Source organism: Oreochromis niloticus, linkage group LG1 (genome assembly GCF_001858045.2).
Source record: "Oreochromis niloticus isolate F11D_XX linkage group LG1, O_niloticus_UMD_NMBU, whole genome shotgun sequence".
In the NCBI taxonomy this organism is placed as follows: Eukaryota; Metazoa; Chordata; class Actinopteri; order Cichliformes; family Cichlidae; genus Oreochromis; species Oreochromis niloticus.
In genome coordinates this window covers 3258457-3507984 of record NC_031965.2, presented here as the reverse complement: position 1 = coordinate 3507984, position 249528 = coordinate 3258457, and the positions used below count along the sequence as shown (strand labels likewise).

The following is a 249528-nucleotide window of genomic DNA, read 5'->3' as shown; positions in this document are numbered from 1 at the left end:
ATTCAGTCGTTACTGATAAACCAAGCTCTCGCAATAAAGAACATTTACGCCCTCTTGTGACGGATTAACCCAACAAGTTTTGTATTCATTTATTTTGTCAATTTTGATGTGATATTTTGAGAATTTATTTTTTTACAGAAGCTCACTAGAAAATGTTTGAGTTATAACTTTAATGCATTTTAATAAAACTTTAATGCAATTTAATTTTAATGAACAATTTGACAGGTCTGAGGTTTAAAATATGGCAGTGAGTCCTTTTGTGATGTATAGTTTGACAGGTAAATGCAAGACAGACTACGTGTGTGAATAAGAGGGAGACAGGTGAAACTGACAAAAAGACATGAGGCTTAATTGGAGTTGGCAGAGCTGGAGATGTAGAGATTTTCATTGCACACCACAGAATCAATCTGTTCCATTCCAGGTCTGTACAAGGTTGGAATGGGGTACAAGAACATCAGTAAGGTGTTCTTGGTGAGGTGACAACTCAAGACCCTCGGTTTTCCAGTTGCAATTCCTTCATTATCAGTATCTCTTCTTCAAGATGTATCAACTCCAGTTGGAGTAGTATGACATGCCTTGTAGTCACCATTATTTAAAATAAACACAGGAAGCACAAATAAAAAGTAAAGATTGGCCAACAATGCTATATACTCCCTACCTCCACCCAGTGTTTTGGTGGCGGTATTGCAGAGCCTCTTGGGCATTAGAGTCAGAAACATGTTAGAAACAGGGTGGCTGTGTATTGGAGGATCATGGCTTAGGGGGAGAGGCAGCACACTGGAAATGAACTGGGAGTGTGAAGACATGCTGAGGTGGAGATGGGGTAGTGGTGGCTGTGGCTGTAGCAGTGGCAGCAGACCTGGGAGGGGGGCAGATAATGAATCAAACCCAATTAAAAAAGTGATGCAGTTCATTTGACCACTTGTGTCCCTTATAGGCTGAGAACTCCTTATAGTCCAAGATGGTCCAGAGACCCCTCCAGTCTCTGCTGACACTGTACAGGTAAAGCTGGTTCTCCATCCTCCTTCTGTCGGTGTTGTAGATGTTTTCAAAGTGTGGGTGACTGCTGGTTCCTTGTGTACTAAAAGTATATATGGGACTTTTAATACACAAGGAACTATTCCCAAACAAAGAAAATTAATGGATGGACATTTAAATCCAGATAGTTATCATCAAGTCACTTCACAAATTCAGGTAAAACAGGGCCATAAAGCAAGGACAAGAGGACAGTGTCATCAGAGAACTTGACTATAAATCTGTTCTCATAAGAAGTCCTGCAGCTGTTTGTGTACATAATAAAAATAAGTTGTGACAGAGCACATCACTGGGGTGAATCAGAGCTCGACACAATCCTGCAGGATTTGTCCACTAACGAGGACCTGTTGGACCCTTTGAGTAAGAACATTTAAAATCGGCATCGGGAACTGGTCTGGGAGGCCAGTCTCTCCCTCAGAATATGAGGCTGTATCTTATTACAAGCAGAGGAGAAGTCAGCAAACAGAAGTCATGCATGAGAACTGGGTTTTTCGAGGGGCTTCTAAAAGCACAACAAAAATTAAATTGTGGTTTTTTTTTTTTTAAAAAGAGTTTTACTTGACTGATAAGCAAATTGCAAAGAATCAAGTTTGCTATTATTGGAGGACACAATAATACTTTTTAAGATCTTTTCAAAGGTTTTCATTACAATTGATGTAATTGCAACTGCTCTGAAATCAGCTAATTCATTCAATATTTAGGAATAGGTATGATAGTGGATGTCTTCCAAATTGTGGGGATTTGTCCACTACCGATGCACCACTGGAAAAGTTAGGGTTAGAACCTGCTAAGCTAGTCAGTAGCAATGACTGCAAGATTTGGTACTGATCCAATAAATACAGGGCAGATACCAATACCGATACCATGCTTTTTAATAATAAAGGTGGATACATCATCAAATGGCTTAATCTGAATTAATTAGTTAAAACCCAGAACAGAAACAATAAAATGATCAAGTGTGTAGGACATGTACTTGTAGTTTAAATATGGTAATCATGCAGTATCCCTTTCACAATTAACACAAAAGGGTAGTTATATTCAATCAAATCTGAAGCATATTATATTTGGTATATTTGTTTCAATTCCACTAAATGTTTTTATTCAAATAACATGTTTCAGTGTGAGCATGCTTACTTGCTTGCCTAGTGCTTCTGAGTCACGTGATAGTACAACATCACAGCACAAGAGGGGAGAGGAGGAGCAAACTGTGGCTCTTCTGTGCTATGATACTTGAATGCAGTGGCAGACCAGACTGCCTCTATGATGACCACAGCGGTACATACAGAAAACCCCCCCAGAAACTATCAATCTGATTACACTTGTATTGATCAATACAATACAATACAACTTTATTTGTATAGCACATTTAAAACCAGAGGTAGCCAAAGTGCTTCACAAAATCCAATAAAACAGTAGCAAAGTACAAAGCAGATAAGCTAGCAGGTGGGAGGCATTGATTAACCAAGCATACAAGTACGCAGATAAGCAAGTAAGACTTAAAGATAAAATCGATAAAACAATATAAGCAAAAGAGAGGAAAAGGGGAGGGCAAGAAGGTACACTTAAAAGGCATGCTCTAGGAAGCCGGGAAGGCTAAACTAAAAAGATGGGTTTTCAATTGAGACTTGAAGACTTGAGACAGACACGCGAATAGCATGAGGGAGGAAGCGAAGTGAAGCGAAGGCACGGTCACCTCTGGTTTTCAGCCGTGACCTAGGTTGCACCAAGAGCAATTGGTCAGACGATGTCAGTGTTCTACTGGGAATATACACGCTGAGGAGCTCAATAAGGTAGCTAGGTGCGATATTATTTATGATTTTATAGGTAAGCAGTAGAATTTTGAAATCAATGCGGTATTTAATTGGAAGCCAATGGAGGCCAGTGAGAATTGGGGTGATAGACTCAAACCTTACAGTACCAGTTAGAAGGCAATCCACGGCATTTTGGACAAGTTGCAATCTGAAGGGCAGAATGAAGCCCAGTGTATAGGGAGTTGCAGTAGTCTAACCTGGATGTGACAAAGGCATGGATAAGCTTTTCTAGATTTTCATGTGGTAAGTATGGCTTGGCCTTAGAAATGAAATGAAGCTGATAGAAACAAGATTTAATAACAGAGGACACATGCTTGTCAAACATAAAGGAGCCATCCAGGTAAACACCCAAATTACTTGCGGAATCGGAAAGAAAATCAGCGAAGGGCCCGAGGACACCAGTTAGATGGGCTCTAGGGGTATTACTGTCAAAGATTACAATTTCCGTTTTCTTGTCATTTAGCATAAGGGAATTGCTCAGCAGCCAGTCTTTAACCTCACTTATACAATCAAAGAAGCGAAGCATCGATGAAGTATCATCCTCAGTCTATTCAAAATAAATTTGAATGTCATCCACGAAGCAATGATAAGAGAGTTTGTACTTTTCAATAATACGACCAAGGGGTAACATATATAGAGAAAACACCATAGGACCCAGCACAGACCCCTGAGGAACACTACAGGTAACAGGGGCAATGGAAGAGGAGTAGATACCCATGTTGACAGAGAAGGACTTCTCCGATAAGTAGGATTTAAACCAACTAAGGGCCATACCCATAATGCCAACCAGATGTTCAAGCCTCATTAAGAGGATATTATGGTCCACCAGATCAAAAGTAGAGGACAGGTCCAACAAAACTAAGACCGCGGGGCACCCAGAGTCAGTAATTAAAAGAAGATCATTGAAGACCCTCAAGAGTGCCGTTTCTGTACTATGGTGCAGTGTAAACCCAGATTGGAATTTATCCCAGATGTTATTCGCATTTAGATAGGTCTGAAGTTGTGATAGGACTATCTTCTCGAGGATTTTTGACAGGAGCGGAAGTTGCGAGATAGGTCTGTAATTAGTGAGGTTAGAGTGATCAAGGGAACGCTTTTTAAGAACAGGTTTCACTATGGCATGTTTAAAGGCAGCTGGAACACAACCCAGTGACAAAGAAAGATTGATTAGTGATAATATACAAGGCCCAATTACATTAAATCCCTCCTTAATAATGTGAGACTGGAGAATGTTGTGAACAGAATTTGAATTTTTTAAAGTGTCAATAATTCCCTTAAGGGTAGGAAGAGGCACTGGTTCTGTCACGATCGGGGGTAGCGCGCGAATTAAACACAGCAATTCGGCGTGCCCGTGTGGCGTGCTGGCTAGACCCAAACGCGGTGCAGGCTAGCGATGGGTTGGAGCAGGCACGCGGTTACTCTAGTAACGATCGGTGCACAAAGCACGGCTTCGGAACCGACGTTACAGAGGGAGAGCGAACTGAGCTGGGATGAGTGGGAGAGTCAAGAGAGAAAACACTCACGGTTGCTGAAGCAGGCGGAGACTGACGTCGGCGAGGGTTCGGAGCTCCTGACATGAAGAGATCGATGTCTGAGCGGAGAACAGGTGGGTGGTGTCTCTCTTTTAAGCCCGACTCGGTGATCAGCTGATCACCGCCTGACAGGACCCCCCCCCCGAAGACCGGCACCCGACGGTCCAGGACGACCGCGACGGAAATCCGAGATGAGGGAGGGGTCCAAGATGAAGCGGGACGGCACCCAGGAGCGCTCCTCAGGACCGTAACCCGCCCAGTCCACCAAATACTGGACCCCCCGACCCCGACGACGGGAATCCAACATCCGCCGGACGGTGTAGACAGGATCCCCATCGACGAACTGGGGCGGGGGCGGGGCCGGGGAGGGAGGCGCCGCTTGAGCTGCGAGACGTGGAAAACAGACTGGCCCTTCATGGCGGACGGAAGCCGGAGACGGTAAGTTACAGGGTTGAGCTGGGTGGTGATCTCATACGGGCCAATGAACCTGGGAGTGAGCTTCCTGGATTTGGTACGGAGCCTCAGGTGCCTCGTGGAGAGCCAGACGCGATCCCCCGGCTGAAACAGATGACCCGGACGGTGGCGGCGACGATGCTGCTTGGTGTACCGAGCGTTAGATCGGGAGATGGCAGCCCGCGCTTTGATCCAGGCCTGACGACAGTGGCGGACCATCTGTTCAGCCGCAGGCACTTCAACCTCCACCTCCTGATCGTCGAAGATAGGGGGATGGAAACCATGACAGACTTCAAAGGGCGAGAGGCCGGTGGCAGAAGAGACGTGAAGGTTATGAGACAGCTCAGCCCACAGCAGGTAACGAGGCCAAAGCGACGGTTGGGCGGAGACGAAGCACCTTAAAAAGCGCCCCAGTTGTTGATTGGTCCTTTCAACCTGCCTGTTGGTCTGAGGGTGGTGGCCGGATGAGAGGCTAGGAGAGGCTCCAATCAGACGGCAAAAGGCTTTCCAAAACCTGGCAGTGAACTGGGGCCCCCTGTCGGAGACAAAGTCCTTGGGGAATCCATGAAGCCGGACGACATGGTCCAAGAAGAGCTCGGCCGTCTGTTTAGCAGAAGGGAGGCCAGCCAGTGTGACCAGGTGCACCATCTTTGAGAACCGGTCCACAAAGGTGAGGATGGTGTCGAGACCGTCCACGGACGGGAGGCCGGTGATGAAGTCAAGGCCGACATGGGACCAGGGACGTCTGGGCACAGGGAGAGGGGGGAGGTCGCCAGCCGGAGGCTGAGTCGAGGACTTAGCCCAAGCACAGGTGTCACAGGCGGAGACAAACTCACGGACGTCCCGAGACATGGAGGACCACCAGAAGGCACGACGGAGGAGTTGAAGGGTCCTGTTGGGCCCCGGGTGACCAGAGAGCGGGGAGGAGTGAGCCCAAAGTAAGGCCTCCTGACGGCACCGGGGGGGCACATAGAGCCTCCCTGCAGGGGTGTCAGGCGGAGCTGGTTCCGTGACCAGGGCGTCCCGGATGGAGTCCTCCAAGGGCCACCGAAGGGGAGCAGCAAACCGATGGGCAGGTAGGATGGGTCCAGGGTCCGACGTGAGACCGTCCTGGGCAAACTGTCTGGAGAGGGCGTCCGCCTTGGCGTTCTTGGAACCAGGACGGTAGGCGAGGTGGAAATTATAAGACTCAAAGAATAGGGCCCAACGAGTGTGCCTTGGGTTGAGCTGCTTGGCCGTTCGAATATGGATCAGGTTCTGGTGATCAGTCCAGATCAGGAATGGGTCCTTCGCTCCCAGAAGCCAATGCCGCCACTCTTCTAAGGCCCACTTGATGGCCAGGAGTTCGCTGTCCCCAACACCGTACCGTTGCTGCGTGGGAGAAAATTTCCTGGAGAAATAGCAGCATGGGTGAAGCTTCCCATCTGGGCCATGTTGGGAAAGGATGGCGCCGGCGCCGACATCAGAGGCATCCACCTCCACCACAAAAGCTCTGGCAGGGTCAGGGTGGAGTAGGATGGGGGCCGTAGTGAACCGGTGAACAAGGTCATGGAATGCCCGTTTTGCACTCGGGGAGAGACAGAAGGGTTTAGGCAGATTAGCTGGTTTAGTGAGAGATGTCAGCGGGGCGACGATGGTGCTGAAATTCCGGATAAAGCGCTGATAGAAATTGGCAAAGCCCAGGAAGCTCTGGAGCTGCTTAAGGCTGGAGGGCTGGGGCCACTGGGTCACAGCTTGGACCTTCTGCGGGTCCATGGTCAGGCCGTCGGAGGAGATAGTGAAGCCGAGGAAGGTGGTGGACCGCTGGTGGGAAGCGCACTTCTCCAGTTTGCAGAACAGCTGGTACTCGAGCAGCCTGTTCAGTACGGCCCTCACATGGCGAATATGGTCCACTTCAGTGCGGGAGTAGATCAGGATGTCGTCCAGATAAGCAAACACCCACCGGCCTAGCATATCACGCAAGACATCGTTGATCAGATGTTGGAAGACAGCAGGGCTGTTGCAGAGGCCGAAGGGCATCACGAGGTACTCCCAGTGCCCGTTAGGGGTGATGAAGGCCGTCTTCCATTCGTCCCCTTCCCTGATACGCACCAAGTTGTAGGCGCTGCGTAGGTCCAATTTGGTGAAGATGCAGGCCTGGGAGAGGGAGTCGAGTGCAGTGGATAACAGGGGAAGAGAATGGCGGTTCTTGATGGTGACTTTATTCAGGCCCCGATAATCAATGCAGGGGCGGAGCCCGCTGTCTTTCTTCTTGACAAAGAAGAATCCAGCAGCAGCAGGAGAGGTGGAAGGGCGAATGAAGCCTTGTTGGAGAGCCTCAGCAACGTACTCCTCCATGGCCTTAGTCTCTTCAGGAGACAGAGAGAACAGGCGATCGCGAGGGGGCACTGCTCCCGGGAGTAGCTCAATGGCCATGTCGTAGGAACGATGAGGAGGTAGAATGGAGGCTCGCCTCTTACTAAAGACTTCAGATAGGTCGTGGTAGGCCGGAGGGATCTTATCCAGATCAATAGGCTCCGGGGGAGAGACCTCTTCCGACTTGGAGTTCACTTTGGTCCGAGAGAGAAGGCAGTGGTGTGGACATTGGGGACCCCAATCCAGAATCTGGCAGGATGACCAGGAGATGTGGGGGTCATGGCGACTGAACCAGGGGTATCCTAGGATGAGAGGGGAGGAAGTGGCTGAGACCACTAGAAACCGGATCTCCTCCTGATGATCCTCGATAGACATGAGGACCAGCCGGGTCTGGAACTGGATTGGGTAGGGTTGGAGGGGTCGCCCATCTACGGAGGTCACCGGGAGGAATCGATCAACAGGGGTTAACGGAATGCGAAGTCAAGAGGCTAGTTTCTGGTCGATGAAGTTCTCCGCTGCTCCGGTGTCCAGGAGAGCTTTAGCTGAGAACTGCTGGTGCTTCAGGTGCAATATTACTGGTAACAGAAAACGTGAGGGGTCAGAGGAAGGGGATGGGCCAGGTGGGACTCCCCCGCAGTCTACCTGGCATCGTCGTTTCCCGGGCACAGCGGGCACTGAGGACGACGGTGTCGAGCTGATCCACAATAGGCACAGAGACCCTCACGCCAGCGTCTCTCGCTCTCTCCTCTTTAGACAGTCTACCCAGCTGCATGGGCTCCCCGCTGGATGTGCTGCTTGGGCTAGCGGCTGCTCCTTCAGAGGGGGGAGGAGACTGCAAGGACGTGGCCCTCAGAGGCTGGGAGGGTTTAAAGGCCCGAGGGGTGTGGCGAGGCCGCGACATTACTCGTTGGTCGATCTTCAGGGCGAGGTCCACGGCCTCATCCAGAGTTCTGGGGGCCTCACGACCGGTCATCTCATCCCGGACGTAATCAGCCAGCCCCTCCAAAAAGATGGATCGTAAAGAAGCATCTCCCCAATTTAGCTTGGCAGCCAGGGTACGGAACTGTGAAGCAAAGTGACAGACCGGTCGGTTGCCCTGGCGTAAATGAAGCAGCTGTGACTCCACTTCCACTTCACTGCTTGGGGGAACAAATGTCTTCTTTAATTCCTCCACGAACAGGGTGTAGTCGTTGCAGGCTACGGATTTATTGTTCTAGAGAGCCGCAGCCCATTCCTGGGCCTGGCCAGACAAGAGAGAGGTTAACATTGCAACTTTTGCATGGGCGGTGGCGTATTTAGTGGGCTGACATTCAAACAGCATGTCTAGAGTGGCAAGCAAGCCATCAGGTCGGCCGTCAACTCCGTTCCTCTAGGGCAGCTACCCTATCCGGAATTTATTCCTAAAGACCACAGCAAGTCCTCCACCCCTACCTGAAAGTCTCAGTGAGCTGAAAAAAGCACAGTCCGGGTGAAGGAGCTCAGAAAAAGGAAAGGACTCACCAGGACGAATCCAGGTTTCCATCAGGAGGAGTAAATCCAGACCCATAGTGGTAAAAAAGTCATTCACAATAAAGGTCTTGTTCATCAACGACCTAACATTTAATAATGCCATCCGGGCCGAAAACGCCAGGTCGTGGTTAGAGGCACATCTCAGGCGGCATAGGTTGCCGTAACGCATGGCACCTCTGGTAGCGCCACAGATCTGGAGAGATCTGTGTTGAGCTTGTTGCTAAAGTTTCTTCCACTCATTACATAACTCTTAGATTGTAATGTATTCACTGTCAAGAACTATGCTGCCAAAGAAAAACTACCAATTGTAGTCAATCATGATCACAAATGAGAAGCTGATAGGCCTCGGCCTTATCAAAAGACATGGTAAAATCTTCAGCAGCACTTATTTAAAACTATAACCATGAAACTAGGCGGCAATTAATGCCTCCTTTCCACTAGTAGGTACTAGTGGAAAGGAGGCTCGACTTGATTGTATTTGGTTTCTGTTGTTTTCTGTTACAATTGAGTACCACCTAATTGTGCGTTTTGACGTTATAGCAATGTGTCCAAATGCCTGTTGGCTTTTGTGCAGCCATTTCCCTCGTTGCCAGGTTTCAAAAATGGCGGTTTAATTTTTGTGAAGGAGATGCTCTCATGACTCATCAAATCTGGCCACTTGGTGGCATGCAGTTTGTTGACGTCACATTTTTGGATCAACAAATCACTTGAAATCCCAGCATTGCCATGATAAGGCTGTGTGGCAGGCAGGATGTAGGACCCAAACGCAAGAAACTCAGACGGAGGAATAACCTTAAAAAGGCTGCTTTATTGCAGTGCAAAACTCCACAAAAAATAAACACGTAAAAAACAACCCTAAACTAAAAACTAATGCTAGACACGAGGAAACATGGAAACGAGAGACTAAAGACGAGGATCACAGGGAGCATGGAGAGAAACACACACAGCGTGAAGAGGGAACGATGTGATACTGACAGAGAGAAACTCTGATGGAAACGAGGAAATGAGACACATGAGGGGAGCACAGCTGGTAGCAAGACGAGGACTTGACACTGAACAAAGGGAACACGGAGCACAGAGACAGGAGTGACATCAGACATGACTGACCAGGGATGTAACACTATGTGTTAATAGACCTCTCTGCATCGAATCATATCTGTTATTAATCTCTGTCTCTCTTCCACAGCATGTCTTTCATCCTGTTTTCCTACTTTCACCCCAACCGGTCGCAGCAGATGGCCGCCCCTCCCTGAGCCTGGTTCTCCCGGAGGTTTCTTCCTGTTAAAAGGGAGTTTGTCCTTCCCACTGTCGCCAAAGTGCTTACTCATAGGGGGTCATATGATTGTTGGGTTTTTCTCTGTATTTATTATTGTGCTATCTACTGTACAATATAAAGCGCCTTGAGGCGACTTTTGTTGTGATTTGGCGCTATATAAATAAAATTGAATTGAATTGAATTGAATTGAATTGAATTGATGGACCGAGTTGAAAAAACAGGAGTCACAGGAATTAGTATAAAAATAGGGTTTTCATTTATTTAACCCAAAAAATTACTTTTACAAAAGTAATACATTTTGATCATTTTTGATCAAAGAGGTCAAAGATACAAAACTAAACTCAGGCAAAGACCTGCAAAGACCTACAAACTCAACAAACCAAACGACTGCCCAAACAATCATAACTGACCTAAAGAGGAAATGACACACAGGGGTATATATAATGGCTGATCAGCTCACTATGGCACACGAGGGGTAACTAAACAAAACACAATCAAAAACAACAAAAGCGATGCAGTATAGTCCAGTTTGTTAATAAACTAAACACCAAAGAAAATCAAAACCCACTAAACCCTAAACTAAATTATTAAATTAAGGACAAAATCTTTTTTAATTAAAGAAAATACACATTCTCCCCCTTTAGCAGGAAGTGGTGGTGCGGTCCAATTATCCCTCTTTGTATTTAATGGTTTCAAACCCTGGCCACCACCATTTGTCTGGCAACTCCCAGGGATCATGGCAGGTAAGAAACAGGTAAAGAAACAAAGGTTAGTCAATAATCAAACAAAGTAGTGAACTGGTATGCATACATAAGTAAACTAAATGTGCGCTCTTAAAAATAGAACAAATGTATCCAAACCAATCAATAAACTTATCGGAAACTAAAGTGTTTTATTGTGTTCAAATGAAGAAATGAAAATACACAAGAATTACTGACTTTAGAGTGTGGCCATGGGTTTGGTCATCGCAGGGGAACAAGATAAATAATGATAATACTACTACAAAAACAAAACACTGGATGTTGGGTTTATCTAGGCACAAACCCGCTGGAACACGAGACAATCAACTGCACGACAAAACAAGACAAGAAGGCGCTCTCTGTGTTTTTGGCTTGCAAGGGAAGTCAGCCCAGGTCGAGGAAAAGATCCCTTCACCTGAACTCAGCCAACTTCGACTGACTCCCTCGTTACTGCCCTTTTTATTGTCATACATGGATATGCAATTACGAATACACGTGACAGTCTTAAGCAGGCATGTGTGTGAGCAACATCAGTGTGTATTCTGTGTGTGTGGGTGTGTGTAGGTGCATGTGTCTGTGTGCTTTCAGCCATACCGTACATAGACATATGACCTTTCAATGAACTTAACGTGTGTGTATGAGGTATGCAGAAAAGCAGAAGTAAGGGTCTTGCTAAACTATAAAAACAGGAAGTTGCAATAGGTCATATCTCAAATGAACATTTAAAGGTGTGAAGTCTTGCACTTTAATAGAACATAACAGTCTGGTTTCTAAAGCTATAATGGAAATTATAACGTCGAGGCTGCTTCCTCTCATCTCATGGTATACAAGTGCACACAGAATCTTATCAGACCTAATAAGGATAAGATATTTTACCAGCATACAAACGATTATACATTTCTAAGCATAAATGACAATCTTAAATTATTAATAATTCTGACACCGGGTCACTGACCCAGGACTGTGACAAGCATGTTCTAAAAAAGTAGCTTTTACTAGGTGCTACAATATAATGCAAAACCCTAAATATCAAGTCAAGCCGAGTAGGTACTAGTGGAACAGAGCCATAGTAGATAATAAAATGCAGTATAACTACAACAATCCTAAACTACAAAAAATATGTAACAAAAGCTCTGGAATAACACATACAAACTATAAAAGATATTTAATAAAACTTTAAAGATCAAAAAATAATACTGGGTACAAACCCAGGGCCATGATACATGTGCATTCCACATACAAGTTGTCAATATAAAATTGTACTTAGTAGTCAGTATAAGCTTTTAATGATATAAGTTTGCATATGATAGAATACTGCATGATGACCTTTTTATGACTTAGACTGATTGTTCTTTATGAAACTTGTTCTGTTATTTTGTCAGTTTCTTTCCCACAGCGATAATAGCTGAACAAGTTGTTTCACTCCCAGGAAGAGGAGAGCTGGACACTTTTATCTGCACTCCCTAACAAGAAGAGGGGCCGCGTCCTTCAGAATCACACATACACACACATACACCTGCATACGCACATACATACGCACTAACATTCCTCTGTCTATGAATAGACGTATTCATTGTTGTATTACTCTTCTTGTGTATAAATAAAGACAAGTGCAAGAACAGAGCGCACATCACAGGGCCCCCACTCTGGTGTGAGCGTTCTGTGATCGCCCTTGCAAGTAAAAACTGCAGCGTGTGTGTCCACTCTCTGACTCTCAGCTGAAGAAGTGTCTTTAGAATAAATCTCTTGACATTTATTTTGGTCCTTCGTAGCCGGGGCAGAAACATCAGAACTGTTATCTGTGACTCTGTTCCAGGATCCAGCACTGATTCCTGACGCCGTGGGAAGCCTGCACCGAAGTCCGTGTGCAGCCCTCTTAGACGAGGCCGAAAGACCCGGACTGTTAAATTCGGATTCGGGCCAGTGTCCTTAGTCTGGTCCCGGGCGGTGGGATTCAGTCTGACGATCCGAACCACCAGTGAGACGTCTGAGGGTGAGAGAAACAGTATTTTGGTTAGGAATCGCTGTAATGAACCGAATAACAAACAAAATAGAAAAATAAAATAGGTTAGGATTCGCCGTAAGGAACCGAATTAGACTTAGGTTTTAGAGGTAGCCGTAATTACTTCGTAACAAATTGTAAAAGCGCGCAAATGTCTATGTGTGTATGTGTCTGGAAGTAAGTTGATTTTACACAATACGCTGCTGAACTACTTCCATTTTTGTTTTCTTTGCTGAGGCTCACGTACTGGTGACAAAGGAGAACGGTTGAGTTTCATCTCATAAAACTGATACCGCTTCACTGTTAGAAGTGAAGTAGAAGGCCGTATCAGCAACCACTCTGACGTCAAGCGTGCCAGTGACGGCCCAGCAAAATCTTTGAAAATGGAGAATAAACAAGCAAAACTAACACCTGATGAGAAATGTTTAGACAAACAACAAGCCGGAGCAGGAATAATCCAAAAGAAAGGGAGAGGAATGCATAGTGGAAGAGCAAGAGGTAGAGGCAGGCCTAGACACACACCAAGCAGTGGTTTTAGTACTACATGCTGGAGGTGTGGAAAAGAGGGACATTTTGCACGTGACTGTAAGACACAGAGAACGCCCGAAGTATTCTTACAAAAAAAGTTATCAGAAACCTCAAAGGAAATACAAACCCAAATCCAAAAAAGTTTGAACAATGTGTAAAATTTAAATGAAAATGGAATACAATCTTATAATGCAAATCTTATAAACCAATATTGTATCAACAATAGAAAATATAGAAAACACATTAAATGTTTTAATTGATAAAATGCGCCATTTTCAAAAACAAAATAATTTCTTGGTTGCAGTGAGATCTGATATTTGTCTTGGGCAATCTAAAACATTTACCTTGTTATCTTAATAACCATGTCTGTTTCACATCATCTGCGGAAAACAGAGCAGTGTGATCCCCCTATAGTTGGAACACACCCTCCGGTCCCCTTTCTTAAAGATGGTCTGCCAATCCAGAGGTACCAACCACCGCGGTCTGCCAATCCAGAGGTACCAACCCTGATCTCCACCCAACATTGTAGAGGTGTGTTAACCAAGACAGCCCTACAACATCCAGAGCCTTCAGGAACTCAGGGCAAGCCTCATCCACCCTAGGGCCCTGCCACCAAGGAGTTGTATTAACTGCCTCAAAGACCTTACTCCCTGGAGATAGACGTGTTGTCCCCCTTGTCCCCAGACTCTGCTTCCTCCATGGAAGATGTGCCAGTGTGATTAAGGAGGTCTTTGAAATATTCCTTCCATTGCTCGACAATGTTCTTAGTCGAAGTCAGCAGTGCTCCACCCGCACTATACACAGTGCAGGTAGAACACAGCTTTCCCCTCCTGAGTCGCTTGACGGTTTGCCAGAATCTCTTCAAGACAGGCCGAAAGTCTTTTTCCATGGCCTCTCCGAATTCCTCCCACTGGCTAACCAAACCCGATAGGACTCTTTCTTCAGCCTGGTGACTCCCTTCACTTCTGGTGTCCACCATTTGGTTCAGGGGTTACCACCACGACAGGTGCCAACCACCTTGTGTCCGCAGCTCAGTGCAGCGGCTCAGTGCAATGGAGGTCCTGAACATGGTCTATTCAGACTCAATGTCCCCAGTCTCCATTGGAATGCAGTTGAAGATCAGCCGGAGGTATGCGTTGAAGATATCATTGACCAGGGCCTCTTTCAGGCATTCCTAACGCACCTTCACTATACGTTTAGGTGCGCCAGCTCTGTCCAGCATCCTCCCCTGCCATGTGATGGCAACTCACCACCACTTGTTGATCGATTGACAGCTCAGCCCCTCTCTTTACTTGAGTGTCTAGAACAGGGGTGGGCAATCTCAGTCCACGAGGGCCGGTGTCCCTGCAGGTTTTAGATGTGTCCTCGAACCAACACAGCTGATTTAAATGGCTAAATTAGCTCCTCAACATGTCCTGAAGTTCTCCAGAGGCCTGGTAATGAACTAATCATGTGATTCAGGTGTGTTGACCCAAGGTGAGATCTAAAACCTGCAGGGACACCGGCCCTCGTGGACTGAGATGCCCACCCCTGGTCTAGAACATATGGGCGCAGGTCTGGTGATACTGTGTGGAGTTTGTTCTCCCTGTTTGCGTGGGTTCCCTCCGGGTACTCTGGTTTCCTCCCACCGTCCAAAAACATGCAGTTTCTAAATTGCCCATAGGTGTGAATGCAAGAGTGAGTGTGAGCGCGAATGGTTGTCTGTCTCTGTGTGTTAGCCCTGCGACAGACTGGCGACCTGCCCAGGGTGTACCCCGCCTCTCTCCCTATGACAGCTGGGATAGGCTCCAGCGCCCCACGCAACCCTGAAAAGGATAAGCGGAAGTGAATGGATGGATGGACGGGTTTAGATCCAGGAGGCCGTTCCTCCCAGTCACGCATCTCTCGACCCCCCTGCTTGGGTTTCGTGAGTCTCTGTGGTGCAATCGGTTAGTGCATTCGGGTGTTAAGCGAAAGCGTAAAAATGCAGCGCCTCTGCTGCCTCATAGTCCATGGGGAACGGCCACCAGATGCTCACTCTTGGGCACGCTCCCTGGCCTAGACCCAGTAACCCTATCCTGGGCAGGGTGAACTGTTCCCTTGATTGTATACTCATAGGTGTGTTTTGAACCGCTCTTTGTCTGGTGCCTCACCCAGGACCAATTTGCCATGTAAGACCCTACCGGGGGGCAAAAGCCCACAGCCAACATTGCCCCTGTTGAATTAGGTTAATCACTTTAAAGGAGGTGAATACTTACACAATCACTTACTTTGCTTTATATATTTTTCATTAATTTGCATAATTTTGGTCAGTCTGTTTTGACTTTGAAAAAATTAAAAGTAGACATATATATATATATGAATTTCCCTCTCGCCCCTGGTGGGTGGTCTTTGTCTTTCAAGCTAGGGTCCGCTACCAGACGCTTGGGAGCTTGAGGGTCTTGTGCAGTATCTTTGCTGTTCCTAGGTCTGCACTCTTCTGGACGAAGATGTCCGATGTTGTTCCTGGGATCTGCTGGACCACTCGCCTAGCTTGGAAGTCACTGCACGGAGCGCTCCAACTACCACTGGGACCACTGTTACCTTCATCCTCCAGATCTTCTCAAGCTCATCTCTGACCCCACAGATCTTGAGAGGAATGTCCTTTTTTTTTTTTTAAAAGGAATGTAATATCCTTCTAATTGTCTGAGCTGTTTCAAACCCTTTGACAAAAGGGCTATTGCCCTGTGTGAAAGGGTAATTGTCATTTTGCTAAATCATTGAGAATCACAGTGATTCAAATAGAGAAAAGTTGAAACCACGCTGATCCGTCCCAGGAGTGACCAACTGACAAAATTCCTTCAAGGCCAAATTAATGATGCATGTAACAGGTCACAAAATAACTCAGAACAACATTAAAAATGGCATCTATGGGAGAATTCCAAAGAGAAAAGCACTGCTGACCAAAACAGAAACAAAAAAAACAAACCCCAAAAAGCACCACAAGGTTTGTCACATTTCCCCAAAAACATCTCGATGATCCTTGAGATATCTGGGAAAATATTCTATTGATTGGCGAGCCAAAAAACAAAACAATAAAAAACCCTAGCGTTTTAGTTCCTTCTACATTTGGCATAAAACTAACACTAACCAACAGACAGACATGGTGGTGATAGTGTGGTGGTCTGGGGTGCTTTGCCGCTTCAGAACCTGGATGACTTGCCATGATTCATGGAACCATGAATTCTGCTCTCTACCGGAAAATCCTGAAAGTGAATTTCAGTGCATGCCCTGAAGCTCAAGCTCACTTGAGTTATACAATATGACAATGATCCATACACACAGCAGCAAGTCCACCTCTGAATGGCTCAAAGAAACACTCTGAAGTGGTTTTGGTCTAATCAAAGTGGGGACCTAAGTCAGGTTGATGTGGTTTGGGATGACCTTAAACTGACTGTGCTTGCTTACTTGCTCTTTTTTCAAAGAAGAGGGGGCCAAAATTCCTTCACAGCAATGCAAAAGACTCAATGCCAGTTATCACAACGTTTGATTGCAATTCTTGCTGCCAAAAGTGACACAATCATTATTGTGTGTTTAAGGGCCAATTATCTTTTCACACCATGTTAGATAGATTTGGGTACCTTTTTTCCCTTAATAAATGAAACTGTCAAAAACCACTGCTTCACAGACAGTGTTTTTCCCTATGCTAAAGCAAACTGTAAATATACCTGTGAAAACTTTTGTTAGTGTCCTGCGAGTGAGGACCCTTCTGTTCCATGACACTAGGTGTACAGATGACAGGAATGAATAAAAAAAAAAAGACCTGTTAAAAGCTGGCACTGTAAATAAAGAAAAACATTAATATGTGGCAAGATCGAGGTTGTTGAATTAATATGAACATGCCATCTGTGAAAACACAGACCAGTAAAGCAAGTTTAAATCATTAATTCATTGTCTTCTCTTATGAACAAATTTCACCTATTTAGACACAAAAACAGTCTGACTCAGTGAAACATATTTTTTCCACAGTGATTCGCTTGTGATGGTAATAATAACCAAATGAAGGAGATGCCAGTTTTTAAACACAGACTTAACATTCTTCAGTTATTACTGACGTAATTTAATCAACACGTTTGTTCAGACTACACCCAACAAGGAGTGAGCTGAAAGTTGATACCACCAATGGATTTAAAAAAAAATTATTTTTTTTTAAGTGGATCATCACAGCCTTGCCGTATTGATCCATTTGATCGACCTTTGTTGTTATTATTTATTTTATTTTATTTTCAGTTGTTACAGATGGGACAGACATGACTAGGGGATAGGAAAGGGAGAAAGAAAGATGAAGGAAAAGAAAAACAGAGGGGAAGTGCGACAGTGAGAAAGGGCACTTAAAAAGAGAAAGAGGGAGAAAAAAAGAAGAAAAAAACTCCTGGATCACCTGTTGAGAGAAAAAGAAGAGAAAACAAGCAAATAAAGAGAGCAACATAATAAACACAACACCATCGCATTAATCTAGCTAAGTGTAAACAGCAGTAAATACTAAATATTGAATGTTGTGGTGCAGCACGCAGGACTGACTAGTTTATGTCTATGGACAGTGAACACCCGTGTGCACACCTGTGTGGATCAGTGTGCTTGTATTCAAAAGGTTTCCCCATGTAATGGTCTGCTAGAGGGTGTGGAGGCCCATAGCCCCGTCCCCCAGGGCATGAAGCAGGCATGGAGGAGATCCAGGTCCCAGACATCCAGAGGCCCCAGAGTGCGAGAGCCCAAGGAGGACCACCGGAGGGGCATCCGTGCCACCCTCCTGGGAAGAGCTGAGGAGAGCCCCAGACAAGGGGTCACCCAGCAGCCACGGAGCAGAAGCCAGAGGGGGCTGCACTGGCGTGCCCGCCGGCTCTGCCAGAGTGAACCGAGCCGCAGGCCCAGAGAACGGAGGCCCGAGGGCCCCTTACACCCTGGAAGAGGCCTGACCAAGCAACAGGCGCCAGGCCCTGCCAAGTAGCCACCGGGAGTGAGCTGGTACATACCTGAGCGCCCAGCCCAGGACACCAAGAACCACCAACGCACCGACCCCTGAGGGCATCAGCCACCGGCAGGGAGTGTGATGAGGGGAGATAGGCCTCCATGCTATGGAGGGCCTGGGAGTTCCCAGAGAGGTGGAGTCTAAGACCTGACCTGACATATAGACACAGACAAGCAGGCATACACAGACACAAACAAGCATTCCCACCCTCATGCACACATATACAAATACTCAGCACTCACCCAACGTAAAGATAGACACAAATGGACATTGTACACACAATCACACTCCCCAAACACACTCTATACCCCGGCTCCAGGTACCCTCGCCCCCAGAGGAGGAAACGGCACCTAGACCCAGGAGATGTCACCCTTTCCCCCGGGGTGGAGGCAAGCAGACCGCCCCGGCTCCGCAGCAGCAGGGAGGCCCCGCAACCCAGATCCCAGTCGGACTGCCAACAACTCCTCCCAGCCCCCCAGCCCCGATGGCCAGCAGAGAACTGGGGGGTGTGAAGACCCCATACCTCCCTCCTCCCGCTCATGTGTAGTGTTGCTGCGTGTTGTTCTAAAGTGCATTTAAAACACGGGAGGGCATGGTGCTGCTGCCAGAGAACAGCAGGTGTTAGCATGGCCCCTCCCGAGAATCCTCAATGTCTACATGGATTTAAAATTAAAAGGTGGGCACCGGCATCAGAGGTGGGGTTGAATACACAGACCGTCCTCTGGACGCCGTTAACGTGCCCACCCTCAAGGCCCTATATGTATGTGTTATGAGAGTGTGAGTGATGTGGATGTCTAAGTTGTGGAATAAAATTGAGGCACAGGTGGTCAGAAGGGGACAGAGGGGGGGCCTACGGCAGCAGCACCGCCAAGCCCCACAGGACCCAGGGCAGCCCATCCGACCCCACCGCAGAGGAAACTGTACCCACCCCAACATTTAATCATCTCCCAGACTACACAAGACAATAGACACCCAGGTTGAGTTTTTTCTCCACCTCTCCTATGTCTCTCCCCCACCTGCAGAGTGGACTCCTGCAAGGATGGAACAACCTCCCTGCCAGTTGAAGAGCGCCCCAGTTGGGCCGATGCACCAGAGGCCCCTGCGCCAGGGCTGAGCCCCCGTGCACCCACCTGCCCACAACCTCGGGGACACCAACAAGGACCGAAGCCCCAAGGCCCAGCCAGAGCACTAGCACGAAGGCGAAGCACCCCCAAACCCAAGCCCCCACGCCTGCCTCGGATCCACTCAGGGGCAGCCAGGCTACCAGGCCAGTAACCTACGTCCGCCAGCACAGACCCTCCCCCAGCCCTGCTGCACGCAGCCACGAGGAAAACACCCTCTAACAGCAACCAGAGTCACTAACCAGGTTATGACCACAACCCCCGGGTTAAGCCCTCCAGGGATAACGTCCCTAGGGATTCTCCAGACGCCCTAAGCCCGTCCCAACCTCCACATCAACCACAATAGCGAAGGCGGGACCAAACCACAACCCCCCACCCTCGCTAGGTGATGGAGCCGATCAAAGGAGCCCAGAGGGATTGATCTAATGTGGTGGCAGAGGCTGTATCGAGACTAATGTGATCCATTACATGGTTTCTATATTGGCTAGAATTAAGATTATTTTTATTTTTCCAGTTCATGAGGACCATTTTCTTGGCTATGCATAGGGCAGTAAAAACCTGGACTGTATTAGTTTCTGTGGTGACATCATCCAGTTTTCCCAACAAGCACACTAAAGGGGAGGTTGGAATTTTACATTTCAGACACTTTGATAAGTCTTCACATATCCCGCGCCAAAACTTCTGAACTGGTGGACAGAACCGAACAGCGTGGATATAATTGTCTGGTGTATCTTGTTGGAAGATGTAAAGCCCATCTGGAACATCCGATGACCTGTATAGTGCACTCTATGTAGTATTTTGTATTGTATTCATTGCAGACTGGGATTTCTAAGTTTTGGTCTAAGCTGACTGATAAATCTGCTTCCCACTTTGCAATAGGAAGGGATATTGATTCATCTATTTTATAAAGTGTTCTGTATATTTTAGACAATAATTTGGGGGATTTAAGAGTAAGAAAATGTACCACACTTGGTGGTGTTTGTAATTCAACTTGGCAGAGGTTAAATTTATTTTTATCTATGGATTTAATTTGTTGATATTCTAAAAATCTTTTCTTGTTGATCCCATATTGTATAACTAGTCTGTCAAACGGAATAAAGTCTGTTCCTTCTAATATATGTTCCAAGTATTTAATTCCTTTACAACTCCAATCTGGAAAATTAATCATATTATTGTTTTGTAATATGTCAGGGTTGTTCCAGATAGGTGTGTGTTTGTATGGGATTAATGAAGACTCCGTTATTTTCAGAAACTCCCACCATGCTGTCAGAGAAGAGCTGATGTTGATGCTTTTAAAGCATTCATGTCTTTTGATGCTTGAGCTGATAAATGGTAGGTCTGAAATCTCTAGATTATTGCATAGTGCCTGTTCAACATCTAGCCAGGACTCATCTAAGAAGGTATGTTTTAACCATCCTGAGATGAACTGAAGCCTGTTGGCTAAGAAGTATTGTTGAAAATTAGGTAGATCTAGTCCTCCTTTATCCTTGGTTCTTTGTAGTGTTTTTAAACTGATACGCGGGGGTTTATCTTTCCAAAGGAATTTAGAAATATACGAATCCAGAGATCTGAACCAATCTTGTGATGGTTTGTTCGGGATCATTGAAAATAAATAATTTATTTTTGGCAAGATCATCATTTTTATACTGGCGACCCTTCCCATGAGTGATATGGGTAGAGATTTCCATCTAGTCAGATCACCTTCTACTTTCTTTAGAAGTGGGATGTGGTTTAATTTGGTTAAGTCTGAAAGCTTAGGAGAGACATTAATACCTAAATATTTAATATTTCCAGATTGTAGTGGGGCAGAAGAAGAATTATGGAAGGAGCAGTTAATTGGAAGAACTGTAGATTTTGACCAGTTAATTGAATAATCTGAAACTCTTGAAAACCAGTTTATAAATGTAATTACCTCAGAAAGGTTGGTTTGTGAGTTTGGGAGAAAAAGCAACACATCATCTGCATAGAGACTGATTTTATGCTCTACGTTCTTACATTTTATGCCCTTAATTGTTGTAGCCTGTCTAAATGCTGCTGCTAGTTGTAACCGAGGACAAGGTATGAGTAAACGGGGCAAAGAAATAAATTGATCATTTATTTATTACATTAATTAAACATACAAATTCCCCGTTGTTTCCAGACAGGACTTACAACACATCCTGCTGATATCCCAGCTGCACATGAGACTTACCACACAAAACTGTGCGAAAATAACAACACTGCAACCCGTCACACCCCCGCTTAGCGACACTGCAATCGTGGCACGCACTGCAAACAATTCGGGTCTCAGCACAGCTGGGAATCAGCGCCATGCATGGCCTGCGATCTGGGAGATAAAGGGAAGTGGCACAAACAATTAAACAAAAAGCAAAAAAGGGAGGTTAGTCCGCCCTTACACAACTCACTCTCAATAACCGCCTTTACGGCTGGACGGACTAACCAAAACAAAATTACAGATCAATCAAAAGAACGAAAAAAGGACAGCAGAGACAGCACAGAATATTGATCAGTTTCCCTGTGCGCAGTTGATCTAGGGCTTGATCAATTCTTCCATTAAAATTCGTGGTCACACGAGAGTATACCCACTCGCACCCGAGTGGATTAATTGCCTCTGGTTTTTTCCACAGAAGAGCGCTGACTTCACCCCACACACCCACTAGCTTTACACAGCTCTTCAGCCAATCACCTGGCAGAGAGCAACAACTGCCAGGTGACACTTGTTACATAGTGGTTCGATAAAAATTGCAAACAGTGAAGGGGAGAGTGGGCATCCCTGCCTGGTGCCCCTCAGGAGACAGAAGCTGGAGGATGTCTGGTCATTTGTTCTGACACAAGCTGTTGGGGAATTATATAATATTCTTAGCCAGTTTATGAAAGAGTTTCCAAAACCAAATTTGCGTAAAGTTGCAAATAAAAATTTCGAGTTAACTATGTCAAAAGCTTTTTCTGCATCTAGAGATAATATTGTGGTTTCAATGTTTTTGCTGCATGAGTAGTCTATCAAATTAAGTAATCTACGTGTGTTTGTTGATGAGTGCCTACCTTTTATGAAACCTGTTTGGTCAGGATGAATTAAAAGGGGGGTTATCTTCTCTTATCTTTTTGAGAGAGCTTTGCAGATTATTTTGAGGTCTACATTTATAAGGGATATTGGACGATAGTTTGAGGGAAACAAAGGGTTTTTGCCTGGTTTTAGCAGGAGACTAATGTTGGCAGAATTCATATGTGGTGGTAGTCTGCCATTTTCCTTAATTTCCTGCAACATTCTGTGGAATACTGGTGCCAAAATTGTCCAGAATTCTTTGTAGAATTCTGCAGGATAGCCGTCAGGACCTGGAGCCTTATTATTGGGCATACTTCTCAGGGCTTCCTGGAGTTCACCTGGTGTCAGTGGCGAATCCAGTGCCATTGCTTGACTGTCTAGTAATTTTGAGTTACGTTGTCAAGAAACTGATCAATTTCATTTTTAGACAGGTTAATTTGTCGTGAATATAAAGTTTCATAGAAATCCCTAAAAATGTTGTTTATTCTTTCAGGGTCATATATTGTGTTCCCAGATGAATTTTTAACAGCACATATAGTTGTTTTTTCTTTATTTATTTTTAACTGGTTTGCTAGAAATTGACCGGATTTGTTACTGTGTTCAAAATTCTGCAAGCGAAGTCTTTGTACTAGGAATTGTGTTTTTTTAGTTAATAATTTCATTTAATTCTAGTTTTGTTTTGCGTATTTTGTTCATTATTTCTTGATCTTGGTCGGATGCGTAGGCTTCTTCTAAGGATTTGATGTTTTTTTTCTAGTTCCTGAATATTTTTGTTTTCTTCTTTCTTTTTATGTGATGAGAAAGAAATTATTTTACCTCTCACAGCTTTCCCTGCTTCCCATAGAATAGATGCTGATGTTGCGGGAGTGTCATTATAGTCTAAATATGAAGTCCACTCTTTTTAAAAATATTTAATAAAGTCTTCATCTTTGAGCAGCGATGTATTGAATCTCCAGTTTTTACTTGCTGTAGCTTTCTTCTTATGTATTAGTGTTAAAGATACAGGAGCATGATCGCTGACAGCTATAGGGTGAATCTCAGTGTCTGAAATGTCCCTCAGCAGTGAGCTGCTGACTAGGAAATAATCCAGACGAGAGTAGGAGTGATGAACATGTGAGAAGAAAGAATATTCCTTACTGTTGGGGTGAAGGGAGCGCCATGCATCGCAAAGGCCATAGTCACTCATATACTGTTTGATTATATTTGTGGACTGCCAATTACGCTGAGTTCCTGCTGTATTGAGCCTATCCATTTCTTCATTCAGTCCCAGGTTGAGGTCGCCCCCAAGAATAAGTGTGCAATCTAGGTGTTCAGAGAGTGCACTAAAAAATCCGTGGAAGAATGAGGGTTCATCGACATTTAGACCATATATACTTACAATACATAGCTTTTTGTTAAGTATTGATAATTTAATAATTAGGAATCTGCCCTCTGGATCTATAACTGTATCGAGTACTGTAAAATTAACATTTTTTGGGATTAAAATTGCTACTCCCCTTTGTCTAGAATTATAACAGGCTGTGAACACATTAGGAAACTCAGGTGTTTTAAGTTCGTTTAAACCTGTGACAGGCCTGTGAGTCTCTTGTAATAAAACGTCTGCCTGTAGTTTTTTAAGCTGGTTAAATATCTTTAACCTCTTTCCTCTGGTGCCAGCTCCATTTACATTCCATGTGACAAACCTTAGTGTGCCCATAATTGTGTGTGTATGGCTAATGATGTACGCTGGGTGTTTCATTTAGACGGGTGAAGAGAATGGGGAAACATCACTTGTTTGTAAATAGAAAGAGAAGAAAAAAATGTGTGGTGAGAGGAACCATAAGTCTCACTATGTGTGTGTATATGAACTAATATGAGCAAGCGTGGTTTGCGTGTGTGTCCTATAAGTCTGTGTACGCTGTGAGGCTGATGTAAATGTGCTGCCGTTGAGCGCATGTGTTTGCGTGATCGTGGTGTGAGAATATGCAGATATAGAGGGTGTTGCTTGTAGGTGAGTGGGGAAGTAGGTGATCACCGCAGTGAAAGAAAAGAGAAAGAAAGTACGGTGGCCCTGAGAGGCCAAACGGACTGCAACTTCAGAAAACACCTGCACAAAGAAAAACGCTGCAAAAAGAAAAATGCTGCGAAAGCACACAAAACACAACGGAAATAGGAAAAAACACAATGGAAATGTTTCTGGGGAGACAATAACCCGACGGACCAGTTGCACGAACCAAAACATGCTAACAAGTGCACTGGGACTGGGAGACACTTCAAAGAAGTGGAGGAGAGGTAAATGTGTTGTAATAATATGATTCTAATAATACTACAGATATCTGGAATATACATACATGTTTTGGTTCGTGCAACTGGTCCGTCGGGTTATTGTCTCCCCAGAAACATTTCCATTGTGTTTTTTCCTATTTCAGTTGTGTTTTGTGTGCTTTTGCAGTGTTTTTCTTTTTGCAGCGTTTTGCAGGTGTTTTCTGTTTGCAGCGTTTTTCTTTTTGCAGGTGTTTTCTTTTTGCAGCGTTTTTCTTTTGCAGCATTTTTCTGTTTGCAGCGTTTTTCTTTTTGCAGGTGTTTTCTTTTTGCAGGTGTTTTCTGTTTGCAGCGTTTTTCTTTTTGCAGGTGTTTTCTTTTTGCAGCGTTCTTCTTTTTGCAGGTGTTTTCTTTTTGCAGCGTTTTTCTTTTGCAGCATTTTTCTTTTTGCAGGTGTTTTCTGAAGTTGCAGTCCGTTTGGCCTCTCAGGGCCACCGTAAGAAAGAAACCACGAGAACGGTGAGCAAAAACAAAAAACAAAAAAGAAAAAGAAAAAAACGGAAACATTCCAATTAAAGCAATGACGGAGGGTGACGGTGTTATCTGCTATGATGTCATACTGATATTGCTAGGTTAAACACATGTTAAAGGAGAGAGTGTGAGTGGATAAGAAAAGAGTATAGCGGGTTCTTATTTGGAGTGCAGTCAATATAACCACGGAGTGATGCCGGGGTCGCTGTACAGTTGTCCGTCCACGTAGAGCCAGTCCACGGCGATGACAGCGCGGGAGCCTCTCTGGATGAAACTACGTCGAACTGGGAACAGGACCTTGCGTCGTTCCAGGATCTCTTTGGGGAACTGGTCGTTCACGCTGAAGTCTGTTTCTTTCAGCTCCCTGCAGCGACTCTTCACCTGTTCCTTCTGTTTGAATTGGTCGAATTTGGCCACAGTTGGACGTCTCCCGGTCGGTGACCTCACGGCCCCCAGACGATGCACTCTTTCGAAGGCGGTGTTCTTCACGGTGTCCTCCGGCAGCTTCAGGTGGGTTTTAATGAAGCTTTTCACTGTTGCTTCCGCGTCCTCTCCGGCAGATTCTGGAATACCAGAAAACACAAGGTTATCTCGAATGCTACGGGCTTGCAGATCGATAACGGTCTCTTATATTTTTTTATTTTCTGTGTTTAGCTGGGTCACATTATCGGTGAGAGATTTGACCGACTCCCGTAGTGTGGCATTTTCAGCGGCAAGCGTTTCCACCTGCTGCTGGCTGAACTCCAAGGATTTAAATTCCCGGTGTAAAATCTCCACCAGGGACAGCCTCGCATCGAAACTGGACAATCACTTGTCGATTGACACCAGGATGTCTGCAATGTCTTTGCCGGCAAGCGATGTTGTGCCGGGGGAGTCTGCCGGGCGACATCTTTTCGATGAAGGCGTCTCAATTTTTGCCGGGGAAGATGCACTCTGGGCCTTCTTCATTACTAGATCTTGGAAGCACCGGTTGATGTAATCTTGGAGAGCGTCCAAACTCTACCCGTTGTCCTCCAGGGTGTTAGAGATGATAAGACAGATGTTGTTAGTTATATGACAATTGATTGGTATATTTGGTATACTTGAAGCTTAAAGAAACTTTGTTAAATTCTACGCTACCATTCGCTTTTTTCCCCGCCAAATCTCTGGCGTCTGAGGTCACCTACAACATGGGTCGCTTACCTTTTCCCGTCACTTCCGTCACTTACCTCTCTCCTCCGTCACTTACCTCTCTCTTTTTCATTTTCTGATATTGTTACGGCCGGGATGGCCGGTGTGTTTTAGGAGTGGATCCAAAAGCAGGAAACACAAGGGACTGAACTGAAGTTAAACAAAAAGTGAGCCTTTTATTCTGGCTGTTAGAAAAATGTAGAAACAAAATGGCAATGGTCAAAACTAAAATGGGAATGCTAAAGCTAGACATGGAAAACTCTACAGAAAAACAGAACATCAAACATAGACCGTAGAACACATAACATCAAACATTGACCATAGAACACAGAATGTAAAACATAAAACGTAGAACATGAAACATAAGACATAGAACATAAAACACAGAATTTAGAATGTAGAACATCAAACAAAGCGTAAGACATAAAACTTAGAACATAGAACAACAGACATAAAACATAGAACATAAAACATAGAACATAAAGAGATGACCTCACAATGAACAGAGGGAGGCCGAGGATGTTGTAAAGACTCACCTTTCAGCACACTCACTTCACCTGATGCACCTTGTTTCTTTTCCTCAACTTTGATTCTTCTCCTTTCCTTTTAACGGCGGTTGGCAACCAACTTAAAGGAGCATTACCGCCTCCTACTGTTCTGGAGTATGGGGCAGACAGTGAGCTTACAATCTATATCATAAAAAACAAACAAACAAACAAACAAAAAAATCACAAAACAACAAAACAAAACCCTACACTCTTCAGAAACCCCACCAATTCCCTTATCTGTGCCCTACTACCCTCCAACACACTCTTCAGAGTAAACTCCCTAACTCCCAGCTTCTTCATTCTATCCTGCAGAACCTTCCTCTCCACATCATACCCCTTGCACTGCAATAGTACATGCTCTACCGTCTCCTCCTCCTCCTGGCACACTCCACAGAATCCCGTCTCATGTTCTCCTACCATCTGTAGTGTTTTATGTAATGTACAATGTCCCAGTCGAAGCCTGGTAATGACCACTTCTTCTCTCCTATTACCCCTATGCACCCTAAGCCCTGTCACCTCCTTCTTATGATACAATTGCCTGCCCTTACTCCCAGAATCCCACTGCTTCTGCCACTCCTTAACAACCTGCCTCCAAACAATACCTTTTGCTTCAGATTTGCTGATCAATCCTATTTTTATTCAGTTGATGATACACCCTCTGGTGCCCCTGGACCACATCATCAGTGATGTAACCTGGGGTCATTGGGGGTTTCGGGTCTTTCAACAATCAGACCCCCTCTCCCAGGCGACCCAGCCAGGGTTGATCAAGCCCCAGCTTGTGTCCAGGTAGCGCTACCCTACCTACATGCCATTCCTCTCCTCTTTTGATCCACAGCCACCTCGACGCCGCTTCTGCTGCGTTGTGGCAAACTTGATGGCTCTTCGCTGGTTAGCCCCTACGATGCCTAGCATTTTGTATGCCCTGCAAAGGGATTGACCCGTGAATCCTCGACAACCCACTTCGATGGGTTGGCATCTTGCCCGCCAGCCGTTACTCCGGCACTCCTCCACTAACTCGGAATACTTTGCTCTCTTCCTCTCATGGGCTTCCTCCATACGGTCTTCCCAAGGCACAGTAAGCTCTAGAAGGATTACCTGCTTGGAGGCAACTGAAGTAACAACGATGTCTGGCCTCAGAGTTGTCTTTGTCACGGCTAGCGAAGCAGACTCAGGCGCAGACCACAAGTTCCTTCAAACAAAAGTGAATTTATTTACAGTGTTCTCCACAGTGAAATATATATACACAACGGTGTCTGGGGAAAAGGGGCCGGGGTTCCAGGGACCGGGAGTGAAAGGGGCAGGAGTCCAGGGAGGGGAGATTTCCACACAGCTCTCGCAAACACAAACAGCTCCTCTTCTTTCCACTACCAGTCTTGCTCACACTCAGTCACAGTGCACAGGGAACGGGTCCGGGGGGAATCTATACACAGACAGAGAAACAGTTAGTCTCCAGGTTCAGGCGTACTCACGAACAAAACTTTGCAGATTGCAGGACGACTGACACTGATGGCTCAACGATCCAGCAACGAGTAGAGCAGGTCCGCCATTTTAAGTAGGACTCTAATTCTTGTAATCAGTGGCAGGTGTACTGATCATCCCCAGGTGCGTGGGCCAGGGGCGGGAGCCCATACTGAGCTCCGCCCCGGCAGGAGAAAGAGAGAGTGGGAGAGAACGAGAGAGAAAGAGAGAGCAGAGGCGAGAGAGGAGAATAAACAAAACAAAACATAGCGCCTGACTGATGTCAGCTGGCGAGGTGCGGAGACCATGACAGTCTTGGCTACTGCTTCGGGGAACTTTAACTGCTTTGCCAGGTCAACTCCCAGCTCCCAATCGTGCGCCGTTGCCAACAGGCCAGGCGAGGTGTTTCAGAATGGTACTGCTAGCTTCTCCCCGGCTTTTATAAATGTTACCTTGTTCTTAACTGGGCAGGTGCTCTTATTATGACTGATCCCGCTGTAGATCGAATCTGCTACGGCCTTCAGGACTTGGTCGTGTCGCCATCGATATCGCCCTTGGGCCAGGGCTTTTGGGCAGCAACTTAAAATGTGCTCCAGGGTTCCTCTCTTCTTCCCTGGTGTCTCCACCTTCCCCCAAGTGAAGAGATTCGATGGACTTGGTAGCACATCGTATACTGCCCGAATCAGGAATTTTATCCGCTGGGGTTCTGCTTTCCACAGCTCATTCCATGTGACCTTATGCTCTACAGCTTGCTCCCATCTTGTCCAAGCCCCCCGCTGCCTCAATCGCACAATTTGGCTGGTTTGCTTCTCCTCGACTCCTGCTCGCACCTCCTCAAGGATCAGCGACTGCTTCTCTTTCCCCTGTGCCTTGTTGTAGTTCGGTGTTCTACTGCTACCCAAGCCCGCTCTTCCCTGAGCCACTGTACCCACTATCAGCCTTTGCTGCAGCCTTGATACTGCAATGTCTACAGCCTCAGCAGCCCTCCACTTCCGCCCGGTCCTAACCTCTATTCCAGCCAGGGCAACCCGGGGGTCACTGGACTCCCGATATTGGAGCAGCTCCCTGGACCGGCTCACCATGAATTCCTCGCTTAGGCTGCTAAAGGGGAGCTTCAGCTTGTTGTTATGACTGTTGTGGATAGGCGTAGCTTTGGGTCACGTGGTGTCGGTAATAGTAATAGTGATTGCTATATCACCTGTTCAGGTCGCGAGGGAATTTGTGAATGAGTGGGTGATGGGGGAAGTCGACTTTTGCTGACCGCCCATTTTAGAATGTTTTTGTCACTGCTTTTCTACGGATTTTAAGGATTGATAACAAATAAAGAAGTTTTTAATCTGGAACTTTGACTTACGTTTTGAACAGCGGGCGCGTCAACATTATTCCCCTATTCAGCTGCTCGGCGACTCAAAGGCTTGACGGTCGCCAATATTTGTCAGCAAAAAGTGCGACGGCAATGGAGCTTCCCGCAATCAGCGCTGAATAAACGCCGACGCGAGCCCACACACCGCCGCCACTTCACCCATTAAAGCGGCTAGTCTGACAGATAAGGAGAAGACGACGGTGGTATGTAAACTGTGTTTTTTCTGCTGCGTATTGCTTGTTGGAACGCAGTGTGGATTCTGACCATACGAAGATGTTTTTGTGACACGCCCACCGCTACGTTTGCTGTTGGATTTGGTGTATGTGTGTGCTGTGGCTCTGCAGGCGTTCAACTGAGTTTGAAGGAATTGCTGTTGCCTTTGTTTTGGATTTGGAATGCTGCTTATGTTGAATGCTTAAAATGAGTGGATCACAGGCTGCATCTGTTGTTGGAAAAACTGAAAAGGATAAAAGATTAATTTCTCTCACTGAGAAAGCTCTTGCAAACAAAATTGAAACTATCCAAACAGATCGGAAAAGGCATGTAAACAAAATGAAAAGTGTTATTATGTCTCTTAAAGAACTAATGAAAGATGATAAAAATCATTCACAAGTCAAAAAACAGTTTGATGAGTTAACACACCTGTTTAAGGATGCCAGTGCATTGCATGAATCTTTACTTTCTCTAATCTCATTTGATGAGAAAGATAAACAAAATACATGGTTCTCAAGCATCGCTAAATACAATAAAGGGTTTATGGAGGATGTTAAGATATGGCTTTCTGAAACTGATAAACGTACGGGGAGGCCATCATCTGACAAAGCACAGTCACAGGAAACTTGCCTTGGAGGAGAAATGGAGTTGCTAGAGCACCCTGGAAAAGAACGTCAGTCATCTCTTAATCCCCAGAATGATGTTAATGATGATGTGTTACCATCCGACAGTGTGTCAAATCAAGGCAGTAGGTCAAGCTCAAGAGTATCATCTACTTCATCTGCACGTCTCAGGGCAGAAGCTGAAATGGCCGCCTTGCTCGCACGTCAACATATGCTGAAAGAAAAACACTCTCTTGAAGAGCAAGAGGAACAATTGAGGAGAAAGAAAGAACAACTTCAGCTTGAAGCAGATATAGCTGCAACTGTTGCAAAGGTTAACGTGCTGAGAACTGGATCCACTATGCGGAGCGTCGCTTCACGGAAATCTAATGGAATGGAATCCTATTTCAAAACAAAGGGAAACAGCCTTGAACTTCTTGATGCGGATGCAGAGACTTTTGTTCCACAGATGCTTACAAAAGGAAACATAATCACTGGGAATGCAGAGCTTCAAGTAAAAACAGTGCAACAGACTATGAAAAGGGAAAAGCCTGCACCCGCTCTTATGGGGCCTTCTGACGCTTTTCGATCAATTCCACTTTTGTCTAAGCCACAAGCTGCTCATCCAGTAGCCAATGAAAATCTGTTGTCCATTATGGAAAAACAAAATGAATTAACTTGTATGTTGGTCCATCAGCAAAGTCTTTCTTCACTGCCCAAAAGGGAGATTCAAACCTTTGATGGTGACCCTTTACATTTTCAGGCTTTTATGCGCTCTTTTGAACAGCAAAGACTGGCGATGCTGGCGACTGCCTGCATTATCTTGCACAGTACACCAAGGGGCAGCCCAATGAACTTGTTAAAAGCTGTCAACACATGTCTGAGAGTGCTGGATATGTAAAGGCAAAGACTCTGCTGTATGAACACTTTGGGAATGGACATGTGATTGCATCTGCTTATTTGAACAAAGTTCACTCATGGCCACTGATTAGATCGGAAGATGGAAAAGCTCTTCAGGCATATTGTTTGTTCTTACGTGGATGCTGCAATGCAATGGAAGAGATCAATGATCTCTCTGAATTAAATACACCTGCCAATATGCTTGCTGTGATTAGAAGACTGCCATATAAGTTAAAAGACAAATGGCGGACAGTAGCATGTGACATTCAGGAGAGGCAACATCGCAGAGCCGCATTCACTGATATTGTTTCCTTCCTTGAGCGTCAAGTTAAAATTGCAACAGACCCCGTCTTTGGAAATCTATGTGACGTTCCAGCGACACATCTTTCAGCCAAGGGCAGCAATGGAGGGAAACGTTCTCCACATCTAAGAGCTAAAGGAAGTAGCTTCGCCACAACAGTCTCTGATGTCGAGAGACAGAATCAGACATGGGCTCAAGATCCTCGCAGCACTGTGAAGGCTTGTTTTTTCTGTAAAGGCGGACACACACTGGAGTCATGTGCTCTGCTTGATAAGAAACCTCATAATGAGAAGATTTCTTTTCTTAAAAAGAACAGCATCTGTTTTGGCTGTTTGTGTACTGGGCACATAAGCAAAGAATGCAGAAAACGCCTTTCATGTAAAATCTGTGGTCTCAGACGTGCAAGTATACTCCATATCCATCATAAAGAGAAGAATGAAGTCAAACCTGATAATGAGGCAGATAACATTCCTGTTACGATCCAGACTAGTGGTCTTACTGGGGCCGGTGAACAAGACTGTAAGCTTGCCATTGTGCCAGTTAAAGCAAAATCAAAGAGAGGTCAAAGAATAGTGGAAACGTATGCCTTTCTGGACCAAGGGAGTTCAGCATCCTTTTGTACAGTGGGTCTTATGGACAAGCTGAATATTGCCGGGAGGAGGACAAAGATTCTCCTGCGCACCATGGGACAGGAGAAAGTGGTGGACAGTTTCATTGTACCTGAACTTGAAGTTGCTGGATTGGACAGTGACATGTACTGTGATATGCCTAACCTCTTCACTCAGCATAAAATGCCTGTAGATCTTGGTAACATCCCAAATCAACAGGACCTGGATGACTGGCCACATTTGAAGCATGTTCATTTGCCAGAAATTAAGGCCAATGTGGAGCTTTTGATTGGCATGAATATGCCCAGAGCTCTAGAACCTTTGGAGGTCATCCGAAGTGTAGGTGATGGACCTTTTGCCATTAGGACTGTGCTTGGCTGGACAGTGAATGGGCCACTTAATCGAGAATGCTGTGGAAGGCCAGGATGTCTGGCAACAGTTACTGCCAACAGAGTTTCTGCTGTCACACTGGACAAGCTATGGAAACAGCAGTTTAAGATGGACTTTCCTGAGTGCAGCGATGATGAACAGATGGGGCTGTCAAAGGAAGACTTGAAGTTCATGGAATTGGCCAGCAAGACGGTGACTTTGAGGGATGGGCACTACAGCATTGCTCTGCCACTGAAAGACCGAGACATAAGAATGCCTGACAACCGTGCAATTGCTGAGCAACGAGCCTTAGGTTTGAAGAAAAGGTTCATCAGAGATAAAAACTTTCACAAAGACTACACTGCCTTCATGACAGATCTCATATCTAGAGGATATGCAAAGAGAGTGCCAGTCGCAGAATTGGAGCGCAGCGATGGGAAGCTTTGGTATATCCCTCACCATGGGGTTTACCATCCTACCAAGGGGAAGATGCGGGTCGTCTTTGACTGTGCAGCATCATTCCAGGGTGTCTCTCTTAATGCGCAGCTCCTGAGTGGTCCTGACTTAACAAACGGTTTGGTTGGCGTACTGACGAGGTTCAGAAAAGAGCCAATTGTTTTGATGTCTGACATCGAGGCTATGTTTCACCAGGTGCATGTGCCAGAAGAAGATGCAGACCTTTTGAGGTTTCTTTGGTGGCCTAGTGGTGACTTCAATCAGAGCATGCAAGAGTACAGAATGGGTGTTCATTTGTTTGGGGCAACGTCTTCTCCAAGCTGTGCTAACTACGCCCTGCGGAAATGCGCAGAGGACAACAAAGCATACTTCAGCCAGCAGGTGACTGACACCATTCTGTATAGTTTTTATGTGGATGACTGCCTTGCTTCAATATGCTCTGAAGAAGAAGCCATCAATCTTTACTCAGGCCTCAGAGACATTTGTGCCAAGGGTGGTTTCCACTTAACAAAGTGGATCAGCAATAGCCGCAGTGTTCTGGCAGTTATACCTGAGGAGGAAAGAGCAAATGAAGTTAAGGACCTAGACCTAGATTGTGACCTTTTACCTCTAGCGGGCATTGGGAGTGAGGTGGTGCCTCCAGTCAGATGCATTTAAGTTCTGCATATCCATCCCAAACAGGCCATTGACTCGGAGAGGGATCCTATCCACAGTAAGCTCCTTCTATGACCCTCTGGGGTTCCTAGCTCCTGTTATCTTCACAGCCAAGAGGATCCTTCAAGATCTGTGCCGGAGGGGGATAGGATGGGATGATGCTATACCATCAGCAGTTGCTGAAGAGTGGAAAAGCTGGGTAGAAGAATTGCATCTGTTGAACAACATCAGCATCGGACGATGTTTAAAACCTCCTGATTTTGGAGAGACGACCACTGCTCAGTTGCACCACTTTGCTGATGCGAGTGAAAAGGGCTATGGGGCTGTTACCTACTTGTTGCTGCACAACAGTTGCTCACAGACGCACAGTTCCTTCATAATGGGAAAATCCAGGGTGGCACCTTTAAAACCAGTCACCATCCCTCGCATGGAATTGACGGCAGCAGTGGTAGCAGTTCGCATGGATAGAATGTGGAGGAGGGAGTTGTGGATAGGCGTAGCTTTGGGTCACGTGGTGTCGGTAATAGTAATAGTGATTGCTATATCACCTGTTCAGGTCGCGAGGGAATTTGAGTCGCCGAGCAGCTGAATAGGGGAATAATGTTGACGCGCCCGCTGTTCAAAACGTAAGTCAAAGTTCCAGATTAAAAACTTCTTTATTTGTTATCAATCCTTAAAATCCGTAGAAAAGCAGTGACAAAAACATTCTAAAATGGGCGGTCAGCAAAAGTCGACTTCCCCCATCACCCACTCATTCACAAATTCCTCAGTGACCTTTCCTTTCTTCAGCACAAGCGACCTCGACTTGATAGGCTTGAACCTCATGCGTGCCCAAGAAATCATCTCATCAAGACCCTTCAGTATCCACCTGCACCCTGGAACAGATGTAGTTGTCACCGTCAGGTCGTCCATGAAAGCTCTGATGGGTGGCTGTCTGACTCCAGACTTGGTGAGTGGCCCTCTACACTGGACTTCTGCAGATTTGACCAACATGTTCATAGCAAGAGCAAAAAGGATAGGCGAGATCGTGCATCCAGTGATGATCCCCTTCTCAAGCTTCTGCCAGTCGGAGGTTGTTGTTCCAGAAGAGACTCTCAGGTGGAAGTCGGCGTAGTTATCCAGGATAAGATTCTTGAACTTTTCTGGGATGTAATACCGGTTCAATGCCTGTTCTACCAGCTTGTGGGGTATAGATCTGTAGGCATTTGCAAGATCAAGCCATAGTACTGCCAGGTCCCCTCTATTCTCCCTGGCTTCCCTAATGAGCTGTGTGACCACGCCCGTGTGCTCCAGGCACCCTGGAACCTTCGGGATCCCTCCTTTCTGGACTGAGTTATCGATGTAAGAGTTTTTCAGAAGATACTCTGTCAGTCGCTTAGCAATGATGCTAAAGAAAATCTTCCCTTTAACACTCAGCAAAGAGATTTTTTGGAACTGCTCGATGTTCTTGGACTTCTCCTCCTTTGGAATCCACACCCCCTCTGCTCGTCTCCACTGGTTTGCTACCTTACCCCTCCTCCAAATCACCCTCATGATTCTCCAGAGTCTAGTGCGTAGCCTCGGGCAGTTCTTATAAACTTTGTAAGGTACTCCACTGGGCCCCGGAGCGGAGCTTGCTCTTGCTCTCTTTACCGCCTCCTGGATCTCCTTCCAGCTGGGCTCCTTACCATCGAATTCCTGCTCTGGTGCAGATGGTTTGATCAGGGCTTGACAGGGACCAAGATCTTGCTCTCTACTTCCGTCGCTGTAGGTCTCCTTGAGGTAGTGGTCGACCTCTGCTTTGGAGCAGACAAGATGCCCACTGCGCTTCTCTCCTAGCAGCTGTTTTGTAAACCCAAAAGGATTCGCTAAGAAGGCGGCTCGCCTCCTGGTCCTCTCCTTCCTTCTCCTCCTGTGCCACTCTGCTCTCCTTAAGGTACCTCTTGCGGATTATGCTACGTAATTCTGCAAGGGGTCCCCTCTCCTTCTCACTTGCCGCCTTGAATTGCTGCCTTAGGCTCTTCAGTTCCTGCCTTAGCTGATGTATCTTGTTGGCTCTGTTGTTCATGGTGTAGAGAGGCTTCGCTGCCCTCTTCTCCTCTTGCCCAAACCTCTCTACAGCTAGGCTGACTATCATTGTGGTCATTGTCTTTAGGCGTTGTTCATCTTGTCCCTTGGCAGGGGCGGATCTAGAAGGGTGGCATGGGGTGGCAAGTGCCACCCTAAAATGATCCCTTACCACCCCAAGTGCCACCCCAGTTTTGCATATGACAGTGTTGTTTATTAAAATAAGATAGCATTAACAGTTTGAGCGTAGTTACAGTCAACAGTGAATATAAATGCTAAAACTGAATATATTGCATAGTGTTCCCCCCCTCCACCATTAACAAATGGTTCAGCCCATAGCGGACCGGCTTTTTTCTTGTTTTCAGTAGCAAGCGATGTTTATGATTGTGCCAGAGCACATTTTGAATAACACCATGGGAATTTCGGATTTTACACAGGTGGTTGGATGTTACACTCTGGAAATGGAAGGAAGGTGAGTGTTATTAACCCTCTGTGGTCCATGGACACGCTGCACCTCCAAATCACATGACTATTTTAAGCTGACATAGCAACAAGCTGCAGCCACGCTGAGTCTCTATTTCAGCCCACACTGAAAGTTCAGACTTCAAAGTTTTTAAATTTTAATTAAAGGCCAGTAAATCCAGAGTTATGATAATATATATAAGCCATGCTTTTTTCTAAATACTGTCGTCACGTTTTTGCGTGTGTGTGTTTTAAGTGTTTTCTAAGGAAAGCGCGAAAACAGTAAAGAAAGGAAAAAAAGCCACCACTCTCCTATCGGTGGAAAAAATGCACCATGTCGACCAATTTAAAAAAACAGTAAACACGTGGGATTTGGTTATTTGGTTGTTTAGGAAGAGGGGAGAGTTTTGGGAGTGACGGTAACGGCAGCGAGACAGAGCGAGCGAGTGAGAGGGAGAGAGAGAGAGAGAGAGAGAGAGTTTTTAGATGTGGGAGATTTGTGACGTTTAGTGTGGAGTGTATACTTAGTGTGTTGTTTTGTCTTGTGTAGTTGTTCTGTTGTGTAGTCGTTTTGTTTTGTGTGTCAGTGAGGGCACTAATGAATTTCACAAAGGCACATTTGCAACGTAAACACTGTCACTAAGTAGAAAACCAGCGGAGTGATACACCTGCTGTTGTCAGGCCTGCAGGTTTATCCCTGTGCTGTTCTCCTCTGTCTTTTGGTGGAAAACCTTTTTTTTACTGGCACACATCATTTGTGGGGCATCTTATTGCGACACCTGATTGTTCTCTCATTTTAGTTTTAGTAATATTTTTAAATGGTTGTACAAAATGAAAAAATGGCAGGTGTATTGGCTGCATTTTTAGATAAATAGTTGTATATGTTTACAAAATGTACAATTTATATTTGCATTTCAAGTTATAAAAATTTACTCAACATGTCTGTGTTTTTTTTTACAGTAAAAAAATACTACTAGGATTTAAAGTTCTTTGTGTGATTTCAGATCAGTAATACTAATGCAGTATGTCAGTGAAAAAAACAACTAAATTCAGTTGAGCTGAAAAGAATGATACCAAACAAGGCAAGGGGGAAGAAATTTGAGGGTGAAATACAAATGTAAACTCAAAAGGAGTCAAAAATGGCCGGTTGTATTTCAGACCTCAGAGGGTTAATCCAACAAATCATGAAAAATTAGGTTTAAATTTTTGTTCATGACAGTGCAGATTTCTGACATTTTGTGTAGTTTAAGCTGTAACAATGTGATTATTTTCTAACAAAAAACAGTGTGAAACTTAAGTTAGACTTGTGTTTGTAAATGAACCGCCCCATGTTGTGTAGCTTTCTGGATTTTATACTTATTGGGCTACATATTTATTTATTATACAGGCTGTACAGTACATAACATCAAAACTCACATGTTTTATGTAACTAAGGTGTGTAATTATGTGGGCTACAGACAATAATTAAGTTAGAGACTATATTTATATGAAAAACATGTATACTTACTGCATTTGAATCATTTTAACCACATGTAACCACCTGCATATATAAATGCCACCCCATTTGATTTCTTTGCCACCCTCATGCCACCCTAAGAAAATTTCTCTAGATCCGCCCCTGTCCCTTGGCAGTTGCTTGCAGGATGGTATCAACATCTTCGTCGAACTGGAGCCACTTCTTCTCCTTCCTAGCTTGAGGCCATTTCACCCGACGATGTTCTGATGACTTGTGAGCTTCGGGGGCCTGCATCACCTGGAGGCTCCGGGCACTGTGGGGTGACTCCGGGCCTGGTTCCTCCTTCGTCTCACCAGGTGTGCTTCCTGCGCGCTGTGATGCCAACACCTTCTGCTCACACTTCATTTTGGCCTGGTGGATCCGCAGGCCATGTCGGTTCTTGCATATCTTGCCGCATATGCATTCTGCCATCGTTGTCATATTACCATTGCCAAGAGTCGTATTTCTTTGATCCATCCGGTGGGATTCTCTTCCACCCCCCTCTCCGTGGAATCCCTGGGGGTATATTTCCGGTAGGTTGACTTGTAGCTTTAGTGGGATCTTCCTCTCAGAAGATGCAACTCGGGATGCCACCCCTCGCTGCCCCTATGCCGTCTGGCCTCAGAGTTGTCTTGGCTACCGCTTCGGGGAACTTTAACTGCTTTGCCAGGTCAACTCCCAGCTCCCAATCATGTCATATGCCTTTTCTATGTCAAAAAACACTGCTAAAATAGACTCTTTGTTGGCCTGCGCTTTTTCTAATGACATTTTCTAGTTTAATAATAGCATCAGTTGTGTTTCGAGCTGTCCTGAAACCACTTTGATAATTGGCCAAAGCACCTTGTCTCTCCAGTTCAAAGGCACATTCTGTCTTTTCCCAACACTGATATTGTCACGGGTGATGGGAAAATACGGACTCAGTCGCGGAGCTCTGGATGCAAAGCAAACAGTGCGTTTATTTACAGTGCTCAAAAACAGTCTCCAAACACAAAGCAAAGTGCAAAAATCCAACGGTGATCTTCTCCAAACTCCCAGTGGTGCGCAAGTGAGTTTCCAAAGTGATTATCCGAGTGTGTTTTCTCCTCCCAGAGCTTAATCCCGCGGGCTCCTTCTCTCCAACCTCCTGCTCCGTATCTTTTCCTCCTACAAACGAGCGACAACAACAGGTGAGAAGGCTAGCCGGCTAAAGCTATGTTGCAAGTAACAAACACTCTTTACTACCGAGCTTCAAGTACAATCCAGCGTCGACTGCCGTCTGGACACACAGTTAAATACCTCAGCCCACGATGAAGGATGATTAGTGACAGCTGGGGTGGCAAATTAGGTGCAGGTGTGTCAGCCGCTGGGTGGAGACAGCAAGGGTAGGGAGGAGGAGAGAGAGAAACACACACACAGGCATGTCACCCCGGGTAGGACCGTCCGACCATGACAGATATGTTATCAGAGCTATGAATCTTAGCAAAAGTTTTCACCATAACCTCCACTTTTTCCTGATCTGTTACAAAGTTTTGTTGGCATGAAGTTAGAACTGGGTAATCCCATTCCCGCCAGTCACTTCCCATTCTTCTGATCATGCCCCAGACATCCCCCACTGGAGTGGTCCTTCCTATTGTAGAGCAGAACAATCTCCAACTTCTCCGCTTTGCTTGTCTCACTGTTCTCCTGACCACCGCCACTGCTTTTCTGTATGCAATAAGAGCTTTCATATTAAGGGCTCTTTGGAAAAATTTAAACACCTTGTTTCTTTCCTTTACAGCAGTTTGACATTCCTCTGTCCACCATGGCACCAAAGATCTACTTTCTTTGCCTTTATGTTTCAGGATTAAGGCCTTGGCGGCTACCATAATTACTTCAATAAACTGATTATTCATTTGATCAACGCTACCAGACTCATCAACCTTGTAAATCGTTTGCTAACATAATTTTTGGAACTTTGTACAGTCAGCCCTATGAAAACACCACTTCTTATTCACCTCTCTTAGAGTAACCTGTATCTTACCTCCAACATCACAGAAAACAGGATAGCGATCACTTCCTACGGTAGTGTCTGTTCTGACGGTCCACTGACTTATTCCTGAAGGACATTTGAGACTAGAGTTAAATCCAATACCGACTCCGTTCCATTAACATTATATCTGGTTCCCCTGCCATCATTCAGACACACCAATTTGCATGTTTCCATCATTTCCTCAATTACATTACCATTAGGATCTGTGTCTACCTCCCCACACTCTGCTATGGGCATTAAAATCCCCGCACCAAATACCTCTACGACAATCACTGCCTTCAACTGAACGAAGACCCACCAGTTCCAATCTGGTGCAAGGATTGTAGAAATTCACAATAACATTTGGTTCATTCCTGTCCCAAACCTCAATAGCAATATACTCCAAGACATTGCCTTTACCCAGGAGTCTGTATGGGATGTCGTGTGTGACAAATGTTGCACATCCTCCCCCTCCACCACGGTCCCTGTCATTTCTTATTACATTATACCCATACAACACAAAATCCAAAGATGATTTAAGCCAAGATTCCTGTATACAAATGACATTCGGTTTAATATTATGTTGTGTGATGAAATGCTTAAACTCCTGGCCATTGGCCAACAGACTCCTTGCATTCCATTGAAGGATAAGTACGATGAGTACATAAAAGAACATCGTTTCCTGACTCGGCTGATGATTGAGGTTGTCCCTCACTTCTTCCCATGTCAGTCCTGCTAAACTCAAGTGGTTAATTGCCGCTTGTTGTGTGGTGTTAGTTCAGCAGGCATTACACACACACACACAGGTAGGAACAGAGGATCACCGGAGATAACTCCTTTCTTTATTTTTCTTTTTTTTCTTCTTCCCAAATGCCACAACAACAACATACTCACTAGCGCCATCTAGCACTTCTGGTAAATGCATCTACAGAACAAATGCAATAGTATGTGGACACAACATCTTCCCCCTTTGAACAAGGATTTCTTACGTGAACCTGATTTCATCATTCTGATGTATGTCACCTAATACACGTTTAACCTATTTCACATTACTCAGTAACATTCACTTTCCCATGACAAACTAGAGCTGGGCGATAAAACGATAACGATATGTATTGCGAAATAACTTTTTCTCGATAGAAAAATTAAACTATTGCGATAGGCCTCATCTCTCTTGTCCTCTTAAAAAAAAGAAAAAAAGAACAGCCAATCCAAATTAAGTAGCGCAGAGCCGAACCAATCACAGCCGCAGCGTCACGTCACGTGACTTGTTACGTACAGCACAAGCGCCAAGGCGCACATGTGTATTTGTTTTTGGGTAATGAAGGAAATGAGTTTGCCGACTAGAGAAAAATCAACCGAGAGCGTGACTGAAGGTTACCAAAGAAAAAACAGATGATGGTTCCAATGCCGGAGAGACTGTCGAACGGAAGGGCCATAGAAGTTCCGTAGTGTGAAGGTATTTCGGCTATTTCAAGTCTGACAAAAAACAGAGTAGCGCGCACTGTAAATTGTGCCGAAAGCAAGTCTGGAAATACAATAAAGCGGTGCATGCTCAATCTCTGACTGAAAGCGCTAATTCGTCATTCGGCTTTTGTCAAACTAAAGTAACTGTTAAAACTGTTTGAAAAGCTAAGCTATACAACAAGGAGAGATTGAGAATTTCCTTTTAGTTCTCAGTTTATTTGATATTGACAAAAGTTAGTCAATTTTGTCTGTTCTTCTGTAAAACAAACTAAGATTTATTTTTAGAATTAATATTTTGTTTCTAATTGGAATTGACAATTTAGTCTGTTTTGTTTGTTCTATTTTGAAACTTAAACGCTTTAGCGGCTGCCTTTTGTGTAGTTTGCAATATTTGTCTTTGTTTATCTGAAACTGAAGTCTCATGTTCCTTAAGTACATCTACCCTGTTGAACTTATTATGGGAAATAAATATTTTAATTAAAACAAGCTGCCAATTATTTCACATTTTACTTGTGAGCAACGGCACATTTAAATCTTACAAATATAGTTATTTGGCTTATATCGTGATATATATCGTTATCGCCTGAAATGAAAAAAACATATCGTGATATGAAAAAATCTTATATCGCCCAGCTCTATGACAAAGTCTTGGGTCCAGCAAGGTGGGTTCCTCATCCTGGTGGGCCTAAGCCTATTATCAGACTCAGAGTTAGATGCTAGATCAGTTCCTGGTTTATGACAATCCATTGTTGTGTCAGAATCAGTACCTGTGTTCAGCTCTGACAGAGCCGATAAGTGTGAGGCATTCCAGGTCCGTCCATCATCCAGCAAATAAGTGTTTGGTCCTTTCCTTGTCATGACAGTCCTTGGTTTAGAAAACTTTAACTTGCCTTTCTTTACCTTCCATGGCTTCCTAACCCGTACTTTGTCACCAGGCTGAAAGTTGGACGGTTTGGCGTGTCTGCGAGCATCAGTGTATTCTTTCATTTTCATTTGCTTATTCTTAACTCTTTCACACATGGTATGCCTCTCTGTCTGAGGAACAGGCATATCCATTACCTGTAACTTTGTTCTCATTCGTCGTCCATGGAGCAGTTCTGAAGGGGAAACTCCAGTTGTTGAATGAGGGGTTGCTCTGTAGTCCATCAGGTAAGTTCTCAGGAACGACTTCCAGGGTTGTCCTTGAATCGAGGCAGTCTGTAGGCAGTCTTTAACGCATCTATTGAATCTCTCAACTTCCTCATTAGCTCTTGGGTAATACACTGAGGATCTCAGGTGTTGGATTCCCCTGCTTTTGAGGAAGTCAGCGAACTCAGCAGAGAGAAATTGAGAGCCATTGTCACTTATCAGTGTCTTTGGATTCCCTTCACGAGAGAAAACTACAGAAAGGAACTGAATGATAGTAGCTGAAAATGCTGCCATGAACGATGCACTCGTTCATGGCAGATTGGGAAGTACGGCTGTAAGTCAGGTTCCAGTGACGTCTTCCTTGCAGGCCAGCCTTTCTGTATCTGCACACAGAGCTTTGTGAACACTGGACAGGCTTTGCACTCTGACTGGAAGTCATCCTCAGACACAGCACTCAGATCAGTGAGGATGGCTGCAACTGACTCCACATCCTCTGCACATGCCATGTCTGTCTCGGGAAGTGGGAGCCTAGAAAGACAGTCAGCAACATGCTTCAATGAACCAGTTCTATATTCCACTTCATAGTCAAACTCCAACAGGCGAGCTGACCATCTGGCTATGCGTAGACCAGCTCTGTTATTGCCCTTAGTAGTCAGCAGTGTTGTAAGTGCTTGGTGATCTGTTCGTAGGAGGAATTTTCTGCCCCAGAGCCATGTGCGCCATTTTTCAGCAGCCCAGACGCAAGCTAGGGCTTCCTTCTCAACGACTGAGTATTTCCTCTCTGCATCAGACAGGCTGCGAGATGCAAATGCAACAGTCTGTTCTGCATCATTACCGTCAAGCTGAGTCAAAACAGCACCTATGCCATAGTCCGAGGCATCTGTCGAGACTATGGTTGGCTTACTGGGGTCGAACATCACCAGAGCAGGGCTGTGCACGATTAACCGCTTGACTTGATCAAATGCTACTTGAGCTGCTTTGTTCCAGTGGAATGAACAGTCCTTACGCAGAAGAGCTCTCATAGGTTCAACAACAGTCATGTAATTTGGCACAAACTTGCTGTACCATGCACTCAAGCCAAGAAATGAGTGCAGGGTTGCAGGATCAGTAGGGGGCGGAGCATGCAGGATAGCAGTGACATGAGAGTCATCTGGCAGCAGACCTTCTGGACTGATCCTTTGACCCAGAAAGCTCAGAGTAGTTTGACGGAGTTGACATTTGTCAACATTGAGTTTCAGTCCTGCATTGTTGATTCTGTGTAACACAGCACGCAGGTTGGCCTCATGTTCGGCTTCTGAAGTTCCGTATATGATAACATCATCAAGATAGCATTGCACCCCTTTCTGGCCACGTAGGATTTGTGTCATCATCTTTTGGAACACTGCAGGCGCTGAACTCAACCTGTACTGGTACAGTCCTTCATGTGTAATGAAAGCAGTGAGCCCTCTACTCTCTTCATGTAGTTTCAGCCGATGGTAGGCGGATTTAAGATCCAGGGTGGAGAACATGACAGCCCCACGCAGCTCAGACAGTATGTCCTCTATCAGTGGCAAGGGATGACTGTCAACGACCACTGCTTTGTTAGGTTCTCTCAAATCAACGCACATGTGTATGTCACCAGTCTTCCTTCTAGTGACTACAATCGGGGAGACCCATTCAGATGCATCGATTTTCTCTATGATGCCATGTTCCTCAAGGTTCTGCGGAAACAGCATCACGGACTGACAGGGGTAAGCGTCGAAGTTTCTGTTGTATTGGCTTCACTTCAGGTCGCACCTTCACTTTATGTACAAAGTCCTTTGCACATCCGAATGCAACTGGAGACTCACATTCCTGTTTGCAGTGAGTGGGCAGAGCAGAGGTTTGCTGAAGTGTAGCACAGACCTTGGGACTCTCAAAGACTAATTGTCCCCCTTTTATGTGTAGCTGGAGGGCAGTCACCAAGTCCATGCCCAGTATGGGTGTTCCTGTTCTCACAATGTAGAGATCTGTGGAGGCACTCTTGCCATTGTAAGTAATGTCAGCTCTAAGACATCCTAATACATCCAGTTTCTCTTTTGAATATGTAATAAGCTGAACAGCTGGATTACTTAACTTAACCAAAATTTGTGCTGTAAACATGTTCAGGCAGTATGGAAACACCAGACCCTGTGTCTACTAGTAGCTTAACAGTACATGCCTGTGCAGTATTTGGTACAGTAACAGTGCACTTCAGTTTAGCTGGATCACTACTGACACAATTGTCAACAGTTAAAACACACATTTCAGGCACAGTCACTTCATTAACAGGCTTATGGGAAGATTTACACACTCTCGAAAAATGTCCGATTTTCCCACACGTATTACATTTGCAGTCTTTTGTGGGGCAGGATTTATCATTGGCTTAACGGTAGCACGTCGGAGCTGTATCCGTTTTTTTTAGCTGCTTTGTATTTTGGCTTGCGCATCTTCTTTTGTACTTGAACAGCGGCAACAGGCTTTGTTTCACCAACAGCAATGGCCTGTGCATCAGCTATTGCAGTCTCGGTACGCCTAGCAATTTCCAAAGCTCTATCAAGCGTCAAATCCTCCTCCATTAGCAGTCTTTCACGTATACAAGCATTATTTGTCTTCTCTACAAGTCTGTGAAGGTTCTCAGTCATCCAGGTCATCGTAGTCAAATAAGTTTGCAAAGAAAAGCGTCTGGACTTCTTTAAGTTGCTTGAAGACGTTTCACCTCTCATCCGAGAAGCTTCTTCAGTTCTAAGGTCAAATGGCCGAGAGTCCCAGATTTAAACCCAGTGGGAGTATCCCCCCAAGGAGGGACAAAGGACCCCCTGGTGATCCTCTAATCACATGTGCCAAGGTGTGAAAGCGGGTGTGGGACCTAATCAGCCAGGGTTTCGGGTGAGCTCATTGTGAAACCTGGCCCCACCTTGTCCTGTGAATTCCTGAGGTCAGATGGCCCAGGATGTGAGTGGGCGTTAAGGCATCTGGGGAGGGAACTCAAAACTGGATTATAGATGGCAGACAGTTGGTGTCGTAAACCACCGCCTCTGTTCAAAGATGGTCGCTCACAGTGGACATAGATGGCCTCTTTCACTCCTCTTTCAAACCATCTGTCCTCTCTGTCCAATATGTGAACATTGGCATCCTCGAAAGAGTGACCTTTATCCTTAAGATGCAGATGGACTGCTGAGTCTTGTCCCATGGAGGTGGCTCTTCTATGTTGTGCCATGCGCTTGTGAAGTGGCTGTTTGGTCTCTTCAATGTAGAGGTCTGGGCATTCCTCACTGCACTGTACAGCATACACCACGCTGTTAAGTCTGTGTTTTGGAGTTTTGTCTTTCGGGTGAACCAGTTTGTGTCTGAGTGTGTTGCTGGGTCTGAAGTACACTGGGATGTCGTGCTTGGAGAAAACTCTCCTGAGTTTCTCTGATACACCGGCTACATAGGGGATGACAACGTTGTTGCGTCTGTCTTTCTTATCCTCCCTCGCTGGTGTCTGATCTTCTTTTCTGTGCCTCTTTGCTGACTTTATGAACGCCCAGTTAGGATAACCACATGTTTTCAGTGCTTCCTTTACATGTGTGTGTTCCTTCTTTTTTCCCTCAGGCTTAGAGGGAACATGTTCTGCCCGGTGGTGTAGGGTCCTAATTACTCCAAGTTTGTGTTCCAGAGGGTGATGGGAGTCAAAGAGGAGGTACTGGTCCGTGTGTGTGGGCTTCCGGTAAACTTCAATGTTGAGGTTGCCATTCTCTTCAATGTGCACAGCGCAGTCCAGGAAAGGCAAACAGTTATCCTTTGTGTCTTCCCTGGTGAACTTGATGTTTTATTGAAGAGAATGGCAACCTGCAGGACACCGGCCCTCGGCAGTGCACGTACAAAGCCGTAAAAGAAAAAATAACCCATTAAAAAACATTATGCTGTATTGTTAGTGATGTACGAATGGCCTTTCTAAGTACAAAAAGGAAAAGAAAAAGACAAAGTCTGGGATGGCCCGTGATTTGCCTTCCTCAGATTAAACTCAGTGCAAAAAAACAAAAACAAAAAATCCAGATTCACCAGCATCCATCAGATAATACCAAGAAATTAGACTGTAATTGATGATATTTATCAGTGACATACATCATTGTAAGATAACATCAACACAAGATAATATAAGATGAGAGAAGGAATAGCTTACTGGAATATGTTTAAATTAAAAGGTTACAGCCTACACCTTTCTCTTTACATGCAATGTATTTATTTCCTTTGTTCCTATGTGAAAATGAGGGCCATTGTGTAGTTTTGAACATAGAAATCATTTTCACTTGCTCATGCTGTTTTGCTATAGGAGTCAGAAGTTTTGTGAATATAGTTTTGAAAATTGTTTTCATCTTTACATTTTTGAAACGAGGGTGAAAGGTCACAAAAATAAATAAATCTTTGCAACTGTAAAAATTTATAAAAGGTAATGTTTAAAATGTTACTACTTAATTCGCAGTCGTTCAAATATTTCTCCAAACAGAGACCCTCCTCAGACCGGTTTATACACTTGCATTGGCTACTGGGTATCAAACATCAGAAGCTCAATGGCGTCCTGGAGAATGACTGCACAAATGGATCTTGGAATATGATCTGACACTGGTGAGTGAAACCGATCTCCCATTACTACTATGCTACCTCTTTTCAGGTATGAAAAACATTTTGTTGTTTTCATTTTTGTTAGGGTGCCTGGGTGGTCGACCCAGACTTTTCAGTTTAGCATTATTATTGAACTTTGATTTTAATATTTTTTATCATTTCTAGTCTTTTGGTTTCTTTGTTAGTGTTCTGGTTTCTGGTTTCTGTCTGTGTTCCTTAGTTGCTCTGTCTCCCCTGTCTGCTGTATCCCCTTGTCAAGTCCGTGTCTCTGTGTTATGTTTCCTGTTTTACTTTATAAAATATCCGTGTCTCAGGTTATTGTATCAGGTTTTGCTTCCCTTGTCTCGTTAGCCCTGATTTGCCCCAGCCGTGTTCCCCTCCTGTTTCCCATTCCCTGATTGTTCCCTTTGTGTATTTAAGTCCTGTGTTTTCCTTTGCCTGGGTTGTGATCGCCATCATCCTATGCTGTGTGGCTGGCCAGCCAGCCGGCCGGCCGGCCAGCGAGCGAGCATCTGTCTGTATTTTCAGTTTTTTGCCATCCACCATTGAAGTTGCATTTGAGTACACCCTTTTGCTCCGTGTGTCTGCACTTTAGGTCCACCACTCCTGCCTGCACAGAGCCTTCACAAGATCACGACCAGAACATGGACCCCACAGACCTTTTCACTTCAGAGTTAGATGCTGAGATGGAAAGGCTGGTTAAATTGCTGGACCGCATATGTAAGTGGTCACCAGGTGTTACTCTGAGGGAAATCCTCCAAAAAAAACCAGACAGAGCAGTGGAACAGCCAATGGAATAGAACGGTGTAAAACTGTATTTCTAAAATAAAAACCAATAAAACATAAACACTAAAAGTCCGGTGGCATCAGCCACAGCATTAACATCCAGTAAAATCGGAGCGGGCAAGGAAAACCCGGCAGCACACAGCCTTCACATGAAAATGTTAGGTTGTTGGAGAGTTTGTTGCAGGGCTCCACTGTCAGGTGGAGGCACTGGAACCAAGTACACGGACAGACATTTGCAGCACCATCAATCACCAGGGTTTTAATAGTTTTGCAATTTTCATTAGTTTTTATTTTTATTTCGTTTTGACTTCAGATTTTCAATTTTATATTAGTTTTAATTAGTTTTTACCAATTGTTTGCTAGTTTAGTTTAGTTTTTATTTTTTTGAAAATCCTTAGTTTCAGTTATAGTTTTAGTTGTGTTTGCAATAATTAAGTGTAACAAAATCCCAGTTTCATCATATCAGTCATTCTCTTCTGCTTATCCTTGGGTATGTTGCTATTCCAGCTACCATACCCTGCACCCTGCACAGGTCGCCTGTCTGTCGCAGGGCTAACACGCAGAGACAGACAACTCACATTCCCACCTATGGGTTCTTTAAATAAATAAATAAAGGCAGATGAACAACCATTGATACCAGGCAACTATAAAATGTATATCTTGGCCCCAATGAGACTATTAACTCTTGCAGCACCGGGTGTAAAGGCAATTGACTCACACAGTTATGTAGATATCCCAGTCCTGTTGTCTCGGGATGCATCACGCTGCCTTGCCTGGTGTTAGCTTCTGTTTCTGGGGATGAGGGTTGGGCGTGCTCCCTTACCTTCTCCAGGTAAGCTAGGTTAGCCTTCTTGTGTGAGCTTTTCAAGTGCACTTTAAGGTTTGTGGGATTTCTTTCCCTTTAGAAATGTCCCTCATAATTTGTCTCTTTCCACTACAAGACACTTGCTTTATCCAAAACACAGTCATATTCAAAGTAATCCCAAACTGGACTCTGACGCTTTCTCCCGACTTTTGTTGACATGATGCTACGCGTGGACGGAGCAGCGACACAGACGACCCGACTGAGGTACTTGCCACCTGCTGGCATAATAAGGCACAGCAAGAACATAACCTGGAAAATACACTTCATTCTCACCCTAGACTAACGTATGACACATACACATCAACGAAAACTAAACACATTTTCTCTATAAATTCAGTTAATTTTAGTTAGTTTTGTGAACGGTCATTTCAGTTTTAGTTAGTTTTCCTTTTATTGCAAAGTCTCGTTTTTATTTTTATTTCCGTTAACGAAAATGTTTTTTATTCGTTATTTCGTTAGTTTTCGTTAACGATAATAACCTTGTCAATCACACTTTAGGAAGTTCAGTGGCTGTTGAGAAAAATATTCAGAAGATCTCTTTAACCACACTATTTAATTTGTCTATTTAATTTATAAAATACCACACTTTTGTATGTAACTTTAAAAATTATCCATCCATCCATTCGCTTCCGCGTATCCTTTTCAGGGTCGCTGGAGCCTATCCCAGCTGTCATAGGGCGAGAGGCAGGGTACACCCTGGACAGGTCGCCAATCTGTCGCAGGACCAGACAACATTCGCACTCACAGTGGCAATTTGGATTATCCAATCAACCTATCCCCACAAACTGCATGTTTTTGGACGGGGGGAGGAAGCCGGAGTACCCGGAGGGAACCCACGCAAACACGGGGAGAACATGCAAACTCCACACAGAAAGACCCCGGCCTGATGGTGGAATTGAACTCAGGACCTTCTTGCTGTGTGGCACCAGTGCTAATCACCGTGCCACCGTGCTGCCTTTTTAAAAATTATTTTAACAAATTCCAACGTTTTTAGCTATAGGTATTTTTCCACAACAGTGAACACTGAAGTAGGATTAATAGATTTTTTTTCCTGAGATTATTTCTAATGCCGTTGAATCTCATGTTATAGGGTACGAAATAACTGCCCACCATCACTCAGCTGGATAGTGTTTGATCCTGATGGTAATCAAGTGAGATGCAGAGTAGTTCAGGTACAAATGACTGTGGGTCTCCGCAGTGGTTTCTTTTTTGATCAGGAGAGCATATACACATTTACAGAAACTGTTTTTTTCCTTACTTTAAAACAAATCCTTCCTTTGCCTGCTAGGCCTCCTCTAATCTTACTCTCACTTTTCGTCTTCTTCTGTGGCCTAACCAAAGTGTACCTAATGATGCAATTTGTGTTAAGAGATTTACAAAACTCTGATTTAGAATGGTATTTGAATGATAAACAGTGGAAGTATTCTTAGAATTTAGCAGTTTGAAGTTATGGAGCTCATGCATCAGCAACATGTTTTCAGACTTGTGTGCACTGTGCCTTTTTTTTTTTTTTTTTTTTTTTTGTGCATAAAATTGGGAAAAACTGTAATTGTGTACATAAAGGGAATAGTAAGTGGTGTGGATCACAAGACTGTCAATCAGGACGCAGCATTTGGAAGCTTTTTGTGTTGCATTTTTGCTTTAACTCTGTTGTTTACTGATACAGACCCTGTTAGGTGACATTTTCTATCTTGTTCCTACAACACTCATCAGTTTTGTAAACTTTAATTACAAAACATAACATAACAACTTAAACATTCGACGACATTGACGAGCCCACAGGCCCTGCCGGCAGCCAGCAGCCGCCGGGAGTGAGCCGGGTACATTAAGCATTACTCTTAATTGAAAAGATAAATTGAAATGCATAACATGACGTTTGCTTATGTGTTATATGGGAATTCTCAGGTCCCTAGGAAACTCTGCAGTACTGAGAGTGTAATTGTGGGAGTTGCTTAGTTAACAAAAGGCCGTGCACCTGGTGTGGTAGGCCTTTATCTTGCTCAATGAATGGGGTCAATTCAAGACATTCCTCTAAGCCATGTGCTGTAAATGTACTATTGTTAAAGGATGTTTTGAGGTTTGGTCAGTCCTGAATGGTTTTATACTTGCTGTAGTAGGCGTTGGTGTGCTATAGGGAAAGCTAAGCAAAATGACCACCTCCAGGCCAGATCAGTCACTATAGCTGATTAACTGATAACTTGAGAGCTGGATGTTTTCTTTAGAGATATATCATAAACTTTAAAAGAAAACAAAAAAAAACAAAAAACAAATTGGTGTTAATGAAGTACCATTTGACCCATTGCGTCATTTTCCTTGTTAAAACACTTCCTCAGGAATCGCTTGTAGGTGCCTGAACTGTGGGGACTGAAGTTTTTGATAATTATTGAGCAGTTTTTGTTGCATTAATTTAATGTAATTAATATAATCCTATTTGTTGTATTAATACTATATGTGATTCTAACTGTTCATTATTTGATCGAAGAACAAATGTGTGTTTCACTGAGAGCGTACCCAGTGATAAAAATATTAACTGGAATTAAAATGTGTAAATCACCAGATTAACTGAAGAAATTGCTGTTTATTGGTATATTTTTATGATCTTGGGATTTTTTTAATCACCATATCATAAGATCTCTGAAGTACGTGGTATAATTGGGATAATTCTGATAATTTTCTGTGAAATAAGAGTCATGTGACCTATGAAAGGCCCCTCTGTGATTGGTCAGATGCTGCCAAGGCCACACCTTTCATATGAATGTTCTGAGAATCTGTTCAAATCAGTCTTACTTTGGCTTGGATTTTCATTCATGTCCAAATAAACAAGCCCACTTAATAACAGATTTTATATAAAGTAAATGAAAACACATAACAAACCACATGCATACACACCCAGTATTGTGTTTATTATGTGATTTCAATTTCAAGTAGAATTTAAATCTAGTGTATTCCATTTATTGCCAATAAATCCCATTTAAATGACAGAATTACATATTATTACACTTTCAGACATTACAAACATTAATGTGTTGTCTTTGAAGGAAGGCCATTTCTTACAGAAATCATTTTTTCTCTAAGCCAAAACAAACCCCAAACTCTCCACCACCACTAACACAGAATCTGCAGCTAATCTCACTCTTTATGTTTAAAGTTATGAAAAAATATGTCTAAATTAAAGAGAACCAAATCTAGTGGAGTGTTAGGGGGATTTTTCAACATGCAGGCTTTTAGCTCTTAGTATTTTAAACAAAATTTTAGCCTAAACCGCTATCTTTTCTTAAACAATAATGTTTTGTAAAAGCAAAAGGAGAACCCCCCCCCGAAACAAAGCTCCTATAAAGTACATAAACTAGTTGTTAAAAGACACTTTCTGCCCGAGAAGCCGGCCGCTTTTGTTGAGAATCAGAAAGCAGAACGTTTCCAGAAAGTCGATGCTATAATGGCATGAAAAAAAATCTGGCAAAACCAGTTTTGAATACAATGTTGCTTTGAAGTTCTAACTAATCTTGAACTGAAGGTCATGAATTGTCATAAATTGTTCTTGGCATTACTTTAAAGCATGTGCCTTTTAGTGAGTGCGCGGGTATTAGATATGTTAACATGCAACCCCTATCAGAACTAATCATTTTGTCTAGAGGACTAGACGACCAAGACACCACATATAGACCAATCACCTTAAAAAAAAAAAAGATAATTAAGCAAGTCTGTCTTAAAGTCCCACCGTCATGGACCAATTGTAGAAAGGCTCTGCTGCTGCCGCCTAGTGAAGCCTTCATCCAAAATGAATTCTGACTCTACTACCTGTCCACACTCAAAATATTAACAGTGTAATTCAAATCAAACGAGCATCTTCTAAATTCGTTTTTACCCATTCATGTTATTATCCCATCAAAGATCACATAAAGAATAACAGTAGAAGATACCTACTTAAATATTTGACTATGTACAACTTCAAAGCTTCATAATAGCTATCAGTATTTGAGTGTATTTTGGCAGGACTGATGTCTGCCATCTTTTCAGGTGAAAAGATGTTTTTAAGGGTTGTTTAGCAGCTTTTGATGCAATTTTGTTTTAAGACAGACTTTGAAGAAAGTGATCATGTGAAAGTGAGACAAACACAATTGTGAGTAAATACTGGGTTTAGTTCTCCCATTCTGAAGCTATGAGAACATTGCGGTCTTCTGCTCTCCTGTTCTTCCGGTAGTAACGAGCCATAATGCCCAACAGCACCACTGACACTAAGAAGGCGCTGGCAAAGACTGCGGTGGAGATGTTGGAGCTGAAGATCTTCCTCATTTCCCAACCTTCCCCACTTGATTTTGTGCCTGGAGAAGCTGGTGGAGGACTCACTGAAAGACGTCAATACATGGATAGTTGGACAAGCTGGCAAGCAAGTAAGGAGGCAGAGAGGCAATCAAACAGGTAGATTGATAATATTTGGATTAACCTTCTGGAAGCGTGCCGCTCCTTTCCATCAGAACATCCTGACTGTTCTCTGCTGTATCAGGAAAAGGCTGCCCAACAAACTGCAGAGGGCCCTGGGTAATGTAGTGGCTACCTGTCTCCCTGCTCAGGCCTCGCCTACGTCTGCGTGATGGATCCTTCAGACATCCCTGGGCACATCTGGAAAAGGGACTCTCAGGCTCACACAGGATTACAGAGCAAGTGATGTACACCTGTAATGTGGAAGGGTAAAGGCTTTGGAATAACAAGTACTTGTCTAACCACCAGTCACCCATCTTGAAATGCTTGAAAGGTAGTCACCACAACTTAAAAACTGCATGTACACCAATCAGGCGTAATATTATGACCACCTCTCTAATACTGTCTTGGTCCCCTTTCGCTGACAAAGCCGAACTGACCTGTACAGAAAGGTTTAATCACTCATCCAACTGACTAATCAGTCTCACTGAACCCGAGGTTTTCCAGCAAAATATTGTCTGTCGCATCACACTATCTCTGCCTTGCCTTCTTCCCATACTGCGTGTGGGAACGTGTCATTCATCAGTCCAGGCCACCTTCTTCCATTGCTCCGTGCCCATTCTTGGCACTTTCAGTGATGGATGAAGTTTAGCATGGGCACCCTGACTGATCTGATCCCCAATACGCAGCAAACTGCCATGCACTGTGTACTCTGACACCTCTTTTGGCAGTTTGTCTGTTTAATCAAACCAATAAACCAATAAGTACTGCAATTTTGGAAATGTTCTAGCCATCACAATTTGGCCCTTGTCTAACTCACTCAAATCCTTACACTTGAAGTCAAAATGTTCATTTGCTCCCAAATGTCTCCTCCCTACGAACAGATGGCATGAAGTGATACCAGTGTTGTTCACTTCACCTGTCAGTGGTAATTTCGTTATGTCTGATCGGTGTATATAGTTATTAGTCAAACCTGATCAAAAAAAAAACTTTTAAAAATTTTGCTGATTTTGTACCAAAATAATTTTTCAAGCTTTTTCACACTTGGAAATTGGATACAAAACAGCAGGAAAGCAGTGATATCAGGATTTTCTTTGTTATGCATATACTCTTCAGTACATAACTGTGTGAATAATATTTTTGTATAGGTTAGAGGTTTGTATTGGTGTTATCCAAAGTTACCTGGTCATAGTTTCCAGTAAATTTAAAGGCTTGAACTCCGAAGTTGAATGCAGTTTGATTAGATGGGTAAATTGTTACTGTCTCGTCTTCTACACACCTGAAAGAAGGTTTAGGTCAATCGTATGAAGCAATGTAAATGGAAGATGACATTTAATAATTGTAAGTTGCAGTAATTAATATTGCTATTTAATACAGCTAAAATACACTCCTCTGAAAATATTATCGACAATTTAGTTGTAAGGAATTTTAAGCATTTTTTAAATTTTACAGCACTTTTTTTGCATCAGCACTTACCCATTCCTGATGATGTAGTACGAGAGGCTGTTTTCAGGGTTGTTATCAGGAGTGGCTTTGCATGACTCAACAAACAACATCACTTTTGGTAATTCTGATCTAGCTTGAACGCCCATAAAAATAGTCTGCAGCAGCTTGACTTGTACTGGATAGGCACTAGCCTCCACTCTATTTGTAAAGCTGCTGTTGTGGAAAATTTCAAAAGTGTAGCCAAAGCTTCCGAAGTTGGACTCAGTGAAAATGTAGTCAGCGTTGTGGAGATTATAGTAATTGGAGATGCTGATGGCTTTGGGAAACTGGCATGAGAAACCGATTTTAACTGTCTTCCTTCGAGTTATAACCTCAGTAGGCAGCTCAAAGGAGTTGATGTCATTCTTGAAAATGATATAATCACCTTTATCCTGTATTTAAGACAAACAAAGGAAAAGCGAATAGTTGCCGTGAGGGTAATGAACAACGGTTGTGATGTTGTTCTGATTGCAACATTTTTAATCAGTGTAACGAGACACAATATTCTTCTCGTTGCCACGTACAGTAACTGGCTTATTTTACAGACTCATTTTTTTCTTTTCATTAATGAAAAAAACATTTTTATCTACAAAGAAATGTAATTGTTTTTCCAAACCTCAATTTTTGTCCCACAAGTGCTGAAGGACATTGCACCCATGATGTGAGTGCTGTTGGAGGTGAGCGAGCACGACGGATCACTCAGCTTGAGAAAGTTCTCGTCAATGCCAGGCATGGAAGCTTTATCAAGGGCCACTGTCATCTTATTGGTTGAGCAATGAACAGTGGCCTTGCCTGTAAACATCACAATCTATATTAGCTACCTATTAGGAATAAAGTATTTTATCATACATTACTACATATTCATATTCAAAATCATTAAAAAATAAATAAAAAGCTATTATAAAAGAAGAAAACAAAGGAAAAAGAAAATAGCAAAGAAACAAATGTGATTTTACTTAGTTATAAGAGTCAATGTTATAATTAAATTAAAAGCGACACATAAATGTAAAAAAAACCCCCTGCAAAATAACAATATCAATTAGATAATAAGACTAAGTAAACTGAAACATAACAAAGATAATATTGAAATCTAACTAAAATATCTTGGGTTAATCAGGAAATATCTTTGGGTTAATTTATGTCAGTTTGTGAAGAGAACTAGCAGAAAACCACTAAATTATACTGGACTGAAAACAAAAACCAAAATATCCAACATGTATGCATTTACATCTCAAACTGTGTTTAACGTTTACCATATACTTGTAAAGGAGGTTTATAAACGCATTTAATTACATTATTTAAAAGAATCTAAGAAGTGAAACATTTTATTCAGTATATTTATAACCTCGATTTACAATTTAAAAAAAAGCCTAGGTGCTGTGTAACATGTAAACTGAAAACAGAAGGGAGTGATTTGCAAATTTAAAAAAAAATATTCACATTGAAAATATGTTACATGTTTAAACTGATCCACTTTACTATTTTAGAACAAATATTAGCTTATACTGAATTTGATGGCAGCAAAAAGTAGGAGCAGGGCAACAAAAGTAATAGCTAGAGGACTATTTTGAAACTGTTAGAGTACCCGAGAAGAAAAGGCAGGGGTTCACCAATGTGCACAAAAAGTTAGTCGACAAATCAATGATAATTTTCAGAATAACGTTATTATTTACAGTACATAATATTAAAAGATGAAAAGAATCTGGAGAAAGCTCAGATTCTTGCTGAGATATTGGAAGATTGTGATCTCTAAGCCCTCAGGTAGTGTTACATTAACAACAGGTTTTAGACCAGCGTGCGCTCCCACACAGATTACATGTTTTCCAGGTAGACAGAGGTTATGATGCATCCTGTATCTATTACAACAGCAATGCTTTCATAGCAGAAGAGTTTGTGTGCTGAGCTGGCCTGTCTGCAGTTACCAACTAAATGCATTTGTTAAAACAGGAAGTGAAACACAAAACAAATGAGACTTGGGTCTGTTGTGCAGTTAGAATCATATATCAGAGAAGACTGGGACAACACTCCTAACAACTGATCTTTGGGACTGTTAAAAAAGGAGGAAATTCTACACAGACGTAAATATTGCCCTGTCCCAACTTTCATTCAAAATTATCTTATTTTACAGTATGCCAAATTGTTTGGAAATAGGGTTGAATAAGAAAATGCAAACAAACAATTAATTTACTTATGTAATAGACATAAACAAAAGAAAAACTCCGTTTTAAAAGTTCTTTAGGTTTTGTTTTTATGTATTTTTTAAGAGAGAGTACTGTCATTTTAAGAGGTTTCATGGGAAGCAAAACAGAACCACAAGTTTGTGAACAAGTGGCCAGCAGTGTTTGTGCTGTTGCCATGGCACTCTTAGTTATTACACGCATTGCTCGTTTGTCAAGAGAGAGAGCAGGTGTTTACTAACCTTGTGTGGTAGATGCTTGGGTCACCAAGACAACAACACACCTCATCTCTGATTGGCTTAATGACAAAAAAAGGAAGAAAGAAGATATTTAAGTGAAAATATGGAAAGAGACAGCTTAAATGTAATGTTAACTTGAAGACTGCTCATTATAGTAATCCAAATATCTAATCAACTTTTCACATCAACAGGAACTCAAAGGATTTATACATGTAGACGTGGTGAAGACTGTCTGCTGAAGGATGGCTGAACATGGCATGGCTGCTGATAACAGATGGACCAGTGTGAGTTTTCAGACATTGTTGATATATGATGTGCTAACGCACAACTATCTCTAGGGTTTATAGGGAATGGTCTGAAATGAGAAAATATCCAGTGAGCAGCAGAATGGCCAGATTACTACTCTTTCATATATATACAGGGAGTGCAGAATTATTAGGCAAGTTGTATTTTTGAGGAATAATTTTATTATTGAACAACAACCATGTTCTCAATGAACCCAAAAAACTCATTAATATCAAAGCTGAATGTTTTTGGAAGTAGTTTTTAGTTTGTTTTTAGTTTGAGCTATTTTAGGGGGATATCTGTGTGTGCAGGTGACTATTACTGTGCATAATTATTAGGCAACTTAACAAAAAACAAATATATACCCATTTCAATTATTTATTTTTACCAGTGAAACCAATATAACATCTCCACATTCACAAATATACATTTCTGACATTCAAAAACAAAACAAAAACAAATCAGCGACCAATATAGCCACCTTTCTTTGCAAGGACACTCAAAAGCCTGCCATCCATGGATTCTGTCAGTGTTTTGATCTGTTCACCATCAACATTGCGTGCAGCAGCAACCACAGCCTCCCAGACACTGTTCAGAGAGGTGTACTGTTTTCCCTCCTTGTAAATCTCACATTTGATGATGGACCACAGGTTCTCAATGGGGTTCAGATCAGGTGAACAAGGAGGCCATGTCATTAGTTTTTCTTCTTTTATACCCTTTCTTGCCAGCCACGCTGTGGAGTACTTGGACGCGTGTGATGGAGCATTGTCCTGCATGAAAATCATGTTTTTCTTGAAGGATGCAGACTTCTTCCTGTACCACTGCTTGAAGAAGGTGTCTTCCAGAAACTGGCAGTAGGACTGGGAGTTGAGCTTGACTCCATCCTCAACCCGAAAAGGCCCCACAAGCTCATCTTTGATGATACCAGCCCAAACCAGTACTCCACCTCCACCTTGCTGGCGTCTGAGTGGGACTGGAGCTCTCTGCCCTTTACCAATCCAGCCACGGGCCCATCCATCTGGCCCATCAAGACTCACTCTCATTTCATCAGTCCATAAAACCTTAGAAAAATCCGTCTTGAGATATTTCTTGGCCCAGTCTTGACGTTTCAGCTTGTGTGTCTTGTTCAGTGGTGGTCGTCTTTCAGCCTTTCTTACCTTGGCCATGTCTCTGAGTATTGCACACCTTGTGCTTTTGGGCACTCCAGTGATGTTGCAGCTCTGAAATATGGCCAAACTGGTGGCAAGTGGCATCTTGGCAGCTGCACGCTTGACTTTTCTCAGTTCATGGGCAGTTATTTTGCGCCTTGGTTTTTCCACACGCTTCTTGCGACCCTGTTGACTATTTTGAATGAAACGCTTGATTGTTCGATGATCACGCTTCAGAAGCTTTGCAATTTTAAGACTGCTGCATCCCTCTGCAAAATATCTCACTATTTTTGACTTTTCTGAGCCTGTCAAGTCCTTCTTTTGACCCATTTTGCCAAAGGAAAGGAAGTTGCCTAATAATTATGCACACCTGATATAGGGTGTTGATGTCATTAGACTACACCCCTTCTCATTACAGAGATGCACATCACCTAATATGCTTAATTGGTAGTAGGCTTTCGAGCCTATACAGCTTGGAGTAAGACAACATGCATGAAGAGGATGATGTGGACAAAATACTCATTTGCCTAATAATTCTGCACTCCCTGTATGAAAAAAGACTGAAGTACTTTAACTGACTGAATATTAATGCAATGCTGGGCAGTTTTCAGGGAAGTGATCGATCTAGACTTGTGACTGTTTTGATGAGTTGTAGATTCAAGTGAGAAGGGCATCAACATAGTAGCAAAATCCTTTGGTAGTAAAATATGTGTGGAAACAACAGCAGTGTGTGACAATGTGTAATGTGTACGAGGAAATGTGCTGCTGATTTGAGAACTGCATTAAAGTGGTGAGAAGGACTTTCCTGCTGTGAGAATTGTGTCAAAGCAATCAAGAAAAACTGTAAGGTCCCACCACAGCATTTCAATGGAGTAGAGGTCCGAACTACGATTCTTTGTTTTTCAGCCATTCTGCTGTAGTTTTGTCGCTGTGCTTGGGATCATTGTTGTGTTGTTTCACCCAGTTTTCACCAAGCTTTGGTTGTCAGATTTGACTCTGGGACACTTTAACACACAAAGGAGTTCATGGTTGACTGTAAGACTGCTAGGTGCCCCGGTCCTGTGGCTACAAAACCATCTTCAATCATCAGCTTTCCCCACTGTGCTTGATGGTTCTGAGGCACTTTTGCTAATATGCTGTGTTTGGGTTACAGCAAATCTCTACTTTAGTGTCATCTGTCTAAACAACATTGCTCCAGAAGTCCTATGGCTTGTTCACATACAACTTTGCAGCGGTGTTGCCATATTTTATTTTATTTTTTTGCCATGTTGCCAGTCCTTCCAAGCAAGCTATAATTTTTCACTCTGAGCATTGTCTGGCTTTGGGATGATTTTCCTTGGACATTTATTCCTTAGATGATTGGCATCTGTCTACCTTTTTTTTCCACTTGTGAATAATCTTTATTATTTTAAAATGCTTGATTTAAAAATTAAAAACTGTAGGAAAATATATAAAGGCACTCACGTGTCAGTTGTCTCTGCAGTGAAGCAGACTGGGACATATCTGTACAGGTCACTGAGCTGTGGTGTCCAGCTGAGAGTGACTTCTGCTTTTCCGAGCACATCGTCTTTGAACACTTTGGTCATGTTCTGGGGGCCACTGACCTGAAAGTCGTGGATGCTTTAGGGAAATGAATAAACATTACACACACACACACAAAATCCACAGAAATTCTCTGAGCATTATGTCAACATTACAGGGTTTTTGTTTAGGGAAAGCTAGTGCCATAATTAATAATTTCAGTAAGTAAACACCTGGCATGGCGAGCTTCAGCTTCAGCATACAGCTGGAATGTCTGGCCCACAGTGGCATGAAGAATATCACCGTGTGAAGGGGTTTTGTACAAGAATATGGGCTGCACATGACCGGCTTCACAGTTTGGTATTGGCAGGAGGACTAAAACACAAACAAGGCAGAAAGAATGTAAGTTTTGTTTCTATGAGACCTCACAGTTTCTAGTATTGTGCAGCCATACAGTGGCCTCTCTGAGTTAGAGTTGGTTGGTCAGTCACCACGTCAAAATAAAAGTGAGACAGTCTTCAAGCTGCCAGTTAAGTCATAAATTATCCAGTCAGTTAACCTTGCTTTGCTGTTACTAATGACTCTTGCTTGTGTCTCACTAACGTAAAGGAAACATATTTGAGTTTTTCAGAGACAAAGTGTAACTTAGAAAAAACAAAGGTAATTTCTTTGTTTATTTAAATTTAACCCTTTAAAGGCCAGCATGTCATATATGATACGTGTTTTTGTGAGTTTTTGAGACTTCTACATCATCAGTGTGATTTTTTTTTTTTTTTTTTACTTCTACTTTAAATTGCATGACACATTTTTAAGCACTAAATTGCAAAAATATGGCTTATGTAGCAAATGTGATACAAATTAAAACTCATATATATGCAGATTAAAATTTGATATATTTTGTCTAAAGATTCAACAAACACTTCATTATCAAAAAATTAAAGTTAGGTTCATTAGAAGCAACTTTGGAAGCTAAAGTAAGAAAATGTATCCAATTACTGTACTTAAATTTCACTTGTCTTAAATATTTATTATACTATTTTATATAAACTGTATACTCTACTCTTACATTCTTAGACTATTTAGTACATTTAATAAACAGGGTTAAATGATAGATTAGACTTGTTGCTGTTTTCAACTGAAAGATCAGAATACAGTATACAAGTTACATCATGTGAGAAACTCTTATAACACAAATAAAAGATATGATTCGAGTGGAGACTGGGACTCGTGTTGAGTCATTATTTTTTTGTTTTTTTTAATAACCAAACCACATAAAAAAGTTTTAATGGTAATGTTTTAAAATACCTTTTTCACATGACCTTGTGGAGTTTTTGTGATATTTATGACTGTATTTATGATATTCCTCTTGTGTTTATACATATTCAGTATTCTTGGGGTGAGGTGTTTATTATGTTTGTGTCACACTGACCATATACTTTTATGAATCACTTACCCTCAATTGAGAACTGCAGCTTTACTTTGCAGAGAGGAGGTGAGTTCATGCCAGAGGCCTCACGAAACACCGATGTTCCGTCTGAGTAGGTCAAAGTGATGTTGTTGGTGGAGAAGTCCTCTAACATCAACTCAAACACGTGGATTCCAGTCTCAATGTCACCTGTACTTGTCAGTGTGCATGTAGTCTAAAGGGACAAGAATAACAAATGGACATGACAGAGGTGCTGTTTTCTCAGAGCTTATTAAGCACATCTGTTTTGAACAGACAGGATTCCAAACATAGTTACTATGTCACCGTTTTGCTTTTGGTTTCATTTCTTCTGTGTTGTCTGGTCCAACTCCTAGTCACTCCTGTTTGCTGCATCACCTGATCTCCTGTGTGCCCTTGTCCTACCATCATTCGAGTACTTCAAAGTAGTCATCTGTTTTGTATTTGGTCAGTTTTGTGTTTCTTTTCTTTTCTTTTCTCATTTGCCTAGTCCGCACAATTTCTATTCTATTTCTGCTAACTTATATGTGATTCACACCTTAGGTCTTTGCTCTGTTCAGATTCACAGTGCATAAACATATGCTTCTAATAAATCCAAAGGCATACTATTAGAGCTGATCTTATGCTTAAAGCATAACAATAATCTTTTTTTTTTTTTTTTTTTTTTACACATTTTTAAAGTTTTTTTTTTTTAAAAGAAAAGATTTTATTCTCTCTCTTTGCAAGTAAGCATGCAAATGATTGTAATGAGACTACAAGATGAGCTTAATGGAGATAGTTGGCTAAATTATTTGATTTTTTAATGGGTTTATTATAAATTTGTATCTATTACATCAACTATATTGTCAACGTGCAGAACATACTGATCAATCAAAGCATTAAAACCACTGAAAGATCAATTATTGATCATCTTGATGAATGCAATGGGAAACCTTACGTCCATTAAGTATGTTACTTTTATAAATACCCCTGACCTAATCACTGTAGCTCACTGATTAGAAATGCACTATGTACAAGTACATTTTTGTACATTTTGCACTGTGACAAAGGTGATAATACAACAGGACCCAGAGACTCTGCTGCCAGTGTCCTGGTGCCAGACACTAATTGACACCCATCTTTCCCATAAGATGGGTAACAGCTGCATAAAATTCAATGGTAATTGTCTGTTTTTCATAATAGCACTCATCTTGTCTTACTGGCCATTTAAAAAGGTCTTCCACAGTGTGAGCCATATACACTCAGGCATTCACTTTATTCTTTGCAAGAATTTGATCATTCTCACATCCATACACAACGATGGATGCAACAGGGGAAAATATGGGTTTTGGCCTGATGAAACCAACATTTTGATTAATATATAGCTGCGCCTAAAATTAGTGGCTTATAATGCTATAATGATTGTTACATTAGATGACCACATTGAAGGTCATTAGAGCCCCTGTTTGGTCCGGATTACCTCGTCTAGAGTGAAGTTTCTGGGACCGGATGTAGCAAAGCGACATTTCACTTCATCTCCATCTGGATCATGTGCCAGAATACGAATCCTCGAAAAACAGTTTTGAGGCACCCTGCAAGAACAGGCATCATATTAGTACATATTACAGTAATTTAACAACTAATCATTGTGTGATGTTTATGTAAGATTTCCAGATTCACGATTTTATGTTGAATCAAAAAAGAAAAACGGCATGTACCGCAAAGAAGACACTGTTGTTGTTACGGGACAGCTGTTGACAGTGTGCGTATCAGATCGAGTTCCCAGGTCCAGCTCAGCATATGTTGTCCACTGGGTTTTCCCTTCAACATTAGACACCCAGCAGCAGCCAGAGTCGCTGAAAAGGAGGTGAAACATTTCATCGCTCGTAGTTATACTCGTCACTTGAACCAACAATGGCTGCCATCTGAGAAGTGAAAAAACTCTGTCTGGTCTGGATTTTACATGCATCTTTGATAAGAGAGCATTTTGGTGAAGATACTCAATGTCTATATCACTACAAGACAGACTTGCATTTATTCTTGATTTGTTGGTGTTTCCAAAATATGAGGAGCTGATATGGAGCAGCTGTGGATCAGGTGGTAGAGCAGCTCGTCTACCAATCAGAAGGTCAGTGGCTTGATCCCCAGCTCCTTCTGTCCATGTGTTGAAATGTCTTTGGGCAGGATTCTGAACCCGAAGCTGCCCTCGATGCATTCGTCGTAGTGTGAGTGAGTCTAAATGTGCTTAAGTATCGTTAAAAGCATCATCTAAACGTGTGTGTGTGTGTGTGTGTGTGTGTGTGTGTGTGTGTGTATGAGAATAGAAAGGCACTATACTAATCCCTTTACCATTCTGATGCTACAATTAACGCTTTGTTTCGTTCTTTTATTTGTTCACACACGGGTGTTTCTCATAAAAGGCTGGGCTGTCATACCAACAAAAATATTCCAAATGCCAAACTTGTGTTCTATTCAAGTGTCCCAGCAAGTGTGACAGTCAGCCAGTGTGGTGGAATGAGAAGCTGAATATCACTTCTCAAAACAACGCTGACAGATACTGTGCTGTGGAAAATGCAGGGTGTGATGTGTACTTAGGCCCCACTTCCTTAAAAAGTGGCTCATACTTTCATTTTAAACCTTTGTTATTTGAGCTCGTTTTTCAAAGTAAAGATCAAATCTGATCAGCCTATAGAATAAATAATAGCATAACAATTCAGAATGTATTGGCCAGTCCTCAGTACGAGTCCACTTACTACGGATCCCACTGCAAGTGGACTGACTTTTCTCAAGTTCTTCATTTTTAAGTTGTACTAGATCATGCTTGTTAAATACAATGTTGTCCTCAGTCTGTGAGATACACCAGAGTAACTAGTGAACACTAAATCAGATAAGCTGTGTTATTGTGCCCTGGACTTACCTCAGAGAAAAGGAGGCATTATTAGTCAGGATGGTTGCTGTGGTGTGTCCTTCAGACTGGCACCAGCGGCCTTGGCCTGTGCTGTCCTGGTCTGTTTGCAGGACACTCGACTCGTTAAAGCCTGTACATACGCCACTATCACATGAGAAAGATGACTGATCCTGACAGTTACTTTTGCCATTCTGCCGGTGATAAAAGGTCACCTAGAGGGTTTAAAAAAAAAAAAAAAAATTTCTGTGCACACAAAATCTGCATTCTTTGCATATTCAAATCAATACAGTTTTTTTCCCCAAGTTTTTGAACAATTTCCTTCATGATTTCAAACCAACTTTGGTGGGGCTGAAATATTAAATAACAACTCCTCCCTAACCCCTGTTCCCCAAGTCGTTGTTGTTTCTTGCATGCTTATAAATGTGGAAACTATAACATCTGTGAAAGCTATTCTACAGTTGTATTTTGAAAGGACCAGATTTCTGTAGTTTTCAGAACAGAAAGGTAAACATCAGATAAAACCAGGTTTAAAACTGTTGCTTCATTTCAGTGTCAAAGGTTTTAGTGAGGGGATTTTAGATATCTCGTTTTATCACTTCTTAATAAACAAAAAGCAAAAACAAGAAGGAAAGTAAATGTATTTCCTCCATGTTTTCAGCTCTGTGATGCTTGATAAACTGATTAATAAAATTCCTAATTAAAAACAAAAATGTAGAAATGTAGAAAATGTGTAGAAAATAAAGAATTCATATTCACACACGTGTTATCATTCCCTGACAAATGAACCCACTCTTAAATTCCTGTGCTTCTATTTTTGTTCTAGTACATTTCTTTTAACAGATACTGAGATCGCACATTTTCATTACTATCCACCATTTGGGATTTCTGAAGTTTTTTACTCACAAAAATATTGAAAAGCTTTGAAATAACTGTACAACATGCATGAAAGTGTGAACTATTTTCTTCATCACAAGCGTTTGGATTGTATGCAAGTGTTTTGCATTCCAATTAGGTTTCTTCAGAACTAGCAACGGGGCTGTATGGTTACTTTTTTTTTTTTTTAAAAGGATCTTTTTGCAAATGCCACTACTTTAAAAATATGCATTATTACACTAAATGTAAACTAATCTGTGTTGTGATCCATATTGCCCATCTTTCAATATCATGATAAATCTCAACATTAAAAGAATATAGTGAAAGTTTCAGCATATATACTTATGTTGTATTACCTTAAATGTCCCACCCATTTCCTTCTCTGGAGCCATGAAACTAATGCTGTCTCCATAAAAGCTGAGAGTCGACCCAATCCCCAACAACGGGAACAGCAGCAGGAGAAATACACCTGCCTCCATGATGTCTGAAAGAATCTGTATGTGCAAAATCTTGTTCAGCCAGTTTCAGTCCCTGGGACAGAAGAGGCGGGGAATGAACTAACAAGAATAACCTGATCTCATCGGACCATCAGAAATGTTTTATGTGGTTGTATTATGTGAAAATGATTTTATATGCTAGAATGATGAAGACACATTCTGTATTTGACCCACTGGTCAAAATGATCAAGTCAAGTCATTTATTTTGCACTGTGCTGATTTTTATGATTGCATGTTGTGTGATGTGATGATGACCAATCTATCTATATACATACATATGCATAGATAGATAGTATAAGATAGGATTGGATATATAGAGGTCTATCTACTTTGTCAGTCATCATTACATATGACAGTTTCTTCTGATGTTTATTTTGTTCCTTCAGGATGTTTATAGAAGCCTTTTCTTTTAACTTTTTTGTTTTGTTTTGTTTTGTTTACATTAAATGACATGTTTGACTGTATGCATTTTTTCCAAGGGTGTGTACTGATTCTATTATGAACATAATGCTGATTATGCTGTGCGAATGAAAATGGTTTTTAAAAATGCGATAATTAATCGACTGTTTTATTTTAAAGTCGGTGAAACACGGATGACTTTTTACCTTTTTTGGATTTTGGGCCACACTAGTTGCCGTAGTGACGTCAGCTTATAGAACTCGTCAGTGTCAAGATGGCTACGGAACCAAATAAGACCGAAATCCTTACCATTTTCAAAAGATTAAGATCTGTTCCTACCAATAAGGTAACCGAATACTCACCATCATTGCTTGTGTATTACTTTGTGAGGCTTTTTATACTGGCAGTCCATGGTTAGCTTTGGACAGGAGAAATTACCTGGGAAGCTAATCGTGTTCTAGCACCTAGCAAGGCCCGGCTACACGGTAAGACCGCTAGCAAAAGCTAATGACTACTAGCCTACCGGTAAAGTAGTCAAACATAAAGGCCACGTATGTATACGCTAAGGAAGCTTACTTGTTCCGCTGTGCCACGTCAGGAAAATTATGGAAGAATCGTTGAACTAAATAGACTAAACTGTCCATATGTCCGATATTGGGGACTGATTTAGTAGTGGTCTTTAGGTTTGCTTTGAAAGTCGTGAAATTTGACTCATTTCATTGATAAGTATCTGTTAGTGCTGGCAGAGTCTGATGTGTTGGCACTCCATAAGGTTTGTCAGTCAGAACTTTGGTTTTACAGTAATTTGTTATTAGGTGTTCTAGCTAACGGTTTACAGAGTAACAGTATAGTTTAAAATTAGATTGTAAAAGACGATGGTACTGTAAAGTCATTAAGCGTTCAAAGTAAGTGACAGAAATGCATAAGCAATATTATTTTATTTTTTTTACACAGGAATGATGTTTTACTTACTCCGAGTCAGGCGTTTGGGTTATATGACCCTGCAAGCCTTTGTCCTGCTGTTTATGAGATTTCGTTTGATTTCTTTTAACTATGAATACTCTGTTAGTTTTCATATTTAATTATTATTATTTAATGAATGAACAGTGCACTGCGACTCTCTATATGACAGTAATCATTTTAATATCATAATTTCTTCAATTATACTGTGCAGTTCAGTGTTCTAAGTAAATTGATCATCTATATCGGTCTTTACAATCCACAGCAAAGATGGTAATGAGAGATCGGGTATCGTTTTCTTGTATACATGTGTTTATAGTAGTAGTAGTAGAAATGGAAGCAGTAATGTCAAAAACATTCATTCATTAATTACTGTGCTTAGTAAAAATTGTACTTCCTGGCACATCGCCTGCCTAGAAGCAACAAAAAAGCTATCTGTCGAAATGGGTGAAGCACCAAAACCTCAGTCAGCCATGTGCGTGACGTGGATGTTTTGAAACACACTTCAGAGAAGTATTACGAAACGTGGTATTGGAAAGTCGAAGCATCAGCATTCTATCCCATTATAAAAGCTGGACGTAGCTTCGGGATCTGAAAAATGAAGCCAACCTGAAGTTCTCTCTCATTTTAACAACTGTATATATTGTATGTTTTTTCAATGCAAAGCACAAAGTTGAGATTTGAAGTTATTTAATTTTTGCTTTTTTACTTTTAGTTAAGATTTTAGCCACCACAGGAGTTTTGCAGTAATGCCCTTACTGCAGTAGTAATGTAGTAATAGGTTTTATGTAATTCTTTCTGAATACATGTTACTTCACATTGCCAGCAAGAATATCATGTCATTTTAGCACTCTCACATCTCCTTGAAAGTTAATAAATCGATCTGAAGCTCAAAGTGATAATAATACCAGAGTGTACACACCTACAAAATTTTATTAGAATTCATTCAAAACCTTTTAAGCTATAGGCAAGAAAGAATGACATGCAGGGACGTAATGAACACAGGAGTTGTTGTGTTTTTTGGGTGGAGAACCCTTTTAATTCAGTAATATTGTGATTAAATGCCATCAACATTTAAAGAAGTCATTATTAGAAATTCTAGGTTCCATTTCCCGACCCTAAAAGAGGCCTGCAGGTTTGGTGATTTTCAGCTCTTTTGGAGTTGATCCATTCTTTTGTAGTCAATTTGAAAAATCGGAAATGCACTGCTGGACTTGACTATACTGAACAGGCCAATCACAGTCATTTTGGGCTGATCAATGCAATTTATAGTTAAATCTCTAAGGAAGTGCATGCAACATTATAAATGACAAAATAATAAATAAAATTAGACATACGCGATCTAAACTATGGCATGAACATGTTGTTGGAAGCTATTCTGACATTAATAGTAGGCAAAGTTTTGTGCTGCTGAAAATAGACATTATGATGGTGTAGAGACATTAACTAATATTAATAATTGATTAATATTAATTAATACAATATTTAATATTATTTAACTTTCAATCTGAAAAATGCTCCACCTCTTTGCTCTTCACGGTGTGTAAACACTCAGCGGCTCCATGTTAAACTATGTCATTGCTGCTTTTCTGTGACAGTAAATTCAATGAGTAAGTCTTCAGGAATGTTGAAACGAGCTGTTTAAATATAGCTGATTGGCAGCATCATTATCTGGTGATGATGTTGCTTCTCTTGCTCATATTGCACGATTAGCAGCAGGAAAATGTAATAGACTGTGACCACATGGGTTGGTCGAGCAGAAATGTTTCATTAAAATGCTGATGTTCTGTCTGCATAGGTATGTTTTGACTGTGCTGCCAAAAACCCCAGTTGGGCAAGTATTCCATATGGTGTCTTCTTGTGCATCGACTGCTCTGGCATCCACCGCTCACTGGGAGTGCATCTCAGTTTCATCAGGTAAACGTCATTGTACCTCAGCTTTGTAGCTGATCTAAAAATGTGTTGGTGTGTGATATTTTAACACAGAAGGTGGGTTTTGTTCTGGGAAAGGCTGTTAGTAAATGTGTCCATGGTCAGGTCCATGTCACATACAGGACTGTGTTGACTTTCCACATTGTTCCCCTTTCCTCCGCAGATCCACTGAGTTAGACTCCAACTGGAACTGGTTTCAACTTAGGTGTATGCAGGTTGGAGGTAACGCCAATGCGGTAAGTCTGAACCTGAGTACCAAGTGTAATGAGGTTTTTCTCAAACAAAAAAAAAGCAAAACAATTGTTGTCTTTTACCTAAATGATCCATGTTTTCTGAAGTGTGGTTTGCTGGTACGACACGTCTGTGGTTTCTAATTCTTCTGAAATGTCATTTCTGTGTTTTTTTTTTGTTTGTTTGTTTGTTTGTTTGTTTTTTAATCTGAAGACGGCATTCTTCCGCCAGCATGGCTGCTCCACAAACGACACCAATGCCAAGTATAACAGTCGTGCTGCCCAGATGTACAGAGAGAAGATTCGACAGCTAGCAAATGCTGCATTGTCTAAATATGGCACAGATGTGAGTATCAATGAATGATATAAATTTTCTGAATTAAAATTTCTTTCGCCCATCTCTGCTCTAGTTAAATAAGTTGTTGGTACATTGAGGTTCAGTGATAAGACTGATAAAAGGATTATTAGTGTTTGAGCTATGTGGCAGCTCTAGTTCAAAGTACATGGTAAATGGACTTTTACTGTAACTGAGCACTGAAAGTACTACAAGCTTCATTCACCCAATCAGTTATATACCTTGTCTAACATTTGATTCAGTGGCTTTCCCAAGTGTACTCTGACATGCAGACTCAAGTAGCCATGGATCGAACCAATGACCATCCTTTTGTTTTATCAACAAAACCATCATTAATTCAGGATCTACTCTATTTCAAAAAAATGAAAAGCTTTTAAAGTTACAAAATAAGTTTTCTTTTTGCTGTTGCAGCTTTGGATTGACTCGTCTGCAGGAGGCACGCCTGCAGTTTCTGACAAGAAAGAAACAGACTTTTTTGATGAGCACACCCAGGTTTGTTTTTGTTTTGTTTTTTGAAAATCTGGTGCTTTTAATGTCACAGCATGTTGTTTAATCACTTCTACAATATTATAGTGTTCCTCACACAGACATTCCAGGTTTAATTAGCAACTCATTTTAGCATTTCTTTTACAGTGCACAGAACAGTGGCCTCCATTCCTCTCTTATTTGTAGTTAAGTCATTTCTAACCAGCTGCCCGTGGCCCTTTCCATCTTTCAGTGTTTCACTACTGTCTGGCTCACTGGCCATGTCACTGTGGTGGTGGTGCTCGTTATCTGCCTCTGCAGCAGAGTGCGGCAGCTCCACTGGCCTGGAGTTCTGAGGCAGTTCTTTTTCTGCTCTGGAGCTTATTTAAAGTCTGAACGTGCATCAGGTGGAAAACTGCAGAGCAGAGAAAGAACTTCCATCTGCAGCTGCTTTCTGAGTCTTTTCTAGTTGGACTTTATCCACAGGATGGAGAGTTGTTTAGTTAGTGTTTAGTTATTTGTTACAGAATAGAAACTTGCTGTGTCTGTATGCACCCTGTCTCCTACTAAAATAATACTTACTATAAATTCCACTTCTTTTGATATTTGTATTCATCATCTCCCTGTGAGTGTGATGCCGCTTTCTCCGTTTGCGTTTGTTTCACGTGTCGTGTTCAGCGTATGTCAAACGTACGAAACTTAAAAGTCACCAAGCTTTGTATCTGTGACAGAATTTTTTTGAAATTTAGTTATTGAAATTAATTATTATAATGATTAAAATTATTATAAGCTTTTGTGCCTCATTTGGAGAAAAATCTCGTGTGTGTATGTATATGTACAGATGAGCATATCATCTCCTTCCCCATTATGAATCTATAGGAAATGCTGCTTTAGGTATATAAGGCTGATTAAAACAATCTGAGATGTGATTGTGTGTGTGTGTGTGTGTGCGTGTGTGTGACAAACTCATTGTTAAAGTTCAAACAAAAGCATTTGAGTAACTAAAGTGTTGAGTTTCACTAGTTTCAAGACTAGTTAATAAGAGTAGTCTTCTCAAGACTGTTCTATAACTGCCATGTGGGATTGTTACAGTTTATCATTACAGTCAGCTTATAAAATATATGTTGTTGTTGGTCAGATTTTAAGTGTTTCTGATTAAACAGTGAGCCACAAATGATTTGTGTATAGTTTAAATCTGAGTGAAAGATGTATAGATTTAAAGTTACAAGCTGAAGTTGCATCCATTCTTTAAATTTAATGACATTTATTTTTCAGCCTATTAATGACTGGAACGTTGCACCATCCTCTGAGCCAGAGCAGAACGGAGCCACTCTCACCCAGCAGCTGACGAACACAGCTGCTAAAGGCCAGGATGACAACCGTAAGTAAAATGAATCTTAGCAGTTAGCGTTGCATTGCCAGGTTCATTGTGTTTGGTGTGCTTGCTCCTGTGCAGACACACAGACTTGCAGCTCTAATAGCTGTGACTAAAACTAATGTGTGAAAAGGAGATGGGATGAATGAGTCGTTACAGGTCTTGACTTTGTTTATTTTAAAGAGCTGTTACTTCATTAAAAGACATGTCCTGGTTAGTTTGGTTGGAAAGTGCCCATAGTGATTAGTCATCTTACCTGGTACTGCTGATGCCTTTGAAACCAGTGGGAATCACAGTGCTTCTGCATTTTGGCTTAGTTTTTGTTAATAAAATAAAGAAAAACTCATAAAATGAAGTCAACACAACCTCAGATGAACAACACCACATTATACACGGTATACTTTTTATTGATGTCCTGATATTAAAGCCTTAAAATTGAAAGTGGGTAAACGTCCTTTTTCATATGACTGTTTATTTTCACATTGATCCTGTTTTGAATACAGCAAATAAATGCTAAGAAAAATGCAGTAAAATGTCTGCAAAATTCTTTTGTTGCTTCAACCTTGTTTTGCTTTTATCTTTTTAGAGCCAGAGGAAGGACCCAGCATTGATGGTTTGAGCACATCACCCAAAGCTGCCATTGGTGAGTGCATTAGCTTCACAGAGCCTCTGTTCTTCTGTAACTACAGAGCTGTTATCTGTAGTTTTTCTTTGTGTTGCCATTTATGTTTCTGTGTATAGATACTTCCCTTACTCTGCTTCGACTGTGTTTATACTTTTGTATCCATACATCCTTTTGTCTGTGTGTTCCTGTAAAGACTGTTCTACTTTCGAGTCATATTATTCACATTCCTTCATAATGATTAGAATATTTCTGTCGTACTGTGAGGCTGGTTGGGAGGTACAGTGGGATGAATGCTAATCAAAAGGTTTATGGTTTGATCCCAGGTTCTTCTAGTCGACATGCACATGTGTCCCTGGGCAAGATAGTCAACTCTAAATACCTCCTGATGCATCTGTCAGAATATTAGTGTGTGTGTGTGGTATTTCACCCTTAATAAAGCACGGTATCATTAGGTCTGAATGGATGAATCAGTGTTCCTCAAAGTAGAATCGTGCAATAGAAGTACATGCCCATTTACATAGTGGGTCATTCTCCACTTCAGTTCAACTCATTGTACTTCTATTGACAACAAAGCCATCATTAATGTGCCTTATGTAAGGTAAAAAACAGCCTGAGCCTACAGCTGCATAATGTGGGGAAGGTTGAGGGTCACCAGGGGCAACACTTTCTATGAGCTTTATCAGAAAGCAAGGTTTATAAGGCTGTGGGCCTCCTGTTCTAGTAAAATGATATTGTGAAGTCTTTAAAATCATTGAGAACATGAAACATTTTATCTAATATATTAGTAAGTATTCTTGTTACCACGAATCATGATCTCATAATTGAATTATTTGCGAGTACAAACTAGTATTTATATTAAGTAGCGTATGTCAGAAACAATATGTTGCTCTTACGGGAATCTTGTTTTTGTTGAACTGAATATTAAGAGTTCCTGAATTTTAATGAATTCATTTTTTCTCCTGATTTGACTTATCACTTCTGTAATACTTCTATCATGTGCACATATCCACCACGGGGTAGTGTAATCTAATCTGGAACATCAGCATTATGTTCTGGAACCTGACTGTGGTGACTGGTTTGTCCTGCTCTTTAGAGGACTCCATGCGTTTGTCATCACGTGAAGGATGGACACCTCAAGGTGATATGTGTGGGTGTAGTTTGCACCGGCTGCTTTCTAGCTCAGACGCATGGTTTTGTTGCTTTTATTGACATCTCCTCAGTCGCCTCCTGTTTCTCCTACTCTGTCATGTAAACAGTATTAGCTCACTGGTCTTATTTGTACAGCTGATCAACAAGATACTCTTTGACAAGCATAAAGCTCTTTATTGTCATTGAGCGCAATTTAATTCAAAGTTACTACACTGTGTAAAACGACCACGTACTTTGCCAAGCTGCTGAGATTGTCTGTGTCACAACAGTAATGTGACTGAAAGGTAAAGAGTTTAGGGCTCGCAAAATTTCAAAATCCCTGGTAGCCCTTCGGGCAGGCACTCTTCAGTTTGTGGTAGCCCAAAATAAATTTAAGTAGCCCGAATAAAAAAGAGAGCAATTTTTTGATGTTTTGTTTCGGAAACAAAACATTAATCAAAAAATTGTTGAAACACAAATTACAACATTGTATAAAAATTACAATCATCAACTCAAATACTTGGTTCTAATTGAACAGAAATTTCTATGAACTTGTAAGAACTGTGTAGAACATGAATCAGTCTGTGTCAGATACTGAATTTGAAATTTCCACTGAAGTCAAGGGTAAGAGGTAAGTGGAACCAAGATCTAGGACATTTTTTTTTTTTTTTTTTTTTAAGTTTGCAAAGACTGCTAAATTTTGCCAGTGGTAGTTCACTCTTTGCAACATAGTACGCTGTTCTAAACAGATGTTTCAGGTTTATTTTTAGTATGTTCTTTGCAATTGGTGTTTGTTCTGGGAAAGATATTGCAGACTGAGCAATAATGCATTTCTTGCATTTCTCATGGGTTCTAATGGGGGTCTTTCTTAAAATTACTGGTCCCAGTAACAAAGGCGCTTGTCGACTCAGAAATCGAGGGAAAACCAACAACACACCCGGCAGAACATTGTTTTTTACAGGGGTCCACATAAGTGGTCCGCATGTGCGCATTCGCTGTCAAAATAAAAAACACGCACCAGATAAGAAGTTGCAACTTCTTGGTGCGCGCTTTTTATTTTGACAGCGAATGCGCACATGCGGACCACTTATGTGCACCCCTGGTTATTTAGCTCGTCATATTCCAGCCACAGAAATTCTTTTGTCCATGAAACCATAAAGCTGCACTTTCTTTTTCCCTCATAGTCTGATTTGTCGTAACTTTTCCGTTTTGTGGTCGGCTTTTATTTGGCTGCCCCTTCTTCACCCTGACCGGTCTTATTTGGCTCAGCAGAACTAAAATATATATCCTGCTGCTTTTACACACACACTCACATAACGGTCAGCGATTCTCTGCGCAATCAACCTCTCACATGTTTAAGCTTGCTGTGGGAGATTTCACTTGTCAGGTTTGAATAGTAAGCTAATGAGTGATAAGACGATGTCAGAGGAATTGGTGCGCAATTAATCGTCACTCACCAATCAGTGCTGCCGCTCTCTATACACAGTTCGCGCAATCGCAAAGTGAAAGCAAAAAACAAGCGCAAATTCAAACGCGATTTCAATATGTTACATATTGACAGTGGTTCCCCGATGCCAATGACACAATTACCCAGCTACATGTCCGAAAGAATGCAAAAGCAATGACATATATTTTTCCTTCCTATGATAGCCCGACGGGCAGGGCTGAGATAGATTTTGGTAGCCCGACTGGAAAGTTCGCTAGCCCCGGGACGTCGGGCTAGCGATTTTGCGAGCCCTGGAGTTTCCTAAATGTTTGTAATGATAGTTGCTCCCTGTCACTCTGAAACTGTTACCAGGATGTGTAATTCTGCTGAGAGCAAAGTGGCCGAGTAACATTGGCATTACTGAACATTATGATCTTGCTGGAATGCAAAAAAAGCTGGTTTTGTGAACCTGAGGTCTAAGTGCTGTGGTGCGGTGCCTTTAACTGAGCAGAACGCTTTTGCTGCACTGATTTCTTAGGTTTGTGAATTAACAATTAAAAACCTTGTGAATGCTGTTTCACTGCAGAAGCATCTTTCACTAAATTTAGGTTGTTTTTCCGGAGCTAATGAGCTTTTTTAACCTTTGCTTTGATGCCAGATGAAGCTGTTTTCATGCATACTGAGCCCTGAACTCTGCAGATTGTCTGATGGAGCTAAACGTGAGAAGTCAGTTTCAATTTGTGTTTCAATCCAGTTTTATTTATACAGTTCCAAATCACAACAACAGTCGCCTCAAGGCGCTTTATATTGTAAGGTAGACCCTACAGTAATACATACAGAGAGAAACCCAACAATCATATGACCCCCTATGAGCAAGCACTTTGGCGACAGTGGGAAGGAAAAACTCCCTTTTAACAGGAAGAAACCTCCGGCAGAACCAGGCTCAGGGAGGGGCGGGGCCATCTGCCACGACTGGTTGGGGTGAGAGAAGGAAGAGTGTACAAAAGGAGCTGCACTCTTGTAACAACATCCTCAAGTTCCTCCAGCTCCAGCTGCACCATGTTGGACTGCAGCTGGTGATTGTAGTCTCCATTCAGTTTGAAGCATTGGTGAGCTCAGAGTACTGGCACCAGTTCTCTGTGAACTGCTGTGAGTTCTAGTCAGTGGCACTGCAGTGTGCATCCGATCTGTAGAGGAGGACAAGAGCGACTGTCTCCAGTGGGAGGGATCAGAGCTAGCTGGACTTTGAAATAACAGTAAGGGGATTGTCCACTGAGTAAATTATTGTTGTTAATGTCTGAGACGCAGAAGGATAACATTAAAATAAATAAAAAATATAACTGGATGTTCCTCTTGAGTAATGTTTGTGTGGGAAACTCGGACAATGTCCTGCCCTGATTATTCCAACATTGTTCGGAAGTCATGAGTGAAAATATCTTGAGAGATAAAATTATGTTGTAAATGTGTTTTAAAAAGACCCATGTGTCCCATGTGTTATAGATCTGAAGCCTTCTATCATTGGGAAAAAGAAGCCCATGGCAGCTAAAAAAGGGGTGAGTCAAACCACAAATATTTCATTGTTTCTCTGCTACATGAAGGTGCTGAAAAAATTTTCTAACATGACAAAGTTAGTATCATAAATTTTCCTTCACATTCCCTCTTCTGTGAGTTATCAGCTTAAAGCTGAGGACGCACTTTAACCATGTTTTTCCTGCTGCAGCTCGGTGCAAAGAAAGGTCTTGGTGCCCAGAAGGTGAGCAATAAGAGTTTCTCAGAGGTGGAGAAGCAGGCACAAGTGGCTGAGAAGCTGAGAGAGGAGCAGGCCGTGGAGGCTAAGAAACAAGCCGAGGAATCCATGTAAGAATAAGAGAAAAAATATTCTCTCTAATTTTCATTCATCTATTTTTTAATGCTAAGCCATTTTATTATTTCCAGCCACACACTTCTATGTTTTTACCTTAATAAAGTAGCTTTGCTTAAGTCACACTGAGCTCACACACAGCCAGCAGTAAATGGAAAAACAAACTGAATCGGTGTTCACAGCACGCTGCAAACTAATTATTTAAAACTTTGACCTTGTTTTATGAACATCCACCACTGTAAAAGGCAAAATAAGAAAAGCAAGTAATAAAAATTAAGTCAAATTAATGAATGTTTAAGATGTATCTTTTGTACATTTTTCCAAATAAAAAAAATCTAATATTTAAAATTCTGTTCTGACTGCTGCAGTGTTGCCTCGATGCGTTTGGCCTACAAAGAGCTGGAAATTGACAGAAAGATGGAGGAAAAGAAGCTCCAGAATCTGGAAGGCAAGAAAAAAGAGCAGGCCGAGAGACTGGGCATGGGCTTCGGCAACAGGAGGTAAACACATTTTTCATTTCAGTTTCAGAATTTAGCTGAAGATTCTTACATATAAGATGCAAGAAAAATGCATGCTTGAAATAAAAATGCAAAAACACAAATTTGAGATACATATATGGTGTAGCTTATAGCACGAGATGAAAGAGTCCATCTGGGAAAGGTTTACCACTTGGAAAATGTTCATGTGAAAGACCACCTTATAAAGTGCTTCCAGAGGAAATGATGAGGGACAAAATCCTCGCTGCTTGTTATGTGAAAAATCTGAACATTATTTGAAACAACTATGTGGCTGAAGACTTATTAATCTGGCCTTAATGTGGATTATTTTGTGATGTTTGGTGCAGTTTTCTTGTTTTGTGGGCTTGTTTTTTCAGCAAATATGTTTATACAGTATATGCATATAAGGCAGCCTTTTCCTTCTGCAGTATTTTTGTGTGGTGCGTTTTTCTATGTTTAACAAAAGGGATAACAAAGGCGTTTAAATCAACCTGAGATGATTTGTTGTAATTTTCACATGGTGTTACTGAGGTGATGCGAAGTGAAACATGGATTCTTTTTTGTTTGGTAATGTGCTGGAAAAGCTTGAAAATGGACCTTGAAAGTGCTTAAAATGCTTGAATTGAATTTGACCCTAAAAAAGGTGTATGAACCTTGATAATAGTTTTTGCTCATAACGCAGGAAGCTAACGCAGAATAGAGGAATGCCAAGTGTTTGTTAGGTCTGTAAATGTGAGCATTTATTTCCTGTTGCAGTGCAGTGTCACATTCAGTGATGTCAGAGATGCAGGTCATCGAGCAGGAAACGCCCGTGGGAGCCAAGTCCTCTTCTCGCTCCAAACTGGAAATGTTTGATGAGCCTGGTTTCACCTCTGGACCTCCAAAGTACGCACAGAACCCACTTATGTATCATGGATGCATTATCTACCACAGAACATAGAAGAGAGAACTGAGTGCAGTCCCTTAATAACCCACTGTGTTTTGGATCTTAGATACAAAGACAACCCATTTACAGTGGGAGACAGTTTTGGATCCCGGTGGGATACTGAAGGAGGAACTGCCTCTTTCACCACCTCCTGGGCACTGGAGAAAGATGACCCCAAGGAGGAGGTCACCATCTCTAGTATTCAACCAACTGGAGAGCGGTACATCAATATTCACTTGCCAAATACATACATGTCCTTTAGCTTCTGTCTAAAGCTCTTAGCTCTGACGCACGTTCTCAATGCTTAAACTCAGACTCCCCAGCAGAAGAAAAGCTGAGGTCTCAGCTTCAGTTTCAGAGTCAAGTGAGGCCAGGCAGAAGTTTGCCAATGCGAAGGCCATCTCCTCGGACATGTTCTTTGGTCGGGAGAGTAGTGCTGAGGTGAGAACCCTTCTCGTCTTCATTTCACTATACAACAGTTCAAATCTAGGGCCTCTGTAGGTTTGTAATTAACATTTAACCTTTGTTTGTTAAACTATGTTGTGTTATTACCTCTTGGTTGACCTTTGTTTCATCTTTTTCACAGTATGATGCAAAGACGAGGCTGGAGAGCATGTCTGGAAGCACTTCCATCAGTTCAGCCGACCTGTTTGGAGATGGCAGTGACCACAAAGGTAAACGTTAACCAGCAGTTCTTATAATGTCAAGGTTCATTTACTCCTCAGCGCTCATCTGCACTTTTGAGCTTCCTCTTCTAACTTGTGTTTACAAAACTATATATTACCCTACGTGAAATTAGGGGAAATGACTAATGATTAAATGCAGAGTTGTGTGTACTCACATAGAGAGTTAAATGTAACGGTCCCCTAAAAGGGTCCAGGCGATAAGGGGAAGTAACAAAAAGTGTCCGGGTCGGAAAAAGGAGACAAGGAGGCAAAAGGGTTAAAGAGTTTTATTAAAGTTTCTATCAAATACTCCACTAAGAGACGGACAAGCCGCTATCACCGTTTAAAGAAACACAACAAAAACCCAAGCATTGGTCAATGAACTGAAAAGTAAGTCAAAAAAGAGTTTAGTCACCAAACACTGGCAGGAGTAAACAGTCACCGAATGCAGCTCACTAGCTATAAACACACAGCTCACTCTGGCTGCATCCACTCACATGGCACTCTGGCCCCAGAGCTCACCTTTCTCTGGCCTTAAATACTTTTAATTGTTGATGGAAGGCAGCTGTACAAAAGAAAAAGGTGGCACCTAAGGCAGGAGAGCTGGTAGGACACGCCCACACAGGCAACTTCAGGAGGAGGCCCTGCTAGGGTCACCTGGTCCAGCCCTAACTATATGCTTTAGCAAAAGGAAAGTTTGAAGCCTAATCTTGAAAGTAGAGATAGTGTCTGTCTCCTGAATCCAAACTGGAAGCTGGTTCCACAGAAGAGGGGCCTGAAAACTGAAGGCTCTGCCTCCCATTCTACTTTTAAATACTCTAGGAACAACAAGTAGGCCTGCAGAGCGAGAGCGAAGTGCTCTAATGCAGTAATATGGTACTATGAAATAAAATGTATTTATTTATTTATTATTTAGAAGGATTCAAATTTGATTCTGGATTTAACAGGGAGCCACTATATGGGAGAAATCAAATCAAAATATCGCTTATGGACTCAACAATTACAAACCACACTGACACTGCATTATTATAAATCTGCAGAAAGGGTCTGTATCCTACACCTTTGGGGAAGGTACAACTACCTCATCGGCAAATGCGATACGTGTGTTTGGCAGTAATGTTGACTAGATCAAGGCTGATACCTTGGTATGAGATATTATCCTTTATGCTCAAAGAAAAGGCTTCGCACATGAGCGCATGAGTACAAATACAAATAAAGACAAATGCAGACAATGTTGGCGTGGATCTGACGTCAGGGTCACTGATTTTTAGTGGATGCACCTGTGGTGTGAATTCAAAAGTCTTGGCTTTTTTCATTCTCAAGTTACTGCTTTCACAAACTTGGGTGATGCTGCCTCAGGCTGAGTGGTAAAAATGATATATAGTGACCTCCAAAAAGTTGGTGAATAATGAGAGTGGGATTTGAGCCATGCATTACTGCATGTAGAGGTGAAGTGGCCTACAGTGTGTTCAGCGTGTTGGGATCACTGCAGTGTGAAACCAGCCTAACTGATTTGAATGTGTGGAAAAAGTCCCGTCTGATTAGACTTCTCTGCTCCTCTTAGGAAGAGCCTCAGGCTTTGACAGCGTGCTTCCCTCTGGCCCGGACATCGCTCAGTTCAAACAGGGAGTCAAGACCGTTGCGGGAAAGATGGCTGTCCTCGCCAATGGTGTCATGAACACGATCCAGGTGAGACTGGTAAATGAGACAGCTGCTTTATTTCACTTGAATCCATAAGTTTGCTCATACTTGTCCTTGTTTTTGCGTTTATTCCCTCCTCAGGACCGCTACGGCTCCTACTGAGCAGCATCGGCCGGTGGGATGACATCACCTGAACTAACACCTGTGTGGAGCCAGACAGCCTCTTGACTGACACGTGCATTTGGACGGAGAAGATGGGACGAGACATGGGCAGCAGAAAGTATTGCATGGGAAAAGAAATGTCCGTCACGTCCGTCCTCCACTATTGACAGTTTGAGACAGTATTTTCTTCTCTCATTCTCATTAGCAGACTCTTTAAGTTTGATTTTCATGAGCAAAGCCGAGCATCACAGGTTGTATTCTTTTCTAAACCAGAGTTTTGTTGTAATTTACTGTTTGGAGTACTTTGGTCTTAGATTTTCAAAATGATGTCAGAGTTCATTCTGCTATATTTTATTCCTTTGCAGAAGTTATTTCCATTCATATAATCAAATATGTCATGCTAGTTTTTGTTTTATTGTGACATTTAAAAAAGAGGCAGTATATATTTTAGTGTTATTTGAACAACAATCCCAAACTCAGTGCTGCTCACTTACAGTGGCACTTGTCCACTGTTTTTCTTCTTTTCCATAAAGCACTGACTGATTTTCAACTCTTTGAGTTTGGAATTATGCATTTCTGTCTGCGTGAAACGTGGAAGAATCACATTTTTGATGTGCAAGTTGCTACGGTTACATGCTGTGTTTGAAACAGATGGTGCAGCAGTAAAGTCATCATTCCCTATAACAAACTTCCAGCTTCCAATACTGGGAATTAGGGAGGGTTAAATCCAACTCCAATAAGCACTGCAGACAGAATATGCTGTCCCAGCTCAAAACTATAATACTGTATTGACTATGCATCTCCACTCTGCAACCTTCAGCTGTGTTTCACTTGTTTTTGCTTGTTGAATCTGAAGTCCGCCTTGATCGGTGCTCTTTTTTTTTTTTCTTTTGGGAAAGCCTGTATCTTTTAAGTTCACATATTCAGTTTTAAATGGAAAAACGATCCTCGCATTAACAATGTGAATACAATAGTATTTAGCTCGAGGCAAATAATTCTCTAAATTTCACTGCCATGTACAATGCAGTTAAATACAGTGAACTCGAACTGTGAAAATTCAGCACGCTTGTTCGTATCCCATCTTGTCTCGTGTGTTCAGGGCAGACTTTACATTCAACAAGTTTTGGAAATTGGATAAAATTCAAAAGTAGTTCTTTTCTTTTTTTCTCTCTCATGCATCAAAGTGTAATTTTGATCACCCCCCCGTGTGTGTGCCCTTCCCATGGTAAAAATGTGGGGCGAAAGGATGAAACATTCAAAACTATTTATTTGTAGGTTACAAAAAGAAACAGTTAATAAAGATCAAAAACCTCTGCTTTGTTTTCACTGACGTCAACTTTCTCACAAAGACCCAAAGCTAAACTTGTGGTTGCTGTCATACTAGATTTTACTCTGTGCAACATTCACACATTTTTATATAAAAGCAGACTTTTTCTTCTACATGAAAATGATCCAAAAGTGGGGAAAAAAAATCATCACTTTTGCTACTGGAAATCCATGGACCTATTAAGGAGCTATTGTGACATCGGTGGGGACGCCCCACAGATTTTAATGCAAAGAAATTGAAGTCAGTCTTTGAAATATTTCAGTCAGGCAACTCAAACTGTGCTGCAGCAGGCTGTAAACACGCAGTTTGGACTGGTTGGTGTCTTCCTGTTAAAACTGAGTACTTCCTTCCTCACCCAACGCTTGCTCATAGGGAGCTGTGTGATTGAACTTTCTAACATTGTAGGTTCTTCAGCTTCAGTATCAAACACTCTCAGGTGAGTTGTTTCAGGTGAATTGGTGCTATATAAATAAACCTGAATTAAACTGAACTGGTTTTGGTATAAGTGATTTAGCTCTCACCTTCCAGCCCTGGAGGTTATTGTTTGGTGGGAACATGATTACTATACTGTGGATATCTTTTAATATGAAGCCCCTCCATTCTGTTTGTGGAAAATCTGAAGAATGACCAGAACAGAGGTCTGTTGTTCAATGCAAGGTTTATGCTGGTGTATTACAAGCTCTGAGCCTTATAACTTACTGTTGCTTCAGCTTATCCTTAGCGTAAGTGTTTGTTAGCTGACTGTTACTATTAATCACACAGTTTGATTCAAATGTTATAATCAAATTTCATCACTGTTCAACTGATATCTATCCATCTAATTAATCATCCACATTTCACCTAATTACAACAGGGTCGACTTTTTTTTTGCTTTTCACAAAAAGAAAAACCTGAATTTATCATCTGTGGGTTTCTACCAAGGCAGACAGAACGGAAACTCTTCCAAAGTGTTTCTTCAGTGTTTGTTTTTAAATCTAAAAGGTTAAAAAAAAAAAAAAAAGCTGGAATAATTGAGATTTGGGATTTTAACATTGATTTGAAAAAAAAAAAAAAAGACCACAAGAAACAGGAAAAAAAAAAGCAGCTAACCTCAGACTAACCTGTCAGTCGGTTACTTAACTGTAATTTTGAGCATTTGGAAATCTATAAATTACCAAAAGGCAAGAACAATAATAACAAATTATATTTGTGCATGCAGACTGTTAGCAAATGAGAGCAATTGTGTGGGCCACAGTTCATGTATTATGAAGACATGGTTTGCTTTAACGTGTAGGCTCACTGTATTTACATGGGTCCACCTTCCAAGTCCTCTCTGCAGCGAGCTGCTGAAATAGATCATCTGTTATTGACAGATAAAGCAGTGCAATGATGGGCGGAGTTCACAAAGAGATTCTGCTATAAATCACAGACTCAGTGTGTCTACACTGCAAAGATTTGGGACACATACTTTGTGTACCGAAAAACTTGCTGAGCGCTGGGATTTTAATTATAATGACTGTAATAATTCGATTTTTGAAATGTCCCTCACTGCAGGCCAGTCATTTCCAATCATTTTATCTGATTTCTGAGGAATTATTGCAAGAGTCTCTGTCTCTGTTCCATCCTGGCAACTGATGGTTCTTTTGTGCAGTTTCTCCAGCTGATTAGCAAACGTCAAAGAACTGAGTGCAGGTTTTAGCCCCAGTTGTAGAAGTAGATCTTCTGCCAGGTGGGGAGATAATCCATCAGGGGACCTGAACACAGAGACAACTCAATCAAACCCGGCACTAATAGTTCATGAAATCATGTATAATATGGTGGAACAACAGTGCCAAAAAAAACAAGAAAAAAAAAAAAAAAAAAGATCTCTCTCCATGTATATGTATATGTACATGTATATATGCAGAAAGGAGTGTGTTGCTACAAAAATGGAGAGAAAAGGGCAATTAACAATGGAAGAGAGACAGACCACAGGGCTCGCAAAATCGCTAGCCCGACCTCCCGGGGCTAGCGATTTTTCCAGTCGGGCTACCAAAATCTAACTCAGCCCTGCCCGTCGGGCTATCATAGGAAGGAAAAATATATGTCAATGCTGTTCCATTCTTTCTCAAATGTAGCTGGGTAATTATGTCATTGGCATTGACGAGCCTCTGTCAATATGTGAAATCAAGTTTGAATTTGCGCTTCTTCTTTTTTTTTGCTTTCACTTTCACTTTGCGATCGCGCGAACTGTGTATAGAGAGCGGCAGCACTGATTGGTGAGTGACAGATTAATTGCGCGCCAATTCCTCTGACATCGTCTTATCACTCATTAGCTTACTATTCAAATGTGACAAGTGAAATCTCCCACAGCAAGCTTAAACATGTGATAGAGGTTGATTGCGCAGAGAATCGCTGACCGTTATGTAAGTACGTGTGTAGAAGCAGCAGGATATATATTTTAGTTCTGCTGAGCCAAATAAGACAGGTCAGGGTGAAGAAGGGACAGCCAAATAAAAGCCGACCACAAAACGGAAAAGTTATGACAAATCAGACTGAGGCAAAAAGAAAGCATAGCTTTTTTGGTTTCATGGACAAAAGAATTTCTGTGGCTGGAATATGACAACGTAAATACCATAATGTTCTGCTGGGTGTGTCGTGAGTTTCCCTCAATATCTGAGTCGACAAGCGCCTTTGTTACTGGGACCAGTAATTTTAAGAAAGACCCCATCAGAATCCATGAGAAATGCAATATTGCTCAGTCTGCAGTATCTTTCCCAGAACAAACAGCAGTTGCAAAAACATACTAAAAATAAACCAAGCACAACAAGAAGTCCTGAAAAAGCTGTTTAGAACAGTGTACTATGTTCCAAAGAGTGAATTACCATTGGCAAAATGTAGCCATACTTGCAAACTTCAAAAAGCAAATGGCCTAGATCTTGGTTCCACTTGCCTCTTACCCGTGATTTCAGTGGAAATTTCAGATTCAGGATCTGACACAGACTGATTCATGTTCTACACAGTTCCAAATATTTGAGTTGATGATTGTAATTTTTATACAATTGTTGTAATTTGTGTTTTAACAATTTTTTGATGGATGTTTTGTTTCCTTTACAATATTATACTTTAATGTATATTACTGTAAAGGAAACAAAACATCCATCAAAAAATTGTTCTCATGTTTTTTTTCGGGCTAGTTAAATTTATTTTGCCTGCCCAAAGGGCTATCAGGGATTTTGAAATTTTGCGAGCCCTGGACCATCATAACTCTTAGGTCTGTAGATCTTTCCTGCAGAGAAATTGCAAAGAAAGTCAAGCTGTCAGTGAGTACAGTTTCCTTCTGCACTCAGAAACAAACTGTGACGGGAAGAGGTCTGCAGACCCAAAGACAACTGAATCAGAGGACAAGTGTCTGAGAGTTAACAGCTTGTGTGATGGCGGCTCACAGGACAACAGCTTCAGCACAGCTTAATAGTGGTCGTAGTAAGAAAGTCTCAGTTTCAACTGTGAAGACTTCGAGCTGCAGGTTTGACAGGATGAGTTGCAGCAATATAATTAAAAAAATAAATTTAAAAACAGAGGCCTGGGAGCGTGAGGGACTGCGCTCTTCTGGACTCTTTCTTAATAATAAACTCTACCTGTGATAAGTAATGTGTCTGTATGTTTTAGAAAATTTTTTAATTACAAATAAAACTGAATTATCATATCATTATCATATAGTGTCGATGCACATTCATGTGACCTTCAAATGAAGTGGATTCTCCCACATGTTAACTCAAGGTTCATACACCTTTTTCAGGGTCAAATTCAAGCATTTTAAGCACTTTCAAGGTCCATTTTCAAGCTTTTCCAGCACATTACCAAACAAAAAAGAATCCATGTTTCACTTTCACTTCGTATAGACTTAAAACACACATTTTACTTAAAAATTAAGATGTGCAAATGTGAACTAATCAACTTGTTAGAGATATTCATCTCCTGCTGGAAAAAAAACAAAACAAAACAAGAAAACTGCATCAAACATCACAAAATGATGCACATTAAGGCCAAATTAATAAGTCTTCTCATCAGATATCGATGCTTCTTTCCTATGTGACACAAAAAACTAACTGTGAGATGTTTGACTACATTGCTGTCTGTATTATTGTTAGTCCTAAATGATCACCTTTAAAGTGTTTGTGCTAATAACACCATGTACAGTAAGACGGGCATGGAGAACAGCACTGACTGGGAGAGGCTTTGAACAGATGAGACACTCAGTTCAATTCAACATATAAGACTTTAAGAATCTATTTATTTAGTCTATCACCTGTGATATAATTATGTAAAATTATAATGCATCATCAATAATCATCTCCCTTAAATAAACAGGCAGCCTTGAAATATGAAATATTCATATACAAAAAACACATATACATGTGTCTATTGTCTCCGTGGGTGATAGTGCCCCACAGGCCTCAGTGTGAGCTTGAAGCTATTCATAATGTTTAAGTTGTTTAATGTGTAGGTCACGATAAACAGATTTTGAATGAACGCCAAGGAACTGCCCATATGGATCAGTCTGTCATATTACTAATATTTCCCCGTAAGCTGTTGCCAAAGGCACCAAGTTAATTAAATCTAAGCATTTAAGGATTTCAAGCACCCGTATGAACCCTCTTAACTCATCTAAACTCATTTAGTCTGTTTCAAATTAAAGAAATAATTTCACCTGATTATTTTAGGCGATTTCAGGTGACAATGTCTCATTTCTCTCTCACATGTACAAATGTTTACAGTACGCATTACGAAGTAGAACTCTGAAATGCATTCTATTTTCAAAAGCTGCTATTTTTTAAAGTCACAATTTCAGTTGTTCTACAAACAGCTTTAAGAAGTCTAACTAAATTTTTGACAGTTACAGCAACACAAGGCAACATCGTGCATGAAGAATGAGCACACTGTTCTACTTACGTGCCACAAGCCCGACTCCTGGAACATGATCAGCCAAAAGTCTGAGCAGGAACAGAATCTTTTCCCTGCACATGAAGGAGCAAAAAGTAACACTGTTAAAAGACCAGTGAAGGAACAAGAATTACAGTACTGTGCAAAAATCGTCAGCCACTCCTTTTATTTGGGGAGGTGGGTGGCTTCAGGAATGTATTGACAGGCTTCCTGCTCCTGTAGATGAAACGCGAAGCAAACTATCGTCTAATATGTACCACCAGCTACAGTTTAGGACATCTGTCACCTGTACTGTATTTGTCTGATACATCCTTAGTGCAGGGGGAGGGAGAGGCCCCTATACATCCGGGCCTTGTAATGAACCAGGTCACCCAGCCCAAAGCCCCACTAAACCAAGCCGGCAGGACCCATAAGCCCCCACCCATCCCCCAGCTACAAAACCCCCACCATCCATCAATACAAAGCCTTGATACAAGCGATACAGTACACACCCCTTCATTGCAAGCCATCCCCAATGAAGACACCAGGAGGGGTACACGCGCCAAACTCCACCCTTAAAAACCACAGAGGACCGGACCCCATAAGAACAAGGATAAGAACGGACACAGTAGGAGTGAAAAAGGAAAAGAGAGGACCGACAGCACAGACCCCAACACCATGATCTCCCCACGCCAGTCTTGGCCCAATGCCTCAATTCCATCTAACCTGCACCCTCTCGTCCCACCCTACACGACCAGCACCCAGAGGAGGTCATAGCCCACGCAGGCCCAGAGGACCCACCCACGGTCCCCCAGAGCAGCAGAAACCATTGGGAGGTTTCTTTACATTTAGGAAACCTTCCTGAAATGCTATAACCTCTGGATTATACCGTTCTAACGAGCTTGTAGGTTAATATTTGGTATGACCAAATTTATTCTTCAACATAGCCTCAACTTTCTTAGTTTTTAGGAATGGTTCTTCTTGATGAACGTTCCAAAAGGTTTTCTTTGGACTTCATTACGTTAAATGATTCTGCACTGCTTACAAACAAACAAAACAGCTAATGTCTAAAGACATTTTTCGGAAGACTATTAAAAAGCATAAAGAACTATTAGTCTAGACTTTTGCACAGTACTCTATTTTCTACAGATTCTACAGGGTGGGCCATTTATATGGATACACTGTAATAACATGGGAATGGTTGGTGATATTAAAGTCCTGTTTGTGGCACATTAGTATATGTGAGGGGGCAAACTCCTCAAGATGGGTGGTGACCATGGTGGCCATTTAGAAGTCGGCCATCTTGGATACAACTTTTGTTTTTTCAATAGGAAGAGGGCCATGTGACACATCAAACTTACTGGTAATGTCACAAGAAAAACAAGGGTGTGCTTGGTTTCAACGTAACTTTATTCTTTCATGAGTTATTTACAAGTTTGTCTTTGTTCACAGCCATTGACATGTCGAAGAGGTTAACACGTGAGGAGCGGATCGAAATTGTGTTGATATCTGGTGAACGCAGTAACCGGGTCACTGCAGCAGATTTCAATGCAAGACACCCTACGAGACCACCCACCTCCCAGGCTACAGTCAGCAAACTGCTTGCTAAGTTTCGTGAAACTGGTTCAGTGTTGGATTTGCCAAAATGTGGACGCAAGAAAACTGTCACTAATGAAGAAACATCAGTGGCTGTCCTAGCTTCATTCAGCAAGAGCCCACAGCGTAGCACTCGCCGCATGTCACTGGAGAGTGGCATTAGTCAAACATCCCTTCGGCGGATATTAGCTACTCACAAATGGCACCCTTACAAACTCCAGCTACTGCAGCATCTCAACGAGGATGACCCAGATCGGCACACAGAATTTGCAGAATGGGCAAAACAAAAATTGGAACAGGACCCTCAGTTCACGCAGAAGATTTTGTTCAGTGATGAGGCAAACTTTTATGTGAATGGTGAAGTTAACAAACAAAACCACCACTATTGGTCTGACACTAACCCACATTGGATGGATTCCTCCAAGACTGTTGGAACAACAAAAGTGATGGTTTGGTGTGGTATATGGGGTACAACGATAGTGGGTCCATTCTTCATCAATGGAAACCTCAAGGCCACTGGATATTTGAAATTGCTACATGATGATGTGTTTCCCTCTTTATGCACTGAAGCTGGCACGTTCCCTGAGTTTTTCCAGCAAGATGGTGCACCACCACATTATGGGTGCCAGGTCCGAGCATTCCTAGATGAACAGTTTCCTGGAAAGTGGATTGGTCGTCGTGGGCCAGTTGAATGGCCCCCAAGGTCTCCCGATCTGACCCCCTTAGACTTTTATCTTTGGGGTCATCTGAAGGCAATTGTCTATGGTGTGACGATACGAGATGTGCAGCACCTGAAACTACGGATACTGGATGCCTGTGCTGGCATTTCTCCTGCGGTGTTGCTATCAGTGTGTGAAGAGTGTGAGAAGAGGGTTGCATTGACAATCCAACACAATGGGCAGCACATTGAACACATTTTATAAGTGGTCAGAAACTTGTAAATAACTCATGAAAGAATAAAGTTACGTTGAAACCAAGCACACCATTGTTTTTCTTGTGACATTACCAATAAGTTTGACGTGTCACATGGCCCTCTTCCTATTGAAAAAACAAAAGTTGTATCCAAGATGGCCGACTTCTAAATGGCCACCATGGTCACCACCCATCTTGAGGAGTTTGCCCCCTCACATATACTAATGTGCCACAAACAGGACTTTAATATCACCAACCATTCCCATGTTATTACGGTGTATCCATATAAATGACCCACCCTGTACACAATTATTTATGTCATCCTAATTTTAACACTTTTCAGAAGATGATATAAAACTGCTGAAAACGCAGCACCACTTAACCACAGATACTTACTCCGAGTATTTGTCATAGAAGGGGGAACGCAGAAGGTAGTAGAACAACAGAAAGGCTCTCCTCCTCATCTCGGCCCTCTCCCATCGATTTTGAAATTTGATGTCACTGAGCACAGCGAAGCTAGAGGAAACAGGACAAGCAGCTGAAATGACTTCACCTTCTCCACTAACACTTCGATGCCTCACAGCACACATCCTGAGCTTCATGTTTCTAACTCATTGTTTTCTTGTCTAGATGATTGTCCCTAATGCAACAGTTACTGTGACATCCAGACTGCCTCTTTGTTCTTCACATTTCCCTGTGATGTAAATTGTGTTATAAAACAAGTAAAATGCTCATTTATTATAAATTAAAACTGATGGATGAAATTATTTATTCTAATTAAGACCAGTCCTTGCTGTGACTTGTATGTGACACAATATAAAAGGTGGATGCATGTGTATTTGGGTACTACGCATATTGTTTCTTTGGTTGCTGTCCTGTCTCAACTCTATCCTCCACCCACACACATTTTCCTTCCAAGATAATAATTAATAAGTTCTTATTTGATAATGAAGTAGCCAACTGGAGTACTGCAAAAGAGGAACTCGCTTACCTGGATAGTTCAAGGACTCCAGAGATGAGCCATGGCTTCCAAGACTGTTTTCCAAAGAGTCCAAGGCAGAGTACTGCAGTTGGGAAGAACTGATTTAAGGAAAATGATAATAACTTCCCACGAAAAGAAGAGCAAAGTGCAGCCATCTGTAAATTGATATTTATATGAGAGTGGCCAGAAAGTCTGAAAACCTTGAACTGTTCCAGGACTAAGTACTTAACCGCTTCAGACTGATTCTCACTGCTTATAAAAAGCACACTCTGGCTCACAGTCTGCCATCTAGAGGTGAAGGTGATATTGCAGCTTTCTAATCCACAGTGTATTTCTGTCAAAGCTGTGGTGGTTTCACAGCAAAGTGTCATTTTAAAAATGTTTTGAACTGTTTATTACTGACATGACAAATATGAATGGACATGAAGGATGTATAAAAAAGTTTTACACTGTTATAATAAAAAAACAGAAATGTTAGTGACAGGTTCAAAGGCTAAGAGAGAAAGATGGCATTTGTGATTTTGGATAAATAACACTGGTCCACATGGAGGATGCTACAAAATATGTTTGTCTTTGATCTTCGTGGCGATCGTGGCTCAAGAGTTGGGAGTTCGCCTTGTAATTGGAAGGTTGCCAGGTCGAGCCCCGGCTCGGACAGTCTCGGTCGTTGTGTCCTTGGGCAAGACACTTCACCCGTTGCCTACTGGTGGTGGTCAGAGGGCCCGGTGGCGCCAGTGTCCGGCAGCCTCGCCTCTGTCAGTGCGCCCCAGGGTGGTTGTGGCTACAACGTAGCTTGCCATCACCAGTGTGTGAATGGGTGAATGACTGGATATGTAAAGCGCTTTGGGGTCCTTAAGGACCAGAAAAGCGCTATATAAATACAGGCCATATACCATTTTACCATTTCTCAAAAATATTATTAATGCAATGCAGTTGGTGAAAAAATATCTGCTCTTACTCCAACTGTAAACTTCACACTGAGCTTTCTTGTTCTCGAGTGTCACCAGTGCTTTGGTTGTAAACGTCATCCCCACCTCGTTAAGACTGCTCACTCGCCTCAACGTAAGAACAGCAAAGAAATCCCACTGAAAGCACAACGTCCAGCTGAACAGAATCAAGTTTCTGGGATTTCCTTACCTGGATGATTTTGGACGCGTTTTCAGAAATATCAGGAATAACAGCACTTTTGTTTAAACAGGTATGGCAACACAGAGAGAGGAAGGTAAGGATACGGTGTGCCAGGGGCCGTCCGATGTACACAGACTCAGCAATTGTCTCTTGGAGCCCCAAAGGTGTTGGTTGGCTGTTGAGTGTTTCCTTTAAGCTGCTCCTTTGCTTTTTTTGACTCGGTGCTCCCCAGAGCCGGGTGTGCAGCGAGGGAGCTGCCACATCACCAACACGAGACAGATCACACACAAAAAGCACAGAGTTAGAGGTGTTTAACAAGCGGCTGCCTTTTTATTCAGCCTCCTGACACTGGCTCTACAACATTTGGCGGATTTTCCTGTCTAACAGCAATGTAAAAAATAAATGACCAATGTCTATCACTTTAATCTACAGGACAGAATGAAGTTCATTAAAGGTTTTAACATGAAGACATTTGGTCACTTTTTTGTTTCAGTTACAAATTCAAATCAACATTTTTGAAATTAAGCCGTTCAGGAATACTTCCTATCGCATTGTATAAGTGTTTGCTCCTAAAACAGGTGACTATCTATAAACAGTTAATGCAATCAGTCAATTTTGTAAACCCCTTAAATTAGAGCTGAAAGTCAGCAATTCAATCAGATCTTGAGGACATATTCTTGAGGAGATTTGTAGGGCTAAATACAATAACCCAAGTTCTGTCTGAATTTATAAGAATTTAAAGTCTGCCTACACAACTTCACCACCCCATCATCACATTTATATATAGCAGAAAACTGCCCAGACAACAGAAGAAGCTGAATCACAGTCGTTTATATGCACAGTGAAGATGTTGAAGGAAAATAGTTTAAAATGAAATAAACATCAACATCTGGGACAGATCGAGGGGAACAATATGGAATGGATAAAGTATGGTGCAATGACATTTAAGAACCCTGCTCTTAAATCAAGTGAGGAGGTGATATGAGCTAACAAAGAAGCTTAAGGACAACCTGGTGTTAGTTAGCATTAAGAGATTTCTCAGAAGCCGGCCTTTGTTCAGACAGAAACTGGATATTTTCAAATACCACACCAGCTGAGTAACACAGAATTTGGTTTTAGGTTTAATTTTCAGCCAGCTTGAATCTTAAGAGGTTAAAATGTTTTAAAGAGTTTAAACCAAACTTACCACTGCCGAGCGGCCTAATGACTCGTCCTGACCTCTGGCCCACAAAGCAGGTGTCTTCCTGCTGCTCTGTGTTACTTTCATCTATGGAGAAAAGCGTTATCTAATTTAGCCTTCACACACAAATCACAGAGCGGGAAGTGAGAAATGACATTCGTTTGTGTGCTTTAAGGAAGAATTCATTACTTTTGAGGGAGTCCCTGAGCTTTAGCATACAAGAAGCACTGATAGCACGTGTTTACATTATCAGGCTCTTGCCTTTATTTACTTACTTAGCCTAAGTTACTCAGTTAGTTTCACCAAATGGGCTAAAATGCTCCCTGCAGCTCACAATAGAAATGCTAACAGTCAAATGTGACAGGATTATGGAGCCATTATTCACATCTGATTTTACATTCTTCAAATCAAAATGTCTCACAGTCATTGAAGGTGCACGCCATTTTATAAAAGACAACTGACCTTCACCAGCAAAGTCTCCACCTCTGTCAAGGGGGATTATGGGAGGTGAAGTCTGGATGCCAGATTTGTACCACAGAAGAAGCACAATCCGAAAAACTGCCCTGTGAAGGAGTCACATAAAATGTCTGTAAGTTCTCAGTCATCCAGGTCTCAGTAATCTAAGGAGCTTGGAAAGAAAAGCGACTGGACTTTCACCGCTCATCTGAGAAGCTTCTTGAAATGTCTTCACTTTAAGAAGTCCAGTCGCTTTTCTTTCCAAGCTCCTTAGAAGTTACATAAAAAGCATTTATAAACTATTCACAACTTAAGGATTTTTAAAAAATAACAATTATAACCTTCAAAATCTGGAAACAAAAATCACAAATAAATCTAGAGAAAACTTCAAAGAGCACTTTGAAAAGTGTAGTCTTCCACAGAGTCACTCCCAGCTACACACCACAAGGCCAAAAATATGTGGACATGCAATGAATGCTAAGGTTCTTTGGAGTTCTTTTAAATTTGTGATGCCAAATTTAAAACCAATCTTTGTGGAATGTCCTTTGACAGGTACACTGTCATGTTGAAACAACCACAAAGATGGAACACCATTTGTCTAACATAGACTATATTTTGTGCCTATGCATTAAAGCAATAGGCACAGAAGGAAAGCTAATGTTCTCTTTTGCAGCTCCATTTGCACATGTACAGTAGTAATTTTTACTTTTCCATTTTCCAAAAAAATAACTTAAAATGTAGCCTGTGCAAAATCAGTATCAGTGTTTTTATAATTTCAAATTAAAGTCAAGTTTCCAAGTCATACTTAAAAATCTGAATAAGTCCGATGACAAGCCATCGTCCAACTTCACCCCACAGCTTACAGGCCCCCATCTCCAGGAAGACCTCCACATACTCCAGCACAGACAGCCAAGTCAGGAGCCTCTGTTGAGAGATGGACTAGAAACACCACAATACAAAGGATGGACGACTTATTAGATGAAGAAGGATGAAACCCCTCACTTCTTCCCAAAACAACATCCTATGCACAGTTTCTGAAGTCTTTGTATAGTTTCTTTATTGAAGGAAACCGTACAGTAAAAGATGGATGCAGCCACGGTGATGTCAGCCATTGGTTTCTCGGCCCCACTATTTGAGCCTCAGTGTTAGTGTTTTGGCTGCCGTAATGTTGGTTTTAAAAACCAGAAGTTAACATATTTGGAAAACAGGGTGGAGTGCTAAGTTCTCGGCTCACACTAGCACTGGTTACCAAGCTGCCTTCTTAAAACTGTACAGAAGGAACAGGCAGCCACACTGCTACTCATCACAAGCCAAGCTTCTTTAGCACAATTTAATCACCCAACTATAGTGTTTATGAAGGGAGTACAAAAGTATAAAGACCAAAAACTACTTTGTACCAATCTGGTTTAATGATAATTTGATGCTGGGCATTATTGGAGCCTTTGGAATCAGCCTTAAGCAGCTACAGCTGGCTATTCAGACACATTTAGATGAGAAGGCCTGGCTCACAGTCTCCGCTCTAATTTATCCCAAAGGTGTGGTCAGGACTCTGTGCAGGCAAGTCAAGTTCTTCCACACCAAACTCACTCATCCATGTCTTTATGGACCTTGCTTTGTGCACTGGTGCGCAGTCATGTTAAAACAGGAAGGGGCCATCCAGAAACTGTTCCCACAAAGCTGGGAGCATGAAAATGTCCCAAATGTCTTGGTATGCTGAAGCATTAAGAGTTCCTTTTAATGAAACTAAGGCGCTGAGTGCTTAAAAACACCCGCACACCAAAATCCCCCCTCCACCAAACTTTACACTCGGCACAGTGCAGTCAGACTAGTGGCGTTTTCCTGGCAACTGACTCATCCATCAGACTGCCACTGCTCTAGTGTCCAGTGGCAGCGAGCTTTAAACCACAGAATTCAATGACCTGGATGGGTAAGTGAATACTTTGGCAATACAGTGTATTTGTCTTATTGTGCTCTGGTAAATCCTATAGGGTCATTAATACTATAAAAACTGATCATGGTAACAATAGACTAAGACCATAAGTTTTTTTTAGCATCTCTTTAGAATTTCTAGTTTTTATTGCTGCACCACAAAGGACAGCCATTTAAATTTCATTGCACTCTTCTGCAAAGAGAGTAAATGCTATTCTTTTCTACTGTACTGTGAGAACTGATTTTTGTTTGAATGAAAGCAGAGCTCACCACAGGAAAGGTACATCTCAGCCCTTTGCGCAGAATGTGGTCATTGAATAGCACCAGGAGATTGGAGGCAGAGTACACTAAAAAGATACAAAGTGATGACGAAAATATTTGAATAGTACACAGATTACATAAGACCTATATACAGTATGTTCATTTGTGGACACATAATGCTTAGAAAACTGAAAAGAATGCATAGTGATAATATAACCTGTAAAGTTTCCTCACAGCTCAATATTAATATCAAAACCAGTCCATTATTATTCCCAAGTAAGTATACGGTAATATAATTAATCTGCAAACCATTTATGTCCATTATGTAACTGACGAAAAAGATATTTCAAAAAGTTGTATAATGCTAAAAATAAATAGATATTTATTTTGTTTAGTATAATGTTTTGGCGCATAGGCTGGGAGAGGTTCACCATTCTCCAATGAACTATTTCAAAGATACTTCTCGATGTAAAACAGGACATAATCTGGGATTTGAGAGAACATAATGTCTCTCCTGAGATCTCTGAGCCTTCTGGCTTTTCAGAATTTATGTATTCATTCATATTTCTTCATTCACATGGCAAACTCCTACTAATATAGAAGGTGCTGATGCAAGAAAGAACTTAGCGCTAACTAGTCTCTGTGTTGGTCCTTAACATCTACTTACCTAGTTCAGATATTTCATGGGAATCTGTAAATCTCCCTGCAAAAAAACAAACAAACAAAGAAAACATGCCGTCATTCATTTTGCACTGCACAAGCACTTGTAGCTAGTGTTACCGAGCTAAAGTGAAACTAACAAGAGATCTGGAGCGTTGATTTCCAAAAAAACAACCATAACGCCAGTTGAGCTTTTGCACTACTTCTAAACGGAGAGCCTTAATCCCAACACACTGTATATAAAAACTGCTTCTACGACTGACCTGCGAGCAGGTAAGAGAGAGTCCGCACGGTACTCTCCAGCTGCGCGGTGGCAGCTGGGTTTCTCCTCACATACTCGGTGTAGCGTTCATAAATACGCGTCACTTTGTCCAAATACTCCTTAACGTGAGACATTTCAGCTTCCTCTGAAAGACACACTCTGCATTTAACCGCTGTGCTCACAACAGACCAGCTAATCTACTTTTATGACTTCTCACTCCTATATTCTAAAAGTATACCGTAAACTTCCGCTTCTTCTTCTTCTTCTTCTTCTTCCGCCTCCCATGGCTGTTGGCAAACAGCGAAACGGTGCATTACTCCCACCAACCGGTACGGAGTGTGGCCCGAAAAGTAGCTTTTAAAATTTTTTTATTTCAATATGATCCAGATCAGAGGATTTAACCATCACTGTACCGAGGAGGAGGTTTTGGAGTTGCCTTGTCAGCACCTGACACTCCTGTTAGTGTAATATAAGATGTTCAACAGTTTCTTCGTCTCCACAGTAATTACATTTTCCTGTACTGCGTTTCCATGTTATGATTATGAATAATGTTGTTTAAACTAGTGTGGCCACGTCTGAGTCGTAATATGACCATCCTCTCCTGCTCCTTCCTGTTTCTCATTTTTCACAGATTTTCTTTGAACACATGAAAGGCAGTCCTGTTCGTTTAATAATCATCATCGGTGGATGTCACATAAAAAGTTAGGACGCGTGCCAAAGTCAGGGGTTAAAAGTCGGACTGTGTTTTTTGTTTTGTTTTTTTGCCACAACACCAGAATGACTGCAGGTGTCCCTAAGTTGCGGTTGTGGTACTTCAGCATGTACCTCTAGTGAAGAGGAGCATAAAGGGAGTGAGATTTTTTTTAAGTGGCAGGTAATTTCAAATATAGCGTTTCTATCAGCTCAACAAAAATCAGCCAACACACAAACTGTTTGTGTGAAGTTTGTCTCACAGTGTGTTGCTAGCTAAAGGTCCAGCTGCTGTATTTCACAGGGATAGAAAGGAAAGAGAGGCAACTTCACTCAGAGATGGAGAAAGCGAGGAAAGACAGGACAAGAGAGGAAGAAGAGAGGTCAGATTTAAATGTAAGGACTGCTAAGTGGTGTTTGATAAACTGGAAATTTGAAGCTTAAAGAATAGTGTGTGACTGGTGCACAGTAGCCTTGGGTTCAGGGTCAGAGTCAGGTTAGATCAAGTGTAGCAGAGATTCAAATGAATTTTAGCTGATGATCCACTGACTGAATTCCACCTTCATAAAAATTTATACCATCTAGAAAACAGACAGCATAAACAGGGTACTGTCAGTGTAGAGGATGGAAATCAGCCAGGACAACTCATGAAACACCTGCTAACACCTTGTTGAATTAATTTGTGTAAATCCACAAAGAGCAGCAGGTCAGCTGATCACAGCCTATACACTAAGAAAATATACTGGAGCTGTCAATAGAAGTTATTGTGTTATTATTCTTTTCCCCACATTGAGCCATTACAGCCAATTTTAGGGTTCCTCCACCTGCTAAATCCCACTTTAACCCCTGACTGTACCCTGTTTAAAGGCAAAGTCACCCTCTACAGTGTAGGCAACAAAAAATATATATATATTTTTTTATTTTCTTTCTTTTTTCCAGATTCAATCTGAGTATGATTAGAATTTAAAAAAAATTGACAACAGTTTGTATTCCCAAATCCTGATATTATTTGATCATTATGTTAATACAGCACGCGGTTCAGTTAGCTTTGCACAGAAATAGAAACATCCTCCAAAGAGCTACTTTTTACTTTCTTATTTTGAGTTTGAAACTGTACTTTTTTACTTTTACTTGCATAAACAACTTGAATAAGTATTTTTTTTAATAGTAGTATTTGTACTTCTGTTTTACTACAGAATGTCGGTACTTTTCCACTGAGATTTAAAACCACATTCCAAGAAATACCAAGAAATCATTTTTTAAATTTTTTCCAACTTTTTCTTAAACATACACACACAAACGCCAAACAAAACAAAACAAAACAAAAAACCCATTGTCTCAACTTCCGCTTTGACGAGTGTACCATCATTTATGTCCGCCAGCTCTCAGGTTCAAACACTTTGGTTCCTATTCCTACTCCTCGTTTATACGGGTTCTTCTTCCGGGCACGTTATTGTTGCATCAGCATCCAGCCTTTGACTACTGTGACAATGTCGGCTTCGGGAGATCCGGGTACAGTAAATAATATATGGTGTTTGCTTTTATGGGTTCGTTAGTTGAAAAACCGCATAAAGCTATGACAGCACAATCTAACGCATTTTGATGAAGTGTCACAGCGAATATGCTAACGCTCAGGCTAGCTAATATGTAGAGCTGTGCCCCAAAGTGCAGTTGAGCCGCTTAGCTAAAGGAAACACTGTCAATGAGTGACAAGCCGAATTTCATATACAAATACTGCTTAAACCAATACTTAACACCTGGGCAAAGACACAGGGCAGCAAATATTATTCAGCAATTTGTCTGCGTTCAAAAAAGGTAGCCTCATCTTCGGCTCATTTATCCAGTCAAACAGAATGTTAGAAGTAACTACAGTTTATTCTCTTTTATTTGTTTATAGTGTTTTAGTGAACCTATTCGACTCTGTGTGATTTATACGTTTGTAATTTAACAAACTGAAATGTATTGTTGTTTTTCTTCATATAAAATAAGGAGTCAAATGGAACTGGCTATGAAAATGTTTTATACACATGTAATTTTGTTGTCCTCATTATTTTACACAGGCTAACTTCTGCAGACCTGCACTTTAAAAAACAAAACAAAAAACTGCAGTTATTATCCTGTTTATTTGGGGATATTTCCAGGGGGAATTAAAAGCTGAAAGGTGTTGGGTGTTTTTGTTGAACAGTGTTTTGTTTAAGTCTATTTCGGGTTTAAGTTCCAGCTTCTTTCGTGTCATCTTTAAGAATATTATTAGCATCCGAAAGTATCGCCTTTCTGTTTGATATTTTTTCAAAGGTTTATGGAAAGCATTGAAATTATTATTAGTATTATTATTATTGGTATTGGTAGTAGTGGTAGTATGCTTACTGTGATTTTTACTCTCAGGTCAGTAATTTAAATTTTATACAGCACAACAATGAAATAAAACAGTCGAGGTGTGATTAAAGTGTAGACTTTCAGCTTCAAGTTAAGAAGGAAATTAACCTAAAATGACTATGAAATTGCTTATTAGTATGTTCCTAATTTACCTTTAAACCAGTGAAACCTGACCCTTTAAAACATTGGTAACATTAACAGTTTTACCAATATATTTACTGTATTTATTTTCAGCCCCTTGAATCGATAAAAAAAATGTGATCCTGTCCAAATACTTGTTGACCTGCAGTTAGAATTACAGCTCAAATAGTAATATGAAAATCACGGGTTGCTTCTATAAGACATGTAACCTGCATCCTTAATTACGTATTTTTTCCTCCATCTTTTGCTTTCTCCCGTTTCCACTCAGTGCTTGCACCTCTCTTGTTTTCTTATACATATATAAGGTTCTCTGTGAGTGGCTAAAGGCCAGTGTTATTCAGCATTAGTTCTGCTAGGCTATGTTTGGGTAGCGAGTAGTTTCATTTAACTCACTCATAAGTGCAGTTTACATTGGACGTGTGCCGACTTTCCAACTGATCGAGTAATTCTTGGCTCTGACCAAAGTCATTAGTCTCATTGGTTATTCCACTGTCCAGTGGAGTAAGGTGGTAATTCTTTGCGAACATTTGCCCTCTTGTTTCTGCAGCCTTTGAGTATGGCTTCTTGCTACAGATAAGTGAGGAGGCTGCACTGACAGTGGCCCTGAATGACTACCTAACCTCACGCAGCTACCTGGCTGGGTTCAGCCCCACCCAGGTCGACCAGAAAGCCTTTAAGCTCCTCCACAGACCCCCAGATCCACAACATGTCCACGCTCTGCGCTGGTACAGACACATAGCAGCCCTGCAACAGGACCTCAACCCAGAAAGCAGCAGTGAGTAGAAAGCTGAAGGCATGAACAGGCTAGATGTGGTCCTGCGCCTGCTGGCCGTGGATGTGGAGGCACTCTGAGGCTGTGACGTGCCCTCTTAAACAAACTGACTCTCAGCATGAACTAAGGCTTCCTTTGCAGGCACTGGAATGAATTCTGTTTTAGCTTGCACTTTTGATGTCAGTCATAGCAGCTTGATGTGTGTGGTACCTGCAGCTAAGCGCTGAGGAGACTCGCGTTATCGCTGTGTAAACACGGCAGCAACAGCTGGTGAAGACCCCACAGGCAAATACTCTTTGTTCCCATACCTGGCTAAATAGCTTAATATTAATAAGGACAACTTTACAAAAAATGTAAAACATCATGAAAAGAAACTGAGTAACTGATGATAGAACACAGAAATGTTTATTTATTAATCTAAACGATGTGTAAGAGCGTACTTGGATTTTCTCAGTTCTCTTACCAGAGCTGCTGCCTAATAACTCCTGGAGGTTACGTGGCTGATGTGAGTGGGAGTGAAACTCTTATTAAAAAACCCCATAAATAGTAAATTTGACCTATTATGCTCACTTTCATCTCTGTATTTTCATCCTGGGACTCCAGTGCATTGTTTTGCTCAACTGAGTGAAAAGTTGTCTTATGCTGTGCCAGTCTCGGATGTCTAGATTTCCTTCATTTCTTTCACCTTCACTTTCCATTTAACTCTGCTGTGTTACTGGAAAATTCCATTCTTCCATTCTTCTTTACAAGGACACAGTAAGCACGATAGATGTAAGTTTGGGGTCTGAAAGGTGAAGCAAAACCAGAAATCCTTCAAAACTATATTTTTTCAAATTTATTTTTACCATGTGGTTGTTAAAAGACTTCTGGTTCTGTAGACATCTGGGGACAGCAGCCTCCCTCACTCTGTGTCCTCAGTGGAGTTTCCTGGGGAGTTCCTGGGCTTACCTGCTTCTTTCGGTCACTCTAAAAGAAAAGAGGGTTATCCAGGATATGTTCACCAGCTAATGACCAGTGACTCTGGCCATGTTAAATAAAAGTGTTGACCATTAGCAATCTTAAGCACAATGCGTCCACTTGAAGTTGTTTTTTTTAACTAATCATATGGGGTATCTAACTATTTTTAGATTCCATATTCTAGCAGGGTTGCACTGCTTGTGAACAGTACTTTCCCTTTGTGCAGACTGCATCAACTCTTTTTCTGATGCGCTGTGTGGATGTTGAACCCTGCCTTTGAGCAAATATTTGACCAGAAATTGAAGCTCAGTAGGTAGACACAATGACAGAAGTTCAGACTAGAGATGAAATATTTTCTTTCGTTGACACTGATGAAGAGGAAACTTTAATCTGTGTCTTTGATAAGAATGGTGATAAAAATGATGAGAGTATTTATATTTATTGTTAACTACTGTTGAAATATCACACAGCCTCAGCACTGCACTAGAACCTATAATAGAGTTCTGTCATTGCTTTACTTTAACTATTTCTAAGCAAAAATAAATCCATTTAAATGTGTCACAGTTTTCAAACCGTTATCACAGCGTTGGGCATCAGTTCTTTGCTCTTTCACTGTCTCATGTTATCTCACGTGAGCTCTGAGTTACTGTCTTATTGGTAGCCTTTATTGATTAGTCTTATTAATTAGCCCTAATGGAACATGATGTCACCAAAGCATCCATATGAATAGCTTTGACAGAGGTAGAACCCCTTTTTCTTATGATGTGAAAACTGAAATTTTCCCTTGTTCCTTTCTTTTTTTTTAGTCAAAGGAAAGCGTGTCCAGCCTCCTTGGTCTCCACCAGCAGGAACGGATGTTCCTCAGCTGCGACTCTACAACAGCCTGACAAGAGCAAAGGTAGAAACGAATGTAAAGCCCACGTTAGTGCTGGTGTTGCTGGGAAATGAGGTCCTCGTGAAGTCGCTACATTAGATACCACATCCATTAATGTATATATAGCCACAGGCTGGACAGAGTCAGTTTTATTTACACTGATGCAGTGATGTGAAATTGAAACTATAAGCTATGATTTGAAGGCAAATTAAGATTATGAGGCCTGTTAAAGTTACAAGGGATTAAGAAGGGGCTGCAACAATTCACCGAGTAACTCAATTAACTTAAAAAATAATCGATGACAATTTTGTGCTTTGGTGCTTCGTTTATTAAACGAAGCATCTGTAGCTCTTGGTTGCTGCCATGTAAATGTGAGCGTTTCACCCACATTTGTGACTAAAAATTGGAGCTGCAATAGAAACGTATGTAGGAGCAGACATGGGAGTAAAAGTATGACAATGCACGTCATCCATTGGACAGGTGGGCAGCCTGACGCAGGGCTAAACCACTGAAGCAAAATTTGTAAATCAAAATGAAATTTTTAAAAAGTTCATGGAAAAAACACAATTCTAAAGAGTCTGTGATCGCTACTGTACAACTTATAAAAAGAATGAATGCATATATATTTAGATTATTTCAGGCAAGTTTCTAATAGTGACAGGATTTAAAGGGAAACGCCTCACTGTTTTCCAAAGTATGCAATCCAGGTATGATTTAAAGAATTTATAGTCACATTTCTTTTGACTGATGTATCTTCTGACAGAAGGACTCTCATTCTTGGTATAGAATGCAGCACTTTCACTTCACATTTGTAGATTTAATGCATATTTTTATAGTCTGCTTGCATTTTGCCACATGCACACACAACTGGTTTCCAGATGATTTTAAATGTACCAAGATGGTCTTTAGCTTAAGCGTCTTTGTGGCGCTGATAAACATGCCTGCATTTCTTAGATGAGCATTAGTCTGGCACAACCAGACTGTTCTGGATCAGGAAGAAGTCTCGACTGAAAAAACAAATGTAGAAATATAACCATCTATGCAACCTAATCTCTCGCTGTGGCTCTTGTTTCTATTACACTGCATTTAAAAAATACCGCTGCCACCAGTAAGATACATTTTTATCAGATTTTTTTTATTTTAAAGTATTTGTTGTCCTCATTTAAGTTTATCACCTCCATGTTTCAGGAGTTGTTTGTTCCTCAGAAAGGGAATAAAGTAACATGGTACTGCTGTGGTCCTACAGTGTACGATGCCTCCCACATGGGACATGCCAGGTAAGCAGGATCAGAGGAATTTAAGCATTGAAATTCTGGGTTGGAAATGATCCTTCATATAGCGAGACTGTTATATTTTTTTCTATTACAACAACATTTTAATGAATAATTTGCTTTATGCAGATCCTACATATCCTTTGATATTCTGCGAAGGATACTGAGGGACTACTTCAAGTATGATGTGATCTACTGCATGAACATTACAGACATAGATGACAAAGTAAGTATGCTTTGATGTGTTTTAGATGTTTTTAATTTTTTTAATAAAGGTTTTTGCATGAAATGTGGGAGATGGGTTGTCCAAGCTCATCTGTGTCTGTGTAATGATTAATGTAACCCTGTTGAAATAAGTGCAAAGTCCTTGTTAACATTCACATTTTCACACATCTGTCTGTCTGTTTATAGGCATGCGAGTAAAAACAGGCTCAGCTTGTAAGTTGACATGTCTCTGAGAAGTTATGGCAGGAATTCAGGGTCTTGTGATGACCTAATTAGACATGGGGAAAACATAAATGTACACCTGCAGGTTTTCAGCTGCTCAGAAAATTAGGAGCTCATTTGTATTTGTTGTTTTGTAAAGGGCTGAATGGTTTTTAACTGGTGACGTGTCAGGACTACAGGACAGGCCGGTTTAGCACCCAGACTGTCTTACTATGGAGCTGATGTTGCAATACATGCAGAATGCTTTTGAACTTTTGGAATAAGCAAACTCTGCTGTTTTGGGGTTTATTATTGGGATATTTTTCTTTCAGATCATTAAAAGAGCCCGGCAGAATTACCTTCTGGACCAGTACAAAGAGAAACGGCCACAAGCTGCTCAAATACTGCAGGATGTGCTCAGCGCCAGAACGGTGAGACAGGTTTAAGCCCTGGATGCACTGCACCTGTGTGAAGTACTTATTGATCTAACAATGATGGTGTATATCCTTTCTCTTTGTTTTCATTGATTGCACAGCATGTGTTGATGTGAGATGCATCTCTCTGGAGATTATTGGTCATTATTTAGCGAGGCAGATAATTAAAATAACACAAAACAGAACTGTGCAGTTATACTTAGTAAAACAGATAAATACTGCGTTAATGGTAAACATTTGTCACTGAGTTTATAATGTCAGAAGGTCTAGTTGCAGACCTCCTCCTACAACAACTCTGCTCCATCGGCAGTCTCTGTTGGTTTCCCTATGGGTTGTATCAGTGTTTGTGAAGTAGCAGCTGGTTAACCACAGCATGCACAAACACTAGACTCTATAGACACAAGCATCAGTATCCCCTGTACTGTAGCTAGTAGAAGTCTAAGCTTCAGCTCTATCTGGAAAGCAGAGACAAGCTGAAAGCTTGTTTGTTTTTTAATTTCTGTGGATTTTTGTGTGTTATTCTGCCAATTCCAGCCGTTTCAGACCCAGCTGGCTTCCACCACAGACCCGGACAAGAAGCAGATGCTGGAAAGGCTGGACAGTGCAGTTACAGCCAGTCTGCAACCGCTGCAAGCAGCAATGGAGAGCAAAGCCGCAGATGAAGTCATGCGACCTCTGGCACACGTGAGTCTGTTCTGATGTGGTGGCAACTTTGTTTTATTTAAGTCAGAAAAATATCACTAGAAATACAGAAAATGCTTTTTTTGTTTGATTTTTGTGTTTCAAAAATAACTACAGCAGATTCATGGATAGATGATCAGTGCTCTACATTTAGAGAGTCACAAATACAACAGTGGGAGGACAGATTAGTTTTATTACTGTTTGCACTGCAACCATTTGGGATTAGTAACTCGGGGTTAGTGTGACTGATCTGACTTTCTGAGTTCCAACTAGGAACTCCACCCAGTTTTACCAGGTCTGCACCAAGAACTAATAAGGATCATTTTATCACTAGAATCCTGCAAAACTATTCTCTTAATAGTGACCACGAATAAAAGTGTGGAGCTGGAAATGAGCTCAACAAGTCCAATTAAATTGTCTTTTCTTCCCCAAGGTGTTGTTGGAGAATTCCAAGGACTTGCTGGCAGACTGGTTGGACAAGCAATTCGGAAGTCACGTCACAGAGAATTCCATCTTCTCCCTTCTCCCTAAATACTGGGAAGAAGAGTATCACAAAGATATGGAAGCACTCAATGTAAGTATAAAAAAGCCAAATGAATTTTTGATTTTCTGAGAAAGTCTGTTAAAGGAGTTAAATAAATGCCCCCTGTATAAATCCAACATGTGTAAAGAAACTTTTTCTATGATAAATGATATATTCTGTCCTCTGTGCTGCAGATTTAAACCTCTGACATGAGTGTAAATCAAACAATCATTAGCAAACACAGAAAATGTATATTCACTGTGCTTTTTAATGAATGTGTCAGTGTGTGCACCATGATGACAAAAGAAAGTCAGTACTTTATTGTAAAGCAGTTTGCCTTCTCTACCAAACTTTATGGAGGTGAACATTGTTCAGTTCTACTTGTGTTGTTTAACGTTACCTTTTCTGAGATAACAATGGCTGAAACTGCTCAGTCCAAACTTCTGTTGCTGGAAGGACACTATGTCTAAAACATCATTGTTAAAATGTGATTTGAAATCAGTATTTCCCTGCTGTAACTGGATTTAAATTGTCATTTCGGCACACAGGTTCTCCCCCCTGATGTCCTTACTCGAGTCAGTGAATACGTGCCTGAGATCGTGGAGTTTGTGAGGAAAATAGTTTCAAATGGTTATGGGTGAGGAAGATGCTGCCGGTGTTCACAATTTGTGTTGTACCAAACGAATCGCTTGCATCGCTGTCGCTATAGTTATTTGTTTCTCTGGTGTTTGCAGGTATGAGTCAAACGGTTCAGTATACTTTGACACCTCAAAGTTTGATTCCAGTCCACAGCACTCGTACGCTAAACTGGTGCCGGAGGCGGTCGGCGATCAGAAAGCTTTACAAGAGGGAGAAGGTACACTTACTCGGTTTGTCAAACTAAAACAAGCACCACACAACAGATGCAGACATGCCCGTCATTTAGGCACAAAAACATAAGAGCAGATAACAAGTCGGGGATTTTCAGTGCTTGACTCAGTGGGAGCAGAAGAGATTCACCAAGATTTCCCTCCTACCAATATTTGAGTAGAGAATAAGTACTATTTTCAGTTTTTAACCTGTTGTCATTGTTTTCCTGGCTCTGTAGGAGATCTGAGCATTTCTGCAGAGAGACTAAGTGAGAAAAAGTCACCGAATGACTTTGCATTGTGGAAAGCCTCCAAGCCTGGAGAACCATCATGGGACTCTCCATGGGGGAAGGTGAGCCTTTATTTTCAGAGACTTTAAAGACTGTGTGATCATCCTTTGCATTTAAAGCTTTTCTTTTATATCTGCTGCATGAAGATGAAAGGTGAAAGTGTCATTTTAGGCTCTGTGAAATGAAACGAGAATTTGTACTTATGAAAAAGCAAGTCATCAGTGTGTTCTTTGAATGTTGTAACAGGGAAGACCTGGGTGGCACATTGAATGTTCAGCCATGGCTGGCTCTATCTTGGGGGAGTCGATGGACATCCACGGGGGGGGGTTTGATCTCCGATTCCCTCATCATGACAACGAGCTGGCTCAGTCAGAGGTAACTGTTGCAGAAAATGTGTTCCTGTTTACTATGTAAATGCCTGACGTAACACACGCTTTGAAACATTCTGAATGTGTTTAAAGCCGTTTCCACTGATGAAGGCTAAAACCTGTTTTGACCACAGTTGCTTGTGCTGCTTACAGGCGTTCTTTGAGAACGATTACTGGGTCCGGTACTTTCTGCACACCGGACACCTGACAATCTCAGGCTGCAAGATGTCAAAGTCTCTGAAGAATTTCATCACGATCAAGGACGCCTTAGCAAAGAACACAGGTGATACATGTGTTCCTGCTTTGTAGACAAATTCCAAATCAGTTTCTACATCTACCTGCATCACTTGAGCATACATCACTATTAATTAAGGCACTGTCATGGAGTTTTTCCAGGTATGAGGCTGCACAAACTGTCACAGCTCAAAGCGAAAATCATCATTTTAACAGCAAACTGAATGCTGCTGGGGGTTCCCATGATGCATTGGGTGTTTCTTCTTCAGACATACTTTTTCACTTATTATCTGTTTATACACCACTTTGCATTTAATTATTATTAAATGCAATGGTTCCTTCTCTCACCCCAACAGCAGATGGCCCCGCCCCGCCTCTCCCTGAGCCTGGTTCTGCCGGAGGTTTCTTCCTGTTAAAAGGGAGTTTTTCCTTCCCACTGTCGCCAAAGTGCTTGCTCATAGGGGGTCATATGATTGTTGGGTTTTGTCTGTTATAGTATTGTAGGGTCTACTTTACAATATAAAGTGCCTTGAGGCGACTGTTGTGTTCTAACGCTGTATAAATAACATTGAGTTGAATTGAATTTTTAAAAAAAAATCTATTACTTAACAATTAAAGAAATAAGTTGTTACTTATTTCATATCTGAAAAGAAACACATTATCCATAATGAACACTAAGTTCTTCAGTTAGATTAGAACTATTTAAAGGTCTCACTGTTTGTCTCCACGCAGCACGTCAGCTCCGTCTGGCTTTCTTGATGCATTCCTGGAAAGACACTCTGGACTATTCTTCTAACACGATGGAGTCAGCCGTCCAGTATGAGAAGTTTATGAATGTAGGTGAAAGCAAGAACAAAGACAGTGTTGGAAGGTTTGTCTGTTTTGTGTTGATCGGTTTTTGTTTTGTTTGTTATTTGAAAGGAGTTCTTCCTGAATGTGAAAGACATTCTGCGTGCGCCTACTGACATCACTGGTCAGTTTGAGAAGTGGGAGACGGCAGAGGTGGAGCTCAACAACGGGTGAGAAAGCGACTCAGTAGATTAGAAGACCAGTTTGTTGTTCTTCATCAAAATTTGCACTTTCAGAGTTGTGTGCGCGCAAACACAACACATTCGTACTTAAAAATAAAAAGTGACTTGTGTTGTGTAGCTTCTGTGACAGGAAGTCTGCCGTCCACGAGGCTCTGTGTGACAACGTGGACACCCGCACTGCCATGGAGGAGATGAGAACACTAGTCAGCCAAAGCAACAGTTACATTGCCAGCAAGAAGAGCGCCAAACTCAGGCCCAACCGCATGCTGATGGAAAGTATTGCTGCATACCTCACCAACATGCTGAAGGTGAGCACGTTTCTGCTGCTGTGTTTATCGTTTCACAGCTCTCGGAATAATGAATTTTACAGAACACCTTGATTCTGTATGGAGGAGAAATCATGCTGTTTGTTCTTATCTCATTTATACAACATGCCTCATTCATCCATTCACACACATGAAAGTGGATATGATACACTTTGTTACTTCTCCAAGTTAAGAAACAACTCCATTACTGGGCAAAATCAGTGTGGCTGTAAACTTGACTGGTTAGCTAGGTGGTGACCATCGTGACCATATTTATACCTCTATACCAAGGGGTCTCGAACTTCAGTCCTCGAGGGCCGGTGTCCCTGCTACAACACACCTGAATAAAATTAGCAGGTCATGAGCAAGACCCTATAGAACTTGACTGCATGCTGAGGTGGCGACCCCTAACCCTACTCAAGTGAAGTAAAGTGTTTGGAAAAACAAAATGTTCATTCACTCATGAGCTGCTGTTACATGAATCAAATGGTTCGAGGCCTCGAGGGCCAATGTGTCCTGCAGGTTTTACCTCCTCAACATGTCTTGAAGTTCTCCAGAGGCCTGATAATGAGTCATCTGATTCAGGTTTGTCGACCCAGGGCGATATCTAAAACCTGCAGGACACCGGCCCTCGAGTCCTGGCGTTCCCCCACCCCTGATCTACAGGGTGGGCCATTTATATGGATACACCGTAATAACATGGGAATGGTTGGTGATATTAAAGTCCTGTTTGTGGCACATTAGTATATGTGAGGGGGCAAACTCCTCAAGATGGGTGGTGACCATGGTGGCCATTTAGAAGTCGGCCATCTTGGATACAACTTTTGTTTTTTCAATAGGAAGAGGGCCATGTGACACATCAAACTTATTGGTAATGTCACAAGAAAAACAATGGTGTGCTTGGTGTCAACGTAACTTTATTCTTTCATGAGTTATTTACAAGTTTCTGACCACTTATAAAATGTGTTCAATGTGCTGCCCATTGTGTTGGATTGTCAATGCAACCCTCTTCTCCCACTCTTCACACACTGATAGCAACACCGCAGGAGAAATGCCAGCACAGGCATCCAGTATCCGTAGTTTCAGGTGCTGCACATCTCGTATCTTCACACCATAGACAATTGCCTTCAGATGACCCCAAAGATAAAAGTCTAAGGGGGTCAGATTGGGAGACCTTGGGGGCCATTCAACTGGCCCACGACGACCAATCCACTTTCCAGGAAACTGTTCATCTGGGAATGCTTGGACCTGGCACCCATAATGTGGTGGTGCACCATCTTGCTGGAAAAACTCAGGGAACGTGCCAGCTTCAGTGCATAAAGAGGGAAACACATCATCATGTAGCAATTTCAAATATCCAGTGGCCTTGAGGTTTCTATTGATGAAGAATGGACCCACTATCGTTGCACCCCATATACCACACCAAACCATCACTTTTGTTGTTCCAACAGTCTTGGAGGGATCCATCCAATGTGGGTTAGTGTCAGACCAATAGTGGTGGTTTTGTTTGTTAACTTCACCATTCACATAAAAGTTTGCCTCATCACTGAACAAAATCTTCTGCATGAACTGAGGGTCCTGTTCCAATTTTTGTTTTGCCCATTCTGCAAATTCTGTGCGCCGATCTGGGTCATCCTCATTGAGATGCTGCAGTAGCTGGAGTTTGTAAGGGTGCCATTTCTGAGTAGCTAATATCCGCCGAAGGGATGTTCGCATGTCACTCTCCAGTGACATGCGGCGAGTGCTACGCTGTGGGCTCTTGCTGAATGAAGCTAGGACAGCCACTGATGTTTCTTCATTAGTGACAGTTTTCTTGCGTCCACATTTTGGCAAATCCAACACTGGACCAGTTTCACGAAACTTAGCAAGCAGTTTGCTAACTGTAGCATGGGAGATGGGTGGTCTCGTAGGGTGTCTTGCATTGAAATCTGCTGCAGTGACCCGGTTACTGCGTTCACCAGATATCAACACAATTTCGATCCGCTCCTCACGTGTTAACCTCTTCGACATGTCAATGGCTGTGAACAAAGAGAAACTTGTAAATAACTCATGAAAGAATAAAGTTACGTTGAAACCAAGCACACCATTGTTTTTCTTGTGACATTACCAATAAGTTTGATGTGTCACATGGCCCTCTTCCTATTGAAAAAAACAAAAGTTGTATCCAAGATGGCCGACTTCTAAATGGCCACCATGGTCACCACCCATCTTGAGGAGTTTGCCCCCTCACATATACTAATGTGCCACAAACAGGACTTTAATATCACCAGCCATTCCCATGTTATTACGGTGTATCCATATAAATGGCCCACCCTGTATAACAAGGCTGGAAATGGTGCAGCAACCACCAGGGGGCATCTTAAGTTGGACTCTGGTCCATCAAGGTGCAGTAGCATTTTAGTTACTGTATTCCAGGGGTGGGCAACTCCAGGCCTCGAGTGCCAGTGTCCTGCAGGTTTTAGATGTGTTCTTGATCCAACACAGCTGATTCAAATTGTTAAATGACCTCCTCAACATGTCTTGAAGTTCTCAGAGGCCTGATAATGAACTAATCATTTGATTCAGGTGTGTTGACCCAGGGTGAGATCTAAAACCTGCTGGACACCGGCCCTCGAGGCCTGGAGTTGCCTACCCTGCTGCATTCAGTCTAAGCTTGGTCCAACATTGGCCTAAAAATAACTGCACCATCACACTGTAAAAATTAGTTTTCAGACAAGAACCTGCTGTTTGATTTTTGTGTGTCAATGAACTTTTAACATGGTCATCGATGTGAATATGCTTTATTATAGAGTCAGTTGTTACCTTTTATTTTTCCAAAGAGCCATCAACTATATAATCATTGTAATGTGTAGTGTATATAGTAAAGGAGATGTCTATCAAACCATTCAAATGAAACTTTTATTGTTGTCTAGATATTTGGTGCAATTGAAGGATCGGACCCCATAGGTTTCCCCATGGGTGGACAAAGTCAGAGTGTTGATGTAAGTGAACTGGTTTTCACTTTTTGCGATTGAATTCTGTCTTCTATGGCATTATTATTATGAGAAATGTACTGCATATGAAAAATTCCCCTTAATTGTCCACAGCTGGAGAGCACAGTGATGCCATACCTCACAGTGCTGTCAGATTTCAGAGAACACGTCCGCAAAATTGCTCGAGAGCAGAAAGGTAAGAACACGCGTTTTAAACAAAACTGTGTTTACTTCATAACTCAAAATATCACCTCCATGTGGAATCAGAACTGAAACATGAAATTCTTCTTCTTCTTTTTTCTTTGCTTACTTATTCAGTGACAGAGCTGCTGCAGCTCTGCGATGTTGTGCGTGACGACATGTTGCCAGAGCTTGGAGTACGTCTGGAAGATCACGAAGGTAAGATGTCTGTGTTTGAAGTTATAAAGAAGCAGCTCAGGTTTTGATCTCCCTCTTCAGGTCTGCTTCGTTTGCGCAGCTCTCTGTGGACTGGGTTAGTTATTACTGGAATAAACTGGCTACGTCTGTGTCGCGAAATCATTATCCACTCCATTCATCACATCTTTATAACTGCAGCGCATTAAGATGCCCTGCTCAATAAATCCGAGCCTTTGCTCTCTTAGTAAGAATGTAAAGAAGTTCTGACCTTGTTTCGTTATTACAAAGTGAAGAGTGTTGAAAAATAAAGTGGTTGTGTTGCAGGCCTGCCCACTGTGGTGAAACTAGTGGACAAGGAGACATTACTGAAGGAGAGAGAGGAGAAGAAGAGGGTAAGAGAAGACATCATCACACATCGAGTGCATGTCTGGAGCAGTTTAGGTACTTCTAACTGGGAAGTGTATGCTTAAGATTGACAGGAGATAATTTATCCCAATTTAAAGTAAATGATAAGCCAGAAAAAATAAGTGCCCCCTCCCAAAACTAGAGGACGCTGAGTTACCATGGATATAAGGACAGGGATTTCAACATCTAACAGCTAGTTTGTTCAGACAAAAGAAATTCTTAGTTGATTTACAATTATAACACAAGTCCACTACAAGCCTTTGTTTTTATGTTAAAAGTTTTTATCTTTTCAAATATGCAAACAACATGTGTTTTAAAACATTTCACACAATAAAATTCCATCTTTCACAGATGGAAGAAGAGAAGAAAATGAAGAAGCTAGAGGCTGCTAAGAAGAAACAGGAGCAAGAGGTCAGTCTGATGGTTTTATATAGACAGTGACCTTCTACGTTTGTGTCATCAGGAAAATCTTCATGTTTCTGTTACTGTTTCAGATGGCGAAACTGGCCAAGATGAAGATCCCTGCAAGTGAAATGTTTCGCAGTGAAACAGACAAATACTCAAAATTTGATGAAACGGTAAATCCTTATTTTACCTCCCATGCTTAATTTTTCATAAGCTGGTCCCATGCTGGTGGTGAGGCTCGTGGGCCCCGATGACCTCAGAGATCTGTTGCTGAGGGCTTAAAACCTGGGATGTCTAAGAAAGCAAAGACAAAGATTAGCACCTGGTTCTCCAGGTTGTGAGGTGGTCATGGGGCCAACGACCCCACGCCACAAAATCATGAAGTTACAGCAATAAAAGTGGGGCTTCGGTGCTCACAGCAAGACGTGTGCCTGAGATCAGGTGTACCTGCGCTCAATGATGTGATACGGATCCAAGAGTAGGAAAGACCCAGCTCACAGGGATTTGCTTGTACAGACATGAATGTCCTTATTTGAAATGACTCCGTATTCAGTGTAGCTGTGTGTATGTCAGAACTTGAGGAAAATTCAGAAAGGTAATTTAAAGGCTGTTTATGTTTTTATTTTTTTCTGTAAAGTTACCATGGAAACGACAGCTCACAAACTGTGTCAACCTGAAAAGCTTTAAAGGTGTGTTTGGTTTTGTTGCTGTTAACAGGGTTTCCCCACTCATGACGTTGAAGGGAAGGAGCTCAGCAAAGGTCAAGCCAAGAAGCTCCGCAAGCTCTATGAGACCCAAGAAAAGTTACACAACGAGTATCTACAGATGAACCAAAATGGCAACTGATTCTGCCATTCAGCCAATCCATCCACACCGCAGGAAAGAACTATAGAATAAATAATAAGGCCAGAGGTTCATTCTGTGTCTCCTCTTCATCCTATTTTGGTTCAGGAAACCGACGTGTGTGTGTGGATTGTGTTTTGTCCATTTACGTAACAGTTACATTTACATTCCATAACCTTGCAACATGAGAGAAAACCACCACCGGACATGACTTTGTTCTTGCTCTGTTGGAGTTTGGCCGTCTTTTACAACAGTAAAATCAAAGCAACAGGTAATAAAGTGGGATTTTGATGATGTGGCGGTGCAGCCTCTGTTAGCAGTGTCTCTATATGTTTTTCTTGAAACTCTGTGATACTGCCATTTGTTCAAGTATTAAAGCATTTTTTTAACAGTTAGTGCTTTCATGAATTAAAGATGCTAAATGGGTGGCTAGCAGATTAATGGGGAACACCAGCATTAAATGTTTTTTCCACCATGAATCTTCGGGACAGCTTCATTAGGATACCCCAGGAGGAAGGATTTAAAACATTTACATTTCAGAGGCCACTTAAGAAACTAGGACTGTTGTGGAGCGCTGCACCAACAAGCTTATAAAGAGATCAAATGAATACTGAGTAGAACTGAGTTCAGCTTGTTGTTTCATACACTTTATCCTGCTGATCAGCAGTGTGTGATATACCACTCAAACTGTGTGTTTGACCTTTTACCTCACGGGTCTGTTAAAGTGACTATGTTGTGTCATTCAAATATAGTTCATTTTTATGCAAATGTGCATTTGTGAAAGGGACTTTTGCTTTTCTAATAACTGGATCAAATTTTCACCCCTAACAGGAGAAACAACCATTGAATTCATTGTTTCAGTTGTAGAGGTGACCTTTAAGAGAAACCATTACATGGTTTGTGTCTTTCTCAATACCTGTGTCACCTTATACAAGAGTTACCTTGAAAAGCTAATAAAGTATGGTGGACATTTTTTTTTTTTTTAAATTGAATGTACCCTCATTTAGGAGTGCCTGAACCTCCTCTGTAGACTCAAACCACATGGGCAATGGTATCAGCTAAATGTGTGCAGAAACAAAGGATATAGAGGAAAACTAGATGCATCCTCCCCTTAAGTAAAAAGCAATTGCCTCAGGGTTGCAGAAAATTAGTGGTACATTATACCCTGCTGTGCTTGGAGCACATGGGAACGAAAGTGATGTGTTTTTGGGTTGTTTTTTTTATATAACTAACTGAACAAAGAGAATCTGTTGGTCCTTTCGCTCACACCTCGAACCCCATCGATTCAGCAGTTCCCTAAAACATCTGGGTTCTTTATTTTGTGCCATCTCAACAAAAGGACATTTTTCATAGGCCATTTTCAGCTGTGGCCTAATGAAACGCTGTGAGATCAAGGAGTGGAATTGAAAATGCCACCAAACTCTCGAGCAGCTGGTTTTTGTTTTCTTTCTTTTAAAAAAATCACACTGGGACAATTTAACCCCTGAAACCTGTTGCATGGGTTCTTGTGGCTTGAGTAACACCACATGGCAAGGTGCATTTTGTTATTCAGCCGTCCTTCAGGGGTTTGCATTTTTGTACTATGTGTTCTTCATATCTGTGGTTATAAGATGACTTGAATTGATTTAAGGGATGCTCAAATAAAGAGTAAGCGAGTGCAGTGCTGTATGATTACTTGGTCAGCTTTGTGGCATGCTGTGACTGTGGATTCATGTTAAAGCTCCTAATAGGGAGATAATTTCATTATACCAGTGGTTGACAGATCAGAAGAATACCAGCCAAAGTAAACATGCAGGTGATTCAATACTTCTGCATCAGTTCACTTATTTTGCTGATTTAAAGGAATGTGGTTCTAATTTGAAGTTCACAAATTTAGGTTGCAGCTTTATTATTTAATAAAAATACACGTATTTCTGTGTCAAACATGTGTCCTGGCCCACATGGAAAACACACAGTGGAGTCCAAGAGTTTGAAGGCATCTTGAAAGTCTTTCATATTTTCTTGCCAATTCAGAAATAATCAGAACTTTTAAAGGTTTAAGAGAGAGAAAAAAGCATTTCATAGTGCAGAGGTTCCCAAAGTGTGGGGCCCGCCCCCTAGGGGGAGGGGGGGGCGGTATGAAAAGGAGAAAAAAAAAAAAGAGCGCTTGGACACTGTGGACAGGTTTTTGACGGGGCTCCCACACAAACGCAGAGCAGGAGATGAAGCATCGCCAAATATGTTTCCAAACCAACTTCCTTCCAAGCCAAAGACTAGAAAATATGGTGAAGCATATCTTCCCTTTGGCTTCACCTGCACAAGTGCCGAGGTAGGTCTCCCCTGTAAAATTAGTTTCCCTGCGTCGGGAGCAGCGCTGGGCTCTCCAAATCACGGACAAACAGGATCCCACATTCTTGATTTTTAGTTCACAAACACTTCTTGTAATCACTAACTACTCCTGACATTTTGGACATGTTAGCTCTTTATACAGTAAAGTTACAGTGGGATACAAATAATATCAGGCTGATCCTGCCGTAATTTGTTCTCCCCGTTCAAATCACGGACAAACGGTATCCCACAGCTGTTTATGTTTTTGAACCCATTTTGCACAGAGAGGCATTTTTTGAAAAATGTATTGACAGCAATGTTGAATATTATTACACAGGAAAAAAAACAACTACACGTAAAATAATTACACCGTGACGCCTCTGCCTTTCTAAATGCAGGGACAGTAACTACGTGTGTATATGTAAGCGTGTAAAACCTGAAGATAGTCAGATTAACAGTAACAGTATTTTGTCTCTATCTGCCATTCTGCAATTCATCTCATGTAAACAATAACGTGGCGCACAGCGTGACGTGAAAAGAGGCACATACCTTTGAGGTTGCGTGACGAACTCTGTATTCCTCGTCCACACGTAAACGCAAAAAAGGAGTTTTAAATAATCTCCGTTTTCGGTGAATCGCATCGCCGTTTACGTGTTGACGAAAGGCCCAAACGCATAGAAACAGCTGCGTTTTCAAAAATACCCGTGTAGGTGTGGACGCAGCGTAAAAGAGTTAGTAGTATATTTTATTACTACCTGTAATTTATTGCCGTTTACTTGTATTTGCTTAGTTGTTTACTAAATGTTTGAGGTGTGAAATAAACCGCAATGGAACAAAATATGGGTGTGTGTGTTTGGAGGATGTGGTTAGGTGGTGGGGGGGCGCGAACATTTTTCTTGTAAAAAAGGGGGGCCTGGCAAAAAAAGTTTGGGAACCACTGCTGTAAATGAAGCAATGACTGTGAAATAAGGTAACCGAGCACTTTAAAAGCTCATATGGCTTTAATTCCCACCTGAAATCATTAGCCAATCACAAGCGTCCGAACGAAATCGCTACATCCAATCAGATTTAGAGGACAACTATTTGAAAGCTGCTCGTCGCTGTGTTGTTTAGCTACGGAAATAACTGTTTACGGATTTTGTTGGTTAATTGCCCTCTGTTAGTCTGAAATATATGCTCTTTTGCTTGTTCTTGGTCACTCTGTATCCTCGTTGCTGCCCACGGTAAACATGTCTGTGGAAGTTCGTGATGCGGTGAGTAGAAAGACTTTTGTTTGCTAGAGAAGCGCTGCTGTTGGCTGCGTTGGCTAGTTAAAGCTAGCGCTTCAATAATAACGCTATCGTTTCAGTAATGTTAAACACGCTGTAGAAAAACCGGTCAAGCCTTTTATTGTGCATGTTTGTCTCGTTAGCAGCTCCTAACCGCAGAGAACCGGCAGAAACCGGGGAAAGCCGCCGCAGCAGCGGGTCCGAGGAGAGCAGCTCTCGGAGAGATTACCAACTTTAACGCAGCAGTGACTGTCACAAAGGTAAGAGCATCTTGGTTTGGTTCCTGTCTCAGTTTGTCTGTTTTGCAGTCACTTGGTAAATAGGCAAGAAAGTCTTATAATACAGGTCTAAGGAGCTTGGAAAGAAAAGCGTCTGGACTTCTTTGAGTTGCTTGGAGATGTTTCACCTCTCATCCGAGAAGCTTCTTCAGTTCTAAGGGTCAATGGTGGAGAGTCTCAGATTTAAACCCAGTGGGAGTTTCCCCCCCCAAAGAGGGACAAAGGACCCCCTGATGATCCTCTACCTAATCACATGAGCTAAGGTGTGAAAGTGGGTGTGGGTCCCAATCAGCCAGGGTTTCGGGTGAGCTTTTAAATCTGGGACTCTCCACCGTTGACCCTTAGAACTGAAGAAGCTTCTCGGATGAGAGGTGAAACGTCTTCAAGCAACTCAAAGAAGTCCAGACGCTTTTCTTTCCAAGCTCCTTAGACTACAATGACCTGGATGACTGAGAACCTTCAGACATATAATACAGGTCTGATTTATTGGTATGTCTGCTAGACTAAAAGTCATTTTACTGGCTGACTTTCAACCCAGACTTCATCATCTATCAACGTCTTTTGCAATGAACACAGACCTCGTCAATTCTTTTACCTGAGCCAAAGCAAGAACCTTGCAGCAGACTAAAATCCCCTTAGTGGTTTGCAAAAGGGAAGGTCGAAATAGTTGAACAGAACTTTATTCCTGTCCAATCTGAAAGTCTTATTAGTGCATCGTGTTGCATTTTCCAAGTGTAATGATTCCAAACTTGTTTCCGTAGAGAACAGGACAGACAAAAGTGTCAGCCAAGCCATCTTGTGTCCAAACGGCTAAACCTGCTGAGGTAGCGGTTCGACCGGTCCAAGCAGCTACAGACCCTCTTCCTCTGGTTTTGGAGCAATCTGCAACTGATGTGTCCATGAAGGAGGAGACTGAGTTGTGCCTGGCTTTCTCTGAGGCTCTGCTTGCGGTGCAGGACGTGGATGAGGAGGATGCCAACCAGCCACAGCTCTGTTCAGAATATGTGAAGGATATCTACAAGTATCTGCACAACCTGGAGGTAATTTCTTCCCCTACCTTCCGACACAGCTGCTGTCATCTCTGACTTACATCAGTTTGCCTTCTCAGTTGCAGCAGACGGTACGAGCAAACTACATGCAGGGCTACGAAATCACTGATGGCATGCGAGCGCTTCTCATCGACTGGCTGGTCCAGGTTCACTCCAGGTTCCAGCTGCTGCAGGAGACTCTGTACCTCACGGTTGCCATTCTGGATCGCTTTCTTCAGGTGATGTTTCTGAACAGCCTTGTCTATGGATTTGTGAACTGCATCTAAAAGGCTTCTTCTGGGTATGCTGCAGGTCCAGCCAGTGTCTCGCAGGAAGCTGCAACTTGTTGGTGTGACTTCCATGCTGGTGGCCTGCAAGTATGAGGAGATGTACGCCCCAGAGGTTGGTGACTTTGCCTACATAACAGACAACGCCTTTACAAAATCTCAGATTCTCGAGATGGAGCAGCAGGTTCTGAAGGGCCTGAAATTTCAGCTGGGGCGTCCTCTCCCACTGCACTTTCTCAGACGGGCATCTAAGGTGGCAAATGTGAGTTTCATTATGAATTTATTGCAGAGAAGACTTCAGTGTAGGAATTGGAAGACTTTCAATTGATAACTTGCATGTGTATCACTCTGTATTAAAGAAAAATGGCAGCTAAGGTGTTAGAGAAACTGTAAAAATCTTAAACCTTGACGTGCATGTTTATCAGTCTGATGTGGAGAGGCACACGCTGGCCAAGTATCTGATGGAGCTGACCCTGCTCGACTACAATATGGTGCACTACAGGCCCTCTGAGGTCGCTGCTGCTTCCCTCTGCCTCTCCCAGCTGCTGCTGGACGGCCTACCCTGGGTAAGTTTAAAGTCACTTTTTATGAACCTCTTGCTCCTTCAAGCTGGCTGTTAATTGACCTCCCATCAGTCTCCCACACAGCAGCACTACTCTACCTATGACGAGGCCCACCTGAAGCCCGTCATGCAGCACATTGCCAAAAATGTTGTGCTGGTAAATGAAGGGAAAACGAAATTCCAGGTGAGTTGGCTGAGGATAAACGCACCAGCTCGTATCATGTGTGTAGAAACTGACCTTGAGCTTTTGTCTCTGTAGGCTGTGAAGAAAAAGTACTCGAGCAGCAAGCTTCTCAAGATAAGCCTCATTCCTCAGCTCAAATCCTCAATTGTCAAGAACATGGCGGCAGCTGTACTCTGACTCAACTCATCTTTTTATGATCTGAGAATTTGAGCCATTTGTGTTGGCTTTTTTTTTTTTTTTTTTTTTCTTTCTAATGCACCTTGAACTGCCTATCTAAGCAAAAGCTGAGAAGTTGTTGCGCAGCTTCCAGAGGGATCTACAAACTGCTTCTGTGAAGTAAAATGTCCCAAAGTTTCTCATCTCTAACTTTTTATTTTTTCCCACCAGTGGAAGATTTTAACTATTGAATGATTAAAAGTGCCTGTTGGGCAGCAAACAGTTTTGCATCTGTTTGCATGTAATGTACCTTGTTGGAGATCTAAATAAAGTTTTAGATTGTTCTTAGACTTTAACTTTTGTCTTATGATTTTTGGCAAAAAACACACTAACCTGCTTTTGGTTTTACGTCACCATAGACAGAAGGAAAATATGGATGAGGCAACTGAAAAAGCCTGACTGTGTTCTTGGCATGCATCTCACTAAAAGGGCTCACAAATGGCTTTGTTGTGGAACCTGGGGGATATACCAGAACAGCTGGTTCTGAAAGTGAACCAAAAGTCTTGTGGAATAATATTTGCTTTGGAATATTCAACTAAGATGGTGGGGGGCGGTGTCCTTAACAAACATTTCTGTAGAAATGACATGAAACTGGAACTAGAGCCTAACTGGAGTGCATGATTTTTAAAGTGGTGCTAGGTATCCTTACTGTGGGTAAGGATTACTACATTACTGTTTTCAAAGAGACAATTTGGATGGTACAGCCCAAGGTATCCCCAACAATGCAGATCCTGACATCACTGGCACACAAACCCCTCCACTGCAGCAAGGTGGCAATTTATGACGGCTTCTGTGGAGACCAAAGGGAGCCCTCACCAATGATGGCAATTAAGAGTAATGGCTATACGCGTACAAGAGAAATGAAATGGCATTGGGGAAGCGGTATAGAGCAGGGGTGTCAAACATACGGCCTGCAGGCCATATCTGGCAATTTCTTTGTCACAGGAGCTTCCCTTATGTAGAAAAATGGCTAAATATGTAACGTTTTTACACTGACAGACGGGAGTTTCACTTGTCCTGCCCACTTAAGATCAAAGTGGGCTATATGTGGTCTGTGATGTAAAATGAGTTTGATACCCCTGGTACAGAGTGACTGCTCTTCCACATTGAAGCAGCCTGAATGCCCCCCTAGAAACCTTGTAGGTAAGGTGTTTGAGGTATGTCCAACAAGGAGGGGGGGCCTTTAGCAGACCCAGGGCACACTGGTTATGTCTCAATATGATGTCCTCATTATTAAACCAAAAGAACTGGAATGGGTGAGGGGGAGATTGGGGTCTGGGCATTTCTTAAGCCCTGTGAACTGGACCTGGATAAGCAGTAGAAAATGGATGCAAACAATGGTAATATAATAAGCTTAAAGTCACAAATTCTAAATCATTTTCCAAGTTCAATACATCAGGATACATCATCTCCTGTCAGTTTGTTGGACACACCCAGGAGTCTAAATAACTCCACCCTATTGGCCTGGTAGGCCTTTTAACTCCTTAGCACCAAACTGAGAACAAGGAACCTCTACTTTAAGAAGACTCTGTGTAGCCTTATATCTGATTACCATTCAATGTAAATAGATATTTCTTCACCTAAATGTATGGTTGTGCTACATCAATGGCCTGTATTGGCTTAAAGTTGATATTATCTTCTGTTGTTCATGTACTAAATCCTCACCATCATAATATTCCTTTTGGAATGGCTTTCTGGATCCCGTGTTTAAATGTGCAAACCACATCAGACGTTCTGTCAGCCAGTGCAACCAACATCAGTGGAGTTTTTGCAATGCTTTGGAGGTTACTCATGTGATGTCATGCACACATTGCTCAACATGATACATTGACAGATTGTTAGGAAAAAAATTGTGTTGCCTGATTAGTTAATTGAGGTTTCTGGAGGTTTCTGGCTGTCACTGGATGGAATTGGTTGTAAAGATAATACTGTACCAAAAACCTAGTGAATTCTGTGGTTGATGGAAAATTGCCACAGTTACCTGCAATTTTTCATGTTTTTCTGCATATATCATTAGCCGAGCAATAGTAAACCTTTAAAAAGTACGACACAAACTCGAAGCAGAGAAGTAAAAGTTGTTTCTCAGTGATTTAGCCAATCAGTGCAAGAAAACATATTTCAAAGGTGTAACTTTTACTTTGAAGACAAACAGTGTGTTTCCAGTTTGCATGGCACTTCTCACAGTGTCGCTACAGTTTGGAGAGTAGCTGAATCCACATGTCTTCCATTCAGTTTATGACCATAGTAATATGCTGTGTTAGACACTCAAGAAATAACAAGGAGGTTTTTGCCAAACAGTGGTTGCCAGGGGTGATGACTGACTGGTCTGTAGACCTGTGTTACTGGGACTATAGCTGCCATTTTTCCTGCAAGTGCCGTCAACCTCCTGCAAGCACTCAAAAGTGGTTGGGGAACACTTTTTCCTAATGACTGGTGGCTGAGTTGCACACCAGTCTCTAGGCCAGTGTGACTGGGGCCTTATTCACTTGATCCTACATTCACGCTATGACTGTCCTATGTCCAAAATGGCAAACAAGTTAATATGATATGGTTATTGGCCGTGTGTCTGCAAAACGTCAGTACATGTCATAATAATTAGGGTTGCTTTTTCAAACATTTGAGCTTAGAGAAGTTTTTTGATCACTGATGTTATACTTCTACCACCATCTTTTATGTTATGGATAGCATATCTATAGATTTCAATTGAGTGTCATGTTGCTGACTTATTATGTCTCTGGTATTAGGGCACAACCATCGATTACCCATCGGTTACAAATTCTTTAAATTTCGAAGACCCAGATGTCTTTTATTAAAAGTAATAAATTATCAAGAATAAACACCAAAAGCATTTGGCTTTTAAAAATTTATTACTAAAAATATGTAAATGTTTGTATATAAAGCTGACAAGTTTCATGGGCGCAATGTCAATAGCTCAGAGTTGGTGTTCAGTTGAAGCGAACTCTCCGCATGGAGCCAATGGTGCTGTTCTGGCTGCCCCAGTCAGAGAAGTTGTTGTAATCACGCTTCTCCAGGATGTAGTGGGGTCCTCTGTAGTTGGGCTCCTGATACACCACCCACCTGTATACACAGAAGAAGGTTAGATCTCTGGCAGGATGCTAGTTACACTGCTCAAAGTCCCGAAGGCTTCACTTGTTTAATCACTCACGCTCCTCCGAGCACACGAATGGAGGCTACTCTGTTGAGGCTGTAGCGGCTCATAAGGTTGGGGATGTCATCCTGGATCTCCATCTTCTTACCAGAATAACTGGCTCGCTCAAACAGCTGAGCTCTGGCAGGGTTGTTGTCCTAGAAATCACAGAAATACACAACTGTTGAATGTGTGTGTGTGTGTGTGTGTGTGTGTGTTTTTGAATGCATTTGTTTAATGGCTCCTGCATTTTTGAAGAAGCTATACTGCTGTTGAAATCAAAAGTTTTAATCATATTGGATTACTAATTACTTTAAGATAACATGAAACTTTGAAGACTGAAATAAATGTTATGTTTACTGGCTAATGACCTGAGGTGGATTACATTACACTACAACATGCACGTTCAATCAGCAGATAAGGTGCTAAAACAACACTCCAGTCCAGTGGTTCACAATTGTCCATCTATAACCTATAAACAGGAAGAACCTAAGTTATTTTGATTAAGGCATATCCTTCAGAAAGAACATTAAACAAATATTTACAATTGCCTTGATTTACTTGTGTAATGTTGCTAAAATCAGAAACACCCTGAAAAGCTGCTTCATGCATTTATCACTTCTAGGCTGGAGTATTGTAATTTATTATCAGATTGCTCTAAAATCTCCCTTAAAAGCCTTCAGGTGATTGAGAACACTACAGCAAGTACTAACTGGAACTACAGAGACCATATTTCTCCATTTTTAGCTTCCCTTCATTGGTTCCCTGTTAAATTTGGAATTAAATTTCAAATCCTTTTTCTCACATATGAAATCCTAAATTGTTGTTGTCCTAAAATTGTCCTAAAAAGTTGTCTGTTAATTGAATTGAATTAACAGACAACCATTCCCACTAAAGCTGGTTAGCTGGTGTCTGTGGACTGAGAGAACCAGCACACTGTTGTTAAGGCTGATTTCTTCTTTTGTAAGTTTTTCTTCTAAAGCTGTAATTTTTTTAAATACAAATTTGTAAAATGATGAGTCAAAGTGACGCTGAATACTGGAGTATATCTTTAGAAATAACCAGAGATAAAATCTATTTAGCATGACTTTTGCTAAACCAAAAATTATTAAAACATTATATATTACAATATTCAAAATGTAATTACTTTAAATTACTTATTATGTAACTATTAAGCAGGTTTTTTGTCCATCACAAAGTTAGCTCAATATACATTCTTTACCTACACATTGTCTTTGGATATAGAAAAATATCATCTTCTATGACATTAGCACTGTGCATTAGTCATTCTTCACAAAAACAAGTAAAATGTTTGCATAATTATTAAGACCAAAACAATCTGTTTAATCCTGGAATCCACCAAAAATAGCTCTGATTTCTGTAAACTATTTAATCTCTTTTATTCAGTTGTTCGTCAGCAGTACAGCAGATATGGAGTGTTGCATGTCGAGATCTTCCAATCAGACTTTCTATATGTTGTGTAACTAGTGTGTGTTTCTGTGTTCCACCTGTTTGACAGCACGGACAGAGGAGATGTGGTCCCCTTGGGCACACCACCTATCGTAGCAGTTGTACTCGCCCCTGTCTGACATGTCCCAGAGGTACTGACGTCCCCGGAAGTTTTCATGCTCATAACCCACCCATCTTTAAATGAGAAGAGAGAGAATCGAAAATCGATGTGGCAAAGGCAAAACCAACGAGAAAGTTAAAATAAAATATGTTTGAAATGTTGTCTAGATTCAAATAGGCTCTAAACACTGATTAAACAACATTTTGATTTCATTTTTCTTTAGTGTCTGTTTATTGAAGGCCGCAGATATACAGTGGTGTGAAAAAGTGTGCTAAAGTGGGGCTTTTTTGCTGCCTCAGGAACTGGAAGAATTGCTGTGGTAATGTGGAACCATGAATTCTGCTGTCACAACATCCTGAGAGAGAATGTCTGGCCATCTGTTTGTGACCTCAAGCTGAAGCACACTTGGTTTCTGCAGCAGGATCCAAATCACACCAGCGAGTCCACCTTTGAATGGCTAAAGAAAGTTAAAAAGAAGACTTGGAGTGGAGTAGCCTAATCAAAGTCCTGACCTGAATCCGATTGAGATGCTGTGGCATGTCATTAAAAAGGAGGTTCATGCTCAAAAACCCTCCAGTTTGGCTGAATTACAATAATTCTGTGAGGATGAGTAGGCCAAGATTTCTCCACAGTGCTGTAAAAGACTCATTGGCAGTTATCACAAACACTTGATTGCAGTTGTTGCTGCTAAGGGTGACCCAACCAGTTATTAGGTTTAGAGAGCAATCGCTTTTTCACACAGGGCTGTTAGATTTGGATTTTTTTCCCCCTTAATCATAAACACCTAGATTTAGAAACTGCATTTTGTGTTTACTTTGTCTAATATTTAAATTTGTTTGCTGCTCTGAAACATTTAAATGTGATAAACATACAAAAAATTGGAAAGTAGTTTTTCACACCACTGTAAATGCTTTTATCTACTTTTTGGATAACTTTAGACACCAGTACGTGCATCAGTGGCCTGCTGAATGTTTCAAGTAGACTTACGCTCCACTCTCCACCTGGACAGAGTTACATCTCTCTGGGAAGTTCTTGTCACTGAGCCTGGTGCAGTCAGAGCTCAGGTCCAGCTTTCTGCCAGCAAAGTTTCGCTGTTCAAAAAGGGTCACCTGAGAGCAGCCACAGCACAAACATATGGTTACAGTTTACCCCAAACCAAAAAACATCAAACATAGGAAGCCTGCTGAGATGTTACGGCTGCATGAAATGGAGGTATTCCTTATTAGGAGATATTTGACAAATATTACACATGTATACCAAGTTTTAGACTTTGTGGCAGCATAACCTGCCTGTGAGGCTCCTGTGTGAGTAGCTTTTTCGTCTGACATGAACACATCTGTCATTACAATTTTTGAAAATTTTATTGATCTAACAGTAAACAAGCATCTATTATCTGGCTGTCAGAGCTATTTGAGGTTTTTGTACTGGGAAAGGAAATATACATTTTCACAGAAGACTATCTGAAAATATTTGACTCAAATAAGCTGATTTTATAGAGCTTTCTGGGGTTTGTTTTTATAACCACTTAATTCCTAAAGAAACAAATACATATATATACATATACATATATACATATATACATGAGTATATGAGTGTGAGGCAGAGGGCTGGAGTTGGTATCTTAGTATTCCCTCGGCTTGCTGCTTGTATGGTGGGGTTTTTCCTGGTAGACAAGATTGTTTACTCCCTGCGCTTTTGGGTCAAGGAATGGATGCTGACTGTTGTTGGCACTTATGTGCCAAACAGTGGTTGAGAGTACCGGGTCTTTTTGGAGTACCTTGGCCGGGGGGCTTGAGGGTGCTCTACCTGAGAACTCTGTCATCCTACTCAGAGACTTCAGCGCTTATGTGAAGTCAGACAGAGAGACCTGGAGGGCCCTGACTGGGAGGAACAGCCTGCCAGATCTGAACCCAAGTGGTGTTTTGTTACTGGACTTCTGTGCAAACCACAGTTTGTCCATAACGAACACCATATTCGAACATAAGGGTGTCCATAAGTGCACGTGGCACCAGGACACTTTAGGCTGCAGATCGATTCTGGATTTTGTAATTGTATCATCAGATCTGCAGCCGCATGTTCTGAACACTTGGGTGAAGAGAGGTGGTGAGCTGTCAACTGATCACCACCTTATAGTAGGTTTGATCAGGTGGCGGGGGAGGATGCTGGACACACCTGGCGTGCCTAAACACATAGTGAGGCTGCGCTGGGAACGCCTAGCAGACAATGTGAGATCTTAAATTCCCACATTTGGCTGAGCTTCGACACCATTCCAAGGGAGACTGGGGACATTGGGTCTGAATGGACCATGTTCAGCACCTCGATTGCTGGAGCTACTCCATTGAGCTGCAGCCGCAGGGTGGTTGGTACCTGTCTTGGTGATAACCCCCAAACCAGATGGTAGACAGCAGAGATGAAGGGAACCATCATGCTCCAACCAGAGGGGGATCACACTCTTCAGCCTCCCCGCCAAAGTCTGTGCCAGGGTGCCAGAAAGGAGAGTCCATCCGTTAGTCAAACCTCGGCTGACTAAGGGATGGAGGAACAATGCAGTTTTCACCTCGGTCGCGGAACACTGGACCAGCTCTTTGTCCTCTCGAGGATACTTGATGGTTCATGGGAGTTTGCCCAACCAGTCTACATGTGTTTTGTGGACTTGGAGAAGGCATTCGACCATGTCCCTCAGGTGGGAGGTGCTTCGGGAGTATGAGGTGTGTGGCCCAAGAATGAGATTGTGGATACAAGCGGCAGCAATTAGCTTTCTCAAAGGGCGGCTGGCCTCTCCCTTAGAGACAGGGTGAGGAATTCAGCCATCTGGGTAGGGCTCAGAGTAGAGCCGCTGCTACTCCGCATCGAAAGGAGCCATGTCAAGGATGCCTCCAGGATGCCTCCTGGGCGCCTCCTGGGTGAGGTATACTGGGCATGTCCCACTGGGAAGAGGCCCGGGGCAGACCCAGGACATGCTGGACAGATTTTATCTATGTGCTGGCCTGGGAACGCCTTAGTGTTTCCCCGGACAAGCTAGAGGAGGAGGCCGGGGAGAGAGAGATGTCTGGGCTTCTCTGTTTAGGCTGCTGCCCCTGCAACCCAGCCCCGGATAAGCAGAAGAAAATGGATGGATGGACAGATGGATGACTGAAGTTTGTTTGATTTAAACAACACCAAGTCAAATCATAAATGATTTTTGTTGATTTGTTTATTTTTGATAAATTGATGTAATATGCGATGCTAAGATTTTAAATGTCTTAAAGAATTTTAAAAGTTATGCCTTTAAGCTAATTTTTGTATAAAAATAATATTATGCTGTCTTAAACTCAAATGTATGGGTATATAGGTTAGGCTACGTTAGGTCGATCATTTTTTTTCTTTTGGTGTGAAAATGACTAACATGATTTTTCAATTATCCAAATAGTTACCAAATAACTTGACAATTCAAATTATGTGTCACAGATTGACTCATTTTTTAAATTCTAGCCACTTTATATTAGGAAACCCATCTATACTTTAAAAAAGTAACTATGTAATTATTTGACTCACCCTCCCACTGGACCCGTAGAAGGCACGTTGGAGCACAGACCCCAGTTTGCTGTAGATACAGAAAACTGAATTATATATACACACACGTAATAATAAAGACATAAACTACAGCGATCAAAGAAACTCCCCAGTATGTGTTCTGAAACCAAAAGTCAAGACTTTAGCCTCTGAAAATGTCTTTTCTTTTTTTTTAAATCACTGCAGTTTTTATTTCTATTTCCAACTCTTACATCAAACTATTTTCATGCTTCAGATTAATTTGGATTAGCGCTATTATCTGGCACTTTAAAATGCGAGACAGTATGTGTGCATACAGCCTTCATCACTCTCCAGGTGATTTTGGGAAACTGGTGTTGGAGGCATCACAGAGAGCACAGCATGATAATCAGGAGAAACTGGCTGTAAAGCCACAGGCCCACCCACCTCAATACCACTGGTGGGTGTCTCGCTCTGTGGACCGTGGCCAGAGTAGGGCACTCTCAACATACCTGGTTTGTTGGACTAATCCTGGGACCTTAGTAAAGATGTTCATGTCAGCTCTGCGAGGCTACAATAAAGCCCCTTAAATATGGCCAGCTGAGGTGAGCGGACAAGTGCTAGAAATCTCAAAACATTTCTGTAACAGTCGTTGGGGCCCTTGTGCCATTGATATGCTAAACCCATGTTGTCTCCCTTTTCCACAGCCGCAAACACTGCAACCACATGCAGTGCACAAAAAAAACAACAACAATATACAAATACACATAGAGCGAGCAAGTGAAACAGATGAGTGAAGATACGCAAACACAACAAGCAGAGAGCACAGCTTCAGCACCCAAACATAAAGTGAGAGTGCAGTGCCAACAGTTTTAGTTTTGAACATTTCAGCATTTCTCTGCAACAAAGCTCTGTAAACAAAGCATCTTATGATAATGGCTGTATTCATGCTTAGTACAGGGCCCCGCTCCACCACACTGTATTTACTGAAGAGGTCATGACCCTGAGGCTGGTGAGTTTCTACTATACGTGTATCACCTCTGCGAACCCAACTGTAATGACAACATCGCATTGTTCTGATTGTTTCACCTTCTGGTTTCAGAATACCAGAAAAAAATGACCAGACTTTGTATTCCTGAATCTTGCTAGAGTGGGAATCATGGGAAAATTAAGAACTTAATCATTCCAGAGTGGATCTGAATCAAGTGGTGGATTTTGGTAATGTTCTTCAGTCACAGAAGGTCATGGAAAGGTCTATCCCAGTAGAACCCAGTACCTAACCTTTACCTTCTTTTTTTTTTCTAAAGAAACCCAAGAACCATCACTCATGTGCTCTAGCAAACTGTTTTACCTAATAGAAGTTTATCATATGAAAATATTGACTGATTAGTTCCTGTATTTTCTAAATTAATTAACGTTTGACTTCAGTGGTAATAATGATCATAATAATTAAACATTGAGACACTAATATTGGCGGTACGACCACAGACCCTACCCTTACGTAGCTGTAATGGGCTAGTGGTCGTATGAAGCTAAAACAATAACGCCAAGTTGGCCGACCATCAGATGAAGCTGGGCGATGCATCAAGAAAAAAACATGTGGCCGAGCTGCAGCAGATCTGTCAGGAAGATTGTACTGAAATTCCTCCCGACCTGAATATTGTACTCAGCTAAGCCAGAGCCAAGCTAAGCCAATAAAGATTACTGCTGCCAAATAGAGGTTTAACCAGTAATCACATCCAGCAGATAACTTTTTAAATATCTTCTGATGTGTTTTGCAAACAAATTATGTTCTCTGCCATTAACTTTGCTTACAGTGTCAAAATCCCTCCTTTTCAAAAAGATCTGTTGGCCCCAGCAAATGCTTTATGCTCACACTTCACTGCTTTCAAATGGAGAGGTATTCAGTGTGCGTCTGGTGGGGTTGGGGTTGCTGTACATGTGCTGATGAATAGCAGAAAATGTCCTGGATACTCGACTCGGTTTTGTTTTTGTTACCATTGGCAGCGAACCAGCTAGTAACGCTGGCGAACACTGATCAGGTGGAGAAGCTTGGAGACTTTTCTTGCATTTTGGAGCAGTTTCCAACGGAGACAAATGCAGCAGGTCAGACATCTATATGTGGTTCTGAGTGAGATGGCTGGGGCGACAGAGGCTGAGCAAAGGGAAAAGTATAGGGAAAGAAACAGCACAGGAATTGGGGGCAATTTCGTATTTCTTACCCACTCTTACTTTTTAAAATCTTTCACATCCTTGAAGAGATTTAGCAGCTTGAAATGTCACTCATCCTAACCGTGTTGGACAAGTTGGCTTATTTTCTGTCTCTGATAGCATTTTGTGTCAGTGTGTCTTACAGCTGGCTGAAATGAAACTAGGCGCTTCTGACAATGACTGGGTGTTTCGGTGGATATTTAACTTTTTTCAGTGGATATTTAAATGATCCTGAGGTTTGGGGTTGAATTAGGATGATTTTACTCAAAACCTGTGGACACCTGACACCTGAGTGTAAGTTTCTGAGTCTTTGTTTTATTTAAACATTTATGCATGTTCTGTGATATTCCATCCTGTATAGTTCAGAGCAGACTGAAGCCTTGCAGCAGCTGCCATCCCACACATTACTGCCATTAACCCTATGAGGTCTATGTCATCACTGGTGACAATGCTAAACCTAATCCTACCCTAATGTTTGTTTGTTTTTTAATTATTCACGAGGGTACAAAGAAAATCAAAAGGTATTTATATTTTTTCCAAAAAAGTCCTTTGTGCCGTTCCAAAATATGAGTAGGATTAGCGTTATCAGTAATGAAGACACTACACTTTAAAAAATTAGTGTGCAAGCTGTGAGGATGTTAAATCTGTGCTAAAATCTGGCTAGTCAATTGTAACTAAAGACAGTGCTCTCCTTGCCAAAGATGACAATGCCGCAGCGGGGATTCCTGAGACCACACCATGTGCTTGCCCTGGTGCTATGTGTGTCAGCCACGGAGGACTTTGACTGGACAAAGAACGAGAGAACGTCCTTCTACTATGGCACCTTCCCAACTGGTAGGAAACCAGGATCACAGAGAAAGCAGACCACATGCTGGACTTACAGTTCCACAGTAGAGCAATATAGTGTCCGTATATATAAAATATCTCTCTGGTATATTCAGCTAAACTCATTTTTGTTGTTAGAATTGAGTATTCCTAGTTCCTACATGCAAATCCCAAATCCCACGCTTTTTCACACTCATATTTGTTTTTCAGTGCTAAGAGTTAAATCTTTATTATGTAACCAATTTATTAAGAAAATGTCACAAAACCAAGAAAATACAAATATCTTAGTCATCAGCAACTGGACTTATCTGAGAACTCATAAATTAATCAAGCATAAGATTCATCCACTACTACTTGTTCTTCTTCTGACTTCACCCTTCAGACGTTCCCACAGCGGACCGTCTTCCTCCATCTCACCCTATCCCCAGCATCCTCCATCAATACAGCTATAATACATCTAAGGTGTTTCTCTTTTCCTCATGACTAGCAGCTCATATTCAGTATTCTTTGTTTTCTATATTCACCATTCCTCTTCTTTCTAATCCCGTCCATTCTGGTCACTCCTGATGAAAATCTTAATAGTTTCAACTATACCACCCCCAACTTGGCTTCCTGTCATTTTGCTAGTATTATCATCTCTGAACTTTGTATTCCATCTTTCATTGTAAATTTTTCTTTCACTCTTGCTTTTTGTCACAAATCCCACCTGCTACTCATCTACACCCACTCCACCCTGTCTGAACTCTCTTCTTCACCTGTCTTATGCACCTCCCATTGCTTTGGATGGTTGACCCCAGGTGTTTGAACTCCTTTACCTTCACTACCTCTGCTCCTTGCATTTTAACCTTTCAGCTTGCCTCTCTCTCACTCACACACCTGTACTCTGTCTTACTGCTACGGACTTTCATTCCTGTTCTGTCCAGAGCATGCCTCTCTCTTCCATCTCCTCCCTGCTCTACTACAGACCACAATGTTATCTGCAAACATCAGAGCGCATAGAGACTCCTGCCTGGTCGCATCTGTCAACCTGTCTTCACCACTGCGACCAACTGGCTTATCCCTGATCCCAAGCCCATCGTGCAACCTTTAATATATATTTTCTCTATAGACAAAGACAGAGTGAAACTCCTTCTGATCATCTCTATACTTCTTTATTAGGAATCTCAAAGCAAACATTGCACCTGTAGAGCTATTTCTCAGCATGAAGCCTCATCCCAACTCTTCCTTGAACCATGCAACATTCTTCATCTTCCACCATTTAAAAGCTGCTTCTACCTTCTCTTGCTTCTTCTTCTTGAAGTCCAAAGTCATCCTACAGAACCCATCCAATGCTGTGTAGCTACATTTTGCTATCACTCAGACGTAGCTCACCTGTGTGCACCATCCTCCACTCTAGTATGTCACTCAGTGTTCCTCTCTCTTCTCAAATATGTGTCTACAACAGCCAGTTCCATCCTTCATGCAAAATCTGCTACCATGTGTCCTTCTGCATTTCTCTCATTGTGTGTTTTTCTCTCTCACCTCATCACCTCTGCTTCCTTTTCCACTGATATCTGTTCCAATCTCCCCCTGGAGACTCTCTCTCTCCCACTTCACACAACTTACTCCTGAATTCCTTGTTTATGGGACACATGCAGGTTCAACATCACTGTTTTAATTTCCAACTTCAAACTCTTGATCCCAGCTGATATTCTCTTTACCCCACAACACTATTCACATACTCTTCCTTCAAGATTACCCCTGCTGTATTTCTCTTATTATCTACACCATGATAGAACAGCTCCAGTGCTCCTGGCCCTGCTTCTCTTCTACCTTGTTTCCTGCCTACATTATAATATCAACCTTCCTTCTCTCCATCATACATATCCCTGAACCAGTCATAATCCCCAGAGTCCCTACTCTTCCACACTTCTGCCTTTAATTCTCTCTCACTGCCTCCTAATACAACGTCCACCTGGCCTCCTCTTCCTTTACCTTTGGTCCACAGCCTCACATATTCCACCTGCAACCTGTCGGCCAACAACACCTCCAACTGATCTAACTGATCTAGTGTGGGGTGTTGATGATAATCATGTTGATGATATTAAGTCAGCAGTCATCCTCATGGTTGAATATACTGAACTAGACTGAAATATATACAGTATTACAGTTTGAATAGTGATTTACTCAAATAGGAAACTCTCATAACTAAAGGAACAAAGCCTTGAACTATTTTAATTGATGTGTGGTGAAGACAGAATAAGGAAAGTTTCCCTTTTTTAAATCATATTATTAAAAACCTGATATTTTCCATGATATTGTAATTTTTTGAACATGCACTACTTGCTTCCTGGCATACATAAATGTTTTGTTGCTGAGTGTCTGCTCAAAAGGCTCAAAAGCCTGTGAAAAACATACAAATGCTTAATGTCTGACCAAGAATTTTCAGAAAATAAATATATTATGACATTTTTCTCTTTTGCTTTTCCAATACTTATGAAGCCATGACTTTTAATTCCATATTATGCAACACTGTATAGGAAACCTATGTCTCCAGCTGCTGTTCTGCAGCATTTGTTCATATCACACAATCTTCATGACAGATGGATCTTTCCTAAGTTGCCATAATTTTTTTCTGGGCACAAAATGTTATTAAAGAACAAAATAAGAATAAAACGTTCTTAAAACGCTTGTGTTGGTTTAAAAGTTGATCAAATAATTAAACATAAATATAAAATTCTACCTTAACCTGGAAAACCATAATGTGATCATGATTACAGGCTCGGGAGTGAATACAAAATAAAAATAAAATTAGATTGTAAACAATTTGTTGATTGTTTTTTGTTCCTCTGCAGGTTTCTCCTGGGGAGCTGGCAGCTCTGCTTACCAGACTGAAGGAGCCTGGAATGTCGATGGAAAGGGAATAAGCATCTGGGATGCATTTTCCCATAAAAAGGGGAAAATATTCTTGAATGACACAGCAGACTCTTCATGTGAGGGATACTACAAATTCAAGGTGACATGGAAAAAATGGAATTTTCTTCAGTGCCAAACTGTTACACACAATATTTCATTGTTTAACTAATCTAAATGACGTGAACTCTTCCTCTAACCATTTCATTATCACAGCCTACATTTCATATGGATGCATATTACAAATATAATTGTAATATAAAAATATATTTTCCGTTTTCTTGCTTTCCTACTAATGCTTATTTGTAAGCCAGAATGTGAAGGAATAGCTTTTACACTAAAGTTAACATTTTGAAAAGGTGTCAAACTCCTGACAGTGAGTAAGAGTAAAAGTAAACATTAAGTAAAAGATCAATTTAAAAGTTAATGTAAAAATAAAAAATCAACATGAAAGTAAGTAAATAAAATAAAAGAGTGGTCTTACATTGAAATCAAACCACAGACTCCTACATAGGCCACATGACTTATGATTCCTACACCCTAACCAACATCCAGAACTGTTATAGTTAGAATGGAAAATAAGTTTTAGGAATTTTAGGAAACATTCAATCTGATTACAGCTTTATCTGAAGATAATATAAAGTAGTCAGACCTGTTTCATATGTTATCAGACAAAAACTCACATCTAAAGACATCATCTTTTGTGATTTATTTAAAGAAATATTTCCTGCTGTCTGTCTTTAAGGACGATATTGCCTTGATGAAGGACATGAAGCTGAATCATTATCGTTTCTCCATTTCCTGGCCAAGGATTTTACCCACTGGACTGAAAAGTAAGGAGAAATCTGACCATTTTAAAATTTATATATATGAAATTTGCACAAAAAATAAGGACATTTGTATTTGTATTTTCTTAGTTGTAACAATACTTCTGAACAATACGTTGTTATTCCCTTTGAAAATCTATGTATTTCCTCTTAAATTGTGCCACACGTGTAAGGAAAATGCATTTGTGGGTTGAGCAATAGAGCTGAGTATGGCGGTTGCATCCATGATAAACTTGCCAGTATAAACAGCTTATTCTTCTATGGATTCTGTGAGCTTATGATAATCTAGAAGTGTGCACGGTCTCCACTCCAAGCATGTCATGTTTGACTCACCCGGATAGGGACCATGCCACTGGACAACTTAAAGAATGTGTTCCACAAAACCAAGTGTCAGCAGTATTATAGTTTCATATAACAGAGGATGTCAGAGGTTGTGAAGTGGACATCCCAAAAAGACGACACCAGCATTTAGGAGCCATAAACAATGTGCAGAGCTCTGGTCTAATAGGCCTTCCAGGAAGCCTGCCATGACTGCCTTTCACCATCAGGCCCAGTTTTGCTGGTGTCTGCAGCATGTGCACTGGAACTTCAACATGTGGAGGAACGATATGTTCACCGAAGAGTCCAGATTCTGCTGCAGCAGTTGGATTGTGGGGTCAAAGTGTGGATTGATTGTTGCACTGATAAGGTAACAGCGTTCGGTGGTGTAAGTGTGATGGTTTTGGGCGGCATCTCCCTCACTGAATAAACAAGGCTTATCATCACTGGAGACAATATCAATGCAGAATGATATCGAGATGAGATTTGGCACCCAGTGGCAATCCCACATCTCCACAGTCCATCCTCCTCCAGTCCGTGACCAAGCTGGTGTCCAGCCTGATGACGAGGTGCCTGGGTATTGTAGCTGTGTATGGTTCTTCATGCTACTCAGGCCCCTGTCTGTTAAATGAATAAACTGTTAAATTGCCAGTATGAACTTGTTTCTTCAGACGTCAATAATCTAAGCCAATAAATGACACCAAACAAGAGTCAGTAGCAGAACGAGCTGTTTGGCAAGTTTTTCATGGACGCACAAAAACTGTGCTCACACTGTATGTGTGAGCCTCATGGTGTGGATTTCCACAACCAACAATTGCATTAGATGTAATGTATAGTTTCCCAGCACTTGTTCCATCTAAAGTCACTTTCAATTCTTACAGGCGAAAAAATCAATGAGAAAGGAATTAAATATTACAGTGACTTGATTAACATGCTACTGGATAATAAGATCACACCCATAGTCACTCTATACCACTGGGATTTACCACAGGTAAGCACTAATATTATTGCTTAATATAGTTTCTTATCCAAAGCTATATTGTGGATACAACAGTAAAATCTATGTTACTCTCCACAGGTGTTACATGAGAAATATGGCGGTTGGCACAATATCAGCATGGTCAATTACTTTAACGACTTTGCTAACTTATGCTTTGAAAGATTTGGAAACAGAGTCAAGTACTGGATTACTTTCAACAATCCTTGGGTATGTCAGGTTAAAGAAAAATGGTTCCTTCACAGTCTGTTTACAGTTGTAATGTGATACATTATGCTGTGTCAGAGAGTGATTGTCAGTGTCTCGTTATTAAGTCCATTGCTGTGGAGGGATATGAAACAGGTGAACATGCACCTGGACTGAAACTGAAGGGAACAGGAGCTTACAAAGCCGCCCACCATATCATCAAGGTAGGACTGAATGACTCCTGCCCAGTTTTTTGGATCAATTACTATCATTTCAAATGATTAGTTTTATTACTATGATTGGGAGTTAACATTGTGTCAACATAGTTTGAGTACTTCTTCTTTGTGTGTCAACACACTTAATGTGAACACTAAATGTTACAATGATCCCACACTGCCTGAATAATGTGGAGGTCCTTGGCGATAGGGTTCCATTGTGTGTTTTTCTATCCAGGTATACTTTTATTGCAGCAACAGTGTGTTTTTAGGATCATTGCAAACTTGAAAAACGAAGCTGCTCCTAATCAGTTGCTTTCAAGATTGTAATTCCATCAATTTTAACAAGAGAAGGCAAAGTGCAGTGGTCAGATGAAACCAAAATTAAGTTCTTTGGCATCAGGAAGCACATTAATGTCATTTAGTGGCCGAGCCAGTCTCCTGACCCCAGTCTTATAGAAAATCAGTGGTGGGAGCTGAAGCCAAATGGCAGCAGAGAAACCTGAAAGTCAAATCCCTCCCAACATGTGTGCAAACCTGGTGATCAGCTACAAAAACGTGTTATCGCTGTACTTGCCAACAAAGATTTCATGTTTTGGTTGATATTCTGTCTCCGTCATTAAAACCAAACTGTCGAAAGCTCATTTATAAGTTTGCTCACTTACATATTTTACTGAATCTGTAACTGATCAAACTTCAAATTCAGCAGAGCAGCAAATAATTATTTACCCCTAATCAGTGTTTACAAAAATGGTCTTTACTATTATGTTATTATCTTACACATTTTTCTTTACCATATGATTCCTGCATATTTTTTTGTTTATTGTGTTTTGTTAAATATTACATTAAAATTGGTTAAATATATTGTGTTGCTTATGTAGCAGTTTGTACATTATTCTTCCTGAAACCTTACATCTTATTTTGTTGGTTATCCTAAGCAGGTATAACTCCCAGAAAAGATACTGTATCTCATTGGGACTTTTGATTAAAAAAATAATGGTGAACAGACATAAGGCTAAACCTGCATCTCTATCTTTGCAACAGGCACATGCTAAAGTACGGCACACGTATGACATGCAGTGGAGAAGCAAACAAAAAGGTGAGAGGGAAAACTTTCATTCATATATATATATATATATATATATATATATATATATATATATATATATATATATATATATATATATATATATATGTGTGTGTGTGTGTTTGTATTTATGTGTATATAATATATGCATATGTATTATTTCTATCAACAAAGCTCTTGCATGTGTGCAGGCCTGGTTGGGATCTCGCTGACTGCTGACTGGGGTGAACCAGTGGATATCTCCAACCAGAGGGATATCGAAGCAGCAGAGAGATACATTCAGTTCTACTTGGGCTGGTTTGCTACACCTCTCTTCCATGGAGACTACCCACAAGTTATGAAAGATTACATTGGTATGTAATGGTCAAATGCAACCATTTATGTGAGACCTTTGCAATATGTAAAACTGTCCTCACCCAAAAAAAGAAAAAGGATATAAGTACATGTGTCAGGAATTTTCAAGGGAAGTTTAACGTACATCCCTTTCCACTCTCTTTGGTCAAAGAGAAAAATCTCACCAAGTCATTCATTTATTTTCATGAATTTCTGTATAGGAAGTAATACTTCCCAAAGTATCAAATCCAGCAGCTGCTGTGATCCTGGCCTTTTCAAAGTCAGTGGTCAGTGTTTAGTTACAAATGTTTATATGTCAACACTCATTGCTGAACTGCTAAACTGAGAAGAAGAGCTGAGCTAGAAGCTGTTGCTATACTGAGGTATATGGAAGAACTCTATTGGCAGAAACAAGGGCGGGGGGTGTTAAATGTCTGTCTTTGGCCAGATTTTACGGTGGCCCTGAGAGGCCAAACAGACTGCAACTTCAGAAAACACCTGCAAAAAGAAAAACGCTGCAAACAGAAAACACCTGCGAAAAGAAAAACGCTGCAAACAGAAAACACCTGCAAAAAGGAAACACCTGCAAAAAGAAAAACGCTGCAAACAGAAAACACCTGCAAAAAGAAAAACGCTGCAAACAGAAAACACCTGCAAAACGCTGCAAAAAGAAAAACGCTGCAAAAGCACACAAAACACAACGGAAATAGGAAAAAACACAATGGAAATGTTTCTGGGGAGACAATAACCCGACAGGCCAGTTGCACGAACCAAAACATGTATGTATATTCCAGATATCTGTAGTATTATTAGAATCATATTATTACAACACTTTTACCTCTCCTCCACTTCTTTGAAGTGTCTCCCAGTCCCAGTGCACTTGTTAGCATGTTTTGGTTCGTGCAACTGGCCCGTCGGGTTATTGTCTCCCCAGAAACATTTCCATTGTGTTTTTTCCTATTTCCGTTGTGTTTTGTGTGCTTTTGCAGCATTTTTCTTTTTGCAGCGTTTTTCTTTTTGAAGGTGTTTTCTGAAGTTGCAGTCCGTTTGGCCTCTCAGGGCCACCGTAAGATTTTGTCACAACAGCAATTAAGAGTCTGATTTTCAGTTGATAGCAACTATGTTGTGGCCTGGAAGAAAACAGCCATGCGTTGCAGTAAGTGCTAACCTATTGTGAAATGATCTTGTTTTTTTGTACACACTTGTCACACAACTATGCACCTCACTTTCTGTGTGACCAGCCAAGAATAAGTCACTACGAATGCTTTTAACCTGAGTGAATGCACTATTACCTCCACTGGTGGATTAATTCCTATATTCCAGTGTCATCATCTATAGTAGCTGTATACATGTTAGTTTGAAAAGAATACTGAATCAGTCAAGATCCAATGTGTTACACTTCTAATGACTCTTTGTTTGCATAAGAGGAAGTAGCATACTCAGTATTTAGTGCATTGTAATTTTAGCGTGACTTCAGTCTGATATTCCTAGTCTCCTCATGCTCCTTATGTTCCCCCACCCCTGCTGTGGTTGATGCCTTGCATATAGCCAGGGGTGCACATAAGTCGTCCGCAGGTGCGCATTTGCTGTCAAAATAAAAGACGCTCACCAGATAAGAAGTTGCAACGCGCGTTTGCATACATAAGATTTTCTGGAGGAGGTCAGACATTTGTTTAGAGCTCTTAAAGATGTCGAAGAAGCTCCTTTAAGCAATTACTTTGGTGTTCCTCCACCTCCAAAGAAATGTCAGAAGGAGTCCGAACCGCAAAAGAAGCGCGTATTCTCGGAAAGGTGGTTGCAGGAGGTGAGCTGGCTTCAAACAAATGATGAACGCACAGAGATGTGGTGCAGAATATGCCATGAAAATCCCACTCTAGCGGACAAAAACAGCGCCTTTTATATGCACGCAAACGCACGCTGCAACTTCTTATCTGGTGCGCGTCTTTTATTTTGATAGCGAAGGTGCACCTGCGGACCACTTATGTGCACCCCTGCATATAGCTTCACTTAGTTTCAAAGTGTACTAAACTTCTTCAGGCAGGAAGAGCGGCCAGCAGGGTCTGGGAGCTTCGCGGCTGCCCGTCTTCTCTCCCCAGGAGAAAAGTTACATCAAGGGCACCTGTGACTTCTTGGGTCTTGGACATTTCACAACTCGCTATGTTACTCTGAAGAATTACCCATCAGGAGCTGGAGACAACTATTTCTCTGATCGTGACCTTGCTGAACTGGTTGACCCACAATGGCCTGATCCTGGTTCTGAATGGCTCTACTCAGTTCCCTGGGGCTTCCGACGCTTGTTGAACTTTGTTAAGGTACACAGCACGTCTCAAAACCATCCTGATTACTGAGCTATTCAAATTTACATTCTAGTTGTATTTGGGGAAAACTGGGGCTTTGTGTGAAACCACTGCATCATGGACAATTTCACAGTAAAGACTGGATGAACTGATCACTCATGACAAGTTCATGTATCAGCATTTTATAAATTGTTGATGTCTTTCTGTTGTGAACCTGGGTGATACTGTATTCATTTGAAATATAGTTTTTCAGCAAATATAATAACAAAAACATGTGATATGGCATCTCACTAACAGACTCAGTATGGAAACCCCATGATCTATGTGACAGAAAATGGCGTGTCAGAGAAAATGCTGTGCACCGACCTTTGTGACGACTGGAGGATGAAGTACTTCAAAGACTACATCAATGAAATGCTCAAAGGTGAAACTCAGGAAGACTTTACTGTCTCAAAGACAACTGTCTATCAAATATCAAACCTATGTACATTAGATACGATGTGAATTAAACGAGTGTCCACGATTCGACTTTTAGCGATAAAAGATGGGGTCAATGTGAAGGGGTACACAGCCTGGTCTCTCCTCGACAGCTTTGAGTGGGATGAAGGATTCTCTGAGAGGTTTGGGCTCTACTACGTCGACTTCAGGAACAAAAATAAGCCACGCTACCCAAAAGCTTCTGTCCACTACTACAAACGCATTATCAGCTCAAATGGCTTTCCCAATCAGAGAGAGGTAAATGCTACACACTTCACGCTAAAAGTCCCCCATGGAGGTGAAGACACTATGATTAAAAAAGGGCTTGTTTGGGCTTTACAGGTTGAAAGTTGGAAGAGGAAAGCTGTAGAGACTTGCTCCTCCAGTAACCAGCTGCTGGCTGCAGGTTAGTATGATGAAGTAGTGCGTGGGCTGTAAAAAGCTTGGTGGGGCCAAACAAAGGAAAATTCAGTCTGAAGCTTGTTTTTCTCTTATCTAACAGGGTTTTTCTTTGTTTTGCCCCTCCAGCTAGAAGAAAGTCAAAGGAAAATCAGGAACTTGCAGGAATGGAACAAGCTTGGTCAATCCATGATGAAGTTTAGGTACATACTTTGATGCTGTGTGAGATTAATATGATTCTCCCAGCTTTTACTGAGTCCCAACACATTTCAATAACACATCAGGTACAGATAGGAGCTCTAGAATATGCGAGGGTGTTATATGTAAGCTTTAAATTTACATTTCATGTGGTAAGCGGTCTCTAACTTTGAAAATAATTTCTCAACCCTGTCTTTCTTTCTCCATCTCCAGTACTGTTACATAATAACATCTTTTTCTCTCACTGGGAAACACAGCGATTGCACCTTTAGAGAGCAGACACATTTTGGAACAAACTGCTCAGAAACTGTGCGTTTGGTTGTGTGTTTGGGATTTTGAGCTACTTGAAAAAGCTTCTGTCCCTTTATGCTCACTCCTCTTCTGCTGTACTGCAGCCAGCTTTACTTACATGCACCATAAACAAATCACAGGGATGAGAAGGGAAAAAAGGCGTGTTGAGGTTGTTAGCCTGCCACAGGATATCAGGATTTTTTTTATTACTCAGCAAATATTGCTATACCAGCAGGACACAAACAATGAAGTAATCTGTTTATTAGATCGAAATTAATTAAAGGTGCCAGAATGCTGTTCCACATCCCTCCAGCTCAATTTAAGCCCTGCTCGCACATTTGACTTAATTAAATAAATCATTCCTAACATTATATAACACTTCATATGTTACAATTAATATTTGTTTTATTTGTATTTCATTTTGCCTTGTATGTTTTTTGTTCAGATTAGTCAGCCACCAAGCTCATGCACAACATAATGTTACAACAATGCTGAATATCCTCGTAGGTATTTTTAGAGTGTAGATGGTGGTGAACCCCACAATAGAACGTGTCACACAAATTAAGCAAAAGTTGCCGAATAGAATCATCTTACAGCAGGAATGAACCCATATTAGAAATAGACAAAAGTAATACAGTCAGAGCTTCACACCATAAACATACTCAACACGTATTTCTACATTTATATTTAGTTTTATTTGTAACTCTAGGTATTTGTTAGTGTTTTATCATTTTCTTTGTAAAACTGGTATAATATGTTTCATGCTGAAGTATATAAAGGGTTTTTCTGATCCTCACCACCATAGCATCCCATCTTATTATCTTCTTAAAAGAGTGTTGTGCTTTTGCACTAAGGAAATTTGATTTTTTATTTTTTATAGCACACGATAAAATTTAAATAAGTAAGCTGGGGCTCTAAATGTATTATGTATTATTGTAGGGTCTACCTTACAATATGAAGCGCCTTGAGGTGACTGTTGTTGTGATTTGGAGCTGAATAAATGGCGATACACTAACTCTCGGTTCCATGTACGTGTTGCAGATCCATTGATAGGCCACATGGAGATGGTAACAGAGATCGTGGTTCCCACTGTGTGTACACTCTGCATCCTCATCAGTGCGGTTTTCTTCATGTTCCTGCTGCGTCGACGCCTCTGAAAAGTACACACAGTCACATCATTAAGAGCCTCACAGATAAAGAAAATAATCTAAGATTTGCTTCCATGCTGTAAGCTTGTATCCTGTCTCAAGCTTATTGCTGATTTAACTGTCCTGCTGCTGCTTTGAAAAAGAAATGTTTGGGGGTCATCATGAAAAATCCAAAAGCAAACGTCTGTCGCCATGTGAGACTGAATTCCAGATTTGTGCACGATTATTTCATTAATCAGCTGACCCTGTGTGATTTTTGAAATAGCTGTATTCTCTATTGGCTACCCAAGTTCATTTTAGAGAGGTGTTGGCTTACTGTCCATAAGTTTCTAATAAGATTGACGGGGAGAAGGTGATGTCCATGCTGTGGTCATGAAACTTTAATTAAATATATTTTTAAGAATTCAAAGGTGAGTGATTATTTAGGTTGATTTCCTTTGTTATTACTTTATCTTATGAAAAACAACCAATGTAAAAATGTAATAAAGGAGCCCAGTGCGCTACCACCCAGTAAACTGGGGCTGAGATGGACATCTTTAAAAGTGGATACACAAGACTTAGGATGTTGAACGATCAAGCTACCATGGAAGAGGAAGACCACAGAGAAGATGCATGGATGTCGAAGGACGACATACTCTGTCGGTGTAGGGTAAGATGGAGGCAGATGATCTGCTGTGGCAATCCCCAAAGGGACGGGCTGAAAATAATAATATGAGTTATTTATCATTTTGTAATGACTTCAAAACTTGAATTGGAAAAAAAAAACTCTAGAAAACAACCTGCTGTACTTCAGAGACTCCTGCTGGCTGAACAGGCTTTCAGGCTTCCTTCTGTTCCTGCACTGTAATCATGTATTTTTATTGTATGTGTTGAAGTTCATTCACAGCTGTACAAACATATTGCAAAAGTAAATTAAATTCTAAATCAATCATTAACAAAGAAAATGGTCTGAGAGCCGGATATTTGAATTACACTCTGACATATCATATGAGAGACTTCCATAAATCAAAATCAACAAGAATAACATACTGTGAGGGAGGACCCAACAAAGAACAAAGAAAGGAACACTGAGGCCAACACAGGATAACAAGAGGATGGGAAACAGGTGGAAACACAGCTAGGTATACTGTGTATAAAGACTAATGAGGAAGTAAAGGAGACACAATATACAGGGAGGAACAGACACTGAAATAAAACAGGAACTGACTGAAACTGAGACACACAAACTTGATGCAGACAGAAGCCAAAACATGGAGACCAAAATAAAGAAACAGAGTAGGAATACACACAGGGATAACAAACCTCTAATTAACTAAATACACAGATAAGTAGAATGTAACCACAAGACCAGAAAAAGAAAGCCAGAATGTCAACTGAACAGAATACAGAAACTTTTAAACCAAGAACAACCAAAAATACCCCAAAACATCAGAAAACCCCAAACTCTGAGTCAACGACAGACGGACAGAAATGTTTATATGTGCCGATGAGCCCGAAATATAAATGTGTCTCAGGCAGATGATGCATAACATTGATTTAGGCAGCTGGAATCAGTTTTTAGTGGAAAATGGTAAATAGACTGGTTCTTATATACAGTAGTGTTTTTCTACTGAAGCACTCAAAGTGCTTTATAAAACGTTTCATTGACACATGCACTCTTTTTTATGCATAAGTGCTTTTTATCTGACTTTTCTATCTTCACCCTGTCTAACATTCACACGCTGATAAATGCATCAGAGAGCAACTTTGGTTTCAGTATCTTGCCAGGGATAGTTTGGCATGTAGACTGGAGCAGCTGTTGAACCGCCAACTTTTCAAATAGTAGATGATCTCCAAATACACAACCTGCTCCAACTCCTAAGATACAGCCACACAAAAATATTCGAAGCTTCATGAAATCATTCATAATAAAATACCACAGAAGTAACTTTTTTTCTGAAGAAATGTTTTCTCTACTTACTCATGAAGCAGGGAGAAAAAGTAGAAAGCTTATACAGACCAGTAAACAGAGTTTAGTGGAGAACAGTTTGGACAAATGTATTGTATGGCAAAAGCTGGTAAAAGAGGAATTTTAAATTACCCTGAAATGAAAGTAAGATGAGAATATGCAGTGAAGCCCCCTGGTTTGTCTAGGGAATTAAAAAGGAAGTTCAGAGAGGTGCACCTGACTAAAATTCTCAGTTCATAGTGGTTCAGACAGCAAAAACAAAAATAGTGTTACATGCTGGGAGTATTTGAAAGAAATGTAACCAAAGTAATGCAGGGAGTGATGACGGGTTTTCCAGTAGGATCTAGAAAAACAGTAACAGAGTGTTAACAGTGGTGAGGTTTGTAAAAAAAAAAAAAAAAAAAAACAGGTTATCAGATCTGTACTTGGAATTTTGGAATATCGGATTGGAATGTCAGGAGGCTGCATAAGCTTTTCGTTTAGGCCATATATCCCTTCACCCCTCAGGTGCCAAAAACATGGACACATCAATGTACTGTGCTAATTGCACCAAGAATTTAAAGATAATGTACGAGATAAATGTTGTAACTGTGGTGGGCAGCAAATGATCCGATAGCAACACACTTAGAACACATTATAATTGAAATCTTGAGCAGTTCCTCTTTACAGCCCATGCGACAGATCGTCACAATCAGTGGAGGAACTTGGCAGACATTCACAAGCAAAAGTAATCTGATGTGGGGACTTGATGCAAGCAGCATGTTAGATGGAATTACAATGTCCAGAATGGAGCAGTTATTGACGAATGAATGGATTCATCTGCATGACATAAGCTGTAAAAGGTTAAATGCTAGAGCTGGAATTATGGAATCACATTAGTTTCAGATTCACTGGCCAGTTTTTGTTCATAGCAGGTACTTAACACAGAGCTGAGTGTAGAGGAGTATGACACAGAGGTGACACCAGACGGGGTGTTTCAGTTCTGCTGATTAGGAAACATTTACATTAGGTAGTGATCAGGAAATGCAAAATATGTTGATGTTGAAGATTTAAATTCTTCTGTATATAATGCAAATTTATAGGTAATGAATATCTAGGTTTAAATTATGAAAAGGTAACATTGGCAAAAGGTTATTTTTTAAAATTCATAGTTAAGTTCAGTTCAATTCAATTTTATTTATACAGCACCAAATCACAACAACAGTCGGCTCAAGGCGCTTTATACTGTAAGGTAGACCCTACAATAATACATGCAGAGAAAAACCCAACAATCATATGACCCCCTATGAGCAAGCACTTTGGCAACAGTGGGAAGGAAAAACTCCCTTTTAACAGGAAGAAACCTCCAGCAGAACCAGGCTCAGGGAGGGGCGGGGCCATCTGCTGTGACCGGTTGGGGAGAGAGAAGGAAGACAGGATAAAGACAAACATGTCTTTTTGTTAAAGCAACTCTGGTGAACAAGAGCAACAAAGGACAGAAATTACAATGATATAAAACAAGCATTTATTACAACAAGTAGAAGCGTCTGATGATTTATTAAATATAACTTTCAGTGAAATGGGCACTTTGTGAATCCAAACTAGCAGCACCAGGAAAAGATCAGATTTGTTATATGATGAAGAGGAAATCTTTTCTGACTCTTAGTGAGTCATCAAAAAATGTGTTATTAGAATTATTTAACAGAGTTTGGGAGTGTGGGAAACTGCCCATCATTTAGACCAATGACTACCTGGGGAAGCAGAGCATCCAGGTATCCTTCCACAAAATACTGAACCCCAGGTTGCTCTCTGATGTGTTTATCAGGTTATGTGTGTGAGTGTTAGATAGAAAGCACTTACTGGGTAAATGTGTGTGAATGGATGAATATAAAGTGCTGTGAGTACTCAAATCAGAGCTTTAACATCCAAGATCTGCAAAATAATGGAGAATATTATAAATAAAAGAGGATCATACTGTATAGAATATCAAAGTGGTTCCAGCATAATGTTTAGAACATGAAATGAGAAAAATATAAGACATGATGTTTAGAGAGGGGCTAGTAAACAAATGAGGAAAACTGTTATCAATGGTTGAATTTATAGATGATGAAGGATTTTATTTATTGTATAGACAAATACAAGTTACTCTGAAAGACTTTCGGTGGAAAGTGGAACACCAGGGAATATGGTGTGCCCTTTCTTATTATTCTATTTCTTGGACTGTGGTTTGATGAAAGGGTGACAGGGGCTATTCAGAAAATAGTAGACAAATTGCAAGAAGGCATTAAATATAATTCAGTGTTTAGTCGAAAGTGGGTTCATCAGATCTGTGCTATACTGTAGATGTGTCGTATATGATGCAGCAGCAGACACAGCTCTCCTGAAATGAAACTGTATTCAATATCAGGCAAGATTCTGGATAGGTGTATTTAAAACAGCTCCAACAGCAACATTATTGGTAGACACAGAAAAATGTCATTAGAAATCAGAAAAGAGCTGCCAAAACTTCTCTCTCTAGCAAAAGTACAGGGTCATGGACAGGATCACACAGAACATAGTAAGGGGGGGAAGAGATGGAAATGTGGTAGAAATAGTAGAAAGGAAGGTTTCTAAAATTAAAATTAAAGTAGGAGAAATGACAAACACAAGCTTAGATTTGGGCACACTGGTTTAAGCAGTCCATTTATTCATGAAAGGGAAACACAAAAAAGGGGAATGTGATTACTTTGGAAAACACATGTTATGTTAGATTGTAAGAAATAACCGGTTAGGAGAAGATGACTGACCCATGATCTCAGTAGAATGACAGCACACTGAAACTCATCGACTTACTGTAAAAACACTCATGAGGTGAAAGTTATCAGGCCATATTTCATTTTTAAGGCAAAATTGTTTGACAGAATTTGACTTTTCAGTGGACAATCTTTACCATTTGGTGGCGCTAATGCACAATTTTGCTGTTTGCTGACCGCTAAAAACAACCAGGAAGAAGGAGACGTTCGTTCGTTCCTGTGGAGGGAAAAAAGGCGCATCTTATAGGCTGAAGTTAAAAGTTGTAGCGTTTCTCTGTCGACTGCTCATAACAGGTATGACAATAAAGTTTCCTTTCATTTTAAACACAGCTGCTATTTCATTTACTTATCACACTTTAGAGTTCCTTCATCTGACAGCAGTTAGCTTACATTATTCATAACTTACCCAAAGTCTCTCAGTTTGGTTCTGTCCAAACTGTAGCCGCTAACGTTAACGGTGCACATAATGGTGTCCTGCTGCTGCTGGTCTGAACGTGACATCCTACAGAGTCGTGTGGGAGCTCTTTGGGTTTGGGCCAGATCAGCAGCTTGTTTAGTTTGCCACCTTCCTGTGGCTAAGCCTGTGAGCCACTGATGTGTCCGCTTCACGGACGATCCCATTAAGGGCCTAACAGACGAAGTGATATCGGCCCGATATTCGTACTCTCTATTTATTAATAAAAGTCAAACTTCATTAATGGTAAATGACAGAAATCTGAGGAGTTCTTGCTGGTTTGTATCCACAGGAGGATACAAGCAGTCCACAAACATTATGCTTCTGTTTGTAGTCACCGTGCACACATGTTGTGTTTCATTGTGTCAGTGTTCATTTTTAATCAATTTTTTATGTATACATCAAGATTAATGTTCCAAACAAATGACACTATACAGCAAATACATACATAGACATATACAGCAAAAGGAATTAAGCTGAAAAGATGTTTCACCTTCTAAATGTCTAAATTGTTTGTTTGTTTTATAGAATAGAATTCAACTTTATTGTCATTGCACATGTCACAGGTACAGGGCAATGAAATGCAGTTTGCATCCATCCAGAAGTGCTTTAGCCATGATATAGATATATTACAATATATATTAGCAATAATATAGATATGTAAGTATATTACAGAAATGGGTCTATTATGGTATGTTATAATGTACACGGTATGAAGTATGTTATGAATATTCTATAACTATAAGTATGTACAGGCTGTAGTGAGTACAAGCTATGTACAGGCTATAATCAGGATATAAATATGAAATAAAAAAAACTATACAGAAATATGAGATGTACAGTTATACAGAAATGTGAACTATGCAAGTCATAAACAGTTGTAGGATTAAAACTTATTGTATGTACAGAATGATTATTTACACAGAATTATACAGTAGTGCAGTTAAGATAAGTGAGATATGTGGATCATTTCTACAGAGGCTATATAAAGTGCTAGTGGTTGTGAGTGGTGGTTCAGTCCATGTTATTATTGTGTGTTTGAGGGTACAGTTGTCCATTGTGTGTGGGTGTAGGTGGTTGTGGGTGTGTGTATGTTCAGTCCATGAGTTTAACGTGGGTCAGATGTCAGGAGGCAGAGTTCAGGAGTCTGACAGCTGTGGGGAAGAAGCTGTTCCGGTACCTGGTGGTCTTAGTCCGGAGGCTCCTGTAGCGCCTCCCAGAGGGCAGGAGGGTGAAGAGTCCATGTGATGGGTGACTGGGGTCTTTGATGATTTTCCCAGCCCTTTTCAGACACCGCTTCCTGTAGATGTCCTTTATGGCAGGAAGTGGTGCTCCGGCGATGCGCTGAGCAGTTTTCACGACCCTCTGCAACGCCTTCCGGTCCGAGGCAGAGCAGTTCCCGTACCAGACTGTTATACAGTTGGTCAGGATGCTCTCGATGGTGCAGCGGTAGAAGTTCACCAGGATGTCTGAGGACAGGTGGTTCTTCCTCAGAGTCCTCAAGAAGAAGAGGCGCTGGTGAGCCTTCTTGACCAGCTTGGAGCAGTTGGTCGTCCAGGTGAGATCCTCGGAGATGTGGACACCCAGGAACTTGAAGCTGCTCACACGCTCCACAGCCGTCCCCTTAATGTGGATGGGTGGATGTGGGTCAGCATTCCTCCTGTAGTCCACGATGAGCTCCTTGGTCTTCTCAGTGTTAAGCAGCAGGTTGTTTCTGTTGCACCACTCAGCCAGACGATCCACCTCCTCCCTGTAGGTGGCCTCATCGTTGTCATTGATGAGGCCAATCACCGTGGTGTCATCTGCAAACTTAATGATGGTGTTGGAACCATCAGCAGGTCTGCAGTCGTGGGTGAAGAGGGAGTAGAGGAAAGGGCTCATCACACAGCCTTGTGGTACACCAGTGTTCATTGTGATTGTTGATGAGCAGCGGTTATCCAGCTGGACATGTTGGGGGCGGTTGGTCAGGAAGTCCAGTAACCATTTGCAGATGAGGGAACTGATGCCCAGGTCTGTCAGTTTCCTGATGAGTTGTGAGGGGTGGATTGTATTGAATGCTGAACTGAAGTCTATAAACAGCATTCTGGCGTAGGTGTTGTTGTTGTCCAGGTGTGAGAGGACAGAGTGCAGTGCGATGGAGACTGCATCCTCTGTGCTCCTGTTCTGGCGGTATGCAAATTGGTGGGGGTCCAGGGTGGGGGGGAGACAGGATTTGAAGTGTGCTAGGACCAGCTGCTCTAAGCACTTAGTGATGATGGGGGTGAGTGCTACAAAGTCTGTCAGTTTGTCATTCCCTGTTATTACTGCTGACTAATCACTCAAATAAAGTGGCACAACATGACCGTGGGTCTGATTTTTCTGGTAAACTTGTTTAGTAGTCCATTGGAGACGTATAGTCTCTGTTTTTTGAACTTTAATACTGGACAGAAAATTGTCTGCTTCCAAAAACAAAGGGTAGCATTAGAATTTGTGTGAACAGCAAAGCAATATAGAAGATGTTCTTTTCTCTTTTCTGGTATTTATGTGTTGTGTCACATCATTTTGGCTCAAAATAGTTTACTTTATTGCTATGTTTGGTTTTTGCTATTTTATTACTATATTTATATTTGTATTGTTCAGCACTTTGGTCTACCAGGTGTGTTTTTAAAGTGCTATATAAATAAACGATGATGATGATGATGATGAAAATAGTTTACCGAACAGCTGAAAGACTTTAAAACAAACCTGTTACTTTAATGATATTTCTGTGATACTACAGAGTTGTAAAAAAAAAGTATCACAATAATAATTCATCCAAATTGTAACTCTTAAATGTCATTATCAGCCCAAAAGTTCACAACCAGTGCATCCCTGATAGAATGTAAATATATGCAAATCTATAAATTGTATTATGTATATAACTGTGAAACAAACATAATGTATCATAATAGTACATTTCAGAATGTGGGGTATAATTCCAGGTTGGATGAGTGTCTGTACAGCTCCTCCTGTTGATGTAAAAAAAGTAAATGCCAGTTTTTTAGGTTTCATGTTGATGTTGTAACACAGTAAAGAATTAATGTTACAGAAATAAATGTAATTCATTTTTTCAAATTGCAGTTAAATTCATCTAAACTGAATGCTGATGCTGTTGACGACTGGGGCTCACACGTCTTTTACTTTGTCTCCAGGACCGACTCACCATGCTTGACCAACAGGAAAATAGCCCGCATGACATTCCTGACTATGACGGCATAGAGGATGAAGCTTTCCCCCCACTCCCACCACCACACTCCCCAGGCCGGGGAGCCCAGGAGGAAGGAGACCCTTTTGCAGATGGTAGATGCTGCTGTGCTCTTACAGGATTACTATGAGGTCTTTAAGATGTGACATGATAATTCAGCACTTTGTATGTGAGGAGAAGGATTTTAAATTCATGGTTTAATGAAGAATCACATAGAAAAATAAGAATCAGTAAAAAGAGGCTAATATGGGAGAAATATTACCTCTCATTCTAGTCCTTCCACAAAGCTTTTTGGAACAGCTTGATAATAATGAATTTGTTAGTTCAGCCTAGAATTAACAAATGCATGAACTGGTTTTTCAGCATCACTCTGAGACTGGATGTTTCTAACAATAACAACATGCATGTTTTTGTTTGCTTGAGCAAATGAAATCTATCAGATAGATACTGTTCAAACCAGCACATTTCTTCTGTAACCTCCAATCTATAATTTTTCTGGATTTAAAAGATAAGCTTGAAGTTTGCCATGCTGCCAACAGAATGAGTTAGAAACACATCCTGTTGTCATGTGCTCTGTTTAATGCAGGAGATGAAGGTGAGGTATCACAGCTGGCTGATGTCCCTACTGCTAAAAGGAGAGGCGTGAAGAGACCCCAACCCAAGCTGGACTCCCACAGGTAGCAAAGACATTTTATATTACGACAGATGGTTGAAATGCATTAAAATGCGCATTTAAATAGGAATTTGATGCCATCTTTTGTGAGCTCAACACGTTCTCACTCCCAAAGCGTAACATTTTACGCTAGGTGACAAATCGTCAACATATTACGTTTTCGGCTACCCACCATAATGACGACCTCGGAAAAATGAGGAAATATGAGAACCGTCTGGACTCAATCTACACATGTTCGCTCTTTTTCTTCAAATCGCTTAGAAACACGCTATTTAACGTCATTAAAGTCTTGGTTAAGGTCAGGAATAAGGTTATGATTAGGGCTGGAATACAGGGCTGGAACGTCTATTACCGCGGGAGCGTCATTGCACTGGATTTCAGCCATAACCCGCCGCGTACCATAAGAACGCCGAAGGTCTCCTTTCGCGTTCCTCGGGAACGCCGCGGGACGTGACAAAACGTCAGCATGTTACGCCTCGGGAGTGAGAACGGGCTGGCTGGGACACAAGGAGGCCAAAATCATTGATTGACGTGTGCACAGTATCAGTGGGTTAGCGTCAGGATGTTTTAAGCTTGCTGCGTTGTTTGTGTCGCCGGTGTCTGATGACAATTTTCACATCACATCCTGTGTAACGCAACACAATCTTTGTGGTCATGCATCTCTTGGTTTGATTGTAACTTGGTGCGTTGCGATGTGGCCGGGTTGAACACACGAGTGTACGATCGCACTGGTTTTATCACCATTTGAGTAATAATCGTGCACAGAAGCTCAGAGACACACTGACACACAGAGGGAGATGTTGCAAATGTTTGAAAACTTAAGTTTGTGGAAAGAACTTTGCACAAAAAAGTGATGTGATATTATCTGAGTGGTGACACCTGTTGTTTAGGAGAATACTGCAGCGTCTTCTTACGCTTTAGCGGCGGATATAAATGACTGCATCTGTGTGATGATGGTGCATCTTCACTCTGCCAGTCATTTAAAGAAGAAAGACTCTAATACCATTGTTGTTTTCATCATTTGGATGGAGAAAATTCCCCGACTGGAAATTGTCAGAGCGTTGGAGACATCCCTGGATGTGTGTGAGAAAGATGGATGCCCTGGTTATGCCACACATGAAAAGCAGAGCTGGTGCTGCTGGATTGCAGGCAACCTGGTTAGTAATGCCAACAATAAGTCAGGCTCGTTCCCAGTGGGTCTCCCAGTGGGTGTCCCAGTGGCACTCCTTTGTTACTGTTCTGTTCACAATATTACTGGACAGAACTAAGTCATACTAAATCATAGGATAAATAAGCTTTTAAGTAAGAACGTGGATTATATTTAGGATAAAACTTGCAAGCTGTATTAAAGAAAAACAGATTTTCATTTTATAAAATATTCAAATTAATTGCAACTTTGCAATAGGGCTGGGCCATATTATACCGTTCACAATAATACCGGTACAATGTTAGGCAACGATAAGAAAATGAAATATCGCGATAGAATATGGGTAAAACGCGCATGCGCAATGCCTTTGTTTTCATACGCACATGGCCGATTGTTGAGTGAAACGGATGAACCAGAATCGGTTTGTAAAAATGGTGCCACTTGAGTGATGTGGAACTGGTTTGGTGTTTGTCCGTCAGACACACAACAAAGCACATTTTTTTGTAGAACATGCAAGCAGGCGTTGTTATTGCCGTATTTGTCGGACTAAGGTGCAAGGTGCTCTGGGTCCTAAACTCCATCGGCTTCAGGCCCCAAAGTCAAACGAACACTGCAGCATCACTGAGAGTTAAAAACTATCTAAATTCTTCCATCTTTAATAAAACGATCAGCATTGCTGCTTTACCAGGTGTAACTATGAAGTTTAACATCCAGGCATCCATGAAAACAGAATTTATTACATTTAACGGAGTTAGAAGTTAGCAGGAAGCTAGCGGGAGTTAGCTCACTAGTTTCGCTAGTTACCTAAGCATGATATAGCATGTTCTGACTGAGAGATTTCAGAAAAAAATCAAACGTACTGCTCTGCTATCATTTCCAACATAAATGAAGACAGGAAACTAAACAGCAGTGACGTTTGTAGGGTTACTGAAGTTGGGCTAGGTGGTATATAATGATGTGCTACGTGATCGCTAGCAACACAGCTATGTTAGCATAACATAAACACAGTAAAGCTGGAGGATGAACGCTAACTTTTTTCCACTCGATAAAAGTTAATGTGAAGGTTCCTGATGGTTAGGGACAAATGCAATCGCATGGCAGGATGCTGTAAACGGACCAAACTTCAGTCAGGAGAACAACTGAGATAATCCATCCACAACACGAGGTTAGTCATTAATACACTGCAACAACATGGGAATAGAGCAGCTGTGATAGAATACAGCATTAATGAATCAATGGTACAGAAGTGGAGGAAGCAAGAAGAATGAGTTGAATAAAGTTTGATTTATCTGACTGCTTTATAATGTGTTTTATAATCCCGTGCACCTTATGGTCCAAAAAAATACTATTTGACTTTTTTATTTGGCACACTGCAGTTTAATGTTGCAAAGCGCCTCTTTTTAACTTAAGTGAATATTATACATGGTTATGCTCAGGATATGTCGGCCCATTTCTACTGGAAATGCCTTTTGGTTAAACTTTCAGCAAGGAATCTGCATTTGCACTGTTAAATTTTTATATAGCTTTAATGCACATAAAAAACAGCTGCTTGTTTAAGTGAAAATAAATGGATGGGGTTTTTTTTGCGCTAGTAAAGTTGTAGAGTTGTATTTTGTCTCGCATCAATTATATCGTCAGTTATATCGTTATTGCAAATTTTCAAATATATATCGTGATATATATTTTTGGCCATATCGCCCTGCTCTACTTTGCAATATACTTTTTATTTTTTTAGATGGAGAAATTTGACTAGGTCTCATTATACTGCCTTATGTACAAACAGGTGGCAAAAGAAAAGTTGTGGGCACGCTGAAAACCAAACACCCTACCTCCCCAACAAGCTACTGCCTACTGAACATGGTACATCTAAAGGCATTGATATTTCCATTAGGAGGGTCTGTCTGTGTTGGCCCTGTGACAGGCTGGCGACCTGGCCGCTGGGATAGGCTTCAGCCATCCACGATCCTGAATTGGATAAGCCAAATATGCCTGGATGTGCTGCTAACCCTGCTTGTAATCCATTAATGGTTTAACTTAGTGTTAATATTTTTTTTCCCAGGCTGATATCAGATAGAGGGCTTCCAGCTCTGGGCACTCTCTTTGACAATGTCCAGTTCAAAGGCAAAGGACACGAGGTAGGATATGATAACATCTGTCCCACCAATTACCAGATGTGAATGAACATTGGTTTTTGAGCTAAATCTGTTTGGCCTGTCAGCTTTTAAATAGATGTCCTAAATTTGGTTTGAGACTAAAAGGTCAAAAGTTGCCCTTTCTGACGTGGTCAAAAATGAGTGAGGTGAACCAAAGGTTGGTTATACCAAATTAAGATGTCTTTTTTAATAAGTCTTTTGTTCCGATGACTGAAAGTCATTTTTTTAGTGGGAGGAAGAAACGTCCTATCACACACAACCCTCTTTCATATCACTACTCGCTGTTTTTGATGTTGGCCCCATTAGGCTGCAGACCTGCGGCTGCTAATGCAGAAGATGGAAAACTGGGCCCACAGGTTGTACCCCAAATTGCAATTTGAAGATTTTATTGACAAAGTGGAAAGGCTCGGCAGCAAAAAGGAAGTGCAGGTGAGAGGAAGCATAGAATATTTCCTGCAAGCGTGTGGGATTCCTAATGTTCAGAATTTGTAATTTTTTACTCATTCTTTTATAGACATGTCTTAAACGAATACGACTGGACATGCCCCTGACACATGAAGATTTTACAAGTACAGATGGTAAGAAAAAAAATCATTACTGATGGGGATACGGTGGATTCACACGTGTAGGAAATACTTGCCATATTCCACAGGACTTAATTATCAGCGTTGCTTGAAATTGTGTTCAGGTGCTGGTGACGAAGAGGTACAACGTGAACTGGAAACATTTGGGGATCCTGATCTATTCAGCAGAGAGAGCTTTGTTAATGGTCCCCAAGGGCAGATTGCCGAAGTCCTCGCTCCCCCACCTACTCCCTCTCTGACCGAAGAGCAGCAGAAACGCATTGAGCTGAACAGACAGCGGGCCCTGGAAAAGAGGCTCGCACGCCAGCAGCAGCAGCAAATTGGTAAGAATGGCAAAAATGTATCACACAGGTGGGACACAATATAACAGAAATAATTACTACAAAACATAATTACTGCTACAAAACATTCAGCGAAGGTTCATAAAAATCATCTAGCTTTATTGGTGTATTAACATTATGTGAAAATACAAAAAGCAAAACATTGAATATACAGTACAGTGGAACCCCGATTTACGAAATTAATTCGTTCCCGAGGGTCTTTCATAAGTCAAAAATTTTCGTAAGTCGAAGCACCCATCGCGCCTTTTGAGTGAGGCGATGCTGGCTGGAGACGAAGTTCTTGGTGGAGGAGGAGGTGGCGGAGGTGGTGGAGGCTGAAGAAAGCATACGCATGCATGCATGCATATGTACGTGTACATGTACATAACATTCTAAACATTAAAACTAAAACTTGCATATTGTGACGAGCTCAGTCAAGGAGGAGACAGAGGTATTGTTTGGTCTTGCTTCCCGCAGTGTTGGCCAGGGAGCACAGCCGTTTATTTGCATTCAACAGGGGAACACTGCCGCTAGCCCAACTGCTCAGCGCAGCACTAGCATAACAACAACAACTACAAGAAAAAGACGCTCTCTCTCCCAGAAAACACACAGTCGTCGAGAGAGCGCGTCACATGGTAACCATGGCAACATAACACTGCCGCCTCAAACAACAGAACACAGCTGTCAACAAAACCCAAACAGCCCTGACCCGCTACAATATTTTTTAAACTTGTATAATTTTTTAATTTTCTATTTTATAATTTTTTTTTTAAAATTTATATTTTATATAAAACATTTTTATGTTGTTATGTTTATGTTAACTAATCACTACTGCTACTTTCATCTCTTTTCGCCTTCTAAGGCACACTTTCACCTGAAGGTTGACTTGTTGCTGGCCTCTTTGTGAAAAATCTATCTAAAGACGTCTGTCTCTGTCTACTTTTCAAAATGGATCTGAAGTGGGAGAGGCAGACGTCACTAAAATGCTCTATAGCACGAGCGGTAAAGTTCTTTTCAGGGTGATTTTTTTCGACAAAATCGGCCACCCTCTGAAAATCACGGAGAATGTCCTTGATATCGGCCGATGGTATGACGGCCTCCTCCTACTCCTTGCTGAATTCTTGCTGTACTGATCAGTGCTGCATCGCCTCCAACTCTTGCAGCTCTGCCGTTGACAGCTCCTCTTGATGTTCATGCACACGGTTGTTTATATCCTCCTCGTCGACCTCCAGTCCCAGGGCGGTGCCAAGATTTACGATCTCCTCAACCTCGACTTCAGGTTGAGGTTCTCCCTCCTCCTCCCCCCTTCCTCAAAGCCTTCAAAATCTCGAGGGGCAACAGCATCAGGCCACAGCTTCCTCCAAGCAGAATTTAGCGTTCGACGACTCACCTCCCGCCATGCCAAAGAAATCAACTTGAGGCATGCAACGATGTCGAAATGATTTTTCCAAAATTCCCTGAGGGTGAGCTGTGTACTCTCTGTTATGTCGGAACACCGTTTGAACATGTGTTTTGTGTACAGTTCCTTAAAATTAGAGATCACTTGCTGGTCCATGGGCTGGAGGAGAGGAGTCGTGTTGGGAGGGAGGAAGAGAACCTTGATGAACGAGAACTCCTCCAGGATGTCGTCCTTGAGGCCAGAGGGGTGGGCGGCGGCGTTATCGATGATCAGCAGGCACTTCATGGGGAGATCGTTCTCCTCGAGGAACTTCTTGACAGCAGGGCCAAAGACCAAGTTGACCCATTCGACAAAGAACTGTCGGGTCACCCAGGCCTTGGCTTGGACCTCCACATAACCTCGAGCTTCTCCTTTAAAATTTTGTGTTGCTTGAAGGCACGCGGATTTTCTGAGTGGTACACTAGGAGTGGCTTGACCTTACAGTCCCCACTGGCATTAGCACACAGGGCGAGGGTAAGACGATCCTTCACGGGCTTGTGGCCTGGCATCTTTTTTTCCTCCGCGGTGATGTACGTACGCCGCGGCATTTTTTTCCAGAAGAGGCCGGTCTCATCACAGTTGAATACCTGCTGGGGGATGTAGCCTTCTTGATTTATGAGTTCCTCAAATTTCTTTAACAAATTCTTCGGCAGCCTTGTGATCGGAACTTGCTGCCTCGCCGTGACGCACAACGGAGTGGATGCCAGTCCTCTTCTTGAACCGATCAAACCACCCATGCGATGCCCTGAACTCTGGGGAGGTTGGGGGTGCCTCCTGCGAGGACGTCAATGCCGTTGGCTGCTCATCAGAAGCTGCCTTACTTACTAAATCATTATAAATTGAGGACGCCTTCTCGCAAATGATCGTCTCTCTGAGGGTATCGCCAGTCCTTCCCTTGTCTTTAATCCAAACAAGGAGAAGCCTTTCCATCTCGTCGTGTATGGGGGTCTTCCTTTTGGACATGACGGTGTTGCCCATTGAAGGTTTAGCTGCTTTGATGACTTCTTTTTGTTTTAGAACTGTTCCTATGGTCGAAGGATTTCGGCCATACTCACGTGCAATAGCACTAAGTTTCACACCTGGCTCATATTTATCAATGATTTCTCTTTGTTTCCATCGAGAGCACTTTACGCTTACTCTTGTCGCTGGAATCACTTGCAGAAAGTTTTTTTCGGCCTCATGATGACTGAACAATAGGCTATAGGCTAATTGCGAAATGCAACAACAATACGTCGTTCAAGTGGAACAGCGAAGCGCAAGTACGAAAGCATTTTGCCGTACCATGGGCAGAAATATTGCCGTTAAGTGCCTTCGTAACTTGAATTTTTCATTAAATGGGGTATTCGTAAGTCGGGGTTCCACTATTGCCAAAAGTGTTTGCTCATCTGCCCTCACACTCATATGAACTTGAGTGACATCCCATTCACGACGTCCGCCCACCTTGTGCACCTATAACAGCTTCAACTCTTCTGGGAGTGTTTATGGGAGTTTATGACCATTTGTAAGGTCAGACACTGATGTTGGATTAGAAGGCCTGGCTCACAGTCTCTGCTCTAATTCATCCCAAAGGTGTTCTGGTCAGGACTCCCATGCCAGAGTTCATGTCTTTGTGGACCTTGCTTTGTACACTGGTGCCCAGTCATGCTGGAACAGGAAGAAGCCATCCCCAAACTGTTCCCATAAAGTTGGGAGCCAAAATGTCTTGGTATGCTGAAGCATTAAGAGTTTCTTTCACTGGAACGAAGAGACTGAGACCAACCTCTGAAAAACAACCCCTCACCAAAATCTCCCTGCCACCAAACTTGGAGCTCTGTTGTCCTGGCAACTGCTAAGTTCAGACTTGTCTATCGGCTTTCCAGATTGAGAACTGTGATTCGTCCATAGAACGCATCTCTACTGTTCTAGAGTCCAGTGGTGGCGTGCTTTACACCACTGTGTCCCATGCTTTGCGTTGCACTCTGGGATGTAAGGCTTGGACTACAGCTGCTGGGCCATGGAAATGGATTCCACGAAGCTCTCTGTGCACTGTTCTTTAGCTAATCTGGAGACCACGTGAAGTTTGGAGCGATTGACTCCACAGAAAATTAGCAACCTCTGTGCGCCTCAGTATCCACTGACCTCACTCTGGGATTTTACGTGGCTGAGTTGCTGTTGTTCCCAATCACTTCCACTTAGTAGCAGCAGTCTGCATGCCTAGGTGCTTGATTCTATACAGCTGTGGAGGTGACTGGAACACCTGAATTCAATGATTTGGATGGGTAAGTGAATACTCCTTACAATATAGTGAAGTGGATATAGTGTATATATCCACCAGAAACCCTGAAAGTCATCACAGTAGTGACGAGTTCCCGTATTGCACAGTTCGTCCAAACCACCAGAGATTCATCACATTAGTGTGGAGTTTGGTAATAAAAGGCAAAGCATGTAGAAAACATTGATTTCTTTACTGCCTATCTGATATCAGCTTCAATTAGGCGTGGTATTTCTGTTTTTGTCTTCCATTTGTGATCCAAACTGTTTTTACTTCCTTTTTTAGTTAAAATGGAGCCAGCTGTCAGCTGTCTGTTGCCTACAAATGTTTAACAATGACATTAAGTCGTTCTTCAGGCTCCTCATTAACCACAGAAATGATGTAATGTGATTTAAATGAGACTCACAGAAAAAAGAAAATTACCTGTTGATCGGTCTGTGGAAAGTAGCTCTGTTATGAGCCTTCACCCATAAAAGTGTGTTTACAGTTTATAACACTAGATGGTGATATGAGACCATTTCCATTTTATTACCCGAGCATGATTTACTCATCGACTTTAACCTTTCAGATTTCAGTTATTAGTCCTCCTTAAGGGGAGCCAATCCACCCGCTCTCTCTTAAATTGAAAACCTGTTTTTACCCCCCCCCTTTTTTTTTTTTCCTGTATAGAAACTAAACAACTGACATTGTTCTGGTAGTGTAGCTTCCAGAGATCTGAAGTTAACGTGAACTCTGGAGGGCAGTCAAGAGTAGCATCCCTTCTTTTAAACTAGACCTGCGAAAGCTTAATTTTTAATAATGCAACATACTATTATTTACATACATACATATTATTTTAATAAGCAGTTTCAGGGTTCGTGCTGTTTTAATGAGTGTTTGATGGAAAACGACACTGGCGGGATTTGCACTCTTGAGTCACATGACAGGTGAGTCCTAGTAAATAATTTCCGAGTATGTGTACATAACACATGCTAATGTTTAAAACTAATATTATTATTATTTTGCTAGCTATCAAACTTGCTGGAGAAATGATTGAAATGCACTGAGTGTGATAGAGTATGGCAGTGCTAGTATAGCAGTTAGTTATGGCGATTGGTGATTTATGCAGTATGCTTTAAACTTGGCTAACATTACTTAGCAGTAGCAGTAATATTAGTTACTTCACTCAAGTGAAAGCTTTAAACGTTAGTCCGACACTTAACTAGCCAACTTAAGGCTTAAGGAAAGGATGGTAAAAAGAGGGACTGATCCATATGGGCACAAAGAATAGCCATTTTTTGTGCTACCGAAGTTCCCTGGCTTTCATTCAAAATCTGTTTATCGTGAGCACCAACGCATTAAACAATTTAAAAACTATAAATGGCTTTAAGCTCACACTGATGCCTGTGGGGCACTATCAGCCACTGAGACAACAGACAAATTTTAGTGTTTTAATAAATGAATATTTCATACTTTAAGGCTGCCTGTTTATTTAAGGGAGATAAACAATACGTTATAATTTTACATAATTATATCACAGGTGATAGACTAAATAAATAGATTCTTAAAGTCTTATATGTTGAATTGAACTGTGTCATCTGTTCAAAGCCTCTCCCAGTCAGTGCTGTTCTCCATGCCTGTCTTACTGTACATGGTGTTATTAGCACAAACACTTTAAAGGTGATCATTTAGGACTTTGACTACATTGCTGTCTGTATTATTGTTAAACATCTCACAGTTAGTGAAAAGACAGGTTTCTTCTACGTAATAGAGCTATAATAAATGTTTTATTGTTTTTAATTATCCTGCTTTTTATAAAAGGGAACATTATTTAAAGAATATGTATTTAATTAAAAAACTCTGTATTCATCTAAAGGGTATAACAAAAAGGGTGAGCTTCCTGCCCGAAAATGAAATGGAGTAATTCTCTGCAATTACAAACTCTGTGTGAACAGTCTTGGTATCAAAATAAAGCTAACGCTTGTGAGATGGCATCAGAGGTGTAAATATTACTACAGATGTTACTATGTCAAAGTTACTGTGAGTCAAACATAGAAAAATTGATTTTTTTTTATTTCCCCTCACCTAATTTTTAAAAGTATTTTATAGCTTATAACACCTTTGAAAATATGTTTCGGTTGGCATTTTACTCCAGAAAATCATAAATTAAAATCATCATTACCTGTCCACAGATTCATGGTGATGTAACTGCTCTTTTAACTGTTTGGTGTTTGTAGAAACGGTTTACAGCTGAGATTCAGAGGTTTCTGTGGACACTACTCAGGTCGGCACTTACATTTCTGACCTCGTGTTATAACCGATTAAACGTGATCTCCTCCCTTTTGCCCCCATTTTTGGTGGTGTGGGTGCTTAACTAGTTAAAAAACAAACATCTGTCTCCTATTTTTGTGTCACATAGGAAAGAAGCATCAATATCTGATGAGCAGACTTATTCATTTGTGCAGATTTCTTGTTTTGTGTGGTTGTTTTTTCCAAGTGGAGATGAGTATCTCTAACAAGTTGATTTGTTCACATTTGCACATCTTTATTTTTAAGAGAAATGTGTTTTCTGAGTTTGTACACTATATGCATATAAGACAACCATTTCCTTTTTCAGTATTTTTGTGTGGTGCATGTTTCTCTGTTTTAACAAAAGGGGAACAAAGAACATTTAAGTCAACCCAAAGATGATTTGTTTTAATTTTTACATGGTCTTACTGAGGTGATGCAAAGTGAAACATGCATTCTTTGTTTTGGTAATGTGCTGGAAAAGCTCGATAATGGACCTTGAAAGTGCTTAAATTTGACCCTGAAAAATGAACCCTGCAGTTTAGTTTCATTTTTCATTATCTCAGCTTCCCAGATGTGATGTTTTGCCTGTCTTTTATAAATCGTAGTAGACTGAGTGTGCCAAGTTGTCTCTGTTGACTGAAACCATCACTGTTTCTAATTCTCAACCCTTTCAGACTCTCAGACTGCTGACATGTTAGGAGACAAACCTCCAGCTGCGTCCTCACCAAATGTCATCAACAGTTCTACCGGTGGAGATGAAACTGTAGAAGATCCTGACCTCGAGCCTACCAACAACACCTCCACGCAACAAACCAGCCCACTTCCCCCCAAAGACTCTGAGCCCGCTGAGGAAGAGACCGGCCTCAACCCTGAGCAACAACTCAGTAACGACTGTAAAGGAGGGGATTAAAGTTCACATGCAGCACAGTTTCTGCTGAAAAGCTTTGGCAGTGAGCAGATTTAAAGGTTTCCCAATTTTCATGCCTACTCATTCGAGTATTAATGTGCATTTATGGTGGTTTATATCTTGAGCACATGTTCCCACTGTGACGTCAGCTTTGGATTAGCAAAGACATTTATATTTATAATCAATGGAAATCTTTTTTTTTAACGTCCAAATCCTAAATGTATTTACCATGTGTTGGTATCTAGATGTTATAGAAAAATATTTGAACAACTGATCCACAGTTCCAGCTCTCATATGTATCTATATCCAGTGTGTAGTATGTGGGCTGTAGGTGAGATTACCATCAACTGACCATCACCCTCTTCCAAGCATTAAATGCTCGTTCAAATATGAACAGTTGTTTCTTAAGCCACTGCTTGGTTAGTTCTAGGCTACTGCAGGGACATGAAAACACAGCACGATGAAATGGCTCCATCTGAGCTAATGAAAACACCATTTTTAATTGCAGGCCACTGCACACATATTGAAACAGTTAGGTCCATTTCATATTTCTGTTGGTAGTTCTAGAAAACAATCTTAAAATCCACAAACCAAAAAACAGTTCTGATTATTTATCAGTTTAAGTTCAAACAATAAAAATGCCCTTAAAATGTTAGTGTTGGTGTCTTCTATACAGTCTCTTGATATACACACTATAAGATAAATACATCATAGTTTTATACATCACTTCCAATATCTAAACAACCAACCTCACGTGTGTTCATTACTATACGTGTTTATATTTTAATGTCTCTGTTAATGATGAGTGACATGGTCACATGACTGTGGCCCACTGCAAAAAGTACTTGAAGTTTTATCAGCGCCCCGTGACAGTCTGGTGACTGGTTCAGGGCGTATCCTGTCTCTCACCCTATGACAGCTGGGACAGATTCCAGGACCTGCAGAAGAAAATGGACGAGTGGACGTTTTATCATCTCCAGAACGATACTCGTGCTGGGGTTTGTATGAAGTGGTCACAGGTAGTACAATATGTGTGAACTCACCAAAAATGGTTCTATACAACAAGACATTTTATTTTTACCAGGTCAGTTTGAAATCTTGTAGGTGCCAAGCCCCACTAGTGAGATATTAATGTAGATCACTGCTGCTGAGAGAAAAAAGCCATTTGTTACCAGACGTCTTTAACCTGTTGTAGTTTGACTAGTTGCCTGCAGGATTGAACCACATTTGCAGTTAGCAATAGGTCTTGTCAAATTAACTGCTGACACTTCACTGGCATTAACACGTTCCCTAACCTCTTACAACTAAGTTTAACTTGATGTGATTTTAAAAACTAACTTTTACAAAATGTATCGACTCTGATTCAGTTTGACTCTGGTTTCTAAAAAGATAGCAGGATATGTTTTTACTTAATATTGTTTTTGTGTTTGCTTTCCTGTGACTTCACTCACTCATGTGATTTGTCCACACACAATCTGGAGCTACAAGAATGACCTGTATTACTCCTTCCCTGAATGGGGACAGCACGAGTGATCTTCAATGATCACTGTTCTGTTAGCGCACAGCGTGCAGTTCTCACAAGTGACCGCTTGACTTGGAGCTAAAGCTGGGCTACAGCGTTTCTATGCTGTTGTTGCCGGGAGGCGTGAAGCCATTTCCAGATCCATCAGAGCCAACTCTCTGATTTCTTCCAGAATAGAGTACAGACTGGGAGTTTTGCTCTGACGAAACTCTCTTTCCTCTTTGGAGAGTTTGGGGCGCCGGGCTGTCTTCTCCTGAGCCAGCGCCTCTTCATTCTGACGCACCACCTCTTTGACCAGCTGACTGCGGCCCTGAGGGCTGGGCTGCTGGGACTTGGCACTGTGGTGAGGCTTGTTGCTGATGACCTCGAGGTTTAGACGGTCAGCGTGGCAAGTTGAAGAGTGGACAGAAATACGAACCTGAAGAGAGCAGAGAACCTAAGTCACAGTATTCCTCAGTTCTATCAATACACAGTAATGGTACCTACTGAAAATAGTCTAATGGAATGCTATGCAATGACAGGCCCACTTAAGGTTTGTGTTGTAGTATATAACAGCAATCCTCTCTGCACTGTGCACAGCACATGTAGCAGAGAAGCATCACAGCTAAGTAGACAGTGGTGTAGAGTGGAGAAGTTTCCTTACACAGAGCTTCTTAGTGTGCCACAATTTTGTTTATAAATAGTGAGCATAGTTGGATACGTATGTGTAGAGCTATATTTCTATTTCTATATTTAACATGGGAAAAATGGTAAATGGCCTGGTATACAGCACTTTTCTACTCTGAGCACTGAAAGCATTTTATACAACACGTTCATCCATCCATACACGAACTTTCTTTACTGTGCTTTCTAACATTCACACGACGTGGAGACTGGAGCAGAGGGGGAAGAAAAACATTTATTAACACTGTGACCTCGGTCAAGTGTCACAGTGAGGTCGTTACTGTTGATTTGTTTTTTGAATATCATCATCATCTCTTTGTTTAATATGATCATAGCTTGACAGCTGTGGTGGACAAGTTGTGTTCAGACTTTTACACAATGGGCTAAGGTTTCCAAGCGAGGAAAGGGTGAGTACAGCTGACAGTTGACATGAGCGTGGGGGTTTATTAACAGTTACATGATGCTTTTGTCTTTCTGAAATGAATCTTGTTTTGGTCACATGTGTCATCCATCAGTAAGCTATGTTGTTAGCATTGCCTTTGACCTTGGACATTTACTATCCCAGGATAAATCCATGAAAGAAAGAAAAGATGCTGATAACAGTGGAAGAAGCAGTACTCTGTCACTTTTTTCATGTCTTAAAGCCAAAGATGTTGTGAGAACGACACACTGTTACTTCAGTTTGTTTTTGTTAACTAACCTTAGGGTAATGTTTCCTGCTCTTTGTGTTTTCACTCTGCTTAAATCACATGTACTTATTCCTCACAATCATCGTGTGTAACATGTCTGAACTTAATATAACTCGACACCAGTGATGGGCAGTAACGCGTAATTAGATTACTTTTTTCAAGTAATGAGTAAAGTAAGGGATTACTCTTGCAAAAAAGGTAATTAGATTACTGTTACTTTCCTGTAAGCACGCTGCGCTACTGTGTTACTAAACCGTGATTTTGTTTGCGAGAGTGTCTCATGACAATGACATAAGCGCATGAGACGTTCGTGGTAACAAACGTGCAGATGAACAATGGATAATTTACCGAGTGCGAGAGAGAGTGTGACCGTGCAGCGTTTACAGGCGTTTATGTGAAAACAATAGAGAATTACCGCTCACTGTCATTTTTCATTTCCCTTTACAAAAAGGTTTGTGTAGAAACGCCACAATTGGAAGCATTACATTTCTTGTCTTGGATGAGAGACAAGAAACCTTTTAAAATGATTGATTAGTGTTTTCTGTGACTTACGGTGATGTGGTCAAACAATTTGAAGGTGGAGGTGCCACAGCTGGAGGTGGTGGTAATGCGGTCCGGGCATTTTCGCACAGTGCCGCCCTGCCAATCGCAGCTGCCGTCCTGTCTCGCTACCACCACCAGGCCCTCTTTGTTCTTCAGATACACAGGCCCCTTCACACCATACCTGTGAACAACATGGCTGTGGTCAGAGGTGCTGAATGACAGAGTTGTAAATGAGAAGATTAAAGGCAGCCTTACTTACTCAGTGATATCATTCAACCTGCTTTATGCCCTGTGATTTTAATCATTACATGGATTCTACAGCCTTTTCAAAATGACCACAGGTTACATTTTAATAAACTGTTATATATTGCATATCCCTGTACAAACACCACAAGCATGGAGAACACTGATGTTATTAAATTACACTTTCCTCGCAATAAACAAGCAGCAACCTCCAGAGGTTAGCTAAGCTAACGTAGAAGTGCCACAAACTGCAGTTTCTGTGACAGTCACAAGGCTGGCTCCAAAACACCGTCCCTCCCCACAGACTCAACTTCAGCAATGCAATTAACTTATTTAAAGCCTGGTACAGAAAAGATTTGGGGTTTTAGCCAATTTCCCCCACTCGCAATAAATGTTCAAGGAATTAGTTTAGTAAATTCATACAATTTAAAAGGTACAGTAACTCATTTTGAGGTTATTTAAGAGAAAATAAAACTAGTGTGTATACTGTTAAATATACATTGATTAGTGTGAAATTACATCTTCCAACAAATTGATTCATTGTCATAAACTTTGAATTCGTCTATTAAAAATACATATGAGTGGTTGGCCGTCTGTGAGCTGTTGTACAGCTCCATCAAACAAAGAAAAAGAAGAAGAAGGCTGCAGAACAAAACACAGGACTGAAGTAGGTTCTTACTCTGGGATAAACACCAATACACCGTTGTCTCGAATGGAGTAGATAACAGCGTCAGCCACACAGCACGGGTCTGTCTGAGGGTCTCTTTCTTTGAAAAACAGACACTGAAACAGTGCTGTGGATCGCATTTGGGCTGCCTGTGCTGCCTGGAAATGAAACACAGAGGTCAGCACAGTTTCTGTTAATATAGTAAGAGGTGAATCATTGAAAAACACAAACAATAAAACACCCCTGACCCTGTTCTTGCTGTTGATATGGTGAGCCATTTCCTCCACTTCTTTGTTACTGGCTGGTGCTTTACCAGATACAACGCCCCTCTCCATGTCCAGGGCTGCGGTAAGAAGGCGGTGCACGACAATATCTGCGTACCGACGGATGGGTGAGGTAAAGTGTGTGTAGCGATCCAGAGCCAGACCTACGACAATGAAGCAAATTTCAGCACGTTAGCATTCTTTTTAGTTCTTAGTCGGATAATTCTTCGCAAACAACAGACGTTGGACAAGTGTGTGCAGACGTGTGACGGATGGACTGACCCACAGTCACACTGAGACTCTAGTGACATGGAAAAGCCAATAAAAGCTGTGCAGAGGTATCGTACCATAATGGTAGTATTGGTCTTGAGGATGAGCACCAGTGGAGAAGTACAGAGCCTGTGACATAGCAGTGGTGGCCATCATTCTGAATAACCTGTTCACCAATGGGTCCTGTGGGTCCACAGCTCGGTCCAGTGAGGCAGCTAAAGCCTTGTTGGACCTGAAGGAACAGCCAGAAACGAGACTTGAGTGAGGTTCAAAAAATGCCTCTCTGTGCAAAATGGGTTTAAAGACAAACAACTGTGGGATACTGTTTGTTCCCCCAGTTCAAATCACAGACAAACTGCAGCAGGATCAGTGTTGTGCCAAGGTCGGTATCACCGACAGAATGTGTTCCCCCTGCGTGGCGAGCATTCGCTGAGCACGGAGTTTACGCCGCCTCCATTACAAACAATTAGAAGTGAAAGTAGTGATGTTTTAGTTTTGTAAAAAACTGAAAACTGAGTGTCGTTACATTACCATTCAGTTTGAAGGTTACAACAGAAAATTAAATATTTATTGTTCTCACGCGGTATCAGACGGGATTATTTTAACAAATGAAGGACATTTTGCCTGATAATTATTTTTATCCTCCTGTAACTGTATAAAGAGATAAAACCTCCAAAGTTTCAGGAGTAGTTAGTTGTTATAAGAAGTGTTTGTGAACTAAAAATCAAGAATGTGGGATACTGTTTGTCTGTGATTTGGAGAGCCCAGCGTGTGCTCCCAACACAGGGGAAACGAATTCTGTCGGGGAGACCTACCTTGGCACGACAGCTGTTGTGAAGATGAAGCCAAAGGCAAGATATACTTCATCATATGTTCTAGTCTACAGGTATCGAACTCCAGGCCACGAGAGCCGGTGTCTGCAGGTTTTAGATGTGTCCTTGATCCAACACAGCTGATTTAAATGGCTAAATTACCTCCTGAACATGTCTTGAAGTTCTCTAGAGGCCTGGTAATGAACTAATCATTTGATTCAGGTGTGTTGATCCAGGGTGAGATCTAAAACCTGCAGGATACCGGCCCTCGAGGGCTGGAGTTTGACACCCCTGTTCTAGTCTTTGGCTTGGAAGGAAGTTGGTTTGGAAGCATATTTGGCGATGCTTCAACCTCTACTTTGTGTTTGTGTGGGAGCCCCGTCAAAAAACCTGTCCACTATGCTACCAGTGTCCAAGTGTTCTTTTTTTTTTTTTTTTTTTTTTGAAATTCACACCACGCCCCCCCCCCTTTGCGAACCACTGGTTTAAAGGGAGTTTTTCCTTCCATCTGTCGCCAAGTGCTTGCTCACAGGGGTCATCTGATTGTTAGGGGTTTCTCTGTATTGCTGTAGGGTCTTTCCCTTGGAATATAAGGTGCCTTGAGGCGACTGCTCTTGTGAATTGCTGCTCAATTGAACTGAAGGAAAATGTCCTCTTGTTGTCTGACTGCTAATGTGACACCTCAGTGTGTCCCTGTGTTTGCAAAATTTCAGGTTCACACACTTGTGTGTCTGAACACGATGTGCCTTGGACTACAATATGCAGCTATTTGCACACAAGACTAAGGTCACCGCTGCACCGGGTCTAGCCTGACACAATCGGTATTTCCTCAGTATGTATACTGAACAGTCAAAAACATTACCTGGTATCAATGGTGAAACCTTTGGCCTTTGCAGTGTCCACCAGCTGGTTGAATAGCTCCTGTTGTGGTGGTGGGTGACGCCTTAGAAGGGCCTGGTTGGGGAAAGCTTCCTGGATCTTGCGGGCCACCCAGTGGTTGGCGTAAATCATGCACTCTGCCACGGTCTCATGGACCTCCAGGGGCTGACGAGGGACCAGGGCTGTAATGTTCCTCTCCTCATCCAGCTGGGCACCCACCTGAAAAGGGAAAATGCTTCTAACGTGACTTAAATGAAAAAGAATATGAAAATGCATCAGCGGGCCACATTTTACTACAGTTTACTTTAACTCGGTTGAACATGCACCATTCTACAGGAACAAATCCTGCACAGAGAACCAAATGTGAATGAATCTCAACCTGAAAACAGTCTACTGTCTTTCCTACGTTCACCTCTCTATCATATCAGTAAGAACAGATATCGCTAACAGGCACACAGCTCTGGTCATGGGCACAGAAACTCCACCGATCTGCTGTTCATACTTTTTGTTTATAGTGGACAGCCAATCAGAAGAAAGTTAGCTTAAAGGAAAAGGAGAGAACAGAACTTTTTCAGACTAACGATGAACTGAGGGGCTCCAAAGCACTTCAGCAGGAACCAAAAGAATCCAGAAAGTTTGGATTTGAACACAATTTTGGCCGTTTTATATAATAGATCAAGAGTACCAGATTGACTCCTGATGAAACATCTGTTGTCCTTATCCAGCTTTGTCAAGATAAGAACTTGATTTTTGGGTGGCAGCTCAATCATTAAACATACTTTTAGAAATATATTGTTTTTTCCACTATCCCAGAAGCAACCCTAGAGAATCATTTTTATTTCATATCAATATTCTGTGTGGGTACAGCCATAACAGGAACACAATAACTGAATAATAAATAAATCCAAGACATCCTATTAGAGAGCATCTTATAGAACAACAGGAATTGTTCATATGAGGTTTTAACAGATGGCCAACCAGCCGCTGTAAATAAATGGCTGTGATCTAATGTGAAAACTGTCAGTGGTTTCACAGTGGAGTGCTTGGTTCTTTATTCCAATATTCTCACTGAAATGACTTTCTGATAAAATGTTTTCTGCTGAGGAACATGTTCTGATTATACGCCTGATTTTAAAAATAACGTCTCTATTAGACCGTACTATAATTTATTATCAATGAAAAGAAATATATGGTATCTATCTGTAATTCTGACGCCTAATTCTGTAGATAACTCAGCAAAAAAACTAAATTAAACATAAAGACCTGGAAGACTCCTGCATCTAAATTCATTCAGTTATTGTACTGAGTCCTAAACAACTTATGAAATATGGTATCTAAGCAGATTCTTACTCTGGATGGCATTACCTTGGCCTCCAGTAACACTGTGAGGAACCTTGGAGTCATTTTTGACCAGGACATGTCCTTCAATGCACATATTAAACAAATATGTAAGACTGCTTTCTTCCATTTGCGCAACATCTCTAAAATTAGAAATATCCTACCTTATCTACCTATTCAGAACCATCGGAACCATGATAACAGGGTTCTGGCTGATCAGAGCTGGCTTGGCCCTGGCTTATCGAAGAATTAAGAAAGCGGAACCGGCTGTTCAAACCCCCACAAGGCTGCCCGCTGGGATTGAAACGATGGGACGAGGCGTGAGTTTCTCAAAATGGGCTCATTGAGTGCAGCACGGACAAGATCTTGGAGAAGCTCACGGCTGCCGTGAGTTCTCAGAATCTGCTCTTTGAGCACAAGAATGACAACATCACGGAGCGTAAGTTTGATAACATCATGGAGAAGCTCGCGGCTCTCCAACGGGAGATTGGACCAGTGTCGGACTGTTAGAACAGCTTTGAAATTCATATGAGTTGTTCGCACTTAAGTAAAAACCACCATCACTTCATGCGGAGACCCCTTCGGCGCCAGCTGTGGTCTCAAGGCTGGAGCTGAACAACAACACCCTGATAACGACTGTGTTTAGACTGTTCTTCCCTTTCTATGCAAGGCCACCTGGGTTGGCTGGAAGACTGTTTACTTAGCCTGGCAGGACAAAGGACACTGTCTCAGCTGAACTCTGGACACACACACACACACACACACACACACACACGCACACACACACACACGCACGCATGCACACGCACACACACACACACACACATATATATATACACATGCAGACATACACTCATCCCCCCTCCAAACGCCTTTGACGCTTATTCCCTTTCGATGCTGACGGTGGATCAAGGAGACCAGTCCATAGGCTGCAGGCCCGGATGTACTGTCTAAATCGGCTGTCTCTCACCCTTTACCCACCCCTGTTGCTTGTCATGTGTTTCTTTGGTGTATTAAGAGTTTTTTCATGTGCTATGCACAGAGGTGTTTTTTTTCTGTTCTCAAACTGATCTCCCTGTTGGAGCTCAGTCTGGGGGGAGTTATTTTTTTCTCCTTATCTTCCCCATGTGATGTTTTTGTGTAATGTATGTATGGTCGGAGGGTAAGATGGCGCCGCCATTGCGTGCAATAGGTCGGCAGCCTTAACATGAAATTTCCCATTGTGGGACTAATAAAGGTATCTTATCTTATCCTGTCTCAGAGTGATGCTGAAAAACTAGTTCATGCATTTATTACTTCCAGGCTGGACTACTGTAATTCATTATTATCAGGATGTCCTAAAAACTCCCTGAAAAGCCTTCAGCTAATCCAAAATGCTGCAGCAAGGGTCCTGACAGGGACTAGAAAGAGAGAGCAGATTTCTGTATTTCATGTAAAATCCAGATTCAAATTTAAAATCCTGCTCCTAGTACTGTATCCTCCCATTAGAGCACTTCACTCTCATACTGCAGGCTTACTTGTTGTTCCTAGAGTATGTTATGATTTAATGTTGTCAGTGTTTGTTTTATGTTATGTTTAAGGATTTGTTCTCGTTTCCTGTTTTATTGTGAAGGTCTGCGTCTCATGTGAGTGTGTTCAGTTTTACCCCTGTCTCGTCTTGTTGATTATTCCCAGCTGTGTTCCCCACCTGTGTGTAATCTCCCTGTGTTTCCCTGTGTGTATTTAAGTCGCGTCCTCTGTCTTTGTAGTTTGGCTGGTCCGTCTGTGTATCCACCATGTCTCATCCGTGTGTTTCCCTGCTGCCCAACCGTCATCATGTTTTCTGCTGGCTGTTATTCGTGTTCAGGTTTGTTTCTGTTCAGGGTCAGTAGTTTAGTTTTCTCAGTATAGTTTAGTTCTCCGTTCACCATTTTGTCCATCTCTTTTGTTGTGTTTGCCTTAGTGGCACCAGCCATTTTTAGCCGACCTGGTTGTCCATTTTAAGATAAAGCCTCTTCTCATCCCACAATCTGGTATTCATCTTCTTTTATGTTGCGGCCTTGAGCCGGGTCGTAACAAGTATTTAAAAGTAGAATGGGAGGCAGAGCCTTCAGTTTGAAGCCCCTCTTCTGTGGAACCAGCCCCCAGTTTGGACTTGGCACACAGACACCATCTTTACTTTTAAGAGTAGATTTAAAACTTTCCTTTTTGCTAAAGCATATAGTTAGGGCTGGATCAGGTGACCCTGAATCCTCCCTTAGTTATGCTGCAATAGACCTTGGCAGCTGGGGTCTTCTCATGATGACGCTGAGCATCATCATCATCATCACTGACTACGTGTTTATAGACCATTCTCCATTTAATCATTAGTTATCATTAATCCCTGGCCCTTTTCCACAGGGTGTCTTTTGACCTGTTTTCCTCCCCTCGGCTGTGGGATCTTTACCTTACAATATAAAGTGTCTTGAGGTGACTGATACTGACTTTTCTAACTATGATGTCATCTGACAAAATTACCAAACACAGAGGTTAAGTCAAACTATCACTTAGACAGAAGGTTAGAAGGGAGAATCTTCTGCAGCTGAAATGTGGAAGAAAGAGAGTGGTACCAGTTTTTAATCTGCAGAATGGATTTCTTTCCACTGAAGCTATGTGCACGGTTTATTTTGTTTGTTTGATTCACTTAAGATTTATTGAATCATTTTGTGTCATATGTTAGACGTCAGTAATGACAATGTGTTAGGGTTAGACACTCAGCTATATCATGCTTAGGCTTTCAATTAAGAACATGAATCTTAAATGTTTGCAGTCTTTATTTATATAATCTGTTAAGTACACACGTTACCAAAACACACAAAATACTCTACAAAGACACAAGAAACCAATCATACCTCCACTCCTTCCAGCTCCAGCGCTCCTCCTCTGTCCCTCTTTGCCCGAAGATGTCTGGCTACATGTGTGAGCATCTCAAGTGCCTCAGTGAGTTGAGCTACCTTAGAATCCCTTTCCTGAGGACCGAGGTTGGCCAGTTCCAGTACCTCAACCTGTTCTCCGTTGAGGAGCGCCTGAGCCAGCTCGTAGTGGAGCTGATAAGAGGAGCGGATGAGTGTACGACCATACCAGACCTCTTGGACTTCAAGGGATTCTGCGTCAAGCTCCCAAAGCACGCTCATTGCATATCTGAATTTGAAAGTGTCAGTTACACAACTAGCATGCATTTTAAGCATATGAAAATGAAACGCATGATGGGAAGTCTACTAACCTGTCAGCACCTCCCAGCAGTGAGCAAAGGTCTGCGCTGAGAATAGCAGGCAACATGTCGTACCTGCGGTCTGCCAGGTAGTAGGTTGTAGCCCTTAAAAAGTAACAGAATAAATATAAAAAGGCAATGAGATCAAAGCAGCAGCTTTATCATCTTCTTTCCAATCTTTCTAATCAAAAATGAGACATAATTTGAAAATAAGTACTAAATATTCAGAGTTTGTTCCATCTTTGTCATTTTCATCATTCTGTTTATTAGTCTGTTTATTAATAAGTCAGGAACGATGAAATAAATAAGCAAAATATTTTTCTTATGATTTAATAAATATTCCCCGTTTTCTGAGATAGAATTTAAGGCTTCAAACCACATTCATAAGATTTTAATTTACTTCTTTAACAATCATGACACTCAAGTCTGGAACTGCAGGAGGCGAGTTGGACAGGTGGGTGATCTGCACGGTGCTTTGTGTTATGACAGTTATGAAATGTAAAAAAGGAATGTTAGAGTAAGTCAGAGAGAAAGCAGAGGACCAAAACTACATTAAAAATCACAACATAAAATATATATAGTAAGATTTCAGTATTATTTCACAAGTGCACGTTGTTAACAGTCTATACGGAGTTTTGCTGACATTTACAAGCACGCTAGTTTCTTCTCACTCTGCTCTCTCTCACTTACTCTTCTGTACGTGCTGCTGCTGGCTTTAAAAAAACTACATGGACCTTCTTACTAATTTATCTGCAGACTACACTCACCAGTCTTTATCAGATACACTTTATTAGCACTGGGTTAGACACTTCTGCCTTCTGAACACTCTCATTTCTTCACTTCCAAGACTCCACAAGGTGCTGAAAAAATTCCATAGAGATTTTGGATTATATGGAGATGACAGCATAATGCAGTTGCTGCAGATTTGTCGGCCGTTCAGCTGTGATACAAATTTTTTTTGGCTGCTTCCCTGTCACATGGGGTCATTGCTGCATGTTTCATTTGGCTCCAGCTCCCGATGCAATCCCAGGAAGGGAAATTTGTGGAGATCAAGTGCAAGCATTACATTTGCAGCCCCAACCTTCACTTTATTTACTGCAGATATTTTAACTCAGTTTTATTCATTTGTACAATACAGCACAAAATAAATAAATAAATCAGAACATGTGCATATATCTGTACATAAATACAGATGAATATCTTCTTGTTCTATTACTGTGGTTCAACTGTCTTGTATCATCATCCTCTTTATTAATAGGATGCACTGAAAGCCAATTATAGACAAACCATTAACATTAGGTATTCAAGGTCTGAAAAAAGACTTTGCCATCATGTGCCCTCCAGTGTTTTCCTAACAACATTAACTTTACAAAGGGGGATCTGAAAACAAATGGTGTGTGACACACTGTTCTTTACTTCTACCACTCAGTAGAATAAAACAAATTTAGTTGTAACCGAACTCATTTTTCCTTTTTTTGCTGTATGACCTTCTGGTTGAATGTTGTGTATAAGTATGGCTGCCATGTCCCCTAGTAATATATGTTTATGAAGGCCACAATGAAAGTCATTAAGGCTTTCCCACAGCGGGACACAATCCCCTGTCCTGTTAATGGCATCATACTCAAAATGAGCGCAAGTTCTTCATAATATCATGGACCACTATATTCTGTATTTAGCAGTTCTCTACTTTGAGAACCCCAACCACCCTTTAGCACAACCAGCATTTGTCCATTCACACACATATTCATACAGCGTGTTAGTCTATACCTTTAAGCACTTTCTCTCACATGCACACTCACACTAATGGATGCATCCAGGGAAATTTGGGGGTTAAGTATTTTGTGCAAGGCGACTTCAACATGAAGCCCGAGGGCACCAGGAATTGAACCAATGGTCAGAACGTTGTTGGTTCAATTCCTGGTGCCAGTGATACTTTCTAAGCCATAATGGACCCTGTAAACTCCTTCTACATGTTTTTAAATGATAGACATTTAAGGCTTAATGCTTCACATCTGTGACTCAAAACAGACACGAGCCTTATTTAAGGTGGCCCTCTGTGTTATTTATAATTGCGCTATAAGGCATGCTACTGCTGCAACATTAATTCAGGCAACAACTTTCTTGCCTCTTTGTACTTCTGAAAGTTCCTTTGAACACTTATGCAAGATGCTGTAAGGTAGCTTTTCTTTTATCCTTTTAAATTTCACCTACTCTACCCAACCACTCCAACCAGTTCCTCACCTTGAACGTGCCTCCAAGTCTGTGAGCGAGCCCTCTTTGACAAAGTGAGTGACATCAGCAATGTGAACTCCCAGCTCCAGCCTTCTGTCGGGGAGCTTGCGTACAGACAGCGTGTCGTCTACATCTTCACAGCCGCGTGGGTCAATGCTGAACACCAGGTGACTGTCCCTAAGATCCCGCCGCTCTGCCACCTCAGAGGGGTCTACCGTCCACGGCTTCTCCAGAGAGTTGACCGGCATCTCTCTCAGCTGATGGCAGACGGACAGGCACAGTCACAGCTAAACAGCCGCACAGTCTTTTGAACTTTTCACATTTTGTCACATTTTGTTATGATTCTATACAAAACATTAACAATAATAATAATAATAATAATACATTTTATTTAAAAGCACCTTTCAAAACACTCAAGGACACTTTACACCAGAGGTTCCCAAAGTGTGGGGCCCGCCCCCTAGGGGGGGGCGCAGAGCCATTGCAGGGGGGCGTGGTATGAAAAGAAAAAAAGAAAAGAAAGCTTGGACACTGCTAGCATTATGGACAGGTTTTTGACGGGGCTCCCACACAAAACACAAAGCAGGAGATGAAGCATCGCCAAATATGTTTCCAAACCAACTTCCTTCCAAGCCAAAGACTAGAAAATATGGTGAAGCATATCTTCCCTTTGGCTTCACCTGCACAAGTGCCAAGGTAGGTCTCCCCTGCAGAATTAGTTTTCCCTGCGTCGGGAGCAGCGCTGGGCTCTCCAAATCACGGACAAACAGTATCCCACAGCTGTTTTTGTTTTTGAACCCATTTTGCACAGAGAGGCATTTTTTGAAAAATGTATTGACCGCAATGTTGAACATTACTACACAGGAAAAAAAACAACTACACGTAAAATAATTACACCGTGACGCCTCTGCCTTTCTAAATGGAGGGACAGTAACTGCGTGTGTATATGTAAGCGTGTAAAACCTGAAGATAGTCAGATTAACAGTAACAGTATTTTGTCTCTATCTGCCATTCTGCAATTCATCTCATGTAAACAATAACGTGGCGCACAGCGTGACGTGAAAAGAGGCACATACCTTTGAGGTTGCGTGACGAACTCTGTAATCCTCGTCCACACGTAAACGCATAAAAGGAGTTTTAAAAAATCTCAGTTTTCGGTGAATCGCAACGCCGTTTACGTGTTGACGAAAAGCCCAAACGCATAGAAACAGCTGAGTTTTCAAAAATACCCGTGTAGGTGTGGACGCAGCGTAAAAGAGTTAGTAGTGTATTTTATTACTACCTGTAATTTATTGCCGTTTACTTGTATTTGCTTAATCATTTACTAAATGTTTGAGGTGTGAAATAAACCGCAATGGAGCAAAATATGGGTGTGTGTGTTTGGAGGATGAGTTTCTGCGGGGGGGTTAGGTGGTGGGGGGGGGGCGAACATTTTCTTGTAAAACAAAGGGGGCCTGGCAAAAAAAAGTTTGGGAACCACTGCTTTACACAAAGACAAAGCAAAACAGTGTTTTACTTTCAGCTGCTTCCTTGTCACAAGGGGTCACCACACCTGATAGCTCAGCATCTTTTGATATGGCAGAGTTTTATACCAGATGCCCTTCCGGGAACAACCCTGAAGGGATTTGTATCTCTGGCTGCAATCGAACCAGTGACATTTTACCTGCCAAGCCAGTGTGTAAACCACTGATGAAAAAAAGGAAAGAATTAACTATTCCACATATTTAATGATTCCTTAATATTTTGTTGATTTGAGCAATATTACCATCTTCAAAACCTTTGGTTACTATGGTAACCTAAGTTCTCTGATAACCAAGCAACCAAGCACTCTCTGATGTGACCAATCACAGACGCTCTACTGCCACCCTCTTTATAACATAAAAAGTTATGAATGATGTTACAGTCTATGATAGTGGACTCATCTGTGCTTGTCCTTTGTTACAGCCCATTGCAACCCTTACACTCCTTACAGTGGAAATGCAATTGTCTTCAGGTGTTGCCTAGGTTTAACTGCCAATTGTCTACACCTGGTGAGGTGTGGCTAAAGGCATTCCTGAAGTGGTCTAGTCCAATCACCTTCTCCAGGCCAGTCAGCATTCATGCTGTGTACTCTGTTATTCTTCCTTGCACACGCCTTTGTGGAACCCACCTCTTCCCCATCTCCACCTCTCATCACTCATGCTCCATTCAACCATTCCACCACCAGCTTCTAGGCTCTTGGGGCTCCTGCTCTAATCCTTTTCACAGATGGGGTTCTGTTCCGCCGAGATAGGCCATCTGAGTCTAACGGCAAATCACCTATTTAAATTCTGTTCATCAGTAAATCATTTTCATTCTTTCCAATAACCTCTCCTTATTAAAATATCTCTACTGTATTTGGTCATGAGCAATTGTTAAACTCTGGTGTTTGCTCCCATAATTCCCCTTTTATTTTGTCTCTCTGCTCTTTCCTCTTTCACCTGATCTCTGACTGCGATTGTTTGGAGGTGAAAACCAAACATCACCTGGTTTTCAGAAAACCAGAGTTACCCTGGTAACCAAACATTCTCTGTATCTCACTATGGGAGATATAATCTACTTCCAGGTTGTAAGTTCTTTTTCCTTAACAAGGTATGGAGCAGGGGAAGCCCACACTAAGGACTGAGTGGGCCAGTGAGGATGCAATAATATCAAAAATGTAAAACCTAACAAATGTAATAGATGGTCCTCTGGTAAACTGTGAAGGTCGCACTCTCAGTAGCCTTCAACACCCAGTGTGGCAGCCACACAGACAGATACACTCAACAAAACAGGAACGCACAGATGCTTCTAGTGCTGGGCGATATGGAAAAAATATTTATCACGATATGAATTATTTTATATCACGATAACGATATATATCACGATATACCACCTGACCTGTGGTCTGTAAACAGCGAGTGGAGAGGGTGCAGTCTTTGTTTTGAGTTACCGTAAAGCATGTCGCAAATCCGGGTGCACGTAAAGCAGCACAATGTCGCAAAACCACAAGACGCTGTTTCTTTGCAAAAAATATCATTTTTTTATACTTTATTTTCTCTTGCACAAAGTTAAGAGTATGTATAGTGAGAAGACAACACTAATATATTTGCCAAAGGCTATTTAACCCTTTAAGACCTACCATAGAACCAAGTCCGCCAGAGCTTATCTTTACATTTTACATGCTGTAGTGCCATTTGTGGGAGCATTTCAAGTTGCTATACATCAATACAACCGTTATAGCCCAAATTTTAATAATATGTATGCATTAAGTCCATAGTAACTACATAAATTGCAAAAAAGTGCAATAAACTACAAAAAAATTGAAAATCGTTTTTGTTTTGTTTTTTTTACATATATTTCTAGTTAGCGAAATTTAAGAGGCTGATCCCTCAGAACTGTAAATACAAGAAAGTTGCACAAAATAGTTTCCAACCACGAGAAATTTATTTTGAGTGTCTTCATAGTTTTATTTTTGAGATACACTAATTTTTATATACTACAGGAAAAATGAAAATAAATATTATAATGCAAATTTGCAAAAAAAACAGCATGTGCATCAAAATAAACTATTTCCAACAGTGTCATTTGACTTCTAAGCATCCCAGTCAAACATGACTTTTAAAAACTACATTTTCCGCGAAAATGACGTCACTTCCGGTTTCGGACAGGTAATGGCGGACATGCGATAGTTCGCGCTGACTTATATTCCAACGTAGGAAGTGTTATGAACAGCTGATCGGATCGGCAAAGCGTGTTTCTGGAATATTGTTTTTGTTGCTGCAAGTCTGGAATATTATGTTTTTGTTGCTGGAAGTGCTTTTTATGCAATTTTTGCAAAGCTATTTGTGGAAGGAAACCGTGACTTAGGACAAGCTAATGGAATAAGATGTAAGTACAACTCCTACGGTTTCATATGCAAAAAAAATTATAGCGCTACCTTACGTGGTTCCAGTTCTACAGGGATTTAAAAATAGTTAGGCAAAACGGAGTTTGCCTGCTCCGACTGGTTGTAAAGGGTTAATGATATATTTTATGTAATAATTGATAAAATTAGGGTTAGAAACGATAGAAACGATAGAAGACAAATGGCACGATAGACACTTTTCTATTGTCCACACGATATATATCGTCATATCGCCCAGCACTAGATGCTTCAATCTATGCGAAGGAGTACAAGACACAAATAGCTGACTGCTTTTACTGAACCCTCTCTAAACCCACGATGATCTCACAGGACAAAGTGAATCAAGTCCCTTCTGGCTCATTAGCAAATGGCGGGGGATGAAAAGCTAACAGCTCCTGTGTGGAGCCATTATAGGCAGACTACCTTAGACATGAAGGCAGGGTTAAGATGACACCTGACTGTCTATCTACACATTCTACCTGCAGTTTCCCCCCAACTGCAAAGTACATAACTCTAAGCAAGCAATAGGTAAGTTTTCAAATGCCTTAAAGTCAACATACTTTAAAGACTCTAAAGGTTTAAAAGACGGTGCCCAGAGTGCCTCTAAAGCTGTGGCTAAATGCCAGGCAGGAGCAACGTGGGGTGGCTGTAGAACAGGTCATCTACTGATCAGAAGGTTGGTGGTTCGATCCCTGGCTCCTTCAGTCTGCATGCCAAGTATCCTTGGACAAGATACTAACCCCAAATTGCTCTCCGATGCGTTCATCTAAGTATGAATGTGTATGAACAGTAGTTAGGAAGCACTAAGAAACTTAGAAGACAGTGACTGGGTGAATGTGGCATGTTGTATAGAGCGCGTTGAGTACTCCGGGAGAGTAGAAAAGCGCTATATATGGCTACATATTCAGCCATTTACCGTTTAAAAGTGGGCCCCAGTATATTTGCACCCTGCATAAACGGGATGTGGACCAATTTGTGCATTCCCAAAGTAAATGTGATGCGAAAGAGTAGCTAAATGCAGTTTAATAAATGGAAAATAATTCTCTCTTATTTAGCTAATCCTGAAGGAAACATAACACATATGGAACAGAGTATTGATAAGGAATCTCTCAAATACATTTTCCCTCATAAAATGAGCATGTAGAAAGTGATCTAGCATCCTGAATGTTCACAATGACTCTCAGAGAGAGACCTGCTTCATTTTAAATCAGCCACTCATGTGCCACGCCCAGAGTGCTGACCATTGGGATGTGGAAGAAAAAAAAATCACGCAAAGTCAATGTTCAAAGGCAATGGTCATGGCCGGTAGTGGAACAGAAAAGCTAGCTCTGCCATCAGTGACCTGATGGGCCAGTATGGGATCTATAAAAATGAGAGACAGCTACTGCTCCCTCACCCTACTCAGTATCACTGGTATGAGGTTGAGAAGGGGAAAATGCATACAGGTGCCCTTATCAAGCAGGTGGCCAATGTCCTGAAAGAGCTTAGCCAGGTAAGCTGACAGTAGGGTGACCACATTAAGGGTTATTGTGAACCTAGCTGTCAACTTGCAAACCTATTGGTTGTATAAGTCTGTGAAGGTTCTCAGTCATCCAGGTCATTGTAGTCTAAGGAGTTTGGAAAGAAAAGCGTCCAGACTTCTATAAGTTCCTTGAAGACGTTTCACCTCTCATCCAAGAAGCTTCTTCAGTTCTAAGAGTAACTGGTGGAAAGAAAGGCTCTTGGCTCTTTTAAAGGGACAGTACCTAACCACTGGTACAGATATGTTGATGACACATGGGTCAAAATCAAAACCCAGGAAGTAGAATCCTTCACTGTTTACATCAACGCTGTGGATAAAAACAAAGTTCACCAGGGAAGACACAAAGGATAACAGTTTGCCATTCCTGGACTTTGCCATGCGCATTAAAGAGAACGGAAACCTCAACATGAAGTTTACTGGAAGCCCACACACGGACCAGTACCTCCTCTTTAACTCCCACCACCCTCTGGAACACAAACTTCGAGTAATCAGGACCTTACAATTCTAGGCAGAAAATGTTCCCCCTAAGCCTGAAGGGAAAAAGAGGGAACACACGCATGTAAAGGAAGCTCTTAAAATGAGCGGTTATCCTAATTGGGCTTTCACCAAGTCAGCAAAGATGCACAGAAAAGAAGATCAGACACCAGCTAGGGGGGATAAGAGAGACAAACGCAACAATATTGTCGTCCCCCATGTAGCCAGTTTATCAGAAAAACTCTCCAAGCATGACATCCCAGTGTACTTTAGGCCCAGCAACACACCCAGGCAGAAACTGGTTCATCCCAAAGGCAAAACTCCTAAACACAAAGTTAACAATGTGGTGTATGCTGTACAGTGTAGCGAGGAATGCCTAGACCTCTTCATTGGAGAAACCAAACAGCCACTTCATAAACACATGGCACAACATAGAAGAGGCACCTCCACGGGACAAGACTCAGCTGTCAGAAGACAGATGGTTTGAAAGAGAAGTAAAAGAGGCCATTTATGTCCACTGTCGCAACCATCTTTGAACAGAGGCAGCGGCTTACGACACCAACCGTCTGCCATCTATAATCCAGTTTTGAGATCCCTTCCCAGACACCTTAACGCCCACTCACATCCTAGACCATCTGATCTCAGGAAATCACATGATCGGGTGGGTCTAGGATTCACAATGGGTTCAACTTGGCTGATTGTGACCCACACCCGTTTTCACACCTTGGCTCGTGTGATTAGGTAGAGGATCATTAGGAGGTCCATCCCTCTTGGGGGACACTCCCATAGGGCTTAAAATCTGGGACTCTACACCAGTTTCTCCTAGAACTGAAGAAGCTTCTCAGATGAGAGGTGAAACATCTTCAAGAAACTTAAAGTCCAGACGCTTTTTTTTTTCCAAGCTCGTTAGCCTTTTGGTACATGGAGCTGCTAGGGTTCTTTCACTGCTTGGTGATTTGGTAACAATGTTTTAACCTGCTTCAACTTTGCATTTTCAATTGGATATTTTGGATTAAGTGCCAGAAGAGACTGTTTTGGTGACTGACTTGGTGCTTTATAAACAGAACTGAATAGAACAGTAAATCCCTGTGTACCAATGGCTACTATTAATGAGAAGAGGACATCCTTGGTATAAATAAAATGAGAATTACAGGACAACAATCCCTGCAACCTTCTACCCCTAAGACCGTAATTTAGTGAGAATTCCTCATATAAATGGTCTTAGTACCTCACTCTCAAAACATGGCAAGCAACATGCTCCGCTCTGATGGAACCTAAACTCAACACGTGTGCAGACCAAAAAGACACTGAGGTTTCTGCTGATCTCCGAACAAAACAAAGGTATACCAGTGTAAAGTTCAGGAGTTGAATACATGTACTATAAGTGGAATGGTCTTTTATTTAAATAACAAAACACACTAAAATATTTCTTGCTTTGCTAAATCTACCTTAAGTTGACTCAGAATCATAAAAATGTAGAAAATTTCAAAAATTAACAAACGAACAGTTTTAGAAATCTTTAAAACTGCTACACTTTATTTTTTGCTTTCAACTGAAGAGAAAACACAGGATATTGTTTGCTATCTGGGTTTTTTTTTTTAGCTAGGACCATAAAACAATTAAACAATAAATACAAACCTGAATGAGGAAAAAGAAGATTATTAAACACTATAAAGTACCATTTTCAATACCACAGATGGGGGCGACAAGGTCCCATGTCTTATTAATTATTAACCTATTATCATAAAATGTTTGCTTCATGAGGTACTTGTAAACATGTTTGTTTCCTATCATTAGTTGGCAACAAACAAAATCCAGTCAGCCTCTGACCCTGAAGACCAAAAAGACATTATTTTTAGGCTATGTTTGGCAGTATATTGTTTTTTGTTATAGAATCCTTTATAGACATAAATAATCATGTTATCCTATAAAATCTAGTATGACCTTACAGACAGGAAGATCTGAAAATGTGGGAGCTGGGCAGCAAATGCTAACATTATCGTATTTATTATTAGCCATTACAGTAGTTAAGCAGCTAACATTTGTGTGCTCCAGTTAGGTTAACATTTATGATGACTGCTTAATATTTCAGTGTTGTTCAAACAGGAGCTTTACTGACCATTCAAAATTCCTCCTTAAGTGTTCAGAGTTATGGACAACAACAACTTCAGCTGCTAGTGAGGGTCAGGGCCCAGTTGCTTGCCTGTTAGAGTGTGTGTTGACTAAAGGAGCACTGTTGGTATCAATACTGTTGAAAATGACTATTCAATCCAACACTGTTTGGTGAAGATACTAATTTATTTTTAGTATTGCTTAGTCTATGAAATTTTTTCTGAAAGCCCTAGAATAAAATAAGACAATTGTCCAGCTGTTTTTAGACAATTCTGAAGCTTACTAATCCTTAACAATCAAAAAACTACATCCAAAGTACAACCAGTAGCTGGGAATTAGTAACAAAAACATCTTTTCTGAACTTACTTAACTTACAAGAATCCTGCAAGTTTTATCACACAGGATAAAGCAAATTACTCACCAAAGTATTTCCAAACTGTGTAGATGGGTATTTGCCACTGTTTGCGTCAATTATGGAAGTTTAATTTAACTGTTTAATTGCAATTTATAGACATAGTTTTTAAAGACATTTTCGTTTAAAAAAAATCATATTTTATCATAATATTTATATTCAAAATAATTGCTGATGGGTTCACAACAGCTAAATACAAAAGGTGAAACATACTATATAGGCTTGTGGAATTTGCCTTTTAGAGATGTAAAAACTTGAATTTATCTCTAACGTAAGTGCTCTCACCTGTGCGTCTGAGAAAGGAAGAATATGGATGCAGTTCTCTAGGAGGATGGTCTGGACCTCAGTCTCAAGCTCTCCAGCTCGACCCAAAACCCGTACACTATGGCCGTTGGGATAGAATGACGTGCTTTCCCATGAATCAATGCGCACCACAACTCTGTGGTCCTAGGTGAGGATGAGAAGACAGGGATAGAAATGAGACAGCACTTAATAAACACTGGTCACACTATGAGACAAAAGGATAATGCTATAGTAACACTAGAGACTGGAGCACAATCAAAACTGGTGTTACTATGTGCAATAAATTTGCAATATTGTCGGCTCTGAAATGCTTCTTTGGAAGATGGGGACTAATTCTGCAACTACTCTCAGTCAGTTACTTTTATTTAAAGGGACTGTAGTGCAAAACACCAATCGAAGGGTGCAGGGTTCATACGCATTTTTCAGGGTCAAATTTAAGCACTTTCAAGGTCCATTATCAAGCTTTTCCAGCACATTACCAAAACAAAGAATGCATGTTTCACTTTGCATCACCTCAGTAAGACCATGTAAAAATTAAAACAAATCATCTTTGGGTTGACTTAAATGTTCTTTGTTCCCCTTTTGTTAAAACAGAGAAACATGCACCACACAAAAATACTGAAAAAGGAAATGGTTGTCTTATATGCATATAGTGTACAAACTCAGAAAACACATTTCTCTTAAAAATGAAGATGTGCAAATGTGAACAAATCAACTTGTTAGAGATACTCATCTCCACTTGGAAAAAAACAACCACACAAAACAAGAAATCTGCACAAATGAATAAGTCTGCTCATCAGATATTGATGCTTCTTTCCTATGTGACACAAAAATAGGAGACAGATGTTTGTTTTTTAACTACTTAAGCACCCACACCACCAAAAATGGGGGCAAAAGGGAGGAGATCACGTTTAATCGGTTATAACACGAGGTCAGAAATGTAAGTGCCGACCTGAGTAGTGTCCACAGAAACCTCTGAATCTCACCTGTAAACCGTTTCTACAAACACCAAACAGTTAAAAGAGCAGTTACATCACCATGAATCTGTGGACAGGTAATGATGATTTTTTCAAGGCAATCACCTTGAAAGCGTTCATCCAGAGGCTGACAGTGTTGTATTCTCAACCTTTGATCGACCAGTTGGTTTCCGTAACTACTTGTAATTGATCGCTGAATGCAAAAATATTCACTGCAATCACTGGGAAAGCACTGTTTTTTTTTTTCTTTGTTACAAGGCAGGTGCCGTCCTATTTTTACTCATGTGACTAAGCCATAATGTACATCATGAAAATAAAATCAACCTATAGATGTAAGTCAAGTCAGACCTGCAGAGCTTCAGCCTGTTGAGTACTGATGCGGATTTTAGGAATACGCTGGTCCCAAGGTATGGTCAGTATCCGCTGGGAATTCCTGCTCTGGGACTGAATCCCATCCCTAGTGGGGAAAGTTACCACGTAGTCTCTCCAGTTCCTCTGCAGGATCCCTACAATACGACCTGTGGGGTTAAATATCAGACATCAGTACAGAGAGACATTATTTATAGACTATCCTTAACATAATCTGCAGTTAAAATTATAATAAAACACTTTAGCCACCTCTCCTAGTTTGTCCAGGGTAACACCAAGGTATTTCCAGGTCAGCTGAGAAATATAATCTCTCCAGCATATCCTGGGTCTGCCCCAGGGCATCCTTCGAGTGGAACATCTCACCCAGGAGGCATCCTTGCCAGATGCCCAAACCACCTCAACTGGCTCTTTTTGATGTGGAGGACAGAAAGCCCACTTTCGCCCCTTGTATCTCCAATCTTGTTCTTTCGGCCACTAACCAGAGCTCATGACCATAGGTGAAGGTAAGGATGTAGATGGATTGGCAAATCGAGAGCTTTGCTTTTATGTTCAGCTCTCTTTTCAAAACGATAAACCAGTACAGCATCCACATCACTGCAGCGTTTAAGTATCTGGTGAACAACCAGCAACTTGTCCGTGCTCTGGAGTGGGCACTCCACCCTTTTCCAGCTGAGGACCATGACCTCAGACTTGGAGGTGCTGATTTTCATTCCCACTGCTTCATACTCTGCTGTAAAACCACTCCAGTGCAAGGTGGAGGCCACCACCTGGTGAAGCCAAGAGAACCACATCATCTGTGAAAAGCAGAGACAAGATTCTGAGAGTGGAAGCCTTCCGCCATCTTGCTATGCCTAGAAATTCTGTCCATAAAAGTTATAAACAGAATTAGTGACAAAGGTCAGCCCTGGCAGGGTCCAACACCCACTGTGAATGAGTCCAACTTATTGCCGGCAATGTAGACCAAGCTCTTGCAACGAATGACCAAATGGCTCATAGCAACGAGCCAGACACTCCATACTCACACACTGCATACACCTCCCAAGACTGTACATTGTAGCAATCAAAGCAAAGGGTGGCTATTTTGAAGAATCTTAAATATTCTAAGTTATTTGACACTTTTTTGTTTACTACATAATTGTGAACACATATGTGTTCATTCATAGTTTTGATGCCTTCATTAAGAATCTACAATGTAGAAGTGCCAAGCCATGACAGAAAAACCACTAAAAAAGGTGTGTCCACACTTTTGACTGGTAGGGGCTTCAGGTGTGCTTAGTAAATACCTCAGGCATCAGAAACCGAAGAAAGAGGAGCAAGAAGAGGAACCATCATGGAAGGACAGGCTCCTGCACGGTACCACCAACAGATAAAAGAACTAGCTCGCATCCAGAAATCCTACCAGTGGCTGGACTGGACTGAAATAGAGCACAGAGGCACTAATCATGGCAGCACAGGAACAAGCCATAAGTACAAGATCCATAGAGGCTGGGGTCTATCACACCAGTCAAGACTAGCAGCCAGCAGACATACATGGAACGCCATCACCAAGTGGCCGGCATAGTATAAAGGAATATCTGTGCCAAGTATGGCCTGGAAGTCCTGAGGTCAAAACGGGAGACGCCCCTTAGTGTGGTGGAGAATGACCGAGCTAAGATGCTTCGGGACTTCCAGATACAGACGGACAAAATGGTGGTGGCTAACCGGACACAGTAGTGGTGAACAAGCAGAGGAAGACGGCCGTAGTGACAGATTTAGCAATCATCAGGAACATCAGGACAAGGGAACATGAGAAGCTAGAGAAGTACCAAGGGCTCAGAGAAGAGCTTGAGAAGATGTGGAGGTGAAGGTAACAGTGGTCCCAGTGGTGATCGGAGTACTCGGTGCAGTGACTCCCAAGCTAGGTGAGTGGCTCCAGCAGATCCCAGGAACAACATCTGAGATCTCTGTTCAGAAAAGCGCAGTCCTAGGAACAGCAGAGATGCTGCGCAGGACTTTTAAGCTCTCAGCCCTCTGGTAGAAGACCTGAGCTTGAAGGATAGACCGCCCGTAGGGGTGAGCGGGGAATTTTTTTTCTCCTTAGGACCTCGTGTGTAAAAATAATAACAATAAAAAGGGTTAATAATGGTTAATTGCCTTCAGTTAGAGAAAAAAATCTTTGTGTGTGTGTTGCATATTTTTTATGTAAATTATTTATATTTGGTAAACTTTTTTTTTATCAAAATAAACAACAAGATGTCACAAAACACAGTGTATTCCCATTAGGCAAATTTATTAAAAGTGTGACAACCATAAAATAGTATTTTGCACCTGAACTATCCCTCCCTGTTCTAGGTCTGCCACAGCTGATAAGATTATTGAATATTTGTGCGAGTGCACGTATATATTTCCAGCAGTGTTCCTTGCCTTTTAACTACTGGGCCATGAGTTGTGTGGTTAATTAATTAGTGTTTCTCTTTCTTTTTCTCTTTTGTTTTTTGCTTAAAGTGATTTGCGAGATTAAACTGGCAAACTTATGGGGACCCGTCTGTCTCTGCTCTGTTGTGTTTGGTAAAGGTAACTGTATATTAGAGGAAGCTCTCTATGCCTTCCCTGTCATTTGTGTCTCCTAGACTTAAAACTTTCTTTTGTATTGGACAAAAGAAAAGGTGTCAGACCTAAAAAAAAAAACATTCTACAGAAGATGAACAATATCTGAAAGCCATGTCATTAAAAAGCAGGAAAAAAAATCCAGCAAAGATGTGACACAGAACCTGAGAGACGCATTTGGCCCTTGAGTTGTTCGACGAAACTTCATTATTATTTGCCTCTCTGGAAATGTGGCTGTCAAGAAGCTATTCCCTGACGAATGGAACCATGGAGAATAGGTTCAATTATGCCAAATTACACCAGAACTGTAATAAAAATCAGTAGCAACAATCTAGACTTTAAAAAAAGTTTAATTGTGAATGCCTGCTCTACAGGGAGTGCAGAATTATTAGGCAAGTTGTATTTTTGAGGAATAATTTTATTATTGAACAACAACCATGTTCTCAATGAACCCAAAAAACTCATTAATATCAAAGCTGAATGTTTTTGGAAGTAGTTTTTAGTTTGTTTTTAGTTTTAGCTATTTTAGGGGGATATCTGTGTGTGCAGGTGACTATTACTGTGCAGAATTATTAGGCAACTTAACAAAAAACAAATATATACCCATTTCAATTATTTATTTTTACCAGTGAAACCAATATAACATCTCCACATTCACAAATATACATTTCTGACATTCAAAAACAAAACAAAAACAAATCAGCGACCAATATAGCCACCTTTCTTTGCAAGGACACTCAAAAGCCTGCCATCCATGGATTCTGTCAGTGTTTTGATCTGTTCACCATCAACATTGCGTGCAGCAGCAACCACAGCCTCCCAGACACTGTTCAGAGAGGTGTACTGTTTTCCCTCCTTGTAAATCTCACATTTGATGATGGACCACAGGTTCTCAATGGGGTTCAGATCAGGTGAACAAGGAGGCCATGTCATTAGTTTTTCTTCTTTTATACCCTTTCTTGCCAGCCACGCTGTGGAGTACTTGGACGCGTGTGATGGAGCATTGTCCTGCATGAAAATCATGTTTTTCTTGAAGGATGCAGACTTCTTCCTGTACCACTGCTTGAAGAAGGTGTCTTCCAGAAACTGGCAGTAGGACTGGGAGTTGAGCTTGACTCCATCCTCAACCCGAAAAGGCCCCACAAGCTCATCTTTGATGATACCAGCCCAAACCAGTACTCCACCTCCACCTTGCTGGCGTCTGAGTGGGACTGGAGCTCTCTGCCCTTTACCAATCCAGCCACGGGCCCATCCATCTGGCCCATCAAGACTCACTCTCATTTCATCAGTCCATAAAACCTTAGAAAAATCAGTCTTGAGATATTTCTTGGCCCAGTCTTGACGTTTCAGCTTGTGTGTCTTGTTCAGTGGTGGTCGTCTTTCAGCCTTTCTTACCTTGGCCATGTCTCTGAGTATTGCACACCTTGTGCTTTTGGGCACTCCAGTGATGTTGCAGCTCTGAAATATGGCCAAACTGGTGGCAAGTGGCATCTTGGCAGCTGCACGCTTGACTTTTCTCAGTTCATGGGCAGTTATTTTGCGCCTTGGTTTTTCCACACGCTTCTTGCGACCCTGTTGACTATTTTGAATGAAACGCTTGATTGTTCGATGATCACGCTTCAGAAGCTTTGCAATTTTAAGACTGCTGCATCCCTCTGCAAGATATCTCACTATTTTTGACTTTTCTGAGCCTGTCAAGTCCTTCTTTTGACCCATTTTGCCAAAGGAAAGGAAGTTGCCTAATAATTATGCACACCTGATATAGGGTGTTGATGTCATTAGACCACACCCCTTCTCATTACAGAGATGCACATCACCTAATATGCTTAATTGGTAGTAGGCTTTCGAGCCTATACAGCTTGGAGTAAGACAACATGCATGAAGAGGATGATGTGGACAAAATACTCATTTGCCTAATAATTCTGCACTCCCTGTATAACTATAAACTATGTCCAGAAAATAGCTTCCAAAATGCACATCTTTTTTCACCCAAATATGTTCTTATAATGTTGCTTCATGCAGGTGATATAAACAAGAATGGTAAATGGTAAATTACACCCATTCACACAAGCACTTCCTTCTATGCTTTTAAAGGCTTACTAACTAACATTCACACTCATTCATACTCCAATGGATGCATCCGAGAGCAACTTTGGGTTAGTATCTTTCCCAAAGATACTTGGCATGCAGACTCGGGGAGCCACGGACCGAACCATTAACCTTCTGATCAGTAGATGACCTCCTCTACTTCCCCTAAGGGGTGGGTAGTGCTCAGTTGGCTGTCCTAGCTCTCCCAAAGTAAAAGTTGAATTGCAGTTAATTTAATGATAATCTTAAAGGCTGGCAATACGAGAAAATAAATATTCAAGCAAAGGTATAATGAACCATGAATGCTTATCAAACCAGGAATAGGGTGGTACTGAAACTGAACCAATCCAGGTGCCATTGGCCAGGAAGCAGGGCACCATGTATGCACAGAAAGAACATGGACACAACAACAAGGCTTCAGCCATCAGGATGTTCCATCCAGAACACTGTTATTTTAGGGTCACACTGCTAACCACTGCACCCCCTGAACAGACCTTCACTATGACCTTCAATATGAAAAATATTATTGACTTTATATATCAAGATATTTCAATGTTTTCATTAGTTATTTGTGAGATATCCTGAACATATTTTAGGCAAATCAGACAGAAAATATAATACACAAAATATCATAAAATACAAATATAAATCAAATCTGAATGAATGGAGTACAAACATCCCACCTGTTGGCAGAGGTGTACTCTCATTGTCCTCTCCAGTTTTTTCATCCCCATCAGTCAGGGCTGTACCCTTCCCTCTCCACTCGTTCTTGGGCAACAACTCCACCACAACCTCGTCCCCATGCACTGCTCTGTTTCGATTTTTTCGACCACACACAAGCACATCCCAAGTCAGATCTAAGATGGATAGGGGGGGTTTAAGTCGGGAGAAGAGATCAGAAACGTTTAGCAAAAATAAGTTTAATGTGTCTGTTCCACCTGTTTTGAAAATGTAAGGCGTTTCTGTAGTTTTCACCTGTGCTCTTGGTTGAGAAGTTCTTCGGCCTGACGAAAGCCTCATTCTGTGCCCGATGCTTATTAACATTCAGTGTACCCTAGAAAAAAGGAACGAAACAACACATTTACTCTTCTGCCACTGAGGTTGTGTTAAACAATCTGGTGAAAAACTCCACTGCCTTCTCTTTATGACATCTCCATACCTCCTCAGGTACAGTTGGGGAAATAATTATCACTGCTGAATTTGTAGGTTTCCTCAGTAACAAAGAAAGAACAATTATTCATGTTATTTCTTTAATGTTAGTTTCATTTAATGGAGAGCGACAAAATATCAACCAAAAACCCAGAAGCAAAAACACATTAAATAAAAGCTATAAGGTGACTTGCAGGTCCCTGAGTGAAGTATTTGATGCCCTACAACCCAGCCAGAATTTTGGCTTCCACAGATTGGCTGTGCGCTCTTTGTGGTACACAAAATACAGCCAATCAGTCAATTACAGACACTCCTGATCTCAGCACATTATTTGTATAAAGCACACCTGTCCACAGAATTGATTTCTTCCATTACAACCTCTTCACCAATGTTGGAGTCGTTACCCGAAAAAGTTATGTATTGCACATTGCTCATTACTTTTCTTAAACATAAGGCAGTACATGGATGGTCCGAAGGCAGTTTGGACCACAGCCTTCAAGAACACCACTGGTAACATACTACTCCACTTGATACCAAGAAAAGTCTTACCACTGTACTTGGCAACAAAGGACTCTACCCCAAATACTAACCCATGTTCTGCTTGGGGACTCACTGAAAATAACTTGCCAATCCCTTTATGACTTTTTTCTAATAATAATGTGTTTTTTTCTGTCTCTCTCCTTTAAAATTAAACTGCAAGAAAAATTAGAGACAGTTCATATCTTCTTCATTCAATAACAGTCCTGCTCTTCATCTCATTTTCTTTATTCATCAGCCCCTCAAATACTCCTACCTCCTCAGCACACTTCCTACACTCATCAGTGTATTTCGTTAGTATAGATTAGTATATGTATTAAAGGTACCTGCAGTTTCTCTGAAAAATGAACAGGTTTAAAGCTACTAAAATATTTAAACTTTGTTCCTGCAGTTGTTTTAAACTCGTGTTTTAAAGAGAGATTCAGTATACTTAAAACAGGTGTTAGAGAATTGTGGATCAATATGGTTTCATTGTGCAGGACGATTAGATCTTTAGCATGAATGCTCACCTCTGTGTTCTGCACAGACACACACACACACATATCACTGATCACATCACATGCTCACAGAGACACACATTCACACACATCACATGTTCACTCTTGCAGAGACGTCTTATCTGATTAATGAGACGTTTGTGTAACCACTGAAGTTAATAAAAAGGCTGTGAGGGAAGGCTGGAGTTGGGCTAAGATCAGATGAAGAGCTTCTCCCCTTGCAGCAAGTAAAAGACAGAAAGTGCTGTGGTCTTGCTTTTGTGCACAAGTGATTGGTCTCTGAGTCAGTGGGGTTTAAGTGTTAGACCCAACAACAGGTTGGTAAATTTTTACCTGAATGTAACGTTCAGACTTTATACCAGCCTCCAGGACTTCAGCGGGAAGATGTTCGGGAAACTCTTTCTCCCCATCGTCGCCCTCTGTCTCTTGTTGTGCCTGAGAAATGGAGCTAAACAGTTCATGGGCTGCCTGCAGATCTGACCAGAAGCTTTGCAAATAATCCTGGCAAAGGAAAAACACACAGGTCAAGAAATAAATTACTTCAATTGGCCTTCTTAGTTCTAGTAATATCCCTGCAAAGGCCTAAGTTTTGGATCCTCTTCCACTTAACCTTATCAGATTCGAGAAAGAGAAAGAGTACAATTTTTCAAATTCACCTCAAATCAACAGCCAGATGGTTAAAACTTTTGATACAGTTAGGCCTCATCAGTATTAGTATTACAATAATAGTAAAATAGATATAGAAACTGGTTTCAGAATGAATAAAGCGAGTTTTTGGAATGGGCTTCCCAAAGCAACAACCTCAACCCTGTTGATAATTTTTGGACAGTGCTTAAACGTCAGGACCGTTTTAGGAAACCAACCAATTTAAATGAATTCTACCAATTCTGGTTGAAAATTGGTCCAATATCTACCCAGAATTGTACGAGGATGTGGATTTTACAGAAAATCAAAAATGAATTCAAACTTTTACACTGAATTCTTTTTTTTTAACTTATTAAAGTTGTGCGCTGCACAAAGATTGGTTTAAAGAAATTATCAGAAGTACCAAATGACCATGACAGCCATGCTCATGATGAGTGAATGTAAACTTAAAATACAAGGTATACAATAATTATTACAGCCTATGTACAGTATTACAGTCAGAGTATAAAAATTATGTTACATTATATAAAAAAGACTGAATGAGTTGGCAGAACTAAAGCTGTAAAGACAAATAAATGAGAGAAATTCAAACATTCTATTATTCTGTTATCTAATATCATGTTCAGCCAATATCTACTAACTTACACTTTGTAATTACAGCAGTATCCATTCGTATGTGATCATTATAGCTACATTATTTTTCTCAATGCAAGTGGGAAATAAGCTGTGTGGTGTGTCTGGTCAGACAGCATGGATGTTTGTGTCTAGTCCACACAGAATGTATCACGGAGAGTAGATAACTACACTTTTATAAGTACATGTTAGCCACAGCACCGATTCAGTTAATCTCACAGAGCAACGATTCATGAAGGAATCCTGAAGTACTTTGCAGTGTGGCAAGTCAAAGTGGCAGGAATTTGGATAAAAATATACAAATCTGGCAGCAATGTATCAAAAATGTATCACAATAGAAAGTGATGTAATATTAATTTGACGGCTATTAGCATGTAGAAGTACTGCTCTTTTCTCTTTTTTCTTTAAATAAATATCAGACTTGGTATCAGTACGATTTTACTCTCTGCTCGTGTTTGCGGCGTTCCAAACACGTTGCCAAGAGGAAAGATGCAGAGTACCCTGTAAAGCCAAACATACAATATCAATACCCATAACATGGCTAAAGGGTGTTTCTACACTCTCTTCTTTACTTTAACTGTCATTTATTGACCATTTTAAATGGCGATACCAGTGTGTCGACAAATAGGTAAAAACTGTAACTGTTTTTTTTCTGACATAGAGCTCGGATCGTCACAAATGACGCTGTGACCTTCAACTTTAGTTAAATTCTCATTTACATACTAGTTTAATAGTTTTCTGACTCATTGTCACTGTGTTTTATACAACCACAGCATGCTTGCTAGGCCGACACGAATTGAAAAACAAAGTGTAGCTCTCTGTATGTAGACAGACTAAATGCCACATATATTTACATTTTGTCGCTTAACCAGGAAATCATGTGTAATGACTGAAAGTTTGATAATAACCACTAATACTGTTGCCAAACATGTAAGTGTTTCAAAACGTAATGCCTACTATATGCTACAATAGTCCCATTGAAGATTATTGAAATAATACAGACCAACCAATTGTTCCATCACATAGGTTCCAACACAACGACTTTACAATGTCACACAAAGAGCTGACTTTCAATTTTAGGTGTTCAAACCATGAGTTTCTCTAAATGCATGATGATAAAACCCTGTAAGGTGGCTACATATAAGAAGCTGATATAGAGTAGAGTAGATGGTATTATAAAGGCATTTCATATACCTGGACAGAGATGACGTACACTCCACACGTGAGGCTGCTGAACTGAGCTACGGCCTCGGGATCCTCAGTGATCATCACTATATTCATCATTCCTGCCAGGTGGTTGTAGTACCACACTGCAGCTGAGTACACACACCTACACACACACATACACACACACATTAAATGAACTCACAAGTTTAGCATAAGATGCATGAAGGCAAATTACCCGCTAAAGCAGTAATCTTTAACATCTCCCACTAAGTTTTTGCTGTTTTGTAGGTGGTAGTTATAATTTCACACTACTTGTAATTCAAATGGTGCTTCCACAGAAAGAATATAAATAATAAATAATTGAGTGCCTTATCTATATAATAAACACATTTCATGAGTACACACTGCACTTCTAGTTTCATTTTTTTGGCACAACATAAAAGTTTGTCAGATCATGATTAACATTACAACAAAGTCTCTATTATCAAAAACACTCATTAAATCATTTTGGTGCTTTTCTGTATTAAACTGGTATAAATATTAATAACTTTAAGCTGCCATTCACAAGTCCTCCTGATTTCTTTGTTCCTGCACTTGTTTTCTACCTGAAGTAGAGGAAAAACATTTTTTAAAACGTTAAAATTACCCCTTTACCCATTGAACCCCTATTGGGACAAAACACTAGGAATGCTTGATTGACATCTTAGCCAGTACATGCGCTCTAAGTGCCATATGCATCTGCACCGCTGGCCTGTTGCACAATTTGAAAGAAAGTTAAAATTTAATGTTTAAATTTTAAACTTTCTTAAATTAAATCTCCCAGATGAATTTTGCGCACATGTGAACTATACATTTATGTCACTTTCCCAAAATATTTTTTTGAAACCCAGATATGGCAACTTGACATTTTTAGAAACACAATTTCCTTTCAAGAGTTGCTGAGCAGAAGTAGTCAGGAGGTACAGTCAAAGACATTTTGGGTGATTGGATGATTATCAGGATGTCCTAAAAACATAATTTGAAAAACCTTCAGTTAATCCAATCCTAGAAAAACAGAACATATTTCTCCCATGCTGGCTTCCCTGTTAAATCCAGAATTTAATTTAAAATTCCTCTTCTTACACATAAAAGCCTTGAATAATCAAACCCATTTTACACACCCACTTTGCTCTCAGACTGCGGGCTTATTTGTGGGGTTTACAAAAGTAGAATGGGAGGCAGAGCATCAGCCTTCAAGCCCTTTTTTGTAGAACCAGCTTCCTATTTAGACACGGGAGACTGACGCCCTCTCGACTATTAAGATTAGGATTAAAACTTTCTTTTCTGATTTATAGTTAGGGCTGGATTGAGTGACCCTGAATCCTCCCTTAGTTACGCTGCAATAGGCAATATTGGGGATTTTTGTTGGCATTTTTGCTCAATATAAATAAAATTGAACTGAACTGAATATGTTTAATTAGCATAATCTCCATTTTAATTAATGAGATTTACAAATTTCACATAGTGAAACATGTAACGTCACACTTTGACCCAGAAAAACAAAAGGAAGTCAAAGAAGTATAAGTACAAGAAAAAACATGACAAAGAGGAAAACATGAGAAAGGAAAAGACTTTATTTCTATGATACATGTGCTGCAGCATCTTGACTGTAGCATAGCACAAGCTAATGTAAACACTTCAGTGAGTGTGGTAAATAATGAGCACCGACCTGGTCTGCCATTTTTCCTGGCTCTCGCCCTTCTCTCGTGGACAGTAAGCGTACTTCTGAAATTCATTGGCAAACAGCACGCAGTCGTGTCGAGGGTCTTTGACAAGGGTTCGCAGCCGGTTGTAATACCTGCACAAACGCACATGACAAAAAAACAAGTACATTCAATAAAATCATAAATTACACTCAAGAAACCCTATCATTAGTTTGGGAGAATGGTGGGTGTTAGGTTTATATTGTGGATTGTCATTTATGCTTAGAAATATATATTCATATATGCTTAGAGGTTTATAATCGATTGCATAATGATAAAGGTCTGATCCTTAGTAGTCTGCAAAGACTTTGTGTGCCTTCCAGAGCACTCTGTCATGCACACACATCCTAAGGTCATGAGAGAGGTCATACCTTCTCTTACTGATTTATACTATGGGAGGACACCTACTCTGTATCTGTTTAAGTATAAGAGCCCTTTGTTTAGGTGGACCACTGGACTCCTGGCACCGGCTTTGGGGAGTCGTTCACAGGGTCACATCTTGACACACACACACACACGCATACCTACACATACACACAGACGGTATTCTTTGTTCACATGTATGCTTGTGTAAGACGTCATATGTTAATGAACCTATGCATATTCATGTAACCACAATAAAGAGCAGTGCTACGGGGGAGCTAACTGAGAGTGACTGGGGTTCGAGCGGAAGGAACAGCGCTCGTCACAGTTCTCTCCCTCGTGCACGAGCAACACAAAGAGCTCTGGTGACTTGCATCTTGCTTTTGCCATTGTAGTAGAATTGTCTTGGCATTCCAGCAATAGGTGTGTGCTACACAAACCTATCAGTGGGGGATGTTAACAGAACGTTAACCCTGAAGCACAAGGGAGAAAAAACAGATCAAAGCAACGTATGTTGACTTTTCTTAACTTTTTATTTATGTTCCCTTGTTCATTTTGGCACAGACTCATTTTTTAAATTAACTCTTTTTTTGTAAAAATCAAAACAAAACAAAGAGTTGCCTGTTATATAATATGCAATAGACCTAAACATAAGATCCTGATCTGAAATTAGTGAAAGAGGATGCCACCTGGCTTTGTTATCCTTTAATTGAGTTTCACAATAAAAGCCCAGTTAAAAAAAAATCAAAGTTTTTGGTGAACTAAAACAGCAGAGTACATGCAGTAGCTGTTTTACACTAAAAATTAACACTTGTACTGATCAAACAGATGAAATGAGAAATAAAGGTCTACAAATGCCCCGATCTCTAGTTGAGCTAATAAAGATGATGTATAGAAAATTCAGCAATTCTGCAAAAGTGAAACTGCAAAGAGAGTCCACGATGAAGCTTTTTTCTCTTTGCCGTGTACGTTAAAGTCAATGGAAAACAGTAAGTAGTGATTCAGTATGACAACTCTGTATGTTTCACCAGATGTCCACCGAACACTATCAAAGTGAAGCCTCATCATATTAATGATGCAACACTGTAAAATGGCTGTGTGAGCACAAATCAGAAATAAACTGGACTGAAACCCGAGTTCACGTGGGACTTCTTATTTACAGTGCTCATCAAGTTTGTCCAAAGCTCTCCTGCATGTTTATGCTGGACACATATTTCAAGTCACAGGCTGTGTCTCTTTTAGCTTTGTCAGCAGAGCTTTTGATATAATGAGGCTGACCCCTGGTCAAAGTCTAAAAACGTGTGTAGCTAGGTTAAGCTGGGCACACAGCTAACAGCTTGACTATGAATTATGAATGCAACTCCAACATTTCAAACAGAAATTCAAAAAGAGCATCAGAATGGGGAGGAAAGTCATTTAAAAGACTTTGAGCACGGCTAGGTTACTGGTTCCAGATGGGCTACTGAGTATTTCAGGAAGCAGGTGCCGTGTTTGGGGATAGTTAACAACGCGGAGAAGTTGCATTCATTTTAATGAATATCTGTTACTCTGCCACAGCCCAGAATACAAATTATACCGACCTACATGAGAGAAGATGCTTCGCTAAATCCTGTAGGGTACAACAGGTAGTTGGGTCAGATTGAGGTCGGATTAAGTACTCACCATAATAAAAACCACACTGGAGTACGTTTGAAACTGGACCAAAGCCACATCCTCTAATATATACTGGTGCCGTTATGTTGGCATGTAAGAGAGTGAAATGACTATGTTTACATCTGCTCAAACAAAACCGAACAGCAGGAAAAATGAACTAGAGTTTGATTTAAACGGTGCAAACAGCACAGATGCAAAAACACAAAATGCTTCAGGTAGCTCTCAAATGTCTGTTCAAGCTCCTTATGCTGCAAGCTGAGATGTTTGTATTCATCTAGCTAGCTTCAGAGCCATGTCCCAGTTTAGTTTAGTTTTACTGTGTTTGGCTAAAAAGTAGTAAAAAGTGGAGTATTCTCCTTTCCATTTACAAGATACATAGAATAAAGAGCTGGTTACTTGTTAGCGATTAACCAATTCATCAGCCTAATACTGGTATCAGCTGGTATTTTGCCTGATATCAGCATTTACAGCACGGTGGTTCAGTGGTTAGCACTGTTGCCTCACAGCAAGAAGGTCCTGAGTTCAATTCCATCATCAGGCCGGGGTCTTTCTGTGTGGAGTTTGCATGTTCTCCCCATGTTCTCCAGCTTCCTCCCACAGTCCGAAGACATGCAGTTAGTGGGGATAGGTTAATTGGAAACACAAAATTAGGTAGGTGTGAGTGCGAATGGTTGTCTCCTGTCTGTGTGTTAGCCCTGCGACAGACTGGATAACACATATCCAGGATGGATGGATCAGCATTTACTGATTTCAGTGGTCAATGTGTCTCTTCAACACTACATGGGCTAAGTGTTCAAAAGCTATATGATGAAGAACTAAAACAGTTTCCATGTAACAAAAGGGGCCACAAATAACAAAAACAGAACATCAGTACTCACCTGTTTACTTCCCAGTAATCTTCTTGCCAAAACAAAAACAAAAACAAAAAAACCCAAACAATTGTACCTGCGATTCTTGTTCTGCAGAGCCTGGCAAGCAGTCTGGGTGAAGATGATGCCCTGCAGCTCTCTGAACTCCAAGATCTCCAGGTAGTCGACTACGACAGCAACATCAGGCACCACATAATGGGTCAAATCTCCGGGCAGCAGCTTTCCATCTGTTTGGGAAGATCTATGTTCAGCGATAAATTCTTGTTTCTACAGCTCTTTATTTGCTTGATTTCCTATTGGAAATGTTATCAACTGTGCCAAAAGACACTTAAAAGCATCCTTCTTTTACATTTGCTTGTTTCCTACTAAACGTTGCACAGATTACAGGAATCGATGTACATCCAGAGAAATGCATTTAAATATTTTCAAAAATGTCCCATATAAAGAGTTTATTGTGCTTACACATCACTCCCTTTAAAATACTTGTTTTTACTTTATTTGCACACCAGATGATCATCAGCATATTATATGGCAAAAAATTACATTTATTGTTACTTTGACATATTTCGGTACAAGTTATTATTATGCAGACTATAATGCAGTCTATCTTGATTATGACCCATCATATTAACAGTGAGCTGCCCCGCGGCAGTTTTCCAGGTTTTCTAAAAGACTTTCTTTGGACACTTGATGGTTTTTCACTCACAGTTATTATACCAACTATTTTCATTTTGTTTTAATTTGTTAAGCCTAACCTATGAATCATTCATAAAAAACACCTAACTCAAGGGATGAACCAGGATTATATCTAGACATTATAAGACAGCAAAAATAAATAAATAATTAAATAATTACATTGTATCTTTTTCCAATTTCTTTAGCTGAATCTATGAAAAATGCCAAAGATAATGCAGTCTGACATTCATAAAATAGTGCTTTTTCACCAACAGGCTGATATCCGCAGCACTATTAGCCTAAAACTTGACATAAACATAAACCTGGCATGTCTTATACAATGTATTTCTTTTTAAGTTTTCAGATATTTCAATAAATTGTTGCACCTATTTTCTATTTTCCAAGCAAAATGCAAAGACATGAGGTGTGGCTCACAATGTTTTCAGTGTGCTGTATAACCTACAAACACAAGGAAGATCTGGATTAAGATGAAGTCAATATACACAGGATAAAACCTCTTAAACTCGGACTGATATTTCATAAAAGCGCTGATCATTCTCACCTCAAACACTAAACAGCAGCACAAATGTGCAAGCTTAAGTGATTGTTCTTCACTACAGGTGCACCTATCCAGTATTTGGATCACATATCAATGCAGTCCAGACTCAAAAAGCAAAACAAGGTATTGGTGACAACGCTCTAATCTGTCCAGTTCTACACTGTTCTGCGTTTACATCCCCACTGTCAGCAGCAGATCACCAGCTGATCATAGCATGAAGGAAACCAACAGCAAAAGAGCTGGCAGCCTGGAGGCATTTTACACCTGCTATGCCCAAAGCTTTTCTTTGAATGCTTCTAACAAACTGTGGTCAAGTGAGTGGACATCACTAAAAAGCTCTACAAACCTGTTGGCTTTTCTCTCTTGCTTTCATGCTCTCACTAAATATATTTGGTTTAACAACTACTATGAACACTTTATTGTACTTACGATAGTACTGTTGATTGTGTCAACTTGATTAATATTACACCAATTCACCTGTCTCTCATCAGCTCCACTCCATGCATTACATGCATATGAAGATGTGCACTTAGATTAAGACTGAGAGCAGTGAAAGAAGAACTGTCATAACCATAAAGCACAGATCAATAAAGATTCTTACACTGAGCTAAAATTAACTAGTCCAAATACATTTAGTGAAAACAAAAACATGCTTTTTGTTTTCATCCCTTCAAATGTATTTTTTAACCAATAAACACTAACTCACTAAACGTATATTCTTGGATGTATTCATTTGCTGCATTTTACTAACATTTTACAAAATCAGGAAGGAATCTTTGAGTGCATCCTGACTGCCTCTTACATCAAAGAGTTTCTTCCTCACAGTGAGGAATAGCGCATATTAATTTAACATTGGTCTCAGATCGGTAGCTTGTATGGGCAGAACAAAGTACTGGTTTTACACCTGACCTAGACAAAGTCAGACTGGTGCACTGTTGTGCCAAAAAGTGATTGCCTGCCAAAAACTGATTTCCAATGTTTCCGTGTGTTTTTTTATGTGTAATATCGTAACATATGTTGCTAAATAGACTTTGGTGAACAGGTATTACAAAGGGGTTATATATAAAATTAAAAAATTACCTGTTTCTCAAGTATCTTTGTAACTGGTTACATTATAACCAGTCAGCTCCCTTTTGTCACTTAACATATGTTTACAGAACTATTTTTGCTTTTATTGCAATTTCAGCTGTCCTCTTGGCCAGATTGCTCTTAAAAGAGACATTTTTAAAGTGAACAGGAATTTTTTTAAGTGCATTTTAAGTGCCCCTCTGGCGCGATATGGCAGCCTCGCCTCTGTCAGTCTGCCCCAGGGCAGCTGTGGCTACAACCGTAGCTTGCCTCCACCAGTGTATGAATGTGAGCGTGAATGAATAATGGCATTGTAAAGCGCTTTGGGTGCCTTGAAAAGCGCTATATAAATCCAATCCATTATTATTATTATAAATAAAGCTTATATAAAAGTCACTGCCAAAAACTGATTGCGGCTTCTACCTTCTTACAGGAATGTTGTTTGTTGCTCAAGATGACTTGATATCATTGATGAGGGATACATTTGACATATGTTTCACATATTATAGACCAATAAGTTATTTATAGCAGTTTAAATACAAGCAATCAGTTTTCGGCAAATACCGGAAATCAGTTTTTGGCAGACAATCACTTTTTGGCACAACACCCCTTGCCTCTTATCTGTGCACAGGTGGGATTTGCCATTTAACTGTCATACAAGGTAATTCTAGCTTTGGGTCATACTGTATGTACTTTGCTATTTCACGATTCATGTTACAGTGAAGCAAAATATAATATAATAAAAATTACGTGTTAAAACAAGTTATTTTTCCTCATTTGATTGTGTACGCCCCCAAACCACTACCTGCCAGTATTGCATTAACAGCAACGTTAGATACTTCTATAGCAGCAAACAAAGAGCTGTTTTTGTGAATTTGAGATTTAGCTGATTTTACCATTTACACAGTCGGCCTGACACAGTGAGCTGCAGCAGGGAACCCGCTCTCTCAGATAGTGTTCCCGGACCACTCGGACCTTCCGCCCCACGCAGCTTTTCAAATGCAGGACTCTCTCCGTTTTAATCATCGTCCACACTCACTAATGAGCCACATACAGCCGCCGGCGCTCGCTAACTTGCTGTTCTGCCAAAACGCGGGAAGACGCGGTTGTAAACATTCACGGCAAAGTTCAGGGAAACACGGAAGGAAAGGCACGACTGCTGACGTCATGACGCCCAAGCAGTACCGCGTCTTGCTGCGTTCAAGTGCTGTCGGACGCTCACCCAGGCCAGTAATAGGAATTCTTGGTCTTTTTGATGACCTCGGTACTGACTCGGATCAGCGATATAAGAGCCAACACTAATATCAGCTCTTAAGGCTCCCAAGCTGCATTACCATTTGTCCAAATGCAGCAAAGTTAAAGCCTTTAATTCATATACATCTTCATGTTGGCAATTAGAGTCAAAGCTAATCTGAGCTGCTCCCTTGTCTGTATGTTTTAATTTGGCAGTCTTACGCCGAATGCCCTTCCTGACACAACTACACTACAGCACTGTAGTATGTTAATCACTATGCTATCGAGTAATTATAGTAAACCTTACCATTTCCACAAATTTAAGCAAAACTACATTAATATCGAAGCATCAAGGAATACTACAGATGTATACTAAAGGCTTCATTTATATTGCACATTTTTAGTGTTTTAGTGCTAAAACAGTGTGTAAATGTTACAATTTTGATGCTACTGTAATCTCTATGTCATTTAAATGTAATACCAAAGTAAAAGAAAAATTCTTAAAACATATGAAAGAGACAGAATGTGTATTAAAGATTAACACAGCAGCCGTGACATGGTCATGTCACCCACCCACTCTGTAGAATAGAGTTTGAGGGGCTTTTTTGTTTGTATGTTTGTTTGTTTTTTTTATTTAACATATGACACATGGTGGATTGCAAATATGAGGACACTGCATGCATGAATGAGACTGTCAGTCACAATTGCCTGTTTTATACTTAATGAATGGAACCATGATATACAAAAACATCACTGGCTTCACTTTTCAGTAACCTCAGTAACACAACTAGTTAATAGTGAGGTTCCAAACTGAAAAAGGGAGCTGAGTGTTTTTGGTGTTGCAGTCTTGGCATTTTGATACCAAACTACAAGCCAAGAGTAAATGCATAGACAGTAAAATACCCAGAATGGGTGCAGCAGCCAACGACTGGCCAGAAACACCAGAGGAGCGAAACACCAGCTCTTGGTAGACAGAGCAGTCGCCCGAGACAGTAAGACCAGACTAACCATTGTGTTTACTGGATTGCCTGGATTGACCACAAGAAGGCCTATGACTCAATGCCCCACACATGAATCCTGGAATGCCTAGAACTATACAAGATCAGCAGGACACTAAGAGCCTTCATTAGGAACTCAATGGGGATGTGGCAAACAACAGTAGAGGCTAACTCCAATAACAAAGTCACCATCAAATGCTGGATTCACCAAGGAAATACACTTTCTCCATGGAGAATGGAGCAGTGATCATCTCCTCTACATGGATGACATCAAGCTGTATGCCAGGTGTGAACTGGCATAGTCCTGCCGAGTCACCTGAATGGTAATAACAAGATCCAGGATATCAACACCTTTGCACTGCTGGAATAATAAGCTGACCAAAGGAGGAGATAAAAGCCACCATGCATGGAGGGTTTCACCCTGAGGCTGTATGCTAAGCAGAAGGAAGGCGGCCGGTGATTAGTGAGTGTGAGAACCACGTTCCAAATGAGGCAACAAACATCCGGAAGATAGTAACAACTCACTGCGTGCTTAGCGAATACTTCAGGCAGCAGAAACCCAAGAAAGAAGAGGAGCAAGACAAGGAACCATCATAGAAGGACAGGCCCCTGCACAGGATGTACAACCATGAGATAGAGGAAGTGGCTGATTTCCAGAAATCCTACCAGTGGCCGGAAAAAGCTCGACTGAAAGACAGCACAGAGGCACTAATCATGGCAGCACAAGGACAAACTTCTAAGTACAAGATCCATAGAGGCTGGGGTTTATCACACCAGGCAAAGACCCCAGGTGCAGGCTGTGTACAGAGTCAATCCAGCAGATAACAGCAGGCTGCAGGATGCTAGCAGGCAGGCCATACTTGGAACGCCATAATCATGGTATACAGGAACATCTGTGCCAAGTATGGCCTGAAAGTCCTGAGGTCAAAATTGGAGATGCCCCCAAAGGTGGTCGAGAATGACCAAGCTAAGATCCTGTGGGACTTCCAGATACCGACAGACAAACCAACCGAACATAGTAGTGGTGGACAAGCAGAGGAAGATGATTGTAGTGACAGATGTAGCGATATTTTACTGTTGGTATGATGCTCCTTTTCTCTCAGTTATTTATCTGCTAATCCCTTCATCCCTTGTCTTCTGCAATGTCTCCACAGGTCAGAGTGGCTGCAGACGCTGGGGGGCAACAGAAGCACCAGACCATGTGTGTTCAAGGTGTAGGCAGTCAGCATGTGTTTTCTGGGATAACTGGGTAATGGAAGTGGGACACCCTCAAGTGGTCTGGCAGAGACGTACTGTGTACCAGTAATAGGCCAGGCATTGGTAGACTCGGGCTTTCCACCAGACCCTGGTCCACCAAAACTTGGTTTGACCTGGGGCATTGCTGGAAACAAAGTGGGTAGAGGTCAGGTATATTTTTTTACTTTACTTTTCTTTACTTTTTGGAGTAATGACCCTGACAAAGAAGGGAAATACCTTCAACTTCTGTTTGTAACGAGGTGTTTTCATACTGTTTTATTGCTACTTTTGCTAGAAACACTTGTTATTATGAGCTAATAGTAAATATTTAGATAACTATAGACCATCCATCCATCCTCATCCGCTTTATCCGAGGTCGGGTCGCGGGGGCAGCAGCCTAAGCAGAGAAGCCCAGACCTCCCTCTCCCCAGCCACCTCCTCCAGCTCATATATAAGAAAGAAAAGAGTAGCAGCTCAAAATGAATATTTGAAGTTGATCCAATGTGTGTTGTTAAACAGCGGAGGAAGTGGTTGTTAAGCAATGCAAAGTAGCAGGCGAAGTGGGTCATTCCTCTTGCTGCCTCTGCTGCTCTTTGGCTGTGCTGTGGAGAGGAGCTGCAGTAGAGCACCAGCACAGATTCTGCGCTCAAGTTGAGAAGTGCTCCGACACAGATGCTGAGGACTTAACTCGTGTTTATGGACCGGCATCGTTTGAAAAAGTCTGTTGTAAAATGACGCATCCCCGCTAAAGGTAAGCACTAAAAATGATGTTATCATTGTTTTTCTACACGCACAGTTATTCGTTTAAGGGGGATATCGAAAAATCACTATTCCGCAGGAAGCAGTTTGTAATTATATTTCCTAATATTAATAATCTCTCTCTCTCTCTCTCTCTCTCTATGTATATATATATATGCTACATGAGCACTTTTGAACCAGATTTTGAACCATATAAGCACAATAACCTCTTGCTATTTCTTGCGATTTAATGATTTAATAACTGTTGTCTTTCTGGCGATAATATGAGGCTGGCTTCCCCCAAAAGTTAGTTTCATAACTAATTTTTGAGCTGTTCTGCTGTCCCGTCACTGTACGGTTTGGCCCTGTTTACCGCAAGTTGGCTCTTTGTTAATCTCCCCACTTTTCTGTTCAGTTTACAAGCTCCACGGCTAAACTTCAGATCCCCTAACAGGAACACAGTCGACTCTTTTACATGTGGATGTAGTTCAAAAATTAAGCAGCTGATTGATCAATTGCTATTGCAGTCAGCTCCTGTTGGTGTTAAAAGGGTGTGACTGTGCACTGAGACAGTCCTCAGCAGTCCAGACTCTTTTATGAAAGAGATGAAACTGTTAAGTTTTATTAATTAGGATGATAATTGGGCAACAGAATGATTATTGCTGTTGTAGTATATCCACCGAATCCGCCTGAGGAGTCACAGCAGGCAGAGTTTAACGAGCTGTCAGCGCTAGATGGCGATCTTGAGCAAGACACATAAACCTGGAGGTGGTCCACGAGGCTTTCCATTGTGTATGCGGAGGTTGCGTGTCTTTGAACGTTACATCCACTGGTTGAAATAAATAGAATATTTGCATTCGGTGACGATGTAAAGTTCAAAGTCAGTAGAGAGAGTGATATATGTCAATTTAGAGCCTCACAAAGAAAATGCAAGTTCTTAAGAGAGACGCTTTTCAATTTCTGTTTTGTGTTCTGCTTTCAAGTAGTTAACATTTATTGCGCAGCTGTAGTGCTATGCAATATGTCACGGTTGGCATTTGTCACAAACATGCCCTTGCAATAATAGTAATGCAGCTTTTGACGACTCCTGGGCTCTTACTTTAATTAAATGAGTTTTACTTTTTAAGATGAGGCTGTGTGGGTGGCATCGACAGTTCAAGACCATAAGTTCTCAGAACCATGTGCAGGTCAGGGCTGTACCACTAGCACTCCTTTGGCAAGATGATAAGGTTGTAAGAAATCCAAAATGCATTTATCTAAGAAAAACAAAGTAAATGAGAGCGATGTTAGGTGGCTGCAGGCTCACTTATAGACCTCAGTGTCAGGAGCACATGGCTTGTGAGTTGCATCAATGTTTGACAGAAAGAAGAGAGCAGTGTGATGTACAGATGTAGTCCCAGTTGTCTTCGGGCTAGATAATGTTCTGAAATTTGCGATTTAAATGATCAATTCACGCAACGCTGAATTTTAAAAAGAAATAACAAAAATTTAAGATAAAAAAAATAGTATAAGAAAAATATATGAGCAAAGAGAAAACAGCCTTCTTATTATATCAAACACCTGTCAATCCACATTGTCAAAAGAAAAAAGTGCACTTTAAATAAAAATAATAATGATAAAAAACCCTCATGGGTTTTCTGTTAGATTCAAATAAAACACAAATAAAAAAAATGCCCCGAGGTCTTGTTTATCTTTTCATAGAATACATTTTTCCAGTGCAAAGCTTGACAAAATTCATTTATCAAGTCCCCCCCCCCCAAACAAACACAAAATAATTCCTTTTTGTTGCTCATCAAGCAGGTACTTCTGAAATCAATTCACTTCACTTGAATTCAGTTTCAGCGCCAACAACAGTTGGCTGAAGGCGCTTTACATTGTATGATGATATGTTTAGCTTGGCAGATGTAACACATTTTTCCACATTAACTAATACTTGCAGCTGTGTAGTAACAGTACATACGGATTTCCGATCCTCTGATTTCAGTTTCCAAATTCTGAATATTGACTTGTAAATAATGGAATGTGAAATAAGGGGGTAGGAACAGAAAAACTTCATCCCAATCCTCTTCGAGCACGAACCTTGTGTAGATATAGATATTTTCATGAAAACTTGATGTTTTGAAGTTTTTCTTTTCTCTTATTATTTCTGTTATATTTACATGTTTGATTTAAAATGATATCTATCTATCTATCTAATGCAGTCATCATATAATGTGAACTCTGATGTGCTTTTACAAAACATCTAATTTTTTCTATTTAGATTAAAGATTATTCTAAAGTTCAAATAATGTGATGAACGTTAGTTTGAAGGCTGTTGTGGGTTGATTATTTTATAGTTTTTTGAAATACTTTGGAAGAGATGGTTCAAAACCAAACCTGTTTTAAGTAAAGCCAAACCATTATAGTGGTATTTACTGTACTATGAAAAGTATTTCCCCCTTCCTTATCTCTTTTGGGATTTTTTGGATATTTGTCATACCTAAATGTTTCACAGCATCAAAGAAATGTTATTACTAAACAAAGATAACTCAAGTAAGAAATAAAGTGCAGATTCTGAATTGTGTTTTAATTTATTAAGGAAAAAAAAGCTATCCAAACCTACCTGACCTTATGTGAAAAAGTATTGGAAGTAAGTTTTGGAACGCTGAGCTCACTTTCACCAGTAACACCCACACCCGATTACTGCCAGACCAGCTGAATCAAGAAATCACTTAAAACCTGTCTGACAAAGTGAAGTAGGCTAAAAGGTTGCTAAAAGCAACTCTTGCTACAATCTAAAGAATCGACTAAGAAAGAAAGTCACTGACTATGATGAGAGCCATCATCCACAAATTTAGAAATCTTGGAGCAGTGGGGAACCTTGCCAGGAGCTGCTGGTCTACCATGGCTACTCTGTGATTGACAACTCATCCAGGAGATCACAAAAGAACACAGAACAACAGAGCAGATGACTGCTTGCAGCTGTATTAATAGGAGTCACTGATTGAGAATCTGTTCTTCAGCTCATGTCAAACAACACTTTGACTCCTCCATAGGCCGCATCTTAATAGTCCCTCAACACTGCTGCACTTGTGTTTTAGTCCCTAAATGGTAAACATAATTCCAGTGTTTAAAGAATAACAGGCTGTTGAGGGTACTGAAGTGTGTCGCCAGTAGAAAATAGTTCCTGTAGGCCAGATATCCTCCCATGCATACAAACCAAATAGTCCGCTGCGCCTTGCAATCACAATCACAGCCATTAAATACCTGATTCGGTACAGAGTATACAGCAGGAAAATCAGAGGAAGCAGTGTGCTGTTCCTCTGGGCTTTTGTGGGACAAGTGGAAGATTTTTTTTTCTTGTCCCTGAAATTCAATGATGTATGTGCATAGTGTTGAAAGTACTGTTTGTCAGTCTACTAGCACATTAAACCAGACTTTCCATTTCCATTCCTATTTTGGCACAAAATGCTTTTTATATTCATGCTCATTTTGAGAAAGGGAGAAAATACATTTACATCATCTAGCACGTCAAGCAATATTTGAAAAAGATAAACGGTTTGGGCAGGAAGAAAGTTCGAGTTTATGCACAAATGTCTTGTAAAAATTCATAAACTAGGCAGTGTTGTCCTTTTCTTTCATGCCAGCAGAAAGCCAGTTTCCTGTTACTTTATTTTGTATACTAACATTATTAGACTCTTAAACATGACCAGATAAATCAGCGAGATTATTGGTGGGATGGCGCCATGTCACTGAATTACTGTTGTGTATTTACTAGGTAATAAATTTGGCAGCAGGAGCCTGTTAAATGCTGACTTTCACCTAAGAGCTGCTGGTCGTTGGCATCTGATGTGATCTTTCCATCTTACTGTGGACAGACCACGATACTGTGCTGAAGCAACAGCAGCAGCAGCAGCTGATTTTCCAGTTTGCTGACCCCTTTCTCTAGGGAATCCTACATATTCTGTCAGATCAATACATGTAATCAGTGCTGATAAATGGGAGAACGCTAGCTGTTGTTTCTCAAGGACATGTCATATTGGAGTTCCAGCTCTTGTGGCCTGAGCTTCTTATGCTGGTTATTAGAAAAAAGATGCAGGAAAATGTAATAGCAAGTAGTGTTATATATGGTATTAGAATAACTGGTTGATTGCTAAAAGGTTTGTGTGTGGGTGTAGGGGGAAGCTATGAATTATGGAGAGAATTTGTCAAAGAGTTTGAGCTCTGTTCTCTCAGGATGAGGCAATGGCAAAACATCAGCCATGCAATTCAAATAGCTCATAAGGTGGAGGTAAAAAGGAGAGACCATTAAGGCCAGCAGCCCATCGGCTCTCAGCATCCTATTCATCGTGCAACAAAGGCCGAGCAAGCAGGAAGAAAAGCAACATGAAACATTTTTAAGTGGTTCTGCCTAGTGGGCACTTTAGAGTGGACAGGAGGGAGGGCGATGGGGCTGGCCATTACAAAGCATCATGAATTCTGTCCTTAGGGCAAATGCACGAGTAACACATTATAGACAAAACAGATGGAGAGCTCCCACGTGAAGGGAGAGAAAGAGAGCAGCGTCGTACGAGTGCAGGACAGGATAGGTCACTGAGGTTTCAGGGGTTGCTGTGACCTGGCAAATTGACACATGCTTTGAAAAATGGAACCAGTGTGTGGTTTGTGTTTGCTGAGGGCATGCAAAGGCTTTCTTGGAGAGGAGGCTCTTTTCACCAGCTTGTGATGGAAGCCACAATAGATACAGTGCATCCCAAAAGTTTCCACAGCGCTTCACTTGTTCCACATTTGTGTTATGTTGCAGCCTCATTCCAAAATGGATTCAATTAATTTTTTTACCTCAAAATTCTACATACAATACCGTGCAATGACAAGGTGAAAAAAAAGTTTGCTTGAAATTCGTTCTAAAAAATAAAAAAACATAGAAACATGTACAGCCTTTGTCATGACACTCGGGTGCATCCTGTTTCTGCTGATCTTTTGTGAGAGGTTTTTACAACTTGATTGTACAGCTCTCCTTTGACCCTGACTAGTCTCCCACGTCCTACTGCTGAAAAACATCTCCATAGTATGACACTACGATGCACCACTGACAGTTTTGCATGTCACATAATATGCTCAAGCTTTTTAATTCATCTGCAATTTTTTAAATTTTCCAGTTATTTCTAATATAGGTCTTTAAACCAAGTTTGAAAGCAGCTGTTTATTTACCGATATGTGGTCCTCACAGGTCAACCAGCACAAACATGATGTTACAGAGTAAGAATAAGATTGCTGTAAATATGAAGAATTTAAATGAACTCAGTTTTATCCCATGCAGCTTTTTACAATGAAGGCTGTAAAACTGTGATTTGCATGTGTGTACTATTCTAGGAGCTATAAGTCTTATTTTATCCAAAAGTGAGAAATTCAACCCCACGCCACTCTTGAAATAACAGATTCATCATTTGCATAGAGAAGCAGAAAAGAGTTGTATAGAGAAACAATTTTTAAAAAGTTCAGGAAGTAAATAATGGAAAAATTAAATAAAATAAACAAAAAAATAGTTCAAACTAAATGGAAAAGTAATTAACTAATTTAAAAAGTAAAATACTTGAAGAAAATTAAATTACAAATATCAATTTCTGTCACATTTATCCCTGAGATGGACTAGTGCCGTGTCCTGTCCTGTCAGTTTGGAGAGCTATCAGCTCCAGTGGAAAGTGGTTAAGCAAGTGGGTGAATTTCTGTCACATTTATTTTTGACATTTTAGATTTGGTACATACATGGATTCTTTTTTCTTTTAGGTCTTTTAGACTGTATACTAGGGGACATGAAAATGAAGAAAAGACCAAAGAAAAAGTGTAAACTGAACAAAATAAAGAAATGTGACCAGTCAAGGAAGATGTTCATTAATGTTTTGTTATGGTAAATGGACTGATCCTTAAATCGCTCTTCTACTCTCCCGGAGTGCTCAACATGCCACATTCACAGTCTTCTATGCTTTTACGTACTTGCCAACTACCATTCACACACCGATGGATGCATCGGAGAGCAACTTGCAGAAGGATATTTGGAATGCGGACCAGGGGGAGCTAAAACAGGGATCGAACCACCAACCTTCCGATCAGTAGATGACCTGCTCTACCTCCTGAGCTACAGTTACAGGTTACATGTATAGATAAAAAATACACACACAGCAAACACAAGACATCACCAAATTTAGTTTCACTTGTTTGTTTTTCCTTTTGCAGTTGTTGTTTTCAGTAGTTCTGCTGGCATGACATGGATTGTAAGCAGGCTTTGGATGGGCATTAACATGTAGCAATTACAAATATATTTTCTACTCTTAGTCCAAAATAATATGGTAGTTTGCTGATGGTTAGTCTCCATTTAGTCTCTATTTAAGGCAATAGGATTTTGGGGGAATTTTTGCCACTACTGAAATTTCAAGGTTTTTTTTTTTTTTTTTTTTTAAATAAAAGCCTGGAGACAAACAATTAGAACAACTATGTTGCTGGTAATGAATAATGACCTTGTCTGGTCTGTGAGACAAGTAAGAGCAGAGTTCATGCTGTGACCCACTGGTACACAGGGACTGAGGGGGGGAAAGGGTTTTAATTCTGCTGTTGCATAATGTACTATTTTGACTGTACATGTGGAGAGTACTGCTCAGTCACATTAGAGAGGCACTTAATTATCCTCTACATCTTAGTGTGTAGTTACTTTTTCTGTGGATTTAGCATTCATAAGAAGTTGCCGACTTCAAGCTAAACAGCTCTGCCAGTTTCCGTCATCACAGACACTGGGTGCTGGAAGCATTATAGTGGATTATACTAAATCCAGCAGAGCACAGCAAGACTTGCTCAATGTAAAGCAATCCTCTTCATTTTCTGACAGTCAACAGTCTCCGCGGGGGTTAGTTACTGGCCATTTTGTGGCAGCTGCTAACCAAACAGAACAACATGCTCTGACATGAAATTTAATCAACAGTTAGGTCCATAAATATTTGGACAGAGAACAATTTTTTCTCATTTTGGTTCTGTGCATAACCACAATGAATTTTAAGTGAAACAACTTACATGCAGTCGAAGTGCAGGCTTTCAGCTTTATTCAGTGGGTTGAACAAAATATTGCATAAAAATGTGAGGAACTGAAGTATTTTTTTAAACCCAACCCCTTCATTTCAAGGGCTCAAAAGTAACTGGACAAATTACCTAACTGAAAATAAAAGGTTCATTGGTTCAGTTGGTTGAAAATCCTTTGCTGGCAATGACAGCCTGAAGTCTTGAACTACTGGATGAACACAGATGCTGGGTTTCTTCCTTTTTAATGCTCTGCCAGGCCTTTACTGCAGCGGGTTTCAGTTGCTGTTTGTTTTTCTGGGCCTTTCTGTGCAAAGTTTAGTCTTCAACAAGTGAAATGCAGCTCAGTTGGGTTAGGATCAGGTGACTGACTTGGCCTTTTAACAATATTACACTACTTTGCATTAATAAACTCCTGGGTTGCTTTGGCTGTATGTTTTGGCTCATTGCCCATCTGTATTATGAAACACTGCCTAATCAATCTAACTGCATTTAGCTGGATTTAAGCAGACAGTCTCTGAACACCTCAGAATTCATGAGCTGTTCCACACCTTCTTCATACTTTTCTCTTGCCATCATTCTCGTAGAGGTTGATCTTGGTTTCATCTGACCAAAGAATGTTTGTCCAGAACTGTTTTTAAAAAAAATTTAAGCAAAGTCCAGTCTTGCCTTTCTGTTCTTGAGGCTGATGAGTGGCTTGCACCTTGCAGTGAACCCTCTATATTTACTTTCATGCAGTCTTCTCTTTATGGTAGACGTCACTTGGATATCTATATGTCTACCTCCTGGAGAGAGCCTTTCACTTGGTTGGCTTTACCTGTTGTCTTCTGTGGATGGCCAAGGGTTTTTCTGCGTTGCTGAGTTCACCAGTGCTTTCTTTCTTTCTCAGGATGTACCAAACTGTAAATTTTGTCAGTCCTAATATTGTAGCAGTTTCTCTGATGCGCTTTTTTCTGTTTTCACAGTTTAACGATAGCTTATTTCACCTGCATGGAGAGCTCCTTAAAACTGCACGTTGTCTGTTCACAATAAAATCTTCAAAACGCAAGCACCACACCTCAAATCAACTCCAGGGTTTTTCTCTCCTTAATTGATAATGACATAACAAAAGAATTGCCCAAACCTGCCTACGAAATAGCCTTTGAGTCAATTGTCCAGTAACATGCAAGCACCACACAGAAAAGACCTGACTAGGTGGTTGAATCAAACCCAGGACCTTCTTGCTGTGAGGCAACAATGCTAATCACCACACCGCTCAATATTGATCGTTATTGATAATTTTTTAAAAAAGTAATCTGAAAGTAACTAGTTATCCTATAGTCATAGCTTAGTTCATTCAGTACCCCCAATGATGATATGCACACCTTTTCATGATGAAAGCCATTTTTGAACGTGTTGCTCCTCCTTTGGCCTGGATGACTCTGATCACCCGTCTAACTGGGCCATGAAAGTGTGCTGGGGAAAAAAAAATCATCTGAACAAAAAAAATATTTTAAAATACATTTACTATTTACAAAGAAATTGATTCAAAAAGTAAATACTGACCAATCATTCCCAAAAATGAAAAAACATTGACATTTAACTTCAATCTGCATTGCTACCTCTTCATGTTGGAACAGTGCAGACCATCTGTCCTTGAAATCCTCTATGCCAGGTTCTTCATTCACCACCTCCTGACGCCTGTAGGCAAATGTACGAGCCATTTTTGTCTGCAGTGTCATTGTTTCTCCTTTTGATTGCTGTCAAGAGTTCAAGTCTCCTTTTCCATTCCTTCTTGTGTTTCTCCCAAAGGAAAGGATGGATAAAAGTTGGCTTCAGCTCATCTTGGCTTCTTTATTTTTGCTGCAGGAAAAACAGAAGCACTAGCTTTGGATTTAACCGAGTTCACAGACAACTCTGGACATCCTTGTGATTTCAGTAGAGTCCTGTAAGTTCCCATTTTGTACTTCAGCCTCTGTTTCCACAAAGTGTAATTGTTTCTTTTTACTAATCCCAGGCTTAAATGCATTGCAAGTGTCAAAATGTTTTTTTGTATTTATGACTTTTGAAGTTTTCATAAATATTTGTTTTATAAGCACAGTCCTTGAATAAACATGTGACAGTTTCCTTATTCTTCAGATGTTGAAATATATGTTGAAAAAAATTCTCTCTCATTGGAAAGTTGATTATAATCACAAATGCAGCATGTGACTCTGGTTAGGTCTTTGGTAACTGGTTGTTGGATTGGATGATTTCTTGATAAATGGCTCAGTAAGACATTCCAGGTCTTGAATCAAGATGCACAACTTAAATAAGTGCATGGATACAAACGGCCCCGTCTGTAATGTCTGTGATTTAGTTTGTTCTGCTGGAGCAATTCAGATCTTCTGGAAAACCTCTTGCAGTATCTCCACATGAAGTGCAACACTAGAAGGATAAGAGAGGGACTTTGTTACCTGTATGTTGATGAATTTGAATGCATCCTGGAAAAAATAAGATCATGAAACAAATACAGAGACAGAGGAAATTTGGAATGTGTCTTCAGGCTTGGTTATATATATAGCTTCAGAATGCATTTTTACCACAACTATTTCATTATGTATTTAATACCCTAGTCAAAAGTTTTATGTTCAGTAATTAAAAAAAACTATTACAATGACTAATTTTAAATCAATGTCTTATATTATTCCTATTGCAGGTGATAGTTTTACATATGTGCTCTCATTTTATGGTCAGAAAGGACCATAAAATGAGATTTAGGAGGTAAAACAAACACTCATTGGACATCTCCTTAATTTAAATTTAAATCATGTAATGCAGTTTTCATGGAGAATTTCTCAACAGAATAGCTGCCATTAATGAATAAAGGGACGTACTGATTACTATGTGCTGTGGTGCTTTGAAAGCACCTTGATATTATTTATAAAGTGAATATCTGACAGAACTTTGTTGATATATTTGCTTTCTTTTGCTTTAATGTTAGCAGCAGGGCTGCTAAAACCTACTAATTATGACTAACGATCTTCAGAGGTTTAAAATGCTTGTGGATCTGCAAACATAGATGTACAATCATTTAATAAGGATGGTGACAACATCCTGGCAGCATTAAAGGGTTTGCTTAGATTAAGTTACAGATTAACTGTTTTCTTTGAACTTAAGATCTAATTTGTGCAATTAGCTTGTTGTACTTTTGAAAAGAAGATTGTATATATGAAACCATAAACATTTTATATTATAAATATACTTGCTTTTTTTAAAACCTGAAAATAGCAGTCATGTCTCTATTAGGTCATCAGGAATCAACAAAAGCTATTTCTGTAGAAAACTATATACAAAGTTATTTTGCCCTATATGTGTTATCTATACATCAAAATGTAGCCATCATTGTCCTCTTTCATCCAGTGTTATTCTCACTGAGACAGGATTTACAGTTCCTGTCACCAAAGCAGAGCCTCCTCCGTTCGCCATAGAGGACAATGTTAAAACAGCTCCCAAATTTCAGCTGAAAACCAAAGTGGCAGGCTGTCATTACACTGTCACCACGTCCATATAATAAACTATTAACATGAAAGTTGAGTATTTTGTGGACTGGAAGTTGCCGTCATTCACGGTAAAAGAATTTTTTCGATCCGACTTTGAAACTGCCGGCTCAGAATTTATCGATTCACATTGAGCTTATTTCAGGTCTTTTTCTCTCGTACTGCGTTGATCTGAGCACTTCTTCATTTTGATGAGCTTCAGCTCCAAGTTTCGCTTTTTTTTGTCTAGAAAAAATTTCAGCAAATTAAGTTTAGATACTTATTTTAGGTACTTTTTTTAGGTACTTTTTGGGCTTTATTGAGCACATTTTTAGTTTTTGGTACTCTTGCTTTTTCACACGTAAGCTGGCTGATATTTACGCGTATTCACCAAGTTCACTTTTGTATATTTTACATATTTTTAAGCATTTCAGGCAAAATCTTCAAATTTTCACATTCACGTTGCATTTTCACTATAATGCTTACTCGAGTTCTTCTTATAATTGAATTTTGTCATAGTTAAAGTTATCATTCTCATTCAGTTTTATCACTTTTGGTTTTTCTGCTCCTCTTGCATTTCCTGTCTCTAGTTCCGATTTTATTTTGATAGTGTTTTACCTCTAGTGTTTAGCTTTACTTCCTTCCTTGCCTCATTGTGTCGATCATCGACGCCTGTATTAGTTTGCCCACAGCTGTCTGCGCTTCCCTCCTTACCTTGTGCGTTTAAGTAGCCTCAGTTTATCAGCGTTCTGTCGATGTGATGTCTGTTGTTTGTTGCTGGTACTTTAATTGTGTGTTTGGTTTTCTGGGTCTTTGGATTTGTTTTACCACCATTAAAGGTGAGCTCTTTGTTTATTCAGTCTGTCTTTAGAGTCTGCATTTGGGTCATCATCCACCTGCACACAATGATAAAAGCTTCTTGAGGCAACTGTTGTTGTGATTTGGCTCTATATGAATAACACTGAATTGAATAATAGAAATGCACAAATCTGAACATGTCTAAAGACTTAGGTGTTCAGAAATCCACTCCAAAGTAGTTGATGTGCTGAAAACATCACAGCAAAGGCACAAGATGAATTTTAGCAACAGCAACACACCTTGAGAAATGTCTACAGATTTCTGTATTCGTATTTCTTGACCAAAACAAACAAAAACTTAATAAGAACATGAAACAACGATGTTGAAAGCAGCATTGTGTAATGTTTTAGTTTCCTACAGTTTTAATATATTTTTAATTGATTGTTGAAATAAATGTCTTTAATTTGTTAGACAGCAATTGCTTGAAAGAATTATCAGTGCTGCTTACCTTCCATCACATTGCTGTCCTTTGAAACCTCAGCTGCATTTTCTATTCTATTCATTAGGTAGGAAATTAAATTGACCATAACCTTAGCTTAGGAAGGCCTTTTCAAGCTCCGCCACAATCCTGTCAGATGGCTCAGTTTATTCGTCTACATCCAATTACCAAATCTCATATAGAGTGAACTAGGCCTGGCTGATGTGGAAAAAAGAATGCTATCAATATTTTTAGGCTCAAAGACCATATCATCTCTGTTTTCTATGATGCATAATACAAAAATGTAATTGCTTAGATCATTCTTTTCGAAGCAGCTTGTTTAGGGCAGTTTCGGGAGAATTTAGTAAAACCATTTTATATGTTTCTTTTGGATGTTTAAAATAAGAATTTCCCTGGGTAACCTTGTCACTGACGTTTTTATATTTCTTTGAAGTGCGTTAATAGAGTTTATGGTCCACAGTTGACGTGTTACCTGCAGTAGATGACTGCAGGCCTTACCCCCGATGATTATTAGCACCTACAGTACAATACACTCAGAACATTTTGACCATGTTAGCTGCTGTCAAACTGCTTTTTTCCAAAAACAAAGTGAAGGTATTGCACTACACCGGGCGTGTTACTGTGTAAATTTGTTTTTTTATTAGTTTAAAGCGTTAAACAACCAATCCTTGTCCACCATCAAACAAAACTCTTTGCCAAAGTCAAAAGGATGTTGTTTCCACAAACTTCATCTTTTGTTGCCACATGCAATTCTAACATTAACACAGCTACAGACTTCAAGTTATTATTCTTCTTAAACTAGCACCCTGCCACTTGCATGAAAACTATTGATTTATTTCACAATTCAGAAATTACAATATCAAAATAGAGAGTAAAAACACATTATCACTAATCAACAATGTCTGATGTTTCTGCAAAACATCAGACATTTCCTACAAAGGGGTTTTCCTATTTGGCTTCTAGTTTAATTACTTCAACATTTCAGTTCACCTTTTTCTTGTTCTTGTTCTGTTTGTTCTGTTTTAGGCTTGAACAAGTGTATAAAAGTCAGGTACAATGTTTACTGGACAGGTGATTGTCACTGAGTCACTGAATCCAATGCAGTTGCTGAACTGATCATCAGTGTGACCACCTCTATAATAGCAGAGGTTCTGTCAGCTTGCTGATCTTAAGCATGCAAATGTTTAATGCAAAAATCTTCCCGAGAGTGGATGTCAGAGCAAATTCTCTCCAAGGTCAGACTGTCCAATGCTCAGACAAATTGCAAAAATCCCAAGAGCTACCTCTCAGAATCTACAGGCCTCAGTTGGCAAGTTAAATGTGTCATGACCCTCCCACTCAAGAAAGCCATGGCCTGCTATTATTGACTGGCTGGTGTTTGATTTCAACCAGGCACCCCTAATACTGGAAGGTCTGGAGCTGTCTCTGTTTAAAAAGTTCTGATTTCTGAATCCTATGAGTATTACCCAGCACGCAGGGACAGGTAGACAGGACAGAAGACATGCTGTGGAAGAGAGCCAGAGATTAATAACAAGTATGATTCAATGCAGAGAGGTCTATTAACACATAGTGAGCAAGAAAGGTGGTTGAAGAAGAAATACTCAATGCATCATGGGAAGCAGCCTACCCCTATTGTAGCATAACTAAGGAAGGATTCAGGGTCACCTGGTCCAGCCCTAACTATATGCTTTAGCAAAAAGGAAAGTTTGAAGCCTAATCTTGAAAGTAGAGATAGTGTCTGTCTCCTGAATCCAAACTGGAAGCTGGTTCCACAGAAGAGGGGCCTGAAAACTGAAGGCTTTTAAATACTCTAGGAACAACAAGTAAGCCTGCAGTGTGAGAGCGAAGTGCTCTAATAGGGTGATATGGTACTACAAGGTCATTAAGATAAGATGGGGCCTGATTATTTAAGACCTTGTATGTGAGGAGCAGGATTTTGAATTCAATTCTGGATTTAACAGGAAGCCAATGAAGGGAAGCCAAAACAGGAGAAATCTGCTCTCTCTTTCTAGTCCCTGTCAGGACTCTTGCTGCAGCATTTTGGATCAGCTGAAGACTTTTCAGCGAGTTTTTAGGACATCCTGATAATAAAGAATTACAGTAGTCCAGCCTGGAAGTAATAAATGCATGAACTAGTTTTTCAGCGTCACTCTGAGACAGGATATTTCTAATTTTAGAGATGTTGTGCAAATGGAAGAAAGCAGTCTTACATATTTGTTTAATATGTGCATTGAAGGACATGTCCTGGTCAAAAATGACTCCAAGGTTTCTCACAGCATTACTGGAGGCCAAGGTAATGCCATCCAGAGTAAGAATCTGGTTAGATGCCATATTTCTAAGATTTTCAGGGCCGAGTACAATAACCTCAGTTTTATCTGAATTAAGAAGCAGAAAGTTAGCGGCCATCCAGGTCTTTATGTCTTTAAGACATTCCTGTAGTTTAACTAATTGGTGTGTGTTACCTGGCTTCATGGATAGATAGAGCTGCGTGTCATCTGCATAGCAGTGAAGATTTATGCTATGTCTTCTAATGATGCTGCCTAAGGGAAGCATGTATAATGTAAACAGAATTGGTCCTAGCACTGAACCCTGTGGAACACCATAATTGACCTTAGTGTGTGAAGAGGACTCTCCATTTACATGTACAAATTGGAGTCTATTAGATAGATATGATACAAACCACTGCAGCACAGTACCTGTAATACCTACAGCATGTTCTAATCGCTCTAATAGGATATTATGATCAACAGTATCGAACGCAGCACTAAGGTCTAGCAGGACAAGCACAGAGATGAGTCCATTGTCAGAGGCCATAAGAAGATCATTCGTAACCTTCACTAAAGCTGTTTCTGTGCTGTGATGAGCTCTGAAACCTGACTGAAACTCTTCAAATAAGCCATTCCTCTGCAGCTGATCTGTTAGCTGTTTGACAACTACTCTTTCAAGGATTTTTGATATGAAAGGAAGGTTGGAGATTGGCCTATAATTAGCTAAGACAGCTGGGTCTAGAGATGCTTTTTAAGTAACAGTTTAACTACTGCCTGTGGTACAAAGCCAATTATTAGAGATAGGTTGATCATATTGAAGACTGATGATGAATTGTGAGATGTTCTGGCTTTATGGAGGGCTTTTTTATAGAGCAGCAAACTATTTTTCCAGGCTAAATGATGATCTTCTAAATTTGTGACACACCATTTCCTCTCCAGCTTACGAGTTATCTGCTTTACGGTGTGTGTTTGAGAATTATACCACGGAGTCAGGTACTTCTGATTTGAGGCTCTCTTTTTCACAGGAGCTACAGTATCCAGAGTCGTATGTACTGAAGAGGTAAAATTATTAACAAGATAATCGACCTACTGTTATGAAATCTATTCCCACTGCTGTGTAATCCATTATTGTAAATTTAAATGTTATTAGGAAATGATTAGACAAGAGAAGACTTTCAAGAAACCCTGTTAAATGTTCCGTTTCTATGCCATATGTTAAAAGAAAATGATAATATTAATATTAATAATAATAATCACATAATCAAATCAGTTGAATTATACTTATCTAATGAACTGCTCTGAGAAAATGCTGATTTTGTTCTGATCTTTGAGAGACGAGAGGTTGAGGAGAGAACGGACACATCATATAAGATAAGAAACTCTTATCTCTGTGGTCCGTGCTGATATAATCCAACAGGAGAGCAGCATCCCCTGGAAATTCAATCCCCCAGGAATATAGCAGAAATCCAAATCTTCTCAAAATTATAATCCACAGGAAAACAGTGGAAATCCAAATCCTCTTGAATGCCTCTAACACGGCAAAAAAGCCCAAAAATATCAAACCAAATTATAAGTCCAGGCTGTGGACAGCTGTTGATCTCTCGCTTTCTCCTGAGCTCATCTTCTGAGATGACGTCTGGCTGCCGCTATAACACAGTTTCCCGGGTGAGATCATTATCCATCTCATCGTTCTAGATGTATAGAAATCCACGTCTGCTGGCAGATTTACAGCTGCACCCCTCTGGACCTCTTCCTTTGCTGCGTTATACTTTTCTTGAACCATGGCCTGTATGATATCCTATGTATTAATACTGCTACTACCTTTTTACTAGTGTACTACTTACTTTACTTTACTTTCATACACATTTTTTTTATGGTTATACTAACACCAGCATCATATATATACAACACATGCTTGTCTTGTTGGAGGAGTCTAGGCTCATTTTTGACTACTGTGAAAAATTCAGAATCTTTAACAGTCATGTGAAGTCTCATCATGTTTCCTGGTACCTACAGAGATGCAACGTTATTTCAACAAGTACACTGCCACAGTGAGGAGTATTGTTTTAACGAGTGGAGGGGTCATATGATTGTTGGGTTTTTCTCTGTATTTATTATTGTGCTATCTACTGTACAATATAAAGCACCTTGAGGCGACTTTTGTTGTGATTTGGCGCTATATAAATAAAATTGAATTGAATTGAATTGAATATATTAAATGGCATGTGAGGTGGCTGTTATTCATTCTAATGGCATGCACAGTAGTGCTCCAACATACAAGTTGTTGTTGTTGCTGTAACATAGCTCTGTCTGGCACAATTGACGTTTTACTTTCATCAGTAGCGTTGTTAGGAGGATGTCTGTAGCATTTCCTTTGTATGGGATGTACAAGTAGTAGTATGTTTTGTGAATGTTATCGAGGTTTGACAGGAAAAAAAGCCTCTTTTCTCTAAAAAGAAGGTGACAGCACGGCTTGGATTTGCAAAATTGCATCTGAATAAACCATAAGACTTCTGGACCAATGTCCTTTGGGTGGATCACGCCAAAGTAGAGGTGTTTTTGGTGAAAGCCAAACTAAGCACATACTAGCTGTCAAGCACAGTGGTGGAGTTGTGAGGATTTGGAGTTTTGTAACCACAGGATCTGGGCTCTTGTGGTCCTCCATAGACCAAGGCCTTGTCTCTTTCTAAAGCTTGGCAGAAATTGGGTCACGCAGCAGGACAGTGATTCCAGGCACACCAGCAAATCAATGACTCAAAGTCGAGACTGCAACTTGGCTGACATGCAAAGAATCGTGCATGAAAAATGCTTTCAAACTTAAATAAGCTGAAGCAACATTGTAAAGAAGAGGATCCAAAAGTCCTCCACAGTGATGTGACAGACTGAAATTGCTGACAAAGGTAGTTCTAAAAACTTTTGGTGTACAGTGTTCCCTCGCTATGACGCGATTCACCTTTTGTGGCCTCGCCACGGGTTACGGATTTTTGTGTGTGCAATTTTGCATGATTTTTTTTTTTTACAGCGCATTGTGTTCTGTGTCCTGATCAGCTGTAGACCATTGTCAATCAATCTCTGTGCCGTGTCTCCTGTACAGTACAGAATGCGTTCATCTTGTCAAATTTACATAAATCTAGCAGTGTGACTCTGAAGTGCTGCACTGTATGTTTGTAAGTTTTCTCCCCAACAAACAACAATGTCGACGAAACGTTTTGCACCATCAAAGGCTCCTGCGGTAGGAAGATGCTAACCATCGCACAAAAAGTCGGACTTCTGGACATGCTAAAGGAAGGTAGAAGTTACTGCATTTTTCAGATTATAAGGCGCATTAAGTGAAGCAAAACCATCAGATAAGTTAAACTTTACTCAACTCATTATTTTTGCTTCCTCTACTTCCGTACCACTGATTCATTGATGTTTAATTCTCTGGCAGCTGCTCTATTCCCATGTTCTGGACCTGAAAACAGGTTTGATCTTTGGTTTCGTTCTATAATACTGGACTTATTTTTCTACGAAGGTTTGAACTTTGAGAGTTTAAACAAGAGAGAAAAGTGTGAAAATGTTCGTGCCTGTCTAAGAAAAGTGTATAAAGTGTGTAGTGAGGGGTTTTACAGCCTTAAAACATCTATAATAATTGTAAAAAATAAAGTTGGCTACTTCGCGAATTTCACCTATCGCGGGTTATTTTTAGAACGTAACTACCACGATAAACGAGGGACCGCTGTACTTGTTTTTTACAGGACTCCCAACACTTTCTTTTTCACTGTATGTATGTTTTGAAATAACATCAGTATACTGTAAAATATGAACATATCGCCAGCAACTCCTTTCGTCATGCTGTGTCTCATGTCATCAGTGTTATATTGTTGATACTTGTAGCTGCCTGCTCTCTTCTATCTAGAGGTCTTACTGCTCTCTCTACCTCTGGTTTTCCGTGCATGCACGTGGAAAGGCGTGATGCTGTGCTCTACCATAGCAGAAACATCTAAATATAAATTACATAGGCTGGAAATGAATAAATCTTCTATAGTTGACTATAGTGATCTTAACTGATGATTATTTTTTATTCATATAAATATGAATAAAAAATAATCATTTTAGCTTCTTTTTTGACGTTTGTTTTAACAGCCTGCAGCTACATATGTGATCTGGATGAAAGGCAGACTATATCTCTCACTACATATGGGTGGTGCTGAAACTTGAAGCTGCACTTTCAAATACTGGATAATTTTTCCAAAAGATTAAGACAAGGCCAAATTTTAACATGAGGCCAAGACAAGTACTTTGTAAACTCCTGCCATATGCTTTGACAGCAGAGCCATTCAGAAAGTTTAAACTGAGATAGAGCTGAAAACTCTGCAGTGACTCTGTGAGTAAATTTAGCGATACGGACATTATTATGCAGAAAGTGCATTTCCCATTAAAGAAATCCCACAGTCTGTCTGAACTTGACCTAACTCTTGTCTTTCCATCACAGGACACACGCACACAAAATAACTTCAGGGTTTTCTTTAATCCCAGTGCCCTCCATTCATTTCTGTGACGATCAATTATTAGCCAGTTTATCTCAAGTGGACCGTCCTTCGCAGGGCTGTGTGTGACTTTTTACAAATAGTGCTGATATGCCTTCTTATGTGTGCAGCTCACCCAGAGGAATATCACCACTAGACTGCAGTCTCTTGGCTTAACTCCTTTTACTGTCTGTCAATAGGCACAAAGGAGTGGACCACCTCTGAACACTGAACTTTATAGCACAGGTCTGGGCGGGTGCTTAGAGGGAATTACAAAGTTTTGCAAAATTGTGCTGATAGGGAAAAACTACAACTCATGGAAAGTGTAGACCTGGCCAATTGCCCTTTAAATTTTTGGACAAACACCTGACCCTTTCTGATATTGCACCTTGAAATAATGGTGATATTAAATCAGATATGTCAAGTGTTTGCAGTGCCCTTTATGATGAATGGGACAAACACGCAACTTTTCATGGTGTACTGTCGTTATGCTGCCAGGCATAAACACCTGAGATTATGAATATGATAACTCAAGAACATGACAGCATAGAGTTTTCAAATTGATATCACAGGTGCATCTACTAAAACTGACTTTAAATCTCAGAGACCTTTATCTAAGAGGTCAAGTTTTCTTAAAATCTTGTAAATGGAAAAACTCGTTAATGAGGGAACATAGGATCTTGAAATTGATACATAGGTGCATCTAATACAGATGGTTTACAAAATGTTGCAAACCACTGATTTTGCACAAACCAGCAAGATAAGATTTGACATTGGCCGGGCACAAAAACAGGATCTGTCTGTAAAAGCTTGAAAGGTTTTAAATGAATTCTGCTTTTATACATTTTCTTTTGGCAGCATTTGAACATAAAGTAACAATGAAAACAAAATGGTAAACAAAATGATCTTCATATCCAGCTGTGAACCACAGTAATGAAACCAAAACCCAGGATTAAACCTGGAATTGGCTCAGAAATCCTAAATCCTTCTTCATACTATAGGCCTCGGTGTTTTGACGCCAACAAGAAATACTTGAAAGATATTTGTCGTCTGTTTATTGCTGTTTATTGGGAGAGAGAACAGTTGAACCCATGCTGTAGCTCTTTTTTAGTGCAGTGGGGTTTCCTTGAGAATCTCTATATTTTGCTGCTGCTGTTGTGCTACCCCCAGAACCTTCTTCCACTTTGCTTCCAAATATTTGGTCTTTTAAAGGTTCTTGAACAGAGCTTTCTTTAGCCCACTTTGCCATAAGGCAGGAGCAGCAAATGCTTTTTCCCCCCTCTCCACTCTGCCAAAGTGCTGTTGCTTACTGAGAGCAGCCACAGGGTGTTCCTTCCCTACTAGATCCCTTTGCACTCAGACTCAGATTTTGAGGATAGCTTGCTCAAGGCAGACTTTAACATATTCTTCACATTTTTATTGTAGCTCTTACAGTACTGTGAGGATACTGGGGCCTTTTTGTTGTAATAGAAGCTTATTAGCTTTTAATTATAAAGTAATATTTATGTAACTATCTTATGTGAACAGTTGTTAAAGGATGGACATGATAAACATATGTTTACAGGTAGTAAGATTTAATGTGTAGATATTAGCATTTTATTGCTAGGATGTTAACACCAGTTACCAGTAAATTACCGTACTATGCAAATAGCTGACCCTGCACAGGTCACCAATCTGCCGCAGGACCAGTGCATACAGACAGTCAACTATTCATGCTCATGTTCACACCTATATGCAGTTTAGAAGCACCACTTATCCTAAAGTCATGCTTGTTTGTGGACTGTGGGAGGAACCCGGAGTACCTAAAGAAAACCCACGGGGAAAACATGCAAATCCCCCACACTGGATTAGACTAGATTACTGTACAGTGACATGGTTAACCACTGCACCACCATGCCACCCCCTAATTAATTGTATTTTACTCTGATATCACTTGTTGAATAACTTGAATAACTTTCTATAACCCTATTATTGCCCTGTCTCCACCTTATTACACTTCTATTACTGCATGAAATTTGGTTTGGGGCAGTAGTTGCACATGGGGAAAGCGTGCAGCAGGCAGCGGACATTATTATTCTCTGGATAATTACCTGTGCTGGTCTTACAGTGGTGCAGTCAGACATCACAAAGACTCAATACCAGGAATCTGCCATAGTAAAGACAAAACTTTAGGGTTGGAGTACATGTGCCAAAACAGATAATTTTACCAACCCTCTGTCAAGTCAATTTAATGAGGGTGATGTAGCTGCAGACCATAGGAGGAACATGCAGACCACTAATCACTAACCAAAAATGAGCCTCTACCCAGCTCTGTTCAGTCGACCATGAGCCAGAAGATAATAATCAATGTGTAAATTAGCACATAAAACAAAGACACTGTGTCACAGTTAATTTTCAGATGATGTTTGTCTTCACAACAAAACTAAGAAATTTTGAGGATAGACCAATTACAAAACTGCCATCCTTCATTACTGATGAAATTCTGATTAGGGTAGAAATATGACACCTGTTAAGTTTGACATGTTGAACTCCTTTAGTGTTGCCTTTGGGACTGTTGGTGCAGGATCTGAAACAACAGAGCATGGATCCAAAAATGCCCCAAATCCAACCATATAACATTTTAACTGTTATTTTATTCTCATACTGGCAATAAAGCCAACGTGATTTGAAAACACTTGGAGATGGCTAATTCTGCAAGTTTATGGTTTGGGTTTCATGAAATAATCCAAAAGATTTTTCCTTCTTACCATTTTGCCCTGCAAATGCGATACATTGTATGATGATTAAAACAAATGAGGAAAATAATTTCTTAGATTTTTTTTATACTGTCTTCCATGTCTCCTCCCTTAGTTCTTTAGACCTGAGCTGACCGCTGTCCATCCAGTCATGTGTTGTGGGTCTGGGGAGTGTTTGCAAATGTAGCAAACTGTAAAACCAAAAGCAAGTCTGAGATGAGTTTATTTTATGCTAGGTCAGCCCAAACACAACCCAGTGCGTGAGGTCAAATTAGTGAGGCCAAGGGGAAAGATAAACCCATCATACAATAAAACCTGCATCTCTGTGAGAAAAATCAAAAGCTGACGTCTACAAAACAAGTAAAGCTCCGCCCATAACAGCAGAGTCTGCATGCTGTACATGTTTCAAAGCTTCTCCCAATGTTCACTGAAGCCTATTAGTCCGAGGTGATGTCTGTATTTGCTGTGTTGCAGTTTGGAAAGGCATTACAAAATAAATTTGACCACTTTTTTTTCTCCACAGTTGGAGTCCTTGTGCAGTCTGTTTTGGACAGATGCAAGCTTTCACTATTAAATGTAAAAACTGAACTTTTTTATTTTTATCTTAACTCCAACTTAGACTCAGCAGTCCAAGGCCTCTGTGCTGTTTGCTTGAAAACAATTTAGTGCTTTGAAACCTAAAAAAGAGGATTAGACTCTCGTTATTCCTCATTGTAAAGAAGAGTTTGTAATTGAAGTGGGCTCTAGCAAGCAAGCTTTGTTATTTTCATGGTCAAATGTGTTACCAAGCATTTGGAACAACAGCAGGACACATATTTGGGCTTTAATAACTGTTTTATGTTGCATGTTGAGTGGAATGAATGCATTAGACTACTTTCTCCCTTCACCCAAATTTTGTGCATTATTATTTGCAAATTGCAGATTTACTGCAGATGTTGAAACTGTTTTTTTTTTTTTTATAAAGCTGCAATCGTTTAAAGGTCCATAACATAGGATTCCCTATTCTAGCCCTTTAATGCATCCTTTGCAGTGAATGTTTATTCAAATTTCTACCAAAACTGCATTGTTAAAAAAAGTAGCCAGGGGTAATTCCTAAACCTACAACATAAGCAGCAGGGAGGAGTCGGGGTCACCTGATTCAGTCCTAACTAAATGCTTTAGCAAAAAAGAAAGTTTTAAGCCTAATCTTAAATGTAGAGGGGGTGTCTATCTCCTGAATCCAAACTGGGAGCAGGCTCCATAGAAGAGATGCCTGAAAGCCTCTGCTCGCCTTTCTACTTTTAAATAGCCTAAACCACGAGCAAACCAACCGTCCGAGAGTGAACTGCTCTATTGGGCTGATACAGTACTATGAGGTCTGTAATATATGACAGGGTGTGATTGCCTTGTAGACCTTGTATGTGACGAGCAGAATTTTGAATTCAATTCTGGATTTAACAGGAAGCCAATACAGGAGAAATCTGCTCTCTCTTTCTAGTCAGGACATCCTGATAATAATGAATTACAGTAGTCCAGCCTGGAAGTAATAAATGCATGAACTAGTTTTTCAGCATCACTCTGAGACAGGATATTTCTAATTTTAGATATTTGTGCAAATGGAAGAAATCTTATATACTTGTTTAACATGCTCACTAAAACATATGTCCTGGTTGGAATGACTCCAAGGTTCCTCACAGTGTTACTGGAGGCCGTCCAGAGTAAATAAATGTTTAGATACCATATTTTTAAGAGTTTTAGGGCTGAGTACAATAACCTCAGTTCTATCTGAATTTAGAAGCAGGTTAGAGGCCATCCAGGTCTTTTTTTTTACAACATTCCTGACAAGGAGAAGCATGTATAATGTAAACAGAACTGGTCCTAGCACTGAACCCAGTGGAACTCCATCATTAACTTTATTAGATAGATATGATACAAACCACTGCAGTGCAGTACCTGTAATACCTACAGCATGTTCTAATCACTCTAATAGAATATTATGGTCGACAGTATCGACCTGAGGTCTAGCAGGACAAGCACAGAGATGAGTCCACTGTCAGAGGCCATAAGAAGATCATTTGTAACCTTCATTTTTTTGTTTGCTGTTTCTGTGCTGTGATGAGCTCTGAAACTGATCAACTGCAGATGAAAAGGAAGGTTGGAAATTGGCCTAAAATAATCTAAGACGGGTCAAGTGTTGGCTTTTTAAGTAATGATTTAATTACTGCTCCCCTAAAGGTATGTAGTACGTAGCATATTAATAGAGATAGGTTGATGATATTTAAAACTGAAGCATTAATTAATGTTGGGAGCTCTTCGACCGATCTGTAGGAGTCAGGTCTAAAAGACCAAATAAGTACTCAAAATGAATTTCATCAATTGATTACTGGTGTAATGTGAAATGAGTGTATTGTGATTGTGCCTTTTGTGATGACTTGTTGGGCAAGATTTGTGTCTAAAAGTGCTAAATTTGGCCTCTAGGCCACTTTAGGTTATAATCAGCTGGGGAAGTTCCAAAGTGGTATTCTACAAGAAGTCAAAGTCAAATAGCTTTACGATATACTATGCAGGTTTACATAAAATCTATATGATAAGATACATTCCTGATTGAACCTTTAAAGCTTTGTGCTTAATCAGCACCATACTTACACTTCTAATCAATGTTAACGTGGGTAGGGTGGGGACCAGCCTGTCTGACTGATTAGAGAGAGTGAGCTGTGTGATCTACGAGTCTCTGGGTTTCACAAATACCTCACAGTGGCTCCGTTGCCTGACAGGCTTCACTCATGATTCACACAGCTGGCATTGCAACACTCCCATGGGAAAAGTTCCTGCTGGGATGTCAAGTGTTTGCATCAGTTGTTTGTACTTGCAGACCTTGATAAAAGCCTTCATCACCTTCACCTCCTTCTCTATACTTTTTGACATAAATACCTTTTAAGTCTGGGATGCGTGCTCTGATTTAAATACAGTAGCATAACAAAGAAGGTGGAACTTGCAGTGTGAATAGTAGAACACTTGCACTGATGGTCTCTGAGAGTTTATTATTTTATGTTCTGGGCCATATGTGATAGACACAGGTGATATCAGTCACTGTTGCCAGCCTTTGCCAAATGTGTTGTTCTGATTTAAGTTGCCCATGCCTCTTTCAGTCCACTTCAGTATTTTTGGTCAAGAGAGAGTCTCCATAATAGAAAATCAGAAACTGGGGCACCCGTGTTTCTGCAACTCCTTATTGTGTATGTGTGAGACTAAGACCACATCAACTATTTATGATCTGCAGACCGCAACCTCATTCAGGCATACGTTCAAAAGAAAAGTAAGCAGCAGTCATTATACAGCTTGTGCTCATTATGCAGTATTGTACATTGATCCTGTTTTCATTTGCGAGATGTGTACTAGTTTGTATATAAATTAACACTGCGAGATACTTGGAAAGATTGGATGTTTTCACTAATGTATCATACTGATCATGCTCAATATGTCATCTGCAGAAGCAGGTCAATTATTGAGGGGATTTTATTTTTCTCTTCATGATGGTGGGAGTGATGGTACAAACTAGACTTTGCAGCGCCTGTCTGTTGGCACTTCAGTTTGAGTTTTCTTATATTTCTCTTGCTTTAACCTGTAAAAATTAGATTGTTTGGAACAGCATAGAAATGGTCTGTGTACAGTGTGCTGCCTCTCCAGTTGGAAACATATTATATGAGTAATTTATTTGCAATATACCTGCAGACCTCAAATTTGTAAAAGCAGGATATAAAACATGAGGCCAAAGGATGCAAATGTGTAAAAATTTTAAATTGTAGGTAACTGTGACATATGATGTGAAGGCAGTGGTGGTAATCACATCACACTGAGTGAGTATAGGATGTGCAAAGTTAATTTGCGCAGCTGATTAAATGTTGCAAGTTCAAGAACTTCAAAGACCTTCAAGTGTTCACAAAGTTTGCTGCAAAATGGGCTGAGCTGGACACGCTGCACTTCAGATTTGTAATAATTCACCCTGTGTGACACTCACAAACCAACTTTAGATGCAAAAGTTATTCATGAGAACAAAACATTGCTTTAAGACTGGTTCAAGACAAAACAATACGTTTGAATGGAAAAACTGAAAGACTGGCCAACATATGTTGTGTTGACATGCAGAACTGTGACCAACCTGAGTGTCGGTAAAATCACCGGAAAAAGCATTAAACTGGGAGCAGAAGAAGGAGATGGCACTGTGTCATGATGATACTGTAGCTTCCCACAGGAACCATTACTGGTGTACAGCACTTGCCATCAGTTGTACAAACACTGTTATGTTTAATGGGCTTAATTGAGCATATGAACAGAAGATAAGCTGCAAAAATGATCTATAAATATCCACCTTCAGTCAGAGCCTCTTTCATCACGCAGAGCATACACTTGCTTTACAACACTAAAGCATTTAGACATCTCTTAGTATTTTTGCTGAAACTAGACAATGTTTTAATGCTGTAATGTGTTTTGGTACATTTAAATATTAAGGCTTTGTCTGTGCAGTCTGTTTTACGGAATCTGGGTCTGTTTGTCCTTCTCAGCACACTGTTGTAGTTTTGTCTTGTGGGGATACTCTTTTTCCAAATGGTAGAAAATCTGTACCACACTTAAGGCTAGTGTAAGCAGTGACTCCTCTATGCATTTTGTAGATATTTACATATATATGAAATTTTGTTAAATAGACTGGTTCTTTTATAGTGCTTTCCTACTCTGAGCACTCAAAGCACTTTACACAACTTGTTCTTTCTACAATTTGCACAAGCATTTTTTCTAAGCTGTTACTAAGTGCTTCCTATCTTAAATTCACACACACATTTACACTCTGATGGATTCATTGGAGAACAACTTTGGGTTAGTATCTTGGCCAAGGATATTTGGCATGCAGACTGGAGCAGACTGGGATTGAACCACTAACCTTCTGGTTACTAGGTGACCTGTGATCTGCTGTTTAATTTTAACACATATATCTGCACACCTAACATTACCTACAACATACTTCAGTTGAACTGTATGCCCATACAAAAGCATGATGGAAACGGTAACTGTGCTATTGTACACTAATCTCTAATTTATGGTCATTTAAGATTGACCAAAGTGTCAAATGTTCAGTGGCTGTTTTAAGGAGGCTATTTTTGAAAATCTGGTTGCTTAGTAATAGAGGAGCTGAAACACTAATACAAGTGAGATATTTGACTTGTGATTTTATAATATAAAGAACTCACAAAGCATTAAAAAAAATTATTTGGATCATTTAACCCTCATGTTGTCCTGGGGGTCATTTTTAACCCCAGAGGACAAAAGGAGTATGGCAATCGGGAGGACATTACATTACATTTTTCTGACAACAGGTTTACACACTTTATAATGCAGTGGACAGTGAACCAGCAGCACGGTGATGCATTTCTTAGCACCGCTGCCTCACACACGATTACTCCAGCTTCCACCCAGTAACATACATGTAAGGTTAACTGGTTCGAAATTGTTGGATGTGGCAAACTGCTTAAAGTGTATAGAATAAAGCACTGTATGAACATACAGCTAAATGGGACTTGTGGTATAATCTTGTGTTTTTGAGTTTTGCTTTCACTTACTGGTTTCATTTGAACTAATTTTAGGTTTAGGGAATTAAACAAATCAGATTAAATTCAAACGGATAGCTAAAATTACATGGCAAATCCTGTCATGAGTCCTACACCATGGATGATACTAGAATTTACCTGTAATATCAAGATGTAACATGTGCCTACTGAAATCTGTCAGATTACCCTGTGTGCTAATCAGTATGTGACTACATCTTTGGCCAAATGTGTCTGAGAGCAGTCTGGCTGATTCTGTTTAATTTTGGTCTAGACTGAACGATGTCTGGACATGATATGCACCAGTGAACACTGTGAGTTAAATACCTCAACACATTTAAGACAAATTACTTTGAAATGTGAGACATTTACTTGGGAATGCTTAAACAATCTAGCAGCAGCAACATGTCAAAATGGCATCTTACATTCAAGCATTCTTAATTGTACAGTTAACACTAAGCTGAACATTGTAATGATAACATGATCATTGCCAGCATGCTGCAATGTGCATTTAGCTCAAAGCTGTCAGTTCAATTAAATTTTATTTATATGACACCAAATCACAAATAACAGTCACCTCAACCAACTACATTCTTTTATTGACACCTAAGAACAAGCACAGTGGGAAGGAAACATTCCCTTTTTAACAGGAAGAAACATCCAGCAGAGCTGTGATCGGGAGTGAGGAAGACAAGAAGAGTAGCAGTGATAAATAACTAGTGATTAAGTGCAAAGTCCTGGCAGCACGGTGCCACGGTGGTTTGCATTGTTGCCTCACAGCAAGAAGGTCCTGAGTTCAATTCCGCCATCAGGCCGGGGTCTTTCTGTGTGGAGTTTGCATGTTCTCCCTGTGTTTGCGTGGGTTCTCGCCGGGTAGTCTGGCTTCCTCTCACAGTCCAAAGACATGCAGTTAGTGGGGTTAGGTTAATTGAAAACACTAAATAGGTGTGAGTGTGGTTGCCTATGTGTTAGCCCTGCAACACACTGGTGACCTGTCCAGGGTGTACCCTGCCTCTCGCCCTATGACAGCTGCGACCCTGAAAAGGATAAGTGGAAGCGAATGGATAAATACAAAGTGTATAAACACATAGAGAGTTGGTGGGGAGTTTTAAGCCTAATCTTAAAAGTAGAAAGGGTGTCTGTCTCCTGAATCCAAACTGGGAGATGGTTCAACAAAGAGGGGACAGGAAATGGCTTAATAGACTGAAGAGTCCTCCACTGGCCAGTCACCCTGACTTCATAGAGGAGGAAGATGTTAGTCAAGCTAAACTGTCTAAAACATACATGTGTATGCATTATTGCTCCCACTCCCACCCTCTGTATTTACTAAATATAGAAACCACATGCACATAGTGTAGTATTTTGCCTTCTTTATACACCCTTTTTCTTAGTTAATATTTTATTTGTTATTTTTCTGATTCATTTTTTCTTTCTGACCCTTGTGCTTAAGTAACAAGTGAATTTTCCCAGTGAATGATGTTGCGAGGGCAGGTAGGCTTTATTTGTAACATAATTAAAAAATAATCAAACACTCTGTGCCGCCTTATTAAGAATCTGAAGAAGAGCAGAGCAGCGTAAAACCTGAGAGAGTGTTTATGTTTTCTGTCAACAATTATATTTAAAGAAGAGTGTGAGAAATGACACTGGCAGAGTCTCCAAACCTTGTCAGCTGCTGTCAGTGTACAACAGTTTTTATGCAGTTTTTCGGCTGTATTTATGCAGCTTCACTAGCAGAATTTCTCGAATGTGATGGAGCAGGTTATCTCAGTGTTTCACATTAGACTTTGCCAATTTAGGGCATTGTGATGTTTTATTGTGTTGCATTTTACATAGATGACAGATGCTTTTCACTCACTCACTGTCCTCATTCTGGCCTGCATGCTGTGTTCTTTCTAAGAAGCTATTACTCCATTGTCCTTGATACTGAAAGTGAGCTACAAACAATGACTTTCCTATGACTTATTATACACTAAGTTAAACTAAATGTCCCAAAGACCAAATGAACTGGGAGGATTATATAAATGACTCTGGTAAATTCTGCTGTGATTCTTTTCTTCTTTTTCTTTGGTCACTTTAGGGGTCAGCCAGAAACATGGATGTATAATAAAAATATATACATTATGCATATTGGGGCAGCTGAGACTAACCAGTTGGATGTCAGCGTATCCTGGGACAAGATACTAACCTCTGAGTTTCCCCTGATGCGTCCATCTGAGTGTGACCGTGTATGCAGATGTTAGACATGACACTTGGGTATAGAAAAAATGCCTATATGAAAGTGCACGTGATTGGATGAATGATGCTTGTTGTAAAAAGTGCTCCAAGTGCTCGGTGAGAGTAGAAAGCCCTATAGAGTAAGTCCATTTACCATATCACAAATTAAAAAATGCATGCACATACATAAATATGACAATTTAAAAATGTTCTTTATGAATGAGAGAATGCTTCTTAATAAATTTTTCCATTTGCATGAAGCATAGAACCAGATTTTGTCCATATGAATGGCGCACAGTCTTGTGGCATCGCCTTATAATGTAACGTCAAATCAGAAGCATACTGCAAACGAATCTTTGTTAAGGAGGACCATCCCACCTTGTTTTACAGGATACAGTGATCATGACAACAATATCACCTTTGACTGTGATACATGGAATAAAGCTTATGGGAGGAGCACGCAGATAAAAACTAATCAAGCTCAGATAAAACTGTAGAGTTTCCAGTCAGTTGACATTTCTCTTGGCCTCACTGTTATGAAGCTGATATTGACTTGAGAAATTGGATTCCTACCACATCCTTCAAGTCCCAGAACCAGGCACGCAGTCTCTCTCTTGTTCTATTGTGACAACACCTTCAAAAATCTCAATATTCAATAAATTTCACCATTTAAGACATAAGAAGTATAATAAGGCTGTAATATGTACATTATCTAAAGCTCATCTAAAGCCTGAGCTCTTGAGGTTGTGAAGTTTACTTGACATATTCAGTAATGTGCATACATTCTTATATTTGTACATTTATTTATTCTTATAATTCTCATATTCCTAATATTATATTTTGCTTTGTTTCTTATGTTATTGTATTTTGCACACGTCTGTTGCTTTTGAAGCTTGCACACAAGAATTTCACTCACATGTGCTGAACCAGTATACCAGTAATGTGACGTGACAATAAAAGGGATTTGATTTGATCAAAAACCTCAGACAATGTCACACAGCTCTGTGTGTGTGTGTGTGTGTGTGTGTGTGTGTGCGCGTGTGTGCGGGCGCTTACTACCAATAAGGAAAGAGGGCGAAAAAGTGCAACTGATACTTAAATATTGATACTGCAGAAAATGTGTTGTGCTTCATTTCTATTTGGATATGATCAATACCATCAGGGTTACTTTGGTACAAGCCTGTTATGCACTCACTAGTTTAAGCTTTGACAGAGCTAAAATTCTCAGTTTATGCTGAAGTGTTTTTAAATCTCACTGCAGCCTGTGATGTCTGTGACCCAAAACATTTGACTCCAGGGTCGTTCTTTTGGCCCTGCAGTTTTGGAAGTGTTACCGGCTGTTTCAGTCAGTAACTGTTTCAGGTGGAATGAAATGAAAACAGCCAAAGGATAAAACCTTAGCCTATGAAAAGACTTCTTTTTTTTTAGGTATTTTTTATTCTGAAAATTTTGCTGCCATAATTAAACATACTTAATGATTCCTTCATTGATGAAAACTTCATCAAGATGCAGTGATGTAAAATAATGACCTGGTATATTCCCTTGAGAAGTTCTTATGAGGTCAAGAAGGATATCGTTGAAGCGGTCATTTGCTGGATGTCTTTGGAACTTTTTTCCTGGGATTTGTCTACCCCTCAAGTAATTTTGCTCATTAGAGGATCAGCAGAGGGATGGCTATATTCCTCATGTTGTTGATTGTGTGACCTATAGAGATTTCTGTGCTGTTGTTCAGCCTGTTTAGCAAGTTTAATAAGAGCTAATATTTGAAATCCATTTGCAGTGAAATGCAAGAACCCCTTAATCAACAAAAGCAGCGAGTTTTAAAGATAGAAGGGACTTAAAGTGATCAATTTATTGACCAGGCTCCATCACCATCAATACCACCCCCTCCATCCTTAGCTCCCCTTCGTCTATAGGTGACCATTGATCAAGGCGAGATGAAGGGTGATTGGGTGGATTAGGGTGATTTCACAGATTGATGCATTGCCAGTTGAGCATTTAGCACTTAAAGGCACAGCGACAGAGGAAGAGGACGGGCTGCATAGGTCACTTAAGTTACCACACACCACCTCCACCATCATAGTAAAAGCTGTGTATTATTTTTTAAGCTACAGCTTTGAACTTGCAGAGCTGAAGTGAACTGCTAACAGTGCTGATTAGTAAAATGCCCAATTATTAATATTATTATCAACAAACAAGTCTTATCTCTTTTCTGAAGAATAGTTTCTAGTTGTGAAATACGTTTTATACTCATATTAATTTTGAATATTTCTCACCTCCAAGGATATTAGGTTGTGTCATTTAGGTAGCTGACAGTAGTTTAGCTTTTTAATTCTTGCTGCTGTTGCAACATAAAAAGCATCTCTAGTAGTAAACTGTGCGCTGCTCTGCCATCATTTGACTTTAAATTACCAAGTACCAGTAGTCTCCAAAGAGCACTTGGAGACCGCTGAATGGTCTTTTTTCACTGTCAGGAAACTGTAAGTTTCAATCACAGGGGAGCTGTGGCAGTCCAGAGAAGAAGACCCAGAAGAAGACACAGTAAGCAGATTGAAAAAGCAACAAGCGAGCTTTAATTAATGTGTCGCGGCTAAATACAACAAAACAAATCCAGTACCAGTACCAAAAAAAGAAGATTTATTCATAACACACGGGAAAAGACCCAGGGAAACCGAGTTAACGATAAAAAAAATAACGTTAAAAACCCTGAGAACCATCAATTTCACAACCGAGCCTCAACTCTCGCGGCCCGGTACCAAACGACTCACGGGCTGGTACGTCATATATATCTATAAAGGGTTCCTGCAAAGTGTATGTATATATATGTATACAATGTGCAATGTCAGCAGTGGCTCTGCAAGTTATTCACAGGTGCAGTTTTTTCATGTTAGTTTACATTGGAAATGTTAATTTTTAGACAATTTTTTTTTAAATTTTAATGATATTTTACATATTTTAAAATAACAGCCGTGTTCTGTAAAATATATATGAAAAATTGTGCTAAAATACAGATTTCTTTACAGTGTACTTTAATTACTGTGAAACTGTGAAAGACGTGTTTGGTTTGTGTGCAGCTAAGTAAATGAAAGTCTTAGGATTCCTGCCGTCTTCTGTGAATGTTTCCTTTCTGGTTACAGTAACAGAATCTTCTTTCTTTCCAATAAAAACCTGCTTGTACTTCATGCTCCACAAAAACCTGCATATGCAGCTTTTACAACCCCAACCCTGTCATCACTGATCTATACAAAGTAATCCACCAAGGTCACACTTGAATTTTTAGAATAAAAAAGAATTAAAATCACAAGTCAAAAGCAGACATTCATTCATGGTTTCACCATAACTGGAAAACATTCCAGACCGAATTGAATTTGTTTTGTTTGAAAGCTGTTTGTTAAACAATATTTAATACTTTGCAACTTGAGTTGGTTTGTGTGCAGCCTGACAGATTGTTGGTAGGCACAGAACTATGACACAGAACATAATAAACTGTCTTTACCAGTCACAGTAGTGGAGCTGGTACTGTTTTTACTTTGTGTTTGTGTGTCCTTAAGGCAAAATGTGAACCTGAAGACACTTGCTGTGCTTTATGTTTCCCCGTCTCTGCAGAGCCACTGAGCAAGATACATTCAGAAAACTTTACAGGTGTGTAGTTCAGATCAAAATGAGGACTGTGTTTAAAAATTTATATTATTCGACCCAGGAATACTGAGTACTTATATAGCCAGAGATGATCTTGCTGTGAAATTGCACCAGCCATGACACCCTTCAATATACTGATTGATGACAACTCGAGTCATTACAACATTATTACGTGAATTCCTGCTCCAGAGCGTGTCTCCATGAACATAGCAATACCAGCTATGCTGTTGTGGCAGGTAAAAATTTACTAATGACCTCTGACTACTCATGGATGTGAACTTCAGGATGCTGACAGGTATTACAGTTATATGGATGTGATTCAGGCAGAGATCCCAGTTTGTGTTTTTGGACTTGGGCTTCCAGTGGTTCTTCATTTTTAAAAATTGGGTCATTTAAAAAAAAAAAAAATCATAAACATACCTCAAATGTTGTCCTCTGGATGGCTTGTAAATGCTTCAGGTGCAGCAGACAAAAACAGACAAAAAACTTGGTGAATAGGATGGGCATCTTCGAATGATGTATTTTAAAGGTACGCAACAGAATCTGATGGCAAAAGAACAAAGATGTATGACACATGAGCGTTTCTGCCATTTGTCTCTCAGTACAATCCTTAGAAAACCTCTAAATATAGCTGTGACTTTCAGTGTATGCCTGTATGTTTCCCCAGTGCTGCGTAATAAATTAGATCCACTTCCTCTATAAACTCATAATACTAGTGTCTGTAGCTCTTCCCTGCAACTCTGTGTATCCTCACTATCTGATAGCGCTGCGCTATAAAACGCTCATGATGAGACATTCATCAAGGCTGGGGAAATATTGTTACTAACAAAAACAGTGTTTTTATTGATTTTTCTGTCACTTTGAATTTGTCGTTATGAGAAACAGTAACCACTGAAAACAAAGCCAACACATGTCACTGACAGAAAAAAAGGCAGTAATGTATTATGCAGAAGATTTAAGAACTAAAGTTTCAGTTTCAGTTTTCAGTTTTCAGTTTTATTTGTCATATGCAAGTTAGCACAGGGTCAACATCGCAATGAAATGTGTTTGACGAGCAGCGGTCTCTCAGCAGCATGATACAGTAGGAAAAAATATAATAAAATATAATATAATAAAATAAAATAACAAATAGAAAAATAGTAAAGAACAAAATATTAGAGAGACATGGTAAAAGAGAAAAGATGACTAAATATATATGTATCTATAAATATAAATATATGTACACTAGTGATTAAATAAGAAAATCTTGAAAAGAAATATGACGGGAGGGCAGATGGGATATTGCACAGGAATGAGCAGCAGAAAATTACAGTATTGCACTTTTTAAATATAAATATCAATAACAATAAAGTGAAGTGACCAGTGCAGATTAAACAGAGTACTTGTGAAGCTGCAGGGTAGCTTCTGAGTCCTGTGTTGTGTGTGTTTAAGTGTTGTGGTTGATGTGTCGTATGGCTTGGTGGTAAAAACTGTTTTTAAGTCTTGTAGTCCGAGCAGACAGACTCCTGTAACGTCTGCCAGATGGTAACAAGGAGAACAGCTGATGTGCTGGGTGGCTGTGGTCCTTGATGATGCTGTGTGCTTTACGGAGGCATCGCTGGTGATAAATGTCCTGAATGGCAGGAAGCCTCGTGCCAGTGATGTGCTCTGCTGCCTTCACCACCCTCTGTAGTGATTTACGGCTGCTGGCAGAGCAGCTTCCGTACCAAACTGTGATGCAGCTCGTCAGCAAGCTCTCAATTGCACACCTGTAGAAATTTGAGATGATGCTGGCGTTCATGCCAAACCTCCTCAGCCTCCTCAGGAAGTAAAGCCGCTGGCGAGCTTTCCTGATAGCAGTGTCTGTGTGAAGGGTCCAGGAGAAGTCCTCAGTGATGTTGACTCCAAGGAACTTGAAGCTGCTGACCCTTTCGACCTTGACACTGTTGATGTGGATGGGCTGGTGTTCCCTGACTGGTCGTTTCCGGTAGTCCACTATCATTTCTCTAGTTTTGCTGATGTTGAGAGTCAGGTTATTTTCCAGGCACCACTCGTACAGTGCCATCACCTCCTCTCTATAGGCCGTCTCATCATTACCTGTGATGAGGCCTATGATGGTTGTGTCATCAGCAAACTTGATGATGATGTTGGACTCATGTTTAGCAACACAGTCGTGTGTGAACAGGGAATATAGGAGGGGGCTAAGCACACAACCCTGTGGCGTACCTGTGTTAAGGATGAGTGATGAGGAAGTGTGCTTACCAACTCTCACCACCTGGGGCCTGTTTGTGAGGAAGTTTAGAATCCATCTGCAGATCGGTGTTCCCAGCCCAAGGTCGACGAGCTTCGTGGCAAGTTTTGAGGGGATGATGGTGTTAAATGCCGAGCTGTAGTCGATGAAGAGCATTCTTGCATATGTATTCCCTTTCTCCAGGTGAGTGAGGGTGGTGTGTGTTGCCAGGGCGATGGCATCCTCTGTGGCTCTGTTTGTCCGATAGGCAAACTGAAGAGGTGCAGATGCTTCCAAAACCAATATATTAAGTCGTTTTCATTTTTCAGTTAATTTTGAAGTGCAATAATTAGAAAAAAGCTACTTCAATTTGCTGCCGTTAAACTAGTTTTCATGTCAGCTTTTGAAGCTGCAGCAGTCGATATGAAGTTTTTAGAATCATGGGAAAACGTGCCACAGTTCTGTGCATTTAACCCAGCGGTCCCCAACCTTTTTTGCACCACGGACCGGTTTAGTGCCAGACAATATTTTTACGGACCGGCCTTTAAGGTGTCGCAGATAAATACAACAAAATAAAATGATACGACCAAGACAAAAACTGTGGTATTTTGTAAATATAATAATAAATGCAAATTCACTGTGTAATTGTGTAACTGTATTAGCAGCGTCCTCCTGAAATGCACCAACAACACTGAGAGTAACATCCTCCTCTCTGCACCTTAATGCTCTCTGGTCGCTATGGTAATGCGTAAATATTTCTTTCAAAATAAGACACACAACTACAACACGGGAAAAGACCCAAGGAAACAGAGTGCCCCCAGCAGCCTAAGCTTATTAGAGCATAACTAAGGCAGGGTCCAGGATCACCTGATCAAAATCCCAAGTCCAAAACTGGAAGCTGGTTCCACAGAAGAGGAACCACGAGTATCCAGCAGCTTCTGAGTGAATTGTAGTATCGGGGTGATATGGTACTATGAGATCTTTAAAATAAGATGGGGCCTGATTATTCAAGACCTTATATGTGAGATGAAGGATTTTAAATTGAATTGAATTTAACAGTGAGCCAATGAAGAGAAACCAAGTCGGGAGAAATATGCTCTCTTTCTCTTGCATATCATGTTTTCTGTCTTATTACCTTAGACTTGTTATTTTTGGATTGGGGTACCAGGGGGCATCAAATCATTTGTTCATCATTGTTAACCTTCCCTTTCACATAATAATACTTACCTCTCTTATGCACAGTCCTTTGCTTTGGATGGTTCAGCCTAGGTACTTAAACTCATCTACCTTCACGCGCTCTACGCCTTGCACACTTTCTGCTCCTCACATTTTCAAAACAGGCTTGTTCCTTTTGTTGTTGTTGTTTTTCCATCACTGTGTGCCTTTAAACATCAAACCAATTCCAGCCTAAATGGAGGGAACATGATGCATAAAAGACAATCCTACTGGGTATCCATCATCAAGGCGTATCATATACAAAGGGATGAAAGAGGCAAAAACATAATTATTAGACTCCTGTTTGACCTCATCTATCAACCTGTCCACCATCACTGCAAACAACATGGCTCAGAGTCACTCCCACCTTAAACCCATGTGTCACTCCTGCCCCACACCCCACCACACTCATACATGTCCTGCACAAGCCTCGCATACTTCTGCCACTCCTGACTTCCTCATGCAGTACCACAGTTTTTCTCTTGGCACGATGTGGGTGTGTGTATGTGTGTGTATATCATATTAAAGTAACAAGAATCTGTCAAATTAATGGTTATTACAATGTAGTTACATAGCCCTGGCTAGCTTCTCAGTTTTCTGATAGTTCAGTGGAATCCTAGTTGTACAAATATTAGGTAGTTTAAAAAGTCCAAAAAGGTTGTATATTTAATGCAGATCAAATTCAGTTTATAATTTAGGGTTCTGTCTAGTTCCTGGTAGACTGTTTCACAGTTTCAATCTAGTACTTTAAGAGAAACAGTAATTATTAGACACTATTGTGTTATTCTATTAAATGAACACTATAGGCAGGACAGGACTGTTAATGTTTTCCATCTACCTCTAGCATTAGCATTATTGTTTTGTTATTAGCCATTGCCACTAGCTGCTATCTTATTCATGGCATGGAGTCGATCCTGTTCTGCACACACCCATTCATTTTGTTTTAAGACTCCTCGCTGTACCTTTGGCTGAAGACAAATCTATATAAATCTTGCTGGATGTGTGCAGAATGATTCGGGGCTGATCAGACACCTAAATGATGGTGCTTTATGAGGGATAAGAATCTACTGAAAGTGTGTCAAACTATCCCATAGCTCTGTATATCCACACACCGCTTTACTGCAGACACACGTTATAATTCACATTACTGTAGTTCTTTGGTTCTGATGGTTTTTAATGTTCATAAAACTGATAAAATATGACAGAGCTCAGGTAAAACTATTGCTGACTGAATGTTTGATGGTTTTGACTTATCTTACAGTTTAATCCTAAGGAATATCAGATGGAAGCTCAAATGTATGTGCTGAAATTGAATTAATTAGAGGAAGTGAGTTCTTTGCAGTTTTGGTGTCCTTATGTACATTTGACTACAAGGTGATGATTTAGACGTTGTGGTGGAGCACTTGATAAAACTAAAGTATGAGGGATGAAACATCCAGTGAAAGCATATAAGAACATACATTTTCCGTTCTTGTTGTCCTAGAAGGAAATTAATGAAATCTTCTTCTCACTGTTCAACTTCATTTATGTAATAAATATTTGTTTTTTTGTGTCTTTGTCTTAAAACAGGCATTCTGAGGTCCATTCACCACCATCCAATAGTGGGTCGTTTTTTCCTGTAATAGAAATCTGTTTGACAACATTTCACCATCCATCACACCCAACCTTGTTCAAGGTAAGCAGCACCATAGGTAACACTTCTTTATTCTGATATTTGTAATATTCTAATGAGGCAATACTTTAAAATTCAACCCTTGTTATGCTATTTTTTGTTTAGCTTTGGTTATATATTAAAATGAAAATACTTTAACTTTTCCTAATGGCTTAAACAGTGTGTTGGTTGCTTTCACAGTTAGAGGTCATGTGTGTGTGCTCTGTATATTGATTGGCCTGGGTCATGTTTACCTTTACCACATATAAGCATTAGCATTATAGGACAGGATAAAATATCAGTATGGAAATATATTGTATTGGTTCCTGTATCAATACTTTATTGATCGACTGCTTTAGGACTCCGTGTGCTTGCCCTAATAATATGAATGAATGTAAAGTGAAAGGAAGCACACTATCCTGGTAAAGAAAAGGAGTATAAAATATTATCAAGATACACAGTATCACTACACAGCAGTTTTGCAGTACTTTTTATATTTGAGGACAAACATCCATCCATCCTTTTTCTGCCTGTTATCCGAGTTCAGGTCACGGGAGTAGCAGCCTGAGCAGAGAAGGCCTGAAGGCCAAAGTCCTCACCCCATCTCTAAGAGAGGCCAGCCACTCTCTGCTCTGCTGCCTGGTCTTTACTCTGGATGGTCACGTTTTGTGGGGGGGTAAAATCCAATTTCAGTTACACCCTCAAATCTTTTTGAGTATGATGCTACAAGCTTGACACACCCCTTTTTTGGGCAGTTTCTCCTGTTCTCCTTTATAGATTCTCTTAAGCACTTTAATTTTGGATGGGGAGCACACAGCTATTTTCGTATCTCTTCAGAGATGTTCAATCAGGTTCAAGTCTGGACTCCGGCTCGCCCACTCAAGGATATTCACAGAGTGGTCCTGAGGGCACTCCTTTATTATCTTGGCTGTGTGCTTAGGGCAGAAATGGTTTCAGCATCGTTCCCCAGATCTGTGTCCTGAAACATTCCTGTACTGGAGGTCTACAAACAGTTCCTCATACTTCATCACTTGGTTTGAACTCTGACATGCACTGTCAACTCTGGGACCTTATATAGAAAGATGCCTTTCCGAATCATGTCCAACCAACTGAATTTGTCACAGGCGAAACATCTGACAGGTGATCAGTGGAGACAGGATGGACCTGAGCTCAATTTTGAGTGTCATGGCAAAGGCTGGAAATACTTATGTACGTGTTATATTTTTGTTTTTATTTTTAATACGTTTGCAACAATTTCAAGCAATTAAAAAAAAACTTATGGAGTGTTGTGTGAAATGAATTGATTCCATTTTGGAATGAGGAGTAACAAAATGTAATTAGTGGGTTTATGTGTTTTTCTGTAATGTTACCAGCAGAATGATGGAGGAATTATAAAGCACAGAAGGGAATAAACTGGGTGACAGACCCATGTAGCATGAGAGTCACTTCTGCTGAACAGGCGTCTGTGTTATCCATGTTACAAAAGAAATCAGCACCAGGGAAGAAAACCTAGTTATCTTGTCTTTTAATCACTGGTAGCTTTGTTGTTTCATCCATTTATATGTTTTTCTTGTTATTACACTTGACCAATTTGTCCCATCTCGGATGTGAGTGATGTAGCTGTTGACATTAAACTAATGTCATCACTGTCCATTCATTATTCACTGTTTCAGTGTAGTCACAGCTGTCTGCAACAATGTCCACATAGCAGACATCTGTAAAAAACAAAAACTTGCTTGTCTGACTTCTCAGCATCTTCTCATGGCACGGCTCATATCACACTAATGGGAACACTCCACCAGTTGTCCACAAACGAACATTCAATTGTCATTCTTTTACATGACAGGGTGGCTGGGAGAAATTGGTTTGCAACACCTCCGTCACTCATTTATCCATTCATCATCGCCGTGATTTTCCTGGGCTGTCAGTGTGTGCGCCTCTGAAAAGGCCTGATGTCATGAGGAAAGGGTCTGCTGTTGGATTCTATGTCACTGTCATCCCACAGCTGCCATCAACAATGCTCCCAGAAAACATTAATTGTGCAAACACTCAGAGGATGTAGGCTCCTCGGTGGAGACGTTCATCCTCTCAGGCTGCTAACAGTTTAGACTGACAGGAAAAACTTGTGGTAATCATTGTGCTGGATATTTTTTTGCATTGAATTGTACCATTGCATAACAAAGGCGATACATCTAGCGGTGAGAAATTACACTAAATTAATGTTAGTGTAATTTATGGGCACTGAAATTCTGCAATTTTTGCACTTTTTAGGGAATAAATGACAGTTTCCTTTATGGTTGTAGTGACAGACACACGACCCTACAATGAGTTGTTGGATTTCCTCAATGGCGTTCTCAGCATTGCAAGCTTGCTCTACTATTTAATTTTGCATAGTACAGGAGATTTCTGCATTTCTACACTCTTTTCTTTTGATATGTATTTTTCTGTCTTTCCCGTGCTGTACAGAAAATTACAGTGGATCGCCCCAAACACAACTTTTGCTACCTTGTGAATTGGTTGTTATATCGTTCTCATCTTAAGAAATGTCAGTATTTACTCCCTCGTTGTGCTTTTCTTGTTTCTTTTTGTTCCGTGACTTTACCCACTGAATCTGACATCGAGTTGTCGTTCTGGCGTGTGTCAGTTTTTCAGCACGTGTCACAAATATTTTATCAGTGCTCTGAAGCACTTTTGCAAATTACCGTAATTACACTTTATACTAGTTTGAACACACTTCTTGAATAATCATATGTTGAATAGTTGCAAAGCCTGTTTTAATGCTAAGCATTTTTGTTTAGAGGGAAGACTGAATGGTAGATGTTCACTTTCATACATAAATACATAAAGACAAGATGTTGTGGTGTTTTTAGAGCAAATACAAAGCATGGTTGCTCATGCAAAATCAGCCACTGGAGTGTCTTTGGAGTTTTTCGTGAATCTCTTTGTTAAAGTTGAGTTGAATGATACAAATCCAACTGCTCACAAGAAGGCGAGTTTTTCAAAAACGGTGTCAAGCGAATGGATGCTTTATGACGCATGTCAATTGGCACTAAATGGGTCGATCTGCATCCTTATTTAGACTGTTTATGTAATCATATGTGCAAACGCTGAACACACAGTAACACAGTAACCTTTCTTTATGTGTCTGTCTTCTCCTTCTCATGCTTAAAGTGAAATTACAAGTCAAACACTCAAAAGACACCAGTATATCTTACCTATTATATCCAATATTAGGGTTTGAGAAAGGATGTTTTTGGATTGATTTATATATGTTACTGTTGGGCTTTATGGGCTTCCTTACAGGAATCCCTGCTGCTCTTTGAATAGGAGGGTTAACTTTCCTATACCCCAGAAAACCTGTTCTTATTCTGCTCAATATGCTACTTACCATTCATTTGAACATGTTTCTCTGCCATTGCTTTAACAAGCCAGCCCAGCTAAGACGAGCCTGTTTTATCCCCAATTCAATCTCCAAAGATTCAGAACAAGCACAGGAAAAATCATTACAAGGGTGGTTTTGTGTAACCCTTTACGTGGTGGAGGGGAAATCTCAGAACTACACCATTATTCTCCTTAAATATTAAAATTCACTTTGTGTGTCACAAGCTATTGCTATTCGCATGTGTTTCTGTAAGTTACACAGTTACAGTGAGCTGTTGAGACCACCATGTATTTGGGCCTCAGCTAGGTGAATGACATCATTTGAAATTTTGGGTGGAAATGACTGTAGATTATATACAATGTCAGTTATGTATTTAAAAAATGTTAATCTTGGTAGTGTTCTGTAACTGTTCCTGTCAAAATATCCTTTTAAATCCAGTGCAGAAGAGACAAAAAGCAGCATAGACGTGTTAAAAGTTATCAAAACATAAAGTATAAATGGTGAACTCGTGTTCCTCACTGTTTTCGTTTCCTTCCCTGAGGACAGAGGGAGGAAACGAGGGAGGAGGAGGACGATGGGTACCGATGGAGTTTCTCCCCAAGCTCTCCTGTGGCTCAGCCTGAGTGGTTTGAGCTCCCTGGTGTCACCCCTAAACCCCGATGATCCCAATGTGTGCAGCCACTGGGAGAGGTATGTTTCCCCAGTTGAGTCTATTCAATATTCAAAATGATATTTAACAAAAGAAATACTGCCGTGAACTAATGGACTGCCGGCCACAAATCAAAGCTGAGGGTTTGCCAATAATCAAATGCAAAAGGGAAAAGGTTTACTCCTGGGGACATATCGAGGCTGTAAATTCAAAGAGATGGTAATGTGACTGCTTGAGTGGTCTCAGCACTCAGCAGTATGTTGGGTAAAAGCACGATGCCGTTTCTGATGAGAGCTAGGGAAAGTGCAGGTGCTGTGATCGATAATGTCTCTGTGTAATCAGTAGGAATTGTGCAAATGGATATTACCGCTGATGATTATTATAGTTTTGACTTCTCGCTAAAGGTTAGACTCAGTTCAGTAACCTTTGTTCAACACAATGAAAACACAGAGCGAGCTCGCTGCCAGCTACGGAGGGTAAGAAAGATGAGTTTCTTAAAAACAACCTGAGCGGTTGTGAACTTTAAGGAAAGTAAATGTTTTTTCCCCAGATGACTCAATGGCTATTAAACATTTTTCATATTTAAAAATTAGATTTATTCTAACTGTTGTATTTATAATGAGATCAGTGCTTGACATCCTAATAACCTGCTTTTGGATATTATTGACTAGTTGAGGGAAAAAAAAGGTTTCTATTGTGAAGTTGGACTTACATTTATGTTATATTTGATGTTTGCAGTTAATACAAAAATGTATTTTAATATATTACATTTAATATTCGTGTATTTGATAATGACAAAAGTTTATCCAGAATTAGAAATTCATCCTGTCAAGCTGTTTTTTTCCTGTTCCTCTAGTTATGCAGTGACTGTGCAGGAGTCTTATGCCCATCCATTTGACCAGGTTTACTACACCCGATGCACCGACATCCTCAACTGGTTCAAATGCACGAGACACAGGTATGCACAAAGCAACTCTCTTTGTTTAAAGCTGCAGTATATTACTGTTTTAATTCCTTTAACATTTAATATTTTAGGGATTTTAAAAGAAGCTTTTTAATCTGCTAATTTTGTTCTGCCTGAAAATACAAAGAATTATTTCACGGTAAGACTATAATTGTGAAAGTAAAAATACTAGAAATGAAAGCTACAACTAAATAACCTTCAGCATTGATAAATAAATATGATCAATGACTTAAAGGTATAATATATACATTTTTTCCAGTAGACTAATGAACATATTTTGCTAATGTGTCAATTATCCTAAATGTTTCATTCTGTGTAGCTGTTTGTTTCAGTGACATTTAGATTGAAAGGCAATAGCAATGTTTAACAATCTTAAAAATAACTTTTAATCAGATTCTTTTGATGTTAAATAAAAATGCTGGGCTAAACTAAACTAAACTCATCGTATTTGCTGTAGCTGATGTTAACTACATAAGTCAAAGCTCAGGATTCTGATATCACTAACAAATTGCATTATGGGACCATTGCTCATGCAAGTCTAAGTTGTAAACATGGAC

At 40.8% G+C, this 249528-nt stretch overlaps 9 protein-coding genes and 2 long non-coding RNA genes across 23 annotated transcripts; 7 read left to right on the top strand and 4 right to left on the bottom strand.

Moving 5' to 3' along the window:
• The first annotated feature begins 12345 nt into the window (after positions 1–12345).
• On the top strand, positions 12346–48014 carry LOC112847682 (uncharacterized). The gene is made up of 3 exons (XR_003221395.1): positions 12346–12704; positions 46881–46999; positions 47592–48014. It is a non-coding gene; the product is annotated as an uncharacterized LOC112847682 (long non-coding RNA).
• Positions 48015–51525: 3511 nt separating this feature from the next.
• Positions 51526–65789, bottom strand: LOC102078312 (deleted in malignant brain tumors 1 protein). Of its 2 annotated transcripts, XM_019349497.2 has the most exons (13): positions 65482–65789; positions 64262–64464; positions 63063–63200; positions 62825–62936; positions 61375–61561; positions 60155–60296; positions 59865–60020; positions 56971–57026; positions 55168–55343; positions 54543–54943; positions 54249–54345; positions 53092–53320; positions 51526–52993 (listed from the first exon to the last, which is right to left on the bottom strand). In XM_019349497.2, the coding sequence occupies exons 1-13, from the start codon at positions 65602–65604 to the stop codon at positions 52785–52787; spliced, it is 2229 nt and encodes a 742-aa protein (XP_019205042.1). In that variant the 5' UTR covers positions 65605–65789; the 3' UTR covers positions 51526–52784. The 2 variants fall into 2 exon arrangements, with proteins under 2 accessions (XP_019205042.1, XP_019205022.1); XM_019349477.2 differs by lacking the exons at positions 64262–64464; positions 65482–65789 and having other exon boundaries at positions 63063–63621.
• A 430-nt stretch (positions 65790–66219) lies between these two features.
• Positions 66220–81309, top strand: arfgap2 (ADP-ribosylation factor GTPase activating protein 2). Of its 2 annotated transcripts, XM_005457406.4 has the most exons (17): positions 66220–66367; positions 68780–68898; positions 69077–69149; positions 69358–69489; positions 69910–69990; positions 71239–71344; positions 71925–71981; positions 73057–73101; positions 76018–76070; positions 76238–76374; positions 76747–76878; positions 77632–77760; positions 77868–78020; positions 78115–78241; positions 78387–78474; positions 80030–80154; positions 80248–81309. In XM_005457406.4, the coding sequence occupies exons 1-17, from the start codon at positions 66296–66298 to the stop codon at positions 80266–80268; spliced, it is 1650 nt and encodes a 549-aa protein (XP_005457463.1). In that variant the 5' UTR covers positions 66220–66295; the 3' UTR covers positions 80269–81309. The 2 variants fall into 2 exon arrangements, with proteins under 2 accessions (XP_005457463.1, XP_003452659.1); XM_003452611.5 differs by lacking the exon at positions 73057–73101.
• pex16 (peroxisomal biogenesis factor 16) lies at positions 80555–96159 on the bottom strand. Its single transcript, XM_003452612.4, has 12 exons — positions 96081–96159; positions 95844–95987; positions 95588–95623; positions 94930–95006; positions 93536–93669; positions 92737–92837; positions 92281–92361; positions 91199–91348; positions 89976–90048; positions 89381–89500; positions 86507–86571; positions 80555–83328 (listed from the first exon to the last, which is right to left on the bottom strand). Exons 1-12 carry the CDS (start codon positions 96154–96156, stop codon positions 83270–83272), a joined length of 1116 nt encoding a protein of 371 aa, XP_003452660.2. The 5' UTR covers positions 96157–96159; the 3' UTR covers positions 80555–83269.
• Positions 96160–97892: 1733 nt separating this feature from the next.
• On the top strand, positions 97893–114726 carry cars1 (cysteinyl-tRNA synthetase 1). 2 transcript variants are annotated; one of them, XM_003452593.5, is made up of 23 exons: positions 97893–98044; positions 99597–99824; positions 101585–101676; positions 102841–102929; positions 103053–103149; positions 103682–103780; positions 104318–104467; positions 104898–105038; positions 105536–105624; positions 105722–105843; positions 106075–106187; positions 106372–106500; positions 106647–106776; positions 107460–107563; positions 107649–107746; positions 107877–108066; positions 110976–111044; positions 111150–111231; positions 111354–111434; positions 111738–111805; positions 112170–112229; positions 112313–112396; positions 112941–114726. In XM_003452593.5, exons 1-23 carry the CDS (start codon positions 98023–98025, stop codon positions 113067–113069), a joined length of 2466 nt encoding a protein of 821 aa, XP_003452641.1. In that variant the 5' UTR covers positions 97893–98022; the 3' UTR covers positions 113070–114726. The 2 variants fall into 2 exon arrangements, with proteins under 2 accessions (XP_003452641.1, XP_005457464.1); XM_005457407.4 differs by lacking the exon at positions 99597–99824 and having other exon boundaries at positions 97913–98044.
• Positions 114727–116434: 1708 nt separating this feature from the next.
• ccnb2 (cyclin B2) lies at positions 116435–119492 on the top strand. Of its 2 annotated transcripts, none has more exons than XM_005457408.4 (8): positions 116435–116626; positions 116785–116901; positions 117681–117959; positions 118028–118186; positions 118260–118496; positions 118660–118800; positions 118870–118980; positions 119056–119492. In XM_005457408.4, exons 1-8 carry the CDS (start codon positions 116603–116605, stop codon positions 119155–119157), a joined length of 1170 nt encoding a protein of 389 aa, XP_005457465.1. In that variant the 5' UTR covers positions 116435–116602; the 3' UTR covers positions 119158–119492. The 2 variants fall into 2 exon arrangements, with proteins under 2 accessions (XP_005457465.1, XP_003452642.1); XM_003452594.4 differs by having other exon boundaries at positions 116436–116626; positions 116788–116901; positions 119056–119486.
• Positions 119493–122044: 2552 nt separating this feature from the next.
• crybgx (crystallin beta gamma X) lies at positions 122045–127995 on the bottom strand. Its single transcript, XM_003452595.3, has 6 exons — positions 127937–127995; positions 127449–127497; positions 124902–125023; positions 123853–123988; positions 122363–122502; positions 122045–122274 (listed from the first exon to the last, which is right to left on the bottom strand). Exons 1-6 carry the CDS (start codon positions 127978–127980, stop codon positions 122142–122144), a joined length of 624 nt encoding a protein of 207 aa, XP_003452643.1. The 5' UTR covers positions 127981–127995; the 3' UTR covers positions 122045–122141.
• Positions 127996–128117: 122 nt separating this feature from the next.
• On the top strand, positions 128118–142534 carry lctla (lactase-like a). Of its 6 annotated transcripts, XM_003452596.4 has the most exons (16): positions 128118–129530; positions 130146–130156; positions 130337–130469; positions 133295–133455; positions 134098–134185; positions 135379–135488; positions 135576–135704; positions 135809–135904; positions 136940–136994; positions 137174–137335; positions 139353–139627; positions 139910–140036; positions 140148–140347; positions 140432–140495; positions 140618–140691; positions 142019–142139. In XM_003452596.4, the coding sequence occupies exons 1-15, from the start codon at positions 129386–129388 to the stop codon at positions 140689–140691; spliced, it is 1830 nt and encodes a 609-aa protein (XP_003452644.2). In that variant the 5' UTR covers positions 128118–129385; the 3' UTR covers positions 142019–142139. The 6 variants fall into 6 exon arrangements, with proteins under 6 accessions (XP_003452644.2, XP_005457466.1, XP_005457467.1 ...); XM_005457409.3 differs by lacking the exon at positions 140618–140691 and having other exon boundaries at positions 142019–142534; XM_013275977.3 differs by lacking the exons at positions 130146–130156; positions 140618–140691 and adding an exon at positions 129850–129929 and having other exon boundaries at positions 129465–129530; positions 142019–142534.
• Positions 142535–147003: 4469 nt separating this feature from the next.
• Positions 147004–163602, top strand: tipin (timeless interacting protein). 3 transcript variants are annotated; one of them, XM_005457413.4, is made up of 9 exons: positions 147004–147138; positions 150469–150616; positions 151108–151198; positions 152226–152351; positions 154401–154476; positions 154801–154923; positions 155009–155072; positions 155183–155401; positions 162033–163602. In XM_005457413.4, the coding sequence occupies exons 2-9, from the start codon at positions 150481–150483 to the stop codon at positions 162266–162268; spliced, it is 1071 nt and encodes a 356-aa protein (XP_005457470.1). In that variant the 5' UTR covers positions 147004–147138; positions 150469–150480; the 3' UTR covers positions 162269–163602. The 3 variants fall into 3 exon arrangements, with proteins under 3 accessions (XP_005457470.1, XP_005457469.1, XP_005457471.1); XM_005457412.4 differs by having other exon boundaries at positions 152220–152351; XM_005457414.4 differs by lacking the exon at positions 152226–152351.
• On the bottom strand, positions 162761–203090 carry dis3l (DIS3 like exosome 3'-5' exoribonuclease). 2 transcript variants are annotated; one of them, XM_003452613.5, is made up of 18 exons: positions 202816–203090; positions 199694–199844; positions 196699–196827; positions 195018–195153; positions 192879–193046; positions 191338–191416; positions 191046–191219; positions 185668–185837; positions 184325–184486; positions 175625–175872; positions 173396–173488; positions 173025–173313; positions 168800–169035; positions 167203–167357; positions 166841–167019; positions 166605–166750; positions 165692–165863; positions 162761–164205 (listed from the first exon to the last, which is right to left on the bottom strand). In XM_003452613.5, the coding sequence occupies exons 1-18, from the start codon at positions 202943–202945 to the stop codon at positions 163888–163890; spliced, it is 3135 nt and encodes a 1044-aa protein (XP_003452661.1). In that variant the 5' UTR covers positions 202946–203090; the 3' UTR covers positions 162761–163887. The 2 variants fall into 2 exon arrangements, with proteins under 2 accessions (XP_003452661.1, XP_019205561.1); XM_019350016.2 differs by lacking the exons at positions 191046–191219; positions 191338–191416; positions 192879–193046; ... (2 more) ...; positions 199694–199844; positions 202816–203090 and adding an exon at positions 185938–186408.
• A 2823-nt stretch (positions 203091–205913) lies between these two features.
• Positions 205914–249051, top strand: LOC112847681 (uncharacterized). The gene is made up of 4 exons (XR_003221390.1): positions 205914–206137; positions 243895–244000; positions 247905–248048; positions 248864–249051. It is a non-coding gene; the product is annotated as an uncharacterized LOC112847681 (long non-coding RNA).
• The last annotated feature ends 477 nt before the right edge of the window (positions 249052–249528 follow it).

Coding starts and splice junctions, on each gene's coding strand:
- LOC102078312 (XM_019349477.2), bottom strand. CDS start 63,559: ATGCATCGAGGGCAGCTTCGGGTTCAGAATCCTGCCCAAAGACATTTC. Junction 55,344..56,970: donor CCAAGCATCTACCACACAAG/GTTAGTAAACAC, acceptor TGATGTTTACAG/GCAAGGCCACTGTTCATTGC. Junction 54,944..55,167: donor CTTGTGGGACAAAAATTGAG/GTTTGGAAAAAC, acceptor TCTTAAATACAG/GATAAAGGTGATTATATCAT.
- tipin (XM_005457412.4), top strand. CDS start 150,481: ATGCTTGACCAACAGGAAAATAGCCCGCATGACATTCCTGACTATGAC. Junction 152,352..154,400: donor GCTGGATTGCAGGCAACCTG/GTTAGTAATGCC, acceptor TTTTTTTCCCAG/GCTGATATCAGATAGAGGGC. Junction 154,924..155,008: donor GCAGCAAAAAGGAAGTGCAG/GTGAGAGGAAGC, acceptor ATTCTTTTATAG/ACATGTCTTAAACGAATACG.
- arfgap2 (XM_005457406.4), top strand. CDS start 66,296: ATGGCTACGGAACCAAATAAGACCGAAATCCTTACCATTTTCAAAAGA. Junction 69,490..69,909: donor TGTCTAAATATGGCACAGAT/GTGAGTATCAAT, acceptor TTGCTGTTGCAG/CTTTGGATTGACTCGTCTGC. Junction 71,982..73,056: donor ATCACCCAAAGCTGCCATTG/GTGAGTGCATTA, acceptor CCTGCTCTTTAG/AGGACTCCATGCGTTTGTCA.
- crybgx (XM_003452595.3), bottom strand. CDS start 127,980: ATGAACATCTTTACTAAGGTCCCAGGATTAGTCCAACAAACCAG. Junction 125,024..127,448: donor TCTACGGGTCCAGTGGGAGG/GTGAGTCAAATA, acceptor GGCTGCTCTCAG/GTGACCCTTTTTGAACAGCG. Junction 122,503..123,852: donor CTGTCCGTGCTGTCAAACAG/GTGGAACACAGA, acceptor TGTGATTTCTAG/GACAACAACCCTGCCAGAGC.
- lctla (XM_005457409.3), top strand. CDS start 129,386: ATGTCCTGGATACTCGACTCGGTTTTGTTTTTGTTACCATTGGCAGCG. Junction 133,456..134,097: donor AGGGATACTACAAATTCAAG/GTGACATGGAAA, acceptor TCTGTCTTTAAG/GACGATATTGCCTTGATGAA. Junction 135,705..135,808: donor TTACTTTCAACAATCCTTGG/GTATGTCAGGTT, acceptor CTCGTTATTAAG/TCCATTGCTGTGGAGGGATA.
- ccnb2 (XM_005457408.4), top strand. CDS start 116,603: ATGTCTGTGGAAGTTCGTGATGCG. Junction 118,187..118,259: donor TTCTGGATCGCTTTCTTCAG/GTGATGTTTCTG, acceptor GGTATGCTGCAG/GTCCAGCCAGTGTCTCGCAG. Junction 118,801..118,869: donor TGCTGGACGGCCTACCCTGG/GTAAGTTTAAAG, acceptor ACCTCCCATCAG/TCTCCCACACAGCAGCACTA.
- cars1 (XM_003452593.5), top strand. CDS start 98,023: ATGTCGGCTTCGGGAGATCCGG. Junction 102,930..103,052: donor TCCCACATGGGACATGCCAG/GTAAGCAGGATC, acceptor TGCTTTATGCAG/ATCCTACATATCCTTTGATA. Junction 108,067..110,975: donor ACCTCACCAACATGCTGAAG/GTGAGCACGTTT, acceptor ATTGTTGTCTAG/ATATTTGGTGCAATTGAAGG.
- pex16 (XM_003452612.4), bottom strand. CDS start 96,156: ATGCACCGTTTCGCTGTTTGCCAACAGCCATGGGAGGCGGAAGAAGAA. Junction 95,624..95,843: donor TCTCTCTTACCTGCTCGCAG/GTCAGTCGTAGA, acceptor GTTTTTTTGCAG/GGAGATTTACAGATTCCCAT. Junction 92,838..93,535: donor GGACTTATTCAGATTTTTAA/GTATGACTTGGA, acceptor ACTCCTTCACAG/GGCAGTTTTTCGGATTGTGC.
- dis3l (XM_003452613.5), bottom strand. CDS start 202,945: ATGATTAAAACGGAGAGAGTCCTGCATTTGAAAAGCTGCGTGGGGCGG. Junction 184,487..185,667: donor AACAGGCTGAAGCTCTGCAG/GTCTGACTTGAC, acceptor ATCCTCACCTAG/GACCACAGAGTTGTGGTGCG. Junction 169,036..173,024: donor TGGAGCTGGAAGGAGTGGAG/GTATGATTGGTT, acceptor TTCCCTTTTCAG/GTGGGTGCCCAGCTGGATGA.